Source organism: Lissotriton vulgaris, chromosome 10, assembly GCF_964263255.1.
Source record: "Lissotriton vulgaris chromosome 10, aLisVul1.2, whole genome shotgun sequence".
NCBI lineage: Eukaryota > Metazoa > Chordata > Amphibia > Caudata > Salamandridae > Lissotriton > Lissotriton vulgaris.
The window spans coordinates 928139742-928428099 of record NC_141698.1 but is presented as its reverse complement, the minus strand read 5'-3'; the positions used below and the strand labels follow the sequence as shown (position 1 = coordinate 928428099).

General features: G+C 46.9%; 4 protein-coding genes across 14 annotated transcripts in view; 3 read left to right on the top strand and 1 right to left on the bottom strand.

The window, feature by feature from the left end:
• Nucleotides 1-60608: 60608 nt before the first annotated feature.
• Nucleotides 60609-103628, bottom strand: RPA3 (replication protein A3). The gene is made up of 4 exons (XM_086941921.1): nucleotides 103340-103628; nucleotides 93937-94011; nucleotides 62904-63012; nucleotides 60609-61340 (listed from the first exon to the last, which is right to left on the bottom strand). Exons 1-4 carry the CDS (start codon nucleotides 103436-103438, stop codon nucleotides 61258-61260), a joined length of 366 nt encoding a protein of 121 aa, XP_086798047.1. The 5' UTR covers nucleotides 103439-103628; the 3' UTR covers nucleotides 60609-61257.
• A 285-nt stretch (nucleotides 103629-103913) lies between these two features.
• On the top strand, nucleotides 103914-177476 carry UMAD1 (UBAP1-MVB12-associated (UMA) domain containing 1). 8 transcript variants are annotated; one of them, XM_086941915.1, is made up of 6 exons: nucleotides 103914-103958; nucleotides 104046-104134; nucleotides 129136-129239; nucleotides 160459-160626; nucleotides 170511-170593; nucleotides 176361-177476. In XM_086941915.1, exons 3-6 carry the CDS (start codon nucleotides 129158-129160, stop codon nucleotides 176616-176618), a joined length of 591 nt encoding a protein of 196 aa, XP_086798041.1. In that variant the 5' UTR covers nucleotides 103914-103958; nucleotides 104046-104134; nucleotides 129136-129157; the 3' UTR covers nucleotides 176619-177476. The 8 variants fall into 8 exon arrangements, with proteins under 8 accessions (XP_086798041.1, XP_086798040.1, XP_086798042.1 ...); XM_086941914.1 differs by having other exon boundaries at nucleotides 103914-103962; XM_086941916.1 differs by lacking the exon at nucleotides 104046-104134.
• Nucleotides 177477-190497: 13021 nt separating this feature from the next.
• On the top strand, nucleotides 190498-192375 carry LOC147689025 (uncharacterized). Its single transcript, XM_086939856.1, has 2 exons — nucleotides 190498-190924; nucleotides 191205-192375. The coding sequence occupies exons 1-2, from the start codon at nucleotides 190498-190500 to the stop codon at nucleotides 192233-192235; spliced, it is 1458 nt and encodes a 485-aa protein (XP_086795982.1). The 3' UTR covers nucleotides 192236-192375.
• Nucleotides 192376-241200: 48825 nt separating this feature from the next.
• The window catches only part of GLCCI1 (glucocorticoid induced 1), a 277278-nt gene continuing 230120 nt past the window's right edge, over nucleotides 241201-288358 (top strand). The window contains exon 1 of one of the 4 annotated variants that reach the window (XM_086941910.1): nucleotides 241201-242552. In XM_086941910.1, coding sequence (XP_086798036.1) covers nucleotides 242177-242552 — 376 coding nt within the window. In that variant the 5' untranslated portion in view covers nucleotides 241201-242176. Of the gene's footprint in view, nucleotides 242553-283945; nucleotides 284091-288358 lie in introns of those variants that run through there. The other 3 variants (XM_086941911.1, XM_086941909.1, XM_086941912.1) reach the window with 3 other exon arrangements.

Below are 288358 nucleotides of genomic sequence, written 5' to 3'. Positions count from 1 at the left end.
GTTTGGTGTGGCATTGTGTAGAATTCTGTTGCATGGTGTGAAGTTATGTGGAGTGTAAATATGGGTTACGTTGCAGAGTTGAATTTTGTTGAGTGTAAATATGTGCTTAAGAGCTGAGTGGATATATGTGGAATGTAAATATGTGGCGTGAAGTGTAATCATGAAGTTTGGTGTATAAACATGTGTAGTGGAATTATTTGGAGTTGAATTGTGTTGCGTGGAGTGTAATGGAATTATGTTGCTTGGAGTGGTATTATTGAAGTGGAATCATGTGGCATGAAGCGAAGTGGAAATTTGTGGAGTTGAATTAGATGGATTGTCTTTATGTGGAATGTTGTAGAATTGAATTGTGTAGTGCCGATTTATGAGATGTTGCAATGGTTTGTATAGTGGATTTATGCGGTGTGTGTTGTGGAATAGTGTGGAGTTAGGTTGAGTTATGTGAAGTTGAATGCTTGTTGATGTGGATGAATTTAGGACTTTGAATCTGAGCCACATCAACTCCTGCTAGAGCTGTCGATCGGATCACATTCCAGTGCGCTGGCAATCAGTACCTCTCTCCCCTCAGCTTGTCTTTGTTGGTTCGGTTGGTACAATGATCGGAGCCTGGTTCCCCTGGAAGCCCCAATTACCTTGGTCTTCAACTGCTTAGCTTCATCTGGTCTATTCTTCTGTTAACAACTATTGCTTGGCTATATCTATTTCTTGGTGAATGGGAAACTCATTGGAGATCACCCTTTGTTATGTTATGTTATGTTAATAACTTTTATTCGGCGCACAGCTGCCCCAGCAAAGGGGCGTCCTTGTGCCTGATCAAGTGCCACAACACAACAGATCAGTGCTGGAAAGAAAGGGAATCAATCAGCAGAGGCAAACAGGTGGGTTTTTATAGCGCGTCTGAAGAGAGTCAGGCTGTCTAGGGCACGAATATGGACAGGGAGGGAGTTCCATAAACCAGCCGCCAGTACACGAAATGAGCGACCTCCCATCCTACTCAGTCTGAACCTAGGCTTAATCGCCAGATGAAGAGATTCCGACCTGAGAGACCGCGTGGGGACATAGGAAGAGACAAGGCTCGCAAGGGCAGGAGGAGAGGAGAGTTTCAGGATCTTAAATGTCAGACAGAGAGCCTTAAATTTGATTCTCTGTCTGACCGGCAGCCAGTGAAGGGAGGTCAGGACTGCAGAGACAGAACAACGTCTCGGGAGGCCAACTATGGCCCTCGCAGCGGCGTTCTGCACCCTCTGCAGTCTAGTGGCCTCAGCCTGATTAACTCCAAGCAGCAGTGCGCTCCCGTAGTCCAGCCGAGAGAGGATGGAGGCTTGGACCACCAGTTGCCGAGTAGGAGGGTCGAAGAATTTGAGGACTGGTCTCAGTCCTCGCCGAATACCATAGCAGGTAGCTGCAATCTTCTTTGTATGGCTGGTAAAAGAGAGGTTGGAATCCAGCCAGACCCCCAAGTTCTTAACTTCGGCCGCTGGGATGGGGGACACCCCCAACTCAGGAGGCCACCACTGATCTCCCCAAAGTTTCGCCTGCTTCCCTAGAATCAGGACCTCGGTTTTCTTGGCATTTAGCTGTAAGCAATTGCTACGCATCCAATTCGCCACAGCAATAAGTCCTGCACGGAATCTGGGCGCAGTCACCTCAGGGTCCCCACTGAGTGTCACCGCCAGCTGCGTGTCGTCGGCATACGATGTCATGGTTATGCCACATTGTCTGACGACAGCAGCCAGCGGTTTCACGTATAAGTTGAACAAAGTGGGGCTCAACGCAGAGCCCTGAGGGACTCCCAATCCCAAAGGATAGAAGGAGGACTGACCAGGTGGAATGGCCACTTTGAAAAACCGGTCCGAGAGAAAGGAGCGGAACCATTGAAGAGCCTTCCCCTCAATACCCACTTCCTCCAGGCGCCGCATCAAAATGTCATGAGACACCGTATCAAACGCGGCGCTCAGGTCTAACAAGAGGAGCGCCGCTGTCTGCCCCATATCCAGCACTGAACGCAAATGCTCGGTCATAAAGAGCAAAGCAGTTTCAGTGCTGTGTTGTGCGCGAAAACCATTTTGACTCTCGTCAAGAATATTATTACGAGAGAGGTGGGCAGACAAGATGGAGTTCACGTGTGCCTCAGTAACCTTGGTGGTCCAGGGCAGGAGGGAGATGGACCTGTAATTCTCAGGAAGCCGGGGGTCAAGGTTGGGCTTCTTCAAAATGGGGCTGACCACAGCTTGCTTCCAAGAGGAAGGAACCACGCCCTCACCGAGTGAAAGATTAATCAAGTCCAATATGGGCTCATGGCAGAGGGGCGGGAGAAGGGTGATAAGCTCCGGCTTCAACGGATCTAAGGGAGAGCCAGATTTAATTTTGAGGCTCAGAGTGTCAAAAACCTCAACAGACATGGCAGGCAAGGAGGACAGAGTTTCAGAGACCGAAGCCTGCGCGACACTAGGTTCCGCCCCGAGTACAGATGGCATAAAACCTCGGTAGATTGCCTGCACCTTCTCCACGAAAAAGGATGCCAGACTTTCACAGTGAGAGTCCGTGCAGATTTCTAGCGAGGTGGCCCGTTTCCCCATCAAGTCTTTAAGCACCTTAAAGATTAATTTAGATGGGTTAGGGCTGTTAGAAAACTCAGAGGCATAATATGCGGCCCGGGTTTGACAGATAGCTCTGTGGTAGGTCTTAAGCTGGGCAAAATACAGCGATTTTAACGTGGGATCAAAGGATTTCCTCCAAGCCCTCCCAGCTTGCCGGCATGTTCTCTTGAGCTCGGCAAGGGTCTCATTATACCATGGGCTGCGCGTTTTAGCGTGACATTTCGACCAGCGCATAGGTATAAGAGAATCGAGGGCAGTAAGGACCCAGTTACAAAACTGTTCATATCCCTGTTCCACATTCGGCAGATTGCCCAGGGGATGCGCCTCCAAGATCTTGACAAACTCCTCCAGTTTGAGCTTACGCCAATTTCTTTTAAGGATCAGTCTGTCCACAGGTTTAAATTGTGGGTCATCTAAGGGGCATGACACTTTAACCAACAGATGGTCAGTCCATCCTACCACCATCGGGTCAGATGTCTTAGCCCGAACCAAGGTGGTGAAAAAGGGATCAAGTATGTGACCTCCTTTGGTGAGTAGAGTAATGAGAGGTATTCGCCTAATCAATTCTCCACATCCCAAATATTCCCACTTCTGGGATGTGAACATTGTTCTCTCATTTTTACAACAATGGCCTGTCAACTCTGACCTTTTCAGTGAAACTGACCATGCTCCTTTGTCTGGTGTCCTGCAGGGAAGTATAGGATGTGAAAGCACTGGGTTGAACAGGTAGAGTGTTCTCTCCAACGGGGTCTCTTTTACCTTATCTAGGAGAACGAAAATGTATTCAAGAGAAACTACTTATCAACATTTTCCGAACAATCCTAAAATATGCATTGTTTGCATGAATATGAGAACCACACTAGAGAATTCTGTCAGTCCATTTGATGCCAACTTTTAATCTTCCCTTTAAAACGTTCAATCCAATATCTTCACCCACTCTAACGAGCTGGGTGAAATGGTTCTTGGGAAGCGGGTATTGACACCAGTAAATTCCGTGCCCATTCAGTTAGGGGAGCAATGGCTTCCAAATCCTTTCTTTTGGGTTCCCAATTACAGGACATAATGAGGGCGGCAGGTTGGTCATTTGCTTCTACTTTCAAGACCTTAAACTGTAAACTTATTTTAGATGTAGCCTCAGTGGTGCTAGATCAGCTTTGAACAAGCATAATCCGATTCCTCTGGTCCAGACATAGAATAAATATTTTTCTAGTTAACGCAGCTTGAGTTTTCAATTCAATTAAGGACTTATAAGATGCTAAAAGTAGGGTAATCTTCATCTCCAAGATATTTCATGTAGATGTTGCATGACACCTTAACACCCTAATTTGTGCATTACAATGTTATTGTGATTCATTAGGTTTTGAACAGAAGCAGAATAGACAACTTCAAGCAGGTTGATCTGCGTTCCAGTTCTCCTTCCGGCTGATAGTTCCGCTCACAGACCGCTGTGTCCAGTGGGCAGTTTTGTTACTCCTGTTGAGTGGACGACAGTTCTATCCAGGTTCAAGAGACCGTTACTGCCGTTTGGCAAAGAAGGAGGACTCAATATGGTGACTCTGCATTATTTCGACCCAGAAGTAGCGTGATTGGTGTACAGATAGTGTCATTTAAGGGATGTTGGGAAATGTAGTCTAAAAAAATTTGATTGGATGCTGTAAAGTTTGTTTAATAAAACAGCGAAGAAAAATAAAGCATTTTCCTCACCTCCGAGTCCTTAATAGAATTCAAAATTCGAGAATTTGTTCTTGACAAATATGTATTCTCTGAAACCTACCCTTTTCCTTCACGAGGACTGGTGTACTCGAAGGAAGCAGAATAGGAGTGCAAACAATGTCAAATATGCCTTCTTGGCACCCTCAAGCACCTAAACCCCCAACCCCCCATGCCACATATGAGTACTTTGCAATGGCTCCAAAATAAATTCCCACATCTTTCTCAAACATGCGGAGAGACTTGTTTTATTTCTTAGTTCTCCATGACCCTAAGTACACCAACTTGACATTTTTTACTGCTACGAACTACTGACCATCGTTCACCCTTTTCACCCAGTTCTCTAAAAGCACATCTGCATTTCCTAGGGCTCTACCAACCTTGAACCTCCTCCTCAAACCATTCACTTGTTAACAGAGGACTGGAATTTGCAGTATATCCCTTGACTCCCATACCTGTAACCACGTTTCTCTCCAAACGCCATATACAGTACAACTGGGTTCTCCCCCGCCACAGAATGTGTTCTGCTTCCGTTCTTCTGCCTTGAGCCCTCTTCATTTACCTTGCCCTAACCTACCCTCACTGGCTGAATAATGCCCATTGAATAAGACCATGCTATCCCCAATACCATGTGCAGGACGTGAATCATAGCCATACGTTGCTTTATAGCTCCACTCCTTCACCAGACATTCTTCCTCATCTCTCCTCAATTTATACTGGTTCTACTCCCTTTTGGGATGTACACTTACAACCGTGTCACCCATACCACATTTTTCTCATGACTATTTGACCCCCACCTCTTTCCCCTATAATGTGGCTCACAGTCTTTTCTATACATTACAAGCTTGGAGGGTGTCCTGCTGTCTACTTCCGTCTCCACATGTCAAGTGAACTACCACCACAGTCTGTCCCTTGGAACAGCCTATAGCACTCACCTGACATTGACACTATAGGACCCTTTCCCCCTTTACTGATCTTTCTGATTATTTTTTTTGATAATCAATTTTTTTACATTTTTTAAAAGATCAACAAGAATACATCAGTAGCAATCAGACACATTATTCGGATATAGTACATTAAAGAAAGACGACTTAGACTTGTATGGCCCTTGTGGACGGAACATTACCCCAGCCCGTTGTTCACCATTTGCATAGCAACTTAGACCCATCATACAGGCAATAAGTTGAATCATTTGCCCCATATTTTGACAAAGAGTTTAGGGCAGACCCTGGCCTCGAAGAGGGGTTCTTCTTGGGTGCCACACCAAGCCACTCCCCGCCTCCAGCCCCGCATGGTGGGCGGCCTTTGCTGGGACTAGAGCGCCGCAATGTCACGCTTCGCCACTGCCACCGCCGTCCCCAGGAAGCGTTTATCGGCCCGGGATCCGTCGAGACCATCAAACAAGGTCTGCAGGTCACTGGGAGCAATATGCCTTCCATTTGTAAATGTGATACTTGAAAATGAGGGAAAATTTAAATTTTTAGTTTTATGGTATCCATATAAACATAGTTGACGCTTCAGTTTCATTTTCTCCCATTTCAAAGTGTCTCCTTTACACATAGCAGGCATCTTGCTCCAGTGGCTCGTAGGCACTATGCCATATTTATAACTGGAAAATACAACCATTATTGTAAGTGGGAGAAAGTGCAGAAAATTGTTCCACATTATGAACATTTTTCTGCACTTTAAATTACTCCTATATAAAAAAAAACAGATGTATGTTTGTTATACATGTAATGGTGCCACATCTGGTGAATAGTATGTCCTGTGCCACAAGCAGATACAACACAGGCTCTCAGTCACCCATCCATATATATCTCATTCTTATGCACACATGTTCATACATCCCCAAAGACCACACTCTCACTGATTTTTTTTTTTTTTTTTTGTAAGACGTTTATTAGTATTCAAAAGTGCAGTACATATAGCAAAGCCTACAACCCTGCGGGCCGGCTGCAAAAGAGCGGTAGATCGTGAGGGTGAAGGTCTGCAGGGGAGGGTGTGAGACCACACTCTCACTGATACACATAGCACCCCTGTCATAGTGCCCCTAGTCAAAGTATTTTGTTCAAACCATAGTATCTGGCGATATGGACATTAGGCTTAAAGTCAAGGGGGGGCGGGGGGATGTCTTGTAACAATGTATGAGTTACTTAGCCTTCAGTAGCTCACGATTTTCACAGATCAGAAGTAGCTTTCACTATAGAAAAGGTTAGAGACCTCTGTTCTAGATGGTCTGGTATGTGTGTAGTTGTTTGGAGAGTCTGGAGTAGAGAGCGTTGCCGTAGTTCAGCCTGCTGGTGATATGTGCTTGTGCGACAACCAGTCTGGTATTTTGAAGCAACTAATTGAAGATCCTTCGCAGCATGCTTAGGATGGAGAAAGCAGGAAGTGCACACTGCATTGATTTCAGCTGGTCATTTAGGATGATCCCTAGATTTTTTGTGTGGTCTGTGGGTGTTGATCCTAGCTCCTACCACCAGAGGGTGGAATCCTATGGAGAGGTCTTGTTGCAAAAGAGCAGTACTTCTGTTTTGTCAGGGTTGAGCTTCAGGCCATTGGTTAGCATCCAGTCTGTTACCATGGTCATGCAGTTGGTGAAGTTGGTTCTGGCAGTGTTTGTCTTGCCTGTACGGGAAAGGTTGAGTTGGGTATCATCAGCGTACTAGATGACAGAAATTATGTGTGATGTGAAGATGTTAGCAAGCAGTATCATGTATATGTTGAAAAGGGTGGGGCTGAGGGGCAATCCCTGTGGGGTACACAACATCAGTTTCTTGGTCTGTGATCAGAAGGGTTGCAGCCTGTCCCTTTGGGTCTTCCCATGAGGAAAGAACAGATTCATTTGAGAGTGGATCCTTGTAAGCTAATCTCCTGGAGTCTTCTGAATAGGGTGTTGTGGGAAACAGTTTAGAAGGCGATGAAGGGGTCGAAGAGGGCTGCTGTTTCACCTTGGTCCAAGATGTTTCGAATGTCGTCAGTACTGTTTCAGTGCTGTGGGTTTAACTGATTCCCAATTGAGTGTTGTCTAGAAGATGATGAGTTCGAGGTGAGCTTGTTGATGGCCTTCTCAATTGCTTTGGCTGGATATCGAGCAGGGAAATGGGTCAGAAATTGCTCAGTTGATTCAGGTCAGGTGTGGACTTCTAGAGGATGGTGTGGATTTCTGCAAGTTTTCATTCATCCGGGAAAGTAGTGGACGTAATGGAGGTGTTGATGATGTGATCAGCAAAAAACACACAATTGATGAATGGAATGCAGAGCAAATCAAAACATTCACCCCAAGTCAAGAGATCTGGGTTAAATCCATCATTCTTTTGCTCACCATGCCACCCCAGTTTAGACCTGGCCATATGCAAATCAGTCTCGACCCTCTGCCTCATGGAACAGTTCAGCCCAAACTGCCAAGCCAGGTCGTCCTTGGACCAGAAACAGGCATCCTAGGACCGGTGTCGGGGTTTCACCCCTCTTCAGGCAGGATAGCTTTATTCCAGTGGCACAGTGAGCCCAAGATCCACGTTTTATGCACACCTGGTGTGGATTTCTGCAAGTTTCCATACATCCGGGAAAGTGGTGGACGTAATGGAGGTGTTGATGTGATCAGGGCGTTGCGGATTAGTGATGTTCCCAGGTTGTAGATATGGTAGGGGCATGGAGCCATTGGAGTCCCCTGAGTGGATGGTCTACATGACTGCAGCAGTGTCATTTCTGGAGAGGGTTGTTCATTTGGTCAGGTGGCTGTCTTGGTTGGCGGTGGGTAGGTTAGCAATGAGTTCTCTGGGTTAAGGTTTATGTGCGAAGTTGCTACTGATGTTTGCGATTTTGCTGTGTAAGACGTTGGATAGGTTGTCACCAAGTTATTGGGAGGCAGCAATGTTCTTGCTAGTGGCTGAGGCAAGTGACAGCCTTGACGATCTAGAAGCTATCCTTGCAGCTATTGGAGCTTCCTTCAATGCGATCCACTAATGCTTTTTTTTCTTGGTGACTAATTTGCTGGCGATAGTGGCAGGCTGCAGCTTTCTGGGTAGTTCTGTAGGTGTAGTCATGGGCTCTCAATTTTTCTTCTAACCATTTACAGTGTCAATTGGTGTCTCTGTGGTCTTCTTTAAAGCAGCTGGCCTGCTTGTTTGATCTACTATGCTTGTTGTGTTTGATTGGAGCAAGGGAGTCCGTGCAGTTCTTAATCCAGTTGTCAATGGCCTTGTCAAAGGTGTGTGCTGAGGGCACTGAGCGAGTCTGCTTCTGTAATTTTGCTCCAGCTGTGTCTTGTAATGCTGAAACTGGTAGGGGTGTTCATTTGTGGCGTGTTGAATTGGAAGTGGATGATGGAGTGGTCGGTCCAAGTGAGCGGTGTGGTGGAGTTGTATTTGATGCAGACGCTTGTGGTGAAGATGGGGTCCGGTGTGTGTTGGTTCTGCGACGAGCTGGGTGACTCAGATGTAGCTCAAGCATTTGAGGAGTGCTGTGGAGCATGGGTTGTTTCTGTCTTCCGGGTGAAAGTTGGGTTCATCTAGGAGAATGTAGGCTCTGGAGTAAATGGTGAGCGGTGCAACAAAGTTGGTGATAAGATTGGTAAAGGTGGCTTGTAGGTTAGGTGGTCAGTAGGCAAAGGTTTTGTTTAGGATGAAGTTTTCAGAGATTTGTAGCTTGAAGTGCAGGTATTCCATGAATGGGGTGGCGAACTTTGTGGATGTTGTGCATTTGCTAAATTCCTTGTAGATGATGATGTGTCCTCCTCTTTGCTTGGGATGGCAGTCCTGTCAAGCGATCTTGTAGCTTACTGGAATTGCCATAGTGATGTCTGGAGCTAATGAGGGTTTGAGCCAGGTCTCTGTGCTGAAGAGGACATCAAGTGCGTCTCCACTCAGAAGATTCCATATTTCACTTGAGCGTTTGTGGTGTAATTGTGTGTTGAGATTCATGCGAGTAGGTGTTGATGTGCAGGTTTGCTGTGGCATGTGGTGTAGGCGTTGTTGGTGCTTGTGTGGCGCGGGTGTTGTTGGCTTCTGTGGGGGTGCTGCTGGAGTACCTGCAGCGAGTGCAGGTGAAAGCTCCTAGGAATGGTCGTCTTACTCCTGATATGCAGCATACCACTTAGCTTAGTGATCGCTGGTGCCTCTAACAATATATTGTCCAAGCAGTGTTATTCTTTTTGTAAAACACTTTATTTACAGTAAAGAAATATAGGTAGTAACTTCATGAATCATAATCACTGCATTTTATTAACTGTAAATAATTCTGAGTCCCTACCCACACTAAGTACAGCACGAGTATAACTCAGAATGCTAAAACCAAAGCACTGCGAAATATCTTAGTGTCAATGCAGCAGAACACTCAGTTCTTCTAAAGGTCAAGAACATGGCTACCCAGGCAGGCTGACAGACCTTCACATCAGCCAGTTTTGCTGAAGTCAGGGGCAGGTGAACAAGTAAGCAACCAGTTCTCCCACATGGAGTCACAGTAGATTCCAGGTGCAATGAAAAAGCCTGGCCTCCTGCAGGGAGTTGCAGTCAGTCTGTAGCTCTGGGGTGATATGATTAACACAGACGGGGATAGTCCTCTCCTTGGGAGTTGCAGATGGAATCAGCAGAAGTTGCTCACCTTCACTGGATGCAGAAATGGGTCTCAAGTGCTTCATTGCAGCGCTAAAGGTCACTGAATCTAGCTGCTCTCTTTTCCTTCAAGTTCAGCACAAATCATTAGGGTAACATACTTAACCCTTAAAGGAGGCCAGCTAAAAACTGCCTCTGGTACTAGCCTTCTACACAATATTGCAAAGCTTCTAAAGTCAAATGGGTCCGCTTAAAACTAACAATGGCGGCTGTCATTCCAGTAATGTGCAGCTGTTCTCCAACTAACTCGCCATTCAAATCCAAAGCTGTCCCAACAACTTTCAGGGGAAGCCAATCACAACGTCAGTTTTCCTTTCGGGTGTGGCAGTTCAATAACCAATAGTCACAAGGTAGTTGCCACTGTTTGTGTATTGGAATTCAAGCAGTCTATAGCCAATGAGGCTTTGTTGGTGAAGGTTTTCTGTCTTCAGCATACCAAGCCATGGGATGCGAGGTGAAGAGTTAATATGTTTCTTTGTACAAGATGTAAAGCCTTGGCCATGAAGATAGTTCTGTTGTCCCTCTTCTCTGGTATGTGGCAGGGGTGGTGGAACTGATTTGCTCAAGTCTATCACTATTGGTTAACAACTGACAAAAACATGTAGAGCACTTGTCAGGATAATCATGACTTATCTTCTGCACATGAAAATATAAACCATGTTGTCCACAATGATGAAGCGAGGAGCCGGTAGTCACATGGGCACAGCACAAAGAGCTTTTGATTATATAGCCTGCACATCCTAAATAAGGCTTTCAAAGACCAATCCTTCCAGGGAAATCTGTGTTCTAATGGAGAGTACATTAGAAAATGTCCACTAGCATGCTCAGCAGGAAAGTCTAATCCTTGCGAGGATTTAGAACCGAGAATCCGCTTCTGGTTATGGCCTTCCTTGGCCATCAAACACCACAAGAGTTATGCTGAAGGTTGTTCCAAACAAATATGAATGGATCATCTTCAGTACCCAAATGATCATATAAGCCTCTTTTTCAATTATCATCCAGTTCTGCTCTAAGGGTAGGAGACAACTCATGAATGCCACTTGAATGCTGTAGTACATGTTCCATTTGCCAAAATGATTCAGATACCCTTGTCAGAGGTATCAAACTGTACTATAAGTCGCCTCCCTTGTTAGATGTCTGACAAGGGCATTTACTCAGATGCCTTGAGCCAGTCAGAGGAATCTTGACATTCAAGAGCCCAACTGCTGCCTTGTGGAAGTCAAGACATGTCAAGGGAGCAACTATGGTCTCATAGTTCTCAGCAAAACTCAGCAAGACCCACAAAAGTCCCATTTAAGTGTGGGGCACATCCAAGTCTAATGTAGCTTGTGCTTTAACCACTATAGGATGGATTTCCCTCCTCATACTTAGTGAGCAAAGTAGACCAACTAGCTCTGCCCAATCTGGCACTTGCTTGTCTTGTCAGCTTCGCTCACTGCAACAACTGTAGAACCCTTCTCAGCTAGTGTGGAAATTTTCCACATTGTCTAAGAAAGTCACACAAATAATCCAGCCCAGCAAAGATAGCAATTACCAACTTTAAAAGGTATGGGGGGGGGGGGGGGCACTAGTTAGCCCAACACAAGTATCTGGCATCCTTGCACCAGAGAGTTCAGCTTTGGAAGGACAGAACGGCCAGATGCTGCTGGGAAGTGGCCTGCGAGCAACAACTCGACATGGACAACATATTTCTTTCCTTAGCAAGTGTTTCCATTCCGTTACCCATGGAGACTTGAGCGAGGTGAATAGAAGCAGAAAGGAAGTGCATGTGCAGGTGAACAACGCACTTCAGAGAGGCGCAAATCAGCCTTAGATGTGGCGAGCACATTACCCTTGTTTACTGCACTGCATTTTCAGTTATATGAACAGAACAAACGCAATTGAGAATGGAATGCTGGATGCCACCGCACGCTTAAAGAGCATTACTCTTCAATATTTATAACTAGCACATTTACATGGCCATTTATTACAAAGATTAATGGCATCTTCTAAAACAAAAACCTCCAAAACACCATCCAAAAGATATGTTCAATCCGCAACAAATAAAAGACAAGCCACAGACACAAGATAACATTTAAATCTTCCAATTCAATAAAGAAGCCCGCACCAACAGTTCTGACCTGCCAGCACCTCTGTCGACATAAGCCCCTGCTCCAACACCCTGCATGTTACTTATGTTTGTAACCCTTTATGAGTCATTCAAATTACAGGGGCATACGGCAAGCTATTGTCCGGCTCTGCAGGCATGTAATTCAGTTACAACCTATTGTAACAATTAAAAGTTTGGATTATCATGCAGTAAAAAATATACTGCAAAAATTGACACCTCACATAAGCAATCAAGATGGTGGACATCATTCATTCCAGTGGCAAAAGCTTCTCATCACAAGATTCCTTTGCATGCAGGAGTGAATGGCAGTCCATCTATCTTTAGTCAGCCCAATAGCTATTGATGACTACTAGTGGGTCAGTGCTACACCCCTCCTTAGATCTTAGTCCTAAACATTCTTGGTCATGTAATAGTCAAAAATGTGTTCCATACTGTAAAGTGATGCTAGGACTTATGTGAAGCTGGCATGTACACCATCCTGTAACAGTGCACAATGTGAGATTGTTGAATAAAACAAAAAAAGTGTTCCAGAGACCATCCAAGTTTTACTATAGCTTAACTAGGCACATGGTTAAAATTACTGGTACGTGTTACGACCTGTGGGTTACCCACGGTACAACAGGTTTCATTGCCTCACCTCCTCATGGCAATTTCATCCAGGGCACTTCAAATGAGGGGTGATCTAAAACTGGCCTTTAATATTCCTGAAAGTACATGGTAGCCCTGCAGCAGGACTGACTGATCTGGATCACTGCCTGAGAAAAGAGACTAGACACATTCAAAAACAACCTGCTGGTGAATTAACGCAATGAGCAATCGGCTAGTGCAGAGCTCTATGAAACTAGTCAGAGGGACCTTACTGACAAACTAGATCTTGAAAATCATTCCTAAACTGCAACGATCACATGGTTTCATACTACTAATAATAATGGGAAAACCTGGTGCTTGTTGTAACAAGCGCACTTCTGTAAGGAGAAAGAAACCATCTGCATGGTGATCAGAATACCTCTAAGTTTTAGAACCAACACATTACTCTTTCCCTAGGTGCATTGCCAACACCTGTGAAGAGCTAAGATTTCAAAGATGACAAGAGCAATCTGACCATTGAGAAGATCCCACACAGAAGGGGGTTGCCCATTCAGACTGGCTTTTTCAATTTTCGGGGCAAGTAGCTAGAGAAACAAGTGAAGCCAAAGAAATCTTAGTCTTACAGCCAGCAGAGGATCAGCTGCAAGAGACTGACTTTTTGCAATCTATGGAACTTCAAGAAGGTGCTCACACATAGAAATGCAAGAAAAGGGTTACCCATTCAGACTGCTGTTTACTTTTTAGGGCATGGCAACAGACAGGAATAAGAGAATTTTCAAACAAGTTGGTTGATGGTTATAGGTAAAATATCTAGGTCTTGGCTAAAGCTTAGGCACTTTCACCCAATAGTGGACAGCTGGAGGACTTAAGAGACATTTACCTCAAAACAAGCAGAATAAACACTGCCATCTATATAAACCAGCGACAAACATAAAAGAAAATGCATAGAAACTTATCTGGGCTCCCACCCCCACCAAAAAACTCTGATAAGCATGTATAATGCTTACTGATAGCTTGCGTCATTGTTCATCGACAATGGTAGAGGTGGTTAGGCCTGGCTAGGTTTTCTGGACACCGTCCCTGACCAACTAGAGGACCTTTATTAATGTTGTTTTTCCCATGGTGATACCGTTAAATGAGGACATGCTTTTCGTAACAAATTTCCTATAGGTTTGGTTTAATTTCGTTTTACAGTGTGTAGGAGAGTTCAGATTGCAGAATACCTCAAAAAACTAGCTACAATCCCTAGCAATGAATACTAGAGTGTGTGCCTATTAACAGAAGAGAAAGCGCCTAAAGAAACATACACCAGACAATGAATCCTCTAACACCGATGAATCAACACTTCCATATACAAAGGAATTTCAGTCCTCTACCAATCTATAAATGATAATATCCCTTGCAAAAACAAATACATGACCAACTGGGAAAGCGATCTCGGAGGAAACATGCTCTAAGATTTGGGCATCAATATACAAGTCCTCCATATGTTTACAGGACAAACAAAATGCATATAAAATAATGACAGGGAGAAACTTTGCCCGACAAGGTTCAGAGCGTTGTGCGAAAAGGGTATGAAGGGAAAGGGGCACCTTAGTCCACAGGAGGTGGACGTACATAAACAATCTAACTCGCAAAAGATTCTGTCCCACATAATATGCCTAGAACTCCTGCCTCTTAGCCCTCCTTGGTGAAGTTGCTTCGTACACCCTTTGCATTTTATATCTTACATGTGTTTTAATTCTAAATGTACTTTTTCTTGCACAAAGTAAACATACTTATGTACTGGTGACCATGATAGCATCTTTGCAACTTAACCCCCCTTTTTAGATTTTAGAAATCCTATTTTTACCCTTTTTTAATTTGTATCTATTTGCTCTGCTTTTGCAAAGGATTTTAAGTAATCATACAATAAAAAATGTGTTGTTACTGTTCCACATAAAAGCCATCACAGGGATAGCGTTACCACTCTTCCATACAGTCCTGTTATTTGGAGACACAGGAGAAAGTCTTTCTATCCACTCACAACCCCAAATGAAAAACTAATCACTCGCCATTTATTGGCTGCTAGAGTAGCAGCACGTTTGGAAACTTTAGACACCTACTCGCTCCCCCGTACACCAGGGATGGATGTACGACCGAGATTCATCATTAATGAAACTGCACAGGTTCTAGAAAGTTTGACTACCATTCAAAATGCATGCAAAGGGATGGGGTACTGGTGGGGATGGAAAAGGCTGCCACAATGACTGAGCTTTTGTACCACTCAGCAACATGTGAATTTTCTTTACCATCTAAAAGCTTGAGGGGGAATATCCTCCCTTGAACATGAAAGGAGACTGCAATATACCAACAGAAAAAAAAGTGTTAGCGCCAATGTAAGTGAAGATCAGCATGCATAAACTGATGGAGTGCTCAATTGGTTCCTTACTCATAAATTTTTTCTACAATTCCTTGAGGGCTGGTGTGTGCATTGGAGCAGATAGTATTCTAATTTGCAACATAGGTTCGCACACCCACATATACAGAACACCTGCTGCTGTATGGATGCTTCTCTGCAAGTGGCTACTTTGCGAGAAAAACTGTCTATTTATTTAAAAAAAAAAACTTCCCACTGATAGAAAAAAGGTTAAAGTTATGTTATAGTTTTGTGAAAATGTCAGTTGAAACGTAATCTTTTAAACTACAAGAAAACTGTCTGCCCTCGCAAACACTACAAAATTTGGAAGCCGTGGGCCGACTACCGGGGTCTGTCACTGGATCCCCCAGCGGAGCGAGAAGAGAACATTTGATTGTACGGACATTGTCGGCCCGATTCTGCGACACTCCTGTCGCACTACACCTACACCCTTAATCTGCTGCTATATGTACACGTGCGTGGGAGGGGGGGGGGAGTTTCTGGGAGTAGGGGGGGACGGGGGTTGCGGGGTAGGGTGGGTTGGGGGTTTATTCATACTGAGCCTATTTTCGGTGCCTGCTTGAACATTTGCTACTCATTTGATATGCTGTGCCTGTACTGTTGGTGGTGATCTCCGATCTGTGGGGTGCCACAATTTTATTGCTTACTTGCTCAATAAAATTGGTTGTGAAAAAAAACTACAAGAAAACTCACACAAAGCACAGTAAAATTCACCAATTGAAGTAACGATAACCCACATCCCGCCATGTACAGGCTAAAGGGGTCATGGTATTCTTACCTTGTTCACTATCAGCCTGATTCATCAAGCCGAAATCAGCTCGCAAAGGGCCAGATTCTGAGAATCTGGCCCTTTGCAAGCGCTATTTTTGCATTTGGGATTCATCATCCCAAACGCAAAAATCGGTACAAGCGATTTCGCTATTTTGCGAGGAATTACATTTAAGGAATCTCTATTTGAGATTCCTTAAATGCAATTCATCATCCATTTAAAAATTGCGAATTCGCAATTTCGGCCCGCTATTTACCGCGAGGTCAAACCTCGTGGTAAATAGCGAAAACTTAGAAAAATGCTTTTAAAAGCATTTTTCTAAGTTGCATGTTGCACACACACATGTCCTTTGGACATGTGTGTGCGCGCAACACCGGTTTCAATTTGCATTTAAGGGGTGCTACAGGGTGTCCTTTGGACACCCCTGGCACCCTTTAAATCGCTATCTTATTTGCGATTAGCTAATTGCTAATCGCAAATAAGGAATACTCCCCATTCATTCCTATGGGCCTTTTGGCCCATAGGAATGAATGGGGAGTTATTCCTTATTTGCGATTAGCAATTTGCTAATCGCAAATAAGGAATGTGTAGGAATCGCAATTATTTTTGCAATTCCTACATGAATCAGTTTTGCGAGTCTGTAATAGCGATTCCTTATGAATCGCTATTATAGACTCGCAAAACGTGTCTTTGATAAATCAGGCTGAAAATGTTTTTAGAGCTCTCTTATCAGGACAGAGTCCCTAAATGGCTGCTTAAACATCTTTAATGTCGATGGCATCAAATCTAATCCAGTCTAATCTTTTGATCTGCTGAGTTTGCAGATACCCTACGCCAGGAAATATACCTGTACCTTCATTTTATTTTAAACTTTTCAACATATTTACACCAAAACACAAAAGGCAATTTTTCTGGTGAATATTCCGCTTTATGCCAAGTTTGGTGTAATTCGGTTCAGCCGCTTTGCTGCAAATGTATTTAAAAGTTCTATAGGAAATTGCATGGGGTAAACAGGTTTTGTGTCACTAACACACCCCCCCTCCCTTTTTTTTGGAGTCGCAGCCTACCAAACAGCACAGCTATCTGGTTTGCTAAAGAAATCTTGGGGACTTTCAATAAGTTGATATAGGAATGCCTTCCGCCTGTTGATTACCAATGCCTTCCTAACTCACAGTGCTTGCTTTCTATTTGCTGGCTTTATTTGCTATAGGCTATCTAGATTCAGTTTGCCCCTCCTAAAGCGTGTATTCTTCCACAAACTCCCTTTAAGGACTTTAAACCTTGTTGTTATTTTGTTACATTTGCTGTGCATTCAAAGTCCGAGGTCAAATGTCAGGCACCGTCTTCCGAGGGCGCTCATTAACTTTCTTACTCCGACTTCAAAGTGGGAGTATTTATGTAACAATCTTGCTGGATGGTAGGAACAATATTATCTCTGAAACAACATTTAAATGAACTGTGTACGGATTTCAGAATATATCAGAATTAGGAACACAAATGAAGCACTTTTTTGTTATATCTGAAGTGTATTAGAAATTAATATGATCAAAACAAAACATTACACTAGGTGATGCAATTTCCACACATTTTTGTTGGTGCACTGTACAGTTATTAGTAAAACTGCATGTCTGTGCAAATGTGATTGTCATTTCAATTGAAAATGTGTTGTCTGTAATGGCAGTGCGCTACCCTACCATGCACACCACTCTACCCTGTACCACTCTTCGCCAATCTACACCACACCAATCTACTCTACATCAACACACTGTATGCCAATCTAATCTACTCTGCTCTCTACACCACTTTATGCTACACCATTACAATCCATGCCGCTGTAAGCAACTGCACTCTACTCTCCACCACGCCACTTCACTCTACTCTGAAACAATCTACTCTGCACAACTGCACTCTACTATACTCTCCTCCACTGAACTCTATGCCAATCTACTTTGCACTGCTCCACTCTTCCACTGCACTCACACTACTCACTGCATACTGCCACTCGACTCTACACTCTACGCCACTCAACTGCACCACTTCTCTGCACCAATCCCTCTACTGTGCACCACTCATACGCCACTGCATTCTAAGACGTTGCAATATACACCCCTAAATTCAATGCCAGTGCACTCTGCAACACTCTACGCCAGTGCACTCTGAACCAGTCCCCTCTATGCCACTCCACATTATGCATATCCAATACACAACTCTGCTACTCCACTGTACAACACACTATTCTTCACCATTCCATGCAAGTCTTCCTTATGTCCCTAACTTTTAGCCATACTAAACTGCCGCCATGCTGGTGTACCACATGGCTAAAACACGCTGGAAAAGCCAAAAGCTCTTGCATAGGCGAGACCTACAGGCGTTGCCAATGCTTGTGAAATATGAGCGAGTGTATGTGTGTGTGTATGATCTGATCCCATTTACATGTATAGACATTCTAGAGAGGCATCTATTAACAGTACTATAGCATATTCTTGCAAGAAACTGGTAAAAAGATCCCCAAATGCATATATATTTCCAAAAGCACTACAATAGGGTATACCAATTCATGCTGCTTTCCAAAAAACGCCCAATTTTAATTTTCCCTTTTAACACCTCATAATTGGTATGAAGTCATTTCTGAACCTTCTCCACTATTGTCTACCCTTATTATTCTCACATCTCCTACTTTTCCTCCATGAATTTCTCAAGCTTTGAGATTGTTCCTCATCCATCTTGTAGATGCTCAGCGTCTAGTAATATTTATTGTTACAATAAAGGGGTTGACCCAATGGTGCTGGGACCTGGGTGTCTAGTATTACATAGATAGGGGTCCCAGACTATGTATCATTCGCATATACAAAAAACATTGCAAAGTACTGTGTACACATTACTAATACTCCGACTTTATGAGTGATGTTATTTATTCACACCCTCATTGTCATACATTTCATGTATTGAACATATTCAGCAAAAAATATGTGCCCGTAGTAGAAAAGGAAAGGGGGAAGAATGGGGGAGGTGTTTGATGAGGATCAAGGAAGTGAGTGGACAGTTATAATGGTTGCATGTGATCACAAAAAAATTTGACTGGTTCATATCACATGGGCACATAAAATTGTTGCCACAAACATTAGTAGATATACATGACAACCTATCCCATATGGTCTATCACAGTATTAATACTTTGTTGAAGATGGGTAGGTTTGTTAAAAGACAGTCGACGTTTCGACCCCTGTGTGGTGTAGGCTCTGTTGCACCTTACAGTGGGGTCTTCTTCAGGACTAGGACGTGGTGGGAGATAAGGGGCACCCAAAGTCCAAAAAAGAATTTGCGATAAAAAAAACTAGCTATTCACCTATTTACAAAATCCATTAAGATTGGATCAATATTTACCAAAATACCACCCGGTACCTAGGGTGGTATGAAGGGAGGGCCAGCCGGCTCCTCTGTGGGCGAGAGCGGGTTACTGCCTACAAAAAGGAAATAAGATATGGGTTTCACGTTACAAGATACCCACTACATTCAGTCATGAGACAATAGGTAACATGTAATGAAACCTTCTAACTCTGGTCGCATTATGTACTTAGCACAATGACTAATTCCAAATACATACATTGGGGTTATACAACCTCTCAATGTCCAATAGAGCGTAAGCTAGTGTTGAACAATACCCATCCGGGTTAAAAACAATATCGTATATACATCCTGGAACAGTTTGAGAGTTTACGATGAGAGCACAGTGTGCCTCTGGTTAAACGGGTGCTTACAGTGAGGTCTTGCACATTCGGGTTAAGAAAACACTTCGAATCAGCTGTATATCCTCAAAATATATCTAAAGCAACCGAGGAGCCTGTCTAAACCGGTTCCAGTATCACAATTATTAAATCAAGAGATATTAAAAAACGATGGAATTATGTCAAATATCCCGTTACATAATAAAAGGAGTAGAGGTAACCACAAACATACGGTGTTGGAAAAACAATCAGCAGTGTCTGTTAGGGGTCAACTATGTACAAGATCAATGAAAGCGGGGGCATACAAGACCGGTTTAGATTCAAAACTAAGGTACATTGTCTAAGCATTGTTTTTTTTTTATTTCAAATCGTTTTTATTTCAAATCAGGAACAAAACAAGTACAAGACAATACAGTACAATAAGGATCAAAGAGGTAAAAAAAGATATTACAACGATTCCACATATTCAAGGCCTGAACAGGCAAAGTATAAAAGAAGGAAAGTGGTGGGTGAATCATTTACTCATAAGTGACGTGGACAAACCTAAATAAACAAAAAAAGAGACATCAGCAGTGGACATATTTTGACATACTAATCATACATACATGAATACAATTGCAGTTGCGAGACCATCAGGAAGCGCGTTTACGGTACAATCATTAATTCGGGGGATTGCTGTTTGGGACAGGATGATTAGAGGATAGGTCATTACTCTAAGGGGGATCAAACGAAAAGGAGGAAGCATCCAGGGCCCTCCAAAGCTTTTTATGGGAGAAGCGGTTCGTTGAGGTGTGTAGCACAGGGTTATCTGCGCCTCTTAGGAAGGACAGCCAATCTTGCCACATTTTGAATGTCACCTCCGAGGGGTTCTTCCATTTACACAAAACCACCTTGCATGCCAAGGTGAGGAGGAGATCAAGGAGTTGACGATCGACTGGATTGGCCAGACGTGGCTCTTGCACCCCCAATAGAACATACGCAAACTCTCTTGGTGGATTGAAGCCAAAGATGTGCGTAATACATTCAAATATTCTGTTCCAGTAGCCCTTCAGTAAGATGCAGTTAAATAACATGTGAGCCAAGTCCCCCACCCCTGCATCACAGTTCCAGCAAGTTGGCGATTCCCTCAGATTCGTCTTAAAGAGTCTTTCAGGAGTCCAATACGCTCTGTTAATTAACATGAATTTAGTCTGTGAGAGGATAGGGGAAATCTTGTTTCTAAATGCAGTGGTGTGTATTATCTCCCAATCAAATGTCATACCAGTCGTGTTCGATTCTGTTTCCCATTTCATCTCATTTTTCCTGTTAGTTTTCTGCGGAAGTGGGAGGAGCATTTTATAGACCTTTGAGACGAAATGCCCAGATTTATAGATGCGTGGAGCAGAGTCCCACAACCATGGCACAGATGAGGACAAGGAGCGTGCAGAGAGTATTGCCTTTAGCTTCAGAAAGTCGTAAAAATCTAAAGGTGTAAGGGCATGTTTGGCTTGTAGGGACGAGAATGGGAGGGGCTCAGACCCTTCAAAGAGATCACTTGCTAAGTTGATACCCTTCGTGGACCAGTGTGCCCACCGCAGCGGTGTACCGTTGATTTTCAGTAGGGGGTTGTACCAGAGAGCCATTGATGTGGATTTTTTGATCTTTAGGCCTTTGTGGTTTACATGGTCAAGTTTCAGGAGAGCCCTCCTTGTATTCAACAGAATATATTTGGAATGGGGTATATGTGTAAGGTCCATGGTGAGCAGGGCCACGAGAGGGATGCTGTCCAATATCGCTGTTTCAATGTCTATCCACAACGGAGTATATTCTGAATCTTTGATTAACCATAAGGCACCTTGTTTACATAAGAACGCTGTTTGGTAGTGTCTGAAGTTCGGGAGGCCCAGGCCGCCTTTCTCTTTAGCTAGTTGTAGCTTCTTCATTGATATCCTTGGCTTCTTCCCTTGCCACAGAAACGTGCCAAACAGCTTCTCCACCTTGTTGACAAAGTCATCAGAAAAAGTCATTGGGAGCATGCATGCTATATAATTAACTAAGGGGGTTACCATCATCTTCAGGGTTTCAGCCCTGCCCCACCAGGAAAGATATTTTGGGGACCACCCATCTAGAAGCTTATGTATTTTGTTTAACACTGATTTTTCATTAGTGCGGATTGTGGAGATTAGATCGCTATCAAAATCTAACCCCAGGTATTTAAAGCAGCCCGGCTGCCATGTGAGTCCCGAATCTCCTATCATGTCCTTAGTCCCCAGATTATTGAGCGATTTGACTTCTGTCTTGTCTTTGTTTAGTTTGTATCCGGATACTTTAGAGAATTCATCAATCGTCTTGAGTAGGGCCGGTATTGCTTCGTTCGCTTTCTCTGAAACCACCAATACATCGTCTGCATATGCTGTTAACTTTATGACACAGTCATTGAAGGGGATCCCAGCTATATTTTCGTTATGTCTAATCTGATATAGGAAAGGCTCGATCGCCAACACGAATAGTGACGGGGAGAGGGGACAACCTTGTCTTGTGCCTTGGTGTAGTCGAAAAGGTGACGAGAGCGACCCACCCGCCCTGACCTTCGCTACTGGACAGTGATAAAGGGACATGATCATCTTTATGAGTAATGGGCCTAGGTTAAATTTATGGAGCACAGCCTCCAGAAACCTCCAGTCTACCTTATCGAATGCTTTTTCAGCATCTAGTGTTATTGCTGCTGTGGGGGTAGATAGTAGTTTCGCTTTCTCTAATACATGTGCTAGTGTCCTGGTGTTGTCACTAGACAACCTGTTTTTCATGAATCCCGCCTGGGAAGAATGTATGAGTTTTGGTAGTATTTTCTGGAGACGTGCCGCCAGGATGGATGCAAATAATTTACAGTCAAGGTTTATGAGAGAAATGGGCCTATAGTTTTTAGTTAGGGTGGGGTCTTTCCCTTCTTTCGGGATAACTGCAATTGTGGCCTCTGAGAGGGTGCCCTTAGCTTCGCCTGTTTCGCTTATTTCCTCGAACATGTTGAGCAGGGGCTGTGCGACTGACATGGAAAAGCATTTATAAAATTTCGCGGAAAAGCCGTCCGGACCCGGGGCTTTACCACACTTTAGAGATTTAATGGCAGACTGGACTTCCGCTAGCAAGATCGGGCCGTTTATGTCTGTTTGTTCTTCCTCAGACAAGGAAGGGAGATTGCAGTTATTCAAATATTCATTAATCTTTTGGTTTTCCACTTCTGCATTCTTGGAGTAGAGTTTCTCGTAAAATTCCTTAAAGAGGTCTGTAATTTTGGCTCGGTCAGAGTGGGAAACACCCAAGTTATCAGCTATGGAGTTTATTGTGTTTTTTTGTATTTTAAATTTGAGATATGCAGCCAGACTTTTACCTGCTTTGTTTGATTCGCACAGTTTGAACCGTTTTCTCCTATCGAGCCAGACCCCTGCCCTTTCACTTACAATTTTATTATATTCGTATTTTTTATTGGCTAGCTTATTTAGTAACTCAGTTTTTCTGCTCTGCAAGTACTTAGCCTCCAGATTTGAAATTTCTTTTTCTAGCTCCTCTAATTTCCCATTATGATTCTTGTTCATGGCAGATTTAATTTTGATAATTACACCCCTCAGAGTACTTTTAAGCACCTCCCACCTAGTTAAGTCGGAGGTATCCCCTCTAGCGTTGTGTACCAGATATTCATTGATAGCGGATTGAATAGTCGCTCGGTGTTGTTCGTGTTCAAGAACCTCATCATTGAGCCGCCATGTTGACTGACGGGTAGACGGTTTTATGTCTGAGATGGTGAGAGTAATACATGAGTGATCGGACACAAGTCTTGGTTCTATTGTGGTCTCTAGTATTCTGGGTGTAGCGTTCTGTGTGATAAACAGATAGTCAATCCGTGAGAATGAGTCATGGGGCGAGGAGTAAAATGAGTAGTCCCTGTCAACCGGGTTTTGTAGGCGCCAGGAATCTACCAGGTGAAATTGCTGACATAAATTTTTGAAGGCCCTATGAGATTTATTACTACGAAAGGGACAACGCGAATCTCTGTCCAGTGTTGGGTCAAGTGGCAGATTAAAATCCCCCGCCAGGATGTGGACTGCCAAGTCCGGGATTTTTTCGATTTCTTTTGTAAGGTCCGACCAAAACTTTAAGTCACATGTGTTCGGTGCGTATATGTTTGTAATATAGAATTCCGTCCCATCCTTCAGAAGTTTTGCTGAGACCCATCTCCCCTTCGTGTCAGATGTAGATGAAAGAAGGTCAATGTTAGATTTTTTGGAGATCAGAGTAGCTACACCATTCTTCTTCCCAGTCGGGTCTGAGCCCGTGACTTCCCTGAAAAATCTATTCCTAAGAGTATATAACTGTTTAGCCTCCAATTTCGTTTCTTGGAGCAATGCTATATCTGCCTTTTGCCTGCGTAGGTAGTCTAAGATCTTTTGGCGTTTTACTGGATTGTTAAGACCTTTGACATTAAGGGAGATTATCTTCAGTTTCCCCATCTGATGCACCCCCAGAGGTGTGTTAATCACTGACGAGGATGTAGTCATTATTAGAGTGTATTACCGTCAGTATCCCAGGGTTGTAAATTTACACCCTGTGCTTTGTTCCCATCCTCCTTTGTGTACCTGTTCCCTATAATGGCAGTTCGAGTATCAAGTATTCTGGCTGTGGGCATAACCTCCAGCGCAAGACATGCTAGTGTACAATCCCTCTTTGTAACATTGTAAGAGAAGTGCGCATTGACTGACGACGAAATGCAACCACTGCTGAAAATTAGAACATTAATGAAAACATTAATTAAAACCAAAATATACACAACCCCACATACACCCCAGCCCCAAACCCTAGGCCCCCCACACCCCCCTCCCCAAAAGCAACTTGTAGGTATGGCGACTCGAGAAAAATAACAACAGCATTATCTTCCCGTGGGTAATAATACACTTACAGGAGTTGGAACTGGAATTCTATACCATAACAAATTATCACGAATTATCACAGCAGGTGTGACCATGACAGAACATGAACAAGCTAATACTAGCCCTTCTAGCAGTTACATGGCTAGTCTAACGTAATTAGAGGCTAACTCGGTTTTGGAGAACATGTAATGTAACATCATGTAGCGTAATCAGAGTTTTTGCATTAGGCTCTGTGTAATAGAAGGCAATGGATGTCTAAACATACCCGATCTGCATCCAAGGTGTTATTGACATGCCTGTAGCCATGACAACAGCAATAGCATAACCGTGACGATGACATCAGTATACAAATTCAAGGATTCTGGAGTAAGAATAACAATATTATAACAACATTTAGCCCCTCCATCATGTATACATCCGAGACTGTTCCTCAGTGTAATAGTGTCTAGTAGTATGTGGATCTTAGGACCCAAGCAGATATTCGATGGGGACCTGATCAGCTCAGCTTTAGAGTCTGTTACTTGCAGGTTCCCTTAAATCGTGTATGTCGCAGATGGAGGCAGCCAAAACTGGCAAACAGTCGATAATGAACACAGCTTTAGGCAAAAAGATTGTCAGAGATATGCGTACATGGAGCATGGTTATAATAAAACAAAGGATGCTCAGCGTTGGGCCGGAGGTGAAGCAGAGGCCGAGGCAGTCGCAGATGCCGTCGCAGGAGTAGTCGTTGAAGCTGCAGCTGTTGCGGAGGCAGACGCTGAAGAGGGAGGCTGGGTATTACCATCATTTGTATTCTCATCAGTTGGGCCATTCGTGTCCATGTCTTGGATATCTTGGTTGCCCAGGAGTCTTTTGAGTTTTAGTGGGTCTGTGAAGATCTGTGTGGATCCATGCAGAGACACTCTGTATTTGGAAGGGCCAACAAATCCATATTGGTAACCTCTCGTTTGAAGCTGTGGACGAAGGGCCAGGAACGCCTTCCGTAGTTCGACTGTCTCCTTACTATAATCTTGCGAGATGTAGATTTTTGAGTTCTTCCACAGGATGTGGTTACACTTCCGGATAAATGACAGTATCAGCTCCACGTGCTGATATCTCAACGGTTTGCAAACGATAGGTCTAGGGCCCCTCTGGTTTGTCATTATTCTGCCTGGGACCCGGTGGGCTCTATCAAACTCTAGCGGTTGATGGAAGGTGATGTTCGTGGCCTGTGTGAACCAGTTTTCTAAAAACTGTACGCAGGAGGTGTAGGCCTCTTCCGATCCCTCCGGAATTCCGAAAATTCGGAGGTTCCCCCTTCGGTTCCTATCCTCCAACTCAGACAGTCTTCTCGTGGTTTGATCTGAGACTAAAGACAATCGTTTGAGGGCACCGCATGTTGTGGTCTGAGCATCCTCTATTTGGCTAATCCTTGACTCGGCTTCAGCCAACCGTATGTTTGTGTCTCTTATGTCCTGTCTGATGGCTACGACCTCATCTCTGGTTGATCTTGCTAGATCTCTCACCTCGTCTAATCTGCTCAGTATCATATCAATTGCGTCCCCTTTTTCTTGTCTGCCTTTAAGAGGACTTGATTGTTCAGCCTTGAGTCGCTTGAGACTCTTCGAGTGTTCCTTGTCCCCCATGGCGCAGCTGAAGATGGGACCGTCTGATTAAAGGATAATACTGCCAGTTGTAGTTGTAGTTAGTACGTTAAGGTGTTTTCCACTGCTAGTGCATTCACTATGTCTCTCTTTTAAGCCATCTAGTTTCAGTTACAGCTGATTTAGATGCGATGCCTTTCTTCGAAACAGGTTTCACTGCGCGACCAATCTCTTCTTTATCTAGACGCTGCTGGCTGCACTGGTTGCATTAACGCGGTAGTAGTAAGGAATTGCTTTTTAGCTGCATACCTGCGTTATCTGCATTGGTAGTTATTCTCACAAATGTAGTTATTCCCACTGTGATTCTTACTTCACTTTAGTGCCAAATGCATAATGTGTCCATTGCATAAACGTTTATCACTGCAGAAACGTCCTCCACAGCACTCAAGGACAGACCTGCACTAGTTGGAAGGTGCGCCCGCCATTTTAAATGAGTGCCTGCTTCCTGGTAATTCTGAGTTCTCTGCAGAAGTCAGCCTGACTAGAGCTTGCTTGGCTGTGAATCACATACAGACATTGCCCTAGCTACATAGCCACAATGCTGTTAAGAGTGGTTCATTGTTTTACGGTGATTTCCTGCGTGCTGATTATAATTTCGGCAGAGTAGCGCCCGCCATTTTGTTTACACGCTCTCCTCTCTTGGCTCCGGGTGCCGATATGAGAAAGGGGACAGGCTGTACTCACTGAGCCAGGGTCGGTCTGTCGGTCGGTCTGCAAGGCGCTGTCCGTTTATTTTCTTCGACGGAGCTGCCAGGTCCGCTGAGCGCCGCCGAAGCTGCCGCCGTCGGAGCTGCCGAGACTCCGCCCCCCGCTTCGTGATCACGGCGCCGGATTCATGTTAGGGCACTTCTAGAGGGTCTACACGCCCTCAAGTAGACTCCATGTAAGCCCCTCACCTTCCGGTCGATCTAAGTGTTTAACTCCGAGTTTGCCGACTGGTCTAAAGGGTTCCAATCCCTTGCTTGGTGTTACGCCACGGGAGGAGATACGCACTAGGCTGCCATCTTCCTCGGCGTCCAAGCCACGCCTAAGCATTGTTAATGAGAAATTCCCTTAATTGAACCCGCCAGTTTCAAACGTGCATTTCCAGTGCGGTTGGGCAAATTATTTGAAAATCGAGAGCATCCCGTGCAAAAATTTAGGGGCGCAAATCAAAATTAATAAAAATATGGCTATCCAGTCAATAATTAGTCTTTTCTATACTGTTGGACCTGTTCGGGCGAGTTCTTACCGCGGTTGCAGACTATGCGATTCCAACCGATGAATCAGAGGAATCCAGACGCACTCTGCTATCACCAATAAATAGTGTAAGCGCGTGCTCGCAGCAGCTAAATGCGGGTGCTGCGCGGCCACTGAAAACAGACTTGTGTGCCACGGGCATTGCCCAAGAGTGGGGACGGATTTAAAAATGAAAATAAAAACCTTTCGACGTCACTGTGATGGGACCATTTAATGGATGACTAACCGGAGCACGTTAAATTAGAATTTAGGCCGCAGACCTGGTGTGTGTTTGCAGTGCATGTGCAGAAGCAAATTCATCATTGTTACAGCATGAACAAGGCAGGAGAAACAAATAATATCACAGAATTGCAGTATTCTTCATCTGTGTGTCGATCTGCAGGTGATTACAACAGAAGAAACAAAAACAATTCATAGTCTCTTAACCAATATCACCTGTCATTGATGAACCTTTAGTTAATGCAGGCAGGCTAGTTGAGCGTAGCTCGCGTCATGTTCATTCAACCCATTATGGATAGTATCAAGCAATGTCATCCATTTACTTTCTCTGAGATTAAGATTTGCAGATATATTCCCTCCCCTTGTACCCAGAGCTACCTTTTCAAGGACCACCCACTTCAGATCATTGGGTGTATGTTTAGCTGTTTTACAATGGTCAACCAAGGGGGCGCCCATTACGCCACATCTGATTCACTATGATGTTGTAGGATACGTGCCTTTATCTTTTGTTGAGTTTGGCCTATGTATGCTAGTCCACAAGGACATGTAATGCAATAAATGACGCAACATGTATTGCAATTTGGAAAGGATTTTAGGTTTATTGTGTGATGTCTGTATGTAAAATGTTTTGGTTTTAGTGGTTGTTTCGCAGGCTTTACACTGTCCACATCTGAAATGGCCAACCATGGTTGGTAAGTTCCACATTGTTCTTTTTTTTGTCAAAGTTATTTTTATTGATTTAAAGACAGAGATAAAACCAATCAAACATAGCGACAAAAATCAACGGGTCCCACAGGGGGGACTCCGGGAATGCCCACCCGCCAAAGCACTGAAATGCAAGGAGGATAATCCACATAGTTACTTCCAAGTCAGTATCCAATCGTAATAGTGGCTCTTATCAGACCTCCATCAGTTGCAGTGAGCGATAAGCCCCGCCTCCATCTAGGTACATCTCAGTGCCGGAGTCCTCTATAGTTCGGCACCAATTGCCGGCAGTCGCTTAAACAAAAGAATCAACAGTCCCCAACCCAAACCCACCCCCCCTCACCCGTGGTGGCAGCTTATCACTCATTCATACTCAGACACATACGTTTCCAAATAAAATCTGAAACAGGTGGAGTGCTCGCAGTGCTGATGGGCAAACTGCTGATGGAAGGCCCCGGGATAGAAACCTGACCAAGGGGCCCCATGTAAACATAAAGTTCTTAAACTTGCCCAGAAAGATATCGGACACTCTTTCCAAACTCAGTAGTCGCCACAACCGCGCATGCCATAGTGAGGTCGCCGGCGCCGTCGGCTTCTTCCATGCCGCCGCCAGTGTCAATTTAGCCGCACCTAGGCACAACCATATAATCCTTTTGTCAGCTCTAGTCTGGTGCGTCAGCATCGGGTCACGGAGCCCCAATAGGACATAGACCATGGATTCCGGGATCGGATATCCGACCACTTCTTTAATGTGAGCCAGTATCTCCGACCAGAAAGGCTTGATGGTTGGGCAATCCCACCATATGTGGCGGAAATCTCCCAGCAAACCGCACCCCCTCCAGCACTTGTCGGAGGTCGACGGGAAAATGCGGTGCAGCTTGGACGGGTAAAGGTACCAGTCATACATAAGTTTCAAATGAGCCTCCCTAAGGCCAAGCGAATGGTTGTGGGCCTTGATGTCTCTCCATAGCCCCTCCCACTCGGCTGTCGAAATGTCCCGCTCAAGACAGTTCTCCCAGTGTTCCATATATCGAGGCCTCGGGAATATCACCGTGTCCAAGAGCAGTTTATATATGAAGGAAATCGTACCCTTCATACAAGAAGTGTGGATGATAAACGTCTCGAAGGACGTCAGCTGTCTCATAGCAGCATCTCTCACTGCGGGTGAAGTAGCCCAATGTAGGAGTTGGGTGTGATGGAACCTTTCAGTGGGCGGCACCCCATAGTCCCTCATGCAGTTGTGGAAGGTAAGGGGTTCCGTCCCATGGAACAGGTGGGTAAGCGCTCTGCAGCCCCCCTCACTCCACTGTGTAAACGGACCATCGCGTTCCGCCGGCGGGAAGGACGGATTCCTATGGATAGGGGTAAACGGTGACGGAACGGTGGTCCATCGGTCATCTCCAGTGACCGTGTCCCACACTTTCAGGACAGTACCAGTAGGAGTGCATATAGAGGCATTCTTGGGCCGGTCCACCTTGGGTTTCCAGGCCAAATCCCATATGGATCTCCCAGCTACACTACGCTCCATATGTAGCCAATGCTTCTCCGAAAGGGGTTGCGACCATTCCACCAGCACTCGTAATTGCGCCGCTTTATAGTATAAATGCATGTCGGGAAACCCCACCCCTCCCTCTCCCCGTGGCCGACGAAGTACTGCATACGGAAGCCGAGCCCGGCCCCCCTGCCACACAAATTTCAACATCAGGGTTTTCAAGCGCCGGAAGAAGTTCAAGTCCATAGGTATGGGGAGGGCCTGGAAAAGGTACAAGAATTTAGGCAGTAGCACCATCTTAATCGCATGAATGCGACCAAGCCACGAAATGAACTTTGGCTTCCACTTCTCCAGTTCCCCACGGGTCGCCGCTAATGCTGGGGGAAAGTTGGCGGCAAACAACCCACCCAAGGTGGGGGTCAAGTTAATACCCAGATAGAGCAAGGAGGATGACCACGAAAGAGGCGTAAGTGTCCGCACCTGTTCTACTACGTCAGGGGGCAGTGTCAAATTCAAGATGTACGATTTACCCATGTTAACTTTAAAACCCGCCACCTTCTCAAACTCAGACAGAACCTCATGTACCTGAGGCAGCGAGTGAACAGGGTCTCCTAACGATAAGAGAACATCATCCGCGAACAGGGAAATCTTATGCTGTTCACCAGTGAAGGGGATGCCTGTAATCTGTTCCCTTTCCCTGATCGCAAGCGCCAGTGGCTCTATACTGAGCGCGAAGAGGAGCGGGGAGAGCGGGCATCCCTGCTGCGTACCGCGGGAATGGGGAAAGCAGGCAGACCGATGTCCATTAACCAACACCCTAGATTCAGGCCGATCATAATTAGCTCGAATCATTCGCACAAAGTGGGGGGAGAACCCAAAGGCTTCCAGTGTTAAATTTAAAAATCCCCAGTCAACACGGTCAAATGCTTTTTCGTAACTTTTTTTTTTTAATAAAACTTTATTGTCAGGATAACCAACATCACATTCATTTCCACATATACAATCCATATTTGCATGTCAGTTGTATTTTGCAATCTTGAGAAGCAGTTCAAATATGTTATTTTCTATCCTATTACGTGTGCCATCACGATTCGTGCCTGGAGCAATCATGACCAACCAATGTACAGTACCCCTGTCTTATCCTCATAGTGTTCTCACATGTCGGTCCATGAGTAGCCCATTCTTGGAATGTGTGTTTGCTCCCAACATTTCAACTTTTTGATATAATGAAAACAATAAAACCCAACTAAGGTCATCATTTGGCAATGGTTATCTCCTTACACAGTCTGCGGTCGGTCATTCCACATGTGTCTTCACATTCCCATGGTATCATTGTAGCTCTGCCCCCTCCCGGCACACATCAGCACTCAACAAGTAGACCTACGCCATCTAGTCCTCATCTTCCTCGGAGTCCGAGTCCCCCCCTTCTGGCAACGGTTCACATGGTTCCCCCCTATATTTGTTCCAACTCGTCCACACCCTATTCCATTTACGGGGGCAGGCTCGTAGCACATACACCGCCCTCTCTTTTACCATTAGGAGGTCCATGTTCCTGATCCACCCAGCCACCGTAGGAAGTTCCGGGGCACCCCATTTCTGCGCAATGTCTCTTTTGGCCACTGTCACAGCCAGCGTAACCCACAGCTGTCCATACCTGTCCAGGTCGTTAGGGTCCCAAATGTTTAGCAAGCACTTACGGGGTTCAGGCAGGACTGACACTTCCATTGCTTGGGAAATCGTGCGCATGATTTGTCTCCAGACTTCCTGGATCCGCGGGCAATCCCACAAAGTGTGGAGCAGAGTACCTTCATCTCCGCAGCCCCTGAGGCAGTAAGGGTGCGGCGCCCTCTGTATTGTATGTAAAAGTGGTCTAGTGTAGTAAGTGCGGTGCAGAATCTTGAGCTGTACTAATCGGAACCTGGCCGATATGCCTACTTCACGCGGTGATGCAAGCGCCTCGTTCCATTCCGTCTCATCCATCTCCCCCAGTTCTCCCACCCATTTCTCTTTAAGCTTCAGTGTGGGGTCCGGTAAGTTGTTAACTAGTTTTTTATATGTGAGGGAGGTTGCTTTCTGTTCCATGAAATCAGTCAGTAGTCTGTCCTCCATTGGTGATGATTCCGGGAGTGTGGTGTCGGGTGGAATTGCCTGTAATAATGCGTGTCGGATTTGCATGTATCTAAATGTCTCAGTGGGGCTTAAACCGTATTGTTGTTGGAGTTGGGAAAGTGCAACCACCGTACCTCCCTCCCAAAGGTCCCCTACCACTGAAATTCCTATGTTGTCCCACTGTGTGAATCCCTTACAGGACCTCAGGTTCCCCAGCGCTTTAGTGTCCCACAGCGGTGTTAACCTGGTGATTTTGCCTTTCCAACCCAGACGTGATTGTGCTGTGTGCCATAGTGTCGCCGTGTGACGCGTCGGACCGGTTAGGTTTTTAACTTGTGAGTGATTGTATAGCACCGCGAGCATGCCTTCTGTACCCAGCTGTGACCAGTCCGCCCTATATGCGGGGTCCCCCCGTGGGGCGTGGATCCATTGGTTAATTATTTTAAGTTGGGATGCCCAATAATATAGCTGGAGGTTGGGTAGCGCAATTCCTCCCTCATACCAGCTCCTCACTAATTTATCATGCGCTATACGCGCCGGGCCATTGCTCCACAACAAGCTGGATACCAGTGCAGCGACTTTTTTAAAGTATCGCGGGCCCACGATATAGGGGGAATTCTCAAGTACATATAGAAACCGTGAGAGAGCCATCATTTTATATAGCGCTGCCCTTCCAAGGAGGGTCAGCGGTAGTGTGGCCCAGAATTTAACGTCCGCCCGTAGGCGTGTCAGAGGTGGCATCAAATTTCTAGTATAGTACTCCGCAACATCAGTGGTAACGAAAATTCCCAGATATTTGAAGGAGGTGGATGAGATTTTCAGGGGACAGTCGTCACGTAACGTTGGGGCCGGGCCCCTGATTACGTATATTATGGATTTAGACCAATTCAGGGTATCCCGACGCCTTGCCATGCTCATCGCACAGTGTTAGTAGGGCAGGGATCCCCTCGGTGGGATTGACCATGTAGACCAGCATGTCATCCGCATACAGGGAGACTTTGTCCTCCCACCCTTCCTCCCAGGTAATGCCGCGGAACAGTGGCGTCGCTCTAAGTAGGATTGCCAACGGTTCCAGCACCAACGCAAAGAGAAGGGGCGATAACGGGCATCCTTGTCTAGTTCCCCGCCCCAATGGGAATGGCGGTGAAATGTGGCCATTCGCGACCACTTGCGCGACCGGTGACGTGTATAGTAGTCGCACCCAGGCAAGAAATTTCGGGCCGAAGCCCATTCGGGTCAGGACGGCGAACAGGTATTCCCACTCCACCAGGTCAAACGCCATCCTGGCGTCCAGTGATAATATTACAGCTTGGCCCGTAAGGAGATGCGCCCTCGCTAGCACCCCGTGTAGCCTCCGCAGGTTCAACGCCGTGCTCCGGTGAGGCATGAAGCCCGACTGGTCGGGGTGTATCAGGATGTGTAGGTGCTGTGTTAGGCGACCGGCTAGAAGTTTCGCCAATATCTTTGCCTCGATGTTGAGCAAGGAGATGGGGCGGTATGAGGTGCATTCAGTTGGTGTTTTATCTGGTTTGGGAATGGCTACAATCGTGGCCGTGCGCTGATCGAGTGGGAGCATTGCCCTCTCTACACTATCATTATACATATCCAGCAGGGGTCTTGCCAGCACCGAGGCATTCGCTTTATACCATTCCACCGGTATTCCGTTAGGTCCCAGTGCTTTGCCGGATTGTAATGCCTGTATCGCCAATTGGATCTCGCCCTCTGTCAGCTCCGTTTCTAGGTCTTGTTGCACCTCGTGTGGCAGCACAGGGATCTCGATGTGTTCTAACAAGGCCATTGCTTCCTGCTCCGTGACAGACCGCGCCGGGGTGTATATCCCCTGAAAGTGGCGTGCTAGGGTGCGCACAATGTGCTCCGGGTGTGTCTGTATCTTGCCCTCATGATCATATAGTCTCTGTATCCCTCTATTACTGCCGCCTCGCTTATCTAACCATGCCAGCATCTTCCCGGCCTTGTCTCCTACGTTATATATGCGGTGTGCGGTGTTTGCTAAGTGCCCTTTTGTAATCGCTGTCAGGTGAGCCTGATGTTGCAGTTGTCGGAGGTGTAGCGTATGGGCTGTGTCCGGGGTAGGGTCTAGCATGTGGGCCGTGTTCGCTGCGCCTAGCGCCAGTTCTAAGGTCGCAAGTTCCTTCTTGGAGTCCCTTTTATGTCCAGTGATTGCTGCTATGGCTGCACCTCGCAGGACCGTTTTATACGCCTCCCAGAGTATCGAGGGTGATGAGACCGTTCCTGCATTTTCAGCAAAGTATTGTGTTGTGGCCAGTTTGAGCTTTTTCCTGACTCCAGGAATCTGAAGATAATTGGGATAAATTGGGTATATTCTTGCGCGTTTCGATTCCCTGGTGGTGAGGTGTAGCAGGACTGGGGAGTGATCGGATATGCCCCTGGGTAGAATTTCCAGCTTGTCTATGGAGCCCAATCCTATCCCTAAAAAGAAGAAGAAATCAATACGCGAAAGGCTGTTGTGTGTGGAGGAGTAGTGCGTATATTGGTTCGCCGTGGGATGTAGTTGGCGCCAAGCGTCCGTGAGACCCAGTGCGGTCAGGAAGCTGGGGAGGACCGTAGCCTCCCGTGGGCGGTTTCGTGCGGGGAAGGTGTCAAGTAAGGGGTCGGTGATAGCATTAAAGTCCCCCCCTATGAGTATGTCACCCTCCGGCAGATCAAGCAGAAATTGCCCAAGTGCCGGTAGTGCTGTGGAGTGCAACGCCGGGGGAATGTAGACCGACACCACATTAAAGGCTCTTCCCTCCCACTGTCCTGTAAGCGCCGCAAAGCGTCCCTGATCATCCTTCTTGTGGCTATGGACCAGAAAGGGTGAGTTTTTCTTAAGGAGTATCCCAGTGCCCCTGGAGCCCGTAGTAAATTCAGCATGAACTGCCATTGTGTACCCGCGTCTGTCTAGAGCCTTGCATGTGGTTCCCGCTAGGTGTGTCTCTTGAAGCAGAACCAACTCGGGCCCATGGCGTTTGACGGTTTGCAGTACCAAACCCCTTTTAATTTTATCCCCTAGTCCCCTGACGTTCCATGTAAGCAGTTTCAGTGGGGGTACAGTCGTCAGCGCATGGGCATCCTCAGTGGGTGCAGCTTGTTCTTGTTGTGCCATTTGTAGTTAAGACCATTGGCGCCAATGTGTAGCAGTGTGGCACAACCTGTATGTAATGACGTGCGTCTGAGCACCAAGTGTGAATGACCAGCAATGTGACAGTGTTACTTATGTGAGTAGCGAAGACCAAAAACAATAACAACAACAGTATAACTTCCCCCCCCCCACCCCCTCCCTGCTCCCCTGCTCCACAGACGATGTCCCGCCCGCTTCCCCAACTCGGCAGAGTGCTCAATCCCTTCCCTATCTATCATACTTGCTCGTGGGGTGGTGAGTCTCCTACAGGCATCGGCCAATGCCCGCCCTACTCAGCTCCATCAGCTACGAGGTCCCAAGGGTTACAAGCGTGCCGGTCCATCTGTGGCACAATCAATCAACCCCTAACAGGCTGACCTGAGTCGAGAGGGTCCCTCTCTAGATCTGAGTCCAGTCCCGCTGCTCCGTCTTCCGTCGTGGGGCCAGTGGTTTGGTGTTCCGTCGTCCTCCCGTTACGTTGGCTCTGGCGGTCCCTGTGCGGCCTCTGGGGTTGGCCCACCTGCCTCCATCCATCTAGCCATTCTCGTGCCACCTCCGGTGTATCAAAAAACCATGTCTTTCCCTCTGCCACAATCCGCAGTTTGGCGGGAAAAAGCATCGAGTATGGCAAGCCCCTATCACGTAGCGTCTTTTTTACTTCCGTAAACGATTTTCGGCGCCTGGCCACTTCCGCCGTATAGTCCGGAAAAAATGCCAAAGTCGAGTTTTGAATTTTCACCGGTGGTGCGACCCTCGCCGCCTGCAAGATGGCGTCTCTATCTCTGAAGTTAAACAGCCTGGCCAAGACAGGTCGCGGTGTAGCTCCCGGTTTGGCAGCACCCCCAGGTACCCGGTGCGCCCTTTCAACAGAGAAGAAGTTTGACAGGCCTTTCGGTTGCAGCTTGTTTTTAATGAGGTCTTCGATGTACAGGTCCATGGCGCCCTTCCCCTCCGATTCCGGAAGGCCTAGGATGCGGACGTTGTTCCTTCTGGAGCGTCCCTCTTGATCGTCGAGCTTGTCCTGCAGCTGTCTTGTGACCTTCTCCATTCGCTCCATCGCCACTTGCAGGTCCGAAGTGTCCTCAATAAGCGATTTCGTGACCACCTCCACTTGGGACACTCTCTCCGACATTTTCTTGAAGTCCGCTCGCAGCAGATTCACCTCGGTGGAAATAGTGCCCACTGTTGCTTTTACCTCAGTGAGGGTCCTCATAATATCCTCCAGGGTTACTTTCTCTGTCCCTTCTGTGTCCGGAGGTGTACCAGAGGAGTTGCGCCCGCCGCCCTGAGAGTGTCTCTGCTGAGTATATGCAAATTTATCCAATTTTGCTTGCGTCGTCGCGCTTCTTGTGCCCTGGTTTGCCATGTCGTCGCGCTCACTGTTGTGCAGTCCGGTCTCCTCCGTAATCCACCTGTCGCCAGGCAGCGCTCGCTTAGATGGGGACTCTCCCGGCAGCAGGAGTTTGCACCGTCACCCGCAGCGCCCCAGTATAGCACGGCCGCGTGGTCACTTGTATTGCTAGGAGGTCCGCCACAGTGCTTTCGTTGCGTGGTCCACCATGTGTGCACTCCGCTCCTGTTCGGTCGAGGTATCACGTCCAGCACCAGCGTCACACGGTTGCCCCGGCGCTCTCCGGGCAGGGAACACCCCCAAAGTAGTGACAGGCTCTCGGTGCGGTTCTGTGCTGCCTCGCCAGGGCGGGTTCTTAATGAGGCTGTTGCCCCGTCCAGTAGTATAAATAGTGCAATATATGTCCCCTCGGGACAGATTACGTGTGGTGCGGGGCAGGGAGCAGCGTCCGCCCCCCCCCCCCGGTGTGCTCGTGGAAATGTCTGTTATGCTGTTCTGTGGGCGCGCTGCTGGGTCCCCAGGTTAATTGGGCTCACCTCTCAGTGGGAGCAGTATTCCCGATCTTCACTCTGTCCCCAAGATGGCGTCGCCGGACTCCATGAACCTTTCCACTTGTGATGGAGCACACTCCGTGTGCGTTCGACAGACGCAGCCAGTTCAGGACAAAGCTGCTGATGCTCCCTCCACAGGGGCTCGCTCCGGTAACACGGAGCGGTGAGTCACGCCTTTTTGCGGTGCGCCGCGGGTGCCGGCTGGTATCGCCGCGACTCACCCCGGCAGGGGGCACTTCCGCCCGGCTCCGTCAGTTACGCTGGCCCGGTGCTGCTGGGCAGTTAGAGGCCCCAGCAGTCCGTCTTAGAACGGAACACTTCCCGGCGTCAGATTCGCTCCGGGAGCGGATCAGTGGGTGCCGCTTGGGTCCTGGAGCCGATGTCGCTCCTTCGAGCGGGCGCTGTCAAGGATTTTAGAACGGATTTATGTAAAGGCCGTTATGCCTTGCGGAGCTCCCCGTTCAGGCTGCCGCCATACTCGGCAGTTGGCCACGCCCCCCCCCGGTCAAATGCTTTTTCCGCGTCTAGACCCACCAGCACGGCAGGTAAGCGAAATCTGTCAGCCTTTTCGATCAAATGCGCCACTCGCCGCAAATTGTCATGGATTTGTCGCCCTTTGATAAATCCAGATTGATCTGGATGGATAATGGCCGGCAAAAGATCTTGAAGCCGCTTCGCAAGAATCCAGGAGTATAGTTTGGCATCCAGGTTAAGAAGCGCTATCGGACGGTAGGAGGCGCATTGGGTGGGGTCTTTCCCAGGCTTGGGGATAATGGTGACTAAGGCCTCCGCCATTGATCTTGAGGTCCGCCCCTCTGTAGCCATGGAGTTGAAGAGGGCAACCAAAATATCGCATATTTCACCCGCGAACGTCTTATAAAACGAGGCCGTGTACCCGTCAGGCCCAGGAGCCTTGTGGAGTTTAAGAGCTTTTATAGCGTCCATCACTTCTTCCCTCAAGATAGGGGCCGATAGGAGCTCATTCCATTCTCTGGAAACTTGGGGTATGGGGAGGCCGGCCAGGAAGGCGGACTGAGCTGTCCGATCTAGGTCCTCCCCTCTGTATAGAGTCGCGTAGAAACGGCTAAAAATAGCAGCCTTGTCCCCATCCCTGTGTTGGTCCCTTCCAGTCTCATCTTTAATCCCTCCTATATATTCCCACTCCCGTTTGTCTCGAAGCTGCCTCGCTAGGTGCCTACCCACCTTGTTCCCCATCGAATAGGAGGTCCGTCGCAGCCGCAGGAGTGTGAATTCCGCTCTGTTATTATAGTGAGCCCGGAGCTTCCCCGAACCGCAGTCAAAGGCCGCAGGGTCATCCGGGATGGGTTGGCTTTATGTGCTTGTTCCAGTGCCACTAATTCGGATTCAAGAGCCTCTCGCTCCTTCCTCCTTTGCCTATTAAGAGTAGCATTGAGGCTAAGGCAGGTGCCCCTTATAGAGGCCTTGCATGCATCCCAAGTAGTATACACTGAGGTATCCGAAGGCGGGTTAAGCTCCAGGAAATCTCGAATGGCTCCCCTCAGCTCCTTACATGCAACGTCATCTCGAGTCAATGCCTCAGGGAAATACCATTTCCTCCAACCATCCCCTACCATTGACCACTGCAACCCGAGCACAACTAAGCTGTGGTCCGACACTGAGAGTGGGAAGAATCTGGACGTCCCCCCTTAATACTTGGCTTATGAAGATGTGGTCAATTCGAGAATAGGACAAATGTACATGTGAAAAATAGGTGTAGTCCCTAGATTGGGGGTAAAGGAAGCGCCAACTATCAACCAGCCCCAGGTCACCAACCCGCCTCTGCGTCTCAGTGGTAAAGACTCCCGCCCCTGACCTCTGTGTGCATGAGCTATCCAGGGCCCTATCCCACACCATATTGAAGTCCACCATGAAGAACAACTGGCCCTCCACGAATTCCCCCACTTTATCCAGCAAGGACTGCAAAAAGCCATTCTGCGAGGCATTAGGCCCATACATCACCACAAATGTGCACATACGTCCATACAGCAACCCCTTCACCATCAGCCACCTTCCCTCCTTGTCCCCGCTCACCCCCCCCGGTTGGAAATGGAGGGACGCTCGAAACATTAGGGCAACCCCCCTGTGATTAGTGGATGCAGATGCCCTGTATGTAAGTGGGAAGTGCCGATGGCGGAGCCTAAGCTCATCTTTCCTGGCTAAGTGAGTTTCTTGAAGGCCAACCACATCCAGGTGGTGGTCTGTCAGGTACTTCCACACCTTCTGCCGCTTCTGCGGGGAGTTGAGTCCCTTCACGTTCCAAGTGCCTATACTAATAGTCATAATGAGTCAAGGGACGCACCTGCGCCATGTCACAAATAAACGAGAAAAACCATGACACCCTTCCCCATCCCTCTACCAACTCCTCGTCCGTCTCCAACCACCGCGCACCCGTCTCCCCTCCCCCAGCCCGCCCCCCACTGTGAAATGCAAAGCAAGGTTGACACCTAAAATCTGAAGAACAGACAGGAATTGTAAAACACACATCCATCCCCATACACATCCCCCCTCACACACAGCCACCACCACCGGCCCCCCAGCCCCCCTTCAAGCCCCTGCCCCCCCAACTGAACTCCCAACCCCCCCCCCCAAGAACAAAGAGCAACAAAATGCAACTCAAGGCACTGAACCTGAACTTCGTAGTCTTCAGTTCCAGCAGGTCATGGTTCGAAAGATCCCCACTGGACTGGGATCGGGGTAGGGGTGTCAACTCGGTGACCCCCAGGTCCAAGGTCCGGGGCGTCTTCTCCAAAAGTACCATTACACCCCGGGGACCTCAGGCCAAGAGCCCCTCCGACGCCATTCCATGATGCCGGGGTCACGCTGCTCCAGAACTCGTCTGGGAATCCGCCATGGTGGCGGAGGCCACCGAAGCCACCGCGGCCCCTCTCTCCTGTACAGTAGTCGCAGGGTCCGGTAGTCGCCGCTCCGGGGATGAGCCCACCCTGTGCCAGGAGGAAGAGCGACGCCGCCTCCGGAATGGCGAGCCACGAGCCCCCTGAGATGGTTCCGTTTCCTCAATGCCTAGTAGATCCTTCGCCTCGCGCAGGGAGTTGATCTGCCTCAGCCTGTTCTCCCATCGAAAGATAATCCGGAAAGGATGGCCCCAGGAGTAGGAAACCCCGCGTTCCCGGAGGAAGGCGTTCACAGGTCGAAAGTCCCTCCGCTTCTGCAAGGTTGTCGCCGCCAGGTACCTGGTAAAGCTGGGGGCGATGGCCCCTAAATTGCAACGACGTGATGGTTCTAGCTTTCCTCAATATCTGTTCCTTTACCTGAAAGTCATGCACACAGACGAGGATATCCGGCGGCGGGCCCCCGCCCGTCCTGGGCAGCCCCACTCTATGCACTCTGTCCATCTGGATGTCACGCACCTCTTCATCCCCTAGGATCTGGAGAAACAAGGCTTGAACGTATCCACGCAGGTCCCCCGCTTCACTGTCCCATGGCACCGCCTTGATACGAATGTTATTTCTCCTGGAGCGGTTCTCCAAGTCCTCTGCGTGGGTCTGCAAGTCCAGATTCTGCTCCGTGAGGCGTATGATGTCCTGTTGGAGCTGGTGCACATCATTCGCCATGCTAAGGTCATGGTCCTCCAGTACTGCCACCCTCTCGCCGATCCCATCCACGTCTCTCCGCACCTCCCTGAGGTCCGAGGCTAACTGCGTACGGAGTTCAGAGACGTCCTCCTTAATGGTGGCGAAGAGCTCCTTCATGAACGCTTTAGTCGCTGGCGCCTCGTCGTCTGATTGTTTTGAGGACCCGCTGGCTCCCGGCGACGCCGGTTGCTGCGACGACTTGAAGGCCCCCTCCTTCACCGTTTCCCCCCCCCTGCGCTGCGAGTTGGACATGGCTGTGAGTGGTCGCTGCACTCCTACCACCAGGCTCCAGTGATCCGCAGCTGGTAGGACAAGTCTCAGATCGGTGACCTTCCTTTCCGGGACATCCCTTCAGCAGTGCTGCCTCACCGCCCCCAGAATGACCGCAAATCTGCCAGTGCCGCCAGCACCCGGAGACCCCTCCACTCCAGGAGGTAGATAGCTGGTGGCGCGATCCACACCCCGGGGTTGGCTCTCAGACACAAATCGGGCGTGATCCCTCCGCAGCCAGCGCCCCCGCCAGGCCCAGGGACAATTAGGGTTGGGTCTCCAATGGCCGCATTGTAAGGCCCCTTCAAGACGGCATCTCGTGCGTCGTAGCAAGAGGAGTTCGCCACTCGTGCGGGTGATTGCCCCCAATCCGGTCCCCTTGCTCTCCAGTTGCAGTCCCTCCACCACTTCGGGACGGGAGAGCCACCACTACGGTCTCAATGCTCAGCTTACTGATGGTATGCTAAGGCTGTGCTTGGTGCCCCCCAGCAGCAATCAGTTCCAGAGTAAGCGTCCGTTCGAACCCCCCAGCGCCCTCCACGGATTCTTCAAAATGGCGCCGCTGTTTTCACCGCCGAAACGGCCCCTCCGTGGCCAGGTGGCAAGTGTCCTGATCGCTTGGGCCGTTCTATGCGCTCCCGCGCTGAAGTTCCAGCGCCACTCACGGGGAACCAACCCCGGTCGCAGAATGCGAAGAGGCCGAGAGAGCTCCCCGGCGACGCCGGCCAGGCCACAGCTCAACCAGGCAAAGACGCCGCTCCTCCACAAAGTCAGTGTCCAGCTCGCAGGATGTGCTCGAGGGCCTCAGGCCAGGGCCACCCCCAGCAGCTTACTCCAGGAATAGGTAGGGCCGGACCGCAGAGCTCCACGAAGAAGTCTCCCCCAAAATGGCGCCACAGACGTAACTGGCGGTCGTGCCTCTCTCTCCGGCAGCGGCCGCGTCCAGCCCAGGTATCCCAGCCTCTGTATCTCCCTTGTGCCAATCCGCCTCCACACAGATGCCAATGTCCGGGTCCAGAGAGGCAGGGCAGCCCACAAAGTCCCCCGGGAGGCGCAGGCCAGCTCTGCAGCAAACTCTAGGGCAGGTCCGCCCCTAGGACAGGCCAGCACAGGCAGCGGCCCACAATACCGCCACTGCAGGGTTCACTCTCTCCCCCACTGTTCTGGCACACTCTGTGTCCGGCAGCTCGGGAACTGTGCCCCCACGGGCTCCCAGTCACTGTGGCCCTGCTAGGTCCGGACCGCGTGCGCTCCGGTACCGCCAGCAGACTCGGCCGGGCACCTGCCTCTGGTCCCCTCCGCTGTCTGCTCTCCGCAGGCCAGATGCTCCAGTCGTCACCCCTCGTTGGCCGATCGTCCTGTAATCCGGACCCGGCTCCAAACAATCAGGGTTCCCGCCACCAAGGCCCTGCCCAGCTCCGCTCCGATCGATTCTGGGGGTTCCCAATTTCCCCTGACCTGCGCTGCCGATGTCTCCTCCTGAGCGCTCCGATGAGGCCTGCCCCCTGCCTTCGCCGGGCGCAGTGCACGGACCCAGGCACTATCGGTATCCACCGGGACCGGAGGCCGCCCCGTCTCGGACGGGCTGCGCAGGTACGCAACTCCGCGGCTGCACAGGCCGCGACTCGGCTCCTCTGTACCGGCCTCCACAGACTTCGGAGCTCTCCGCTAACGGCACCGGAGCATTCCGCCTGACATCTGCGGTCTCCGCCGTCGATGAAACTCCGGGCAGCACCCCCGGGACCCCGCTATCCGTTGTTTTGTTGGTCAGGCGTCGGAGAGGCTCGAAGAAGCGTCCTACTCCGACGCCATCTTGGCCACGCCCCCTCCACATTGTTCTTAAGGTGGGTTGTTCAGGGGTGTCTAAGAAAGAACAAACCACATGGTCGCGAATGCTCTTGGCTCTTTTAAAAGGCATGCATGGGGGGGGGGGGGGGGGTGGAGGGTTCCAGTTGGTTGATTTCATCGGCCACCAATGCCCAATGCTTGTTAACAATTTTCCTGATCATGTTGCTCGGAGTACAGAATGTGGTTACACATATCATCCTCTTGCTTTTCATCCTTTCTGTCTTGTGTGGTAAGAAGTGCCTCCTGGGGGCTATACCAAGCCCGCTTCTGTGCTCTCTTTATGAGTCTGCGGGGGTAACCTCTTTCCAGGAGTCACGTGCTCAGCTCTTCAGATTCCTGAAAATAGTCACCTCTCCTGGTGCAGTTACGTCGTATTCTCAAAAATTGTCCTACCGGAAGGTTGACTCACAAGGCGCGGGGGTGGTGGCTGTTGTATTGTAACAGGGAGTTCCGTTCCGCTGGTTTGCGGTAAAGCGTAGTTGATAATTGATTGTCCTCGTGGAAAATGGAGATGTCCAAAAAGTCCACTTTATTGTCAGATTGTAGGGTAAACTGAATATCTTGGCTCCGTTGGTTCAGCCAGTGATGGAATGTATCTAATTCTATCTTCATCCCTGTCCAGAACATCAACACATCGTCGATATAGCGTCGCCACCAAATGACCTTTTCTCGATATGGATTGTTGGTATTAAGAACATATTTCTGTTCGAAGTCATCCATGTAGATTATCGCTAGATCAGGTGCGTAGGCTGCCCCCATCGCGACGCCCTTGGTCTGGAGATAGAAGTTTCCTTGAAAGATAAAGAAATTCTTAGTCATGGCGATGGTTAATAGAGAGTATGAATTCCGTGGGTACAGCCATAGGTCCCGGTCGTCTGTCTAGTGAATCCGTCTAGTCCCCCAGACTTTCAAGGCTTCAGTCTGGGGGATACTGGTATATAGGGAAACGTTATCACAAGTTACCAGTAGTTGGGTCGTAGGATCAAAATGTTGGCCATCCAGTAGATTTATTGTCTGGACAGTGTCCCGTAGGTATGTCGCTGTATCCTCCGCAATTGGTTTGAGGAAAATGTTTATGTATTTACAAAGTGGTTCCAGGATGGAGCCACATCCCGATACTATTGGTCTACCAGGGGGTTCCTGCATGCTCTTGTGGATCTTGGGCAGCGTGTAGATGGTTGGTAGGCGAGGATCGGTTTGGTTCAGGTATCCGAATTCAAGGTCACTTACAAAGCCCAGATCTCTGCCTTTTTTGGCCACAGTAAGAATTTCTTCAGCTAGATCCTTTGTGGGGTCTTTTCGTAATTTGGTGTAGCTCACGCCATCTTCTAGTTGTTTAAAAATCTCCGCTTTATATTTGTCAATGTCCTGAACAACAATGGCTCCCCTTTGTCTGCGGGTTTTGTCACAATATCTTTATTGGTGCGTAGGGAGGCAAGCGCTCTTCGTTCTTGACCAGTGACATTGAGTCTTGTGTGTTTCAGAGTCTCTAGTGCTTTATTCACATCTTTCAAAACAGTATGTTCATAAGCTAATATTTGATTGGTCATGGTGCTAGATGGTGGGACAAACCTAGAAGGTATTCAGAGTCCAGTATTAGATGTCTTGGTGTTGGGGGGCCTATTCTTGAAGAAATATCTCAATCTGATTTTTCGAAAGAACTTCAGGAGTTCAGTTTTTTTTTTTTTTTTTTTTAGTATTTTATTTTTGTCGTTGCTGTCACATGGTATACAGTAACGTACAGTAATTCTTCAGTGCAGCGTCAACATTCAGCTGCCACATTTATTAAAGCAACTTTTTAATATTTTATCCCCCCAACTTAAACTTGCTACTTTCAGGGTTAAGTCCACGTTTTCTAGCAATGGTCAATATCAGCATTAGAGTGCCCAAATGCAACTATCTGGTCTCGGTTCAGATACACATTTCGGTAAGGTCCTCTGCGGGCATGTTCCCATGGTCCTGTAGCTTTTATTGTCTCCACATTTCACTCCCCCCTCCCTCCCATCAATCCAGACCTTCGTCGTCCTCTGAGCTATCCCCATCTCCCTCCTCGGGCAGGGGCTCACAGAGGTCTCCCCTATACTTGTTCCAGGGTGACCAAATCCCGTTCCATTTCCGAGGATTATGTCTCTGCTGATACACCGCCCGCTCGGTTAGCATAGTCACATCCATATTTCTGCACCATTGCGCTAGTGTCGGTGTTTCCTGTGCCCCCCAGTTTTTCGCGATGTCACGTTTCGCCATCATTACACCTATGACCACCCACCTCTTCGCATGCAGTGAAAGGTCTGTTGGGCCCCAAACATTAAGGAGACAGATCCTGGGGTCTGGTGCAAATGGGTTCTGTAGGGTCTGACCGATCGTGCGCGTGACACGCCGCCAGTAATCCTGTATATGTGGACATGTCCATAAAGTGTGGTATAGTGTACCCTCCTCCCCGCAGCTTCTCAGGCAGTGTGGGTGTTCCGCTCTATGTATTTTATACAGTGTCGTGCGGGTGTAGTAGACCCTGTGTAGCACTTTGAACTGGATCAGTCTGAATCGAGTGGAAATACCCGCCTCCCTGGGCGAGGCCAGGGCTGCGTTCCAGTCTGCCTCATCTAGGTCCCCTATCTCGTCCTCCCAGTACTCCTTTAGTTTCCCCAGGGGGTCCGGCAGGTTATTCATGAGTTTTCGATAAGTGAGGGAGGTTGCCCCGGCCTCCATGTAGTCTGTAAGCAATCGGTCCTCTAACGGAGCCGACTCCGGAAGTGCCGCACCAGTTTCTAGCACCGACAGGAGTGCGTGCCTGATTTGTATGTACCTGTATGTTTCGGTCTCCGCCAGGTTGTATTGTTCCCTGAGTGCCGTGAAGGAGAGCACACCCTCCCTGGTCCACAGATCGCCCACCGTGGAGATCCCGATGGTGTCCCATTGGTCGAACCCCTTGGAGCTGCGCAGGTTACCGAGGGCTTTGGCGTCCCATAGTGGCGTGAGCCTGGTGATCACTCCCTCCCATCCCAGCCGTCTCTGAGCTCTGTGCCATAAGGCTACAGTGTGTTTGGTAGGCCCCTCTAGTTTCTTCACCATCCCTTTATTATAGAGTGGGGCTAGCAGAGTGGACAAGCCCAGTTGGTGTCTATCTGCCCTGTACGCTGGGTCGTCTTGCGGTGCGTGGATCCACTGGTTAATCACCTTAAGGTGAGCCGCCCAGTAATAAAGTTCAAGGTTGGGGAGGGCTATCCCACCGCTATACCAGTCTCTGGTCAATTTCAACTGCGCGACCCGGGCCGGTTTGTCTCCCCACAGGAGAGTGGACAGTTGGGCTGAGACGTGACGGAAGAACGACACGGGAACCACTGCCGGCGTGTTTTCCAGAACATAAAGGAAGCGAGGGAGCGCCAGCATCTTAAAGAGTGCCGCTCTACCTAGCAGTGTTAGGGGGAGATTTTTCCAAAGGCGCACATCAGTCTTCAATTTGTCCAGCTGGGGCTTAAGATTCAGGTCGAGTGCTCCCTTGTAATCCGTATCCCTAGGTATTTGAAGGCGACGCGTTCTACGAGTAAATGGCAATCTGTAGGTAGTATTGGAAGGTCGCCCTTTATCATATATATCACGGACTTGGCCCAATTGAGTTTATAGCCCGAGGCCGTTCCGTGTCTTTCACATAGTGCCAGCAGGACCGGGATACCGGTCGTGAGGTCCGTGAGGTAAACGAGCATGTCGTCGGCGTATAGGGATACCCTATCCTCGCCTCCATCTTTCCATTGTATACCTTTCAGCAGCTGGGTGGTCCTGAGGATCGTGGCCAGGGGTTCTAGCACTAAGGCAAATAGTAGTGGCGAGAGTGGGCACCCCTGTCTCGTGCCCCTTGCCAACGGGAACTCCCTCGATATGTGTCCGTTTGCGGTTACTCTAGCCATGGGTTCGGTGTAAAGCAGTCTGACCCACGATATGAACGTTGGGCCGATACCAATGTGTTCCAGGACTGCAAAGAGATAGCGCCACTCCACCATATCAAATGCCATTTTGGCATCAAGCGATAGTACCGCTGCCGCTTCCTCCAACTGCGGGGCTCGGGCCAATACCCCATGCAGCCGTCGCAGGTTCAGCGCCGTACTGCGGTGTGGCATAAAGCCCGATTGGTCCGGGTGTATAAGGTGCGCCAGATGGGGCAGTAGCCTGGTGGCCAACAGTTTCGCCAGGATCTTACTCTCGGCGCTAAGGAGGGAGATCGGGCGATAGGATTCGCACTCCTCAGGGGGTTTGCCGGGCTTAGGTATTTCGACTATTGTGGCCGTGCGCTGGTCAGGGGGGAGTCGTCCCCGTCCCCGGCACTCCTGAAACATATCGCGCAGTGGTGCGGACAGTGTCTCGGACATGAGTTTGTACCATTCTATTGGCACACCATTGGGGCCCAGTGCTTTCCCGGGGTGTATCGCTGCTATAGCTGCCTGTAGTTCTTCCTCCGTCAGGTCGGTGTCGAGCTCGTCCCGTTGGTCTGGGGAGAGAGTGCGGGTCGGCACTCCCACAAGGGAGCTTTCTGCCATTTCCCGTGTGACCTCATAGTCAGGGGAGTATACGGAGTGGAAATGGTCAGCTAGGAGTTCCACTATTTGTGCCGGACTGGTTTGCACCTCACCCTGCGAGTCCCTCAGTTGTAATATCGCCCGCTGGCCACCCCGCGCTCTTTCCAACCATGCCAGAAGCTTCCCCGCCTTATCGCCTATGTCGTATATCCTGCTCGCTGTTGCGGACATATTGTCTCGCACTCGGCGACGCAGAAAGTCGGTGTGACCCTGCTGGGCTAGTCGGAGTGTGTGCTGGGTGTCTCCAGTCGGGTTCCCCTCGTGGTCTCGTGTAGCCTTATCTAGTTGTTCCTCTAGGTCCGTCAGTTCCTGACGTTGTGTGCGTCTGTGCTGTGCGATCACCGATATCGCCTGTCCTCGGAGGACTGTCTTGTAGGCCTCCCATAGAACAGTGGGCGACTCCACCGATCCCACGTTTTCTGCAAAGTAGGACCGAGTGCTTTTCCTCAAGGCCCTGGTGACGCCCGGTTCTTTAAGGTAACCCGGGTAAATAGGATAAAGTCGTCTGCGGGATTTTCTCTGACTGGACAGAGTCAGTGTAAGCGGGGAGTGGTCAGAGATCCCTCTCGGCCTAATTTGGGAGTCAGTGAAAGTGAGGAGGCCCCCCCCCAACGTCAGGAAGTAGTCTATCCGCGACAGGCTGTCGTGGACTGTTGAATGATATGTATATTGCCTATCATCTGGGTGTAGCCGCCTCCACACATCCACTAAACCCTGCGCTTCCATGAAGTCATGCAGTTTGGAGGGCCCTAGTGTACGCATGCGCGTCGGGTGGCGGTCTAGGGAGTCTTGTGCCACTGCATTGAAATCCCCCCCCCATAACAAGATCCCCTTCAGGAAGATCTAACAAGAATTTCCCTAGTTCCGGAAAAGCTATGTTGTGTAGTGCCGGTGGGATGTAGACCGAGACCACATTCAGTGGCTTCCCCTCCCATTGCCCGTGTATCGCTGCAAAGCGCCCCTGTGTGTCTGTCGCCGTTGATTGGGCTATGAACCTGGATGAGCGATGAATTAATATCCCGGATCCCCGGGACCCCTTTGTGAATCCAGAGTGTACTATCATGCTATAGCCTTTTCTGTCTAGGGCCTTCGTAGCTGTGCCGGTGAGGTGTGTTTCTTGTAGTAGGACCAGGGCGGGGTGCAGCCTCTTTATACTCTGCAGGACCAGCCCCCGTTTAATCTTGTCGCCCAGGCCCCTTACATTCCAGGACATGAGGAGTAGCGGGGACGTCTGCCCTACATTAGTGTCCTCCCCCATTCTGTGTTGGTGTACGGCCTGTGAATTTACGCTCGGGGACGACCAGGAGGTCCGTGTAGTGCCTCTGTGTGTTGCATTGTGACAATACCATCCTATACTCGTGTGCCCCATCGTAGCTAACCTGCCCCTGTATAGAAACTGAAAACCAAAACCCCCCTCTACCCCCAACTCCCCCCCTCCCTGCCCCCCTGCTCAACGGACTCAGAACTGCCCGCCCCCCCAACTCAGCAGAGTGCCCGATCCCTCCCCATAACATCGTACTTGCTCGCTGGGGTGAAGGTCCTCCGTGGTCAGCGGCCCCCTTCTTCAGCTGCGGAGGCCTTTCCGCCCAGTGTCCAAGGCGGCGTTGCCTGTCCATCTCATGTTCCGGTCAGTCGGACCATGGCTGTGACTTACTGATCCCCATCTGCCTTGTCCTCCTGATGGTCGGATAAAGGGGAATGTATCTCTAGATCCTCGTCGTTGGCCTGTGAGCCCTGTCGGGAGCCAGCTGTACGGTGTTTGTTCTGTCTATTTGAGCGACGAGGGCCCGCTGCTCTCCAGCCCTCCAGCCAATCCTGCGCCACCTCCGGTGATTCAAAAAACCAAGTCTTGTTGTCCGCTACGACCCGAAGCTTGGCCGGGAAGAGCATCGAGTATGGGATTTCCCTGGCTCCGAGTTCTTTTTTGACTTCAAAAAAGGTCCGCCTCCTCCGCGCCACCTCGGCCGTGTAATCAGGAAAGAATGCCAGCGTCGCGTTCTGGATCTTAATCGGGGGCGAGTTCCTTGCCGCCTGTAGGATGGCGTCCCGATCCCTGAAATTGAAGAGCCTCGCTATGATCGGTCTGGGGTTAGCTCCTGTCTTGTGGCGTCCCCCCGGTACCCGATGCGCCCTTTCTACTGTGAAAAAGGCGGAGAGTCCTTTGGGCTTCAGAGTGTCTTTGATCAATCTCTCCACGTATAGGTCCATCGCCCTCGTGTCTTCCGATTCTGGCACACCAATAATACGGATGTTGTTCCGTCTCGAGCGCCCTTCTTGATCATCGAGCTTGTCGCGTAGTTCTTTGTTCTCCCTCGAGATGCGTTCCACACTAATCTGGAGTTCCGAGACGTCCTCGACCAGGGACTTGGTCACAACCTCCATATTGTTCACTTTCTCTGCCATTTTATGGAAGTCCGCCCTTATAAGTGTGATCTCGGCCGAGATCGACCCCACCGTGGCCTGTACCTGCGTGAGGGCCCGCATGACGTCATCAATGGTCGCTTTCTTGCCCCCGGTCACTTCGGCTGTCTTGCTCGCCTGTGTTTTGGCGTCCTGTGAGGGAGAGGGAGAGCCGGGCTTGTCATAAGCAAAGCGTTCCAGGCGTGATTGCGTCGCTCCGCCTTTATGCCCCTTGCCAGCCATCCTGGATTCGCCTGGGCCAAGCTATCTTCCTCTGCCAGCTACTGGGGTTCTTCCCTGGGCCCACGCTGTGGTTATGAGGGTAAGTGTGGCCCCCGTGAGGTGTCTGTGAGTTTGCGGATCTGGACGGGCCTCTGTTATGTGGTGGCCGGCCTGGTCACGGATTTATTGACGGGGCGCGCAACCGAATGTCGCCGCCCTGCAGGATTCTCTTTGTCCCCTTCTTGCACCGCTTACAGCGACCCTGACTCGTGCTCGGCCCCCTGACGGTGACGGGGGGGGCCCCGGGCCGTCCCCAGATAGGTCCTTCCGCTGCGAGGACGGGAGCCCCGCGCTGATGCTCTGTTGGGTCCTGGGCGGGGATGCCCTCGGGTCCGTTGCACTTTGCCAGGCTCTCTGATCGGCCAGGGGGGGGGCCGCCGTGCAGACACTAAGGCAGCGCGGTTCCGCCGCTGCCAGACTTTGCGCTCTGGCCGCCGCTGCTAAAGATGGCGGCGTCAGCTCCCCCCGTCGTCGCTCCGGGCGCCGGAGCCCGTCCTCAACGAGCGTTCCCCTCACCTCAGCTGAGCCACCCGACGGCAGATCGACTCTCCTCTGTCCGATGACGGATGCTGGAAGGCTCGGCCTCTGTTTACCCCGGCGTTCTCCGTGGTCGGGTGTTTCCGGTGGATGGCTGCCTGGCTCAAGTCACTTCCTGTCGGCGAGCCGCGCACTGTGCCTCCCGGTCCGGAGGTCGCCCACAGGCCCGCTCGGAGCACTGGCACTGACTGGTGTTCCTGACCTCGGATTGAGGTCCGGCGAATTCGAGCTGCCGCCGCCTGGTCCTAGGCTTCGCTGCCTTCCCGCCTGGGTAGTTTTATTGCCGGATAGATGTGCGGATTGACCTGGGAGCCGCCTTAATCACGGAGCTCTCCTTTTAGGCTGCCGCCATCATCGGCTGCTAGCCACGCCCCCTCCAGGAGTTCAGTTTTGATCAAGAATGTGTTAGGGTATGCAGTGGGGACAAAAGATAGTCCTTTACTCAAGATCTTGGTCTCTTCTTCCTTGAGTATGTAAGACGAGAGATTAACTACAGGGGAGGTTCTTTCTATTACCAACAGTAGACATTCCTGCATGTTGAGATCTCCCTGTGGCTCTGTTGGGAAATTTACTTGCTTCTGGGCTCTCCCACGACCACCTTTACAGTTGAGGTTTGGGGGAGTCTGTCCTCTTGGTGCTCCTCTTCTCCAATTGCCTCCCCTGCCTCCCGGTGGGCACCATTGAACTTCTCCTAAAAAAGATTTGACAAGTGCCTTGTGGTTGGTTCCAATCGCCTTGATATCCTTAGCCTTGATTGAATCCGCCTTGGTCTGTTATCACTATCAGTATTATATGATGAGTCTGAGAATGTGGTGGAATTCTTACGACCACAGTAGCCACCTCTGCCTCTACCTGTAAAACGACCTTGAGTGTCTTGCTTGTAGTTATCTTCGTTTAAATACGGGTATGTATTTTTCTTATCATAGAACCTGATGTCCTTGGCCAGTTTTTCCAAGTTTCTTTTGTTGTGCGTTGGTCTCAAAATCTTTCTAAGTTTTTCCCAGATTGTCTAGAGCTTCCTTGGCATTTTGTAGTGCGGTGTCACCAGCAATTTCAGATCGTAGGCTGGCGATTTCCCGTTGCAGTATTTGTACCTGCTCTGCGGCTGTCTCTACTCCCGGCACCATCCAGTGCCGGGAGCAGTTGTTGGCCACGAAGCTGAACCCCTCTTTGAATTTGAGCACAGCAATAAAGATGGCCGGTTCGTTCTTCACTTGTAAGCCTATAGAGTTGATGTTAGATTTTAAGTATTTGGCCAGAAGATGCCCATGTAATCTGGTGCGGATCAGCTTTTTCTCCAGTCTCTCTAAGCGTGATATTTTATCATTGAGAGTATAGTCAATGTTTTAAACGAGAGCTCAATTTATGCCCAGGTCAAAAATATAGAGAGCAGACTTGATTTTTACTCCTTGTCAGAACACTTAGCGTCATCAACTGAGGATCTTGTGCAGCAGTATGCCACACATATGAGTATGGAAGGAGGAAGTCTGCATAGTCTTCATAGCAGTTTTGATGCAGAAGATCAGGGCTCAGATTTTTATGATGCTGGAACATTCCACAGATTGTGGTTAACTCAGGAGGGAGATAAACTAGAAGGAGCTAAAGGAAGGGATGAGCACAGGCAGGACAGCTTGAGAGTCCAGAATTCATGTAAAAAGCTTCAAAACTCTGTCAGGCGTCTGACCAAATCACATTCTGAGTTTCTGGAGAGAGCAAATGAAGCTGAAGTACGTATCTCTACGTTGGAGGATGAGCTTCTGCAGCAGAAGAAGGCTATGGCGGCACAACTTGCTAATAAGGATGACATTAATTGGAAGCTTACTGATTTAGAAAATCGCTCAAGAAGAAATAATTTGAGGTTTTTGCAAATTCCGGAGGGCAAGGAGGGGTCAGATACCCGAGGTTTCATGATTGAGCTCCTGAAGAAGTCATTTCCCGAGTCCACAAGATGGGACTGGGAGCGGGAGGTGGAAAGGGCACACCGGTTCCCTTTTAACATCAGAATAAACCAACGGGATCATCGCGATAAAAAACCGAGAGCTATGTTAGTGGCATTTAATAGCTTTCTGGCACGTGAGGAAATATTCACCAAAGCTCGACCGGATAAGAAAATGAATGCCCTTGGCTGGGAGTTTTTCGTACGTCGCTGACCTTTGTAGACAATCCGTGGATTTGAGATGGCAGTTTAGACAACTAATTCCAGACTTCCAATCTAAGGGGGCCCAAGCTTATTTGATGTTCCCAGCTAAAATTAAAGTTGTGTATAAAGAACGGCTGTGGCAGCAAAGGCCTTTATGGACACAAAAAGTAATGGTTTATTGTTCTTTTGCACCGCTCCTTCTCGGACGGCAGTGGTTTAAATATTGATTTTCTTTTGGACACTAAAGTGAATAACATGCCCGTGGGCGAAGGCAGGTAGATGGGGGCTAGCTCGCATCAACAGGACCATAAGTCCCGAAGCCTCAATAAAGTGGGGGGGGTGGGGGGGAACCAGGGTAGGGGGGTTGCAGGGGAGGTGCACATGGGGGTGTGGGGGGAAAAATGTTCTTGAACACAGCAAACTGCGTAAAGAGTATGGTACAGAGGGATTTATAGGTTTAGGTAGTTTCAGTATTCTAACATATTGGAATGATTTGATTCTATATGCCTGATTTTTTGTGTAGGAGCTAGGCGGGGGGGGGGGAATGTCTGTTGGTTTTGGAAAAGTTTGTTTATATTATATTTATGACCAATGGCTTCTAAACGATTAAAAATTTGCTCATTAAATGTATCGGGGCTAAATAATATTAAAAAAAGACAGAAAGTTACAGCAGAATTAAGATATATTGCACCACATCTATTATGTTTGCAGGAAACTCAAATACCATGGGTAAAAAGAGATGTCTTAAAAGAACTTGGATTTTCATTGGTGATTACTACGGGACAGTCTAGCCTGATATGTGGTGTGGGCATTATGTGTAAGGGTAACAATGTAACAACGGGAAGGACATTAGCTGATAAAAAAGGAAGATGGGCAATTGCAGAATGTTGTGTGGATGGTAAAAAGCTGACATTATGCAATATCGATGGTGCAAATTGAGATGACCCGGAAGCTCTAGTTGAAGTGAATTTGGAATCAGCCACCTGGTCTCAGCATGTAGTGCTTTGTGGAGATATGAATATTAATTGGACTAACAGTTCATTGAGAGATGGGTTCGCTAAGTACAAGGGTCGCAAGCCAAAAGTATATAAAGCATTATTGAATTTAGTTCAGGACCAAGGGTTGGTGGACGTGTGGGGGCATATAAGATCACAGGATAGTGGGTATACATTTTATTCTTATCCTCACAAAAAATTGGTCAGACTTGATTATTTTTCTGCCCCGATCTCTGTAATAGAAGGAGCGATAATAACCGTGTATCCTAGGATCTCATCAGATCATTCTCCTATAGTACTGAAGAGAGCTGCGGGCTTATTCAAGCCTAAACAGTTTAATTTCACAATTGATAAGAAGCTGGTGGCAAATAGTGATTTTAGGGATCATTTGAGGAAGTGGATTAAGCTATTCTTTCAGGAAAATAAGGGTTCTATCACACAGGCCATTATTTGGGACACTTTGAAAGCGGGGTTCCGGGGGGAATGTATCAGCTTTTCATTCAAGAATCAAAGGAAGGCGAGACAGGAGTTAGACAGACTATATCAGCAATTAAGTCAATCTGAAACATTACTGATGCAGGGGGTAGTTAGCGGGTTGAGCGACTTCGGTAAATTGGAGGACACAGTTGCAAAGGATAGAGCGAAAGTGCTAGGATTTTGGTCTGTAGATAATGCAAGGAGGTTCTTAACATCTAGGATGGAAAAGCACGAGTATGGTGAAGCAATAGGGAAAAAATTGGCGGTACAATTGCGAATAAAGTAATCAGCCAGAAATATTGTGCAAATGACGGACTCTGTGGGGGTGGTTCATTCGGATCCACAAGAAATACTCAAGATCTTTCAACAGTTTTATTCAGAGTTCTATGACCAACAGAAAGATGTGGATGGTGGACTATATTGGGCAGTGATGTTAGAAGAGGGTTTAAAAAGACTAGATCCAACAGAGGCACAATGGTTGGAAGATACTATCACAGGGGAAGAGGTGGAAAAAGCTGTGAAAAGTCTTGCAAATGGAAAAGCTGCTGGTCCTGATAGAATACCCACAGAGGTCTATATACAATTTTATGATGATATTAAAGAGGAGTTATTAGAAGTTATTCAGAATGCTCAGCTTGGTTTCCCTCCAAGGTCGTGGGCTGAAGCAACTACAGCAGTTTTCTGTAAGAAGGAAAAGCGACCAGAGGTAGTAGGCTCTTATCGGCCGATATCATTGCTAAATGTGGATAATAAAATATACTCTAAAATATTAGCTAATCGGTTAACTCACTGCATGATCTCTTTAGTTTCATATCACCAACATGGTTTTATACCAAAAAGAGGGACGGTAGAACATGTTAATAAAGTCATCTCATTATTTGATATAGCTGCTGTGAAAACAAACGATCTTGCGCTGATTCTGCTTGACGCGGAAAAAGCGTTTGATCTTGTACAGTTATTATATTTGTGGAATTTAATGAGAGAGATGGGGTTTGGCCAGAAATTTATTCATGCAATTCAGTCTTTATATTTACATCCTATGGCTAAGATATCTGCTATGGGCCTACTTTCGGATACTGTTAAAATCACACGTGGTACACGACAAGGATGTCCCTGCTCCCCTCTTTTGTTTTCCCTTTAAATTAATCCTTTTATAGAGCAATTAAGTCGGAATGTTTTGATCCCACCCTATAAAGTTGATGAATATTATTTTTCGGTTTTTGCCTATGCCGATGATATTGCTGTGACAACTACAAACCCCGGCACTGCAATAAAAGAAATTGAGCGACTGGAAAAGGTCTTTGGGACAGTAGCTGGATATAAACTGAATGAGGCAAAAACTCAGATTCTCTGCTCTGAGACTGTAGTATGGCAGGATTGTAGGGTAGTAAAGGAAGCAACGTATTTAGGTATTCTACTAAGGGCAAACATGGCTGAATTAGTGAAGTTAATTGGAATACGCTTATGTCCAAAATTAGGCAATCTTTGGATAGATGGGAACGCTTATATCCAACCATTATTGGACGGTCAAATGTTTTAAAAATGAATGTGCTGCCAAACGTCCTATACCTATTTAGGTCTATACAGTTAGAAATCTCCAAAGATAAAATACAGGCACTACAGGCAAGGTGTGGGAAATTTATCTAGAGCCCAGGAAGACCTAGAAGGGCTATGAATTTCATGACTACCATTTTTGAGGGGAGGACTGGGGGTTCCAGATTTTTATTTGTATTATGTGACCTGTTTTCTTTTAAGGATGAGGGTTTTGATCACTGGTGAGCCAGGAACCGAAGTGGCTAATGCCCCAAATATTTTTGAAATTCAGTTAGGTGCATGTGCAAAGCAATCTTTAGTTAAAGAGATTGATGGGAGCTATTACAAACGAACCAGGTTCAAGGTAGAGCTGGGAGCGTTTAAGGTTTGGAAATGGTTTGCAAAAATAATGGGGATAGGCAGAGTATCGTACTATACACCCTTCAGCGCTTATAGGCTCCTACCAGGTATCTTTTCTGATACATACGCTTTAATATGGCAGCGGAAAGGGATTAGGATCCTGGGAGATTTGATTAATGAGGAAGGGATTCATAAATCTTTAGAGGAGATGAAAGACCAGTTTTCGTTGCCCAGGAGTTTCTTTTTCAAATATTTACAAATTTGTGATTTAAATCGGCGAAGAGGGAAGATGGATCAAAATAAAGTCATTGAAGGAATCAGGAGATCTGTTAAAATTGGAGTGGTATATCAATTATTATTATTATCTGTTAAGAACGATGATATAGAAAAAGTAAAGCTAAAATGGAGAGATTCACTAGGAGACCCAGAGATAGAAATGGAAGACCTGTTAATACCATCTAAGGAGGCCTTAATGTCTGCAAATTTGAAAGCCCAGTTTTTTTAAAACTTTATATGACTTCTATTACACTCAATAAAAGAAAGGCAAAATGGGGAGGAGGAAACTAAGGCAAGTGTTTCCGGTGTGGGGAAAATGATGCTGGGGCGAAACATATCTTTTATAGCTGTGTTAAGCTTCAGGGTTATATTGGAGATCTTGAACATTTTTTGGCTTTGGTGCTCAAAACATCGGTTATCACTCCAGCAATGCTGTTATTGGGTAAAATTCCAAAGGATAGGATAGCGGAATCACTCTTTCAGTATCGTCATTTTATATTCTTTGCAATGACCGTTGCACGCCTGTGTATAGCTACGGAGTGGCTACAGGAAAAACCACCGGACTTTCATCAGTGGCGTGCCAGAATGCTTAGTTTATATAATTTGGAGTGGAGTCTCTTCTCTATCAAAGGACTGAGGAAAAAAAGACTGGGCATAAAAATCTGGAGTGCGTTCAGGGATTAGCATGAGGACTGAATTATTATTTGGATGTAACAACATTGCTTTGATTAGCGTTTTCTTACAAATGTGGAAGATTATGGAATTGTGAACTGAATACTTTGTTTTCTCCGCAGTTTTGCTGTGAAAGAATAAAAAAATTTTTTTTAAAAAAAAGAGTAGTCAATGTTGGGTGTGTCCGATGAAAGGAATTGATTAGCTCTATCTTCGATTAATTGGTTGATATATGCCTCGGTGTATGAGAGTGTATCGCCCTCTACCATTCTGAAATATGTGCGTCATGTATATCTACTAATGTTTGTGGCAACAATTTTATGTGCCCATGCGATATGAACCAGTCAAATTTTGTGTGATCACATACAACCATTATAAATGTCCACTCACTTCCTTGATCCTCACCAAACACCTCCCCCCTTCCCTTTTCTACTACGGGCACATGTATTTATGCTGAATATGTACAATACATGAAATGTATGACAATGAGGGTGTTAATAAATAACATCACTCATAAAGTCGGAGTATTAGTAATGCGTACACAGTACTTTGCAATGTTTTTGTATATGCGAATGATACATAGTCTGGGACCCCTATCTATGTAATAGTAATATTTATCAAAAGCATGGAGCACCATATCAACATATACATAACTCACCAAGCATAATGTCATCACCGTGAATTACAGGTAGTGGTATATGCTAAAGCACAGAACATGTACATCATATAATCTAGTAAATGTGGTTTACAACAAAATTCTGGTGAGGTTTACAAAGCACTTTTTTTCTTAACGACTCCATTGCCTCCGCTTTACTACTCTTTCTGTTGCCCCTTCCTTCCCTCCCACTCCACTCCTGTTGTCCACACCATGTTTTCCCCCAGTGTTTGACATAACCAACTGATCTCACTTTGGCAAGACCTATTGGCTTTGCCAATGCTTGATTCCTTTGACCCCACTCAACAGATTTACCGGAAACTTTCCAGGAAGGAGCAGAGGCGGGTGAAAACTTTTTTTGGAAGAATTTGTCAAGATTCTTCTAACAGTGCCAAAGTTGCTTTCAAACCATTAAATCCATTTCCTATGAAAGCGTGGTCCTGACTACAAATACTCAGTGGCAACTGCCACTGGGTAATAAATATTTAATATACACACACACACACACACACACACACACACTTTAGGGCCAAAAATCTTAGGTGGTCCATTGGCAAGCAGATCTAAAACAATACTGCTATTCTACTGTTCAATATTTTGTATCATAGAGGAGGAGCCAAGCCAGCGACCGAGATGCCCGCATAGACGCTCGGCTCCGTGGGCCCTCTCACCCCGCGCATACATCCTGGCAACTATCCTGAGCCGTAACAGCATATTCAAGTAGGCGAAGGAAAACTTTCACTTACCGTTGGCTCCTGAGGCTTCTACGTGCGGCAGACCCAAAGAAATGTCCCCGATTGTTTTGCGCCCCTCACAAAGCTGGGACCGGGGTGTCGAGTGAGATGCACAGCCGGCCGCGACTACGACGACAGCGGCCATTGGTGGAGGTGTGGAGCCGGCCGGAGGGCGCCGGAGGTTTGATGGGCCGATAGCGACAGTGACGACCCAGTCCATCTAGCGGAGTGCCTCGTGGGGATGCGTGGCAAAGCAGTATCAAGGGGGGGTGCATGCCACTTGGCCCCCTTTCCATTGTTGTGCCCGAGCATAATTTAGGACTTCCCCCGGAATCGGCGGGCTGCTCCCGTGGAGCGGCAGAGATTTTGTTTAGCCCTTTGGTTGCTCTACTCCGGGAAGCCTGCCTTGACTTTCTGGGTCCTCGCTGTTCCTCCTGCTGCGCCCTGGTGTGGGGCCTAGTCCCGAGGTTAGGCGAGGAGAGACGAGGCCGGATCAGCTAAGATGGCGGCTGGCACACTCTTCCGCAGATCGCAGCCGGATAGCAAAGCTGCCTTGCGGGAGACTTTAGGGGTTTGGCGGTATGAGAAAGAGCCCACGTCCAAAGATGTATTGGCTGCTCTGATGACCCTGCATGCGACCCAGATCCGTAACTCCCGGGACCTGGGAAGAAGGATGGCCGCCATTGCTGTCCCGCCGTTCCACACGGGCACAGTTCGATCTCAAGGAGGTGCCGACTTGCCCGCGTCTATGGCGGTGAAGAGTGCTCCAGCTACGCCTAGGTTCGTGGAGACGCTGGAAGACCCGGCCCATGAGATCGCCTTGGACAGATCTGTAGTACATGTGAGTGACTCGTCGGGCACATATCTAATCTGCGGCTGGGGAAACAACGTTGATCTAGGTCTTGGGCTGCCCCGGCGATGTCTCAGCGCTTGTTGGATGGTGTGACTCTCCTTGGATGGTGAGACTGTGTTCGGACTTGGGATGTTTTCGGGGTCGATTCCGTCACAGACGGATTTCCGCCATACATATTCGGCTGGGTTTTGGTTGCTGAAGTTCCATGGAGTAATAACATGGCCCGGTCTGCCCGGAACACTTGGACCTTCCACGCCGCTCTGTATGCCGATTGATAATTGGACGCATGTTGGTACTACTGATAGACAGGGCCAGGGGTGATACCGTCTAGGATCCAGTGGACTTACTGATGGCTGACGGTGATTTGTGTGACTCTCGACGGGGATTTCATTGACGGTGCTGTCAATGATTAATGTTTTCCATGGCTATTCTGATTTTGCTTTTAGGATGTTTACTGGGCGCGGGGGTGGGGGGGGGGGGGCGGGGTAGTTTTGTCGGCTGGCGAGATTGAGGGCCCTTCACTTTTTTCTTCTTTTCTCCTTTCTCTTCTTTCTATATTTCGGGTCTCCTATTTAGGGCGACAGGCACGCTGCTGGGGGAGGGGGGGCCGTGGCCTTCTGCATGGGTGCAGGGTGATGGGGTTTGTTCATCTGTCCGTTATTTGTTTCTATAGCCCATTTGTCTTTCTTCCTTTTTGGTGTCGTTGTTTTTCATGTTTCCTACAGTAGGTTTCGTTTTGAGGGGTGGGGTGCAGCTTTGCTATGGTACGGGTTTGATTTCACATTTATCCTGACTCGTGTACCTTACCCCCAATACTTCAATTGTATTTGCAACATTTGCGGATTTCCTTATTTATGCTTGTTATTGTAGGACCATGTATGACCGTATGGCATTAACTCTTACTTTTTTCTTTATTATAAAATGAACCTTCATGAATCCTGAATTCCGGCCAGTATGCTGAATACAAGTCACATCCTGGACACTTGTTAGACCCCGGTTTTCGGGCTGCTATATTTTCCCACATTGATTGCTGTACTTACGACTTGACTAGCGGCCGGCAGGAGTGGTTGTAGGCCCATGCTTGTATTTTCTTGAAGTAATAATAAAGGTTCCCCCAAAATATAAATATAAATATATATATATATATATATATATTGTATCATAAAGCTACATGATGATAAAAACAAGAAAATGAATTGTAACAAAAAAGTGTAGATTTAGACAGTTACAGATAAAGCAGGCCTTTTTGCTGCAACCACTTCTAAAAGGGAATTAAAATTGGAAATGTACAGAAAAAGGTTCATAAACATGACCACTTAACGAGGAAAACATTTTGTGGCTGAACACTCAAGTAGGTTTCACTGAGGTTATGTTGAAGCTTAGTTGGTCCCTAAATAATGACAGGTACTGAAATACAAGCAAAGGCTAAATGAATATTAACAACTCTTCCTGTAACTAAAATATTCCGTCAATCAATAGGTTTGTGCTGAATAATAAAAAAGGGACTACTTTAATATAAATATTGTTTTATTTAAAAAAAAAAAACAGAAATCACACGGTGTGCTGATCCACATTTCTTTATATGAACAAAAGAAACAAAATCTACTTCTGAATAAGGTGTAGCTTCAACTCTAAAACACAAGGACTGAAGTAAGGAAAAGACAACCCCTATTCAGCTTGCACTTCCAACAACCTAACTGATAATGTCCTTGATGAAAACGAAGTTCCCGAAGTGCATGAAATGAGAGTAAAGATGTTAGGTGGGGATATTTGCGAAACCACATTATGCCAGTGCCTCTCATGCAAGCATGCACTGAACATCGTAAAGTACTTTAACAGAGGTCTACTTTTAAGCAAACATAGCTAGGCAGCAGCTGGAGCAAAAAACTGGGGTATGTATAAATTCCTACAAAACAGTTCACCAATCTGGTGAGCGTTATTATGGAAATAGGCAATTGCACACAAGGAATGCGTGAATGCAACCCACTAAACAAAACTAACATTTCTGCCACTTTGGAATGGCATGCAATGGCCCTTTGTGAAAAAAAGCAACTAGATCAGAATCTTCTCTGGACAAAAAGAAAGACAGACTCAATCCCATTAATCGGCAGCCTCTACAGTTTAAGACGTTTTTAGGACTACTGCTGCAACACACAAATCATTCACTTCGCACGACCCCAAATGGAAAGTACTGCGGAAACTCGTGGATAATTTTTAGTGCTTCATCGTAAAGTGCAAGATCTGTGGGGGGGGAAAAAGTGATATGTAAGATTAACAACAAATCTTTAAATGATACATAGTTGTAGTCAAACAAAGCAGATCACTGAAAACGCATGAAGCAAAAGGCATTTGCTAATGTATTTAAGTAGTTTATTTTCCTAAGAGGTAGTCAGAAATCACAACCAGAAAGAGACAAGGAGCGATTGTATCTCTAAACAGTGTCCTCTTTGAAGCAGAGAAACCTTGTGATGATTACAAAGACTAACGGCAAGCAAGATGTTGTGGTTTCAGAGTCTTAATTCGGATTGAAGATGCAGTTCTTGTCAGGAAGCATTGCAAATCTGCCCCATAGTCAACACTTCCCACAGAGTTCCTACCCAGTTCAAACATGCATGATGCTTTGTATTAACAAAAGCATGCAATGGAGAAGCAGGGAACTCCATCCTTGCCCCCTCATGCCTCCCAGGAAGGCTTCTGGTCCATCCATCTAGGTTCTGACAAGGTTAATTCATACCAGATGTGCGATGTCCCACTGGTCTGGAGCAGTTTTGCATTTCCAAATATTGACCTTTTCCAAACTATTACCATTCAACAAGTGATCACAAATCTACGCTTGGAACATCTCAAAACAGTTCATGGAGGAGGAGGATCATCAAGTTATATAAAACACCCACTGATCAATCTGCATTAATCTATCGTCTTTTAATGTAACTCCCAAAAGGTTCAGATAGGGTGCTGCTTATGTTAATTGCCAGCCCTGGGGCAGCATGTAGTAGGTGATCAAACGTTTGCATAGGTCATATGAGGTCATATGAAGACCTAGGTCTCAATCCCAGGAACTCATTAGAAAATGTGAAAATGAAACCTGGAGAATGGAAAATAAAGTGTTCATGAACTGCACAAAGGTAAAGTATCTTTCACCTTTCTTTATATAACCAATATAAATAATTTGACGTGCATCATTTATGTTCTGGAAAATACAGTGGTGGAAAATCATTAGTAAACAATTAAACTACAGAATTGGACAAATTAACCCTATAAGAGTTTTAATTAAAAAAAGTATATATATATATATATATATATATATACATATACACACATATATATATACACACACATACTGACGAAGGCGTACCGATGAAACGCGTCAACCTGTGAATTGTGTGCAATAAAATCCGTCTTGGATTAGACCCCCGCGAGTGCAGTATATGGGGCGACAAATCCTGGCAAGAACCACTGCATGCTGGGACATGTAGTTTGCTTCACCCGTTTGCATCGAAGCAGGTGACACAGATCTCCGCTTGGGGGTGGAGCCAACCAGAACTATATGAATGGGAGCAGAACTGTTGGGCGGGAAATCTCACTTGATACACCTGGGGCGCAGAAGAGGCCACACGGCCGAAATGCATACGCCCATGCTCATCTGTTTCAGCCTCAATAAAGAGACTCCAGTGCATTCCCCTACAGTGGCTTCTGACTTTGTTGAGATGGTGTTCGTGGTGTGTTATATATATATATATATATATATTATATCTTAAACCAGATAAGAGGTCAATACTAAGATGGCAATAGGTTTGCGCTTACCAAAAGCTGCTGTTTCTTCACGGAAAGGAATATAAGACATGCCCATGACGGTTGCTTTGGGGGTAACTCTTCCGACTACTTCAATGACTCCAGAGAGCTCTTCATCTAGCTGTAAAACATTAAGAACTTTTATTAGAGCCTCATGTGTACACTAAATATACAACTTATTTCCATGTCATCTACAAGTTGAATGGGACTTTGTAGGCGGACCCCACCTAGTCAGTACACTTCACCCACAATATTCAAGTAATGAACTTTGCAGCCTACTCACTGTGAGTTACACACTTACTCAATCCGCTGTAGTTTTAGATGAATAAATCACTAATTGTAGCGTTCTATCATATGGTTTGTGGTGTTACAAATAATCAGTACATTTATTAGGCCAGCTAACCAGTAGATCTTACTGGAAATATATTAGAACAGGTTGTTTTGTACTATATGCTTACCTCTCCTTGGTCTTTAATGCCATATTGCAGGACTCCCCTATACCGGAAACTTGGTTGGGGGCAGAAATAGTCCCAATATTTAAGAAAGGCTGCCCACTAAACCCTGTAAACTACCGCCCAATCAGCCTGATCGATGTGAGCCAAAAACTGTTGGCACAGATTATTCTTGACCGCCTCCAGAACTGAATGCAGGAAGCGGATATACAGAGTCCCTACCAAGCTGGTTTGAGAAAAAAACATCTACCGTTGACCAACTTTTAAGATTGCAATTATTATATTGGTAAACTGTTAAAATAGAGGGTGGCAGTCTCTATTTAATTTTGTTGACCTCAAAACAGCATTCGATCTGGTACCCCAGGATATTCTTTGGGATGTCCTTGCAGATATGGGAATTCCAACTTCTCTCCTTAATTTTCTTAAGAGACTCCACACAAACAATTTTGCGCAGGCCAGAAGTGGTAAGAGGGGTACCTTGACCCCTAGGTTTGTGGTCAACAGAGGTGTGAGACAGGGATGCGTCTTGGCGCCCACCCTCTTCTGTCTCTATGTTAACGCCCTGATTGCCCATCTTAAGAGGGTCAAAGATATTGATGCACCCAAGATACGGGGAGAACAGGCAGTGGCACTCATGTTTGCTGACGACCCTTCTCCTGTCAAAATCCCAGATGGGAATTCAGCGTGCTCTAGACAGTTTTGCCAGCTTCTGCCAGAAAAGAGGGTTGGAGATAAACATCTCAAAAACAAAGTATATGGTCTGTAACCCACCAAAGACCATTCGTGCTAATCCCTCCCTAAATGGCATTGTACTGGATAGAGTCACTGTAGAGTATCTGGGCATCACCCTTAGTGATAACATGGACTGGGGACCTCAGTTAGCTAAGGCCAAACTTAGGTTGGTGCAGTTGACAGGGGGTGTTATAAAACGACACCGGGAATCCTCAGCTAAACCGGTCGCTTCTGTCCTGGAAATTTATAACGCCCAAGCCAGAGGAGCCATCTTATACGGGGCAGAACTGTGGGGACACTGCCGACCAGAAGATATCCTTAAGGCGGAAAACTGTTTTCTGAGATCTCTGCTTTCCCTTCCAGCTAGCACTCCCCTTATCCCCTTAAGAATGGACCTCGATATTAGACCCATAGATGAAGTAATCAGTCTCCACCTCCTGGTACACTGGCGCAGACTGTGGGTAACTCCTGAACTAAGGTACTTCAGAGAGGAAGTTAAGGAACTCATGAAACTCCCCGGAGCAGCCAAAATTCAATGGTTTGCCCACATAAGAAAGGAAAGTAAGAGGCTGGGACTCTCGGATCTCTGGAGTGAGCCTGAGATGGCGTGCTTGAGGCTGTCTCGAGCAGACTTGGTGAAACTCATCGTAAGAAACAACTGCAGGTTGTTACCACCAACTCTGCGTTGGGTCCCACAACCTTAGACTTTCTGACTCTTAAAGAGGAGTACAAGCTTGATCCTTTCTTGAATGAGATTGTACCAAGCCAAACTAGGAAACTACACCCAATTTAGGCATGGCACACTGGCTCTGAGGGCTTTCTCGCACAAATGGTCAGATAAACTACTTGAATGCCCTGCATGTGGGGCAAAGGAGGAGTCTGTGCCCCATGTCTTCTTTTTCTGTCCATCCTACAAGAAAATTCGACAACGTTGGCTTATCCAACTTTGTAGAAATTTGGGGACAAAGCAATACCAACAGGCACTTAGGATTTCTGTTTCCTGTTTCCTAAACGCCTTGTGGAGAAGGAGCTGGCTATACATCAAGAATTAGTCCTGTGTCTAATGTATCCCCTAGGCCTTGGTTAATGTGCAATAATATTGTCCTGGTTATGTAATGCCTTTGATCTGATTACGCATACATTTTAATATATATATTATGGAAAGTAATCTGTGTACTTTTATTTTATTGATAACTGTGTTGTGATGCTTTTATATGGAGTGTTTCATGTATTTTTGCATCTTTTAAGGTCTATGACCGAAATAAAGATTACTTGACTGACTGACTATTCAAAGATTATTCGTTCGAAAAGTACTTCCATTTCATCAGCCATTTGTAATCTTTAAATAGATTTCCCTGAACGAAGTATGGACATGAATTTTACCGTGGGATCACACAGAGAATTTAAGTAAATGAGTACTTTTAGTGATACTGCTGTGTTGAAATTTAACAGACTGGTGACTAACCCCTTCGCTGCTAGCCCCCCCCCCCCCTCCCCCTCCCCCAGCCCTTTTTTTGGCTATTTGTGGTAGTTCGCGCTTAGGCCCCTGTAACTTTGTGAACACAAGGTATCCACGCCAAAATTACATCCTTTTCTTCCAACATCAAGGGGGTTCTAAAGGTACCAAGGGTTTGTGGATTCCCCTAGAGGAGACCCAGAAATTAGCCAAAATACATCAAAAAATAGTTTTTTTTTTACAAAAAGGGGGAAAAAAGTGCTGCAACTAAAAGCATCTGCCCCCCCCCCCCTTGCAAATGGTATCAACAAAGGGTTTGTGGGGCTGCAATCCCCATTTTGCCAGCTTTCAGAGACTGACACTGTTTTGGCATTTTACTGGGACATAGCCTATTTTTGCTATGTTAGGTGCTTTCAGCTGTCTTCGAGTAAATGGTAGAAGTTGGTATGAAACCAATAATGGATCCTTGGAAAGCTATACATTTCAGAAAAGTAGACAAAATTCTGAATTCAGCAAGGGGTCATTTGTGTAGATCCTTCAAGGTTTCTTTATAGAAACTAACCGTAGGAAAAAGGAAAATTTGCAAAGGAGTTGAAAAAAACAGCCGTTTGTGCCAACATTTTCACCTGTAACTTCTTCCAAGTATGACAGATGTTTGAAAGCAATACGATGGAGTTCCACGTAGCACTTGTGCACCTGTTCCTGCCTCCTCCCCTCAATGAGTAGGATGGCAGCAGGTAGCTGGCATTCTGCCGGCTCCCGTACTCGCTGTACAGATTCAGCGTTTTTCGGTGGCTGGGCGTTTCAGAGAAAAGCGGTTATACAGCGCTTTCTTGCCTCAGCAGTGAAACACCTTCATTTCGGCCAAACCAGCAAGGGCAGTAAAGCCTTGGATTCTGTGCCCTTTCACAGTCCTGATACCCGTGGACCGGCAGACTTTCGGGACTTGCTCTCCGTCTAAAAGGACGTTTTTAAAACCCGGACTCCAGTATACCTGCGGACCTACGGACCGCGGACTCCCGACTATAGATTACAGACTTACAGGACTTGTGGACTTTCTTACTCCAGTGCCGTTTGGAGAGTCCTTCTCTTTAAAAAACACCACCACATAGAAACTCTGGGTGCAACAGTAGTGCTAGTGGCAGCGGCTGGTCTCTGGACACGTGCAAAGTGAGGGTGGCCGTTTTTCTTTGTTAATACCCATCCATATTGCTTTGAACATCCGTTTTGACTCTCGTTCGTTTGGTCCTGGGGCCTGTCAGTTCAAGTACATTCTTACTCAGGACCTCAGTACTTAAAGCTTCCCCTTTCCCCCGGCTTTTTCTACGCTTAGAGACTTGCTAATACCAGAATATGGGCAAACTCCTGAATGCACAAGCAAAGGCAAGGGCTCGCCGGCAGCAAGCTAAAGAAGCAGCGGATGCTGCTAGATTGGCAGGTTAAGATGATTGCAAGGAGGAGGTCTCCATACACTCCTCTGAAAGCTCAGATGAACTGGAGGGGTCTCTCACCGTTTTACCTAGTCAAACTAGCCCAGGGGGTAATGTGGTGCTAGCAGAGATGGGGGCAACGAATACTCTTTTGGAGGTGGCTCAGACTGCACTAACCGCTCAAGATGGCCTGAAGGACGCAAATAAAGTTAAGACACCGGGTGCGCCTAAAGTTCAAAATCAATTTCCTCTCTTTGAGATAAAGCCCACTATGACCATCACTAGTAGCCTGGTCCAACCTGTTGCTTTTACGGGACTAGGCCATACTTTGGAGACATTTGCTGATACGCTGCTGCCAGGCAATTTATGCTCGGGGTCAAAAGTGGCAGCCACTATCTCATCACATGGAGACAAAAGCCCACCACTTGTAGGTCCAAAAGTAGAGGAGAAGATAAATGCCTCACTATTACAAGTTGATCTCAGATCTGCGGGTTCAGTGTATCCATTCAGTCCTATTCTTGATATGAACACCGAGACTGTGGGGGAGTTGCAGAGGTCTGTTAAAGATATGTTAAATCTGATTTTAGATGAAGTCAGGGAGATCAAAAAGTTCCAAAAAGCTGAACTGGCTTTAATACACCAGCGATTGGATAAAATTGAAGATCTAGTGTCCACTTTCCCTGCTCGTCTACAAGAGGCAAAGGCCAGAATTTCTAGTCTGGAAGATCAGATGACAGAGGATAAGAAAGATCTCAAAGCTGTGTATAAGTCCTCAAGGGCATTGAAAACAAAACTAGACGATCTAAAAAACTATAATCTACGATCTAACCTCAGAATAATGGGGTTCCAGAAGGAATTGAGGGATCCAATACGCTCCACTGGGTCACCTCTTTTACAGCATAAAGTGATCCCAGAATTTAAGGGTGACCTCACAATTACACGTGCTCATCGGGTCCCGGCTCAGCCGTTTCCCAATTCTACACTCCCACGTACCATTCTGTTAAACTTTTCAGATGTTAGGATAAAGGAAGCAATCGTGTCCAAGGCTATTCAACAGAGACAATTTCCTGTTAATGAAACTATTAAATGCGGGATCTTTTCTGATATGTCCGCAGCCGCGGCTCGTAGAAGGAAAGAGTTTGTCAAAATTTTGCATTTGCTTAAATGCCAAGGGAGCTCAAGCCACGATTGCTCAGCAGTCAAAGTTGAAAGTTTTGGTTAAGGGCAAATTTCATATTTCGTCAGATGTGGCAGAAGCCCAGGAGCTGCTGAGATATCACATGGCTAAAAGAGCCTTACTTTGTTAAGTTATATAGTTTTGTGCGGATAATGCGCTCTTAGAGGCTTGTGGAGGGGGAGGGATGCGGAGCAGGGTGCTCAGGGGGTTAAGGGGTGTAATAACACAACACCTCAATGTTAGGGGTTAAGGCTCTGTGGCTTGCGTAGGGGAGGGAAGTAGGTGCAGAAGATCGGCCACAGGACAGGGGGGGGCGGGGGGGGTGCAGGGGTCGGGGGCACGGGTGGGTGGGGTGGGGAAAAAAAGAACAAAAAATGTAAGTCCTTGACTTGAGATCATTTTTTTTTTTATTATAGAGTTTTTCTCCCAGATACAAGTGAGTCTGGATAGACAAAGAATGGGTAGTATTTTTGCAAGGTTTCTTCTAAAAAAAAATTTTAAAAAAAATTAAATATTTTTGAATATCTACTAGAATGGGTCTGAAAATTATTTCTTTCAACATTAATGGGCTAAACAATAAAAAAATGCGAGCTATTGAAACATGGATTAAGTCTGAAAACCCTGCTGTAATACTGTTACAGGACACTAACATTCCAGTTACTAGAATCGAAGAGTTCTCTAGGTTTAAATCATGGCTATTCTTTGTGTAATGAGTCTCAGCGGGGAGTGGCGCTCTTCTTAAATAAGCATGTACACGCTGAAATTATTCAGACAGAAGAGTGTGGTTCTGGTCGTTGGTGCTGGGCTACATGCAAAATTAAAAACAGTCAAAGACCTATGACTTTTGTGAGTTTCTATGCCCCAGTGAATGATAACCGAGATGTATGAGGATCTGTTTCAATCCCTACTGATGGTCGGAGGGGATGTCGTCATCGGTGGCGATTTTAATATTCTCATGAATTCGAAGCTGGACTCTACTACTTCTTCAAAAAAGCAGCTTAAACCTAAATCATTTAGATCTATTTCCAATGACGTGACAATATTGGATCTCTGACCATTGGCGTAGGCAAAACCCATTTAAAAAAAAACAAAAAGAGTTTACCTGTTGGTCAGGGAGGTTTAAGTCTTTCTCCCGCATCGATTTCTTTCTCGTAGCGAGACAACTCAATTTTTCTTATCAAAACATTCTGCACAATGGGTTTTCTGATCACGCGATGTTAGTTATCGAATTTGCTCTGGGGGAAAATACGAGAGTCCCCAAACGTTGGGTGCTCAATAAAAAATATTTGTATGATGAAGCGTGGGTTGCATCACTAAAACTAGAGATCACAGATTTTATCGTCCGTAATATTGACACAGCTCCTCTAAATATTGTCTGGGATTCTCTGAAGGCCTTTATTCGGGGTATAGTTATAGGGAAAGACGCAGGAGAATGGTCTGCTGCTAGGGATACAAGCATTTGCAATGCAATAGGTCTCGCAGCGTTAAAGTTTGAGTTACTGGCATTGTAAATGAATGCTTTGCATCAATTTATTTTCTTTAATTTGCAATTGGTATATAAACATTGTTTGTGAATGGTTAGATGTTGCTTATGCTAAGCAAAGTTGGCAGTAATAGAGTGCTAGTCTTGCTTGTTATAAGCATGCTGATTTAAAGCACTCTGATACCTGTGGGTAAAGTTTGCGCCATATTAAAGTGATAACTAATAAATAAATTTTTAAAAACCCTACCTGTACCACGTCCACCAGACCATAAATAACGTGCAAAAACAAAAGACCGCTCACCATCTCCTTCTAGGAATGGGCCTGCCCACTATGATCCCATACTGAAACCCCCAGCAGGCAATAAAAAAAAATAAAAACATCGGGGTGGAACACAAACAATATAAAATAATGGGTTAGGCATATAAATATGAAAACGTTTGGGGTAGATAGGGCGAGACATACAATTTAACAATAATAATCCCGAGTAACGATTTAGTCCTGATTAGCATGACGATTGTGTGTTTGATGGTAGCCAAGTAGACAAAATATTTAGAACATTGAACAGACCGGGAAGGCTCAAATTAAGGGGGTCTCGCTACAAGCAGGAGAGGAGAGAACGGGGATGGAGCCCCCAAATATACTGTGAGAGTGGTCCGTTACCAACGCTACCCGCACCCCATTTTTCTGTACAGTACACACAACAGGCAGAGAACACTTATGTCTGCATGCTGAGGAGGGCGGGGGTGCTCGAGCAAGCCATCATGCCCGTGTGCACGCCAGGCAAATGTACATGTCGGTGATATTCTGTGTAAGTGGAGAGTGGTTACTGCCCTGCCAGCTATTGAGGCAGAAGTAGGTATACCCACAACTCCGTGAGGCACGTAGTGCAGAAGTGAAGACATGGGGGTGGCGAGGGGGGTGCCTTCTTGGAAGCAATAACATGTGTGACCATTAACGGGGGAGGGGGAGAGTGGGCTTCCCGTGGGTCTGTAACCCGGCCTGAGTGATGTCCCTGTCGGATGGAGGAGAAATGCAGAGGGGTGGACAGACATCCGGCTTCAGGGCATAAATGAATGAGTGGGTAATTATTGGGGGGTTTTAAAGAGCTGACTTGGCGCCTTTGGTCCTGTCGCTGCCTCCTCAGTCATGCCCACCGTCACTGGCCTCCATCCTCCCTCCTGTCTGTATTCCTGTCCTGTCCTATCAGCGCCCCTCCCAACCCTGCCTTTTGTTAGTCTTGTCTGATGTCACTACCACGGTCCTGCAGGTCGTCACTGTCACCCGTCCCTGTCCTGTGTACTGGCACTGCCCTCCAGTTTAGTCTGCCGTCCCTGTCCTTCCTGCTGCCACTGGCCTCTCTCAGGCCTCCCGCTGCCACTGACCCCCGCCTCCCCCCACCACGCCGGTCGGACCCCCAGCCCTCCAGGAGATCGCATTCACTGAGGACAGAGTGCTGTTGTCCTGGGAGACGTGTTTGTTGTCTGCAGGCCCGGGGTGGGCAGGGATGCCTGTGCTGGGAAGAGCATGAGAGGGCGGGCATTGGCACAGTTAAAAAAAAAAAAAAAAAGGAAAAAAAGTGCTATGATGCGGTCAATGCTGGCAGTGTCATAGCGCTGCAGGAAGAGATTAAGAGAATGCAAGAAATATGTAAATTGGTTTTTTCTCCAGAAATTAATGTATGCATCGGTAATGCGCGCCAGCTTGATATAAGAGGTGAAAGGTTCAGTCTGCAGTGTGACAAAGGTGCGACACCCTCGACACAAAAAGCCGCCAGGGACAAAATGAGAGAAGAACTACTGCAGCTGCTAATTAACAGAGCAAAAAAAAACCAAGCACTTTATTATCCAACGTCGGAGCCTAATCCGGGTAATTATGCTAACACCACGGCTGCCAAATGCACTCGGCCACTATAGGAGGGGTCCCACTTAATTCAAGCCTCGCGCCGCCTTGTCAGCCTCTCTCCCAGCCAGTGATTGTCCGACGAGCGCGAACAGCTGAGCTTTTTTTTTTAACCTGCATCATAGCAGAGAGGGAGTAAGTACGTTTTATTTGTTTGCGCAGTTAATTTAAACCATTGCAACAATAAACCAGAATATATAAAAAGAGCAATACGTTTAAGAAACAGTTCCACAGTGCGAGAAATCAAACGCTGTCTTGTGTGCAAATAAAAACAATCATTAAAGAGCTTCATTTCAATCACAGCCATCTGCTGCAATTTATCTGCTGTCCTTTATACAGAGAGGGCAAGACGTTCGTACAATATACCATTATTGGTGGGCGGCTCGAGCTCGTTTCCAATGCCCAAAAGCTGACTGAACGATTTTATTGAAATACCATTGTTGGCAACCCTGGGATCTGCAAGCCGGGTCAGAGGTGCATGTGCTGAGGCATCTGTGCACTGAGGACGGCGACAGTGTGCTGCAGGGCAGGATGGGGGTGTGCTGCGGGGCAGGATGGGGGAGAAACTGAAACCTACAAGGCGCACAGCATTCAGAAGCATGGCCTCGTTGGATTCCGAGGCGCGCCTTGGTACTGGGTCGCGCGCGTGAGCTGTCTACGTTACAAGCTCACGCGTGCGACTCAATCCGAAGGCGCGGGTCGAAATCCGCCGCAGACAGAGAATGCAGCGCGCGTGGCCAGGTCTTGTAGCCACATTCCAATCCCGGCAGCTATAGTTCTCTGGCGAGAACGCTTTCGTGCGTTTCTAGCCGAGATCTAATAAAGCACTCGTTACAACGAAAAATACAGGTTCTAACAGACCTGCGGCAGCAGAATCCCTTTGGCAGTGTTCAAAACCAACTGAATGAGGCCAAGCGGGAATTGAGCGTACATTTTTTTGCCCAGAGCGAGGAGATTTTTTGCAGGCAATCACAAAAAGTTTATGAAGAAAGTAATTTTACGGGGAAATTTTTAGCCTGGCAGGCCAGAGAACAAGCGGTCGCAAATTTGATTCGCTGCTTACAATGCCCAGCTACTCATACGGAGACATCGAAGTCGGCTGAGATAGTGCTGTTAATGCTTTCCCATTACAAGAAGATGTATAGTATACAACATCATAGATCACCAAAAGTTAACTGATTTTTAGGTCTCGCGACCTATCAATGCGCGCAAGCGCATGGAGCGGAGGGAGAATTCATGTCTCGAAAATCCTCGTCAAACCAAGGGCTTCGTTCCTGCGGTTTTCTTTAAGTTCACGTGAATCACGTGACCAAACAAGCACGCGCATTCACGGCCAGCCCAGCACAAAGGGCTTCTCCTCCCCTAATTATTCATGGCCGGCCGTACTTTCAGTTTCCCGGCCGCTCTCCCCAGGCAGCTTCCCCCAGGCCGTAGCAGCACTCCTCCCACACCTTTGAAGTGAAGCTTAGCTTCACTTCAAAGGCCCCTGCTGCTTCACACCGTGTCGCATTTCTCCTCCCCCTCCCCTTCTCTGCCTTCCCTCCGTCTTGTTGGTCTTTGTCTTAGCCTGCTTTTGACTTCAAAACAGAAAGAGCCACTGGTACCTTTCATTAATAATATTGTGCATGGGTATTTCTTACACTTCGTTGTATAAAACGGCAGTCAAATCTTTCTAAAGTGTCCTCATTTTAAACGTCATTAACTTGTGTGTGCCACTGCACGTGTACTAAGTACCTGGCACACTTCCGACTTGTTGAAGCATTGAAAGTTCACTTTGTCGTTAAATTTGACTGGTCTGCTCACACTGCTGGTCGTTCCGACCCAATGTTTAGATTGATTCTGGTTCGTGTTGTTGTTCTGGTCACCCTTCCGTGACTCACAGTACTTTGCGAGCACGGTGGGGCCGCCCCGGGCTGCACAGTGAACATCTCCAGCGATGGGAGTGCACCAAAAACTCTGCACACAGTAGGTTACCAAAGACTATCTGGCTCATGGAAAGGAAATGTTTGCTCAACTTATATCGATAGAGAGAAGGCGTAAGATTGTCCTATGTCATCATCTGAAAATTAAATCACAAGTGTGGATAGGCCATCTTAATTTAATTTTACACAGGGGCACATTATATATTAAGCGAGCGTGATTTACGAATCACAACTGCAATCGATCAGACACTTTGAAACATACACATTTTAAAAGGTGAAAGCGGCAACTAATAACTTTGCTTATGAAGCAATCCCTTGTTTAAAGAGGAGTTACATTGCCACAGCTATGAGATAATGTAAACAAAGTTGGTTCCTGCTGAATGAGCTAAATAGATCTGTTGGTTTACATTATGATAGCTGTTCAAACAACCGCCTTTATTACGAAAACTAGATAAACGCTCTTCTGCGCTAACTTGCAGTTCCGTCGTTGCTGTCGCCGTCTGATAGAGTTCTCCTATAAAGCCACTCCCAGTAGTAACGATTGTTCTCATGGTTTTGTTCTGATGGTTGTAAAATCAGTTTTATTCTTTTGAACTTTTATACAACACACCTACAGTTCAGAAATGATATGCATAGCGGATACGTTTTTACGATTGTGTGTTTTGAAAGGGAGTCAGCGATACAACCAAACGTGCAGCCTGCGGCACTGACACCAGGAAAGCGCTTTGATCTATATCTCTTCCCCTCTCCCACTCCTTCCTCCCACTTGCTCCTGCTGAGCCTCACAAGTGGTTGCATCTCAGCTACAGACTTCCTGGCTCGCAAGCGTTATGTTAGAAGGCCAACAGTCTATTTAATGCTGCCAACTCCTTCAGTTTCCTACCAGGGCACCCATCATGGGGCATTACAGCACCTCATCCCTCTGCATTGATAACTGCGTCACAGCTCACCTCTCGTTCCTAAGCCTCCCGCAACGTCCATATTAGACGCTGCTTCTCATTCTTGTGCCTCACCCCCTGCCCCAACAGGCTCTCGCTTTTTTTGTCACAGCATTGCCGTCCCATGCCTCACAGTATTACAACTGTGTAACAATCACACCACGGGACACTCCTCCATCAAGCACTTCGCATCTCAATCACCCGAGAGGCATAGTTGGTGCTTTTTTAGCAGCCTGTGCGTTACAGCACAAGTCAACATCTCGACAGGAATAGTAAGGCACTATGTAAATAAATATATACATCCTGTTCATGCCACCCTGTTAGCCTATTGCAATTGCGTCACATTGCATGGCAATACTGCATCTAGCGCTTTGCATCTCACCAGACACCTCTTAACTGCGTCAGAGGTGACCTCAACAGTATATATGGTGCTTCCCAGCCTTGTGAGTGGCACTCAACAGGACATACACACACAACCACACACACGCACACAACCTCCCACACACGCAACCCCCCACAACCCACATACAACCACACACACGCACACAACCTCCCACACACGCAACCCCCCACACCCCACATACAACCACACACACACAACCCCCCCCACACACACACAAAACCACACACACAAAGGCACACACGCAAAACCCCACACATGCAAAAAACACACAACCCCCCCCCCACATACACTCTCAACCCCACATACACTCTCAACCCCCCCCCCCACACACAACCCCCCCCAAACACACAACCCCCCCCCCCACACACAACTACACTTACACACAGCCCACACACTGCCCCCTCACGCACCGACCCCTCACGCACCGACCCCTCACACTCACACACCGACCCCTCACACAATCACACACAACCCTTCACACACACAACCCCACACACACACACAACCCCACACACACACACAACCCCACACACACACACACACAACCCCCCACACACACACAACCCCCCACACACACACAACCCCCCACACACACACACACAACCCCCCACACACACACAACCCCCCACACACACACAACCCCCCACACACACACAACCCCCCACACACACACACACACACAACCCCACACACACACACAACCCCACACACACACAACCCCACACACACAACCCCACACACACAACCCCACACACACACAACCCCACACACACACAACCCCACACACACAAGGATAGCAAAACATAGCATAGCAAAACAAAACATAGCATAGCATAACAAAACATAGTATAGCATAACAAAACACATACACTACAAATACCACTCAGTGCCACATAATTACGCGCAACCATTCAACAACAACTGGTTTAAATATGTTCTCTCAATGTTTCAAGCTTTATTACAAATGTCACAAAAAGATGTTAATATTTCACTTCTGTTCTTGGATTTTAATCACAATAAAATACACTGAACATAATCTTCACAAAAGTTATTTACAAAAGTTTAAGCTATTTCCATTATAAATTAAAATCACTTTTATTTACGTATTATTTAAAACAATTAAAAGCCATTGTAATTTGTAATATCAATACATCTAAGTCACGTAAATACAAACATGTTGCATTACAAATACTATAGGTGTCACATTTGCGAAAGTTATAACTATTGGCATTGTAAATGACAAAGCTATTAATTTAGCTATTTTCAAAACCAACACAAATTAAAAAAAATGTCATTTACAAGACCAATAGCTCAAACTTTCCTAATGCGAGACCTATTGGCAACGCCAGTGCTTGTTTAGGTAGACACGCGTTGCCTACTCTCTCTCAAGTAGACCAGTTGTCAATGGCGAGCTTATTTTCAAGGGAAGAAATAGAGCTGGTGGTGAAAGACCTCCCAAATGGGAAGGCTTGTGGCCCTGATGGGCTTCCTGCCGAATTTTTAAAGCTTTTTTTTTTTGTTCTTTCGACGATTTTTTTTTGCAGTTATTAAATTCTATGTTGGATGGTGGTCCAATTCCAGGTTCTTTTCAGGAAGGAACAGTGGTAAGCTTTTTGAAGAAGGGGAAAGAACCTAAAGATCCTAATTCATATAGACCGATCACATTATTAAACTCTGATAATAAAATTACCACAAAACTATTATCTCGTTTTAATCTTATTTCAGCAGATTTGATCCATTCTGATCAAAATGGTTTCATCGCAGGCAGACAATTGATAACTAATACTCACTATTTGACTGAGGTACTAGATTATTTTGAGACACGTGGGTCCCGGCATTAATTTTGTTACTAGATGCGGAAAAAGCTTTTGACTTGGTGGTTTGGGTCACAATTTTTATTATTTTACAGCATTTCGGGATCCCAGAAAAAATTATCAATTTAATTGAGAATCTCTACACGGGTGCCAAAGCCAATATCATTATCAATACAGCCATGGTGGGACCAGTGTTAGTCAAGCGGGGCACAAGTCAGGGATGCCCACTATCACCAGTCCTATTTGCTTTTTTTTTTTAATTGAACCATTAGCCGTTGCAATTCGGAATTCTGTAAATATTTCTCTTCCCGTCACTATGGCCAAGATTAAATTATATGCTGACGATATTATGTTGTTAATTAAACCGGATATGAAATCTCAAGTTCAGGCACTACAGATTTTTGAAGATTTTAAGGCTTTGGGGGGATATCGGATTAATAAAAAGAAAACTGAAATGCTGGTTTGTGGTGGTATAGATCCCGAACTTCATCCTGATTTAGGTAGTTGTGTAAATAATAGACCTAAAAGATATCTAGAGTTTTTTTCTGCTTCAGTTAAAGATTTGTATAGACTTAATTTCGATCCTCTTCTTCAAAAAGTTCGCACAATGCTTGCACGGTGGAATTCACTGCCTTTGTCTATTCTTGGACGGGTGGCGCTCATAAAAATGTCCATCCTCCCTCTATTCAATTTTTTGTTTTCAACCATCCTGTACTTTTATTTCTAAAGTAGAATCTTTGTTCTCAGCCTTTGTTTGGGCAAAAAAAGACACCACGAATTGCAATAGGGACTTTTTACGAGGATAGGGAGAAAGGATGTCTTTCTTTACCAAATCTTAGGGATTATTACAACGCATATTTCGCACAGTATCTGGCAAGATTCAAAAATCAAATTCAAGGTCAGAATTTATTTATACTTTTTTTTTTTTTTATTTAATTTGTCTAGAGATTGATACCCACCCCTCTTCAGGTACTTAAATCACCCACATTTGTTTGCTATAAGATATTGACCTGGTTTTTCAAGCAACGTTCTGTCATGCTTAAAAGATATTTTCTTCCCCTCTTTAATTTTATAACTCCCCTGAGCAGTGCATTCTCATTCTTAGGGATCAAAATAGGATCGGAGATAGTTGAAAATTGGGGGCGGGCTGGGTTCACTAAATTAATGGATTTTGTAAAGAATGGTTTCTGGATAACCCCGACAGAGATGGCAAGGCTAATTTAGGGGAATTTCCTCCTGATAGGTTCTTATAATTTGATTTATAAAATTTTGGCACAAATGGACCCAATGCAGATTAGCCAACCCACTAAATTGACTAATTACCTTTTTGTCGATCCATTGGTAAAGAAGCCGGGGGAATGGAAACGCTGCTTAGCACAGAGTTGGGAGATGGATTAAAGCTCCAAAGCAATCAGAAAATGGCAGGAACAAGAAAGCCATGGGCTATCTCCGATTATTTGGAAGGCATTAATACATTTAATGTTTGTGTTTTAAGGGGAGCCAATTGGCGCAGAATGTTATTTTTTACTAAATGGCTTCTGTATCTTACTCCGGCGGCTATCGCCAAAATGTAAACTAATACTCCATCTAATTGTTTTCGCTGTTTACAATATGCCCCGGCCAATTGGTCTCACATAATGGTCCACTGTTCTAATATTATGGCATTTTGGGATGAAATCTTGGTTTTTCTCCGAACTTATTACAAGATTAGGATTTTCCTGAATGTCAAATTATTGTTGCATGGTTTCGATCCAGACCTTAAACTTCCAGACCAATTGGCAAAACTTAAGTACATCGTAATGGTGGTGGCCAGGTCATTGCTACTGCAGAATTGCCTCTCAGAACGGATTCCCTCGGTACAGGACTGGTTTCAGAAAGAAAAAAAAGAGTTAGAAAAAGCGAACAAATGTATGCTCAGAGGATTGGAGAGGTGAGAAAATGTGAAAAAATGTTGGGTCTATATTTCGATTAGCTGTTTATAAGACTTTATAAATCAAAATTGAATGTCATGACTGGCAGTTCTCCTCAGTTGATTTTGTTACTAGACTATGTTCTATGCTATGAATTTTTTTTTCTTTTTCGCTAACCTTGTTTGTATGGTATGAATAATGATGCTATCAAGGACTTCAATAAAAAAGTTAAAAAAAAAAAAAAAAAGATGTTTGAAAGCAATATACCGTTACAGCCGCTGGAACTTTCTTGTTGTGGGGATATATAGGACTTGCAGGTTCACCAAGAACATGACGAACCCAGAGCCAATAACTGAGCAGCGTCTTGCGTCAGATGCCTCCTATGTATCCGAAAATGACCTGGTTTTGCAAGAAGGGTCACGTGAGATTATGGTTCCAGCCTGGATGGCCATCTGGGGAACCCTACCAAGCCCACACATTTCTGAAAACTAGAGACCCGGGGGAGTTCAGGGAGGTATGGATTGCGTGGATCCCCCAACGTTTCCTTACCCAGAACCCCCTGCAAACCTCAAATTTTGAGGGAAAAAAATCAATTGCTTTTCAAATTTCTGTGAGAAAAAGTTGTAGGATCACCGGGCTGACACAAATTTCCTACCACCCAGCATTCCCCCAGGTCTCCCGATAAAATAGTACCTCAATCATGTGAGTGGGTCAAGTACCCAAAAAGTATTGTGAAAACTTCAAAAGTACCTAACATGAAACAACCTGGTTTTACAGTGGGGGGTGGAACCTGGGTTTTGGGTTTTTGGCCTTGGGCTCGCGGCCATCTAGGGAAACCTACCAAACCCACACATTTCTGAAAACTAGACATCCTGGGGAGTCCAGTGAGGTATGACTTCCGTGGATCCCCCAACATTTCTCTACCCGGAATCCCCTGCAAACCTCAAATTAAATAATAAATCGCTTTTTCCACACATTTTTGTGGGAGATCCCTGCGCCGGCACAAATGTTTTACCACCCAGTGTTCCCCTTGTTTTCTCGAGTAAAATTTACCTCACTTGTGTGGGTGGACCAAAGACCTGTGACTGGGAAGAGACAAAACCCTAAGGATTAAAAGGATAGCACTGCAAATTCTAAACGCTACATTTAAAAAAATATATGTTTTTAGCAGATTCTGCATTGGACAGCACACAAGTGAGGCATCATTTTACTCTGTAGACCAAGGGGAACGCTACGTGGTAGGACAATTGTGCCGGCACAGAGATCCCATAGAAAATGTGTGTAAAAAGTACTATTTTCAGCAAATTTTAAGGTTTCCAGGGGATTCTGGGTAGGAAAGTGTTTGGGGATCCACGCAAGTCATACTTCACTAGACTCCCCATGGTGTCTAGTTTTCAGAAAGGTGTGAGTTTGGTAAGTTTCCCAAGAAGGCTGAGAACCCCGGGCCCAAAAAAAAAAAAAAAAAAAAAAAAAAAAAAAAATCAGGTCTCCCCTGCAAAACCAGGTCGTTTTTTCATAAGTAATTTTGAAGACTGCACAGTACAATTTGGGCCATTTCCTGTTGCAGCCACTATGTCTACCTACACAAGTGAGGCACCACTTTTAGTAGAAGACCTGGGGGAATGCTAGGTGGTAGGAAATTAGTGTCAGCCCGGTGATCCCACAACTTTCCCACACAGAAAAGTGAAGAAAATTTGATATTTTTTTCCGCTAAATTTGAAGTTTGCAGGGGATTCTGGGTAGGGAATCATTGGGGGATCCACGCAAGCCATACCTCACTGGAATCCCCAGGGTGTCTAGTTTTCAGAAATGTGTGGGTTTGGTAAGTTTCCCTAGATGGCTGCTGAGCCTGGGGCCAAAAACCTAGGTGCCCCCCCCCCCTCTCTTGCAAAACCAGGTCATTTTGTGATAGGTAATTTTGATGTCAACACGGTACGTTTTGGGCCCCTGCCTTGTCCCGGGTAGTTGACCCACCCACACAAAAGAGGTACCATTTTTATCGGGAGACTTGGGAGAATGCGGGGCGGTGGAAGTTTGTTGTCACACACAGGTTCCAGAACTTTCCATCACAGAAATGTGGAGAACTTTTTTTTTTTTTTTTTTTTTACAAAGTTTAAGGTTTGCAAGGGAATCTGGGTAACAGAACATGGTAAGAGCCACACAAGTCATCCCCATCCTGGATTTCCCTGGGTGTCTAGTTTTCAAAAATGTAAAGGTTTGCTAGGTTTCCCTAGGTGCCGGCACAGCTAGGGTTCTAGGGTTCAAATCTACAGCTAGGCACTTTGCAAAATAGGGGTCAGTTTTCACTGTAAAATTGTGGTGTGTCCATGTCGCGTTTTGAGCCGTTTCCTGTCAGAGTACTATGCCTACCCATACAAGTGAGGAACCATTTTTAAATCGAAAGACTTTGGAGAATCTGGGGTGGGTGGAATTTTGTGGCTCCATGCAGATTCCAGAAATTTCCATGTTTTTTTGGACTAAGTTTGAGGTTTGCAAGGGATTCCGAGTAAAAGAACCTGGTGAGAGCCACATAAGTCACCCCATCCTGGATTCCCCTGGGTGTCTAGTTTTCGAAATGTATAGGTTTGCTTTGTTTCCCTAGGTGCCGGCTGCACTAGGACCCAAAATCCACAGGTTGGCACATTCCGGAAAAAAGTCAGTGCCTAGTGGGCTTTCTGCCGCTCTGGGGAGAGGGAAATCTGGGGCTATTACCCAGACATGCCCCCGAGGAGGACAGAAAGACTGGGGCTATTCAGTCAGTCAGTCAAATCACTTTATTCGATTTTTAAAAAATCATAAGGCATAAAACATTATATAAAAAGCCTAAAACGTTTTTGTACATACATAATTGATTCGTATTTTTAAAATTTACAAGCACCATGCTCAAACATTTAAGAAACATACAATGCAATGCAAAAACACGGGCGGTAAACAGTGTGGACTGGGCGGTTACTTTAGAGGTATAAATACACTAGATACCACTTTTTTTTAGTTTTAATTCTCCATGCTGCCACCAGAAAACTTGCCATTCCAAATATAATGCGGGTACTACTCGGACTGTAGGTACACTCGGGCAGGCCTGACCTGCACAAAGCCAGCCTCTTTCAAAATTGGTAGCAAATGTCTTTGCCTTGCGTCTATAGCCCACAGAACATAATAAAATGCATGGTATCCTGTAAGGAAAAATTATCACATTTACAACATGGGCCCCCTTCTGGTTTACACCAGGAATGATAACTGCCTAGATAAAAATGGATCAGATTAAATCTACGTTTAGTTAATACAAATCTGTGGAAAGGCTTAGTTACAATCCTGAGATATGGCTCAATTGAGGGAGAAATTACTAGTGTATAATGTGATCTCACAGTGGATTTTAACAATTCTTGGTCCTCCCGAGCTAGTCTGGCCCTGTCCATAAAATGCTTTTTGGTCCAGTTTACATCCTCCCTCCTAATAGTAGATGGTACCAAGAAGAGTTCTGGACGTCCCAGCTGTGCAAAGGTGTTTCTCACATACTCCAACCAGGGAATAAGCTTAGCATGGTCCAAAGACATAACATCAGTTAGAATGGCATGGTTAAGGGTTAACTCTTGATTCAGCCATGTCTTTACCCAGAATATTAATGGGGCCAGTGTAAGCTTGTCAGTTATGTAGTCCAAACCCACCTCACAATGAATGGAGAAGGTGGGGGTGGACTGAGGAACAGACAAGAGAAATCTCAGGAACCCATTTTCCACCTTTTGGTTCAGTTCCTGAGACGCATACCCCCAAATGGGTGAACCATACAAGGCAAATCGGGGTACATTTGGTATCGTAAACTTTGAGGAGCGCCTCCATAGGCCTGGCTCCTAGTCTTTTTGAAAACCCTAAAAAGGTCAGATGTTGCTCTAGCCAAAGATGTACTCTTGGCCTTGATTTGGGGGCCCCACGATCCCTTCTCATCAAAAATTACCCCTAGATAGGGGAAAACTGTAACCCTAGAGACCTCCTCGCCCTTGCACATGAAAGATTTAGTTGGCTTTTATTTCTCTTGGGACCGACCACCATCGTATGTACAGGCTATCAGGACTGCATCGTCCGCGTATAGGAGGGCCGGTAGTCTTACCTCCCCTACACGCGGAACGTCCACCTCCTCTGCCTCTAGATGTTTACTCAACCATTTATATAGATCGTAAAGAGGAGGGGGGCCAGGATGCAGCCCTGACGTACTCCTCGTTCCGATCTAAAGCGGCAGGTGCACCTTCCCTCATTGGTAACCCTTACAGATGCGAACAACTCCTCATGGAGAGACGCTATGAAATTTACCAACGATAGTTCAATCCCTATCTCCAGGAGGATAACCCAGAGTTTGGCCCGGTTTACTAAATCGAAGGCCAAGGAGAGGTCCATAAAGGTCAGGTACAAAGACCCCTCCTTGGCTACCGTGTATTTTGAAATTAACAAATGCAGGTTAGAGCACTGGTCCATGGTGCCTCTCTTTGCTCTAAAGCCATACTTGATGTTAGATAGGCCTCCATGTTATCCCTTAATTTGAGCAATAAGACTCTGCCTAAGATCTTAATGGCAGAGTCTAGGAGGGAAATGGGTCTAACACCCCGGATCATCGCGCCTCCCCTTTTTAGGTTTCGCCTCGTCGAAAGCTGCGGAGCGCAGCTTTTCGGCGCAGGCGAACACTTTTGAGAAGAGTATGTGGCTTGGTCACCGCCTCTCACTTCCATTGGCTAGCTCCATAAATGGAGGCTAGCCATTGGAAGTGAGATCTGTCTGTTATGGTTCGAGGCGATTCGTGGGCGTTCCGGCGGTTTTTCTCATCCTGCCCCTTATCTCACGGCATGCGGCTGTGGGCGGGTGTTTTTTTTTCTGTGATGTTTTTGTCTTTTTCGAGTGGGGGAAATCCACTGACGAGTCCACCATCCTTCGGCAATTCCGTTGCCTCTGGAGTCTCTTGCTCGTGACGTTCAGACCCGCAATCCGCGCTTCTAGGTTCGCGAAGTCCGAACTTGCAGTTTCACACGGTGTCACAGTGTACAATGGCAGGACCACCAGAGTCTTAAAATTGACGATTTCCAGGCAACAGTACTTCCCAGTTTGGGGTCCATCCGTGCTAGCATTTCCCAGTTCATAAGATGACGGGTCACTAGTGTTTCGCAGTTCACAGCGACGTCGAGGCCACTAGTAATATGCAAACATGTCCAGACCACTAGCGCTTCAAAGTTCTCTGCGTCAAGAGCGCTAGCAAGACGCCCGACCCACTAGTGCAGCGTAAATAACCGTGTCCAGGCTACAGCCACCGCACGACAGCCGCACACCAGGACTGACCACTGCAGCACATCAGCCCATGGCCTTCCTGTATCCTGCATGCAGTGCTCCGTAACCCCATCCGTGGCTATGGGGACTTCAAACGCCCTACGGTTCCCAGCCATCCCCACCTCTTCCCAGCCCCTCCCCCACTTTCTAGACGGCTCCTCTCCCTCCTAAGTTTCAGTTCTCTCTTCCCACCGCCCCTAAAGCTCTTCGGTGAATTATTTTGCACGTAAGTGGTCTGCCCCGCCTAAATCTATGTGCAGTAAAGCAGTGAAACGCAAATTTGTTGGTAGTAGATTCCAACACAGGCGCCCATACTTTTTACTAGAGAAGGTAACAATAGTACGTGGGGATTTAGCGATCTCCCGAGGATCACACTACGCGAGAAAAACTGGGAATATAAACCTGTGATCTTTGTTCCGCAGTTCATAGTGCACTGTACCATCTGTATAGTGGTTCAGAATCCCGACGGAGTCACAAAGCGCTCCTATGTGAATCAGGGTGACCGTAACACCTACACACACTACAAATCGGGCCTCCTTTCAACCTGCAAGAAAAATAATTTAAAAAACACATTATCTGCAGGGTGTGAAAAATCGGAGAAACCCCTTAATACAACGCTAGGTGCCACCCGAAAATGTTTGCACAGTTCTGGCACAGACTGGTCTGATTGGAGTGGGAGATGTTCTGACTCGTGTGATCCTGGGCAAATAACCTGTTCCCAATTGCCTCGAACTGTACACATGCCTAATGGATTTACAAAGTGTAAACCACGTTTGATTTAATTATGTAAAAAGCTAATATGCTGATCCAATTAAATGTTTCTACCCGAAGCCCCTCCCTATCACCTCCGGGCTTCAACAGTGCGTGCTTTCGCCCACAGTTCCTCAGAGATTCCTCGAACCTGAATAAAGGTACAGGGACACAGGCAGCACTTGGAGCGGTCACTGTGGCCTGCTCCCACAGCCTTTGTGACCTCCTCCTAACCCTACCCACAACTGAAAATGCCCACTTGCATGTTTTTGCCAATCATGTCTCTGAGAGATTCTTCCAGTCCGGATAATGGCACAGTAACATACTGCGACCAACCCCACACACAGTATTTGTGACAGTCACTCTGACCTCCTTCTAGCCCTACACAGAAGTGATCTACTTTTTAGGCATATGCACACTATGTAAAACTCACTGTGGAGAGAGATAATGGCTCAGGTGGGCGACCCATCACCTCATGCAGTATGGTGTAGGTGAGCAGAAAGAAAATGTGATCGATACTGAATAGACCAATAAACGGAGGGGGGTGAATAGCATACAGCTTGGAGCAATGCATCAGCCCACACCATCCATTGGCTCTCTTGCACTTTGAGTGACAGCATTTTTTCTTATTACAAGTACAGAGCAGTCGAGCTGCTGGGGCCACTTCTTTATTTTTATATATTTGCAGTTTTTTTTTGCATAATTACGTATGTTTGAAGAAAAAAAAATTTAAACAAGCGCTGGCTGGCAAAACCAATACGTCTCACCTATACGAGATATTGCTTTTGTCAATGTGTTTTTAGCCATGTTGTACAGCAGTATTGTTGCTCTGCAGAAATACCTGAACTTATTTTAAAACCCCACTATGATGCAGTCAGCAATGGCAACGTCATAGCGCTTTTTTTATTGCTGGCAGGAGGCAGGGTGGGGCAGGAGCCAACACTGAAGTGGAGTGGAGGCAACAGGTAGGGCGGAAGACGTGGGTGTAAAGCGCTTAAAAGTGGGCAGTGGTGTCTAGTGTCTATGTAATAGCTCGTCCGTAGGGTACAATAGGTCTCACATTTGCGAGAGATTAAGCTAATGGCAATGTAAATGACAATGCCATTTATTTATGTTTTCAAAACCAACACATAAATACAAATTGTCATTTACAATGCCAATAGCTCTAACTTTTCCAAAGGCGAAACCATTGCATGGTAAATGCTTGTTAAAAATTGGTACAATGATTGAGGTGACCCATGTGGACAGAAAGACTTTGCCATTTGCAGCTGAAAACACGTGTGCGAGGACCCTAGCCCTAAGTTTTGGAGAATGTCTGTAAAAGTCCGCTGGAACACCATACAGACCAGGGGACTTATTTTTGGACGACTCCAAAATGGCTCTCTCCACCTCGGCCTCATAGAAAAGTAGGGGAGCACATTCAGGTGCCGTCCAAGAACTGTGTTGAGCTCCAGAGGTTGACTCTCCATACACCTCCCTGAAATGGGTGACCCATTTGTCATCAGGGATGACACAATCCATAATGGAGTTATCTTGCTCGGAGAAAAAAGGCTGGTTTATTGTGGCCCAAAACTTTGAACTATCACGTAAGACATCAATGGAGAGTAATTTCTCCCAAGCTGCATTTTTTATCTCAGGCTTCCTCCCATTAATTATGAGCCTATACTCCTTCCTTTAACAGGCAACAGCTGCCTTATGCCTCGGGGTAGTTTTCAGAGCTAGCAATAGGGTCCTTTGTGCCTTAGAGCACTTAGAATCAAACCATCTTTGATGTTTGTTGTTTCCCTGCCTTGGTTGAGCTATCAGGGCTTTGGATATTTGTACACTGATGGCCTCAAACGCCCCCATAATGTCGGTGATTGTGGCAAGATGATCCTGACATGTAGCCATGTTTCCCTCAATTTTAGGGAGTAGATCATTGATGAAATTTTCGGGGACTACCTTGGTCCATTTTAACATACGCCCTTGATCCGCCGTGCGCAAGAAGGGCCCTGTGGGAACAGGGCTGAGCTTTGAACCCATGGAGTCACCCCAGGACACCTCCATCAATACTGGGTTGTGGTCGCTGTATATTGAGACTGATGCTTTGTAGGATCCAACCTTGTGTAGGATACCCAGCGTCACAAAGATGTAGTCGATCACGGAACCAGGGTCAGAGCCCTTGTAAGTGATTGTTCTGGCCCTCTCCTCAGTGTTACAGGGTTCAAAGAGATTGAAATTAGCCGTCAATTCTTTGAAAGCCTCCCCTGGCTTGGTATGTTCAAAGTGGGGTACCACTGAACCAACTGGTCCTTCATGTTCACCTAAGATGCACAAGTCCCTACAGAGATGTATGTTCAAATCTCCCAATAAAATTCTCAAAGTTAGTGTGATTATTTTGACTGTATGTGAAAAGAAAATTACCCAGGGCTTCAATGTGTTCGGTCACAATATCTCTATCCCAGGAATTATAAAAATTGATAAAAATGTGTTTGCTAGATGGGGAGATTACCCTTCCACAAATAATAAATTCAGTGAACTGGTTATGAACATATTTAAGGACCCCTTAAGGGTTAATGAAAAAAGGAAAACAAGGCCACCCTTTGCTCTGCCAGCAGTACTAGGGGCGGCCGGGATAGAAAAGCTAGTAAAGCCATCTAACCAAAAGTCGGAAGTTGTATCCCAAGTTTCCCAAGTTTCCTGAATGGCTAGGATATAATGGCTAGAAATAAAATCAACCCAGACTGCATCTGCCCTTTTCTCTCTAGATCCAGCTATATTCCAGCTAAGAATTTTGCATGTCGCTAATTCATCAGGAACAGAAACCTCGAGCATGGCAGGCTGCGTTGGAATTGGCTGTCAATTGATTTCCTCGATTGTTGAAAGAGGGGCAAAGAGGTTGCTCAGGACTGGCCCGCATCCACCCCAGGGATGTATCAATTGGCTGAGGGTGAGAAGCTGGCTGAATTCCTTTCCCCCCTTCTTCTGTGCGTTCCAGTCTACTCCCTCCCGGATCACTAAAGGGCTACTTCTCCTCCTTATGGGGACTGGGGGATGGGCCATGTGTAGCCTGCCAGGGAATGGGTAAAAAAAAAACAAGGGGACCGGTCTCATATGGCATACCGCCGATATGTCAGAGCCATCCCAGAACAGTCGGTCTGCCAAAATTTATTATCACACAGTCCCCCTGTACCATCTTGGGCCGTCTCCCTATCCATCCCACCCTTCTGGCAAATATAATCCTGTTCGAAATATTGAACCCACCACTGCTCGCTTCCATACACCACAATCTAACCTTATTAATTAAATCTCGGCAGACTCCAATACTCCCTCTTCCAAGGGGGATACCCCAATCAATATAGCGGTTAGAGGGGCAGCCTCTGGGAGCAGATCCGATATTGTTTGACAGCCCCCTACACACCTCGAGGGAAGATTTTGGGATATGAACAGAGCTGCCTGCGTTGCCTGGGGTCAAGTGGGCTGCCTCTGCAGTAGCACAGACTATATGAGAAGCTGAATTAGAGGTCCTGGTGCTGATGATATCTAAGCCTCGCCCATCCTTAGGTGGTGAAGTTCCCAGTGAGCTTGGCCATACATCAGATATTGTACTTTGCGAAACCACGTCCCCTCTATGTAAGGCAGGAACAAAAGTCAGATCATTAACAATTTTATTGATTAGGGAACATTTCTTTAGTAAGCCAGCAAGGCAGGTGTTCAAAGTTTCCACGATGTCTTTGGCTATGCCCACCAGTAAATGCTCAATGCGAGCAACAAACAAAGACTCTAGCTGCTCACCAATGTTCGGAGCAGTCCCGTTAGTAGTGGTCTTAGTACCTTCCATTTTTTCTTGATTTATCGTGGGCCGTTTTCGGTTAGGGCCAGTAACCTGTGGGCCCTGCAACACCGTCGGAGCTGCGATGGAATCATTAGGGGGAAAACAGTTAGGCCCCCAGTCGACATGGGGTTGGCCACAACCACCTTTGAATGTGGGGCGCATGAGCTCGGGCTAGCGGCTGTGTAAGATTAGCTGACAAGGAAGGAGCCAATCCCAGCTGATGTTCTGCGTTCGCGATCTCCTTAGTCAATGCCCCAATAGCTGAGAAAAGGTAAGAAATGATGGACTCCGAGTGTCTTGGCACCTTAGCCTTCTTCCCCCTTCCTCTACATTAACAGCTTTCTTGCGCTTACCCATGGGTGCTTGTAGATGTTAGTGGGCTGGCCCTGCCCTGCCTCGTCCTGTCACTGTCCTTTGCCCGGGCTTCTCCCGCGCGCGACTCGCAGAGCAAGAGGTGTTCCTGCTTCTTTAAGCGCCTCCGGGCGCGCTGGTGGCGTGGAGAATGTGCGCTGCCCCCGGGGCTGCTGGGATATGTAGTTCCCTACTCGGAACTACGGCCGTTGCCCTCACGGCGCTGCGAGTTTTGCCGTGAGTCCAGCCTTTTCCCTCATGGCGTTTGGATAAGGTTAGGAGCCAATGCCCCCACAGTCTGCAGTCTGGTCTGTTCTGTTCTGTTCTGTTCCCTGGGGCTATTCTTTTGGGAGGGTGGGGGCATTGGGATGCCCATTCTGGTCAGCCCCCACCCCTATGTATTAAATAGCCAGCATAATCATTGGCGCATAGGGGACTCTTGGCCCCCCGGGGGAGCAGATCAGGGGCTACTGCCCCCATCTGCCTGCTGGGAGGTGCAGAAAGATTGTGGCAGCCCCCCCCCCCCCCCCCTCAAACTTTGGAAGAAAAAAAAAAGGCCCTGGAGGCTAGTGGGCTATGTGTCCGGGGGGCGCAGATATGGTGCTAGTGCACCATGTGCCGTCCTGGGAGGGGCAGGAAGACTAGAATTTTTTTTTTGGGGGGGGGGGGGGGGGGCAGCCCCACACCAACCTATAGATTATGAAAAATAAAAAAAAAAATAGGATCGGCGCTTAGTGGGAATTCTGCCCCCATCTGCCTCAAGGCTTATTTCAGTTTCACAGATATGACGCCAATGCAACGTGCGTGCGGACCGTCATTTCAGGGAAACCATCTACACAGCCTCAGTAGCTAGGGAAGCTCTTCCCCAGCTCCCAAGGCAGTGTGTGTGTGTGTGTGTGTGTGTGTGTGTGTGTGTGTGTGTGTGTGTGTGTGTGTGTGTGTGTGTGTGTGTGTGTGTGTGTGTAAGGGGGGGGGGGGAAATCCCTCTGGTGCCTGCCCCAGAGGGATTTCTAGTGCCATGTGATTGGATAGCTAGGGGCCACCCTACGCACATGAGCACTGGTGAGTAGGACGGCCCCCGGCCATCCAATGCACCGAAGGGGCTAAGCAAGAACAGCTAATGGAGAGAGTTATTCTGTTATACAACAAAAGAATTCCTTTAATGCCTTATTAATCATAAAGCAACCTTGAAGATTATGCAAACTTACAGTGAGATTTCTACTAAACTACTGCTTGGCGAATCTATAAACAAGAGCTTAAGAGATTATAAATCTAGCTCCTCAACGTTCATCCTTAATATTTTCCCAATCACATTTCCAACTTTCATGGATACAAATAAATATTCCACATGATGACGTACCAGATGGCTCTTCTGCATCTTCTCAGCTACCTTCATAGCTCTATCCAATGTAGCCATCTTCAAAAATAAAGTCTTGATCAGCATAATAATAATAAAAGGGATCTTATCATGCGCAAACATAGCCCAATGGGCGTCAAGGCGCCTAATTCGAAATCCAGCGCATCAAAGCCATTGCCCTCCACGTCTGTCTCAAAGAACCCCACTCACTTTGCCCCACCCATAATTTGGTTCCTTTTTACAAAGGATCAAATTTCAATCCCAATTGGGAAACTGAAATAAGACTTCCCTCAGGGCCCTAGTCTTCCACAACTATTGCCGCTGGTCCTTCATACCACAGCCATTCTCTTACTAATCTTATGACCAACCCCTACCTACAGAGATGGATCCTAAGGCATTTCAGACAGTCATGTAAACTCCACCCACTTCTCTTCTTCCACCAACCAGCAAGTTAGTAAATCTTTCCTAGAAAGATAGCTTAGCAAATCTCTGGAAGCAATGCAGGATAGATATATATATATATATATATTTTTTTTTTCAGCTGGACCTGGCAGTGAACTGGTGATTGCCATAATGGACGAGCTCAGATAAGCCTCTAACATCATCGATGTAAGCACATTCATGCTTCTAGTCTTCACCATGTTTCACACCGTTTACCTCTGGGATCGCCTGTCTGGCAATTGGAAGAAAGATGCTTGCCTCTTTCAAAAGAGAATGGAAAACAGGGGACTTTGCCAAGCGAATCTTTTTACATCTCGTTTGAAAGTCCAGTTCCTTCTTTCATACATCAGTAGAGCGGATCCAGTGTCAGTCAAGTAGGGCTTTCTGCAGACTTTGCGTGGGCCCCTGAACTTAGACGAACCCCCAGGTCTGCTGATTTTGAGGATAGCAACTTAGGTTAAAAAAGCAACTGGCAGACTTAATCCTGGTAACACTATTTTGGAGATCTCTTGGGATTCTCCAATCTCTCTCCCCTCTATCCAGAAATACTGATGAATCCTTCTGGACTCCATAATCCTTTTTCCAGTACTCACAAGAGACACATTTCTTAGTGACCGAGTTGGATGCATTGGTGTGGCAAACTGATTCCCCTGGGTACAAAATGTATGCATGTTAGATTTTTTGCTTTCAGTACCGGAGGGCGTCACAGATGGCTCTCTGTGGGTCGCCTTCTGTTGGCTACCAGTCACACTCCCTACCTCTTTATTCCAGTCTTGCAGGTTCTCTTTCATTCTTGCTTTCTACCCTTTTCTACCTTCTTTCCCCATTTTTGTGTTTTTTCTTTCTTGCTTTAGATCAATGTCTGTTGAGGAAACATGAGTGCTGGGCCCCAAAAACAAGTGCTGTTGGGCCCTACATGGAACCACTGGCTTAAATTAAGCACTACCTATACCCCTCTCAATTTTAACATACACTACATATAGCCTGTCCTTTCAGAAGTACCACATGATGGAGTACTACATTGGAGGAATCCTTCTTGATCAAAGAATTTGTGACTGGAAAATCAAGTGGGTCAGAAGCGCTCACTTTTATAAAGGTAAAGCAGAGAGTGGATGTTCATTCTCTGTTTGCACTCGCAGAAGCAGGTTTGGTTTGGCACTTTCATTTAGAGTGATGCTCCACATGCATGGTCACCTCCAGTGTCCAGCACCCACAACAGAGGCAAAAAGAGGTCATGAGCATTTTGTATCCGCTTATCAACCTGGACATCAATCAGGATGAGAGACAAAAGGCTGGCATCACGTAAAGGACCCTTCACACTCAGAACAGGGACTGCAGTCCCACACCCTCAACCCCACTATCGTTCAAATGCAAACAAATTCTAAAAAGAGCCCGGTCTCCATTTTCCCCCGCTTCAGTGTCTAGGTCTCCTTTTTCCGGCTTAAGTAGTCAGCAATACACTTCCATGGTCTAGAAAAACAACCTCACCATCATCTTCTGCACTAGCAGGCCAGGGGCTTCCAAATAGAACTCTCAGGCCTTATTTACTCTGGCTCACTTGTACACACAATGCACGGACAATAGAGGCTACAATGCATCTATGACCTGGACTGTGATGTTAGAACTAAGACCTGGGTTAGCACATAGAAGCAGAACTTTACATGTGTGAGATAGTAGGCCTTCGTTCCAGTGACTCGTTAAAAAAGTCTGGTCACAACTACAGAGCCAAAAAAACAGTACACTGCCACCACAGTTCTACATGTAAAACCCATAACACGGTCAGTTAAATTAGAGCACACTTGATGTACCCTTACAGGTACAGGATCTCACTCAGGTCAAAGTATAGAGTAGGCTTTCGTGCACACACTAGATTGGCGCAAGGTTGGGTCAAAATAAAAAACAGGATACTAGCTAGTTATGTTTATGCACTCAGGACAGGGGAACATGACTTTATGCAATGGAGTGCCTTTTTGGTTCCACTCGCAGCAATTGGCATGTGAGAATCATTACAAGAAGATGGAAGTTAATTTGTGTAGATGAACACCAAACGAATGGCCATTGGAAAGATTCTCAAAGGAACCAATAAGATTTCCAAGAAAAAAAAGATATGTTGAACAAAACAAGTACAAAAACAGTGTCTGAATTGTTCCAATTGTAATAATGTAACTTAAGGAGAATACTGAACACATCCCAGGGCAGGACAGAAAATCTAATTGGATGAAAGGCAAGTTATGAAAATATGTGTATATATATATATATATATATATATATATATATATAGTGCATCTTATAAAACAACATGGGTTACCTTTTGTAAGCAAGCTAAATGCAGATAACGGTTAACTATACACACATAGAAAAGCAATGTAAAGACTGGAAATGAGAAACCATCATTAGAGGTGCATCTTAAGGCCCTAAATAAAAGCAAATTGCATCAGCTTTGTTTTATGGTGTGGATACTGGTAGAAGAACCATAAAGAGGAGTTAACCAAAATAGAAAAAATAAAAAGGCAGAAGCAAATGTGATGACAAAATTAGGTATGAAATAGCACCCGAAGGGTTGAATAACAGTTTTATCAATGAATGAATATTCGTAATTGTACAGTGGCTGAGTGATGGGACTAAGATGAGAAAGGAAGAAGACTATTGATGTGGTAAGTTGGTGTTTCAGAAGGAGCCTTGATCATAACAGGTACTTCAAATGCAGCACAGCTGCATACAAATAGTTAAGAATAAGGCAGAGGTTAGTGAGTTTGCCAGGAATCATTTATAAAGCAAAAAAGCATAGTGGGAATATGGTTAGAATGACGAAGACAAACTCCAGGACAGCAGTTTTAAAAGGTCTCGCCTTGTATGATTCATTGGAAATTAAACAATTTGATGTGATTAATTGATTCTGGTTACTTTCTTTGCAGTGCGACTGATTTTTTTTTATACCATTACTGAAACTTTTTTTTTTTTTAATGTCAGATCACGTAATCGATGAAACCGCTTTATGGAGTAAGCAAGTAGAGCATTAAGTATTTGACAAAATAGTTTTGCCTTGAGGACAAATGGATTAGAATTCAAATTACTTTAGATTAAAGCATAAATAAGAATGTCCAGTGACATTTTGTTTGATAATCGTGAAGAGCTAGATCGCAATAGTGAGCCCCCCTGTACTTCTGTGAAAATTTGCTACGCTTTTATTGGGACATCTTTTGTTTAACTATCAGACACCATAGTTCAATCAAGTCCCCTGTGTTGCACAAACGTGAATGTCAGCATACTTCAGGGAAAAAACGGACTTTAAAATATTTTGGGATCATGGGTGACTTTTAAAGAAACAGCCCACTAACAGATGATAGTTTCCCATATCCTGTATGGTGGACAATCATACTTCTCCACTCATTCTAGAACACCACCTACCGGTTCTGCCAGCTCAACTGTTGTATTTTTTCCTTGTCCATCTGAAAGGACAAATGAAGATCCACTGGGGTGAACCTAGTGGGAAGTAGGAAAAAAAAAACAATCTCAATTAATGTTACATTACTAATTTAGTTTTTTTTTTTTTAAAAGACAAACACATGTCCTGCAAAACGTAAATATGTGTTAAACAATATCCATGCAAACTCAAGGAATTAAAAATTCAACAAGTTAAGTAAGGTGAAGACCTAAAAAGGATAAAAGGGAGCAAGAAAATGTTCAAAATACTGACTGGCCATATGTCCTCCTAACTAAAGGACAAACAATATGGCTGATCTGGTTACAACAATGGTCAAGAGGCTGTACAGTGATGGTGCAATTAAACCATGTGGGGTTTCGACAAGTTATGACAGAGTGTTATACTAAAGGAAGTTTTCACTCCAAATTGATTTAAGAAAGGGAAGGAGGGAGGTAGGACGGGAGGAACATTGCCTGAGAAAATCAACAGCTAACTGCCCGAGGGTAAACCAAGAGGATAAACTATGCTAATCATCCTTATATATGATGCTGATGTTGGTAAATGTATGAAAATTATAATAATATTGACATTGGTAGATAATCAGCTAAAAAAGTAGCATGTGTACAAAATGTCATTTGGCATCAAGCGCTCTCAAATTGGTTTGGAAAATACACACAGGATCCTAGTTCTATTTGACAAGGCAAATTCCTAAAATCCTATGACAACATTTTGCATTTCAGATGTGCACCATACAATCAGAGCATTCTTCAGACCTTAAAAAAAGCTTTGCCTAGAAAGATTGGAAAGAGTGATTACTGTGGCAAATCATTATGACCCAACTTGAACTAGTACTTTCCATTTTATTAATACTGGTCTCTTCCCAACTAAAACAAAAGCAATCACTTGGACAAAAATCTAAACTGTGCAATCTTTGCAGCTCAATACATTACATGAGCTGCTCAGGGGGTTGATGTGTCTGCTTCGTAAGTCTGAATAAACAGGATGGAATACCAGGGAAGATTCAGCCTTTCATCCATTTGAGGTTGACAAAACGAGTGCCACTGAATTGGGAAAACAGTAGAATATTTACATCACTGACAACCCTAAGTGTGGCAGGCACTGCTCATTGAAGAACAACATCTTCGTCATCAGTTGTAACTAATACCCACACAGCAGAAAATAGTGTAACAGTATTTCTGACTGTACAAAGAAAGTGTTCCTGCTGGATTTTTTTTTTACACTATTGAACAATACATTGGTCACAAAATGATCCAGCTGCAAATAGCATGTATTAAACCAAAGGTGTACTGTTTTTATAAAATCATTTTATATATTTAGGAAATTCAGTGTAAAGTACATCAAATTCAGAGACATATTGTACATAATAAACAAATACAAAATCAATAAAACACCGACGCCCCAAAAAGATAAGCATTAGTTGAAGGGTCTTAAGGAAGCGCAAAAGTGCCTCATAAGTGTCCCAAGATGCCAGGCACAGCCTATAACAGGATAAAGAAAAAGTGCAGAAGTCTTAGAGGAGGACACATGGGACATACAGCAGGCCCACTTACAGGAACTAAACCTCGACCCATTATGATCATCTTTGGAATTATGTCCTCATTCTTATGGGTACCCTGTTATCTAGTGTCAGTCCTGTTCCCTGGTCCTCAGAACTAATGGGGTGGGTGGAGGAGGTGATTTACACATGATGGATCACTACAGCCAGGCACTAGTCCCTTCATTAGTACCCTCCTATTTGGGCAATGATAACTACACTCTAGGGCACTTCTGGGTCTATCAGACTCAACCCTGCCCCCCGGCTGGAGTTTTACCTTCCATATGCTATGGCGTGGCAGCACCAGTACCAGGCAGCTCTGCCACCCTGTCTAACAGGAAACTGTTAATTTTGCCTTCCCACATTTGTTTGGGGGAATCTCATCCACCTTGCCTGTCACCTCCTTTGGACACGCACCCCAATTCAGGAATGGGTCCCTCCACTTTAGGGCATTTCAGGGTCCATCAAACCCAATTCCCTCCAAGTCTGGAGTTTAACTCTCTGGGCACCAGTGATTTAAGGGTGGTCTGTACATTCACAACAGACAGGTATGCCATAACACGTGAACCGTGACAAAGCATGTAATATTCGGTGTTGCAGATAGTAAGTGAATCGATCATACTTTAGGTTCTCGATTCATTTTTTCTCCCCTAGCTCTTTACAAAGGAGCTGCAACTATTAATTTTATGAATTTATCCTTGACTGTATTATTATTGCATGCTGTAATACTATTCAACCATGTATACACATTATTTTAATATTTGATTTGTATACCGCAACACAACAATATCGCCAACACTTTACTTGGTTAGATACCTTGAAGGTCCCTTGTCGATGTGGAGCCCACAGTCATTTATGTGCACTATATTGGTGGGGAATTCTCATGTGATCAAGACTGCTGGGCAGTCGAAACATGTAATGAGAAGATGAATTAAACATACTGTTGCTGCAACTTCTACTGTGTCCTGAGAGTGAGTTTTACATGTTACATTTTTAAGATTAATTTCCGGCGTGCTCCATCGACACGTGCACCACCTCTCTGGTCCTGAAAGGAGCCCTTCTTGCGGTGGATTATATATCACACATATACACACACACACACACACACACACACAAAAACCCCCAGCGTTCTAGAGCACTCAGGCAATACCGCAACTCAGAGGGTCACAACGTGTGAAACCAGAGTGCCCCCGAAGTATGGTGACAGAAGGAAATGAAGTGCTCTTCGTCCTGATGACAGAGGTACTTTCGGAGCAGGAGCCACAAAATGCTGCTGCCCGGTGGTGAGGCGCAATGATACGAAAAAACTGAAATCAGTGAGAACTGAAATTGATTTTTTTTAAAGGTCATAATTACAACTTGAAACGGATTGCTGGTTTTAATAATAACGGCGTATTTTGGACAGTGAGTTTCCTACTTTTGATCGCACCTTAACAACAATGGTCTGTGATTTATTTAATGTGCCATTGGTCAAAGATTCATTCTGAAATGGAGTTTGGTGCCGAAAGCAGAAGTATTTTTACTATTGTAGTCATACTGGACTCACGTGCACACTATTTAAACTCATACAAACCGGCACTCTGAATTATTGAGAAAGGCTGCAAGAGACAGTTGAAATGCGTCCAATATTCAAGCTGCTGTGAATACAAATAATAAAGAAAAGAATACCTTGCGCCCAGAGTGCAGACTTCTTGATTATACATATACACACACACACACACACATACATACACCCACACATACACACACACAATTTCATTTAAGAATTCTGCGTTAATCATGGAAGACTCCAGCATAGCATTTCATTTTTCTTTAAAAAAAAAAAAAACTAGTTGAAACACTAGGCACAATAAAATAAGTTAAAAGAGAAGTGAGCTCAAATCGATAAAAAATCATTCATATATAAAACTTAGGATCAAGCAGTAACTTCGAGGTTAAAATGTCCACAAATAGTCTCTCAGCCCTCTGCGTTCCTCTCGTTGCAATTCCATACCCTCCGCCCTCCCCCACCATACCACCTCCCCACGCTAAACATCTGGGTCTGGTGGCCTAGCCGACTTCCACCTCATCGTTATTGTTCTCTTAGCCAGTATGAGGGCCAAGTCGGCGAAGCGGGTTGCCACGCTCTTTTTCCTTTCGGTAGGTCCCAATCCCAACAAACTATATGTATTGGAATTAGGAGGAGTGCAGACAGAAGTGGCCGAGTTCTAAACAAGAGATAACATTCTGTAAATGCAGATAAAGTACTATGTGTTGCTTAGTTAGCGGGAGGGGGGAGTTGTTGTATTTGGTAAGCGGGGAACAAACAGAAATATGAAAGCCAATATAATGTATACGGATATATGCAACTACATGGACCTAACCAATTGTTCTGTGATTAATACAATGTTTTCAAATTGTAACTGTCCATGATCAATACCGGAAATAAACATTTTTAAAAAAAATAAGATCACATTTAACTGGAAATTATGAGAGAAGAAATAAAGTGCACGGGGAGATTTAAGAAAACCATTGTATCGTTATTTCCTACAGCGCAGAGCAATTTTCGAAAACCTCCTAATACATAACACTCGTGGTCAGAAAACATACGGAGAAAATAAAATTCAGGTCTACGGTAGACTGATGAAATTCACATACTTTTATGACTGGTGCTAGGTATTTACCCCTGGCTGTCTCATAAAATTTACAGGAAAGAAACAAAAACAAGAAAAGGAAATGAACCAATTATTGAGTAGAGAATTCATCACACAGGCTGTATTTAAGTTTCACTTTCAAAAGAAGGAGGCAACGCTACGGAACATGTGCACTTTGAGAAACATGAATACTGGGGAGAGGATGTAGTCGTTCAACATCCTGCGATTCTGGGCAAATCACTTAATCTGCCATTTCCTAACAGAAATTAATGTTTTCTGATGTAACGAAACTGGTGCTCATGTAAAGCGCTCTGATACCAGATGTCTGTTTTAGTTTGCGCTATATAAAACTAAAATTTTTTTTTTTTTTAAAAACAACTTAAAAAGGAAGCTCCTGTTCAGGAATACAGTTGCTTGTTGCTGCTCTTCCGTTTTGCGAATTGTGCCCCGTGTAGCAGTGTGCAAATCTTAAGTTGCTTTTTACACTGCAACAGTCGTTTCGTTTCTTAAACTTTATTCGATTGTTTTAAAAAACATCATAAAAGTATACAGAATAAAACATTGCACATACGAAGTTACAACACCAGGGGAAGTACATATCATACGGTTGGGCAAGAAGGTTTAGCATAAAATGTAAAGATTCGTGTACATAAATTAGGGGAAAACCATACTTTGTCTTGCTGAGATAGATTTTAGAATAAAGGTAGCAGTAAAGAAACAAATCTGGGCTCGCAAGTGAAAATAATAACTTCATTGCATTTCCTGTGGTATACGTAGAATATTTCAGAAACATAGGTTTAAGATAATAAATGCGCTGAGCTTTGTACAAAGGGCAGAGTAGGAGAAAGTGCAGTGTGCTTTGTTTAGTTAAACAGTCACACGGACAAGGGGTAACAGAATGGCGTTTCATTGTAGGAAAAGCAACCAAATTATGTACAATGCCTAGTCTCAGTCTTGAAAGTACAAATTGATGAGACCGTCTACTAATGGCATTAAGATACATAGGTATACCAGAAACATCATCTTTAAGGGAATAATAAAAAACATGAGTAGAATACTCTTTTGTGGCAGTTATCCGCAAATCGGTTTTGACCCGCAAAAATTCATTTTTTACCTCCTGTTTGGTCAGAGAATTAATACATACAGGATCTTTACTCACATCCATATCAAACAGATCCTAACAGTTGAAATCACATATTTTAGCCAAGGAATGTTAGAGACTTTTTCTAGAAGTAGACAGTCCTTGATAATGTCTTTAGTAAAGGCAGTTTCAGACTTGGTAAAAATGGATTTCCAGACCAACAGTGGCCTCAGTTCGATTAGGTCAGCTAAATAGTCCAGATCTAATTCCATGTGCGTTAAGACAGTGGATGCCGAGGGTGGGAGGCAAAGCAACCGTTTGAGGAACATATTTTCTGCAATTTGCAAGGCCCTTACATTACAATGTCCCCAAACCCCGGAACCGTACAATGCTACCGATGTACATCTATGTTTGTATATATTCAACATATCTATGATACGGCGGCTTCCCACTTTTGAAGCAAAGCGAAAGACGCCTAGGGAGGCTTTCCCCATTCTTGCTTTAACATTAGTTTGTTCTGGGACCCAGGAACCTCTGTTATTAAAAGTAACGCCCAGATAACAAAAATTATCAACAGTCTCAATGCGGTTTTCCTTAAAATAAAAGGGTTTAAAATGTTTTATCTTTTTGCCACACACCATAACAAAAGTTTTAGAATTGTTAATTTTAAGTTTCTTCCCCTGGATAAAATCGTAAAAACCATTCATCAATTTTTGAAGGCCTATGGGGGTCCTGGAGAGTAAGACAGTATCGTCGGCATAGAGTAATACTGGTATAGGAAGACCTCCTGCTTGAGGGGCATCAGCTTGGATTTTCTTTAAATCTTGCTCGACTGAATTAATAAAGAGCGAGAAAAGCAACGGGGCCAAAACACATCCCTGTCGGATGCCAGATCTTACCTTAATCTTTCTTGTGCACTACCCCGCTGGTTCATAATGAATTTGGGCCGATAGATTGGAATAAAGTCTAGCTAAGAAGTGGATAATAGCAGGGGGGGGGCACCCATACCCAATAAGGTTGACCACAACAAAGTGTGGTCAACCAGATCGAAGGCGCTAGAAAGATCTGCAAAACACAGGTACAGAGATCCCGGTTTGGCCTTGGTGTATTTTCCAATTAGAAGGTTCAGGTTAATACATTGTTCTATAGTACCAAGACCTTTTCTAAAGCCATATTGGGATAGGACGAGAATATTATAATCTGTAGCCCATTCTTCCAATCGTGATAGTAAGACCCTACTCAGGATTTTTAATGAGGAGTCAAGAAGGGAGATAGGGCGGTAGTTCTTGGCCTCTCCTCTATCCCCCTTCTTATAGATAGGAATTATAATGGATTCACCCCAACTTGACAGAGTCTTGTTTTCCACAGCAGCATTATAGGCTAGGGTTAGTAATGGACTCCACAGGGCCAAATCATATTTATAAAGGTCAATTGGTACCCCATCTGGGCCAGGTGCCTTCCCTCCTTTGCTATTCTTTATAGCCATGTCTACTTCATGAATCACGATTCCCAGGGGTTCAACTGGAGTGATAAGGTTGTTACAGATGTTATCGTTAGACTCTCCGTTTGGGTCAAAAATCCCTGAGAAATGTAAAACCCAACTATCTTCGCTTACTTGAGCGGTAAGGACTGGGAATTCTTCCTTTTGGAGGAATGGGCTTTTAATAGTGCTCCAGAACAACTTGCTGTCCCGGAGGGCTGCTGCTTTATTAAAATCGTCCCAGGCTAATTCTCTGAGCTCTTGTTTCCTGTGTTTCAATTCAATGTTGTAATTGGCCCAGACTGCAACAGTCAATACCAACAATGATAATAATGCATCTCCAGGCGACAAAACTGGTATAATTAGGAGAAGCCACCTGTAGTAATGTACACATACACAGGTGTATATTTTCCGTCTTTATTCCTTAAGCAGGACGGTAGCACAAGGATGCCCACAGCAGCAACACAAACTCTTCAAGAATGAGGTAGCACATTCCAAGCCTCTTTATTAATACCCATTTCGTAGAGCATTACATTCTACACATTCAAAATTATTCTATGGTAGCCATTGTCAGTCTTCCATTTGTAAGTGCATCCAGTAATCAGAAAGCTGCAAAAAGTCAATCTTAGCACGCCGATGCTAGCTCTTACCTCTCCTTTTACCGCACAGGCAAACCATATGACAGAATACTTGTGTGGGACAATGTTGCACCAAATAAACGCCCAAAGGTACAAGCCTCGTAGTGTTTCTTTTCGCTTCTTCCACACTGCAGTTTCAAAGTGTGGCACGGTTTTAAAAAATTCTCCAGCTAGTCCCAAAATCTGTGTAGTAATGTACACAGGTGTATTTTTTCCTTCTTTATTCTAGTAGGACGGTAGTACAAGGATGCCCACAGAAACACAAACTCCTTAAAATTATTTGGCACATTCCACGCCCCTTTATTAATACCCTTTCCATATGGCATCATTACATTCTACACTTTCTAAATTCCCTCAACCCAACCTAGTAATACAACCTCATTACTACACCATCAATGTGAAGATTTTAATTCATTTTAGCAGCCAGTATTTATTGCAAATCACTAAGAGCTGTAATCCCAAAAGGTTTCCAACTAACACAAATCATTGGGGAATGGTGATGTAAAAACAGTTGGGGAAAAAGGTTTTGGAAAAAAAGGTACAAAGGTTGGTGTTTTAATAAACATAAGGTGCGGAGTCTGTCTTTGGCTGTCCTAGTAATAAAGTGACCTTTTATGCTATGAGCAGAAATATGTGGAGTGTCTTCATTGCGCGATGGGTCCCGGGGGGACTTGGCATGAGCCGGTGTCCCCTCGGGATTGTTCGCGCATTGCGACCTCCCACGGGAGGTGATTGGTTGGGGTGTGGGAGGGGCTTGGGAAGACTACGTCACTCGCAGCGAGTGAGGAGGCGGTGTTGTCGTTCTGCCCACCCGCCCGATGTTTGGTAGGGTGGTCGGGTATGTTTCTTTTGTATTTTTTGTCAGTTATTCAAAAAAAAATGTAAAATATATATGTATATATATATATATATATATATTACAAGGCAATGTCACTCTAGGGCAGCGTGGATAGTGCTCCTTTTTTGTTATATGTTGGTTAGGCGTGATTTAGGAGTTAGGATAGTCTAGAGCGGACATATCCTTTCTCTCTGGGGGGGTTGGGGGAGGGTAGGTGGATAAGGGAAAAGAAAAGTTGGAAGAAAACCTTTGGTTGGGATAAAAACAGTTTTGGAAAAATGATGGAATCATTGGGGAATGGTGATGTAAAAACAGTTGGGGAAAAAAGTTTTGGAAAAAAGGTACAAAGGTTGGTGTTTTAATAAACATAAGGTGCGGAGTCTATCTTTGGCTGTCCTAGTAATAAAGTGACCTTTTATGCTATGAGCAGAAATGTGTGGAATGTCTTCATTGCGCGAAGGCGAAAACATGTTCAAGTAATTGTTAAATAATCATGAAAAGTAAGTGTGTTTAGAGTAGTACAGAACAACCCTTAAAAGCGCAAGCACGGAAAAGACACAAGTTACTCTATGGGGTTACGAAGGGCCTGAGAGTGTGTCTACCATGAACAACACACAGTGGATGACTAACACAATACAAGGCATGCTTGGACTTCTAATTTAAGGTAAATTCCACCACCCTTGAAACTAGAGTCCTTGAGAAGATGCGACATGGAGCTGCCCATACATATCGTTGTCAAAGCAGTGGCATCGCTAAAAGTGAAAACATTTCGGGGCTGGATGGGGACACATTGTGTCGCAGAAAAAAGTGGTGGGGCCACCTACAAATATATATATACACACACACACTAAAAATGTTTAAAAGTGTGTGTGTATATATATCACGCAAATACATAGATTTAGACGAATGAAATCAATGCAATTAAAAGGTAGATAACCAAATTAAAGTATGCGATGTATGTTTGTTGTTTCAGCATCGTTTCCTAAAATATTCAGCAGCTGGGGGGGGGGGGGCGTAAGACAAAAAGAGCTAGGGTACGGGGCTCCTCTCCCCCTCTCATCTACCCGCCAGAAAGCTACATCATGCCTGGCTAAACTGACTCCAGGGTAATCGTGACTTATAGGTCCCGCACATACGAAATTATTTCCTGTCGCAGGCTTACCTTCTGCACACGCCCCACGAAACAGACTGGCTTGCCGATGTACTGAGCCAACATACTAGCGTTGATGCGCGTTCTCGGTACCTCGTGGATGTCACCCATTGTCGATGGCACTCCTCAAACTACGGTCCAGAAGAACTACAAACTCTCAATGTTTAGTGGCGGGAACTGGCCACATCCGCCCTGAGCCTTCCCTATTGGAGGAGACTATGAGGTATCCATGGACATAGAAGACGGAAAATCTTTATGCTTTTGTTGAATAACACGTCTAGATGTGTCCTACTTTCATCTCGAAACAAACTCAGACTGTGATTACTACATCCAACGCTACGTGAAAGCTAGACCGCGTACCTTGTAAAGTGTCACGTGGTAGCCATGTTAGGCGTAGGTAAATTGGCCTTGCTTCTTGGGACTAATGGCGATTCTCACACCATTGGATGGTTTACCTAAAAGTACGACGTCACGGGATACGTTACGCCTACTCAAGGTTTATGACGCTGGAAGCTGGGCTGAGAAGGAGTCATCGGTAAACATTGGAGCACCCAGGATGTGCTGACTGTGCACAGTTCAGCTTACCATACAACATTGGAACAGTGTAACGATTGGCCTCGTGGGCAGACCGGTAGGTACGTCCAGCGAGCTAATCACAACATTTACTGAAATGTAGTCTCTTGTAATGCAGATTTCCTTACTGGCGATTTCTTGACAGGTCTTGTGATTGCGGTGAGTGTGCGCGCGCCTCGTGGTTATACTCACACCCTTGGATAGTGTTGCCCGCAACCTCATCTCACTGTCGAGGTAAAGTTCCAATATTCTGGATAATGTTAACATTTCATCCCCCCTTTAAACACATTTTCGTTGTTATTTATGTATTTATTTTATTTATGCGTTTTTATATAGCGCGGACTTTACCCGAAGGCGTCAGAGCGCTTCACAATAGGAACAGTAATGATACATGAGGAGAGAATTACAAGTGAACAAATTACAAAAGCAAACGTTAAGTTACATGAGGCAAAAGTGACAATTGTGAGCAAACAGAATACATGAGGTAGCTAACGGTGAATTACATGAGGAAAAGTGACATGTGTGCAGGTTACAAGAGAAAACAAAGTACAATTAGAGGTATAATACTGCAATATATGGCAGACACTCAAGCACAAGAACAAACGTTACATTGGCAATGGTGCCACTTGTGCAAGTATCAAAAGCAAACAAAATGTGAGAGGTAGCAAACTGTGTCACAAGAGAAAAGTGGCGTGTGCATGTTACAAAAGAGTACCAAACACAGGTACAAGGATAATACTGCAATAAATGGCAAACACTCCAACCACAAGAACACACAGGGAAGGCACTTCCATAGTCATGGAGAATAGAATTTTCAGTAATGGGAGGTCTTCCTTCAGATAATAGAGAGGGTGTGAATTAAATTTGGAAGTGTTTTTGGAGGAGGAGAACGTTGAGGTCCGTTTTGAAGGCCTGGGAGGTGGTGGTGGTCCGGAGCTGAGGCGGAAGTGAGTTCCAGATTCTCACTGTGTCGCCTGAAAACGATTGGGCCATCGATCTTTCCTTCTTGAAAGTGGGAGGTTCAAGTAGTACATTTTCCGCATTATGAGATGGTCTAGAGCCTCCAGAGAGTTTCAGTTTATTTGCCAGGTAGCGAGGAGAGGAGGAGTGCAAGCTTTGTGGGTGATACAGGCAGTCTTGTAGATAGCTCTAGCCTCAATTGGAAGCCAGCGGAGGGTCAAGTCAAGTCAAGTCAATTAATTTATATAGCGCGCTACATACCCAGAGGGTCTCAAGGCGCTTGTAGAAGGATGGGGAATTACTTGTCGAATATCCATGTTTTAAGTTGCTTTCTGAATGCTAGGTGGTTCTGAGTGAGGCGAAGGTGAGTGGGAAGTGAGTTCCAGGTTTTAGCCGCCAGGTAGGAGAAGGATCTTCCTCCCATGGTGGTTTTGTTAATGTGGGGTACAGCAGCAAGGGCTTGGTTGGCAGATCGTAACTGGCGGGAGGGGGTGTAGAAGGAAAGTCGTGTGTTGAGGCATTCGGGTCCAAGTTCGTGTAGTGCTTTGTGTGCGTGGGTTAGGAGGCGGAATGTTATCCTCTTATTGATGGGAAGCCAGTGGAGGTTTTTCAGGTGGTCAGAAATGTGGTCTATACGCGGGATGTCTAGTATGAGTCTGGCTGATGCGTTCTGGATGCGTTGGAGTTTTTTCTGGAGTTTTGCGGTGGTTCCGGTGTATAAGGTGTTTCCGTAGTCCAGGCGGCTTGTAACCAGTGCGTGGGTGACCGTTTTTCTAGTTTCGGTAGGGATCCAGCGAAATGTTTTTTTGAGCATGCGAAGAATGTTGAAACAAGATGATGAGACAGCGTTGACTTGTCTGGTCATCGAAAGTGAGAAGTCCAGGATGACGCCCAGGTTCCGTGCGTGGTCCATCGGGATGGGTGCTTTTCCAAGGGCCTCTGGCCACCAAGAGTCGTCCCAGGCGGAGGGGGAGGTACCTAAGATGAGGACTTCTGTTTTGTCTGAGTTCAGTTTCAGACGGCTGTGCTTCATCCACACGGCTACTTCTTTCATTCCTTCATGTAGGTTTGTTTTGGCGGTGTTAGGGTCTTTGGTGAGTGAGAGGATCAGTTGAGTGTCATCAGCGTAGGAGATGATGTTGAGGTTGTGTTGGCGTGCGATGGCTGCGAGGGGGCTCATGTATACGTTGAAGAGGGTGGGACTGAGTGAGGATCCTTGTGGCACGCCGCAAATGACTTCAGTGGCCTCTGACTTGAATGGTGGCAGGCGGACTCTCTGAGTTCTTCCGGCAAGGAACGAGGTGATCCATTCCAGTGCTTTTCCTTGGATTCCGATGTTTCTGAGGCGTTGTAAAAGGGTGCTGTGACAGACTGTGTCGAAGGCTGCGGAGAGGTCAAGGAAGATGAGGGCGACTGTGTCTCCATTGTCCAGTAGAGTTCGAATGTCGTCTGTTGCTGCGATGAGTGCGGTCTCAGTGCTGTGTTTGTCTCGGAAGCCGGACTGTGAGGAGTCGAGGGATTTGTTGGTTTCGAGGAAGGCGGCGAGCTGGTTGTTGACAGCTTTTTCGATGACTTTGGCCGGGAATGGAAGGAGCGAGATGGGGCGGTAGTTTTTGAGTTCGGTGGGGTCAGCTGTGGGTTTTTCAGAATGGCGCTGAGTTCGGCATGTTTCCAACTTTCCGGGAAGGTGGCGGAGTTGAGGGAGCAGTTGATGACGTCACGGAGGTGTGGTGCTATGATGGAGTCTGCTTTGTTGAAGATGTGGTGAGGGCAAGGGTCTGTGGGGGATCCTGAGTGGGTGGAGTTCATCAGGCAGATGGTGTATTCAGTGGAGATTGGATTCCAGTCATTAAGGATGTACAAGGGGGGTGACGGTGCGGCAGAAGTTTGGGTGGGTTGGTCTCCGTGTTGGTTGGTGAAGCTGTTGTGGATGTCTGCGATTTTGTCGTGGAAGAATGAAGCTAGGGAGTCGCAGAGGGTTTGAGAGGGAGTGATGTCGTTGGAGTTGGCAGTGGGGTTAGTAAACTTTTTGACGATGTTGAATAATTCCTTGCTGTTGTGGGCGTTGTTGTCTAGTTGATCTTTGAATGCGGCTTTCTTGGCAGTCCGGATCAGTTGGTGGTGTATGCGAGTGGCGTTTTTGAAGGCGTCCTTGGTGCTGGTGTTTGGGTCTTTTTTCCAGGCCTTCTCAAGGGAGCGACAGAGTTTCTTGGATTTCTTAAGATCATCGTTGAACCAGGGGGCGTTTTTGCTGCCTAGTTTGATTTGACGTTTTTTCAAAGGTGCTAGGTTGTCGGCGCTGTTGGTTAGCCATTGAGTGAGGTTAACGGCTGCTTGGTTGGGGTTCGAAGAGTGGGCAGGGGGGTTTTGAAGAAGCGATGAGGAGATTTGGTCAATGGTGATTTTGTTCCAGTTTCTTCGCAGAGTAGGTTGAGGATGGTTGTGCGTTGTGGTCTTTTTGTAGATAAAGTGAACGCAGCTGCGGTCCGTCCAATGGAGAGCTGTGGTGTGACTGAAGGAGATATGTTTGCTGGAGGTGAAGATAGGGTCGAGTGTGTGACCTGCGTGGTGAGTGGGGGTATTAACAAGTTGTTTGAGTCCGAGGTTGGCGAGATTGTCCAGAAGGGTGGTGGTGTTGTTGTCATTGCTTTTTTCTAGGTGAAAATTGAGGTCTCCCAATAGAATGTAGTCCTCGGAGGGGAGGGCGTGTGGGGTGATAAAGTCAGTGATGTCGTCACTGAATTGTGCACGGGGTCCTGGAGGCCAGTAGAGGAGGGTGCCTCTGAGTGTGGTCTTGGGGTCGGTGTGGATCTGGAAGTGGAGGTGTTCGGCGCTAGCGAGGTTGACGTCTGAGCTGGTTGAGATGCGGATGGAATTCTTATGGACGATGGCGATACCTCCTCCTGCTTGGTAGGTGCGGTCTTTTCGGATGATCTTGTATCCTTCCGGGATGGCAATGGTGATGTCTGGGGCTGAGGAGGCGTTCATCCATGTTTCTGTTAGGAAGGCAACGTCTGGGGAGATGGTGTCTAGTAGATTCCAAAGGTCGATGGCATGTCTGTGGACCGAGCGGGTGTTGAGCAGGATGCATTTTAGGTGGTTGGTGTCGGATCTTTGTTTGGAGTTAGTGGATGAAGAGTTGGTCTTGGTGCTGTCGTACTTGCAGGAGTTGCAAGTGAAGGGTCCATGGGTGTGTCCAGGAGCGGCTTGGGCGCAGTTGGGGAGTCGGCCGGGGTTTAGGGCTAAGAGGGTGGAGGCGTCATATGTAAAGCGGGTGGGGTGGGAGGTACGGGGGCCAGAGGGTCTGGCGCTGGGCGCGGTACAGGCGCGGACGGGCGTAGACGGGCTTACCTTTGGTGCACCTTCGGCGCGGCCGTAGCGCGTGGACGCTGCGCGTTGATTCATCTGGAATAAATGGAGAGTGGAGGGGGCGGAGCGTGGGAGGGTCAGCTGGGAGGCGGGGAGGAGACACGGGCAAAAGTAAATAAACAATAAGATGGCCGCTCGGTAGCTAAATCGAAACTGGGGCAAAGCCGGAGTTCGAGTTCGTGTAAGGTTCCCAATGAAAGTATTTAGTCACGCTTCTTATGTAAATTCGATCAGCTGCACTACAATGCTAGGTATGCAAAAATGAAATGCCAAAAAGAACGATACCAAGCGCACACAATGTAACATATACAGCACTTAAAAAGCGGAATAGAAACGATACCAAGCGCTATAAACTGCGCAATGCGCTGTGTCAGAGCAGGCAGGCAGCAGGTCTCAGGACAGGCAGGCAGCGGGGAGAGAAGCGTCCGATGTGCGAGCCGAGTGCAGGGTGAGCGACCGCAATGGAGGTATGATGTGGTCGCTTCTTTTGGCCCCATAAATAAAACGAGCCAGGTGGGATTTAGGGAGGCCAGTAAGAAGAGAATTGCAGTAGTCCAGTCTGGAGGTGACATACTTGTTTCAATCACATGACCCTCTTCATAATCAAACTCAGGGATTCAAGTGGGATAAAAAAAAGTTGGGGGGTGTTCAGAGCCATAACCATGAATGTTTTCTAAGAGGCGTGGACCCGGTATTTTGGGGCTCGGCTTAAAACATTTCAGCTAAAACCTCATATTTAAGGACCAGGAGTAGAGTAGAACTAAGAGTAATGAAGGTTACCAGTAAGTAATCAGGACATTTGGTCACTCACTTTGCAGCTATTTAAAAGTCTCACACAATTTGCTTCGCGTAATTTGATAAACGGGTCGGGGGGGCGAGGGGGCTGAGGAAATGTTTTTGCCAAACGAGTTTATACTATGCTTGTGAGAGCCACATGCTGTGTTCTGTTATTCACATTGGTATAGCGACGGAAATAATTTTTATGGCACTGGATTGTATTCTTAGTGCATTCTTTCACATGGGTCTGCTGCGTAGGCTATCAATCACAAAAGAGGAACCATCCGTTGATAGTGGATGTTCCGATTCAGATAACAATTTGTCACGTTAATGTAGATTTTCCGAGTAATTTATGAAGGAAAGTCTTAATTATAATAAAGCCACAGATGCAAGAATTATGCTTTCTAATCTTGCTTTATATTTAATCCCTATACTGGGGTAAATTTTTGACATTATTCAGCATTCTGTCCATCAATTGTTGTTTTGCATTTGTCACCTCAAGTGAGACTGGTACACCCAGACGTAGGTCCCGTGCTCTCAATGCCAATGAAGTCAAGCTACCTTGGCTGATGAGGGGTGATACCCTGAAACCGGTCCAAGCATGCTTGTTTCTAGTCCAGGGAAGACCTGGCTTGGCAGTTCGGTCTGGACTGTTCCCTTGAGGCACAGGGTCAAGACTGATTTGCATATGGCCATGTCCGAACTGGGGTGGCTTAGTGAGCAAAATAACGATGGATTAAACCCAGATCTGTGACTGGGGTGAATGTTTTGCCATTGTGCAACATTCCGTCCATCATCTTGTGTGTTTTGCTGTTCACCCTATGTGGGAAGGGTATGCCCAAATGTGAGTCCCTTGCTCACTACGCCACTGGAGTCAAGCTATCCTGGCTGAAGATGGCTGATAGCCAGAAACCGGTCCTAGTATGTTTGATTCCAGTCCAGGGAAGACATGGCTAGGCAGTTCGGTCTGGACTGTTCACATGAGGCACAGGGTCAAGACTGATTTGCATATGGCCATGTCCGAACTGGGGTGGCTTGGTGAGCAAAATAACGATGGATTAAACTCAGATCTGTGACTGGGGTGAATGTTTTGCCATTGTGCAACATTCCGTCCATCATCTTGTGTGTTTTTCCCATGGGGAGCAGGGTCACAACTGAGTTGCATGTGGCTGAGTTTAAACTGGAATGGCATGGGGAGCAACAAAAACTATGGATGTGGGCCCAGATCTCTGTACTGGTGTGAACGTTTGACATTGTTCAGCATTCTGTCCATCAATTGATGTTTCTTTTTATTTGTCACCTCGAGTGGGACGGGTATTCCCAGACGTCGGTCCCGTGCTCTCCATGCCACTGTAGTCAAGCTAACCTAGCTGATGAGGAGTGGTACTCTGAAACAGGTACCAGTATACTTGTTTCCGGTCCAGAGAGGACCTGGCCTGGCAGTTCGGGCTGGACTGTTCCCATGGGGTGAAGGGTCAAGACTGGTTTGCATATTGCTGTGTTTAGACAGGGTTGCTAAAAAAAACGATGCATTTAGGCCCAGATCTCTGTACTATGGTGAATGTTTGGCATTGTACAGCATTCTGTCCCTCAATTGTTGTTTTTACATTTATATTTCATAGCAGCAGTCAAGATATAAAGAAATACTACAAATCCCATTCAGCTTAAGAACACAGCCAATGGTATAAACAAATTTAGTACATATATAATTAACCAATAGCAACACCTATATACCTTTTAAGTATAATACCTATCTTGACTCTTTTCTTGTGCGAGAAGTTAAAAAGTATGAAGCAAAGGAACAATGGTCAATTCATTAGCGAATGCCATAGTCAAGGAAAACTTTTTTTGCCAAAAGTTCATTAACCCAGGTCCCAGGCAAACTGAAGAAGTTGAAGGGGACGCCGAAGTGCCATGGAGGTCCAAAGTTGAGGAAAGCTGACTGGATGATCCAGGATGAGATGAGAAGTCGTTAGGAGGTAGAAGATGGAGGTGCCAAAGCCACTGTCCGGGAGGAAAAGAAACATAAAATTAAGCAATGTTGCGTCGGATAATACTCACCTCCATGTCTTTAATAAAATTAAGTTGTTCCTTCATAAATTGCTAGGAAAGTCTACATTTTATTGCAAGACCAGAGGCTCCTATTATGCCTGTTTAAACAGACCCTCCAGCATTTCGCGATTTTGCGATTCACAAAAAAATTGCGAAATCAGCTGGCAAGCGCGATGTCCGCGATATTTACCAAACTGGCCGCAAAAAAAGGTCTCCCGGCAGGCATTAAAAATTAAGCCATTTTATTGGCTGTACATGCCTACGTCACCACGTGAACGGCGCTGTACAGCCGTAATTGCTGCCTGCTTCCTCCATCACAATATTTATGAAAGGCGAGCGAGAAAAAGTAAGTGTCACTTCTCTGCTCTCCAGCTTGCAGGCTCGACTGCTGTCCTGTAATTGCAGGAAAGAATGTAAACAAGCATTTGCAATGCAATGGTCTCGGCATCATTAAAGGTAGAGCTATTGGCATTGCTCTTGACATTTTTTTTCTTTAAATCAAAAATAAAACTCTGCCCTCACCACTCTGCACTCACCACTCTGCACTCACCACTCTGCACTCACCACTCACCACTCACCACTCTGCACTCACCACCACTCTGCACTCACCACTCAGCACTCACCACTCACCACTCTGCACTCACCACCACTCTGCACTCACCACCACTCTGCACTCACCACCACTCTGCACTCACCACCACTCTGCACTCACCACCACTCTGCCCTCACCACTCTGCCCTCACCACTCTGCCCTCACCACTCTGCACTCACCACTCTGCACTCACCACCACTCTGCACTCACCACCACTCTGCACTCACCACTCTGCCCTCACCACTCTGCCCTCACCACCACTCTGCCCTCACCACCACTCTGCACTCACCACCACTCTGCACTCACCACCACTCTGCACTCACCACCACTCTGCACTCACCACCACTCTGCCCTCACCACTCTGCCCTCACCACTCTGCCCTCACCACTCTGCACTCACCACTCTGCACTCACCACTCTGCACTCACCACTCACCACCACCAAGCATTGACAAACCCAATACCTTATGTAGACGAGACCTATTGGCTTTTCCAATGCTTGTTTTTAACTCTGTGGTCGCGTACTTCTGAATATGTTTGAATATAAACGTTCACATTCTATCGCACGTTGGCTTGAGGGCTGTTGGAATTCACTGTATGCTTTAATCCAAAATGTTGATGCGGGTTCAACGAGAGAGAGACAGAATTAGGCAGTACGGCAAGCGATTTTCTTGCATGAGTTCAATCAATGGGTGATGTAAACAAAGCGTCTTTCATCAGTGTCCATTTTGAGAACTAACAGCGAATCCCTGGAACGTTGCCTGTGTTGTATTTGTGTTGTGCAAAAGGGGATGATTGCATACTCAACCATTCATAATTTAAACATGTAAATTGTTGGCAGATGAAACACGGGTGCATACAACTGCTGAGCTTTGCTTAGCAAGGAGTTATGGTAACTTTGTTCTTAGAATGAAGCAGGATGCTCCGGGCAGAATTGTAAGCATTAATTTAAATCCTGTTTAAACACCGTTAGGTGAGGGCTTGGAAAACCTATTAATCAGCTATTGAATACAATTGCATTTATGGTATTTATTGCATTTCATTGAACTCGCGGCCGCCCCGGAAGTCAGGCACGGTCGCCTGTGACGGGGGCGGGGCCACGTTCACACCGGAAGAGGAGGCAGGCGGAGTCGTAGCGTCTCGCGGCCCGGTGCTCCTGTGAGCGGTGTAGAGCCCCGGGGCCGCGCCAGCAGGAGGTTGGGCGCCGCGTGCTGAGGTAAGGTAAGTTCTGGAGCGCGATTGGTGCACTTGTGTGTGTGTATGCTCGTGTGTGTGTGTGTATGTATGTGCGCGACGGTGACGGCGGGGGAGGGGGGTCTGGAGCGCGATTGGTGCACTTGTGTGTGTGTATGCTCGTGTGTGTGTGTGTATGTATGTGCGCGACGGTGACGGCGGGGGAGGGGGAGGGGGGGCCTCGGTGCACTTGTGTGTGTGCGCGTGTGTATGAGTCAGGGGTGGTGTCTCTGTATGTATGTATGTGCGTGCGTGCATGGGCGCGTGTGTGTGTGTATGCGCATGCGTGTGTGGTGCTTGCGCTTCCCAGGAGACAGCGCCTGGCCACAGCGCGCGTTCCAGTTACAAATCGCCTGGAAGGATGCGCGTGGCCAGGACTGTCTCCTGGGAATGATAGTCGCTGACAAAAGATCTCGGCGGAGACGCGCTTCCGCGCGTTGACGCCGAGACCTAAAAATGAGTATCCCAGCAAGTGATGGGCGCGCGGCCAGAGAAGGAAAAGGACTCGGAGACCGAGTCCTTTTCCTTCTTACCCAGAGCATACAACAACAGTGTCCACTTCTGATCTGCTGCTTCGGCTGCCCTCCCTCTTTTTTTCGTCCTCCCTCTTATTTCCTCTGTTTGTCTAGCAGCTCCTCGTCTCTTTTTGAAAACCGTGACTCTAAGAAACGGTTCTCACCCTCTCTTTCCTTCTTTCGTTAACTTGTTTCCCTGTGAAATGGATCCAAAAAAAGAAAAACATGGGAAATGTCTTTTTCTGACATTTTTCTATTCCAAACTCGTGCAGGATAAATAACTGGACACCAAAGTGCCGACGGAACAGTAGAGTGCACTCTCAAGCGGCCCGGCTCTGCCAAGGGGCCATACTGCACCTGCGCACAGAAGGCGCTGCAGGAGGTCTCCTTCAGCTTATCCTGTCACAGCATATAAACCGTCACTCAAAGTGAACATCAATACTGTAGCACAGCTAGATGGTCGTGCCTCCCTCCTCCCCCAACTTACCAGTGACAGTAACAGGTTACAGAAGCTCATGTTACCCCCCAAGAAGCCACCTGCCTTACAAGACCTACCTGCTAGTCTGGGTGCATGTGTAGGTCGGGACAGTGGTGCAGTTGATATGTGCACACCAGTCTAATTTACTTAGGGGTGAATATCAGGTCAACTCTGTGAACTAACATACTATTCAAATCAAAAAAAAACTTTCAAAGGGAGTTTAGACACTGCAGAGTCAAATTTTCTTTTTCTGGTAAGGACATGTTTTTCATTGTAGAAAGTAGATAATTGTGTGAGAGTGCTCTTATGTGGACCCCCAAATTATTTGCTGTTTCTGCAATTTTTTTTGATCATGCCTTGTATTTTCGCTTCAGCTCATCAGTGCGTCTGTTAGAGCTATTGGCGTTGTAAATAGCAATGTCTTTTACCTATGTGTTATGGAGTGCATATATGTGGAATTAGATGGGTTTCATATAAAGTGTTAGTTGTGGAATTGTGTGGTGTAGAATTTTGTGGATTTGTGTAGTAATTATGTGGTATTGAGTACTGAAATCATGCAGACTGGGATCGTGTGTTATGGAGTTTGTAATACTGTGGAATGTTTTATGTGTTATGGAGTTTAATTATGGGGATTTGCTGTTGAATTATGTGGCGTAGAACTGTATGGATAGCTTTGCTTTTTTGGCGAGGAAAGAAAACAAATAGTTAAGAGCAAAGCTCCAGATCAGTGTTTTTAGGTGTTAAAAAAAAGACAAGTGCAACAAACATTTAACTCTTTCCCCACCAATGACATAATCGGTTTGCCTCTGTATAGTAGTTATTTTCGTACTTCTCGCTCTAGCCAACTGCTGCATTTTCCAAGTGCCCACTGTCCCCCTAATGAAAACAGTAAAGTTTCTTTTAATAACAAGATCTTGAAGCTGCAGGTACAATTAACAAGCATTTGCAATGCAATAGGTCTCACATTTACCCGAGTTTAAGCTATTGACATTGTAAATGACACTGCCTTTTATTTATCTTTTAAAAACGAAAACAAAAATAAATGGCATTGTCGTTCACAATGTTAGTAGCTCAAACTCGCGTATCGAAAACAAAAATAAAAGGCATTGTCATTTGCAATGTCAATAGATCAAACTCGCGTAAATGCGCGACCTATTGCATTGCAAATGTTTGTTTATTATCTGCATTGCTTCCACTGTTAACTCGGTTTTTTAACTGCTTGACTCTTTAAAACTTTGACATTTCACTTGTCTTAGCGGTGTATTAATGTAGTTGTGTCTAATCTGCTGTTAACTATTTGTAAGCAATATAATTTGTTGTACTTTCTCCCACTAGAAATGTTTTGTTCCGGTTCTCACAGTGGGGGATTAATGCGTCTCTCTTTAAAACTCTCTGATCTGAGGTCTCAGATGTTGGAAACTATAAAATTGATTTAGTCAGTGACTTGTAGATCAGTGGGTTCATCGCCCTGCAGCAGCGATCTGTGTTAGAATCCCTACGGAACTGTCTCGTACTGTATCCTGCCCTAGTCATGAAAATAAGACAATTGACTTGACGAATAAACACTAACTATTCAAACAAGCACGTACAGACAGTCCATTGCCCCACTGTATTGACACTCGAGTCTAGAGGATTCTCTGCAGCAGGTAGTTAATCCCACCAAGCTACCCTACCCGTGGATGCCTAATTTTTCTGTCACACAGAAAGCAGCGAGAAGTGGGGCCAACCGGAAAACATGAGATTTATTTTAAAACAAAGGTACATCCACCATATGGCCAAAATTCTACACTCTTGAAAACATTAAATAAATGTGAATACCAATTCACTCGTTGCGCGCACCTCGCTCTTGTGGGGGGGGGGGGGGGGTTTAAACATGCACTTTGACACTTTTACATGTTTTCATTTAGCCAGCATTGTCAGTCATATTTTCAGAAAAGACACTCAAACCATCCTTGAAAGGTTACAGCGCAACCTACTAAACCATGCGTGAGGAGACGAGCAGGTGTCTCAGAACATGGCACTCCAGATATTGGGTATAATCTGCTGAAACTCAAGGAATGGGAGAAAAAACAAGCCTTTGTGAACGCCACTTTAGCAGGTGAACCCCAAGCCCCCCCCCCACAACCCGTCACACACACACACACACACACACACAATCTGGTAGTGGGTGCGCATATGGATGGAACACTCTGGTTGCATCCTTGCAAATTCAGTAGCCTCTTGGGACATCCAGAGGCCGCCCAATGCCCCAGGGGCCACCGGAAGAGTGAGGGTGGGGTTAGGAGGGGGGGGGGGGTCGGGGAGGGGGGGATGGGTGGAAAGAAAGGAGCGAGGGACACAGGAGGGGTGAATGAAAGTGGAGGGTGAGAAATTCTGGAAACAGGAAGGATACTGAAGAAAATAAGCCATAGAGGGATGGAGGAATCTGGGCTGAGGGATGGGGAGGGGTGAGTGATATTGGGTGGGTGAGGGAGAGTGGAAAGTCAGGGACACTGGGGGAGTGAGGGGTAGGAAGGGGGATCGGGCAGTGGCCCTCTGAGGGCCCCTGGAGTAGTGGGTGGAATGGGGGGGGGGTTGAGTGTCCTTCAGGATGGAGGGACACCAAAAACCAAGGGAGAAACCGGAGGTGGGGAGAGAGGTGAGGGTCAGGGACGATTGAGGGGGGCTGGAGTGCTGATGGACAAGCCAGAGGGTGATAGGGGGCAGCGGAGGGGTGCGGTAGAACCGCAGGGTCAAAGAATACTGGAACTCTGATATGATGATGAAGTCAGGTTTATGAAGCGCACAAATGCTCCTGGGAGTGTCCGGGCGCTATAGCATATTTTCAGAGAAGGCTGCCATGCTCTGATCTGGCAAATCCGAGGCACCACATTCAAGTGTTTCTGAGGGCAGCGAGTAGCAAGGGCCCTGGTGTGTGCATGTGAAACGGACCACCCTAACAAGCTTGTTTGTTAATAAAATTACCAATGCTCGGGGTGCAGTAGGCTTCTCTCTGCTCTGAGCCCCGGTGCCACTGCACCCGATGCACCATCGATAGCCAAGTCCCTGGGTGGGGGGCTGGGACTTCCAGCAGACGGGTGACCCTACCTGCAGTGAAGCCATGTGGGAGACTCCTGTGGAGCTCGCCGGGAGCGCTGCTGCTCCCGCAGCCCGAGTACACCTCCGCGAGGCCCGGGGGTCACCGCCTGCCCCCCACGTCTGCCGCCATGCTGCTCATTCCAGGCTGTCTTCCTTCCTTCTTCCGGTGCTCGTGTGCAGGGGTCACCTTCCTTGGATGGTGTGCCGTGGTCTGGGGCTGCCTGCCGCCCATAGGCCTCTTATAACGGGAGGAGGGCCAAGGGGGACTCCCGGCTGATCCAGGTGCGCAGGTGTGAACCCCTCACGGCGGGGCGCAGGTTGAGGAGTGCCGGAAGGAGGGGTTGACACTGGGGGCCTGTCCAGACGCCATTGTCAGGGCTTCCTCGGGGGAGAGGACGGTGGGGGTCTCCGCAGGCCGCAGACAATACACATCCTCTCCAAAAATATTTTTTGTGTGAGGGGGCCGGTGCCTCTGGGAATACACACGCCCGGGGGTACAAGTTCAAACAGGGCCCTGGGAACACAGACGGCCTGAGGAGGTTGATTGTCTTCTCCTAAGCAACAAAGAACCTAAGCATGATCACTTAAATTGTCCATTTTGTCAGCCATCATAGATGAATTCCTGTATGCAGTGAAACAAGCTCACACATACAGGCCCAACATACACTCTGCTCTCTGCATGCAACTCCGCATTCACTCCACATCCATTTCCCACATGGATGGAGCACTAGACGTGGCTTTCAGTTTTACTGACCATGAAGCATCTTCGTCCTCATAGCAATCAGTGCCAGAAAAACAAGCGTTCGCGATGGCTATTGGGAACAAGCTGGAAATAGGGGGTTAAACAAGATATATCGGGGCGGGGAGGGGGGAGACCTAGGAGGGCTCGCGCATGCGCGGTACCTGCGGCTCGTGCCCAGTGGCGTCGCATGTAAATGCGGGAGCTGAAGTCCCAGGTCTCAGAAGGGGCCCGGGTGAAGAGCGGCAGATAGCTGTGCGGGGCTCCCGTGACTAAGGGGAGAGCCCCACATTGTGCTGGCAGAGGAGCTGGACTGCTCCGGAAGCGCGCCGCAGCCAGCTGCTGTTAATGAGGAGTTCCACCCACAGACCTGGTGAGTGGGGGATTCTCCGTTTGTTTGTGTTTTTACAGGGGGTGGCTGAGCTCTTTCATGAGGGGGTGCATGGCTGAGCGGGCAGTAAGTGGTTGTACCGATGAAGGCACAGTGTCCACGTTTATTTTCCAGAGCTGTCTGGGCGCCCACTGACAGTACCCACGTTACCTCTTGGCGGAGGGGGGGGCCTTGGTCGGGCCGGTGAGCCGGTCTTAGAGGCGCGAGTAAAATGCAATTGTGCTGGTGTGCTGTGATAGCGGAAAGGAGCAATTCGGTGGCGTTGACAGGCCGTGGAGGGGGGAGAGAAAGTGAAAGTAACTGCATGAGGCTTACAAGAGAGACAGGACATGGGCACAGCGCGTGACTGTATGTGGTGAACGCGCGCGTTCACATTTCCAGTCTGGCAGCCTGCAAGTGCGCATCTCCTGTCTCCCTTGAGAGCCCTTGAAAGCCAAGTCGCTGACAATAAGGCTCGCTTGCGACAGTGCTTTGGGCTGCGTCGCCAGGTGCGAGACCTAAAAAGGATTCATGTATTGAAAAAATAATCATACACACATGTGGAACAGGTAAGCCCACTAGTCTCCGCTGAATTCAAATACAGAAGTAGCTATATGCCTCCTTGAGAGACAGAGGCAGGGCCGCACTGCAGGGGTTAAACCAGAGGTTCCTGGGGGGGGTACAGAGAGCGAGAGGTGAAGAAAATGCAATGATTCATTTGCATTCCAGTGTGGATCACATGGCAGCAGGAACCAATCCGGGCCTTGACTGGGTGGGCTCGGATCCGCCTCCCCCTTAATGTAGTGATCAGTCATGGCAGGTCAGTGGTGCTATGGGCCTCTACCATTTCCCATAGCAACGCAGGGGGATTAGGAGGGGAGTTATGATAAAGGCTCCTCCTTCATAGTAAGCAATTCAGTTCCTGGTGTCCCCTAGAATACTACAGGAGGAGAAGCGCTGATATTCACTAAAGGGAAGTTACATTTAATATCAATTTGGATTATTGCATCGCACGGTGCAAGTGTATATTCAAACAAACAATAATATTGGGTTTGCAGCAGGGATCCCTCTCAGCCAAACTATGTAGAAATATCGCATTCGAAGCTGTGCATGTCGGGGATGATTTAATATTGACTTATCAGGTTTTAGTTTTAAGTGTGTTTTATTAATTTTTCCAACACAAGCAATGATAGACATCATGATACAATATAAAGGCTTCAGGCATATACAGCTGGCGGGATAGACGAACATGTCTTCCCTCAGAACGAGATGACAATTGAAGTTGAAATGCCCAAAGGGAATATGGATGTCAGAAAAGCGGCTAGTGACCGCTATAAGAAGATGCGATAAGGAAATCAACAACCAAACCCACTCCCCCAACCGCAAACCCGTCCCCCCTCCCCCACCCCATCCAGTGTGCCAAGTACCAGCAGAAAGTTTATCAGTAGACCAATGTTGACCGGTGTAAAAGACCAGGTGTTCAATGAGGGTCGCGTGGAGCATCAGTGAGGCGTAGAACTCGAAGATACCTAGGGCAAGAAACTTCATTGAATTCTTTGGATAGAAGAGACAGCAGTGGAAGCCATGTTTTACGGAAAGTGGTAGTGGAGTTTGTGATCGTGGCTTGTATGCGTTCCATTTCAAGGGTGAACCAGAGTTTATGTAGCCACCCCGTGCGGGTGGGCTTGGTGGTGGAGCCCCACAAGGATAAGATGTGCTGTGTAGCCGCTTGCATAGCTATCCCCATTTGACGACCCTTCATCGATTTTAGTGGGACGGTGAGTGCATTGGGCAGGCCGAGAATAGTATAGGCTGGGAACTTTGGGATATCTGTATCAAAGGTGGAGTTGATGTCATCCAAGATTGCCTCCCAGTAACTCCGGAGTTCTGGGCATTCTCAGAGAAGATGGGTCAGTGTGCCCTGTGCCCCGCTGCCCCTCCAGCACAGCGCGCTACGCGCTGGATTTCCTTTGTGTAAGCGGACCGGGGTAAGGTGCCAATACATTGCTAGTTTCACCGCAGCCTCTCTGGCTGCCGTATTACGTGTGGTGTGTGAGGCCCTATAGTATACCTCCCTCCATTCTTTAGAAGTTAGCGTCCTCCCTAGCTCATCCTCCCAGCGCCTCTGACCCGGTGTCTTATCTGGACTAGGTGGTGGTGTGAGCATCTTGTAAATTTCTGAGATGAGATGTTTGTCTGTGTCCTTAGTGATAAGCCACTTCTCGAAAGTTGTCATTTGGCGCCCTACCAGTGTAACAGTGGGAGGGTTGTTGAGCCAGTGTCGAAGCTTAGTATTGGAAGATGTGGGGGTCGTCTATTCCGTATCCTTGCTTAATATCGGAAAGAGGGAGAAAACTCTGTGTGTCAAAAAGATCTCCGGCGCAGCGACACTCGGTGCCGCGCCATTATAAGAATGCACGTGGATCGTTGCCCGGAGGAAATTCCGGGTTGTCTAATAAGGGAGTGAATGGGGGGGACGGGAAGGTCGTCAGTTTCCTCTTGAGGGCAACACTATCCCAGACCTTCAAAGTCGTGCGGGTAATAGGGGATTTTAATAGGTAGCGTGGCCGGTGTTGTTTGGTAAGGAATGGGAACCTCCAAAGTGGGGTTTGAGCCATGGCCCTATCCTGGAAGAGCCATCTTTTCTCTGATTCGGGCCAGTACCACTCCACCAAATAGCGGAGCTGAGAGGCTTGAAAATACTGCAGCAGATTCGGGATGCCAAGGCCCCCCTCGTCCATACTCCTAAATGCTAGCTGTTTATGGATACGCGCTCACTGACCTTTCCAGATGAAGTTGTGGAGATCAGCCTGTAGCTCCTTTAAGGTGCCCGCAGGGGGCATGACCGGGAGGGTCTGAAAAAGATAAAGAATTCTAGGCAGAATGGACATTTTCACCGCCGCAACCCTCCCTAAAAGAGAGAGAGGTTGTTTCGACCAGCGTGCGAGATCTGTCCGGATCTGGGTTATTAAGGCTTTGTAATTAGTAAGGACCGTGGAGTCCGTCGAGGAGGTAAGGGTGATTCCCAGGTATGGGATATTTGTGGAGAGTTGAATACCACTTCCCCCGGCGATGGCGGGGTCATTGGACTGCACGTTCTTTCCCAGCGGTAATACCAGGGATTTCCCTCTGTTAATGCGGAATCCCGAAACGGATCCAAACCTGTCAAGTTCCTCCATAAAGGCGGGTATAGAGCGGGCCGGGTGGTCGAGGGCCGCTATGATGTCATTAGCGTATAGGCTTAACGTGTGGGGCTCATGGCCAAAGGTGATGGCGTGAATATCGGGGTTATCCCGGACCTTCTGTGCCTGAGGTTCTATGTATAGTGCATACAGAAGGGGGGAAAGGGGGCACCCCTGTTTGGTGCCGTGCTGGATCTCGAATGGGTCAGAGCGCAAGCCGCCTAGCCGTACCCTGGCTTGGGGATGGCAATAACAACTAACAATCCAAGCTTGAAATCTATCCCCTAACCCGAAGCGCTGCAGGACTCGTTGTAAGTAAGGCCATTCCACACGGGCAAACGCTTTTTCGGCGTCAATACTAAGTAGCGCGGAGTCCGAGGATTGGAAGTGGGCCTTGTCGATTAGGTGCAATAGCCTTTTGGTGTTGTCACTACATTGTCGGTTGGACACAAAGCCCGATTGGTCTGGTTCCAAAATCCCCGGCAAGCAGGGGCCATGACGCGCGGCGAGGAGACCAGTGAGCTTCAGGTCGAGGTTAAGTAATGAAATCGGGCGGAAGGCAGAGCAGTGCGTGGGTTTCTTACCCGGTTTGGCAATACTACCACCTCAGCAGCCAACATATCCGGGGGAATGGAGCCCGGGCCCTCAAAGGTGTTAAAGAGGCGGGTAAGCACCGGAGCCACCTGTGAACTAAAGGTCTTGTAAAATCCTGCCGAGAAGCAGTCGGGCCCAGGGGATTTAAGCAGGCGTAGCCGCGATATGGCCGCCAACACCTCGTCCTGGCGAATGGGGGCTTTTAAGGCATCTCTGTTCGCCTGGGATAATTCTGTGATCGCCGTTGAGTCCAAGTACGTCTCGATATTCTCAGGGGACGTTACCTCAGCCCTCTACAGCGAGGCATAGTAGGATCGGAACGCCTCGGCGACCTGAGCATCCTCCATGAGAACTACGCCAGTATCGTCTATGAGGCCAGTGATCTTGGAGCGCTGGGTCTTGGTCCTCAAGGCGCTAGCCAGCAAGCGACCGGTTTTGTTACCACCAACATAATAGGTATGTCGGAGGCGGAGGGCGGCGAATTCGGCCCTGTCCGTGTCCAGGCTGGCTAGTTGGGCTTTGGCCGCTTTTAACTGTCTCCACACTCGGGGAGCGCAGGTGCGACAATGAACTCTTTCCAGTTCTGAGACCTGTGCGGTGAGATCATCTCGTTTAGCTTTGCGGTCTTTAACCTCAGCGGCAGCTATGGCGATAAGTTCGCCCCGGACGACAGATTTAAGAGCCCCCCACAGGGCTGTCACAGGTATCCCGGGCGTATCGTTGACGGCTAGATAGTCATTAATGCAGTCGCTGATCCTTTTGGTAACCTCTCGGCGCTGCAGTAGGGTTTTGTGCAAGCGCCACGAGCCTCGGGGTGAGGGGGCGCCCGGATCTTGATCGACATCTCCACCGCGTCATGATCTGAAATGGCCGCGGGTATTATGTTAACCTCATCTAGAGTTGCAAGCAGTTCCGAGGAACCCAAGAAGTAATCGAGCCTGGCATACGTGTGATGGACGTGTGAGTAAAATGTGAACTGTGATGCTTGTGGGTGAGCGGCTCTCCAGAAGTCCGTCATACCCCTCTCCTTTAGCCATTCAAGCCCCATTGTTGAAATCACACCTGTATCCCCATATCTGCGTGCCGACCTATCTGTGTGGCTATCCATGACTATATTAAGATCCCCGCCCAGGAGTAAAAGTGAAGCAGAGGATTGAAGTGACTCAGAGATAGCGCTTGTGAGAAGTTGGCCCGATATGCAGTGTTCACTATTCTAGCGACCGCTATGCATCGGTCCAAACGACCCTTATGGTGATTGGTTGTAAGTCAACCTTAGACCAGCTATCCTAGTAGCGTGGATACGAGCAGTCTTCGGGCTAAACTCTAGAGGGCGTGTTAAGCCAGCTGTTATACCATCACATACCCCTTGAACACCAAGTGAAAGGACACCACACAAGTGTTATGAAAATAAACAGTGTATTTATTAGAATCACAACAGCCCTGTACTCTTTATGAGGACAGGGTACTAAGCACACAACGAAACTCGTAAGAAAATACTTCAAGTGCACAATTAATACAAGTGCCCGAGGGCACGGAAAGTTTAGTGGTCTCGGGCGGACCCGATAAGGCAAGTCGGAAGCGAGGGACTCGGGACCCTTAAGTAAGGAGGTTATGCGGGCACTGAAATGCCGAAGTTACCTAGCCACAAGGGCTGCGGCTGCACAAGTCTTACAGGCGTCGGGGGTCTTCGCTGACGAGCCAGGAGCCGGAAGGAAGGAGTTGCTGGCCGGCGACCAGTGGAGAATAGTTCGTAGAGATCCAAGCCTGGATCAGAGATAGATGACACCTGAAAGCAGAGGGGACCAAGTTCGTACTACTAGCCAGTAGTCAGAGGGTACCAGGAGGGCACCGGATGATCGTCACCTCGACTAGGTGAGTGGGCGACGCTAGGCCCTGCAGTCTCACGGACCAGGAGGCGTTGTCGGCGACCAGGATGGAGGTGCGAGCTGTCCCACGAAGGTTGATGCTGTCGGCGTCGCTGGGCCCAGGATTGGGGCAACAAGCTTTGGCAGATTTCAGGGCCACGTGGTAGGCCTAAAATGGCGTCTTGAGTGGACCAGGAGGGTCCGGGGTGCTCCTCTCGCAGAAGGGAGCAAAGGCTAGTCTCGAGCAACCAGACCAGCAACGTTGGTTGTCGTTCGTCGTCAAAGAGTCACAAGCCAGCGGCTAATGATCGGACAACGTGCTGAACAGCAAAGCAGAAGGGCCCCACGCAGATCGTGGAGATGCTGGGAGACTGCACTTCGGTGCTGGAGCTGCTCAGGGTCGGGGTTTCTCGGACCCCAGAGCACTCACCAGAGGATTCCTTCGGTGGTTGTGCTGGTTAAGAAAGCGTGCAGGTTTTGATGATGGCCGGTCCCTCGAGGTCTTGTCGCACCCACAGATCTCAGCTGAGCTGACGATGTGGGTAGAGGTCAGAGGTGCCAGGGAAGCCGGTTCTCGTCGAGCTGGGTCATCGGATTCCTGAGGAAGGACTTGCAGCAAACCGCAGAGTTCTTAGATGGTGCCTGCGGATGCAGGGTGACTACTCCTTAGCCACAAGGGAGCAATCTTGAGAAGAGTCTTGAATGTCCTTTCGTAGAAAGTAGTTCTTGATTCAAAGATGATCTAATTTGGAAGGGTCCCCGCTCCGGCCTTTATCCTAAAGAAAGGGGCGGGTACATGACTAGGTCCTGCCCTAGGGGTGGGACCAGAAAGGGGGGTAGTTACACCCCTCTCCCCTGCCGGGCTTTCCCCAGGTCAGGGCTGCGTGCCCCTGGAACTGGTTCTAGCCGGCAGATGCGTAGTGAGCACCGGGGTGCCACTCCGCAGTCACCTTCTTGTAAAGCCCTGCCTACCCAGGATACACAAAACCCTGTCTGGGATGGTGCGAACACCGCCCCGGACAGGAAACCCTTTGTACAAGCTCTCCTCGCTGGAAGGACTCACAGCAGCAGGAGGTCAGACTCGTGTCTGTGGTGGCAGCGTCCATTTTGTGGAGCTGAGGCTTCAGTTAACTTTAACCGGGGTTCACAGTTACGTACATGTCGTGTCCCTCTAGAAGGGCGGAATGCTAACCTCGTCGCCAGCATTGGTGAGGGGGCAGCATCCCGATTCGTATGACACCTTACTCGACATGTCTTGATAACGCGATACCGAAGTTACCGATATGGTACGCGTTATCATGGAACAGCCATTGGGTCTTGGTTCCGCAAGCTGCAACCGGGCTCGGCTCGTGCCAGAGCCCAATTCACACGGTTCCACGCACTCTGCCTTCAGGATTGTCAAGGCCTGCCATAGGAGTGACTGATAGGAACTCGGGTGTCCATTTTAAGGTTAGATATAGGGATACTATACCTACAGCAACGAGCGAGTACGCCACGTTGCCCCAGCTGTCGCGCAGCCAGTTGTGTCAGATTTAGATGGCCATCCAGGGGTGGCATAATACATGCTTCAGCCCCTGGTAGGCCCTGGGTACACCGATGCCCTGAGTTACAGGGTCTGACAAGGTGGCCCAGTTCCAATTGGGTAATGCACCTAAGGTACACACATCAATTTAGGGAGAGAACAGCTAGGCTGTGGGTCTGATTAGCAGGCCCACAGCCCGAGAAAGTCGTAAACCAGTGAAACAAAAGCAAAAAGTCTGGGTGATCATAGGATTGCAGACCCTACTCTCCTACATGACCCCCCACCCCCAAACGTTGGGACAATAAACTAACCTTGACCAGGTGAGTCTTCTTGTTCTAAGTGGAAATACCTGGAGAGCCCATCTGCATTGCCATGATCAGTGCCAGGTCTATGCTCCACTGTGAAGTCCATCCCCTGTAGGGAAATGGACCACCTAAGCAGTTTGGGGTTTTCACCCTTCATCTGATTTAGCCATAGGAGGGGCTTATGGTCGGTCTGAATCTTGAAATGAGTGCCAAACAAGTATGGCCTCAGTTTCTTCAGGGCCCACACCACAGCGAAGGCCTCCCTCTCTATAGCTGACCAATTTTTCTCTCTGGGGGTCAGCCGTCTGCTTATAAAAGCAATGGGCTGGTCATTACCATCAAAATTCAGTTAAGATAGAACAGCTCCCACACCCAACTCAGAAGCATCTGTTTGGACAATGAATGGTTTGGAGTAGTCTGGACTCTTGAGGATAGGTGCCGTGCACATGGCCTGTTTTAGGTCATCGAATGCTGTTTGACAGCTCGCTGTCCACTGAACCTTTTTTGGCATTTTCTTACTTGTCAGTTCATTAAGCGGAGTCACAATCGACCCGTAATTTCTGACGAACTTTCGGTAGTAACCAGTCAGGCCCAAGAAAGCTCAAAACTGAGTCTGGGTGGTTGGAGGAGCCCAGTCCCTGATTGACTGTATTTTGCTCTCCAGTGGCTGAACTTGGCCTCCACCGACAAGGTGGCCCAAGTATACAACCTGTGTCTGCCCTATCTGGCACTTGGTAGCCTTGATAGTGAGACCTGCTGCTTGCAGAGCCTCTTAACACTTTCCACAGGTGGACCAGGTGATCCTCCCAAGTGGAGCTAAAGACAGCAATATCGTCAAGATACGCCGCACAGAAGTCATCCAGCCCAGTGAGAACGTGATTCACCAACCGTTGGAAGGTGGCAGGTGCATTTTTCAAACCAAAGGGCATCACCACAAACTGATAATGCCCACCAGGGTTAGAAAATGCTGTCTTAGGCTTGGCGTCCTCAGCTAACCTGATTTGCTAATACCCAGCTGTCAGGTCAAACGTACTTAAGTAGTTGGCAGAAGCCGATCTATCTATAAGCTTGTGTGCCCTTGGTATTGGGTGGGCGTCAGTCTTAGTGACTGCATTGAGACCCCTGTAGTCTACGCAGAACCTCATCTCTTTCTTACCGCCCGGGGTGTGAGGTTTCGGCACTAGAACTACGGGACTAGCCCAAGGGCTATCCGAGGGTTCGATGACTCCCAACTCCAACATTTTCTGCACCTCAGTTTTGATGCAGTCTCTAACGTGATCGGGCTGCCTGTAGATTTTACTCTTGACGGGCAAGCTGTCACCAGTGTCAACCTCATGAGTACACCAATTGGTCTGACTGGGTGTTAGAGAGAACATATGCCGGAAGGATTGAAGAACCTGTTTACAATCCTCCTGTTGATGTTCGGAGAGGCTGCCACAAAAGACAACACCGTCTACCGATCCATCGTCAGGATTCTGAGTGAGCAGGTCTGGGAGAGGGTCACTCTCTTCCTCCTGTCCCTCATCTATGGCCATGAGCAAGCCCGCTGCGCTGACACGGTCGAGAAGGATGGAGTGGTCAACCGTGTCAAACGCAGCGGACAGATCGAGAAGGACCAGCTCTTGGGGGAGGTTAGAGTCGGCCTTCCCCTTGAGTTCGTCCAAGACTGCAAGGACCACCGCCTCCGTGGAGTGGCCCGGGCGGAAGCCCGCCTGATGGGATGCCAAGAGGCCGTTCTCCTCGATGTAAGTGGAGAGGCAGGAGGTAACATGGGCTTCAAGGATCTTGCCAAGATAGGGAAGAAGGGAAATGGGTCGAAAATTAGAAGGGAGAGAGGGATCCAGACCGTTTTTTTTTAGGATAGGGAGGACTATAGCGGATTTAAAAGAAGATGGGACGGAACCAAGAGCCAGAGAGGAATTAAGAAGAGCAAGAGGAGGGGCGGGACAGTTGGTGAAGAGAATTTTAAGAATGCGTGCCGGCGAGCAGTCCGCGGGAGAGCCAGACTTGACTTTGACCAGAAGTTTTAGAAATAAATCAGGGGAAATAGGGGGGAAGAGAGCGAAAGAGGAAGGGGGAGGAGGAAGGAGACAAGTGAGACGGGGTTGAGGCACAGATGGGATGTTGGCTTTAATCTTCACAATCTTGTCGATGAAGAAATCATTAAGTGAGGAACATAGGGACTGTGAGGGGACCAGACTAGGGGTGGAGCGATCAGAGGTGGCAAGATTGTGAACCAGGGAGAAGATTTCACGAGATTTGTTAGCAGAGAGAGCTACTCTCTCAGTGAAATATGCAGTTTTAGCCACTAGGATCGCTTTTTTATATTCGATGAGAAGTAGTTTATATTTGGCGAGCAAAGAGGGACAGTAATTCCGTCTCCAGTGGCGTTCCGACCGCCTACGGTCGAGTTTAAGCGTTTTAAGCTCTGGAGAAAACCATTTGCGCGCGTCGTAGGGGCGGACCGCCTTGATCTTTCTAAGCGGGGCAACTAGATCACACGAGGAAGATAGCCATGTGCCAATGGCGTTGACCTGGAATTCGAGAGGAAGATCAGTGAGGTCTGGGGCAGAGGAAGCCAAGGTAAGCGAGAGGGAATCAAGGTCGGTCTGATTCCAATTACGGGCTAGAATGTTTTTCATGACAAATGTTTATTTAATCTACATTTGGGCCGATACACGGCGGTTTTGCATGGTATGACTTTCCGAAAAAGGACATTCAGCTATGACTATATGTTAAAGTATAACACATTCTAAGATGGCGCTCATTATACGCATGACTGGTTAAGTCCTTTGTTTGTGGTAATGATTTTTGCAAACTTAGATAATGGTGCCGTACAGCGTTCTTTGGCGTGAACACTGACGAAGGGATTCTATTCCCGAAACATGTTTGTTCTGAAATAAACTTTCTGGTGAATTACTGCTGATGTACCCGAGAGTTCTGTTTTTCCTTCAACCCGGCTGGGTATCGTAAAGGAATTCGGAGCCTGCATATATATGTATATGTGCTGCACCCCTTAACCTCCGAGACGGCGAGAAAGAATGCTCAAACTCCTCTTGCGTGTGCGATAAGACTTTTATTTTCCTCTCAACTTTGTCATGACGCGTTCCAACTGGTAAAACGATGATATATATATATATATATATATATATATATATATATATATATATATATATATATATATATATATATATATATATATATATATATATATATATATATATATATATATATATATATATATATACACACACACACACAATGTATTTGTCAGGGGAGACCCCCCCCCCCCCCCCGAACTTACCTTAAAGGTGTGATAAAGACATAAGTTGTGAAAGCATATATCAAGGATATTAGTGTGTTTTTCATCCATTCAATGGGTAAGTGAATTCTACTGAGTTTTACATGGACTTAAATGAAGCTCATAAAGTTAGATCCTCACTGTTAGCCAGCCGTGTCTCCAATTATACATTATTTCAGATCTATTTATTGAGTGCTTCGGTGGAGTTGGGATATTAAGCAATCTCATGAAGGACTCTGCTGAACACATGCTTTTGACTCTTCAGTTGAGAATGACACTGCCATTTCTAATTGAACACGTTTTAGGTAATTGGAGTGCAAAGGAAATATGTTCCGAATTTTTCGAAGTAATCAAGAAGCTCGGAAGATTTCGCCCCCAGAAAAGGAAGCTGATGGGTTCGTTCTTCTGGGTAAACAACACTCTATACATTGCTCTGAAATAATATTTACTTTTTTGTAATATTGTCACTGTCTAATTTGCAAATTCTGCTATTTGATTGGATCCGTTTTTATTGTCCTAATTTGAAGAGAGAATGATTTAGTAGCTTTGTGTCGCATCAAAGGTCCATTGAACTTTAGCGTCGAGTAGCTCTTCAGATTCTTTGGCACTAGTTTATTTATTTTTATTGTTCAAGATTTATATCGCGTGAATGAGTTTTTCAGCGTATTTTATGGATGTAACCATTGTAGTTGTCTTTTATGGCAACATTTCCCATAGAGTGAAGTCCATATTCTGCAGAAAAGGAGGTTGAGCTCCAAATGTAGTTCAGAACCTACCTGATGTCTAAGTGATGAAGCCTTCTTTCTCCATGACATGAGTAGGACATTGGAAAACAGTAGTAAGTATCATCAGTTGGTTGAGCAGGAATTCATTTTATGCAGTGCATGCAAATTAGTACAACCTTTACCTCGCACCTCAACCCCCATATTTGCAGTCTGGTAGGCTGAGTAAAAATGGCAATTGAAAATACTTTAAATATGAATTTGAAGGCCTAGTGTATGCTATTAGCAAATATATCACTTGATTTAATGCAGAGATATAGGTGATTTCCTACATATAACATCTATACCTAGTACTACTAAATTTGGATTCTCAGTTCGCAGAGAGTAAGTTAATGAATCTGGTCCAATTTTAGTTGAGGGGTGAGGTGCCGGCTCTGGCAACTGCATAGTATTTTAAATTTAAAAATATGATCTGCAAGTTTATCCACAAGTCTTGAGAAGTTTCACTCGTGCCCTATCTGCTGCAATGTATAATAATTGATTATATTGTGGAACAATGTACTTGAATGTGTATACCTTGGTTATGACAAATTACGACACTACTTTTCAGAGGCAGATAAACACATGATGCTTATAGAGAATCGTAGCTGATAGATTGGCATTGGTTGAGAGCTTTAAGGTATACAATGAATTATAAACCCTACAGGCCCCCATTATTCTTTTCCTTATTGCGGCCGGTGAAGGGTTGGTGAACAGGTTTGTGCATTATGTTTGTAAATGTTTAAACCGTTACCACTTTGGCTGCTAGGAGGCCACTCAATTTAACTTCATTGTCATGACTTAATATTTTACAACACTGCTCACTCCTTCATGATTACTGGAGATATACAAGTGGCACCGATGGTCTGTTGTTACTCTAGCCCTACATATGGTCTACGGCCTCTCTCATCACTGATGTACACGGAGGTCTTCCAAGTGGCCGACTATTTCTCAAACCAGAGCCTGTTTTGGCACAAATGTAAGACACTAAAGAACTGCCTGAATACCAGCAAAAGAGTACAGTAGGTCTAGACCCAGGTGTTGATGTTATGATTGACAGATATTAAGTCTTGTAAAATATAATTGGGAACAGAGGATTCAGTGAGTATAATCTTTATGGCTGAAACGTGCAGTAATCATCAGATTGAACGTTTGAATCCAGCAGGACTGACACATCCTTCCCCAAAAAATTAATTGGGTACCATGACATTGGGTAATAGTAACATCTGTTATTTACAGTGCTTATTTCGACTGGGCAGTGTGGAATGAAGCGTTATGTAAGTATTATTACTACTACAATTTTTGTATGGGCTTCCTTGACCAAGGAGAGCAAGGAAGCCCTCTAAAATCAGAGTTAGACTGAAAACTCTTGAAAATACCACCAGAAGTAACTTGTAGCATCCTATGTAAGGGAAAGTTGTCAAGCTGATACATTTTCCACCTTAATATGAATAAAACATAGCCATGCAAAAAATAGAGTCAAAAGGCTGGCCAAACCAGGTACTTCTAGACCATAGTAAAGGTCCTCTCCTTAAAATATTTCCCCCTTGTGGAACTGTCATTACAGTTATGGGAGAACCTTGGATCGAGATTCTGAGTTCAGTTGAAAAGCCAGCATATTGAATATTTCCCACCTTCACATTTTGCGGAAAAAACCTCGGGAAATGTGAAGAAGAAAACATGAGGGAAAGTGGTGTTCAAACATTCATTTCTGTGTAATTACCACACCCTACGGTACAAGTACGGTAGGTACTAGTAATTACTTGGTGCAAGATATGTAACACAAGGATTGCCTTAATTGGAATGAGGGGCTAAGCGTGAGATCCCCCGCTTCTAGGCCAATAATCATATTTTCTCAAAATATGTAGTTGCACAAATAATTCTTCTTTTCAACTTTAAAATGTTGCCCCAAAGCATTGAGTCAGTTTTGAATTATAACGGATTTTACTGTCAGCACCATTGTTGGAATGAGATAATGATGAACCATATTATTACTATTTCTTTGTTTTATTAAGCAGTTTAAAAAGAAAGAAAAATATTTGGCTGCTATATGAAGTGTATCACTTTTTCATTATTAGGTGTGATTGTCATTTTTATGTCTGGTGAAACAGTGCACTTTAGCCCACGCCCTTCAAACCATAGGCCTCCTTTCGTCAGCCCTCTTCCGCCATTGGGTAGCTATGTTGTCAATCAAATGTACAAGTGTGACCTTTACCTCAAGATAGCCTCCTCTCTGGCTCCCCAAGCACATCCACAACCCGCCTCCTTTCTCATCGTGCTGCTGGGTCGCTGCTAATTAATGATTGGTGTATATATATATATATATATATATATATATATATATATATATATATATATATATATATATATATATATATATCCACGCTCCACTTGCACCTGCCTGTCGCACTCATATATATATTTATATTTACAGTTGTTTTCTGTATTATCAGTTCTGTAACTATCACATCAATATCAAATCTCTTTTCAGTAAACCTTATTTCTGGTAGGCAGGGCATGTACAGGTCACGATATTGTAATACGCTTCTCGTGCCATCTTCTTTGTTTTCTCGAAAGTTATCCATCGGTCTGGTGCTCTTGAAATGGTTGCTGTTGGACACTGAGTGACAGAAGTGGTCGAAGTGGGAGGGATCGGCAGGGCAGGGCGTGCCCCTACTTATTTCATTCAGAGGATTCCGTCCCCCTACTTTTTCATTTTGAAAATGCATCCCAGGACGGAAGAAATCACCATCGCCTATAAATAAAACTCGGTGTTCGTGACTGGCGGGGCGGCAGAGAAGTGACCGGACTCTGTCTTTTCCTTCTTGCCCAGAGAAGACAAAGACAAAGTCCACATCTGTGTGGTGAGGTGGACTCGGGAACACTTGAGTGCCGATTGGCAACGGCAGGCCTAGCACGGGGGCAGGAGCGCGCAAGCGAGAGTAATCAGACCACCACTGTACTCTCGACGGAAGTGACGTGCCACGAGCGGCCGCCTTCCTTTTATTAATTCCCCGCAGGCCACGCCTGGCTTGCAATGTAGGGGTGCATGAACGGCGGCCACTAGACCGCCAACTATTACATCCCTATCCAACTCAGTTCTTTTGTTGTCATTTGTTCTTAAAATATTTACAACAATTCTCATACATTATTCAGTCCAAACACATGACGTGGTACTTGCGTGATTCTCAACTGGCGAGCCCCAGGTCTTCAGCAAGCATAGTCTCTCAACCTTTGACTCGGATGGGGGTTTGGCCTCAGGCCGTATCTTCGGGTGCCTGTACGCTCTCCCAACCCGCTCCGGCCAGAGTCATTGGAACAAACCTCGTGTTCTGGTGAGGGGCTTACTTGCCGACTCACCAGCCCGTCCTCCAGGCGCCTCAGTAGCCGTGGGACTTGGGTGGTCGCTGGCAGTCTCTGGGCGTTGTTCTGGTGGGACTTCCTTAAACCACAAGATGTTTCTGGACACTTCTCCTCTCCTCTCCGTGCCGTTATCATGGTTGGCAGTGATGGTCCAGGTGCCCGGGTCGTAGTTTGTTTGGAATTTTCCTCCCTGTCGTCGGTACCTCAGGACGACTGTCGCCCCATGGTTAAGTCTCCTTTGAGTGGCGCGGCGTCTGACATTCGCATCTTGGTTATGTCGCGCTCTCCGCTCCTGTTCTTCCTCAACATTCATTTGAGGTGGTGACCATCCCGGGCAGGTGGGGAGTAGGTCACGACGGGGACCGTGGAGCATGAGGGCCCACGGGCTCTGCTGACTCGTACAGTGAGAGGTGCTTCGGTATTCTCTCGGAAATTCGTGGAGTCTCTGTTCTGAGTTTACTTGTTCCATGACTGCTATGTGCAACATCTTGTTCTGAGTTCGCATGAAACCTTCAACGTCCCCGTTGGAGTGGAGCCACTGAGGAGTGATACAGCGATGTGATATGCCTCGATGTTGGAGGAATGTAGCAAACTCGGCCCCTTGAAACGGGGGACCATCGTCACTGCGTACTTCCTAAGGGAAACCAAACATGGCGAAGACTTTCTCTAGTGCTGGTCCGACATGGTCTACGATGACAAGAGTGTGTTTTCCTCCTGGGAAGCTTCCAAAGTCTACGCTTATTTTGGACCATGGGACGGTGCATGCTTCGTCAGTGATAATCGGGAGGGGCCTCTCCGGGCCACTTGTTAGTTAGCACAATGAGCACCGTCGGACGTATTCCTCTACCATGTCTTCAAGCTCTGGAAACCAGACCTTTTCTCGCATCCGTGCCTTCATCTTGGTTATGCCCTGGTGTCCTCCGTGGGCTAGTTGGACAGCCCAGTTCTTGAGGCTCTGCGGGATGACTAGCCGGGGACTTCTCAGCAGGATGCCATCGCTGGTGGCACTCAGTTCATGACAGACTTGCCACATTTTCGTTAGGATTTTTGATCTTCCGGGGTCCATGAGTTGGACTGGCGGAGGTAGTTTGTCCACGAGCCTTCCTGCACGGCGCTTAGAGTCTTGGTATAGACGGCATCGGTGTCAGCCGCTTCTCTTACTTCGTCTAGGGACTTGCTCTGGGGGCATGACGCTAGGGCTATCAATTGGGCATATTCTTCGACGTCCTCGCCTTCTCCTTGTCTCCCGGACTGAACTGGGTGTCTTGAGAGAAAATCCGCCGGGACTTGCTGGCGAACTCTAGAGCAGCCCACTGGCCTGGTTTACGCTCTTGAGCCAGTACTGCACCGAGGCCTACTGGGCTTGCATCGACCAATATTTCTGTCCGTTTTGCGGGATCAAAGTATGCTAGCGTGGCTTCCCCTAAGAGGGCATCTTTTATACCTTGGAAGGCTTCTTCTTCTTTTGGGCCCCAGTGCCAGGTTGCGTCGGCTTTCGTGAGTGCCCGTAGCGGCTTGTGGCCGGGTGGCCAGGCCAGGTATAAATCGCCCAAAGTATGTGGCCATTCCCAGGAAGCTCCGCACTTCCGTCGGTGTCGTTGGTGCGGGGGTGTCCTTGATGGCTTGCGACTTCCTCAGGTCTACCTGTATGCCTTCCTGATTGAACACTTAGCCGAAAAATTCAAGGGAGGGCTGGAAGAACTGGCACTTGTCCTTGTGTAAAGTGGCTCCATATTCGCTGAGGCGTGTCGCGGAGATGTTTGTGGTGCTCTGCGGCTGTTGCTGAGTGGATGAGGATGTCATCGCTCACTTTTAGTACTCCCAGCAAACCTGATAATAGCTCTTGTACTGTGTTTTGGAACACCTCGGCTGCCGATGATATCCCATAGTTCAACCGCTTGTACCTCCTGAGTCCTAGGTGGGTGCTGAACGTGGTGATGAATCTGCTCTCTTCTGACAGGGATAGTTGGTGATACCCTGCGTTCAGGTCAATTTTCGAAAACCTTTTGGATCCGTTGACATCCGCAATGAGGTCATCCATTGTTGGTGTTATGTGGCGTTCCCTCTTAATCACTTTATTGGGCAGCCGCATGTCGATACACAGGCGTATGGCTTCTGGCTATTTGGGATTTTCCGCGATGACCATCGGGGATACCCATGGTGTCGGCCCTGATACTTTTTCAATGACTCCTTGTTCCTCCAAGGTTTCCAGCTCCTTCTCAACTAGCGGTCGCAGGTGAAAAGGGACTCTCCTGTGTCGCAGGGCGACTGGGGCGACCGACTTATCAATGTGTAGCTTGATGGGGTCACACTTGATGCACCTGAGGCCTTGGAACAACTCTGGGAACTGCCCAAGGAACTCTTCCACCTGGTACGTCCGGATTTGTCGAGCAAAGGCAATCGGCTTCAGATCTTCAGCAGTGTGGCTGCTCAGGAGGTTATCTGCTTACCTGTCGATGACGTGGATTGTGGCCATCATCTCGAAATCGTCTGCCTTGATAGGTATCGAGATTTTTCCTTTCAGTGGCAACGGCGTGTTTGCCCCATATGCGTAGATTCTGGTATTGGAGGGTACTACAGGAGGGTGAGGTCGTAGGCTTCGGTATTGTTGTAGGCCCATGACATCACCGTCGCTCCTGTGTCGATGACCGCTTTCACCTCGGTTCCCGCGACTTGTACTATGCACGTGGATTGTGGTCGTCGGCGTTGCTTGAATTTCCTGGCGAAAGACACAATGTACACCTCTTCTTCGTCGTCCTCCGTGGAATCCTCTATAGTCGGTAGGTGTTTCGCAGGTGTTCTCTGTGCGTGGTTGGGAGGCGCAGTGTCTGCCACCGACAGCTGTCGAACAAATCGCGTTGGGGGCTTCTGTCCTCGAAATTCTCGGTTTCTGTTGCGCCTTCTAAAGACCGATGCAAAGTGATTAGGTATTCCGCAATTGGTGGAGGTCTTCCCTTGGGCAGGACAGTCTTTTGCCGCATGTGGTTTGTGGCCACAGTAACCGCACCTTGATCTGGAGGCGTCTCCTTTTGGTCCCCTGAACGTGTCTCCTCTGGGCTTGGTCCTTTCCGCATCAGCTTGTTCTGTCTTGATGGAGACTGGCTTTGCATGGGGTTTGGTTAGGGCTTGATCCATTTCGTTTGCCCTAGCCGCGGACAGGTCGTGCGATATGGCTAGTATCAGTATGTCCTCCAGTGTGATCCTTGGTTTGCGCAGTATGAGCCCTCGTAGGGTCTTATCGCAGCACCCCTGGATTAGTTGTCTTCTCATTTCTTTTGGCTGGTCTTTGTCGGTGCACGTGCTGGCAAGCACCCGGAGTCGTGCATAGAACATGTCCATAGATTCTCCTTCCTTCTGGCGGGCTTGTCCGAGCTTGAATACTTCGAAATCCGGGTTCAGTTGTGGATCAAAATGGCCATTTAGTGCCGTCACTGCCGCATCGTAGTCATTATTCACCCCCGTGTTGGGAAGGTGCTTGAAAAGCTTAAAAATCTCATCACCTGCGTAGTGGAGTAGCAGGGATCTTTTTACCATTTCATCCGTTTCCCTGGTCGCGACAAAGTAGTTGTTGAGGCGTTTGTTCCATATTCTCCAACGAGTGGAGGCTGATGCGGGATCTTCTAGCTCGCTGTAGCGTTATTGTCATCTCCCATGGTGCTTGGCGGAGATGGTTTATGACTGTGTGTAGGCCGGTGGCGCGCCACGTGCACAGTCTGGGTCTAAAAGAAGATGGCGCGGGGTCACACATGGTGCACTATCTTGCTTCCCCCTTTTTCTTGGGCCTTCTGTGGTTCGGTGCCCCTCTACCTCATTACTTGATTTGCGCCTCCTCTTGCTTCCTTTAGTGGCTTGGATATGCCAGTGATTGGTCCCTCTTGGGCTGTGGCAAAACGTTCAGGCAGCCAGAAACAGCCACTGTGCACTCTTCTTTTGTCTTTTCAGACCCTTGGATTAGCCAATGCTTTATTATGCAATTCTGCCGTGTTGAAGGCAGGACGCATGGGCGGCAGGGAAACAGCCGGGCCTGGAGCAGCTCGCTTCTGCCGCCAGGGCCTGGAGCTCTAATTCTCGGCAGGGCGTGTCCTGGACCCACGGCATGGTCTGCGCTCGTCTGTGCGGGGCATATGGAGGCCCCGTAGGTTCCTTCGGTGCTTCTCGCACCGGGCCGCTGCAGACGCTGAGGATGGGCGGGGTGTGGACACCGCCTGTGCACTGCAGCGACGATACGCTTGTGAGGCGGCCGCTGCACAGGGCAAAATGCGGTGAGGTGCGATCGAGCGCTGGGCCCCCTCCGCTCGTCGCCAGTGTGGTGGGGTGGACTCGGGAACACTTGAGTGCCGCTTGGCAACGGCAGGCCTAGCGTGGGGGCAGGAGCGCACAAGCGAGAGTAATCAGACCACTACTGTACTCTCGTCGGAAGTGACGTGCCACGAGCGGCCACCTTCCTTTTATTAATTCCCCGCAGGCCACGCCTGGCCTGCAGATGTAGGGGTGCATGAACGCCGCCACTAGACTGCCAACTATTACACTCTGGTCTACACCTTCAGCTGCTCCCCCCCCCCACTCTTCCCTTCTTCCCTTTCTTTCTGTTTAGCAGTTCTTCTCTTTAAAAAAACGTGACTTCAAGAAGGGGTTCTCACTCTTTCCTCTCCTTTCTTTTATTTGCTTCCCTGTGAAATGGATCCAAAAAAGAAAAACTCTTTTGCAGGAAATGTCGTATTTTTCTGACATTTTAATTCCAAAGTGCAGCATCGGTAATACCAAGGTTAAAAATATGAAAAATAACTAAATAAAGTAAGACAGAGTGGTAGTAAAGTGGCTAGATTGATTTCATTCACACCCAAACACATTAGCGCCACTTTTACAGAGTTTGCCTGTGAAGAGCTATTTTTGTTTTCTTGTCTTTGTTTTTCCTTGGCTTGCAACTAGTGCAGTAAAACTGAAGATACTGCAATGTGTGGATTGGAAAACCAAATGCGTACTGCGGCTCTGCGTCCAGGGATGTGGTCTTTTTACCATACTACGTACCTTTTGTAAGGGTATAAGCAGTGGACATTGAAATGGGTCAATTGAGTGCCCTGTAGTCATGTTCTTTACCTTTCAAGCCAAAGCACTCACTGATTTCTGAATAGTGAGTGTAAAAGCGATAAGGTAAACCTGTTGTTCTTGCTTACATTTTACATGGTTTGCTAAATTTTGCATTCCATATGATAGATTTTTCCAGGATCTTGTTACTTTTTATTTTGTAGGTCGCATATTTCTCTTGTCTAGTGCATAATTTAAATTGAGCCACATCCAGGTGTTTTATAGCTTGTTGTAGATGAAGGCATTGTGAGTCTTTCTTAGTGGGGCAGTAGGGTGTTCAGTGGGGGAGAGGATGTGGCACTATGGCCAGAGCTGCTGAATTTGGAACTGGGGAACCAGGTTCAGCCTTAATAACCAGTCCACCAGACCACTCTCTTGAGAGAGCACAATCCCATGCTAGACCTTAGAAGGCTTCACAAGACCTTAGAAGCCCTCGTGTCTTAGCACCCGCAGGTGGGCTAGAGCATGACCAGTGTAGATTAACCTTCAAGGCTTGTACACCACCATACATACTGAAGTTCACCTCCAGTCTTGCGGGCAGACCTATGCAGCAGCACACCCTAAAACAATAGTGCCTCTGTCACTGAGTTCACAGGACCGTTGAGAAGGGCCACCTTTAGGGCAGTGCAGCTGGTGTGACTGCACCGGGTGCTGGCTTTGGGTGGAGGCATTATGTTTGCAAGTATATTACGGTTTTAAAAGCGCTTGCTGCCTCCTTCCTGGCCTCCAGCAATTTTCGGCAACAATAAAAATGTCCTGATGACTCTGGTGATTAATGTTCTTCCTCGTGAGAGAGATCGGAATTTTGTCTAGTGGAAGTTTTGACTCATTGAAAGGTAGCTCAGAGGGTTAATGTGCCTGCAGCAAAGAACATGCACCATGCAGATCACAAAGTGCACATAATGTACATTGGTCAGTGGGCTACTGCTTTTATCAGAGAGACTTGTTTGTTACTTGCAGTTTATAAGTTAAAATCCAAACATAGAACAGTGAGCTATTAACTGTCATCTAAGAGCCACATAGAAACTGCAAGGTACAAATTATAGCATTATGTTTTTCGCCCAGTCTTTGATTATCCTAATGTTGCAAAAAGTGTTCTTTTGGACAGAAATCAATTCTGATTATTACAGAGAACCCCCAACCTATACAGTGTTTTACACACATATTGATTGTCTCTGTGTAATGTGTGTGATGTAAAGTGCTCTGACACGCTACAATGGTATGAATGGCGCTGTAAATCAAATTAAATGCATCTGAGAGAGTGTGGTTATGGAGACTTGAGAGGCACTATTAAAGGGTGGAGTAAGGGAATCCATGGCAGAGGTGGTCATTGGAGGGCACTAACAAACATTAATGCACAGGGTTCCACCAGTGCTAAGGCCACCCCTGCCCTTGAGGCCAGACTACCTCACCTAAAGGTACCTCAATTTGCCTTGTTTCAGAAGTATAGCTGCAACTCACCAGGAATTGGCAATGCAGGATTTATGCGCACACCAAACTAAGTTCGCAAACTTCACAGTTTCTTTACTTCATTCACAAACACTTTTAGCATGTGCTGCCTGCTGTGGGGCCACTGGAATTAATTATGCAGCAAAGGAGGACAAAATTATGCCGCAGTGTTGACTAAATTATGCATTAAAAGAAAAGGCTGCAGCGTAATGCAGTATATTTTCTGATTTTTTTAATATTTTGACATGTGTTCACATGCTAACAGTCTCTGGAAAGATTGTGCCTTATTAGTACCAGTGTAACGTACAAATGCAGCAGTGAGAAAGGTGATCAGTCAACCTTTGCAATAGGCCATCCACTCCGCAGCAACACAAGTCACATTTTGTATTAACTTTTGATACGTTTCAGCTACAAACAAATTATTCGTTTAAATGGTCAGATCATGCAGCAGATATTGCATTATGAGGCAAATATGCAGTGTGTGCCATTTGACGGCGGCCACCAAATCCCTTTCATTAGAACAAGGCAAAACCTGGACACAGAAAACCCACACCAACTGCAACTCTGCCAATGTGATATATCTAATCACTTGTCCCTGCGAGCTACGATATATTGGGATGACAACAAGGAAAGTCGAACAGAGGATCTGTGAGCATAGAAGCAACATAAGATGCAGGAAATCCACAACCAAAATGAGTGACCATTTTTTACAGACCAACCATACCACGAACGACCTAAGGTGGACCATAATTGAGCAAATAAACGGAGGCACGAACATTTCTGACAGACTTTTTGAGAAAGAGCAGAGGTGGGTGTACTGCTTGGGTACCCACATCCACGGACTAAATGATGATATACCGTGGGCATCTATCCTCAAATAATTCATTCCTGCCCTTTGTCTATTTCCTTGGGACATTACCATATCTGCTGTCCTGCCTACATGTGTTCAACCACCTGGCACACCTTATGAGCCATACACAGTGGGAACACTTTCACACTCGGACTGTACTTATTCCACCTTTTAATGTCGCATGGTTAGCTCACATAATATGAAACCTCCCTCCCAAATGGGAATGTCAACCTTGGGGCACGACCTGTGGCCTATAGTGATAGTCTCTGGGTCTCTGCACCTTGTTGACATACGCGAAAGACCTCTTTGGTGCATGTGCTATGATGCAGACGCTGGCCCCAATTTTGAACTATATCACTTGTGCGGTACTTCTGACATAGGTTATATGCGGCTTACAGTGATTGTCTCTGCACACTGTTAACATACGCTTAAAAACCCCTTTTGGGCATGCGCTACGATCGAGACGTTTACACTCTATTACAGCGCTATATTTCAACTAGACTGCCTGTGCTGCACCCGTTGCACAGTGTTTATGGCCATACACCACTACTGCTCAACCCTTTCCGTCATTAGAAACCAAAGCGCAATTACTGAAACCTCTCCGCTTGTACTGTTGTCTCCCGCCACGGGATTCAATAAAGTTTTCATGGAACTGGATCGCGGTTAATCCGTGGCGCTCTAGTCTTCACAGAGCCGCCCTCCCATCCTCACGATAGCACGGCCATTGATTTGGCTCCTATCACGCACTCCCACACGGGCCCCGCCCATCCAGGAAACGCGAGCGTCCTCACTCTCGGTCCATATTAACTCGGCTCCAGCTTCAGCCCTGCATCCACGAGACCCGGTTACCGAGGGCAGACGCAGGTACCAAGCGGGTGCTAGATGCTGAGGGCGTAAGTGCTCACAAGGCGACGGAATCACTACCAGCGAAGTGCATTGCCTCCATGTTTTTTACCTCTTTGTAGTCTAATCCTTGTGTTCCCTTCCTCCCCTAGGGTGTGCCAATTGCATCACCACCCCCCTCCTGAGGTCTTTGGTGTGATAGCTTCACACCTGTCAAGTGAGAATTATTCTAAATCCTTTCAATTGTTATTTTATTTTTCTGGACTAAACAGGGTTCACTGGCCTTTGGCCGATTGATCCTTCTCCCGCTCCCACGCGCTATATTAAGTGCTTTTCCGGATATGTAGCGCTATCATTTCATGATCACCAATAGCTCACTGGCTACAGGCGCCCGCAGACACACACGCGCCTCGACTGGCGCTCTCTTGTGCCTATCGATAAGAGCATAGTTTGACGATTAAGACATTTTTGGTCTGCTGTATTCTATAGCAGACTTGCTCACACCCACAGGCGTGGCCCCGAATTTACCGCTAGTACCCCACGTGGGAATGTGTGGGTTGTATCACCAGAGCACAGAGTCACTATTGACAATTGACACGCCTCTGATCTAAGATATCTAATTGTTCGTATGTCTTTTCATGTGTGTTTGTCTCTTTTCCTTTCACAGGTGCATTTTAATTTTAATTTTTGTGTGGTCTCCAAAACTGCGAGAACCGACCATTTTGTTGCACTTCTTTTTGACAGTATTTTTATTTTTACTTTCATGTCCCTTGGTAGGGTGGGCCTTAGCGCGTCCATACCGCCGGGGTTTATTACACTATAGGTCCTGACGAATGCCAGATAAATTAACACCGACATTAGCAGAAACAGGTTGACCAGCACATAAATCTAGAGGAAACAAGCCGCTCAATTTATCTGGCTGAGTTTTCCCACAAATATTTTAACATGTCTTATTGATCAGGCAATAAAGAATTTTCTGATACAATTAAGGCATTTTTAATCTCACCACTTACACTTTCTCTAGTCACTTTCACAACCACTTAGCCACTCACGACTTCACATTACCCGCTCCGCAGTAAATCTGGCGTTGAAGCACACTGGGGTGGCACTCGGCCACTCCCAGTGGGGCCCGATGATGAAGCATGTCACCGACCAGGTCGGCGAGTGAGTGCTTTCTATAAACACCAAGAGGATGTTCCTACTTTCTTCTCTTTGTGCTCTGAAACCCGTCCTACCCGACGAGCTCTGAACACTCTTTTGTTAATGCAAATATGGCAGAGCCATAATTATATAAAAAGCATTTGCTAACTAGGATATTTTGACATTCATGTTTGAGCTGCTGTTGTGCAAAAAGGGATAAGTGCTGATGACAGAAACTCCATGGCTTGGAGACAAATGGCTTGTGCTTCCACATTTTATCGTATTTGGGACAATCTGGGAATGTATTTTAATATAAATAACTCATTATAACTATAAATAATCATGTGTATTCATTCGTTGATTAACCTGTTCGGTGATGCGGACGACCCCCGGTCGTCCCACGTGGCGGTGGGCGTGGGTGGAGGACGGCCAGGGGCCGTCAGAACCAGGCCCACTGATTAAAATGCCCTCACTGCTGCGGAATTCGCACTGCGGTCAACAGGTTAAACTGGGCAGTGAAATGCCAAACAGATACTAAAAATTGGGATGTTTACGCATTCTGGCGACACCTCTGGCTCAGCCCATTGATTCAATCCTTGGGTTATTCCCGCCCTCTGATTCTCCACCCACAGTTCCCCTACTTTTTTCCCCCACTTCGACCACTGCAGACACACACACCCATACCCTTGGAGAGAGTGAAAGAGGGTGGCTTAGGCGGGGCCCTCGATAGCACCATTTGTTTTCTTTCCAAGGTAGCCACGTCGGGGCCTAGTTGCTCGCCACCCCACAACGTACAATAAAGGTTGAGCCATTTGAATAATGATCGGACTACTTCCAGAAGAAACTGTTTGCTCTATATGTGATTGGAAACTAGCAAATTATTTTATGTTTTCAAAATCACCGAGCCCTGTTATCCACACAGGCCTGTTTGTTTATGACATGGTTATAACGGGGGCTACTTTCCACAGCAAACGACAAAACGTGGTTGTACATGGTACATAAAATGCACGGCGAAGCAATGTGTGTGGGTGGCTCCCAGAATCCATTAGAGGCATCCTGTATAATTTATGTCCGTACTTCTACCAACAAAGTGGATGTAATCTGAATGTCATAGTGTGGGTGTACATTTAATCTCTCTGTCGTTCAGCACAGTAAAGTAGTTCAGACTCACTCACGCAGAAGCCCTGTACTGCAAAGCTTTTTAAATAGGTCAGTGTGCAAGCTGTCGAAGTCAGCCTGTTTTTTTCCAACCTTCTGTGTTTTTTTTTTTAAAGAGATGCCCAGCCCCAGAGAGATATTTTGTTCATGTATAGCGCAGTACAGTAGCGTTTGACTGTTTGGAAATATTAACCATATTGTATTTAGTTTACATCAGAAGAATACATTGTAAACCTTAGAATACCTGTTTTGGATTCTAAAAAGAGTAATGGCAGCTGTTCCGATTTCGAGAAAAAGAGCTCCAGGGGATACATACGCTGGTAGAAAAACAAGCTGCAGTTCTGTGTTGGGCCACGGGGAGCTGTAGGAGTTCTGGCTCGTGTTAAACATCGTACACAGAAACGAACTGTTGTCGTTAAGGTTGGGTTTTAATATCTTGGAGGCATAATCACTGTTCAACTTAAAGCTGGATTTAAAGATCAGATGTTTAAATCACTAAGCCAGGTGACAGTTCAGAATGTAGAAAAGTAGTGTCAAAAAACAGGCTGGCACTTATCAAGAGCTTTTGGTTTGGTTCTTATTTTTAATGCAGTTTTGTCTTTATTGACTTGCATTGTCCCTGAAATGGAAACAAGACATTCTGTCCGAATGTAATAACCTACTCCCCAAATCGCCGTGCCACGGTAGTATCCTTGAGTCTGGATGAATGAAAGATGTAAACAAGGTATTGACTTATCGAGCCTCCGCTTTCTGCTACTTCTATGACTTAGACAAGCTTCTTGTTTGAACGTTAAGTGTAAATCGTTTTTTATCATTATTATTTCGCAACAGGAATCAGCATGGCAATCGCTAGGTAGTTATAACACACGTGGTGAATGACAAAGAAGGCCTGAGAATAGAACTCCAAAACAGGGTATCAAACAAGCAACCCGCAGAAAATCTCCAAGGCTCTAAAACTTTACACTTCAAGGGAACCCACCTTCACTAAATCCACACTCCTGCCCCCCCACAAGGAGCTCATTACCTCTTCACCCCTTTATCTGCCCTATCACACCACCTGCCCCTTATCAGAAACACAAATATCTTCACTCTTAGCTTGCCCTGCAACACTCAATCAAGGAAAGCCCAGGTTTAGTGTGAACACCTATCTTTGCCTCTAATGATCCACTCTGATGAGGACTAGTAAGGGCAAAAGCTTGCTTTTTTCCACACTTGCTACTCCCCAATGCACTGCGTGGAGCCACTTTCCTGGCTGGCCACTGTGCCTTGTCTTGTTCCGCATGTACTCATCTCCCTGTCCACCCAGAGATCAAGTGTCATCAGCTGCCTGACACTCACTACATGGGGTGTACCACAATTACATTGCCTCCACTGCTGCCGGTCTTCGACTCCATTCAAGCATGGCCCTTCATTTAAGTATGTGGAGGGAGCAGGTGCACCTCTGTATCTTTGCCAACTAAGTCAAATTGTATAGTCCACCCACACAAGTGCTTCACCATCGCTACCTTAGTCGGCGAGTCTGTGCCTTCAAACACCCCCAGTTTTGCAAGAGAACGACAGAGCTCGAATTCAGGACAGCCGTTCAAGCCGTCTTATTATATCAGGATAGTGGGAATAGCTTACTCCAAAGCCTCACAGACTTCACATTGGTCCCTTTTCAGGGCATCCTACATGATTCAGCAGGCCTTACTGAGATCCTGAAGAAATATTACCACATTAGCACCTCACTGTGTGAATTCTACTGGCTCCTCCTGTCCACCTGCACCATCTTCAAAACAGCTATGTTGTTTACAATGCCATCCCGACCAGCAACCTCCGCATATCTGGCTGACCAGCTCTTCATCTCAGGTGGGTCCCGCCACACCTCCCGCCCAGACACCATCACTCTAGGAATTGCTCTACTTTCATAGGGCTGCCAAAGACATAGATGTCTCTTGATGGATCTCAAAGGGACTCAACTATATTGGTGACTTACTTTTTAACAATAGGATTGATACATTGGCTAAAACGGAGCCTTCTCTTGACATATATAGGGGTAGTTTTTGCTAAACAACATAGTTTTCAAGCCCTCAGTAGAAACGTGGCTCTCCTTTATGCAGGCTTTTCTATGTCCAATGTCTACCATAGCAGACCTGGCTACTAATAGCAAAGCTATACTGCTTTGTACAGAGCGCTCTGAAGCGGCACAGGGACAAAGCCCCTCTTAATACATACCAAATGGACATGGTACTGTAGTCAGGAAATTGCCTGTAAGCAATGGGACACTATGTTTAGCTACATAAAGCTCCCCACAAACAATGTCAGGTTCTGTGTTATGCAATTAACCTCCACCTATCCTAAACGAACCAATTCAACCCTACATAAAATAGATCCACCTGGAAGCAGACTGTGTACCACGTGCAGGCCCGTGGTGAAATTCCCCTGTAAGTGTCTAAATTGTCTCACTTGTAGGAGTGTGATGGTTTGTAGTTGTGTTGGTGCTGTTATTGCAAGCGCTTGCACGGCCAGTGGATGGTGTAAGGTGCAGTGTGCTCGTGATGTGGGCCCTGCAACTGATATGGATGTATGATGTAACAACGCGGACTTTTACTCCGCATACTGTTACAACGCAGTTTTTACAACGCGGGTCATGTAACAACGCAGGTATTTACAACGCATTTTTTTACAACGCAGGTACCTTTACAACGCGGACCATTACAACGTAAGTATTGGTAAGTATATATTAATTAGAATAATATAATAGTAACTTAATTTTAAAAGTATAATTTAATGTAATTTTAAATAATTTAATTTCCGTAAATTAATTTTAATGTAAATAAATGTTACTTTATTTTTACCCTGTACCCCTGTACCCCAAAAACTCAAAACTGACCCACAACCCCAAAAATAATGCAAAGTAATTTAATTTAATTTATTTGCTAATAAATAATTTAAATTATAATTGAATTTAATTTATTTTTACCCTTTACCCTAAAACCCAAAACTGACCCTGAACCCTAAAAATACCCCTTTACCCTAAAACCCAAAACTGACCCTGAACCCTAAAAATACCCCTTTACCCTAAAACCCAAAACTGACCCTGAACCCTAAAAATACCCCTTTACCCCAAAACCCAAAACTGACCCTGAACCCTAAAAATACCCCTTTACCCCAAACCCCAAAACTGACCCTGAACCCTAAAAATACCCCTTTACCCTAAAACCCAAAACTGTCCCTGAACCCTAAAAATACCCCTTTACCCTAAAACCCAAAACTGACCCTGAACCCTAAAAATACCCCTTTACCCCAAAACCCAAAACTGACCCTGAACCCTAAAAATACCCCTTTACCCCAAAACCCAAAACTGACCCTGAACCCTAAAAATACCCCTTTACCCTAAAACCCAAAACTGACCCTGAACCCTAAAAATACCCCTTTACCCTAAAACCCAAAACTGACCCTGAACCCTAAAAATACCCCTTTACCCTAAAACCCAAAACTGACCCTGAACCCTAAAAATACCCCTTTACCCCTTTACCCCAAAACCCAAAACTGACCCTGAACCCTAAAAATACCCCTTTACCCTAAAACCCAAAACTGACCCTGAACCCTAAAAATACCCCTTTACCCTAAAACCCAAAACTGACCCTGAACCCTAAAAATACCCCTTTACCCTAAAACCCAAAACTGACCCTGAACCCTAAAAATACCCCTTAACCCTAAAACCCAAAACTGACCCTAACCCCTAAAAATACCCCTTAACCCCAAACATATAACATTTAAAATATAACCATATACTTACCAATACTTACGTTGTAATGGTATGCGTTGTAAGGGTACCTGCGTTGTAAAAAAATGCGTTTTAAAAACATGAGTTGTAACAGTATCCGCGTTGTAATGGATGCGTTGTAAAAGTAGTGCGTTGTAAAAAATGCGTTGAAACAGGTGCACACCAACTGATATATATATATATATATATATATATAACAGCTTCCTCCTCAGCTCGCTCTGCGCTCGCAGACACCGCCTCCACGCCAGCAAAGAATGAGGACCGGACCAGCAAGTCAGCAAGATGGTGATTTATTGATTAAAACAGAACCAGCGACGCGTTTCGGGCGGAAAGCCCTTGATCACGCTGTATATATATTTTTTTTTTTTCAAATGAACCACTACTGCATAAACTAATACCTTCCTCCCTCAAAATGACTTCAAGTTGGCTGTGCAAGCACTCGTGATCCCCCAACTGGAAAATGGAAGCGCTACTCTCTCAAGCCTGCCTAGAGCCGCAACCTCCCCTTTTAAGGGCCTCAGACAACTTGGGGCAAGATTCATCACTGGGCCAAAAAGGTTCAATCACATCTACCCTGACCTGGAATCCCTCAACTGGCTCCCTCTTGAAGCAAGGATTCAACTACAAATTGCATGCATGACGCACAAAGCTCTGCATTTCAACACCCCAAGTTATCTTGCCAACATGCTGGGGCAGTCTGGAGCCTCTAGATCCTCTAGAAGTGCCAGCACCTTTCTGCTAAAGCCACAACTTTTCAACAGGAAGAAAACCTACAACAGAGCTTTCTCTGGCATTGCCCCCAGAATCTGGAACTCTCCCCCTCCTGAAATAAGTCAGACTCCCTCCACTACCTCCTTCAAGAAAAAAATCAAACTCCTGTTAATGAACACATTCTTGGTATAGATAATCAGAATTCTGCCTCTTGAGCTTATTGTTCTCCGATCCCGTATGTACTTTTACTATGCTTAAAGACTTGTATGTCATTGCCTCATTTACTTGTTAAGCGCCCTGATCCCTGCAAGGGTCACGTTCTCGCTATATAAAACTTTTCAAATAAATGCATACGGGAAGAAATGACTGGCCCTAAAGGACCCAGGGCCTTGCTTTGCACTGATCCTCCTAAACCTCCTAAGGTGTTCAACACAATGGACCTCAACATTCTCCTTCATTTGCTAGGGTTGCTGAGCAAATCAGACACAAGATCTGAAACTATGATCCTCCATCTCGGAGTCTACTAACTTCTCATGAAGCATACTACTAATGCAAGTGCTGTCACTTGGGCTCCTCAGTGCATTGATGGTCATCCGTGCAACTGTCACTAACTACCACAATATTGCCTTTAACATGCTTGGTGTTGACATACAGATCCACATCAGAATATCTGAGAATACAGGAATTGTTGAACTGTACTGGAGTGCCTCACTGGATTGAGTTTCAATTGCTATGGTGAAGTGGATCCAAGAGTATGAACGTGATGCTTTGATCTGGGGATTCCATGATGATGTTGCTGCTGTTTGTCGCCAGTTGTGTCTGCATGCTAACGTTCATCCATGACTCTGATCTGTATTTGTCACACATGTCGTTAGTGTGATCAGGAATGTGCGTTTCCCATGTCCTACTCCCCTCGGGGCTACTCCATCAAGGGGTACCTTACCTCAAATCGGTCCTTACAGTGTTTGTGTCCTGGATTGACTATTGTAATGGTGTCTGTAGACGACTCAACTTGAAAGGGCACAAAGTTATGGGACTCATTTCATGAAAGGACCGAAGAAAAACCAGTCCTAACACACTAGCCTGATGCCTCTATGCTAGTTCCTAGTGAAGCAGGGGATTTAATTTAAAACACTCTGCCTGATGCAGAAGGCCCTTGCAGGCCTAAGTCTATTCTTTGAAAACTCATGCTCACATACTGTCCACCCAGTCACCTAATGCTGGCCTCCTAAAATATACCCTAGCTCTGTTTTAGAGATTATAAATGGCTTCAGGGTTGAATTGGGAAAGAACTCAAAAGGCTCAGACTTCCTCGAGCAAGGCTTCATAAAATGTTGGCCACTTTCATTTTACGCTAAGTTCACCATCTAGTACCTACATAGTAACATAGTACTTGGCATATCTACTTGCTTTTTTTGTTTGTTTTACAGTCCAATATGAGTGGCTTCATTCCCATCTTGCACCAGTATTGGACGGCCATAAGAGTGATACGAAGTGGTAGTGTGCTGAAAGGAAAAATATTTTGCCATTGGTCATAGAAAAAGGCAGTTGAAGTTCATGCTACTCATTTGGAGAGTTCTATTTTTCGTTTTCCATCAAAGCATAGTCTCCTGCGTCCAGAAGGACGTAGAGTAAGGAACTTATCTAGTTTGGCAGCTACCCATTGTAACCTGGGAGCATGTGGCTCCATTCTGTATATTGTTGGTGACACCATGAACTAAGCTACTGGCTAAAAGAACTTGCTCACAAGAGGGGCCATTCAGCAGCAGATTCTATAGGTAATAATGGAGGAAGGACTGCATGTGTACTGGCCAAGAAAAGCGTGCAAACATTTTTGGCCATCTGCTGCCAATGCAGAAACCATTTTGAAGACCTCCAGCAGAGGATTTTATTTTACTGCAGCTGAAGATCTGAAACTGATGCATGCTGTTTGACCTTTGCCTGCTCCTTCTCAATCTGTTCCTGTCATGCTAGCTCAGCTTCAGCCCACCTTTACTCCAGCTCCCCTGTACTGTTGTGTACTTTAGTAGGCCTATACTTCAGCCTCCCAGACCTTCTTTTCTGTCTGCCTTTTCTCCATTTGGGCTTCTAAAACTCACTTTTCTGTGTATGCTTTGCCTGTACCTTTGCTTTGCCCTTTTACCCTTCCAAGTCTTCTCTAGTTAATATTTTCTGGTTTGCTGAGTTCCTGGCCTCTAACTAATCCCTGGTGACTTCCAAAGTAACTAATATGTCGTTTTGCTCCGTCCTACTACTACTTCAGCCAAAACAGCATGTCTATAACTTGCTGTATCTGTCAGAGTTTCTTTCAGCACAAATAGTGGCTATCTCAGTCTACGGTGATGTTTGTTTATGTATGTGCTGCAACGTAACTATTGTTAAAAAAAAAACCTGGTCTTGGTTTCGGAACTTGCTATTGCCTGTATCATCAGGGACCTTGGTGATACACGGAGCCTTCAGTAAAGAGCAACATAAGGAGCTGGGGACTGCTAGATGCTCCTGGTAATGTGGTGCTGTGAACAGCCGTCTGCAGGTCGGACCTCTTTTGGTTTCTTAGAAATTTATTGTTCAGGTGCCCAGTTCTCTTGAGTTTAGTGTAGCCAGCTAAGTTAATATGGGGCATTACCAAAGGAAATCTGTGAATGTATTATATGCTACGTTGTAAGTAAATATCGTGCTGTTGTTTTGTAAAAATGTTATTATCAAAAAAAAAAAAAAGGTGCCCAGTTCTCAAGGGGTGAATCGTTCTGAAGTGTATGTGTGGTTTTAGACAAAAAATCACCCTCTTCAAAGGAAATGTTACTTCCGATCTCGGACCTCTGCTAGGATCTCACCGCCTAACAAACTATGCACTGTTATATTTATTTATTTAAGAAGTTTTATATAGCACTAGCTCCACGCGGGGGTATCAAAGTGCTTTACATTTGCATACAATTTTTTAGGGAAAGAAACAGAACAGTTGATATCAAATGAAGCCTTTATACATGGTGGACTAAAAGAGTCAATTGAGCAATACAGACAATAACAGTATAACAGTGCATAAGGGTAGGTTCAGACCCGGAATAACGCAGGAGAGATTAAGTATGTGAGGGAGGGGAAAAGTTAGGATGGGAAGTAGGGTGGAGGGGGTCAGGATGGTAAAGCGTGAGGAGCGAGGGGGGAAAGAGGAAGTGTTTAAGGGAGGAGGGGTGGGTAGAACAGGTATGGTAGGAGAGGGATTAAGTACCCCAATATTTGTTGAGCAGGTGTATTTTAAGGCCTTTTTTGAAACTGGTATAGGAAGGGGTACATCGTAGATCTTTAAGGAGGGCATTCCAAATGCTGGGGGCCTTTCCAGAGAAAGAGGGTGACTGAGAGGCTTTTTTTTAACAGCGGGGGACGAGAAAAAGAGAGTTTGTGCTTCTCAACGTCCGAGCGCAGCCTGCTTTAGTGATTTTGTTGGGTAAGTTACGACTTTGGTGTAACTCTACAAGGTATTCTTTCCCGCCCACAAGTGAACTTGGTTTAATGCACCAACGATGAATGTGAACAGCAGGTTATTGTAGCCCCGCGAAACACTATTTAATAAATTATTGAAAAATAGATGTTGCTTTTGGGTTACTAACAATCCCCTAAAGGGATCCGGACCACCGTGGTAACAATAACAAACCTTATTTTGTCATTCACACTACCAAACACATACTGTACTAAGACGAATGAACACTTTTGCGTAAAAGTATTTATTACTACAGGAACAATCTGTTTCTCAGTACATCTAAAACTACTACACAGAATTTGATAAAAGCAGCAAGAAGGCACATTATACATAATGAGAATAAAATTAACATTTCTAGCATGTTTTAAAATGTCATTTAGAACGTATCACCTAATGCCTATTTCAAATCACCTCACTAAGAGAGCATGGAAGGCAGAGCAACCTGCACTCTAGAGATTCTTAGGGAGAAGAGACACACTACATACCTTGTTGAAAGCTTAAGCTGTCTTTATCAATGGAGACGTGAAGACAGTGTTCCCTGCAAAGGGTAAACAAGCTGCAATAGCAGTCTATTAGTCTTCCTCTGATACTCGGTTTTATCAGCTTCAGGTGTAATATACCATCTGCAAAGTGTGTGGGCAATAATCTGGGCGAAGGATCTCTCCTGACAAGTGGTACGGTGGTAGTCCTTACATACTAAATCGTATCAGAAATTAGAAATTTTGACATAAGTTTAGGAATGTCTGACATAGATTATGTGTATCAAGGTCTGCGTCCCAGATGTTTCCGTATGAAAAAGTAAGGTAAAAGGACGTATATTCAGGCTACATTATTTTGGTTGTATGTCTGTATGTGTTCTTATTTAACCTGACATGGTGAAGAGTAGACATTTGACCCAGGTGTATGGCGCGTTAAGTTTGGTATCTGTCATTAATCGAATGACTTGACGCTTTCACAGTTCTTGATAAATATACTGTCATACCTCATCTGGGTATAATGGCAAACATGACAATGACTCTGCATAAGTCAGGATAGTTAGTGATTTCCATTGTTTAGGAGTTAGAAGATGGCAACCTCCATTAGCCAAGATGGAGTCAGGCCTGCATAAGAATGGAGTCGAACCTGAGGGCATTTACATCAACACATTAAAAAGAAGTCTGGGTTGTCTGCTACTCAAACATTGGTGCCTTGACCTTTCTTAATACTTTTCCTAGAACCACTGTAAGAAAGCTCTCCTTTGACTCCGCTGTGAATTTTGCCCAGGGAGCCTGTATTCTTCCGGTGCCTACCACAAACTGTTGACAGGGCTGTCCTTCATGAGTCAGCCATGGACACAGGAGCTGGTGCCTTGCGCGCGGCTTCGTGATGCTAGGACATTTTATATGAGGTGAACTAAATTTTAGCACTGAGCTCTTGGCTTCATTCGGCGCTTTGTCAGACCCCACAAATAGTGTAACATTTAATTTGATCAGTCACTAAATCTAGGCTGCCTCTATCACCGACAGTTTTGACTTCTGAAAACATATAGCTGTTAGTCAAGTCAAGTCAAGTCAACAATTTATATAGCGCACTACATACCCGTAGGGTCTCAAGGCGCTTGAAGAGGGTGGGGAATTACTTGTCGAATATCCAAGTTTTAAGTTGCTTTCTGAATGCTAGGTGGTTCTGAGTGAGGCGAAGGTGAGTGGGGAGTGAGTTCCAGGTTTTAGCTGCGAGGTAGGAGAAGGATCTACCTCCCATGGTGGTTTTGTTGATGCGAGGTACGGTAGCAAGGGCTTGGTTGGAGGATCGAAGCTGGCGGGAGGGGGTGTAGAAGGAAAGTCGTGTGTTGAGGCATTCGGGTCCAAGTTTGTAAAGTGCTTTGTGTGCGTGGGTTAGGAGGCGAAAAGTGATCCTCTTATTGACGGGAAGCCAGTGGAGGTTCTTCAGGTGACTAGAGATGTGGTCTTTGCGCGGAATGTCTAGTATGAGTCTGGCTGATGCGTTCTGGATGCGTTGGAGTTTTTTCTGGAGTTTTGCGGTGATACCGGCGTAAAGGGTGTTTCCGTAGTCTAGGCGGCTTGTAACCAGTGCATGGGTGACCGTTTTTCTGGTTTCGGTGGGGATCCAGCAAAATGTTTTTTTGAGCATGCGGAGAACGTTGAAGCAAGATGATGAAACGGCGTTGACTTGTCTGTTCATAGAGAGTGAGGAGTCGAGGATGACGCCCAGGTTCCGTGCGTGGTCCGTCGGGATGGGTGCTTTTCCAAGGGCCTCTGGCCACCAAGAGTCGTCCCAGGCGGAGGGGGAGGTACCTTAGATGAGGACTTCTGTTTTGTCTGAGTTCAGTTTCAGACGGCTGTGCTTCATCCACTCGGCTACTTCTTTCATTCCTTCATGTAGGTTTGTTTTGGCGGTGTTAGGGTCTTTGGTGAGTGAGAGGATCAGTTGAGTGTCATCAGCGTAGGAGATGATGTTGAGGTTGTGTTGGCGTGCGATGGCTGCGAGGGGGCTCATGTATACGTTGAAGAGGGTGGGACTGAGTGAGGATCCTTGTGGCACGCCGCAAATGACTTCAGTGGCCTCTGACTTGAATGGTGGCAGGCGGACTCTCTGAGTTCTTCCGGCAAGGAACGAGGTGATCCATTCCAGTGCTTTTCCTTGGATTCCGATGTTTCTGAGGCGTTGTAAAAGGGTGCTGTGACAGACTGTGTCGAAGGCTGCGGAGAGGTCGAGGAGGATGAGGGCGACTGTGTCTCCATTGTCCAGTAGAGTTCGAATGTCGTCTGTTGCTGCGATGAGTGCGGTCTCAGTGCTGTGTTTGGCTCGGAAGCCGGACTGTGAGGAGTCGAGGGATTTGTTGGTTTCGAGGAAGGCGGCGAGCTGGTTGTTAACAGCTTTTTCGATGACTTTGGCCGGGAATGGAAGGAGCGAGATGGGGCGGTAGTTTTTGAGTTCGGTGGGGTCAGCTGTGGGTTTTTCAGAATGGCGCTTAGTTCGGCATGTTTCCAACTTTCCGGGAAGGTGGCGGAGTTGAGGGAGCAGTTGATGATGTCACGGAGGTGTGGTGCTATGATGGAGTCTGCTTTGTTGAAGATGTGGTGAGGGCAAGGGTCTGTGGGGGATCCTGAGTGGGTGGAGTTCATCAGGCGGATGGTGTCTTCAGTGGAGATTGGATTCCAGTCATTAAGGATGTACAAGGGGGGTGAAGGTGCGGCAGAAGTTTGGGTGGGTTGGTCTCCGTGTTGGTTGGTGAAGCTGTTGTGGATGTCTGCGATTTTGTCGTGGAAGAATGAAGCTAGGGAGTCGCAGAGGGTTTGAGAGGGAGTGATGTCGTTGGAGTTGGCAGTGGGGTTAGTAAACTTTTTGACGATGTTGAATAATTCCTTGCTGTTGTGGGCGTTGTTGTCTAGTTGATCTTTGAATGCGGCTTTCTTGGCAGTCCGGATCAGTTGGTGGTGTATGCGAGTGGCGTTTTTGAAGGCGTCCTTGGTGCTGGTGTTTGGGTCTTTTTTCCAGGCCTTCTCAAGGGAGCGACAGAGTTTCTTGGATTTCTTAAGATCATCGTTGAACCAGGGGGCGTTTTTGCTGCCTAGTTTGATTTGACGTTTTTTCAAAGGTGCTAGGTTGTCGGCACTGTTGGTTAGCCATTGAGTGAGGTTAATGGCTGCTTGGTTGGGGTTCGAAGAGTGGGCAGGGGGGTTTTGAAGAAGCGATGAGGAGATTTGGTCAATGGTGATTTTGTTCCAGTTTCTTCGCAGAGTAGGTTGAGGATGGTTGTGGGTTGTGGTCTTTTTGTAGATAAAGTGAACGCAGCTGCGGTCCGTCCAATGGAGAGCTGTGGTGTGACTGAAGTAGATATGTTTGCTGGAGGTGAAGATAGGGTCGAGTGTGTGACCTGCGTGGTGAGTGGGGGTATTAACAAGTTGTTTGAGTCCGAGGTTGGCGAGATTGTCCAGAAGGGTGGTGGTGTTGTTGTCATTGCTTTTTTCTAGGTGAAAATTGAGGTCTCCCAATAGAATGTAGTCCTCGGAGGGGAGGGCGTGTGGGGTGATAAAGTCAGTGATGTCGTCACTGAATTGTGCACGGGGTCCTGGAGGCCAGTAGAGGAGGGTGCCTTTGAGTGTGGTCTTGGGGTCGGTGTGGATCTGGAAGTGGAGGTGTTCGGCGCTAGCGAGGTTGACGTCTGAGCTGGTTGAGATGCGGATGGAATTCTTATGAACGATGGCGATACCTCCTCCTGCTTGGTAGGTGCGGTCTTTTCGGATGATCTTGTATCCTTCCGGGATGGCAATGGTGATGTCTGGGGCTGAGGAGGCGTTCATCCATATTTCTGTTAGGAAGGCAACGTCCGGGGAGATGGTGTCTAGTAGAGTGAGGAGTCGAGGATGACGCCCAGGTTCCGTGCGTGGTCCGTCGGGATGGGTGCTTTTCCAAGGGCCTCTGGCCACCAAGAGTCATCCCAGGAGGAGGGGGAGGTACCTAAGATAAGTACTTCTGTTTTGTCTGAGTTTAGTTTCAGACGGCTGTGCTTCATCCACTCGGCCACTTCTTTCATTCCTTCATGTAGGTTGGTTTTGGCGGTGTTAGAGTCTTTGGTGAGAGAGAGGATCAGTTGAGTGTCGTCAGCGTAGGAGCGTAGGAGATGATGTTGAGGTTGTGTTGGTGTGCGGTGGCCGCGAGGGGGCTCATGTATACGTTGAAGAGGGTGGGGCTGAGGGTGCCTCTGAGTGTGGTCTTGGGGTCGGTGTGGATCTGGAAGTGAAGGTGTTCGGCGTTGGCAAGGTTGACGTCTGAGCTGGTTGAGATGCGGATGGAATTCTTGTGGACGATAGCGATGCCTCCTCCTGTTTGGTCGGCGCGGTCCTTACGAATGATCTTGAATCCTTCCGGGATGGCAATGGTGATGTCTGGGGCTGAGGAGGCGTTCATCCATGTTTCTGTTAGGAAGGCGACGTCCGGGGAAATGGTGTCTAGTAAGTTCCAGAGGTCGATGGCGTGTCTGTGGACTGAGCGGGTGTTGAGCAGGATGCATTTTAGGTGGTTGGAGTCAGATATCTGTTTTGTGTTAGTGGATGAGGAGTTTTTCTTGGTGCCGTCGAACTTGCAGGAGTAGCATGTGAAGGGTCCATGGGTGTGTCCAGGAGCGGCTTGGGCGCAGTTGGAGAGTCGGCCGGGGTTGAGTGCTAGGAGGGTGGAGGAATCATAAGTAATGCGGGGGGGATGGGTGGGACGGGGGCCAGGGGGTCTGGCGCTGGGCGCGGTCCAGGCACGGACGGGCGTAGACGGGCTTACCTTTGGCGTACCTTCGGCGCGGCCGCAGCGTGTGGACGCTGCGCGTTGGAACATCTGACATAAATGGAGAGTGGAGGGGGCGGAGCGTGGGAGGGGGAGCTGGGAGGCGTGGGCGTAGGGGGAGGGACGGGCTGCAGGCACAACAAAATGGTGTCCAAACAACAACAAGAAGGACAGCACTACGCTATGGGCGCCATCAGGCAGCAATTGACCTCAGGGGGCAGTGCGGGAAGAGCGGACTAGCGGTGTAACACAAGATAAAAATAACAATACTTGAAATCACCAGACAAAGCGATGCGGAGCACTACGCCACCGATCGGGTTCTAATTCTATGTCCTTAAAGCTATGGCAGAGTAGAGGAGCAGCGCTACGCACACAGCCACAATATTAATGGAATATGCAAAGTAAGCAGTGCGGAGCGCTACGTTACAGATCGGATGTAGAAGCAATTTAGATAAAATATAAGGCAATGCGGAGCGCTACGTTACAGCTCGAATGCTAAAGCAAATTAGATAAAATATAAGGCAATGTGGAGCGCTACGTTACAGCTCGAATGCAAAAGCAATTTAGATAAAATATAAAGCAATGAGGAGAAGCAGCGCTACGATACCACAGCAGCGCTATGAGGTCGGGAGGAAGGCTGGAGCGACCGCTTTCCAAGGAGTCAAGCTAGTCACAGAGAATCCCCAGCTTGGCCGTTCCTAGTGACTCGTGGGTGGGAGGGGGAGCTGGGAGGCGTGGGCGTAGGGGGAGGGACGGGCTGCAGGCACAACAAAATGGTGTTCAAACAACAACAAGAAGGACAGCACTACGCTATGGGCGCAATCAGGCAGCAATTGACCTCAGGGGGCAGTGCGGGAAGAGCGGACTAGCGGTGTAACACAAGATAAAAATAACAATACTTGAAATCACCAGACAAAGCGATGCGGAGCACTACGCCAACGATCGGGTTCTAATTCTATGTCCTTAAAGCTATGGCAGAGGAGAGGAGCAGCGCTACGCACACAGCCACAATATTAATGGAATATGCAAAGTAAGCAGTGCGGAGCGCTACATTACAGATCGGATGTAGAAGCAATTTAGATAAAATATAAGGCAATGCGGAGCGCTACGTTACAGCTCGAATGCTAAAGCAATTTAGATAAAATATAAGGCAACGTGGAGCGCTACGTTACAGCTCGAATGCAAAAGCAATTTAGATAAAATATAAAGCAATGAGGAGAAGCAGCGCTACGATACCACAGCAGCGCTATGAGGTCGGGAGGAAGGCTGGAGCGATCGCTTTCCAAGGAGTCAAGCTAGTCACAGAGAATCCCCAGCTTGGCCGTTCCTAGTGACTCGTGGGTGGGAGGGGGAGCTGGGAGGCGTGGGCGTAGGGGGAGGGACGGGCTGCAGGCACAACAAAATGGTGTCCAAACAACAACAAGAAGGACAGCACTACGCTATGGGCGCAATCAGGCAGCAATTGACCTCAGGGGGCAGTGCGGGAAGAGCGGACTAGCGGTGTAACACAAGATAAAAATAACAATACTTGAAATCACCTGACAAAGCGATGCGGAGCACTACGCCACCGATCGGGTTCTAATTCTATGTCCTTAAAGCTATGGCAGAGGAGAGGAGCAGCGCTACGCACACAGCCACAATATTAATGGAATATGCAAAGTAAGCAGTGCGGAGCGCTACGTTACAGATCGGATGTAGAAGCAATTTAGATAAAATATAAGGCAATGCGGAGCGCTACGTTACAGCTCGAATGCTAAAGCAATTTAGATAAAATTTAAGGCAATGTGGAGCGCTACGTTACAGCTCGAATGCAAAAGCAATTTAGATAAAATATAAAGCAATGAGGAGAAGCAGCGCTACGATACCACAGCAGCGCTATGAGGTCGGGAGGAAGGCTGGAGCGACCGCTTTCCAAGGAGTCAAGCTAGTCACAAGCTGTTGGCTTTGGGGGTATTATTAATAAATGGGGTACTAATGTGACGTATGCATTTGGGAATAGAAATCTATACCGAAGCACAGCAGAACGTTTGATACCTAAGAAGACAGTTTCTCTAAAATCAGCATTATTGACATTATTTTGAGGTTTTGAATCCTCCACTTTATGTAAGCTTTTAACAAAAACAACTACTATGGTTTTTTTCTCCATCTCCTCTTGTTGGTTTTTGCATCAACATTATTTCAGTTTTCCAGTAGTTACATTCGTTTTCTAATTACCTATGGCTTAGCCTTCATCCTGCCCTGCTCACCAGATGAGCATATCAAGCACAAACATTTAAAGTACAATATTCCGTTTTTTTGGTTTCCTTCCAACGGATTTATAGGAAAAGGAAGACTGTATTTACTCACGGTGATAGTGGTGTGGGTGAACACTGGGTTTCTCGTGGCATACAGTGGTATTTTAAAACATGGAAATAATGTTGTTTCCTTTTACAGTTTTTGCATGCTATCTCAGGTAGCCTCCACAATATTCCTAAAAACCCTGCATGAAAAACCAACTTACACTTAAAACTTCTGATTGTCGACTCCTTTTTTCTTCTAATGGCCCTTGCCTTTATTTCCATCCTGTGCATGCCTCCTCTTTCTGAGCACAGACTACACGGTCACATGCATGTTTGCCTTAATCTGTATTATTACATCTCATTATTTCGCCCACACTTTATTTAAAAGATCATTAACTCTCATTTAAAAGTCCTATACCTGCACCCTAACAATACCTAATCTCCTGTAGTTTGTCTATTTATACCACTAACCAGTGCATAGCATTCTCCTACCACCTCTCTCTCACTAAATATCACACCTTATTTCCTACTGATGTAATCTACCACTTAAAAAAAGTTGGAGTAGAGGAATGGACTGGCTGTGGTAGAGCACAAGACTAATTCCAATAACCAAAAATAACGACAAAGACACTAACCCTGGAGAATGGAGCAGCGTGCTGCCCAGCATAAAGCACACCAATGCCACATCAGTGGTAGTAAGTATACTGCAATCAGAATACAATTCATAACCCACACTAAAGTTAATATCATAGCACTCAGCAATCACAGTCGATTGCAGCTCATAAAGGCTGCTTAATATTGAAATGTTCCTGCTTAACACTCTTACACTCAAATAAGACAAAACTGCTAAGGGTCATATCCATCACCCAGTAGTGTACCAGTTCACAGCAGTACACCACACATTGCCATCTGAACAGGCTTTGAATAACTGAAGAGGTCTGCTACATACCACTGGCCGACAGAGGACTCTAATTTAGCCCACCAGTGCAGGTCTAAACAAAGTACAGACTACAGCCACTTTTTGGCACCTCAAAATGATAATCCGATTTGAGATGATAATTACAAAATCTATTCCAGCAGATCTCTCCATCACTAACCTATCCCAGCTCAGGACCAGTCTAGTGTACTATCAACATTAGAAATACCAAAAAGAGACCTGCAGAGCTTCTCAAAGCTGCCAGCCTACTAAAACCCATAAATGGCGCTACTGTCTCTCACACTTCATCCATCACACTGCTAAGCGCTACGTCCCATAAAATGACACCTCAATGGTTCTCACGTCAACATGGAAACATTTCTCAAATAGGATCAAAACAAAGATAACATCCTTCCAACCATACATCCTACACAGTGTAGCGTGCTACCTATGCAGACAAGTGCTTCAGAACCCCACATAGGGGTATTGAGTGCTATATAATTGTTGCAATACAATACATAAGATTCTGGTGTGCTCTCTCCCTTTGCCCAGGAACCATCAGTCAGAGAGAACCTTACTATGCTGAGAAGCTCGGCATCTCAAATTTATTCTTTCTCATCTATGAGAGGGTAAGATGGTCTCTGGGTTCTGTGATGCAACTCATCCAGGGTGGTCGCAGAGAGGAAAATCATTGTGTTTTCCACTACAGTCCGGTAGTAGGTAAGAATCGACAGCTGGGTCAAGTAACTCTGTTAAACCTTTTTCACCAACCAGTGAAATATAATTGAGTCGTTGTGATTTGCAGCCTGTTGGGTGCTTCCAATTGGGGTGCTGTGAGACCTAATATCTAAAAACTGTCCTTTTATAACCCCGTGTTGCTTTGCTTTTTTTAATATCTCTATGTATTCACTGGATACAACCAGCTTATTTTCTGCGGAAAGTAGAAATGTATCACCTTCTTGGAACTCTACTAACCTCAAGACTGTGATATAAATGCTCTGTCTTTACACTTCACATTTCTGTAAAATTAAGATTGAATCTGCATAGTCTATGGAGTGGCTGGCGCCATGGCAGCTTTAACTTTGGAGGCAGTTTAGGTATTAACTATATGAGATATGGTGACATGCCTTAGTTTCAGTTGTCAAACTGTTGATAAAGATTGTTTTGGGAGTATCAATAAAAAGAAAACATATATTTCAAGTTTAGCATTACTGTTGTTTCATAGTCTCTACATTTTTTCTTAATTTATACATCCCAAATCATTCATATTGTGTCTCCAGATTTTAAACTTTTTGGAATTCTGATTTTGTGCTAAGAAATTCAATGTATGTCTATTCTATTCTAGTAACAATGTTTTTCTACCACAAAATAAAGGTGTAAAGGTCGCGGGGCACAGTGATGTAGTTGAAAGTCGACAAGTCAGATCAAATACAAGAGATAAGTAATAGTTATACCTCAGAGAAGTTCCACATTCAGGAGTATTGAGGAACGGTGGTAAATGTTACAAACAATTTCACCTAGTACATCAAGAAAACAGGCCAAGTGTACTGTACCTATTGGTTTTATGTCCAAATTTCACACTTTCATTGAACATAGACTGCCAACTGATGCTACAATTCTACGCCTTCTGATCAGCTTTCAATAAAGAGTGATAAGTGTGTGTATATGTGTGTTTCAAGTAGACTCTGATAACGCGTGTTCAAAAATGCACACATTCAATACAAGTTGTATTGTTTGCTATTTTCCTTCCATCTTCAGCTGGCACTTTCAATGACAAAGCACATTACCAGCTGGATTAACCACTATATTGCCAAGTGAAACGCACTAACTTCTTTATGCCTAGTACACACTGTTTTCTAAAACATACAGCTATGTGTATCTAGTGCACAGAGGTTACCCTGCATCTTCTTTGTATTCAGTACTCATTGCAACTAAGTAACATAGACTCCTGCTTGTGGTCAGTCTACTGTTGTCCTGATAATGACTCCGAAAACTGCTTGAGGGTTGAAATGTCAACATGCATAGCCACAAAGACATATAATTTAATTCACAGTTCAGTGGATTGAATTTAATGGACTTTATAAATGCAGCCATTCTCTTCAATTATCTTGTATATAGTCTTTCACCACTTATTGCTTCATCATTTAGGACAGCTATGTCTGATCACCAGGAACTTCTGACAGTACTAGATTTTATGTTGGCTAATTTAAAGTCACTGTGTCTCATATGTTTTCAATATATAAAGAATTGTTTACTCATTGCATATCATGATATATTGAGTAGTTCACTATAATTTTTATTCACTTTCTTTAAATGACACTTCGTTGGACATTGCTCTATATATTAGTACTCATGACTAACTTTGTTCTACGGGCCCCTCCTGTTGTTTATATTATTATTTTCTTCTCTTTACCAACAGCTCAGCTGTAGGGACCTGCCCCAGATCTCCTATACACCTGTGGCGGTCTCCTGAACTGGGTTCTTTCTGGCAGCAGCCCCCTTACCCGCATGTCCTGCATTGCAGACCACTCTTCTTGCCTGCAATTTCCACCCACCCAGGCCTTATGCCATTTGCAGGGTGATAGTGTTTCCATCAAGAGTCTGTAGTGCCCTCCTCGGGGTCCCCCACAACAGGACCAGTCTACAGATGCCATGGGGCTCCCCTACTTCAGGATCCTCTGCAAGCCTACCCTTTACAGGGCCTGACATGGAGTCAGGGACATAGTGCAACCACCTCTGGGGAGATCGTACAGAATCTAGAATACAAGGAAGAGTCTCCAGGGGTGCATCTTTCTCCGGTCTCAATGTCCCACACTCCTCCTACATAGCCTAGCGGCTTTACAGTAGAGGGGCCCAAGAGTGGAACCCAATCCAAACAAGGGTTCTATTGTCCCTTTACATGCCGTATATGTGTTGCATGTTTTGTGTTGTCCTGACCAAACGTAGGTGTTTTTTGACACAGCTAACATTGTTCTGGGGCCAAACAACTTAGTCCTGACAAAAGTCCTGGACCCTAAGACCATCCCACACTAGGGCTGAAACTTGTTGACTGATACATAGGGTGTAGGACCCTTATCTCCATAGACACCCCCTTGTAATGTTATTTTAATCATAGAAACAACTCCTTAGCACACGTATATCACAATATAATTATGTGTAGGCGTTGCCACCCCTTTGACACAATCACAGTACGTAGTTCTTGGTTAATACACGTATTCTATTTATTCTTGAAAGCTGGAAGTTCTCCACACAGCCGACATGTGTTTCGTCGTGAATGGGAGTGTAACCCAACAACTTTTTCAAGGCTAATTCCAGATCTGTTCTCTTATTGTTGGTATGCGGTGATAATTCCAACCCGCATAGGGGTTCTATGGGGGTCTTCTGTTATAATGTCCACTTTGTCTTATCCGTGGGACTCCACTTCACACTTTGTTCAGGATGGCTCTCGCCCGTATCGTTATTGACCGTCAGTGCCCCCGTTCACAATCAGCGTGTGTGCTCGAATCGATTAGAGTGAAGTGAGGAGCACCAGTGAGTGTTTTCAAAATTGTACCACTTCTGCCCAAGTTTCCACAGATTGGCCTGTTTTCAAAAGGGTCATTGTTACATGCAGTATTTCTTTGTCCTGAAGGTGGTCTGAGGGATTTACATCAAAGAAGACCGAAACGTCGACTGTACTGTCCATTTTCTCAATAATTTATGTATTTTAAGTGACTGTTTTATTTACTATGATATATGTCACTTCCCTGATTAAACTAGAAATGGATGTTTTTCATTCATGAACTATACGTCAAAGTATATTGTACCTTTTTCATGTTTTTGCATTGAATTAACTTTACTTCTGAGTGTACCCTACTGTAAGAACTGGGACTACCAGCTCTCCAGGGGGTAGCATGGCTCGAGCAGGAAGGCAGCCAGGGGCTTGCGTGTAAAGCAGCCACTTAACACACACATACAATGAAACACACAGTGGCGCAATAATGGAGACCACACCAGTAGTTGTATTTGAAAAATCAAGACCTTTTATATAGGCTTTCAATTGGAGCAATGCATTGGTAATTCATTAGCATTTCTGGTAAACATTTCCTTAGGCAGTTGCAGAAAGACTTATCCTTAAAATATTAATCAGCTCACCTAAGCCGGGCAACATTAAATAACCTGGACGATCCTACAAGAAGCGACTATAGTATTGCATTAAAGTACCACATAGTAATAAAACATTTCAGCAAGTACTTTTCAGTATAACAAAGAACTTCAAAGAACACAGCCTTTAGTCATCAACCACAAGCCCTTCTTCTTGTAAATACTGATCCTTTTGCGACCCAGATCAGATCATCAGAATACTATAGAAGTCCACCCCTGTAAGAAAATTCAGTACAGTCAAGTGAATCTCCCTCTCATTTCAGGCTTGTAAATATGGTGCACTATGAACATTTCAGGCTTGTAAATATGGTGCAGAATGGAAAGTGTTTTATCCTCCAAACTCTTGAGGCACATTAGCAGGGGGCCAACAGGGCCCAGTCTCAGTTAACCCCGGGGGAGGGGCGACCTCGGGCCAACTCGGCCTACTGCCCTCCTCCCCAGGGGGTTACCTCTCTTCTTCGGCCCTCCGGGGCCCTTGCGAAGATGCTGCTGCAGGCGAGAGGGGCTTCGTCCCTCCCGTAGTCTCACTCGGCCCGGCGCGGGGAAAGCGGACAGCTGTGGGGCAGCGGCGCTCGGGGGTGGCCGGTCGGAGGGGGGCTCCAGGGCTCCACGACCCCCTCCAGGAAGAGTCGGAGCTTCCCCGGGTGCTGGGCCTCGAGGCAGAAGGCTCGTTCTGGGCAGCCAATGGCTGCGCGGCTTGGCGGGGCGTGGCCAATTACGAGGCCGGAGTCCCCCGTCACGTGCTGCAGGCAGGGAGAGGCTTCAGGCGTAGTGCGGCCTGGTGATTACGATGCGGCGGCCCTCTCCTGACACCGGGAGCCGCCGAGGGGGGATCAATGGCTCGTCCCTTCACCAGAGCGCCGGGACAGTCGAACGAGGATAATTTCCGGCCCAGTGCGGCCTCTCAGGGTTTCCGGCGGCCCTCTCCTGGCATATGAGGGGGGAGTTCCCGCGTCCTCTGAGGAGATTCCTTGATGCCTCGGGGGGGTGGGGGGGGGCGCAGACGGCTCTGGCCGTGGCGGAAAGTGGGGGGATGCTAGCGCCTCGTGAAGGCAGGGCCCAGGCACCGTAGCGCTCGCTCGGGGGGCAAATCAGACGGCTCAGGAGAGCGCTTGGTGCAGGGCAGCCCAGCGCTTTGGGGGAGATGCTTCTCAGCGCTGTGCAGGGCCACAGTATACAGCGCGTGGCCAAATAAACAGCAGACAGTGCTGGCAGAAGGGTAGGCAAACGGTTCAGTCATGGGGGGAGACCAGTGAGGCAAGGAGGGCCCACTGCAGGTAGGGGGGTGCGCAGGGCAGCACAGTCCAGTACCTGGTCGATCCCCCAGTAGTCTCTGGTCACAGGAAAGCAGTTTTCTTGGCGCTTGGATGGTTCTGCGCCCTTAGATGGTTGTTTCTTAAAGTGGAAGAGGGGGGGGGAGTGTTGAGTTGAAGGCTTGAACAGTTTTTCCTCAGTCACTGCAGATGGACCCTGGGGTTCCCTACCACTGGGCCAGATCAGGGGGCTAGCTTAGGACACTTCACCCAGCTTAAGAGGCAGCACCTCAATCCTGTCACTCCCAGTAGTATAAGTTCCTAACTAGGCCCACCCGCCTAAAACTCCTGCGTGGGTTCCCCAGGTCAGTGATGCCCCAACTGACTAGAAAGTTTCCCTCCCTTTCCTTATATAGCGTCAGTTGGCAGTTGGCAGTGGCAGTTGGTGTCACCTCCCCTGTTCTGGAAGGTTCCAGGAGCTTCCCTCATTCTAGCTATGGGCAGGCTAGCAGGCTGGTATGGCAACATTGTTTAAGGGTTCCAGCCAGCTCCTGGCTACTAGAGTGCGCCTATACAGACCACGCTGCAGGGGTCAGTGGCAGCCATGTTGGGGGAAGAGAGCACCTGCACCTAACATTGATTTAATAATACACAGGGCATTACAACCTCGCAGGGCCTATACAATTACATTATAAAGGGGGGACATCCTGAATTAGGGGGAAGCAAAAACCAAAAAATTTCTGTGAAAAGGGCCAAGTCCAACACAACTCCCCACCCAGCCAAAAGCCAGGGTAGACCAAGCATCACCTTGATGGTCTTCCCTGCTTGGGGCGGAAAAAGGTGGACGCAGGCCCGTTACTTCCAAGGCATCTGCCAGCTCTTCACCATTCAAACCACCCCACTGGTGTTCCCTAGTGGGATGTGGCCAGGACTGGCCTCTAAAAGTCTCTGGCCCTAACTCTCTCTCAGACACAGAGTGGGGGGCAGTAGCCCCAGGCCCGTCGTACCATTTGACCACTCTCCTTCACCTTGCAGCTCCAAACAGCCCCTGGCCATTCCACCTGGAGTCCGAACCCTCAGGCTGACCAGCCACCAGGGGCGAGGCTCTCCTCCCCCTACCTCTCCTTCTGGGGTTTCGCCCATTCCTCCTAAGCTGGACACCCTCAGGACACCACTCTCTCCCCAACCCAGAGTCTTGACCCTTAGGTTGAACCGGTGACAGGGGTGAGTCCTCCCTCCCCCTGCACCCCCTCCCAGAGTTTCGCACCCTCCTACCGGGAGAAGTACCCCTGGAAGTCAAACTGGTAGGGACCTGGATTACAGGTACCCCACCCTCCAGGTCAGGCAACTTCTGAACCTGAAACCCCAGTCCAGGATCTAAACCCTGCGACTGGTCAGAACCCTGAACCACTGGAGCCCCGATTACGGATGCTCCAAGTTCTCCTGACACGAGGGGATCCACTTTACTGGAAGGCACAACAGGACAGCCTAGGCTCCCAACCTGGGGTTCACTTACCAAACTCTCCAGGCCCTGTGACTGTGGTTGGGGCACATCGGGACACCTCCCCGTCTCACTCCCTCCTGTAGATGGGATGTGAGGCCCTACAACCCTCACACTATCCTGAGACCTAGCTGGGCTACTCCACACCTCTACCGACTCGCTGAGTCGGAAGATCCCTGAATCACTCCCTTCAGGATCACTCCCCCGAACCTCGGGTACGCTGCCACGATTAGGAGTTCCTGACGCACTTAATTGTAAAGCTTTCAGCTCCAACTCATTGAGCTGAAGCTTGTGCGCCATCTTCCTCTCCTCCATAGCAAACTGCTTATCTTCTCTCTCTCTCTCTCTCTCTCTCTCTCTCTCTCTCTCTCTCTCTCTCTCTCCCTCTGGTGCTCTAACTTGGCAAGCTCCCACCTTAATCGCCTCTCCTCCTTCCTGTCCTTGTACTCCTGCGACGATGCACTCCCCCTAGATACACTACTCCCTGCCCCGGAACGTCTTCCTGGCAACACATTGTCTGACATGTCAATGTTGAGTAGGCCTGGGTCTTCCTGAGTGTCCGCCTCCCGTGTGTGACCTGTTCCCCATCCTCTTCCTCCTCTTCTGGGTGGGCCCTTACCCATGCCCTCAAGGCGGTACCGAGCTCTTCTTTTACAGCTCTCGTCCCCACAGGCACCCCCATCCCCTGACAAAACTCCCTTAACTGCACTACCGTGTACCTATCGCTCGCCACCAATGTAAGAACTGGGACCGCCAGCTCTCCAGGGGGTAGCATGGCTCGAGCAGGAAGGCAGCCAGGGGCTTGCGTGTAAAGCAGCCACTTAACACACACATCCAATGAAACACACAGTGGCGCAATAATGGAGACCACACCAGTAGTTGTATTTGAAAAATCAAGACCTTTTATATAGGCTTTCAATTGGAGCAATGCATTGGTAATTCATTAGCATTTCAGGTAAGCATTTCCTTAGGCAGTTTCAGAAAGACTTATCCTTAAAATAATAATCAGCTCACCTAAGCCGGGCAACATTAAATAACCTGGAGGATCCTACAAGAAGCGACTATAGTATTGCATTAAAGTACCACATAGTAATAAAACATTTCAGCAAGTACTTTTCAGTATAACAAAGAACTTCAAAGAATGCAGCCTTTAGTCATCAACCACAAGCCTTTCTTCTTGTAAATACTGATCGTTTTGCGACCCAGATCAGATCATCAGAAAACTATAGAAGTCCACCCCTGTAAAAAAATTCAGTACAGTGAAGTGAATCTCCCTCTCATTTCAGGCTTGTAAATATGGTGCACTATGAACATTTCAGGCTTGTAAATATGGTGCACTATGAACATTTCAGGCTTGTAAATATGGTGAACTATGAACATTTCAGGCTTGTAAATATGGTGCACTATGAACATTTCAGGCTTGTAAATATGGTGCAGAATGGAAAGTGTTTAATCCTCCAAACTCTTGAGGCACATTAGCAGGGGGCCAACAGGGCCCAGTCTCAGTTAACCCCGGGGTGGGGGCGACCTCGGGTCAACTCGGCCTACCGCCCTCCTCCCCAGGGGGTTACCTCTCTTCTTCGGCCCTCCGGGGCCCTTGCGAAGATGCTGCTGCAGGCGAGAGGGGCTTCGTCCCTCCCGTAGCCTCACTCGGCCCGGCGCGGGGAAAGTGGACAGCTGTGGGGCTGCGGGGCGGAGGGGGGCTCCAGGGCTCCACGACCCCCTCCGGGAAGAGTCGGCGCTTCCCCGGGTGCCGGGCCTCGAGGCCCCCATCGCGTGCTGCAGGCAGGGGGAGGCTTCAGGCCTAGTGCGGCCTAGTGATTACGATGCGGCGGCCCTCTCCGTACACCGGGGGCCGCCGTGGGGGGATCAATGGCGCGTCCCTTCACCAGAGCGCCGGGACAGTCGAACGAGGATAATTTCCGGCCCAGCGCGGCCTCTCAGGGTTTCCGGCGGCCCTCTCCTGGCATATGGGGGCCGCTGAGGGGGGAGTTCCCGCGTCCTCTGAGGAGATTCCTTGATGCCTCAGGGGGGCGCAGACGGCTCCGGGCCGTGGCGGTGAGTGGGGGGATGCTAGCGCCTCGTGAAGGCAGGGCCCAGGCACCGCAGCGCTCGCTCGGGGGGCAAATCAGACGGCTCCGGAGAGCGCTTGGTGCAGGGCAGCCCAGCGCTTTGGGGGAGATGCTTCTCAGCGCTGTGCAGGGCCACAGTATACAGCGCGTGGCCAAATAAGCAGCAGACAGTGCTGGCAGGAGGGTAGGCAAACAGTTCCGTCATGGGGGAGACCAGTGAGGCAAGGAGGGCCCACTGCAGGCAGCGGGGTGCGCAGGGCAGCACAGTCCAGTACCTGGTCGATCCCCCAGCAGTCTCTGGTCACAGGAAAGCAGTTTTCTTGGCGCTTGGATGGTTCTGCGCCCTTACATGGTTGTTTCTTGAAGTGGAAGAGGGGGGGGGGAGTGATGAGTTGAAGGCTTGAAGAGTTTTTCCTCAGTCACTGCAGATGGACCCTGAGGTTCCCTACCACTGGGCCAGATCAGGGGGCTAGCTTAGGACACTTCACCCAGCTTAAGAGGCAGCACCTAAATCCTGTCACTCCCAGTAGTATAAGTTCCTAACTAGGCCCTCCCGCCTAAAACTCCTGCATGGGTTCCCCAGGTCAGTGATGCCCCAACTGACTACAATGTTTCCCTCCCTTTCCTAATATAGCGGCAGTTGGCAGTGGCAGTTGGTGTCACCTCCCCTGTTCTGGAAGGTTCCAGGAGCTTCCCTCATTCTAGCTATGGGCAGGCTGGCTGGCTGGTATGGCAACATTGTTTAAGGGTTCCAGCCTGCTCCTGGCTACTAGAGTGCGCCTATACAGACCACGCTGCAGTAGCAGGGGTCCGTGGCAGCCATGTTGGGGGAAGAGAGCACCAGCACCTAACATTGATTTAATAATACACAGGGCATTACAACCTCGCAGGGTCTATACAATTACATTATAAAGGGGGACATCCTGAATTAGGGGAAGCAAAAAGCAAAACATTTCTGTGAAAAGGGCCAAGTCCAACACCTACCAAATATATTTAAAATACTGATTATAAGACATTCGCGTGTCTATTTCATTGCTTTGATTCTCTGCGCACTTACTGCACAATTCATTTAATTAATTTTGTTGTTGGCTCAAGATTTGTGAACATTGAACTATTGAATAACTGTTAAGAATTTTCGAGTAATTACATATTTTTCTACAAAATCCCGTATTGGCACACTTTACCCGACATTACTAGAATTGCCCAAGCCTCCAAGGGTATATTGGGTTTTCGCACTCCACTATTTCTGTTGTTAAATCATGGCACCAATAGGGTGCATCCAACAACACTAAGGTCTTATGTAATGTGACGGGGGTCAAGCTTTACTTTGGTTGAGTGTTCTATCCCGGAGTGACTACTGGGTTAACACTTAAATCTATAGGATACATTTTTTGGGAGGGGATGTATCGACTGGCTACCCTGACTTCTGCTAATTCAGTATTGTTCCTTAACTGTGGTTATTTGCTGTCACATAAGCCAAATTAGGTTGATCAAAATAAAGGTAGGGTTTCAAGATAACATGTGTGTCTGTAATTTGTATATTCAGAACTAATTAGGAATTAATTTTTTTAGTTAACATAAAATACATTATTTATTTATATTACCCAACATTAAATATGTGTTTATTTTATTTAGGAGAAACCGTAAGTGAAAAAAGAACAGACGCAGCAGGAATACCCTCATTTCCAGAGAAAGGCTCTACATCCAGCACTTCACAGGTAGGGCAACATGTTCTTATGTTTAGTGCAAACGCAGAACTGAGGAACTTGTTTTTTTGTAACTGATAACACAGAAGCAGATGTAATTTTTATTATATTTCTTGCTATCAAGAAAAGTTCATTTCCAGCATATCCTATTGTAATCAGCTGTCTGTTAGAAAATTCTTATTCCAGAGGCACATGTACAGTTTCTGTGCGCAAGGAATGGACCCTCTACATGATACCTTAATTCTAGAGGTACTGTAACTTTAATAATGCTATTCTGTTATTGTTTTTTTGATAATCAACTTTTTCGCATTGTGATAACAAAAACAAAAGTTCATGGGCAGCAAATAAAACACATTATTGGGTTAAAGGACTTTCGAGTTGAGACGACAGAGACTCATAATGCACCGGTGAAATGGGCTCGACACTTGCTTAACAATATACATGTATCCGACACACGGAACCCCTCAAGCGGGCAATAATTTGAACCACTTGCCCCATATTTTACCAAAATGTTTGGGGCATCCTCAGGCTTCGAAAAGGGGCTCCGCATAAGTCTACTCCTCGTCTCCACCTCTTCACAGTAGGCGGTTTAGCCTGGGACCAGAGTGTTGCTATGTCCCGCTTCGCCGCCGCTACCACCGTTCCCAGGAAGCACTTGTCTGCCCGGGATCCATCAAGGCCATCAAACACCCCCATGATCAGGCGCAGTGGGTCGTAGGGGACCTCCCAACCCAGGGCCCGTGTAAGCTCTAATTCCACCCCTACCTAGAATGGCTCAAGACCGGGACACTGCCACACCATGTGGTAAAAATCTGCTGGAGCGTGGCTGCAGCGCGCACAGTCTGGGGAGGGCCGCATGTGGGCGCTGTACAGGTGTGCTGGGGTGAAGTATGCCACATGGAGATAATAGAGTTGAACGAGATGCAGTTTGAAAGAGGTTGTCAGGGTCCTGGGGGCCATAAGGGCGTCTCTCCAGTCCGCCTCTTCCAGGGGACCCAGCCACCCCTCCCAGCGGGCACGGAGCCGGTCTAGGGACACAGGACCATTGTTCACCAGGGAACGGTAAATCTGTGACACCCCCCTCTGCCAAGGTTCCCCATCAGTACCTGGACCTCCCAAGGGGCTAAATTCCATAAAGGCAGTGGGAGACGGAATATGTGAGTGGAGGGCATGTCTGAGCTGTAGGTACTTGTAAAATTATGAGGGAAGGAGGGAATGACGTTGTTGTAGGTCAGCAAATTATCCGATATGGTCCCCCACCCAGATGTCCCCCAATAGCGAGATTCTGACAAGATTCCATCGACGGAAATCCTGGAGAGATGCGGCCTCCCCAATCATATTCTGCTCCACAGGGGCGTCTGTCTGATGAGTGTCCGGTCCCACTTTATGTGGCGTAAGGCGGTGCACCAGGCCATAAGTTTTGTCCTTGTGACGGGGGGAAGAGTCTGTGGCACTTGGCTCCCATACAGGTATGCTTGAACTTGCGTAAGGTCCATTGAACTGAGTTCCACCCGATAGGCCGTGTCGGACCAGCCGCCTGCGAACCAGTCGTGGATCTCTATGAGCCTTGTGGCCAAGTAGTAGAGGTGTAGATTAGTGACCCCATGCCCCATCATAGGGAGGAATGCGGCAGTGTGCCAGGGACAGCCGCGGCCTCCCGCCTCCCCATAAAATCTGAGTGAAGGCACCGTCCAGTTCCCGGAACAACTGCCCGGGAGGTATTCTGTTATTGTTAAGCAGTAATGTCTTCTATCCAAATCACCAAATACATCTTGAACTTTTGAGTTTCGCAAATGTTGCATAATCTACCCAATATGCCTTTGGTAAAGAAAGTCACCTTGACAAACATTATATTTTTGACATAATTACTAATTTCTGCGTTCACCCGACTTGTGGTTACAGGGTCCACACAATTTACATATTTTTTCTAAGAAACGTGTGCTACCTAAACTCTACATTCAAGCCATGTATATAGATCATTTCTTAAGATCACAAAAAGGTTTTTTTTTTTTAAACAGCTCTTTTTAAATGTCTAGAAGTATACTTATGGAAAATGATTCATTCATATACAAACATATTTTTAATAATTTTGGAAATCACATCCTCCCAAACAATGACATGAATTATCCTGCTTTGCTGCGGCCGGAATTCCCCTGCTGTGCTGAAAAATTCAACACGTGAGCGGTTCGGCCGTCCCTGGCCGTCCTCCTCACACCCCCACCGTGACGTCAGACGGCCGGGGACTGTCCAACGCATGGAAGCAGTTATTACGTTCCAGAATTCGTCAAGGTGAAAAATAGTACCACAAATGTGTTGATTGACATTGTCTTTGGATTTGGAAAAGACTAAAGCTGCAATCAGGGCTTTCTAAGGGTCACTTTTTTAATGCAACTTTTTGAATTAGACATGCAGTCTCTATTACCTGCCTCTCACTTCTGCTAGCTCTACACATCCTAGGGAGAACCCGGTTTGGGGTCAGTCATGCTGAAGATGCTTTTCCAGGATCTTTCCTAGCTATCTTGAAGAAACTTGGATCTCGCTTGTGATGTTGTTGTGGTTTTTATCACCTCCCTGGATGGAAGCCGAACACGGTCATGCTGTTCAGGGTAACACCTTCATCGGTGGAATGTTGCGCCTTCAATAGAGATGCGCCACGTTATCTTCACCGCACACCTTTCCTTCTCACTTTTTGATAATAAATATGTGCTCTCTGTGTGAAAACTATTTGCATTCGGTTTCCAGTCTGCCAGAGCTGAACACAACTATTTCAGGGCTTCCTATCCATAGCATGTCTCAGAAACCTTGGTTAGTTCATCACAAGCAGGCCTGCCTAGCTTCACCAATCAAACTTTAGACTAACGCATTCCAGCGTGGTGGTCCCCATCACCGTACTGAATTGCAAAGTCACACATTATAGTGAATCCTCAGCTATCAAGCCAGAGCGCTGCTCTAATGCACCATACTGATTGTGATAGCTGTGGCAGCGCCCGGAAGGCTAATGGGGTTGGCTCAGCTGCTTGCAGCTCTAGCACAAGCTGCTACTCCGTTACAATGTTACACATAATGACACCTGACACCGCAGCATTACGTCAGGAGTCGGTGGCCGCCAGGTGACGGTGAGGTTAGGACAGTGCTTCATTTGAGCCTGTGGTTTCCTGTGCTCAGTATTGGTCAGTACCAGTACTTATGACACCTGCCACATGTTGGTGCTGTTTGTGTGATTTACAGATGAGCAGAACAATAGTTGTTGGTTAATTAAAAATACATTAAAAACAACCAATACCTGCCGCCCAGTCTATTCATATAGCTTTGCGGTCCTTGAACATTTTCAGTTGTCACAGTGTGAAGGCTAGCAGTTGTATAGGTACTGTCATTGACAAATAATAATGCTTAATCAATAAATATAGACTAAGGCGTTACTATATTCGAAAACGACATGCCCAGCCGGGCAGAGGTCTTGGTATTTACTTTTCAGTCAATGTATAACATGAATAACACACACTATACAAGACAGGGCCCAAGCCTGTACCCAGTCAATCACACTAGAAATATCAGGACAGGGAACCATTAAAGGGAACCAACAAAAGGGCTTAGGCAAAAGGCTTAATGTTCTGTAAACTTGTTAATAGCACAGTTTTGATTATAAAACAGAACAATATTGACCCCTTCACACTTTTAAAGGGCAAATAAAACATTCCATGTGTGTAAGGTGCTCATAGTTGTCGACGGCGTTTCGATCCATTTAACACATTCTACGGATCTATATATATTATATGGATATACACACACACATACCCACATACTTACCTTAAATATACTTGGTGTGGTAAAGACAGAGTTGTAAATGCTGGGTTGAATTCTGCTTGGAAATAAGAAAGTATGGAGTTTTCTTCAATAAATTGAGACATCTGGGTGGATGCTGCTCTTTCTATTAGCTTGCAGAGGAAGGGAAGGGTTTGCAAAAGGTCTGTAGTTGCTTGGGTTTTAAGGGTCCAAGTTAGTATTATTTAATAATGGGCGTATGTATGTTGTTTTTAAGTTTTATGGAAAAACTCAGTTGTCAAGGAATGATGGAGGATTGTTCAGACTGGGATAACAGCACAGGTTGTTAAAAATATGTTCTTGAAAATGTGTGGTGGGATAGGGTCAGCCGGCTGGCCTGCTTGTTTTGACGAGATCCTTAAAATCAGTTTCTGATAGTTGTTTGTAGGCATGCGGAGGCTAAGTTAAACTACCCATGGGGAGATTTTTGCAAAAGTGCTGATGCTGCTAGTTTTCTTTTGGTTCAAAAAGGAAACCAACAGGTCTGCTTTGTTTGTGTAATGATTTCCCAGTTTGTCAGTAAATTATGGAGAAATTGGATGGTTTCCGTCTGTGCGTTTTAGGTTTACAGAAATTGGTGAGAAAGTTTATAAAAGTCTTTATTTGCACATTTTGCATTTCTAATTCTGTTTGAATAGTAGCTTGTTTTTAGTTTTTTGGATAAATGATTTGTATATTCTGTTGTGTTTGTGAAGTTGTAGGCGCGCAAACCTAACTTCAATGATCATGCCAACTGCTAGGACTGGGAGCAGTGTGGTCATGATATAGACTTTGGTGCCCCCACCCCCCCTGATTGGACACGTCAATCAAACATTTGTGATTAAGTTCAACAATCAATACTGAGGCATTCTAATACTGAATTTATTGTGAGCAGATCTGTGTTGAATGTTAGGGCAATGAGAGAAAGTTGGATGAAGAGGTTGAGTAAACATCACTTATAGGCTACAGTCATAGTGGGTCAGCAGTTCTAAGGGCACTATTCCCCACTGACTGTAACTAAATAACAAGTGTGGACAGATTTTGCTGGTGAGAGAAACTCTACATAAACGCACCCTAGAGTACCTGTGGGCACTCTGGCCAATGTCTCAGCTTGTGGCCACAAGCTGAGACATTGGCCAGAGTGCCCACAGGTAGATAAGAAGTTGCCTGAAGATCATGGGTGTATTGGTGGGGGGGAGGGGTGAATCTGTCAAAAATGCCATAGGAATAATTGTTCAAACTGGTTGGCATTGTGAAATCAAGCACTTTGTGTCCCGGAAGAGAACAAGGTAACTCTGCACTGATACCCAGGCCACGTCTCATTAGGAGGTCATACACAGGGCCCGACTGGCCATAGCGGGCACCGGGCAATCCCCCGGTGCGCCGCACGGGTGGGGGCCGGCTGAAAACCGGCCCGGCAAAGAGCTCGGCGGCACCTCCAACCCCCCCCCCCCCCCCCTAAAGAGTGGGGAGGGGGGGGCGGCTGAGCACTTTGCCAGGGCTGGTTGTGGTTTCCTCCGGCCCTGGTCATACATTTGGGGGAAATGGCACATGGCAGTGAAGTCGGCAGCCCAGCTACTCCTATGTGTGGCTCTACATCCAGGTGTTCTACATGAAACACCCTCCCATGTCCAATAAAACCTCTTTCACCATCCACAGTGTTTTAATTTTGGTTTTTGACATATCAATTGGATGATTTTTGGAAAAAGGGTTTCGTCTCGCTTTGCCTTAGTTCCTTTATTTGCCTAAATTGAGAGCTCTGTAAAATTGCCTGAATTATATAGAAATTCACTTTACCTATCGTGAAGTACATGGGCTCGGGCTCAGAATGTTGTTATAGGTAAGTGTTTTATCCTAATTCCAGTCACCCTCCTAAGGGAACAGAGCACGAGTTCTAGTAAGATAAAATGTCCTCAGCATGTTAACTACATGTATATCATCATACAGGATTTTGATTCAGATTGTCTTTACTCCTTAGGCAAACATGGAAACTTCGGCTTGGCTGAGTGCAGCTGACAGCTCTGCGGCAAGTGGAAGAAGTCAAAATGTAGAAGGCAATCCTTTGATGTCCGACCTGCTCAATGATGTGCCCTTCACTTTAGCACCACATGTTCTAGAAGTGCTCAACACCTACAACAGCTTTCCTGATAAAATCCTCACTGCTTGTCTTAATGACAATTTATCAAGATTTTTGTATGATTTCACTCTTGAGAATTCCGTTCTTTGTGAACCGTGATGTGGTGTGTACTTCTGTTTAGTCCAGCATTCTTTAAGCACCTTCTTCATTTGAAATGTGTGGTACATGAGCAATTAACCTGTCATTTTCCTGTTTATTGTATTGCGAAATGTGTCTCTACCCTTGTGTTTGTAAGTCTGAACTGTTATATTGAGAGTACAGGTGCAATCTTAAAATGTGATTAAAGCCTTAAATGTGCCTTGTAGATAACTTCTAAAGCAACTTCTGGACAAGTAAAAAATCAAAATGTTGGCTGGAAAAGAGGCACTGAACTAAATGAAAGCGACCCGACAAAGGCTTCGGAAGGGGCTGTGAGGGCCAAATCGAAAAGTAGAGGAGAATACCATTGAAATGGAGGCTTCCTCCTCACACACACCCGAACTCTGATCATTTGCAAAACCACTGAAGCCGGTATCAGCTGACTGTGTGCATTATCTAAGAAAATGAAGGCTGCATATTTGTACTGCCTTTTTTTCCCCAAGTGTATGATAAAGAAATGCCACTAGTCATAAAATACTCCAAGTGTAGTTCAATAGTATACAACTGGTGACATACTCACGGTACTGCTTCTCTTACCACACAAAGCATAGAACTGTCTCCTTCCCGCTGAATTAGCGTTTGCATGCCCGGGAGGATAATTCTTATGGTTCCCATGTTTTGTCTTAACCATTCCTGTGGCCTGAATGTAAAATGCTCTTAACGAGTGCATGGTTATGCCATATCCTTTTTTATTAAACTTAATGTTTTTCATAAAGATTCAACTGCACCTGTATGTTAATTTTCCCACAAGGCTATTTATTGTACAAAATCTTGTTCCTTTCTCAATTAAATTATCTCCTGGCCTCCAGTTTTCCTTTAGTAATGGCTTGTGTTATTTTTCTTCTGTTCTCTTATTTGGCATTTTCCCATGCCCTACGCCTTTCAGGTGAATCTTTCACTGCGGTGGCTTGGCCTTGACCGCGCTCCAGCATAGCACTGGGCCCATTCCATAATTTACGTTTTTCTCTGAATTGTGCTTGTTTGAGAATGTTGAGCCAGTGTAGTTTCTTCAGGTGTGGTGTGATGTGAGTGTGGCATGGGAGGTTGAGAGTGATTCTGGACGCTGAGCTCTGAATGGTCTGCATCCTTGTGGTGAGTTTTTTTTTTATTCTTGCATAGAGGATGTTACCATAGGCCAGCTTGCTTGTGACCAGGGCGTATGTAACAGTTTTCTGGGTGCTGATTGGGAGCCATTTGAAACTTTTCCTCTGCATCTTCAGGGCATGATGCGGTGACGGCATTGACTTGGGAGGTCATGTCGACTTCGCTGTTAATAATGATCCCTTGGTTCTTGATGTGGGTTTTGGTGGTGAGTGTTGCCACTAGCTCGGTTGGCCACCAGGTGGAGTCCCACCGTGAAGTGCTGTACCCGAACATCACAGTTCCGTCTTGTCGCGGTTCAGCTTTACACAGGTGTTGGTAACCAGCGTGCGATTTCAGTCTTGCATGCATTGAACTTGTTTTGGGTACTGGGTGTCTTGTCTGTGAGGGAGAGAATGAGTTGCATGTCATCAGCAAGGAGAGGACATTGATATCATGAGAGCGGATGATGCTTGCTAGTGCAATTGCAGTTACCAATCTTTGTTCAGATACTGGCCCCGAGTTGGAGTGGTAACTGATTGTCCAAGCAGAGGCTGTCACCTTTGAGAAATGTGTTGTGAGGTCTCATGGGGCGCAAACAGATCTCCTGTGGGGCTCTATGGCATGCTCCTCCTGATGTCATTCATTCCAAGTGATTTTTTTTTAATGCAGCCCATGTTCTTTCAAGGGACGCTAGATGATTAAAATGTTTTTCTCTTAGGATGAATATGCACAGTGGGCTATTCCACACATGCCCTTATTCAGGCATTCGCAAAGGTTTGCAGAAAGACCACTGCCTAATAATTATCATAAGGAATGAGGTTGTGTGAATTTCTTCAAATCCATATTTTATGATAGCACTGAATAGTAAATCATTCGAAAACAAAATGGACGCCAGGTCGCAAACTAATCGGAGTGCAATTTGCAGATGCTTGCTTGCGACATTAGTATCATACAGTGATCTGGCCTGTAATGTCTGAGAGGCACTGTCGTCTTCAATCATGTATGACTCTGTTCTCGGCCCTCCCACCGCTTCATTTCCACCACTACCACAGAGTCTTTTAGTAAAGAATATGATTAGTCTTGGTTTCCTCGTGTAAAATACTCCCTCTACATGACTTCGGTACAGAGCAAGATTGTTGTACTATTTATTTTTCCAATTACCAAGTATCACTTACTATGGCATTAGTTTAATTGATAAGAATTGCTGACAAATTGAAATGGCTACACATTTTATTTATAACAAAGCATCTTTTATTAAATTACAAGTGAAAGCTATATTCACAAATAAATATAAATGGCTTCGAATCATGCATTGTATACCAATTAGCGATGTCTGTAAATGTCACAAGCCTATACATATTTCAGTTGCACATGTGCGTATTTACAATTTACAGGTGGTTAAAGAATACCAAATGATATTACTCTGGCAATTTTTATTTTACACACAATGCAAGTTAACAGTTTTGTAAGTATCTTACTTTGTTAATGAAAAGACTGAGGGGTTGATTTAGAGTTTGATGCAAACGCAATGGAGTACCCTCTCCATCAAAGTGAAGGCCCATCTGCCTGGTTACAGACTGGCTGACCTAAAGTATGTCTGAGACTACCCTGGCTCCATCATTGATGTACTCTTTCGATGGCCTGGCTGACTAAGGGCCATCGGAGATTTGTCAATTTTAGTGTCAATCCAATTTAAAGTGTTCGGTTGAATAGCGGTTTCTACTGCCCTTTACCTCAGGGTAACACCTGGCAGTATGGGGTAGGGAAAAATGCAAAATGAGCCACACCATGGGATGCAACTCCCATGGTGTGGCGGTCATTAGTTTTTGCATTTTCAAAAACAAAATCCTATTTGACAGACAGCACAGTCATGTTGACATCAAACTTTTAATACATTGACACAAATCACATTGACTGGTGTTGGGGGGTCTCACCACTGCTAAGAGAAGTTTGCTCGGCTATGGACATTTTTAAATTTGTAGGGTGGAGGACCCTTGGTATAGAAGGAGTAAAGAACTCCACCATGCTGTTGAATTTACCTCAATCCTCCAAAGAGAGGTAACCTGAAAAATTAAAAAGTGTGACAATAACATAAAATAAATTATACGGTTCCTGGGCCCGATGAGAGCAATATTTTATGTTACAGAGCAGAAGGATAAATTCTCATTGTATATTCTGTCTTGCATTCGGACAAAGGGGAAGCAGTGATGTCACCCTGTGCTATGAGCCAAAGAGTAGATCATGAGATTTCAGAAGCATTATGCAGAAAGCGGTCTTGTTTCTGAAAGAAGATTAAATGTGCTACAAAGCCAGATTAACACGTTAGCAAAGAAAAGTACTGTACGTATGTAGCCAAATGACACTTCCAGTTGCAGGTCGGTTCCCCTGCTTCGAGTTTTCACAAAGATGTCTGATAAAACCATGACTAAACGGTTAAAGAGGGTCACCTGGAATTATCAAGGTTCTTTACCCTTAACAAGCTGAATTCAGACCTGAATGGGAATTCAGGTAGATGTAGTGCTGTCTTGGATGTCCTCCAGCTGTCTAAAAACACAAGTAGTGCTGATGCTCAGTCATTCTGAACCACAGCATCATTCAAAAATGTTGACCAGTCTTGACCACCGTCTGTTTTTACTTGGAAGAGGCACCTAGGATTGCCCTTGATTGATTCCACTCTTCCTTAAAAGGCAAACCACAAAGTTTTTTCGTCATCACTACCTGTTTAACATCTATGTCAAATCCTGTGCTCTTCTTATTAGCACTTCCACCTTTTGATTTCATTTATATTCTGATGATGCTTGGATTCTTCCTTGCCTGGACCGGGGATCACATTACCCAGAGACTCGTCTTGGGGTTGTTTGCTGGCAGTCATTGAACTGGAGCTTATGTGAACCTAATGTTATGTTATGTTATAGCCGTACTTTTTGAGCGCACGGCTACCCCAAGGGGTGTCCCGGCGCTTTAGCAAAGAGGCCTGAGAAATCCAGAGACACAAAGGCAGAAACACAACAGTCACAATGGTTACATGGAGAAGAGCACGGTCTTCAGCTCCTTCCTAAAAGCTAGGAGGTTATTAGCTTTACGGAGGGAGAGAGGGAGCTCATTCCAAAAACGAGCTGCCACATGTTGAAAAGACCGGCCTCCCATCCGAACTCGTTTAACAGCAGGTACCACCATTTTAGCTAAATCGGCTGACCGCAGCGTCCTCCGCGGAACATAGAAAGCGATGCGCTTCCTAATGTAGTTGGGGCCAACAGCGTGGAGGGCTTTGAAAGCTAGCGTGAGGATTTTAAACCTGATTCTGCTAGAAATAGGTAGCCAATGCAGCCTATTTAGCAGCAATGAGGCACTGGCTCTCCTTGGCAGGCCGAATATGGCTCTGGCCGCCGAATTTTGGACAATTTGCAGTCTGGACAGAAGGTACTTGGGCAGACCTGCAAAGAGCGCATTTGCGTAGTCTAAACGAGACCCCACAAGCGCCTGGACCACCGTCTTGCGATATTGCAAGGAGAGCAGAGGAAGGAATTTCCTGAGCATCTTGAGGATGCCAAAGCATTTCCCAGATAGCCCCAGAACATGGGGTCGGAAGGAGAGGCCGTCATCAAACACAACTCCAAGATTTTTCACTTGGGATGATGACTTCTCAGGAGGGAACATGTCCTGGGGCCACCACGACTTCCAACCAGGATCGGGGGCACAGCCGAAAAAGAGCAGCTCAGACTTATCCGAGTTGCATTTCAGGCTGTGCCGCTGGAACCACGCAAAGACTGCACTCAGACAGTCTTTAATTCTGTCGCCGTCAAAGACCTCTCCCTTCCTGCAGGTAAACAGGAGCTGGGTGTCATCAGCGTATGAGATGACCCGGGCCCCAAATGCCTCCGCTACCTTCGCTAGAGGGGCCATATAGATGTTAAAGATGGTGGGGCTCAGAATGGACCCTTGAGGCACCCCAACCTCTAGCGAAGGCATTACCGCGGAGAACGGTGGAGCCCAGATCACCTGTCGACGGTCGGCTAGAAAGGATTGAAACCAGTCCAACACCGTCCCCCGCAGTCCTATTTCCCTGAGTCTTAAAAGGAGACCTGCGTGTGGGACGGTGTCGAAAGCCGCCGACAGGTCCAGCATGACTAACATAGCCTTTCCCCCCTGGTCGAGCGTCTCCCTGATGGTGTCGGTCACCTCCACGAGGGCTGTTTCCGTGCTATAATTAGCACGGAAACACTAATAAAACGTAATGGGTGATGGCAGAGAAAAAACTATTGAGAGACTGCAATATGGTTAGCAGCAACATTAGGAGAATGTGTGTCTTCTATTGAGAATAATAGCTTTAAACTAAAAGCTCTTTCTCTAGGCGCTCAAATTAACACTGGTCACAAGATGCTTTTTCATTTGCCTATACTTCCAAGCATTCAAACAACAATGCCCCTGCACTATACAAAAATAGAAAACCCTTTTTAGTTGAATGCACTTAATAAGAAAATATGATTTTACTTCGTGCAAAGAAAATTAAATTTACTATTATCTTTGAAGCACTGTAACTTAAGACATAGGTTAAGCACACATGGATAACTACAAAATGACAAAGAATAAAAAACGAAAAGAAAAAGACTTTGGCCCACCAGCCCTGGCACTGAAGAGCATTTCCTTTTAGGCAGATGATCACATTGATAAGAGAAAATGCCATCACTCACAGTTCAAGAAACAGAATGGCTGAACTGGGTTGATCCATTGTCCCATGTTGTATGCTTTGGTGGACAGAAGCAAAATGGGAAGAATTCTATGAAGAGGGCTGACCTGAAGCTCTTCTGTGTATGTAGTATGTATATTTGTATTTATGAACTTTGTTTCATTTCACAAGGCTGCCTATAAAGCTAAAGGTTGCTCTAGGCGAGGCCTAAAGAGAATGATACATTATCCCCTCTGCTTAACATACTGGTAAATGACTTGGGGCCATATGTAGGTAAATATATTTTCCGGATTCCTAAATACCGAATTTTACCAATTCGGTATTCCGGAATCGGTAAATGAGATGTAGCAAAAAATTTGGTAACTTTTACCGATTCTGAAAAATTCGGAAATTTTTTCCGACTCTGTATTTACCGAATCGGTAAATGCCGAATTGGAGATTCAAAATACAAACAATGGGGGCGTGGCTTGGATGGCAAGGAAGAGAGTTGCCTGAATCCAGAGCTCCGATCTACCCAGGGACAAGCGAGGCGAACAAACAAGCCTAAACAAATGAAAAACCGAACAACAAGAGAAACAGCGATCGGAACGAAAGGGGAGCAGAATGATCAGACTAAGGATGCAAAAAAGCTCTTTAAAAAACGAAATAGCGGAAAACAGAACGACGCACCAGAGGCACGGCAAGAAACCAAGATGGCGACAATCACTGCTTAAGACGTGACGAGAAAAGTAAGGAAGACACGGTGAGGCAAATATAAGGACCCGCTACCGGATACCGGAAACAGCATCAAGGTCAGTACATAGTACTGCCGCCAACCCGAACAGCGCCTCACCCGCAAAAAGGAACGAGAAGGTGCCCAAAGTCCCCGAGCGTACTACGAAAGTGAAAGCTACACAGGGAACGGCCATCTTGTGAGGGGCAAAAGAAAAGAGAGGAAAGACCAAGCGCAGGGGGGAGAACACCACGGAGAGAAAGAGAGCTAACTGAGAATACTGAGCGCAACGAGGTAGCCAACACAAACGCTGCCAAACTTGCCAAACAGGGAAAAGCTAAGACGGTCAATCGCCCGAACCAACCAACAACGGTGGCCATTTTGGGGTGGGCAAAAACGATCGCGAAGAGAACGAAGTGCACTAGCGCGATCCAGCTGAAATCCACAAAGCGCCAGCGACAAGAATCAGAAAGCGGTGCACTGGAGCTGGAAAAACCCACACAGGGAAACAAAGAATCAGAAGCGGAAGCAAAAGCTGCGAGCGAACAAAAACTAAACTGAAACCACAGCAATGAGCACCGCCATACTGCAAGGGTCAGACAAGTAAAAGGGAACTGCAGACATACCCCAGAAAGCGCCAACCACCAGCGTCAGGAGGAACAAAAAGCGGTACACCATAGCTAGCACTTCTAAAACTGGGAACAAAGAGGCAGAAAGCGGGGATAGAAAGCTCAGACAAACCTGAAGAAACAGTGCAAAGGAGCAAATAAACAAAATCTAGAAGCGCAGCAGTGAGCGCCGCCATACTAAAAGACAGAGCTATCGCACAATCTTGAAATCAAAAGGCGAAGTAGGCTCAAACAGGAAACCAGGAAAACACGATAAAACAGCACGGAAGGGACAAGAATCGAAAGAGAAAAAGAAAGCTTACACATCACGAAAAGCGCAAACAGCCAGAGACAAGACGTACAGCAAGAGCTAACGTAAAACACAGCCAACACGATCTCAATACGATCGCAAAAACAAGAGACGAAAAAGAGGCAAAAAAGAGACCGAAGAGGCACAACAAAACAGCGCAAAAACGGCAGAAGAAAAGGCGAGGAAGAGGAAGATGTACGCGGAGCGACAACACAGACAAAGCTGACAGGCCGAGGAATACCCACAATGGCAAGAAACCAACCGCAGAAGAACAGACCGGAAAGCCATTTGGACTCTCCCATCAAACAAAAACAAGATATTAACAGCACACTAGACAGCATCCTTAAAAAACTCACAGAAGTACACGACCTAGCCAAATTCACCAAGCAATCCAACTCGAACTGGCAGCAGTAAGAGCGGATATCCACACAGCTAACAACAGAATTTCGGCGGTTGAACAGCTAGTGAGTGACATTGAAGACAAGGCTCTACACACAACTAAACCCATAGAAACCATAGAATGTGTGACATCTGCCCTCCAGAAACAAGCAGCAGAGTTTGAAGACCGAAGCAGAAGAGGAAACATTCGAGTTTTGGGAATACCGGAGGGAGAAGAGGACAATGCGGGCTCTTGCGTAACACTGATGCAAGAAATCATACCGAAGCTCACGGAAATTAATTTTGATGGGCCCTTCGAATTAGATAGAGCATACAGAGTGCCGGCCTTCAGAGCCTCAAACAGGTCGGGCCCAAGACCGATCATCTGCAAGCCTTTAAGATCACATCACACTGATGCCATTTTTGGGGTCGCAAGGAAGAATCCAAATCTGCAATGGAACGGGCAGAAAGTAACCCTAACACAAGACTACTCAAAGCCAACTGTAGACACAAGGAAGGGCTTCCTAGCACAAAGAGACAAACTGAGACAAAATAAATCACGTTCTCCTTCGTGGGCCCCACCAAATTTAAGATCATTAACAATGGAAGGACGCACACATTCGAGGAACCACGAGATCTAGCAAGACATCTGCAAGGACCAACACTTCAGGAGATGGAGACCACAACACTGGGTACCAGTAAAAGACATGCCTCGCATGAACAAGAAGCGGAATAATCCACAGGATTAAGCACCAAACAGCATGAAAAACAGAAACAAACTGCAATCGAGACCTACCTCAAAGGCCAGCTGTGGCGATACCAAGACTCACTACCTCATGAACGTCAACAAACCTACCTCATCCGCAACCACAAAAAGAAGACGTATGATTAGCCATTAAGAGACGCGGACAAGAAACAAATATCCTTTAAATAACCTAGAACTGCACACTAGGGTTAAATGACTCTTAAGAGACACTCCCTGGGGAAGGGCGGGCGGGAGGGATCTTGCCATCGCACACCTTCAGTACGAGTCTACAGAGCAGGGGGGAGAGGAGGGAGGGGGGAAAGGGAGGGGGGTGGTATGTCTATTGTTGTAGAGTATTTCGTCCAATATGTCATGTACATCAAGTATGTCAAGTATGTGGCGTTCGTCTTGTCCATATCTTCGTTAGCGCAGCTGCCAGCACTCTATACAGAAAGTCCTCGACATCAGTGCATCTAATCCCTAATGACAGAAGCAGGGTAAAGGTAGAAAGACCATCCATGTCCAAATCGTACTTGAGCCCCAAGCACTGCCAACAATGACACAAGCAGGTAGTAGTACATTACTAACAGACCTCAAGATCATCTCGCTCAACGTCAAAGGTCTTAACCACCCAATCAAGAGAAAGAAAACCCTAGACGACGTAGCCAAAACAAAGGGAGACATTATCCTATTACAAGAAACAAAACTATCCATAGAAGAGGCAGACAAAATCGGAGCCAGGTGGATCGGCCAGGTTGCTTGCTCACCCGCGGTGGGAAAAAAAAGAGGAGTCATAACCCTGATCAGTAGCAGATCTAACATAACTATCGAGAGCGTGCAGCAAGACAAGGACGGAAGACTACTGATTGCGCAGCTGAATAGAAGAGAGGAGACAATACTGGTAGCAAACATATATGCGCCCAACACAGACGACACTCCATTCTGGGAGAGAGTAACCAAAGATCTAGAATCCAGCCCCTCACACAACATGATGGTAGTGGCGGGAGACTTCAACATGGCGTTAGACCAGACACTAGACAGACAAGCTAAATCTAAGACACGCACTCCAACGTCTCACAAGACACTAATGAACCTATACAACAAACTGGACCTAGCTGACCCATGGCGTGTGCAACACCCCGATACCAGAGATTACACCTTCTACTCGCACCCACACAACTCCTACACCAGAATAGACTACATCCTCATTTCAGGCACTCATATACACCAAACCGAACACACAGACATTGCGGCCAGAGCAATATCAGATCATGCATGCATCAGCCTACACCTGGTGGGGAGACATAACGATCAGTTAACTCGCAGATGGCGACTCAACCCTACAACCCTTGCCAAACAGGAAGACAGAGTCAAAATCCAGAAGGCCATTGCAGAATACATCTCAGACAACGAAACCCCAGACACCCCCCCCCCCCCCAGCACCGTGTGGGAGGCTCTCAAGGCAACTATCAGAGGGGTACTAATAGAAATAAAGGCGAGAAGAGACAGGGAGGCGAGAGCTCCGCTAGCGCAGCTAGAAAAAGACATCAAAAGTCTAGAAACACAACACATTGGAGACATCACAAATCAAAACACACTATCAGAACTCACAAAAAAGAAATACGAATTCAATAGAATACTTAGTGAAGGCGCAGGGATATGGATAAGAAAATACAAAGAGGTCAACCTCTGCGAAGCGAACAAAGCCGGGAAATCACTGGCATCTTACCTCAAACGCAAACAAAGACAGCACAGCATCACATCAATCACAGACACCACAAACAAAACACACACCCGACACAGAGAGATCGTACACACCTTCAAGGAATTCTATAAGGAGCTCTACAACAAAGACGGGGGGCTGGACATAAAAGGAACAAAATCCTACCTAGAGGAGCTAAAATTACTAAAAATAACGGCAGAAGAGGCGAAAGCGCTAGGCCAAGACTTCAAAACCCAGGAGGTTAAGATAGCCATTAAATCTCTAAAAGATAACAAGGCCCCCGGACCAGACGGTTACACAGCGCCATTCTACAAATCCTTCCAAGAACAAATTGTACCGACCCTAGCGAAAGCATTCAACCATTGCGGAGGTCTAGGTGAAGTAACTGCAACAATGTCACAAGCCAACATCATAGTCATTCCAAAGGAGGGTAAAGACCCACAATAGCCAAAAAACTACCGTCCAATATCACTCATCAACCTAGACTGCAAAATATTAGCAACAAGGCTCAGCGGGGCACACCCACAACTAATATGCAACACACAAGTAGGGTACATGAAAGGCTGAATGTCTAGCGACAACACCAGACTCCTCTGCCAAATCATAGAACACTGCTCAAACTCACACTCCCCAGCAGTCACAATCACGCTAGATGCAGAAAAAGCCTTTGACAGGGTGTCCTGGCACTTCCTAGGAGAGTGCCTACAGGCATACAATCTAGGGGAGACGTTCGCCAAAAAGGTCATGGCCCTGTACAAAAACCCAAAAGCACAGATCGCCACTAATGGCACTACCTCAGCCCCATTCGATCTCCAAAGAGGGACCAGACAAGGCTGTCCGTTATCCCCACTGCTGTTCCTACTTGCCCTTGAACCACTGATCAAAGACATCCTCACCAACAAGAACATAGCAGGTATCTCCATCAACAAAACCACGGCAAAGCTAGCGGCCTACGCTGACGACCTGTTGATCATTACAGAAGATCCAACAGAATCCATACCAGCACTCATGAATACCATTGGACATATGCCTCCCACCCCGGGTACAAACTAAATAGAGACAAATCAGAGTGCATGCCCATGAACGTACACACAACCAGAGAAGTACTGGGAGACTCTGGACTGGCATGGCAAACTCAATCGATTAAATATCTAGGAATCAATTTCGGGCGGAACTTAGGAATCACTCTTGATCAGAACGAGGAGAGCACACTGAAAAAGATAAAAGGCCTGCTGGAGAACTGGTCGCCCAAATTTATCACCTGGTGGGGAAGAGTAGAGACAGTCAAAATGATGGTCACAGTAATAGTTAACTACCTAGCCAGTATGCTCCCTCTAGCACTAACAGATGACTTCCATACGAAAATACACCAGGCTATGAACAAATTCATTTGGAGGGACAAAAGACCCAGACTAGCCCTGCAAAAACTAAGATTGAGAAAAGAACTAGGAGGCCTCAACATTGCAGACCTAAGGACATTTCAAACAGCCTGCATGGCCAAGCAGGGGCTGCACTGGGTAATACAAAAGCTGAAATACACACCCACCTGGCTATCCCTAGAGAAAGCCATCCTTAACAACGCAGACCCCCTAACTCTCCTAACAGCCAACAAACCGTCACTGAAAAGGAACCCAATTTTCAAAATTACAAAAATGGCCCTCCTGAAGGTAGATCAGAAACTAGAGGTAAGCCTCAAAAACTCGAAATGGGTAGCTCTATGGGCAAATCCCAAGATAAAATACAGAGGTAAACCCCTAGACATAAGTACGTGGAAGACACTAGGCCTCTCAAACCCGGCACACCTAGAGGAGAAAAGCAAACCGCTCACCTTCAACACCATAAAGGGTAGGTTTAACCTGCCAGAAGTGGAGCTATACAACTTCCTGGCCATCAAAACAGCGATCACAAAAGCAAACCTAAACAGCCTGACCCCCTCAATCTTCCAATTTATGGAAAATCTAAAAAAGACAGGCCACCAGGTATCACAACTTTATAAACTTCTCCGCCCAACCACCTTGAAACTCAACGAAAAAAATAAACAGTACTGGGAAACCCAGATAGGCAGGAACTTATCAGAACTAGAAACTGCCACCATGTGGTCATCCCCTACGAAGAACATAATATCCAGCATTAGCACAAACAAAGTTCTGGCTACTGCACCAGGCACACTGGACCCCCGCAAGACTTGCGAAACTAGGCCTAAGAGAGAACAGCCAATGTTGGAACTGCAACAACACAACAGGGGACCTAGCGCATCTAATCTTCCAGTGCAGCAAGGTCAAAAAGTTCTGGGATAAAGTGTTCAACTTCACAAACCAGACACTAAACTGCACCCTAAAGAAAGAGTTCTGCACTCTTTTTTTTTTATTTCAAAAGTTTTTATTGGTTGTTTCAGCATAGACATATAAAAAGTAAATCCATTAGCGTAATATGAGTCATAATTTTATGAATCAAAGTTACTGTACGCTACAATATATCATAGTAAATGTCAGTACAAAAGTACATGGCTGGCATCTAGCCTAGAACAGTAGGGCACGTATCTTATACTCAATAACAATTTAGTAACAGACATTGTTCTGCACTCTTAACAACAGCACACCTGAATACCCACATCAACACACAACAAGACAGAAACCTTTTAGACTTCCTCCTAACAAGTGCCACAAAAATAGTACTAGCCAACTGGAAAGATACCTCCAAGGTCACATTCAAGGGGTGGCTAAACTGGGTAACATTCTTAAGGGGAGCAGATAGCATGGCTCTAAGATACACCCCGTGGAAGAAACCCAACAGACGGATGTGGTCATCACTAGATATCGCCCTAGACCCGCTAAAGCCACCATAGACACCACATGTACACGCACCGAGAACATGGCACAGTACCATGCGCCGATCTCCAACAAGTCGACGACAACTATGTGTTATGTTATATGTTTAGGAAAAAGCACAGAACCAAGAAAATCAGGCCCATCGCGAAGCAGGCACGGATACGTTTAGCCTAGAGGGTAATGTAACCAACAACCCAACAGCTACAAACAATATGTTAATGACATGTTCTATGTGCCAAAGGAAGACCAAGAGACTAACAGCTAAATATGTTATATGTCTGTATATGTATGTTCCATGTAAATGAAAATACAATAAAAATATTTCAAAAAAATATATATATATTTCATGGACACACACCTGGTTTGCACAAGAGAGGCGGCTCTGTATCATAGACATGCCTAACTGCATTAGTTTTGATCCTGTGTTTTGCTTCAATTAACTCAAAAGAAATGTAAAATTATAAATAGCAGTGTGCAAGTTATCCTTGTTTGTATATATGCTCCAACAATTGCTTTGTCGGCAGAGCTGTTGTCCATCAAAGCTAGACAGCAAATACGTTTGCTATGTGCAGTTTTTGGTATTAAACTGTGTGCACACTTTAAAAAAAAAAAATACAAGCAATTGAGGATTCAACCAATCATGTGCATCCACCCCACCCCACAACCAGGAAGTGGCCACGCCCATGCAGGTGCAGACAATCAGAACCTTCTGGAGAGCTGTGAGCAACTGAGCCACTAGCTGAACTGTGCTGAGCAGAACTGCAGGATGGCATTCCAAGAATCACAGAAGGAAGGAGCAGACAGAATAAGAAAGTTGAAGTTCAGTACAAGTGAGCTTCAGGTGCTTGTGGAGGAGGCGGTGAAACACCACACCCAGCTTTTTGGGAAACAGTCCCTGCAGGTAGCAGAGGCTGTGAAGAGGAAGACCTGGCTGGCAATCCAGGCGAAGGTGAACGCCATAGGTGTGACCCCACGAGAGATAGGTGGTTTAAAAAAAAGATGGTATGATCTCAGGATCATTACCAAGAAGAAGCTGGCTGCACAGAGGAATGAGGCCAACGTCACAGGGGGAGGAAGGAGCAGGGCTCCTGCCCTCACTACCCTGGAGCAGCTGGTGGAGTCGACCTTGGAGCCCGAGAGTGTGTTTGGGATTGGGGATGCAGACAGCTCAGCCAGAGCTGCCACAAAACAAGGTAAGGAGTATGCCCAGCAATCCCCCCCTTCCCTGTCCTTCCCAAATGTGGCTGTGTGACTCACACTCCAGTACAGGTTTTGGTATACACCAGCAATGAATCATGGGAGATGTAGTCATTGAAACACCCATCATGACAGTCATCACACCAAACAACAAGGCATGCCACACACATCAGTCAGAAGCAGTAGAGGACATTGAGATAGTGTGACAGGACTGTAATTTAATACTGAAATACAGGGTTGCTGGACCACTGAGCTAATGTCTATATCTGTCCACAGGAGAGTCATCATGCAGGACAGCGCAGGAGAAGGAGGGAAGGGCACCCCATAAGGGAAGGACTGAGGATGCCAGCATGAGTGCAGGCCGCAGCACTGAACCTCCACCCGCACCAACACCACAGGCAGCTTCACCACCAGAGCCAGCCACAACAGCAGAGCCAGCATCCCCACTGCTGATTGTATCACCACAGCAGGACTCACAAGGACAGTCAGCCTCACCAGCTTCAACTTCATCGGTAGTGGTAAGGCCCAGGAGGCATGCTGTACCCACTCTCCATGTCATGGAGTCGTCCTCTGATGACACAAGGGAGGGTGAGAAGCCAACTGCTCCCCTGGAGGAAACCAATGCTGGGCTGCAGTCCACCTCTGAGGGTGTGCACACCGGTGCGAGACGCCGTAGGGTCCGGGAGTGCAGTACAACTCGGCAGGGTGACAGGGTCTTCAGAGGGCTGGAGGCCACCATGGTTAAAGTGCAGCGCCTGCAGGGGAAAGCGATACAATCCGTGCAAAGACAAATGCGGCACTTAAACAAAAACATAGGCACAATTGACCGGGGCATCAGCTCCATGGCGGAGGGCATGAGGGAAATGGCAGAGGGAATGCGGGACATGTCCCAGTCCTTGATGGTACTCTGCGACAAACTGGATGAGGACAGGTCAAGAAGGCATAGGGAGAGGCAGTACATGCAGCAGCACACCAAGGCGGTGAACCGTCTGGCAACTTCCACTTCCCTGCTCTGCAGGCGCTCTGTGGCAATGCAGGAGGGGCTTGTGCACTGCTGCACTGATGTCTCCAGGGGGATGGGGAAGGTGACATCCACAATGGAACTGCTGCTGACCACCCAGTCAGCCAACGATGGTGCTCTAGGTGTGGGGGAGAGTGAAGAGACCACCAGCAGGAGCAGCAATACCCCACCTGTTCCTGACATCCGGAGGAGCAGCAGGTGGCATGCTGCCGGCCCTGGCTCAACATCCAGTCAGGATAGCCAGCTGCAGGTATCAAGCACTGTTGTGCGTGGGCGCAGACATTAATGCTGCCCACACCTTAATGAACAAATTTTGGGTGAAGTAACCCATAACTACCTCTTAAGGTTGTCACCAATTGGACTGGCATGGTGTGCCATTTGTTAATTGTCGTAGTGCCCAGTTATTAAACTACGTCATGCACATGCAACGCCTGGCTGTGTCTCCTTACTTACTTAAAAATAGTTGTGTGTGATGTCTGCCCGTCTTAGTCTCCCACCTGTTGCTGGCGCTACTCCTGCGTAGGGCTCTGGCTGTTCAGGTCCATCATCAATGTGCTCATGATAAGTTATTTCTACTTCTGTACCTTTCTTTGTGGCAAGGTTGTGCAGCATAACACAGGTTGCAATGATTTTACAACAGATGATTGGTGTGTACTGACGTGCACCTCCGCTTCTGTGGAGGCAGCTGAACCTGCTTTTCAAAAGTCCAAAGGTGCGCTCCACAACGTTGCGTGTTGATTTGTGTGCCACATTGTAACGTCTCTCACTCCGGGTTGATGTGTTCAGGAAGGGAGTGAGGACAAAGGACCGCACAGCATAAGCACAATCGTCTAGGTGGGAAAGAGAGTGCCATTAGTTACATACAAAAGAACACATTCAGCTGCAGTAGCTATCAGGGTATGTCACAATGTTTACCTAGCAGCTATCCTTCCCCAAAATCTCAAGCAGCCAGGCGTGTGTGGATCCCACTGTCCGGGAATATGTACGAGTCGTGGGTGCTCCTAGGAAATTTGGCCACAATGTCAGTGATTATGTTGCCAGCGTCGCAGATTACCTGCACATTTATTGAGTGTGTGGACTTTCTGTTCCTGTAGATGTACTCAGTGGCTGCAGGAGGGCAGATTGGAATGTGTGTCCCATCAATACAGCGTGCGGGAACTGTGCCATCTGATAAAAGTCTGTCTTGGTTTTCTGCAGTTCCGCCTGTGTGTTTGGGAAGCTGATGTAGTGGTGCATTCTCTGCATCATGGCATCCAGGAACTTTCTGAAGAAACAGGACAGGCAACTCTGAGAGACCCCGCCTACCGCAGTTATCACCCCCTGGAAACTGCCAGATGCAAGGAGATGTAGGCAACAGAGCACCTGCACATGTGGTAGTATGGCGTGCGCCCTTGGTGTTGGGTGTTCCAGGAGTGGGTGCAGGTCCCTTATCAAGTCCAGGATGGTGTGGGGGTGTAGCCTTTATCTCTCATGGATCTCTGCCTCAGTAAGTTGGAAGAGTGTGATCCGCTGTCTGTAGACATGCTCCTCCCGTCTCCAGATCCTCTCTCCTGCTGCCTGTAGCCGTAGCCGCCTTGCAATGACGTAGAAAGCCGCCATAGTGATCACACTGTTGCATTTTGGGATTGCTTATATACTATGTGGCTGATTACCACCTGCTTCCAGTTGGTGTAAATTACCGACTCTTAAATACCGAATTTCATGACATTCGGTATTTCTGATTTTACCTACATATCTTTTCTCATTTTACCGTTTCTTATTTACCGATTCGGTAAATACCGATTCGGTAATTTTGAATTCGGTAATGATGAATCGGTATTTACCGATTCATATTTACCCAATCCTTAAATTTGGCCTCCTACATATCAAATGCCTAAATACCGGTCGGTAACGGCAAATTTACCGAATTTCGGCCGTTACCGACCGGTATTTAGCTACCTACATATGGCCCTTGATATTTTAGATATAGGAGGGCATTAAATTCGGCGCTTCCAGCAGCACATCTGAGCAGATGATTTAAAAAACGTTGTTTTTTACAAATGCTTTCTAAGTAAGGATAACCACATCTCAGTTGCTGAATAGAAACCCCATTTCTTGCCCGATTTCCAGTCATAGCTTTTGCCAGGTCGAGCATTCTTTCCTTATTGATAAACTCAGTCAAACCCATGTGTCGTCCTCGCTTCATATGCGGACCCTAGCCTTCTCCATACTGTTGCTAGATTCAACTCAAGATGGAGTTTTCTTTCATTGCACATCCACTCATTTTTCAATCATTCATCCTTTAGGAAATTCATTAAAATGAATCTCGTCAATGCCACCTCCATACAGTGGTCCAACCTGCTACACATATTTAACTATTCCTACTGCCATGTTGTCCAAGGTTGAAATATCAAACTCGCCACCACTGATCACAATACCCCCTACTACACCCTGAACAGTAGAATTGGCATGGAGGTTAGGTTAAATATATCTGACAAACAGTTCCCAATGTATCAAAATCGGAAACCATGTCTGACCTTGTTGCTGGCCCCTTTGGGGACCCTAAAGGCTCCATCGCTTGTCCCCTATTCTTTATCCTTTATGTAAAAACCCTTGATTGAACTTTGAGGAAAGTCCCATAATGCTTTCCAACAGTATACTGATGAATTGCAACTTTTTTTGAAGACTCAGGCCCCTGAATATTTCAACAGGCTAGATCTGTGTCTGAAAGACATTGCTGCATGTATGTCCCAGATGAACCAAAAACGAAATCCCAAGAAAGCCAAGTTTCTCCTCCTTTGTCAAAACACAATGACAATTGACATTTGCTGGCCCACTAAAATCGAGGAGCTAACAACCCTCCACAAAATCAATACTTCATCTACGTCTCTTCTAAACGGGTAAGTAAGAATCTCACCTTTGGCAGTTTTGTTAATAAGTGCAAGATTCCAACTCAAACATCTGCATAATGTCATACACCATCTCCAGTGCTGGCTTTGAAATTGCTATTCAAGCCTCTGTAAATTTAGAGACTTAGGGCCATATGTAGGTGGCAAAATACCGGTCGGTAACGGCCGATTTCGGCCGTTACCGACCGGTATTTGTAATTCCAGATGTAGGGGGCCTGAAAATTACCGATTCGGTAATTACCGAATATTACAGATTCGGTAATATTTAAGGAATTATTACCTACATGGCATTTACCGAATTGTAAATACCGAATCGGTAAAATTCGGTATTTACGATTCGGTAAATGTCATTTACCTACATAGGGCCCCTTATGTGGAAAAATTCCTGTTCACGGGCCTCCCTAAGACCGGCCTTGCACCTATTAGAGCTACCCTTCACTCTGCAGCTACATTGATCACCAAATTTGACATGATCTTATCTCTTCTCAAATCTCTCCTATTATTTCGATTGGAATCGTGCCCTCTTTACAAGACTGGCTGCTTCACTAACAAAGCTATGTACTCTGCCTATTATGTGGCACAAACACTAAGCTCTAATCACTACTACTTGTATTGCTCTTGCATCTACTTCTTCATCTCATCCCACCTTTTTCTCTCCCCTTACAGTAAAAATGTCCCCCAAGCATCGTATTTTATATTGCAAAACACCTCTTTACAATTTTCGGCACACAGCTGAATTTATTAATCCTGCATTCTTTCCTGGTTCCAAAGCGAGCGATTTAGCCACTAAAACTACATATTTTCTTCTATATTTAATACCTAGAAACAATCTACATTTATTCTTTGAGCAGCACCTTTTTCTGTTTGCAAAATAAATTCATGACATTTAAAAAGCTTTTCCGGTCCCTTGCGGCCCCTCTAGTGAAAATGAAAACTGATAAAAGCTAGCGTTATGTATGTTCCACATCAGCTCCTCTACATTAATTCTTTTTGAAATATTGCTTCATAAACTCCTACAAAGAGTACAAACGAGACAATAAGCAGGCAAGCTGGTTCAGTGCCATCTACGGAGCAAGCATTGGCAAACCCAAATGTTTGCGTTTCATATGTTAACGCATACAAACAAAGGCATCAAAAATGTTATTTGCATAATTATCACATACAAATCAGCCACAATACCTACTAAGCATAGTGTAACATTACTGGATTATTTGATCTCCACCATGAGCAGGAAGTGCTTGTATCTAGAAAAAATATCTGATGATGGTCACCTTTACTGATGACAAATACTATAGTACCATACGTCCTGTGTTAAATTCAGGTTTCATGTCATCCTATCCAAAATGCACAATGTAGTCAAAGGAATGTGAAGAAACATAGTTATAACTGTGGTATCAACCCACTTAAACAATAGGGACATATTTCGTATGAAAACAGTTAAATGGGAAAGTATTTACATCATACCATAGTCAGTAGGGCTGTGGTCTGTGTGTGTGTGGGTGTTTCAGGATTCTGGATAAGCTCAGGCAGACAACAAAGCATCAGGCTCACAGGGGTTGGAAAATACGGATAACAGGTCTGTGGAAACTGAGGAGAAAGGGAACTCTAGACCAATAGCTGTAGAATATTTAGTTATTCACTTTCTGGGTTCGTTGCTCGGTTATCAGTGGTAGAGCCATATTTATGACCACACATTGTTTTCAGACTTTGCCTGTAAATATTCCGTTAGTCGCATTGGCTTTCGGTTTCACACTCAATCAATCAATCAAGGCATTTATATAGCGCGCTACTCGCCCGGAGGGTCTCAAGGCGCTTAGGGGAGGGGGGGTCCGCTACTGCTCGAACAGCCAGGTCTTGAGCTGTTTCCTGAAGGCAAGGTGGTTCTGGGTCAGGCGGAGGTGGGTCGGGAGGGAGTTCCAAGTCTTGGCGGCCAGGTAGGAGAAGGACCTTCCTCCTGTGGTGGCTCTTCGGATCCGGGGGACGGCGGCGAGGGCGTGGCTGGTCGATCGAGCTGGCGCGTGGGAGCGTAGAAGTTGAGGTGGCTGTTGAGGTAAGCTGGTCCTTGGTTGTGCAGGGCTTTGTGTGCGTGGGTGAGGAGACGGAAGGTGATTCTCTTGTTGACTGGGAGCCAGTGCAGATCTCTCAGGTGTTCGGTGATGTGGCTGCGACGGGGGATGTCCAGGATGAGTCGTGCTGAGGCGTTCTGGATCCGATGGAGTCTCTTCTAGAGTTTGGTGGTGGTTTCGGCGTAGAGGGAGTTGACGTAGTCCAGTCGGCTGGTGACGAGGGCCTGGGTGACCATCTTCCTGGTCTCGGTGGGGATCCACCGGAAGATCTTACGTAGCATGCGCAGGATGTTGAAGCACTGTATTTGTTGCTCATGTTTGTTTTCCTCCCTCTCAGTTCCACAGTGTTTGTTGTCTTCCTCCCTTCAGTTCCACTGTTAGTTCCTCCCTCAGCCTTACCCCCAGTCCAGTGTGTTTCTCATCGAGTCCTGGGGCTCTCAGTTGAGTTTGAGGTGAGCTTATTGGTCACCAAAGCAATACCCACTGCCAAAACTTGTAAGCTCTGAATGGCGTATTGTTCAACCAGCTTGTCAAACATTTCTATTGTTGACTGTCTTCCGAACACTATCCGTCTCCGCAACATCAAGTTACAGTAGTGCTGTCCCTTTACTGAATCCATTCCATGCTGAAGAGTGAGCTCTAGTCCCGAGTTTCTCTCTGTCGCTCCCCCAATGCAAGTTAAGTAGGTTACTCAATAAGCAGACCAGAGTGAAGAGAAGATTCAGGTTTATTCCATACGCCCAGCATACCAGGCTCCTCCCACTGCGTTCTAGAACTTCGTGACGGCAAAGTTCCACTGTTCTAGTCTACTCTACAATGTTCTGGTATTTTCTACAGTGCAAGCGACACAGGTGACGGACGGACAGTTGAGTACAGCATACTGTCTCATGCATAAGAGAATGAGGATATGGCATAAAGTGTACGTTATCGCATCACCTAGGAAGTGCTTATCCCACGCATCAGTCACTTGGCATCCATGGTAGACAGAGGCCTTTTAGCGAGAGTAGTGGGAGTATGTACTGGGTGAGGAATTGATGCCAGGAGACAAATGGAACACGAACAAATCAATAAGATGGGAAGCAAATGAATAACTGGTCAAGAGAGACAGACAACTGCACACCGATCCCTCAATCACTTGTAAGGGGAGAATGTGTTTCTTCTCATGGAATGTTGTGCAAGGTGCCTCTCTTTACTTCATTAGTGTGCTCACGGTTTGTAACCGCTAAACTGCTGATATATCGTTCATAAAATATCTGAAAGTTTCAACAAAGTTTGAAACCCTGCAGGGTGACTCATCCTTTTGTTTTTCTGCCGTTGGTAAAATGAATATAGATGAGATTGATAACTGTAATATCTGCTATAAAAGTGCTGAGGGTTTTTTCGAGTGCTGAGCACTTTTTTGGACATTTATGGTAGTTGATAGTAAAGCCTTCATAACTTTTTTCTACTAAAGATCGAGGCTACATTTGCATTTTTTACACATTCAAACAAGGTTGCTGTCCTAACATTCTAATCATCCTAGCTTCTAGAAATAAGCAGATTGCAGAAAATAATTTCACCATAGTTTTTACAATTTTCTAAGTGGTGATTAACCGCATCCGATTGGTAACGCGGGCGCTCGGGCAATGCCCGAGGGGCAGGTATCGGAATTACATCTGTTGGCTGCTTTTTTGAGAAGCCTGGGGGTGGGGGAGGGGAGGCAGTTTCTGCTTTGTTCAATGCCGCCAGCGGCCCAGTGGGTGCCTGAGTGGCCTTTCTGGAGGTTGATGGGCATCCATTACCTCCCTTTTATAAACGGTAGAGATGTCACTCCCTTTCTCTCCCTGGGCCGGCCCATTTAATATATGCAAATTGAGCTGGGGCAGGGGGGTGCCTGAGCAAAAATAGCCTCACTTGTTTTCAGGTGTGTTTCACCAGTGTAAACTAATCCGTGATTTTTTTTAGAAACCTCCCCTCCTCTTTTTTGTAATAATTTCGCAGAAGCAATGTTTTGCGGAAAGGCAATTTGCAAATGTGGGCCACTTTTTTTTAGCGTGCCCGGGTCGATTTTTAATCCTATTCCAACCCTGGAACAATTCCTGTTTTTTGCAGATTCTACCTACTTTCCACTTGTGGGGGAAAGAGATTTGAGACCCACATGTGAACCCAGATAGGCATACATGTCGAAAACTGGAAAATTCTAAAATCGACAGAGGGTGTTTTATGTAAATTGTTCAATGTTTTACCAAATAAACTTTATAAACTCAATGTAAAAATGGAAATAGAAATGTTATAATGATACATTTAAGTCACATTAGCCTCTGTTTTACCTTCCTCAAGAAAATGTGTTGGGGATTTGGCCTACAGGTTTTGACTGAGTTGTATTGAGTCACCCATTCTGTAATAACAGCACTAGTTCCCTTTTTAGGTTTTGACTGCACAGCGCTTGCGAAATCTCTTATATTAATAAAATAAAAAGAACTTTAAAAGGGGCTTAGAGCTTGTCCATTACTTACTTTTACTTACCACTGGCTGGCTATCACGACACTCATTTCTTAGCTTACTTTTAGCCAACACCTCCTCCTCGCCTCAGTCTTCCTCCTGGGTCCCTAGTTGAATCTTCGTTCTACGGTGGAGCCTTGACCAAGTACTGCTTCAGGTGGCCAGTGTCCTTCAACTGCAGGCATTCTATTTTTTACTAGCCCGAACGTGATGTCGGTAGACAACATATGCTGCACCCAAGTGACAGTTTACTGTCTGGAACTTTAACTGCATTGTACGCTGCTTCCTCCCAAAGGCCCTGGTGGTAAATTGTGCTGCTTTCCCCCTGGGGCAGTAATCCCTGGTCTCACCCTGCTATGACATTATTGTGCATTCAGTAAGGTACTGTGTGCCGCCCCCTCCCTGCATCTGCAGTTCATGATAAACACCCACCTCCGTGCAGTCCTATGGCATGGCGCAGGGCGTCCCTTTATCAACTCCCAAAAATAATCATAATCTTTATTTCCTTTTTCTGCTGTCTTTGCAGATTGTGTCCTTCTGTACAACATTTTGCACGTTATGGTTTTAAATACACAAACAGCAACAGGCATACAATATATACATATTACATTTTGCATGTTATGGTTTTAAATACACAAACAGCAACAGGCATACAATATATACATATTACATTTTGCATATTTTGGTTTTAAATACACAAACAGCAACAGGCATACAATATATACATATTCAATTCAATAATCTTTATTTCGTTGCAGTTGCATCATAAAAGATATACAATTAAAATTCATTAAAGTACAGTTATGTAATATTCAAAAACACAAGTGGGGTATCGGGGGTCATATATACATATTACATTTTGCATATTATGGTTTTAAATACACAAACAGCAACAGGCATACAATAAATACATATTACCATTTACAGTTTGAGTGGTAAATAGGATTAATATTCTGGGTTTGCTCCAAGCATGCGATGAGTATGGGACATTGACTGTGATGTGAAGTATCATGGTGCTGCTCGTCAGGCTGAAGCTCCTTTGATGCCATTTGCTGCCACTTTCTATCAGTCTCTGGGACATCCCTGCAGCAGCATTCATGGGCACCAAGCCCTGACCCCACACACAGGGTTGGATTGGGATTAAAAATGGGTCCGGGCACTCAAAAAATAAGTCGCCCCCATTTGCATATTTCGTTTCCGTAAAACACTGACATGGTGAAATTTTATAAAAAAAGGTAGTTTGACCGTTAAAAAAATGCACAGATTTATTCACACTGGTGAAACACACCTGAAAATAAGTGAGGCCAATTCTGCTCAGGCCCCCTGCCCCCACTCAGTATGCACACATTAATGGGACGGCCCAGCGAGAGAAAGGGAGTGACTCCACTGCTCCTTGACAAAAGGGAGGTAATGGGGGCCATTTGCCTCCAGAAAGGCCACTCAGGCACCCACTGGTCCTCTGGCGGCATCGGACAAGGCAGAAACCTCCCAAATCGGCCCCCTAGGCTGAGCAAAAAAAGCAGCCCAGAGCTGGAACTGGACACGGGCCCTTCGGCCATTGCCCGCTTTACCATACCGACGCTGAATGGTTTACAAAGGCTGTCCCACCGCAGACAGACTTGGGTCAGATTCTTAATTAACCCCAATGGGGAGAGTTCAGTGCGGCAGCGAGTGGAGTGTAGCGAGGGCGTGTATGGGAGCTCCAGTGCCTGTGGTCCCGATCCTCCAACCCGGACGAAGACAAGAGGCGCCAGGATGCTTCGGAGTGCGGCGTGGCGGTAGGCCAGACATGCCAATCCTAACGATTCAGGTGGGAGACTACCGATTTGAAGGCTGGTCTCCCGCCTCCCGATTCCTATAAGCAAAAACTCGATTCGTCAGGGGTTTCAGCTGACCGGGCTTGGTATTGTGTAAAGTGCTAATTCTTGCAACAAAGAGTGGCAATGCAGGGGCTCTCGAAGGGGTGAAAAACCACAAAGTGTCCTTAACTTAGGAATCGTCTTTTAAAAACCTGCGAAGTACTAGGGGGGTGGTGTTGCATGCACTGCCAACAACCTGCCAGGCCAGTGCCCAGCACTTCCATCACCCTCTTTGCCTGCCATTGCGCTCCATGCTTCTTAAAGATAAGAAAAAAACGTGCATTTGCGTTTGAAATGCCCGATCCTGCAGCAGCCACTTCCAAAGCCCATACATGCCAGTAACCCGATTCAAGGCCCCATTCTCCCGATTTTTTTTTTTAATCTCCCACTTTGCCTACATGTTGGCATGTATGCGGTAGGCAATGAGCTGCAGGCTTCTCGCGTAGCAGGGAGGCAGCCGCCATTAGTCCGGTGTGGCCGCCCGGTGCTCGCCCGCCGTCCGTGTGATTCTCAGCCTCCTTGGTTTGGTAGAGTTCAGTGGTTCTTGCTGGTTAAATTAGATGCTTGCCTGCCCCCAGCACTAGACAGCATGATTCTTCCTGTTTCTTCTGCCCCTCGCCTTTTCGCCCAGCCACCAGCAGCTTGCTTGTTTCGCCAATAGCGCACTCATGCTGGGCTTCTTTACTGGGCTTTTCCTCTGCCTGGAGGGGGTTGTGATGAACCCTGCCCCATGGTACACCTAGCTTTGTGCATCTCTACAGAGTGTGCCCCTAAAGTTGTTTGGGGGCAGGTAAGGTGCTTTTGGGGGATGGCGGGAAGCAGGGGAGGGCTACCTTAACCTAGTCATCAGGGAGGAGTACATTACGTGGCCCGGAGTCTCCACTGACAAGAACTTGAATGACCTTGAAGTCTCCAAAGCCTTTTCTGGGTTCAAGTGGCACTAAAAATATGCCTTGGGCCTCCTTCCTCTTTCCTGTTGAGTGCTGGGGTCATCCAAAGAGCCAGATCTTGAGCTCCTTCCTTAACTAGAGCAGAGTAGGGACTTGCCGGAGGGGGAGGTCGTCCCAGGCCTTTTCTGCTAGGTAGAAGGACTTTCCTCCCGTTCTGGTCTTGTAGATGCGTGAGATACCCCTCAAGCTTCCTTCCCTGTTTTTTTGCCAGAAAAAAGCAATCTCTCCGTAACAATAGTACAACAGTGGTTCTATTCCTACTATAAAGGGAAAGAAGAAAAGTGTTAAGAGTAAACATTGCAGGATTTGTAAAAAGCAATCAAGGAAAGTAAGATTTTATCTTGAAATTTCTTTAGAGGGAGATCACCTAGATTGTTCTGCAGACCCTGCTAGTCGCCTACGATCTCCTCCACCAGCTGTGACTGCTCTTCAAGACTTTCCATCGGCCAATAGCTTTCGAGTGCAGGTACAAAAAACTTTTTGAAAGCCCCAGATAGACCTCAATCGCCTTCACTATCGTGACTACTCATCACAATTCACCATCGCACAGTGGAGTCAGACTGCCTGTCCGTCTACAGGTTACTAAGGCTTTGGACCCGACAGTCGATGCACTTACCCCGAACATGTCCGGTTATCATTAAAGCAATAAGTTATCTATAACCCTATCTCATGCTGTTTTGAGAACATATGATCCACCCTTGATTTTGTTGTACTGGTCCATGATGACATTTCCTATTTGAATCGCTCTTGGTTACTAAAAGGTGTGTGGAAAATAGGCACTTTGAGGATGATAAGGAGAAATGGTATTGTAACAGTTCAATTATTGAATTCTGTAATTGCAAAGAGATCTAGGGTTACTTTTAACTCTAAGGCTATTGTAAACTTGATTTTAGAAAATTGTAGTTGCTTTTTTAGTAGGGGCAAAGATATTTTTCCCTTCTACCCAGGTAGGAGACAGACTAGACTTGATATAACTACGGGTAATAATGATAGTACTCTTTTGGAGAAAAATTGGACTCAAAAAGAGGAATTGTTAAATAATGCTAAGTTAACTCATATCCAGTAGTGTCCCCTTCAATGTCAATGCTAAAGAGGAGTTGTCTAAGTGGAATCGGTTTGCTGGTACCCTAAATTCCAACTCTAGAAATAAGCGCAACTAGTCAAACTTAGTTTAGCATGGACTTACGTTTTTTCTTGCAACCTAGCCAGATGCTTTAACAAGTCCCAGAAACGTAGCTCTTTGGCCACGTTATGTGCATATATTATTTGTCTCCAAGAGATGTTGTGGGAGGATCCTTTTGATGGTGATAATTAGTTTGTAATAGCTGTCTCGCCCAAAAAATAAGGAAAGGCAATGCTAGTGTAGGAATTGCTATTCTCCTTATCACAGTCTATATTCGGTCATATAAATCCTTTAGTCATACTCCAAACCTTTTACAATGTTTACTATTTAGTTGCAGGGGCTTGGAGGGTCTGAAGTTTCTTCGGTATTTACTTGTTAATCTTTATCTTCTTCCTGGTCCATCTTTTGATTCCCTCATTAGCCCTTTCTTTCACTTCATTTTTCAAACTGTATAAACAGAGGCTATTGTTAATTTAATTATACTGGGAAATTTTAATTAAAAAATGTCCAATTTAATAATAGTGTGGGGGGGAGTCTAGTCAAACATTTCCAACAATTTTTTTTAATAAAGTAATTTTTATTGATTTTCAACACACACAAACCCCCAATTACAGGGCACATTTTCAATGGGGAGCCCTTTTCTTGATATAGTACAAGTAGATATTATCCACAAATAAAATAGCATCCTTATCTCAATCAATACCCAGATACCATCCCATAGCAGGACGACTCCCAAGTTTGGTGCCCCCCATGTGCCTCTACCCCTCCCTCCCACTACCCTCTAACCCCTTCCACCGGTGTGCTCCAAGTAATATAGGCAAGGCTAATCAATCGTCGTCATTGTGCTGGGGTGTATGGGCCTCTGATTTTCTTTGGGATGTTCCCCTATTCCCGCTGGCCCGACTCCTACTCAATTATTATGTTCACCAACATTTTCCAGAGGGGCCTCCAAGGAATTCGAATCCGAATCAGATTCTGGGAACTTCAACAGGGCCACCAGCGCCTCCCATGCATGCGCAGTTTCTATCGCCTTTTCGTTATTCGCTCTCCTGGCTTGTTGGAACCTAACCATACTTTCACTAGCCGCCCAAGTCATGAACTCCGCCCTCCACCGCGCCACACTGGGGCCCTGCTTGGATTTCCACTGTCTAGTTAGTTCCAGTTTAGCTAGTAATAGCCCTAAATCAATGAACTTGCTTGTGATCTTTGTTCCCGCTGTGTGCGGGAACCAGTGCAGTATACACGCTCCCATGTCGGGTTCTATCTGCCTACCCGTGACCCCACAGAGGAGCTCCACCACCTCCTCCCAATATGTACCGAGCTGCGGGCAGCTCCACATCATATGCTGGAGGTCCGCCGCTTTCGTGTAGCACCTGGGGCAACATGCAGATTCCACACTAAAATATTTAGCTATTTGCTCTGGGGTTAAATACGCTCTGTGTATAATATAGAAGTGTATACGTTGAAATCTGGCATTCCGTGTGCTTTCCATGCCCTTTCCACTATTTTGGCCCAGGTTGTCTCAGGTATATCCCTATCCAAGTCCGCCTCCCATTTTTCACGCAACTGGTTCAGTGGTTGCAGTCCCTCCTCCACCATTCTCCTGCATAGGCACATTACCGCCTTTACCGTCCCCACTGCCATTACAATATACTGACACGTTAGGGATGTCTATGGTTCCGATAGCCCTTTCCCCCAATACTTCTGAATCGCCGACACCAGAGCAGCATGTAGCAAATAATGGCCCCTAGGCAGCCCATACCTTTCCTGTAGTGCCTGGAAAGGCAAGAGGACTCCCTCCCCATACAAGTCCCCGATCATCTGCAGCCCTAAATCTCCCCACTCCGCTAGCGCAGACCAGTCTCCCCCGTGTGGGAAGGCCGTGCACATGCCCAGGGGAATCTCCGGCACGTATGGGCAAGAAATGCCACCCCTACGCTTGTATCTATTCCAACATGCTCGTAGTGTTTTCTCCTCATTCGTCAATGAGTCGACTCGCAGTCGCTGGCCAAGAATTACAAATGAGAGAACATGCCTCACCAGCCAACGGTCTGCTGGACCATCCGGTCCCCTAAACTCCCGAGCCACCGCCTGCGTGAGCCACTGCAATTGGGCTGCTAAATAATATACTTCATAATCCGGGACGTTAATCCTCCTTCTCCTCTAGGTCTCATCATTGTGGCCAGAGCCCCCGCCACCTGCCACTCCCCCACAGAAATCCCCCTACCATGGCCCTAAGCATCTTAAACACCGAGCCAGGGATCCAGATCGGCAGCGTACTGAAGTAATTTAAGAGTCTAGGCAGCGCCACCATCTTCAGTAATGCCACTCTACCTGCCACTGAAAGTGGCTAAGTACTCCAGAATGCCATGCTCCCTTTAACCCCTCGCACCGCTCTGTTCACTTTGCCCTTCAATAAATCCACCTGTTCATGATAGATAGTAGTCCCCAAATATTGCAGGCAACAAGGCTCCCATCTTATTCTCTCCAGTCCATCAGGGGGCTCCATCCCCCTGCGTGCCGGGAACAGGCAAGTCTTTTCCCAATTTACGCGCAACCCTGATACTTCCCCAAACGTCTGCAACAACTCCGTCGCTCCCCTGCACACCTCTTAGGGGACGGCCAAAAACATCAGTAGATCATCTGCGTAAAGCGATATGTAGTGCTCTTCTCCACGCACTTCAAACCCAGCATAGTGCCTCCCTGACCTAGCTCGAATCGCCAGTGGTTCAATCGCCAGCGGAGACAGCGAGCAGCCCTGTTGCGTCCCTCTCCCCACCAAGAAGGACGATGATACTGTCCCTCCAGTTCATACCCTGGCCGTCGCTGAATCATATAATATTCGGGTACACCTCACAAACGTTTCACCCAACCCCAGCTTGCGCATTACCTGGAAGAGGTACGGCAATTCCAGGCTATCGAATGCCTTCTCTATGTCCACCAAAAGAACCAAGGCCGTCAATGTCTGATCCTAGCATTCTTCCAGAATTTGCAATAAACGCCTCACATTAATAGACATGTTGCGTTTAGGTATAAAACCTGTGTCAGGCTCCGTCTTCTCTACTTCTTCGGGGCTGTGCTGAATGACCTATAACCTCCCCTACACAACTCCCCCAGAGCCTGAAGTATACACACAGGCGACTAGGACAGTCCCGCAGGGGAGGGAAAGGAAGGGGACAGCGGGGAGGGAGATCTGAAACGAGATCGACAGACAGTTAGAAGGTGCCATCCCGCACCCATAGACACATTTCTATACCCTTTCTTTTCCTTCTGTACGCTGTATGGAATTACCCCTACCTGTAAAGGAAAATACGTTGGACCTGAATCCTAGGGGAAGAGATTCGGGGCGTTGCTAGAGTGTTGTCACCAACGTCTGAGGGATACACAATATCAAACATATAATTCCCATTCCCCAATGGATGAAAGAATCATACACACAATACTCATGCATACCTAACAGTGTTTGTTCTCAATCTTGTTGGCACAACACACCCTCAGACTTGAACCCCCTGTCTCTCTTCTCCTGTGTTGGGATGAAAACAAGGTATGCAAAAATGGCAGACTTCACATCAGTCTCTGAATTCACAAGAGATATCAACACAATGGAACCGGTAGATTCCTTGGTTCACGAACGGCTAAGGCTTCTTAGACGTTCCAGTCTTTGACTTTGCACAATACAATAATGAAAATAGTTCAAGCCCCGACTTCCTAAATCATGAAGTTCAACACCCGATAGTGATTTGGCTCAGGTACCTCCCTGCAATGAGACGAACGTTAGGCGTCTCCTCCAACAGGGAGTTTGCTAGCCATGGTACGAAATGCCCCACGAGCAGTCACGGATGCGATCTCCGCTCAGTGCAAGTGCGGGAATTGTCCGAGCCAGAGCGGGACACTGGTGGTCTCGGCAAATAAGAACAAAGCTGTATCTTACCCGACCGGCTCGATACCAACTATCTTCGTATCCTAGCAGGAATAATCGGCGAAGTCGGCGTCTTTGGTACGCCCTTTACTTCCGCGTCTTGCGTGATATAAGTCAACCACGCAACGTAATCCCGGGTATGCCGGGAAATGTAGTCTTTGGTGCCTTTGTTGTCGTTTGTTGCCGTTCTCGGGACATGAAGAGCTTACAGAGAGCCGCAGACACTCTAAACATGACAGTACATCCCCCCTTACAAGGGACGCGGCTTCACAGCAGGCTTAGAAGGATTGTCCCCGTGGAAACAAGCAACCAAACGTGGAGCATGCACGGACTTGGCAGGCTCCCAGGAGTTCTTCTCCGGACCATACCCCTTCCATGAGATCAAATACAGCAAACGGCCTCTCACCCTCTTAGAGTCAAGCACCCTCTGGACTTCATACTCCCTCTCGTGCTGCACCCACAGAGGCAAAGGAACCCTACGGACCGGACAGTGGGAGGGTTTGAGGAGGGAAACATGGAAGACAGGGTGTATCCTGAAATGAACCGGCAACTGAAGCCGGACCGCCACAGGGCCAACCATCTGGAGTATCTTATACGGCCCTTTGTACTTAGGGTGAAACAAGCTATAACTCTTAAACTTTATATGCTTGGTGGATAGCCACACCAGGTCTCCCTTTTTATACACCGGACTAGGCCTGCGGTGTTTGTCAGCCTGCTTCTTGTATCGAACCTTGGTTTTCAGGAGGTTCTTTTGCGTGGCCAGAAATATTCTGCGAACGCGCAACAACCTCTCCCTGACGTCAGGCAGCTTGGTGCTGGTACTTGGAAGAAGCAGGGGGATTAACTCTAGGGTGATGCCCATAAAAACAGAAAAAAGGTGAGTGTTGTGTGGAGGAGTGTTGCGTGCTATTATATGCAATTTCTGCCACCCACAACCAGTCCACCCATGAGTCTGTGTTGCTTTGAACGTAACACCGTAAGAATTGTTTTAGAGTTTGGTTCAGCCTTTCTGTTTGACCGTCAGTTTGTGGGTGAAAACTGGTGGATAAAGACGCTTGGATGTGCAGTTCCTTACACCAGGTCTTCCAGAAACGTGCAGTAAAATGGGCCCCTCGGTCTGATACAATCGCCTTCGGGAGTCCGTGTAACCTGACAACATTCACCAACAAGAGGTGGGCTAGGAGACCCGCTGAAGGGACTTGGTTGCAGGCGATGAAGTGGCCCATCTTGGTAAGAAAATCAACCACAACGATGATGGCGGTTTTTCCTTGATCCTTAGGGAGCCCAACAATGAAGTTCACCGAAAACATTTCCCAAGGGTTCTCAGGGGTTGGCATGGTTTGAAGGAGTCCCTGTGGTTGACAGTGATCGGTTTTCATTTGGGCGCACTGTGTACATTCCTTTACCCATTGATAAAGATCAGGTTGTATGGTGGGCCACCAAAACTGTCTCAAAGCCCTTTCGAGAGTCTTTACGTACCCCATGTGACCGGCACATGGGGCTTCATGACACCAGGAAAACACTGTTTTACGGAGGGGTTTTGTAGGAACAAGAACCTGCGTTCCTCTCATAGGTATGCCCTGTTTTATAGTCCATTCTGGATGGTGACGGAGCCAGTTTCTCCAAACACAGATTTGAGCGCTCCTCCTAATGCTTTGTAGCAGATCTTCGGATTGGGTAACCCCCACCACTTGTGATGGGTTTATGATCGCTCTTACTGGTGTGGTGTTATGGAGAGACGGGTGTTCTTGTCGTGTCAAGGCGTCGGCTTTCTTGTTGTGTACACCGGGTCGGAAGATGACAATGAACTGATATTACTCAAAAAACAACATCCAACGAAGCTGTCTTGGGGTTAGATGACGAGTGGCTCGCATAAATTGCAGGTTGCGGTGGTGGATGTACACTGTTACTTGATGTTTCGCCCCCAACAACCAGTGTCTCCACTCCAGGAATGCATCGCGGATGGCCAATAGCTCCTTCTCAGCGATCGTGTAATTGTTTTCCGCTGGGTTGAGCTTCCGAGACATGTACGCTATAGGATGCAATATTCCAGTGACTTCGTCTCTTTGGGACAATACTGCTCCCTAGGCAACTTTGGACGCATCCGCTTCCACCAAGAAAGGCCTCTCTGGGTCAGCATGCGTAAGGACTGGAGCTGTTGAGAAAGCGATCTTCATACATTCGAAGGCTCCTTGTGCCTCTTGATCCCAGATGAACGGAACATCTTTCCTCGTGAGTCGGGTCAGTGGGGGTACCATGGCTGAGAAATCGCGTACAAAACGCCTGTAGAAATTGGCGAACCCCAACAGACATTGAATGTCTTTGACGGAACAGGGACGAGGCCATTCCTTGACAGCCTGAACTTTTCTTTCGGCCATCACCTGACCAGACGGTGTGAGCATTACCCCCAAGAATTCCACAGTGGTTACGTGAAACTCACATTTCGTGATTTTGCAGTACAAATGGTGGGTAACCAACGCATGTAACACCTGACTCACGTGCTTAGTGTATTCTTCAATAGAATAAGAATAGATTAAAATATCGTCGATATACACCACGGTAAATCGATCAAGGAACTTCCGCAATACCTCATTCAGGAAGAACTGAAAGGAGGCTGGGGTGTTATAGAGCCCGAACGGCATAACAAGGTATTCAAATAGCTCATACCGAGTCTTAAAAGCCGTCTTCCACTCGTCTCCTTGTCGTATTCGTACAAGGTGGTAGGCTCCTCTGAGGTCCAGTTTTGTGTATACTTTGGCAGTCCGTACTTGTTCCAGCAGAACAGGTATCAAGGGCAACGGGTATTGGTTCTTCACCGTTATCGAGTTAAGCGCTCTATAGTCGATGTAACACCTCTTCGCTCCATTGGCTTTCGGGATAAAGAACAAAGGAGATGCTGCGGGGGATCGTGACGGTCTGATGTAGCCGAGAGCGAGGTATTTATCAAGTTATTCCCTTAGAAATTCGTTTTCAGGGACGGTGAGGGCGTAAATTCTTCCGTTCGGTACTACCGCTCCCGGAACGAGATCAATGCGGCAATCGTAGGGTCTGTGCGGTGGAAGCGATTCGGCCTGAGCGTCGCTAAATACAGATTCAAACTCCTTGTAACAAGAAGGAAGCGACACTTCCTTTTCGGCCGCAGTGGCTATCGTCTGGACAGTTGCCAAAACCCCCGAGGGACCACCCGGCTTGGTGAAACAATGTTTCATGCAATATTCTGAGGTAAACCACACCGTCTTGGTTGTCCAGTGGACTAACGGTTCGTGTTTCTGTAGCCACGGGAGTCCCAATATAACTCTATAATGAGGAGCCTGGATTATGTTAAAGACCATCTTCTCGTGGTGGGTGCCATCATGAGTGAGTTCGTATCCCGGAGTGTGGTACTTGATAGGGCCTGCTTCGAGTTCAGTTCCATCCACAGCATACACCGTTTCTGGAGATGTCTTGGTTAGAAGCTGCACTCCTAGTCGCTTGGCTTCAGGGTAGTCCATAAAGCACCCGGTTGCACCGGAATCCAACATAGCGCGTATAGGTTTTTCTTCAGATTCAATAATCAACATCAATATGAGAAACAAGTGGTTCCTTTCTTGTTGGTTGTCTGGAAAGATGGAAGGGATTATAAGACAGTTTGATGGGTTCCCTTCACCCACCATCAAACTTTGGTGTTTTCCGGTCCCTGTCCCGTAACACCAGCTGCGGTTTGGCCGGTCTTGAACCGTCCTGATTTAGGTTTCACTGGGCAATCCCGCAAATGGTGCCCTTTCTTGCCGCAATAGAGGCAAAGGCCTTGTTTGCGGCGAGGGTCCTTTTCGCTCAAGTTCAGTGAAGCACGTACTGCTCCGATTTCCATAGGTTCGTGCGTGGGAACAGGTTTTTCTCCCTGACTCTCTCGTTCATAAGACGTGCCTCCCTTCTCTCGCTTCTTGTAGTCACCTTTAATCTATAATCTATAATCTACCTTTCTAGATACTTTTGGCCCAGTTTCAGTGGCCGAAGTACTGAAGGCCTTAGGATCTATGAAAAGTGGCTCCCCTATGGATCCAGTCCCTATGCAGTTTCTAAAGCAGGTAGCAGCTTCCATTGTGGCTCATATTACCGATTTGATGAATGCTTCTTTTTCCCAGGGCTTGGAGCCACCAAGCTGGAAAACAGCAGTGGTTAAGGCACTCTTAAAAAAGCCAAACCTGGATCCGGCGGACTTGGCAAATTTTAGGCCTATATCCCTGTTGCCGGTGTAGAAAATGAGCCCGCAATCCTATCGATGCCCAGGCCGCTGGCGCAAACCGCCTCTTAGTTCCCATGTTGAATAATTACCAAATAAAGAGACGGGCGCTGGAAGCAGGAATCAAGAACAGAGTTTATTTCTCATGAGGAGAGCCAGTCATTTCGGACACGAAACACAGTGTCTTTCGGGAGGTGCTCTAACAAGTGAGCTGAGACTCTTGCTTTTATACCTTACAGAACACTTGAAAACACAATCAGGACAGTATGACGCAAAAGAGAGACATCCCTATAATCCTTGTGTCAATCCTACCCCACATGTGTTCACAATGGGGACCCTTGACCTGCTGATAAGAGGGGAGGGCAATCACGCAGCTGAGTGTTTCGTAGGATGTGTACGCCTGATCATAGCCCAGGGGTGGGGAGGCTAGGATCAATAGTGGGTCTCTTGAGGAGGAGTGACTTCATACAATAAGGGCAGTAAATGGTATCTCCTGGCTTAGGCGATGGCCTCGGGCATGTGTGGTCAGCCGGACTCGGGGGAAGGGGTCATCAAGGAGTGGTATTCATGCCGCGTGGACAATCGAGCGCGGAGGGGAGGCTTTGTCAACAGAGGGGCATTCATGGAAGGGAAGGAGGTGTTGGTCAGGCGCAGCCGTGACTCTCAAGGACAGGGCCTTGCAGAAGAAGAGGGTTTATGACTTGCCCATGTGAGGAGAAGGGAGGGGTAGCCAGGGTGGACACAGGGACAGAGTCACACAGAGAGAGAGATCTTATGACCCGTACGTGAGAGAGCGGGGGCAGCCAGGTGCAGCTGGGGAGGGCTATGTCAGCTGAGGCGAAGGATGCCTCTTCAAGAGGGAATGGAGGGGGTTTCGTGCGGGTCAAGCAGGAGAGTCGCTTTTCGCAGCGGGGTCGCACAGGGGGAGTGGGTTTCATGGCCTATGCATGTGAGTGAGAGAGAGAGAGAGAGAGAGAGAGAGAGAGAGAGAGAGAGAGAGAGAGAGATTTGAATACACGCAGAAGGGAAGCCGGTGATTCTAATCTTAGGCGGGCAAAAGGCCAGGGTGCCTAAAATGGCTGTCATGTATACATGGGTACAGGCCTTTGCGGGCAGTGGGATGTAGTTAATGCTTTACGGTATTCATGGTACGCGCAGGGAGAGGAGGGGGAAAAGGGAAATGAACGTTGCTTATGTACATCAATATTTCTAATTTTCTACAGTCGCCCCTTTTTACATAGCAAAAGTTCATTTTCGTGATCGATGATGGTACATATAAACAGGCGCGGTCGCAGAATTAGCATTGTCAATATTAGCATATGGCATATAATCATGGACAGTTGATGTGTTTGGCAGAATACGGCACATAGGAGATTGCATTTGTCGAGCTCCTACCATTTCAAAGCACTACATAGCATAAATGTTTCTGACTAAAAAAATGTGACCAATGAACAGTTTCGACCAGGCAGCTGAGAGCGGAATTCAGTTCGATACACAAGATCTCTTCGTCACAGTGTCTTTTTGTCAGTGAGCCATCACTGGTAGGCTCTAGTCAGAGTACTTTAGTTGGCGCTGTTGAGCACCGGCGGTGGAGCTAAAGGTCCAGCTCGGTTCTATCCTTACGCGTTGCAGGGTGCGGTCAGTCCTCTGCTGTTAGACCACAGTCCTGTTCCCTAAACAATCCGGTTGGTGGCGCCTTATGCTCGGCACCCATAGTTCTATGGCAGCACCCTATTCCCAGTGGAATGCGGTTCTTTCCCTTGGCAAAAAGTCACGTGGAAAAGAGGGTGAGTGTGGTTCAAATAGTCGATAGGTGAGAGGGCGGAGTTGGGTCAGAGTTCCTGGGACACACAAAAGGGACCAAGGGAGCAAAGGATAACAAGCAGGCAGGCCCATCCATCGGGCCCAAAGAAGGGGGACGGAGACTCCAGGCACACGTGGGTTAGCAGACGGAAAGCTTCAAGGCGGCCCGTCATTTTTCATTTTCCACGTTGAAATTGCGGTCTCGTCCCGTATCCTGTCGCTCTGCGGCTCCACCTTTGGTCGAGGTCACACGAGTCCCAAGATCCGCAGTCAGGCTGTACGTCGCATCTGACCCATCTCCTTCGGTGATCGTGAATCTTTGAATAGGTACAAGACAAGGTTTTAGAGAAATGGCAGAAGAGAATATCTACGCATGTGAATTCCTCCCTCAATTCTACGCATTTGGGAGATACGCTCATTGGTCACAGTCAGAGGTCCTATTACCAAGCAGTGCACGTGTCAGCATTCCTACTAAGTTTATGGCAGGTTTATTCATTGTCCTGTTTATAACTCAAGTGAGGATAAATGAGATTCCCATCAACTGTGCATTACATCATATTCAACATTACGGAGCATTTCCCTTCAGGACTGGCTAACCTTTTCAGACAGGGCGGGGGTGCCATCATCGAGAGTCAGGCAAAACAAGATTTTTCTCGAGGGTCAACAGTTACTCATGGTCATTATGTTCATATCCGGGACAGCAACTGGGTTCTATCAAAATGGGGCGGGGATACTTCGGGCGCTTACGCTTCGGTGCAAAAAAGGGGGGTGTGGGGCTATCTGGGCATTGGGGGGTCAATCTAGACGTTGGCGTTCGTCTCTGAAGAACAGACATAAGGTGCCATTGACATACAGTTCCCCTATAAATGGCCAGATTTGGGGGACTTTAGTCGTCTTACCTGTCCTTTCCTTCTCAGCCAATTCAAGTTCATTCATTTTACAGAAAGGAGAGGCAGTAATATGGCGAGATACAATCATTTTAGTTTCGGTCAATTTCGCTGAACACCTTCGAGTTCAATATGGATCAAATCAGACTGGTGCCGGTGGGGCACAGTTTTACCAAACAGAGGGAGAGAAAATAGGGAGACTCTCATAGAGAGTGAGAGTCGTCCGCAATCTAAACAAGCCATTCGGTACACGTATGACATGTAGGGAGTGAGAGAGGGAGAGAGAGAGAGAGAGAGAGAGAGAGAGAGAGAGAGAGAGAGAGAGAGAGAGAGAGAGACGTGTACAAAAATAGGTCATTTAGTGCGCTCACAACACGGAACAGCAAAGGTCAGGTAACACGCAGATACAGACAGAGGGAAGACATGAATTCGTACATTACACACACACAAACTCAGACAGGGAAGACGGCACATGCATTACACATATACAAGACATTCACGACAAGACAGAAAACAATTGTTATCCTACAAGATCTGTTATATATATATCCTACGTATCTTTACTATCCTATTTATCTACGTGCTTTAGCTCTTTCTACCCTTCCCCCCTTTCCCTTCTCGCTTGTTACGCCTGCGAGCGTTCCCAATGACCAATACTTACACCTCGGTTGGTCGATCAGTAATTAACCTGGTCGTGCTAGTTACCCATGGTTGGATCTTAAACCATTTTTCTGTTCCCTCCTTTGGTGGGAAGTTCTCCAGGCTGAGGCAACGGCAAGTATTGATCGGGAGAACAGTCGGACAGCTTGGCTATATCTATAAGAGTGTGAGAAAGGGGGTAGTGCATTTCGAACATCAGCAACATTTCTAACTTCCTAGACGGGTGGTGCCGTGGCAACCCTCACCCGTATAATTTTTCTTTGTCCTTTCCCTACCTAGTCAAACGTCCAGTTACATTATTTAACGCGTCATTTCTAGTCAATTTTTCGTCATTCAGTACCTGTCCAATTCCTATGTCAGTCCATCCTCTCAGTCGCTATGTCCTAAGAAGGAACAGTCATGTTAAGTCTACGTCTTTTGAAAACTTATCATTATAACGACTACACACATATTCCCTCTTTCCCTTTTTCGTCGGGGGTCCGACCGTCGCTCTTCCACACTTCAGCCGACGTTCTGACGTGACCTGCAGAAGGGAGGAAAAAGAAGGGGGTGGGGGGCAGCATTCAAAGTACATCGGCATGCAGTAGTCCGAAAATGCTTTTACCTACCACATACTTGACCTATCTCCTCGTACTGCATTCCCTTGCCATCTCGGCGTTTAAGCCCAGAGGGACCAGCGGTCAGGTAGATAATTGTCGACGATCTGCGTATCTACATGAGTTACTTGGTCGTAACCCTCTTTATCGGGTGCAAGGGTGACGGTCAGGTGGCATTTCTGTGGTGTCATTTTAAGGGTGTCTAAAACACTTTTCCTGGCTGCTTGCGATATATAATGTAGCTGCTAAATATCTGATCCCTTTTGATCTACATCCTTCATCATACTTATTCTTCGCTCACAATAGTAAGATATCCAAAACTCATTAAGGCAACTGCTACAACCATGCTTTCTTTTTCAAAATACTTTTAATAAACGAAATTGGTGGCAGTTCATTGCATAAAGTGCAGCAGTGCAATAAAATCGCATTAAAATTTTCTTACAGAGCAAGCATGATGCATGTCAAGAATTCAGTTTTAATTAATTCATAAATTCATTATCCAATACTCGTTCTTTATCTAAATTACACCAATTCATTTTCCAAATCGTAATCAGTACCCACCCTAAGTCAGTCCATTATCCAAGCACGTACTCAACATCCTTCATATCTACTTTCATTATCCAAAAACTGCATATAGATCTCGGGGCAACAAGCTGCGCAATCAGGGTGCAACAAAGTTTATTCAAATACGTTTCATTTTGTGGCGGCGCCATTTTGGGTGGGGTCAGGCAGGTTCCAGCACAGTCAGAGTGTCTCTAGTCTCGCATGGTTGGCCCAGAACTTTCCGTTGGCAGTTCAAAAAGTTTTGTGCTATGTGTTTAACAGTCTAACAAATATGGACCATGAGTCAAAGAGTGGGGAGGGCGGCAACAATTTTCCTACCGGGTCATCCTGGTGTTCCTCCGGAACTGAACAAGTCTGTGCCGGGGCTGTATTTTAGCCATTTCCAATCCGAGGCTGGTGCCGGCAGGAGTCGCACCGATGTCGTGGTTCCCAGTGAGGGGGCGGGGGCGCCCTTGAGGAGGGATCGGGGTGCCCCCCGGCTCTCATAGAATCTTCAAGGTCGAGGAGAGAAGGCATGGAGCGTGTGCCCGTCCTGGGCAGAAGACCGCTTTATGATGTTGACCCTCTTTAAGTAAGAGCATTGGGGTGTCGCTGGAAGCCTCCACCTGGAGGGAGGTGGGGGAGGCTCGTTCGCGTCACCTCCCCCTTCCAGCGACCCCGCGCCGTTCCTCGGCTCCGTCGCTTCGATATTGGCCGTGCTGGCTATTGAAGATGGGGGGGGGTGGTCGGCGGCTGAGGCAAGACAGCCCCCCCTTTTCTCTTGACATGTGGCGGGACTACCTGGAACTGTCCAGGAATTTGACATGTGGCGGGACTACTTGCAAGCGCCTCCATTCTCGCTTTTGGCTTCGGCCTTCTTCGTGGGTCGGACCAGGCGAGAGACAGAAGGGGGGGGTGGTCGGTGGCTGAGGCAAGACAGCCCCCCCCGTGGCCTGCAGAGCAGCAGGAGAGGAGAGAAGGAGAGGTCTCTGCCATTCTTTGGACCGCCTGCCCAACATCATCTCCTCCTGACCGTGGCCAAGCGAGCCCCTCGTGCCTCGAGGCCTCGCCTTCCGGATGGGCGTAACCTCGAGCCTGTTGCACTTCGGGAGCTTCCGGAATGGGGGTAGGTACCTATTGGATTGTTTCTATTTCATGTGACCGTTATTTGGGCGTGTCAGGCAATGAGGCAGGCATGTTGGGAGCAGGAACAGGCAGTGAAGCCTAGCTACCTCGTGGCTATTTTTTCCTTCAAACTTTTCACCATTTTATATTTCTTGTTACGAACTATTTCTAATGTTTCTTATTTTTAGTGAAGTCAAAAGCTCATCAGGAGGTTACTGACTTAGCCTGATTTCTTTTTATTTTTCTTTCTCTTCCTTAGCGTGTTTCGAGCTAAAGTTTTCTGTTAGTAGGGAACGGTGATCACTTCATATTTTTATGTGTCCTTTTCACTAGGGGGTACTTCTGGACGGACCAGACGAGTTCCCCCCAATAAATGGTCCGGGGTGGAAGAGATTATCGATCAAAAGGGGAACATATATTCCTTCATTAGGGTATCATCCTGGACAGACCGAGCGATGTACTTCCATTTACTAGGGTAGCCTCCTGGACGGACCAGATGGTCTACTTCCACTAAATGGCCCATGAGCGGGGAGCATATGTCCTCCATAAGGGTAGTCTCCTGGGCGGACCATGCGAGCTACCCCCCAAACAGTGGGGAGTGGGTAGGACTGACGAATTCACAAAGGGGCATAACCTACCCTTTACTACTTGCAAAGACTAGATAGAATATTTCTATTCCACGTTGTTTGCAAGTAGAAAATACCTCAAACGAAACAATTCCTGGAACAACAATGTCCAGGCAACCAACCAATCAGTGGGGAGAAAAACAGGCATGACGGATTACAACGGGGACAAATGTCTGCATTACCTGCCCTTCGCTATCCAAAAAGGAAGACAGAATATTTCTACTCGTCTCAGTTTGTAGACAGGGAAGATCTCAAAGAACAACAATCGATTATTAATCGACTTCAAACAATTCAGTGGGGAGAAAAGTAGGCATGACGGATTAATACCGGGGACAAAAGTCTGCATTACCTACCCTTCTCTATCTGCAAAGAGGGACGACGTTCCTATTCGCCGCTGTTTGCAAACAGAGAATGTCTCGTTCTCAGAAGAGAACCAATATGTCAAGTAGCCTTCAAAGCTAAATGAACCAATACCAACAATTTCGGTATACAAATACCGATTTTCAATACAATCAATCAATCAATCAGGTGGATAGAACCACCCTACCAATCAGGCGTAAAAACGCCCTACTTAATCTTACCCGGACCGGACCATACAGACAGTTCTTTGACTTCCTCCTCCAGCGCCCGATCGTTCTCTTACTCCATGTAGCATTCCTGTGGGATTCCAGTCAGGACAATAGGTCACTCAAGAGAGGTCCGTTCAGAATTGGTGAAGTTCTGTCGATCGGCAGCCGGGCGAGGGCCCTCTCAAGGCAGGCATGCCCCGATCATTTAGATGTTCACTTCTTCGTCTAGATCTCTCTTATCGGACCCTATGTCACTGATGGCCCCCGCGTTGGGACGCCAATTGTAGAAAATGAGCCCGCAATCCTATCGATGCCCAGGCCGCTGGCGCAAACCGCCTCTTAGTTCCCATGTTGAATAATTACCAAATAAAGAGACGGGCGCTGGAAGCAGGAATCAAGAACAGAGTTTATTTCTCATGAGGAGAGCCAGTCATTTCGGACACGAAACACAGTGTCTTTCGGGAGGTGCTCTAACAAGTGAGCTGAGACTCTTGCTTTTATACCTTACAGAACACTTGAAAACACAATCAGGACAGTATGACGCAAAAGAGAGACATCCCTATAATCCTTGTGTCAATCCTACCCCACATGTGTTCACAATGGGGACCCTTGACCTGCTGATAAGAGGGGAGGGCAATCACGCAGCTGAGTGTTTCGTAGGATGTGTACGCCTGATCATAGCCCAGGGGTGGGGAGGCTAGGATCAATAGTGGGTCTCTTGAGGAGGAGTGACTTCATACAATAAGGGCAGTAAATGGTATCTCCTGGCTTAGGCGATGGCCTCGGGCATGTGTGGTCAGCCGGACTCGGGGGAAGGGGTCATCAAGGAGTGGTATTCATGCCGCGTGGACAATCGAGCGCGGAGGGGAGGCTTTGTCAACAGAGGGGCATTCATGGAAGGGAAGGAGGTGTTGGTCAGGCGCAGCCGTGACTCTCAAGGACAGGGCCTTGCAGAAGAAGAGGGTTTATGACTTGCCCATGTGAGGAGAAGGGAGGGGTAGCCAGGGTGGACACAGGGACAGAGTCACACAGAGAGAGAGATCTTATGACCCGTACGTGAGAGAGCGGGGGCAGCCAGGTGCAGCTGGGGAGGGCTATGTCAGCTGAGGCGAAGGATGCCTCTTCATGGAATGGAGGGGGTTTCGTGCGGGTCAAGCAGGAGAGTCGCTTTTCGCAGCGGGGTCGCACAGGGGGAGTGGGTTTCATGGCCTATGCATGTGAGAGAGAGAGAGAGAGAGAGAGAGAGAGAGAGAGAGAGAGAGAGAGATTTGAATACACGCAGAAGGGAAGCCGGTGATTCTAATCTTAGGCGGGCAAAAGGCCAGGGTGCCTAAAATGGCTGTCATGTATACATGGGTACAGGCCTTTGCGGGCAGTGGGATGTAGTTAATGCTTTACGGTATTCATGGTACGCGCAGGGAGAGGAGGGGGAAAAGGGAAATGAACGTTGCTTATGTACATCAATATTTCTAATTTTCTACACCGGGACTCGGCAAAATTGCTGAAAGGCTAGCGAATTATCAACTGTCAGGTTTCTTGGAGTCTAATGGATTGCTCCGAGACTCGCAAACCGGATTCCGTCCAGGTCAGAGCACCGACACTGCCCTCCTGGCAGTCGTGGAAGAAACCAGATGGATTATGGATTCAGGAGGATCAGTGGCAGTGATCCTCCTGGACCTTAGTGTGGCGTTTGACACCGTTAATCACCAGGTGTTGATTCAGCGACTGTCAGAGGTGGGTGTGGCAGGGGCCGCTCTGAAGTGGCTTAGGTCATTTCTCGACGGCCACTCATACCAGGTTTGAGAAGGCAGCAATCGGACTACATCTATCCCCCTCCAGTGTGGGGTGCCACAGGGCTCCTCTCTTAGCCCTACATTGTTCAATGTATATATGGCCCCCCTGGAGGATGTGGTGGCCCCTTATGACATCAAGATCATCAGTTATTGGAGGGAGGAGCCAAGATGGCGACCGGGACGGACGTGTAAGCTACAGGCTCCGCGAGCCGTCCGATCCTGCACCGAAATCCTGCCACTAATCCTGATTGTACCGTGTCTAAATGCAGACACGCGAATGCTGATGCCACCGGTGCTCTTTTGGGACCTCTGCCGATCGCCTACGCGGTGAACTCGCACTGTTTGCTGACCCCTGAAGCCGACCCGGGACCTGGAGCCGATCGCCGCTCTGGAAGCGGCTGGGCGCCGTCAGCCGGACACGCTCACGGGACACTGGCTGGGACGAGAACGCTCCTGATCGCGGAGACGGGCCACATCGCCCCTTTCGAAGTGGTAAGGCTCCTGGCTGGATCGCCCTGCTAATAAGAGAACTGGGAACCCGACCCACATTGACTTCCCCCCGATGAGCCTGGGGACTGCACGGAGTCCATCTTGGGGTGCCTGCCCTACCACAGCTCGTCCGCATCGCTGGTTGGATGGACAGCGTTCGTTCTGCCCCGGCCTGGACCTGTGTGCTGCCGGTTTGTCTGTGGCTCCCACTCATCTAACTTTCGCCTGTGTAGTCGCCCCCCTGTCTTTACTGCGAGCCTGCTGCGGGGGTGACCATGGCGTCCCCTCCCATGTAGAGGGAAGATGGCGGTCTCTTCGTCCTCAACGGGCAGGATCCTGCCTATGCCTGAACTGGTGATCAACGGGGGGGAGCGCCCATTCAGTATGAGTCAGCCAGCGCTACGGAGAGAACCGACCTGCGGCGACATCCTGGCTGCCTTGCTTGACTTGCGGGCGACATGGCGGCGACAAACATATATACTGGAACAGCAGATAGTGGGAGCTACAGAATGTCTGACACAACTGCGTTCGACTGGCCCCTTATTGCCGCTGACTAACCCTGTTCAGGAGATAATGTTATACTGCGAGACTGTGAAGAAGCGATCAGACCTCGGAGATACAGTTGACTGTTTCACTTCTGATGAGGCTACTGTTGCGAAGCCGCCCTCCGATTCATTGCCTGATACTGTTGCCACCGTCTTGACACTGTTGCACACCCCAGAGACTCTCCGGGCGATGACCCCCCTCCCTGCCTTTATTGTGACTCTTTCTCCGCGCTTGCAGTGTGTGAGTCGTCTTGCGAAGGGGGGGGGGCCCCGTCATTTGTGCACTGCTAGTGATGTCGACTGGGGGCGCTCATATCTTCCTCCTCTTCGCCTTCCTTGCTGGAGGAGGCCATTTTGTTCCTTTGTCTGGCCGGAGAGGAGTGTACAGCGGTGGACATGTTTGGAGGTATTTCGGCGCTCTGGCCAGGGCTGAGGATGTTCACACGCTGCTTTGCCGATTGACTGGTGACGACCTGGCCTGTAATGTTATTTGTTGTGATTTGCGCGCTGGGGGGGGGTGTTCTCCTTCTTTCACGACCGCAGTCATAAAATCCTATTGTTTGTCTTCGTAGTCAAGATCTTGGTCCTGGGCGGAAGGGGGGTCTGGAGGTAGACTACTTGTTTATAACTGCTGCGAGGTCTTCCACTTTTGAAGCTCCGTTTGGGGTAGAAACCATTGAATTGCTCGCGAGCCTGGGAAGCTTGATAATTGTTGGCTCCTCCCCACCTTCTTCATTTTTGGGGAGTCATAGATTAGTTTGCACACTCGTCTTCCTCCCTATATGTCAAGTGTGACGCTTTTTCTTTTTCTGCCTTTCTTCCGACCTTCGGACTTTACTTTCTCTTTCCTTTTTCTCTCCCCTTTTCTCTTTCTTGCTAAATTTCGGGTTTATGGGGCGACAGACACTCTGCTGGGGGGGGGGGGGGCAGGCCATAGCCTCTGCATGTGTGTAGGGTGGGGGGTTATATTTAGTTTTTGTTAGTTTCTATGGTGCCTATTTATGATCTCCTTTATAATTTTCTCTTTCTTTCTGTTCTGGGTCTGTGATGGGGGTTAGTAAGGAGTGGGTGACGCTGTGGGTGGTACGCAAATGCGGACTGACGCTCCTGTTGTTTAGCACTGTACTGCCATATTGCTGGGTGTTCATCACTACTGCTGTACTTATTGCTGCCTGCTTATGTTGTGAAGCTGATTGTATGGACTCAGTTCTCCTTGATTCTATTTTTACCGATTTATGTTTAGGTCAAAACTTTAAAAATTTAACCTTCACTGCTCCTTCTCCTTGGCGACATGATTCAACTTAGTGTAACTGCTATTACTTGTTGCTATATTGCCTGATACCGCTGGGGAACTGGATTGCTTGCATCTGTGCTTAAATGTATCGTGGCCGGCCTGACGGTTGTAGGCCCGTATTTGTTCCCTTTTTCATGCACAATAAAGGTTTTCAAAAAATTTACAAAAAAAAAAAAAAGATCATCAGTTATGCGGATGATACGCAGTTGGTGGTCGCCTTATCTCAACTGGTAGAGAATCCCGATTTGCTGCACTCCTGCCTGTCGGATGTCCACAACTGGATGGATGAATCAGCTCTTAAGCTGAATGGTTCGAAGACAGAGATAATGTTGCTAGGGAATAAAATCCCCTCACTTCCACCGACCAGCTGGCCTAGCTGTATGGGTGATCTCCCAAGCACGAAAGAGGAGATTAAGAACTTGGGGGTCTGGTTAGAACAAGATCTGTCGTTCAGGGCCCAAGCTAAAAAAACTGCAGGAGTTTGCTTTGCCCTGTTACGGTCAGCCCGCAAAATTTCCCCTCTTCTACCCTTATCATCTAGGAAGTTGTTGATTCAGGGGCTGATAACATCGAGACTCGACTATAGTAACGCCATCTTTTTGGGTGCGCCTGAATCCACCTTCAACAAACTTCAGCAGGTTCAAAATGCGGTGGCAAGGCTGCTCATGGGCATCCCCAAAACCCAGTCAGCCAGACCTGCCTTAAAGGCACTGCACTGGCTCCCAGTGTGGGAAAGAGTTAAATTTAAGGCACACTGTACAGCCCATAAAATTCTTCAGGGGACAGGACCCCCTATACTGAGGAATCTAGCGGTGCCATATAAAGCGAATAGAACGCTGTGTTCCGATCAGAAACACCTTCTCCTAGTCCCTAGAGTAAAGAGGGCACGTACGGGCGGGAGAAGATTCTCGGTTAACACAGCGATGCTGTAGAACTCCCTACCTTTAAAATTGCGTGCTGCGACTTGCACTTTGCGCTTTCGTAAAGGTCTCAAAACTCATCTGTTTCCTGCTTGATTGCACCTAACTGCCCGATTTATTATCTGTTGGTGTCCGGATAAGCGCTGGGATGCCCGAGGGTAACTGCGCGCTATATAAAATTTTAATAATAATAATAATAATAATAATAATAATAATATTAATAATAACCTTTACGTTCCTTCATTCGGTGGTCCAAACGTAAGGTAAGGTCAACGAGAGCGTTGCACGTGCGGGGTTGTGGGTCGATCTGGGCCAGCACGTCCTTCAGCTCATCGTTCAGCCCTTGATAGAAAACCGCCGATTGTTTTGCTTCGGGCCAATCAGTTTCGGTCACCAACCGGCGGAAGACATTAAGATACATAACCAACTCTGTGTTTCCTTGTTTGAGCACCAGAAGCTCCCTGTCAGCAGTAAACGATTCGGCTCGGCGGTCGAACATTTTCTCGAATTCAGCTCGGAACTCATCCCAGTCGTAAAGTAACGGGTCATCGCTTCTCTCTACAGGAACTGACCACTGTGCTGCTTCGCCCCCTAAGTAGGAAATCAGAAATGCTACACGGGCCTGGTTTGTGGTGAATAGTTTTGGTTTGCACATGAAGTGTAGCAACACTTGCGTCATGAAGACTTGCACTTTTTTATTGTCCCCATAGAACCTCTCAGGGGGTGCAAAGGGTATGTGGGCAGGCATCTCAACTACTACAGAGGTGAATGGTGTCGCACTCCCCCCGCATCAAACAGGTTTGCCTGGATCCTATCCATCCTAGCCCTTAGCTGCGCTGTTTCTGCTCTAGATGCCGCTACTTCCCTATTGGATGCTGCTAATTCGGTTTGACTAGCGCCAGCGCCGCTATGACGTCTTCCAAGGTTGCCATCGCTGCGTGACTTCAGCACAGTCAAGAAGAATGAAAGTAATCGTGGGCCGATTATTCTGTCAGGCTTCATCTTCTCTACTTCTTCAGGGCTGTGCTGAATGACCTATAACCTCCCCAACACAACTCCCCCAGAGCCTGAAGTATACACACAGGCGACTAGGACAGTCCCGCAGGGGAGGGAAAGGAAGGGGACAGCGGGAAGGGAGATCTGAAACGAGATCAACAGACAGTTAGAAGATACCCTCCCGCACCCATAGACACATTTCTAAACCCTTTCTTTTCCTTCTGTACGCTGTATGGAATTACCCCTACCTGTAAAGGAAAATACGTTGTACCTGAATCCTAGGGGAAGAGATTCGGGGCGTTGCTAGAGTGTTGTCACCAACGTCTGAGGGATACACAATATCAAACATATAATTCACATTCCCCAATGGATGAAAGAATCATACACACAATACTCATGCATACCTAACAGTGTTTGTTCTCAATCTTGTTGGCACAACACACCCTCAGACTTGAACCCCCTGTCTCTCTTGTCCTGTGTTGGGATGAAAATAAGGTATGCAAAAAAGGCAGACTTCACATCAGTCTCTGAATTCACAAGGGATTTCAACACAATGGAACCGGTAGATTCCTTGGTTCACGAACGGCTAATGCTTCTTAGACGTTCCAGTCTTTGAATTTGCACAATACAATAATGAAAATAGTTTGAGTCCCGACTTCCTAAATCATGAAGTCCAACACCTGATAGTGATTTGGCTCAGGTACCTCCCTGCAATGAGACGAACGTTAGGCGTCTCCTCCAACAGGGAGTTTGCTAGCCATAGTACAAAATGCCCCACGAGCAGTCACGGATGCGATCTCCGCTCAGTGCAAGTGCGGGAAGTGTCCGACCCAGAACGGGACACTGGTGGTCTCCGCAAATAAGAACAAAGCTGTATCTTACCCGACCGGCTCGATACCAACCATCTTCGTATCCTAGCAGGAATAATCGGCGAAGTCGGCGTCTTTGGTACGCCCTTTACTTCCGCGTCTTGCTTGATATACGTCAACCACGCAACGTGATCCCGGGCATGCCGGGAAATGTAGTCTCTGGTGCCTTTGTTGTCGTTTGTTGCCGTTCTCGGGACATGAAGAGCCTACAGAGAGCCGCGGACACTATAAACATGACAACCCGATTGATCCCGGTGGACCAACTGCGGCATGTGCGGAAGCAGATGAGATGCCAAAATCCTACTCAGGATTTTGTAATCGATTGTCAACATTGAGAGTTGGCGGTAACCCTTCATATCTGTGGCTTCCCTACCAGGTTTCAAGAGGGGGATAATAATAGCCTCCCGAGTAGTCTCGGGCAACGTCCCTGTTTTATGCGTCGCCTTATAAACCACTTGTAAGCGCGGTGCCAGAAAGTCCGCGTACTTGGAATAGAATTCTATGGTAAGGCCATCCACCCCAGGTGTCTTCTTAAGGGCCATGTGCTTGATCGCACTCCTGATCTCTCCCACCGTAATCTCGCTACCCAGCAAATCTCCCTGCTCCTTAGTCAAATTCGGCAGGGTCACCTCCCCAAGGTACTCCTCTATGACCCCTACAACCGTAGTCAGTTGGGTACTATAGAGCTCAGCGTAACAGTCTAGGAACAGGCTGTTAATCCCTGTCTGCGTGTTCACCATCTCCCCTGTGGGCGCCATCAGGCCCAAGATCGGTTCACCCCTGGGTGTCGGATTGGCGAACCACGCCAACAGAGCGCTCAATTTATCTCCTCCCGCATGCATCAGCGCTCTATAATTCTTATAATCAAAGGAGCACAGCCTCTCCACCTGTACTGCTGCTGCCTCTTTAGCCTCCAGTACCTCAGTATGAGCCACGGGCTTCCCAGGTCGGTCACTCTCCACGTCCCGCAATCTGCTCTTCGCTTTATCCAGGTTCACTAGCAACGTTTTCCTCACTCCCACCACTTTACTAATGCAGATGCCCCTGACCACCACCTTAAACGCATCACATTCCATTGTAGATGATGTTGCCGTCCCCTCGTTCTGCTCAAAGTATTGCTCAATGCCCGCCCCCAGCTCCTCACTAAAGGCCTGGCCTTCCAGCGCTTCCGTCCGGAGCCACCAGGTCGGTATCAGTGACCTCTCACGACTCCAACATATCCGCACTATTAGCGGGTTGTGGTCCGATAACGTTCTCGCTAAATACTCGCTTCCTATCACCTTGGCATGGACATCAGGGGAACATAATATTGTGTCTAGCCGCACATGCAGATCATGGAGGCCAGAATAATAAGAGTAATCCCTCTCCTCCAAATACTGGGCACGCCAAGTTTCAATCAGTCTCCAATTAGTCTGCCACACTCTCCTCGCTTTGGAGATCCTATGCACTGGGGCACCAGATAGCGGGGCTGAGATCTGTCCCTATCCACATCTGCTATTGAGTTGAGATCTCCCCCCAGTATAATCGCCCCGGTCAAGTATGGCGCCAGGCTCCCCGATAGGCTCTCAAAAAAGGAAGGCATGTCAATATTGGGAGCATACACACTGCACAGGGCCACATCCTCTCCATTTAGCCTCCCCAGGACCGCTACAAACCGTCCCTCTGGGTCAATCATTTGCTGCATTGGCTGAAAGGGAACACCCACTCTAACCCATATCAGGGCACCCCTAGCAAAGGCCGAATAAGTGGTATAGAATAACTACCCCCTCCATCTCTTCTTCAACGTTGCTCCCTCAGATCTGTTAATATGTGTTTCTTGAAGGAGCGCCACTTGTACCCCCGTCGCACCAGGTAAGCATGCACCTTGTGGCGCCTCTGCATTGTGTGAAGCCCCCGTACATTCCAGGTAATACATTTCAAATCATGTAACGCCCCCATTGGTCAGACGGTCCCTTCCCCATGCACATCCCCTGTCTAAGAGCACACCGGTGTCCCCAATTCCCCTCAACCCCTTCTTAACCCCTCCCCAATGCCTTCCCCCAGAACAGACACTACAACATTAGAACCCATCCAAACTATCACTCAACGGCTCCCTTAACGCCCCTAGGGAGCTATACCCACTCAAACCTACGGGGGTGAGCCCTCCGCTTCAGAGAATCGGACACCTAATAGGTCTCCAGCTTGCGCCCAACCCCGGTTATGTTGCACCAGCCCCTTCCGGGGCCCCACATCTGCAGGACCTCTTACACCTGTGTTCCATGACCCCTAATGGCACCCCAGTCCGCATTAGGCCTATCCTAGCCAACCTATTCCACAGCCAGCTCCCTCCACTACCCCCGTCTCCAAGCCCCTCCAATGTCCAGCCAGAGTCTACATCACCCATCTACAATCTCATCCGCCGTCCCAGCCGTCACATGGGGCAGTTTCAAACTTCCTGCATCCGAATGTTCATCGTCTTCCTCCAAGGGCCCCTCCTCTGATTCAGTTCTTGCCGGTGAAGTACCCCCTTCCACTTGAGAGATAGCCGTGACGGCCTGCAGTGCAGCCGCTCTCTCCCTCTCCTTTTGTGTCTCTGTAGGTTTCGGGGCCGCCTGTTGACGTCGCCGGTTGCGCCTCAGTCTGCGCGGATGAGTTCCCTCCGCTCCTGCTCCAACGAGGCTCCCTGCTTCCCCAATACCAGCTTTATACATCTCCAGCCAGTCCCATGCCTCCTCCGGGCTATCATGAAAGGACATCTTGCCATCCACTGTAATCTTAAAATGCGCCGGGAACATCAGGGAGTATTGAATGCCCTTGTCCCGAAGTGCTCTATTGACAGCTACAAACGACACTCTACGGCGCTGAACCTCAAGCGTGTAATCCGGGAACAGTGTCACCTTACTATTGTCCACTACATATGGGCCCGCCATCCTCGCCCTGTTCAACAGTAGATCCCTGTCTTTGTAGTGAAGCAACCTGGCCACTACAGGCCTCGGCGGTCTTCCAGGGGCCAAGGGCTTGGCCGGCACTCTGTGGGCTCTCTCCAGAGTGAAGAAAGAGGACAATCCTTCTAGCGCGACTGTCCCTTTTAACCAGTCCTCCAAATAGTCCACCATGCTGGTTCCTTCCACCTCTTCAGGCAGACCCACCACTCGGATGTTGTTTCTTCGGTTCCTCCCTTCGGCATCCTCTGTCCATCTCTCCAGTGTCTGCAGCCTATTTTGAAAGTCTGTCATCTGCGCCGCCATCGACTTTTGGGCCGGTTCCAAGACTTCTATGGCCGTCTCCGTTTGTTTCACCCTGTCAGCCAGTTTGGCGTGGTCTGCTCGAATCAGCCCCAAGCCCTGCGTCACATGCGCAATGTCCAGCTGCAAGACCTCCCTAGTGTCTGTTATGGCCTTCAGTATTTGATCGACCTGTTGCTGGAGCATCCCCTCTTGACGCATTTGCAGCCCCTGTTGCACCGCTCCAGAGGCCATCTCCTCATCCTGCTCCGCTGGTGCTCCCGCCTGCTTCCCTCTCGGCTTACCCATTTTCCCCTCAGGTTGCAGGCTGTGCAGATCCTCTGGGTGGCCTTCTATAGGTCACAACCTCTCTGCAGGTTCCCACCATGCGGCAACGCCTCAGGTGACAATCAGCCTACTCGTCACTGCTCCGTGTCTTCTTACCGAGTCGCACCCCTCAATGAGTCCACCCTCCAGACTCTGCCACGCCCCACCCCTTCCACTGTCTCAGTTCTCAGTGCAAGCCACTCTCCGGCCAGGTATCAGAAGCTCACTTCCCGCCACGGGACCCACTCCAGATCAGCTGACGACAGCCGCTGCTGCTCATACGCCATAGGCTTCCGTGGTCCTTTCACCTCAGGAATCAGAGACAGCAGACCTCAACTCTATTGCAATGTCTCTTCTTGCAAGTCCTTCAGCACAGCAATGCATCCGAGCCAGCTGCTTGATTATCTCGCCTACTGCTTGCGCCAGCCCGTGCCTTCCCCTGTGAGTCGGGACAAAAGGGGGTGGTAATGGACGGAGCATCTGAACCAATCAAACACTCACACCCAGTCAAAAGATCTGGGTTTAATCCATCACCGTTCTTTAGCCCACTCTGCCACCCCAGTTCAGACATGGCTATATGCAAATCAGTCTGACCCTCTGCCTCATGGGAACAGTCCAGCCCGAACTGCCAAGCCATGCCTTCCCTGGACCGGAAAACAAGCTTCCGAGGACCGGTTTCTGGCATTCCAGCCGTCTTCAGCCCGGCTTGCTTGAATCCAGTGACAAAGTGAGCAAGGGACTCACGTCTGAGCATACCCTGCCACACTTATGGCGGCCAAAAGCGGTACAAAAGGGGGTGGTAATGGACAGAGCATCTGAACCAATCAAACACTCACACCCAGTCAAAAGATCTGGGTTTAACCCATCACCGTATGGCAGGGTATGCTCAGAGGTGAGTCCCTTGCTCACTTTGTCACTGGATTCAAGCAAGCCCGGCTGAAGACGGCTGAAATGCCAGAAACCGGTCCTCGGAAGCTTGGTTCCGGTCCAGGGAAGGCATGGCTTGGCAGTTTGGGCTGGACTGTTATGTGTGTGCGATGAAGATATTTTGAGATCTTGTTGGCTCAGTATCGACAGTGTAGCCTCTCAATTTGGCTGTTAGACCCCCTGTGTTTCGTGTGTTATACATTCAGTTGTTGCTGGGGATAAAATCAGGTGTGGGTCTTTAAAATATATATCCCTTGGACCCTATTTTAATGGTTTTGTTTAATCTGGGCTGGACTGTTCCCATGAGGCACAGGGTCAGACTGATATATATAGCCATGTCTGAACTGGGGTGGCAGAGTGAGCTAAAGAACGGTGATGGATTAAACCCAGATCTGTTGACTGGGTGTGAGTGTTTGATTAGTTCAGATGCTCCGTCCATCACCACCCCCTTGTGTACCGCATTGTAGTCGTTGGGCGCTCCGATGTTCGGTAGGTGAGCAAATAGGGGGTAGATCTCTTCTCCCGTGAAGTGCAGTAGTAGGGACCTCTTCACTACGCCATCCGTTTCCCGCATCGCTGAAAAATAGTTTTCCAGTGTGCTGATCCAGATTGCCCATCTGGGAGATGCTGTGGCCATGTCTATGAGCTCTATGAATGGGGGCAAAGCGTTGATTTGCGAGTGTTGTGATGCCGGTTGCACCACTTGGTGCCCAGCTGGTTGGGCAGGATGTAGTTGTGGTGGTGCAGCTTGTGCTGCCTGGTCCATCATCTTCGCACGCCATACACCATCATCTTTGTGTGCCTTGCCCATGAGCCTCTCTGTTGCTGCGCTGTGGTGCTGTCTAGGGGTGGATTGAAAACCCCCTTCCTCACACCACCTTGTGATGCTCCTCTCCTTCATACACGGTCAACAGGCCTTTGGGTGTGAGGCAGTGTCTGTAGCAGCCACCCGCGATAGCAGGACACTTGGGGGCGTTGCCTGCGTGGAGCAGTGGCAGTCCTGTGCCACATGTGAACTGTGGCTGGAAGCCAGCAGGGGGCGCCCTGCATACACGCGCCTCACAGTGCGAGCAAAGCGAGCTCAACACCGGGCCTCTCCCGGGAGCACACAGCTTCGCTCTGCCTTTTAGTAGATGTGTGGGCGGGCCTTGAGGTAATGCCTTGTGCTTCGAGCTGCTGCAGCAGTGCCCAACCTGGGCAGGTGCGCTTAGAGACATGGGGTTTCCGTTTACCCAGACGCGGCGCTGGCACTCCGCTGCTGTCTTGAGGCTGGAAATCACAGTAGGGGCCAGAATGCAGCAACGTCACCCTCGCGATATGCAGCAAAGGTGTCGATGGTCGCACCGCGGGGCTGTCGGACAGGGAGCAGGTGTCACACTGATAGTGGGGGATGGTGACGCTGTGCGTAGATGATGGACGCCCACCCTCGTCGCCAGTGTAGCGGGGCTCTATTTATGGAACTAGGCCCAGGCTCAGGGAGCTTAATAAAGGCACAACCACTGTGTGAACTGGTTCGGGCCGGAAGCCATGAGCAAACTCCGCCCGTTTATTTAGGCTCTCTGGCCACGCCTGGCAGGAGAGTGTTACAAAGTGTGCATGCCCTTCTGGGCAAGGGGTCCCTGCCTGATGCCAGCTCTGAATCTAGACCGCTACACATAGTACAAATTACTTTACGTGGTTATGAATGGGGCGAAGGACGTGGAGGTAAAATAACACCATCTGATAGCAAGTGTAATGTTGTGTCACAGGGACCAACCCACTGAGCAGTGTTTGCGGAGGGGTGGTCCCTGCAGCTGCCGGCAGCGTCCCCCAGTTAGGCTGGCCCAGTGTACGCTCTGCCAGCATGCCCTGAAGCAAATAAATAGCCCAGCCTCCTGGGCGTGGCTCAGTTTGGAATCTGGCCACTACTTTAATAACGTGTGTGCCGTCATTGGTGTTCAGCTAGGCCCTGACCCTACAACACTACACTGGCGACGAGGTGGTCTACTATCCACCCCGCCGTGTCCTGTCTGCCTCCTTTGTGCCTGCTACCGGCACCATCAGTGAGGAGCGCCCTGCCGCGTCTCCCACATCCCGTGCCTCACCAGCTTTCGTCCGCTCGCTGCCGCCTGGCGCCCGCGTCCACGTGGGTGGAGCCGCTCTGCGAGCAGCCACCTGGACAAGTCTGCCTGGCCTGGCCCAACGTCTCCAGTGGCTCTGTGTGCTCCGCTAGTCCGGGTGAGTGCTGCCCCTGCTGCGCACTGCCTGTGGCGGCGTTCACTCCGGTTGCGGGACTCGCGCATGTGCAGTCAGCGCTGCCGAGTGTCTCCCGCGGCCTTGGGCGTGTGAAGTGCCCCTCCTCTGCCCAGAACAGGCACTCTGCTTACGGAGCGTAGGACGACACGTGCAGGCGGTCTGTGTGCTGCTGTAGCCCCGCTGGAGCCTGCATGGTGCCCCTCTCCCTTGAGTCATCTGTCTTCAAGCTGGCAAGAGCAGTTCTTGTGACCTGAAAGAAAAGTAGGACATGAAATAAGACTCTTTGTGGCCACCCATCTGTGACCCTGCCAGGGCCCCCCAGTGCACCTACCTGCCTCAACAGTCGTGCTGGTACCGGCCAGAAAGAGGTTCCACGTGCTGCACCGCCAGGCAACTCCATGTGCTGCACCAGGAAGGAGTGGCCCCACTCATCGTTGACCGGTGCGCGTTTTCAACGGAAGCCCAATTTGTTGCTGCGGCCTATCTGTCTACGCTGAGATCCTGCTCCCAGTTCCCGGCTGTGCCCGATCGAAGCTTGCCCGCAGCCCGCAAACCAGCGCACCATGGCCACGGTGCCCCTTTTGGAGCCCTTTGATGTCACAGGGCCCCTGCCCTCTCAGGCAGCGCGCTGGAGAGACTGGGTTGAGGACCTGGAGAATTTCTTTGAGGCCGTGGAAATCGCTGCCACGCGGAGGAGGCACATGCTCCTGCATCTTGGTGGGGCAGAAATCCACAAGATTTCCAAACGAATCAGGGAGGCCGGCCCTCCACGGGACTACGCCACGCTACGTGACACCATTACAGCCTACTTTGAGCCGTTCAATCCAGCCACAACTATGAACGCTTCCTGCTCCGGCAAGCCCGCCAACTGCCAGAGGAATCCGTAGACGTTTTCTACACAAGGCTGAAGGAGCTAGCAAGCACCTGCACACTCCCCGACGAGGACGACGAAATTCGTCCCCAGTTCATCCAAGGCTGTGCGTCAGTCAAGCTGCGCGAGCGCTTTCTGCAGGAAGACAGCATGCCGATGAGGGACATCCTAAGGCTCGGCCAATCCAAGGAACTGTCAAAGGCCAGGGCTGCGCACATGGACCCCAAACCAGCAGCTGTCTTCAAGGAGGAACCAGTGTGTGCCATCCGCACGGACGTCCAGGAACAACGGCCCAGCACCACCGGCCAAGACCCGCCGCTACTTTGCAGCCCTCCCGCAATCGCTCAAGCGGCTGGTGCGGTGGCCCGTCCCCACACGACGGAGTATTCCCAGCACATGGTAAAACCTGCAGTGCGTGCGGCAAAGTGAATCACTTCTCAAAAGTGTGCCGGTCCACACCGATAAGGGGACAAGGGGATCCGTCAAGGCGAGTGTGCATGATTGAACCGTCACAAGAAGGTCTTGCCAGTAGTGACATGGACGACGACGAAGCTGACGCCGCCACGGTGCTCGTGGTTCGGATGCTAAACACCCTCTCAGCTACCCCATCAGCCACGCCGATGTGCGATGTGAAAGTACAGAACCAGTCAGTTGCTGCCCTCATAGACACAGGGGACACCATTAACCTCATGGCACCTAGCGTGTACAGGAGTCTACCAAGTCCTCCAACGCTCCGCCCCACCAGAGTGCAAGTCTATGCCTACGGCACCAGGTCTCCACTCCAGCTATGTGGGGTGTTCCAAGCTGATCTGTCCCATGATGACACCCACCAACACGCCAAGGTGTATGTATCTAAGGAGGGATCAGGATTCCTACTCGGCTGCAAAACAGCCCAGTACCTCAATCTGGTCCGCTTCGCGTTCACCATTCGCACTCGATGTCTGGATGGCATGCTGGATGGATTTGAGAGCCTATTCGAGGGAATTGGATGTCTAAAGGGACCAGCGACCTGTCTGCACATTGACCGGTCCATCGCCCCTATTGCCCTATGCCACTGGAGGATCGCATTCCACCTCCGTCCCAAAGTCGAAGCAGAGCTGCGCCTGCTAGAGAGAGCCGGAATCATAGAGCGGGAGCGAGGTCCCACTCCGTGGGTGTTACCTATCGTCGTTGCGAAGAAGTCAAAGCAACTGGATGCTGTCCGCATCTGTGTGGACATGCGAGTCCCCAACCTCGCCATCAAGCGGGAGTGTCACCTGACCCCTACAATCAACGACATCATATGAAAGCTCTCGGCTCCAAGTGGTTCTCGAAGATGGACCTCCGCTCCGGATACCACCAGATCCCTCTGCACCCAGACTCTCGCCGCATCGCGACGTTCTCCACCCACGCAGGGCTGTGGAGCTACACCCGATTGAACTTTGGGATCTCCAGTGCGGCGGAGGTGTTTCAAAACATCATCAAGCACGTCCTCCAAGGTCTGGAGGGAGTTTTAAATGTCAGCTATGACATTCTCGTGCATGCACCCTCCCTGGAGGAACACGCCTTCATGCAGTGTTCACCCGCCTCCGAGACAGTGGCCTCACCCTTCACCGCAACAAGTGCGAGTTCCTACGTAAGGACATTAGTTTCTTTGGGTACCGATTTTCAGACAAAGGCATCGGCCCGACCCGGAGAAGGTACAGGACATTCAAAACGCACCTGTTCCGTCGTCTGTGTCCGGAGTCCGTAGTTTCCTAGGAATGGTGATGTACTGCGGACGCTTTATAAAGAACCTGTCAGACCTAACGGGCCCTCTACGAGACCTCACCAAAACCACCAGCCACTGGACGTGGGAGACAGAACAGGAAGAGGCGTTTCAGAAGACCAAGGCAGCCCTATCTGCCGATACCACCTTGGTCTACTTTGACCCACGGCATGAGTCCCAGCTAGTGGTGGATGCTAGCCCCACCGGCCTCGGGCCATGTTGGCCCAGAAACAGCCCTGTGGAGAATGGGCCCCAGTCACCTATGCCAGCAGAACCCTGACTCCTGTGGAACAACGCTACTCTCAGATTGAGAAAGAAGCAATCGTGATCCTGTGGGGCTGCCGCCATTTCCACATCTATCTGTACGGGCATCCGTTCGCAGTCATCACGGACCACAAACCTCTGGTCCCACTATTTCAAGGATCGTCCTCACGGCCCCCTCCGAGAATCGAGAAGTGGGTGCTACAACGTCAGGAATTCAAGTTCACAGCAGAGTACAGGCCTGGCATCTGCAACCCTGCTGACTTCTTGTCCCGGCACGCTCGACCAGTCACCGAGCTGGAAGCAGCTGAGGCCTCAGCCACAGAGGAGAAAGTCCGAATGATCGTCGAAAGGTCCCGGCTACTCCCTATTTCACTGGAAGAAGTCGTGCGAGCGACAAAGGACGATGACTGCCTCCAGCTGGCCATCGAAGCGATATCCTCAGGAGAGTGGAAGTCGCTCCACAGCCCGTCGTCATTTCGGACCACCGAGGCCCCAGACACGCTGAAAGCCCTGCACCATGTACGCCGTGAACTGTCGGCTTCTCCAGATGGCTGCCTCCTGAGTGGCCCTCGCCTCGTGCTACCCAAGTGCCTGACCCAGCAAGCCGCCATCCTGGCGCACAGAGCCCACCAAGGGATCGTGAAATCGAAGAACCGCCTCAGGAGTAAGGTGTGGTTCCCGGGACTGGATCAACTGGTAGAGTCCGCCGTCCAGCGGTGCTACGTTTGCCTAGCAACGAGCCTTCCCAGCCACCCAGTGCCAGTGATCACCGAAGCAGGCCCTTCTACCCCGTGGGAGAAGGCGAACACTGACTTTGGCAGTCTCCCGGGAGGGAAATACATGTTGGTCGTCGTAGATGATTTTTCAAGGTACTCAGAAGTAGAGATTGTTGCCTCCACAGCAGCAGGGGATGTCATCCCGAAGCTAGAGAAAGTAATGGCAACCCACGGTCTAATAAAAGAGCTCAAGACAGACAATGGGCCTCCTTTCACGAGCACAGACCTCGCGGAGTATCTCTCATCTCAAGGGATCAAGCACCGCTGGATAACCCCCAGGTGGCCTCAGTCAAACGGAGAAGTGGAGAGGCTAATGCGGACGCTCAACAAGGCCATCCAGATAGCCCTGTCGGAAGGTCGGAGTCTGGAACATGCGATCTACCAGTTTCTGCAAGAGTATCGCCTTACGCCTCACTGCACCACCGGGATTTCACCGAGCCATCTCTGGTTCGGCAGAGCAGTGACTGACACCATCCTGCACCACCCGGTGTGGGCACAAAACCCTAATCCTCCTAACCAATCGATGGCACGGCGCACCAAAACCAATAAGGAAGCGTCTAAGCGAAGGCGAGCCGAAGACAGCCCCATCACTGTAGGGGACCAAGTACTTGTGCGTGACCGCCACCCAGGAGGCAAGTTCAGGATACCTTTCGAAGTTGAACCATGGACTGTGACGGAAGTCAAAGACACTATGGTGGTGGCCTCGGGAGGAACGGAAAGAGTAACTCGAAATGTTTCCTTCTTCAAGAGAATCCTTGTCGATGACTGGGAGGAACGCACAGCACCTGATGTGGCCTGCTCACCAGAATGGGAGAGCCCCCGAGAGCCGGGGGTATGTGTCAGCCCGCCACCAGCCAAACAACGCGAGGACAGCCCAGGTTCAGCTTCATCTGAGGGACCTTCTACCCCAGAACTCCCAAGCAACCAGCCAGGGTCACAGGAAGACAACACCCCGGGCACCGTCATGACCCCTCCGAGTCGAGGCAGCCAAGGTCGGTACTTGTTGCGGCCTCATCCCATGCCGTCCCAGAAGTACCACGACTTTGTAGCCCGTTGCCAGCCCTGGTGAGACGAGAGGGGAGATGGTGATCCCGGCTGACCAAGTAAGACTGTTCCTGAATGTGTTACTTTCTGAGACTCACAGTCCACAGTTTAAAGTTGGCAGTGTTTTCCTTGTGTTCTGTTTTTGCTCATTATGTAAAGGAGGAATGTAATGTTGTGTCACAGGTGTGGGGGGCTAGGCCTGCGTTGGGGCCGACGGTTGAACATGGGTGACACAGGTGGAATATTCATCAGATAAGGAGCAATAACTGAGACAGACACAGTGGCTAGTCAGTGTGGACCGGAAGTCCTGGCCCGTTTATTTAAACCCTCTGGCCACGCCTGGCCAGAGAGTGCAACATAATGTGGAGGTGCATCCCTTCCCAAATCAGTCTTTTAACCAAATTAAACATGAGTTGGCTAACACACAAAATCTGCAAGTCTTTGGCTGGGTCTCAGGTTTGGTCTGAGGTTGTACGGGTGCCGACCAGCTGTTGGTTCCTGTTCAGGACTCCCTCTCCGCGGTGATGGTGATGCTCTTGCAGGAGTAGCTGCTGGTGACTCTTGACCATGATCCTCCGACACATCTAAACGAGGTTCTCCAGTGGGTGATGTTTCAGCATGTTGCGGGCGACAGGCACGGACGGTACCTGCTTAAACCTGGAGATGTTTCGTGTTAACTCCTCTCCATTCCGCTCTACAGTAACAGCCGTGCCTTTTGTCGATTTCACGACCCATGTGCCAGCCTCATAGGGGGTGCGAAACTTTCCGCCCGGCCGCCGGGCTCGTATCAGCACGGAGTCTCCAGGGATCAGTGTCCGGCAGTTTGCTCTCCGTCGCTGACTGGCTTTGTCATTGGTCCTCTGTCTTCGCTCTTGGGCTGCCTCCGGATTGTATGGTTCAGGAGCCCAACTTTCTGGCATGGGCAGCATGTCACGCCTCGGTCCTGCCAGCATGAGCGACCAGGGGGATCGCTGCGTTGTGCTGTGTGGTGTGCTTCGGTACTCCCTGAGGAAGTGTTGGAGTGCACCTTCAGGATCGGTTCCTTCCGCAGTAGCTATGCGCAAAATATTGTTAATCGTCCGCATGAATCACTCGACTTCCCCATTTGCCTGGGGCCACTGTGGTGTGATACGGTGGTGTTTTATTCCTAACACCTTCAGGAAATCCTTAAATTCGCTCCCTTGAAACGGAGGTCCGTTGTCCGTTTTTAGGACATGGGGAATGTCGAACAGGGCAAACGATTTGCTCAAAATTGGTTGGATGTTTGCAAAACTGGTGGACGGTGCTAGTTCCACCACGGGGTACTTGGTGTAGCTGTCTACTAACACTACAGTGATTCTCCCGTCCAGGAAACTTCAGAAATCTAAGCTGACCCACGACCACAGAGATGGGGCTGGATCTTCTGTGATGACGGGCGCTGGATTTTCAGGTCTGCTGGTAAGCTGACAGGCTCGACAGTTTTGAACTACTGCATCAACGCTGTCTTCGAGATTTAGGAACCACACCTTTTCGAGAATTCTGGATTTCATCCTTCGGGCGCCTTGATGGCCTTCCTGGGCAAGCATCGTCGCTTGTTCTTGTAGCTCTTGTGGAATCACAACTTGTGATCCTCTCAGGATAAGGCCGTTATCTGCAATGCTGAGCTCGTCACGAACTGTCCAGAATGTTCCTAAGCGTGTTCTGTCAGCTTCGCTCCACCCTTGGACGTTTCTTAGGAAGCCTTCCCACGATACGCCTTTTAGTGCTTTGGCAACCCGCTGGAGGACAACGACTTTTGCGTTGTGTGCTGTTATCACGTCTGCTGACATTGCCTGAGTGCATGACCACTGCGAGACCATGTTCACGAACTCCTCGGTCTTTGTTTCTTGCTCTGCATCTAGCTCCGCTGCAGCAGCTGGGTGCCGAGATAGAAAATCAGCTGGATTTTTTGCCCCGGGTCTGTATACTAGGTCCATTTGATATTGTTGCACCTGTATGGCCCAACGTTCAATTCTAGGCGGTGGGTGAGGAGCAGTTCCCTTAAACAACAGGATTAGTGGCTGGTGGTCTGTTACCACTCGGAATGGGTGGCCGCTAACATAAAGGTGAAAATGGTTCCATTCCCATTTCACGGCAAGAGCCTCTCTTTCAATTTGTGAATACCGCGCCTCAGTTGCGGTCAGTGCTTTGCTTGCAAATGCCAAGGGGGCCCAGACCCCTAGCTCAGTCTCTTGTGTAAGCAGTGCCCCTAGGCCAACTGGACTTGCATCCACTAATACTTCGGTGTGTTTCGATGTGTCAAAATAAGCCATGGTGGTTCCATCTAGTAATGCTGATTTTACCTGGTTAAAAGCGTCTTCCTCCACGTGTGTCCACTTCCATGGGTTTTCTTTCTTCGTTAGGTTTCGCAGGGGCTCCGCAATTGTCGGCAAGTTCGGGGTGAATCTTGCACAATATTGCACCATTCCCAAAAAGCTTTTTACCTCTGACGCATTCGTCGGTGCTGGGGCAAGCTGAATTGCATGAGACTTTCTGGGATCTACTTTGACCCCCTCCGAGTTGAAGACATACCCAAAGAACTTGATTGATTTTTGAAAGAATTGACACTTGTCCTTGTGTAAGGTCCCTCCATGCTCTGTTAGTCGCTGGAGCGTGGCTCTGAGTCGCCGATGATGTTCTTCAATGGTTTTAGAATGGATCAGAATATTGTCACTCACGTTCAGCACGCCTTGGAGGCCCGACAGGATTTCCTTTACTGTGTTTTGGAAGATTTCAGCTGCTGGAGATATTCCAAAATGTAACCTTTTGTATCGCCGGAGCCCAAGGTGTGTTGAAAACGTTGTAATATATCTGCTTTCCTCCGCTAGCCTTAACTGGTGGTAACCGGCGTTTAAATCGAACTTTGAAAACCACTGTGATCCGTTTAAATCAGTGAGTATGTCATCTACTGCGGGTGTGAGGTGTCTCTCTTGTTTTATCGCCCTATTGGGCATCCTCATGTCTATGCAGATCCGTATTTTCCCTGGCTGCCTGGGCTTCTCAGCTATGCCCATGGGTGACACCCACTGCGTCGGGCCTGTTACCTTTTCAATTACCCCTTGCTGTTCTAGCTGGATCAGCTCCTGTTCGACTGCCGGCCTGAGATGAAACGGGATTCTCCAGTGTCTCAGCGCAACCGGCTGGATTGCTTTGTCAATATGTAACTTCACAGGCTGTCTCTTGATCGTTCCTAGATCTTCGAATAGTTTCGGGAATAGCTGCAGGACATCCTCTGTTTGGAGCACTTTTACAGAGTTGGAAAAAGCGAATAAGTTGAGATCTTCTGCAGTGTGGCTCCACACGAGCAGATCCGCCTCTCTGTCGCCCACGTGGAACGTTGTTGTGACCTCTTGATCCTCGGACCTCACCTGGACTACCATTTTCCCTTTTAGGGGGAGTGGCCTCGGGCTCCCATATGTCAGGATCCGAATCTTGGGCGGGGTCAGTTGAGGCTTTGGGTTCAAATTCTTGTAGTGCTGCAGGCCCATCACACTCACCGTTGCTCCGGTGTCAATCAAACCAGTCACTGTTGATCCGTAGATCTCAATTTGGCATTTTGGTTGTGGTCTCCGTCTTTTCTTCAGGTCACTCACGAATGACACAAAGTAGCACTCGTCGTCTTCCTCTGCGGAGGAGTCTTCTAGACGTGAGTACTGGCGAGATGGTGTTTTTATGGGCCGTGATGTCGGTGTTTCTTCTAGGAACAGATGCCTCACTGCGTCTGTTAACGTCTTCTTCCCTGAGGGATTCCTTCCTCGGAAACTTCCCCGACACACGCTTGCAAAATGATTCGGCACTTCGCATTTTGAGGACGTCTTTCCTCTCGCGGTGCAGCCATCTTGATTGTGTTCTTCACGCCCACAGTAACCACACGGTGTGCGTTGCGTTGTTCGGGTAGGCCATCTCCCTCGCCCACTTCGGCTGGGGGTAGGAATAGCATCTACTCGTTCCGTCTTCATGCTGGCTCCGGTGTCTGCTTGCGGGTTGAGTGCTGCCTCCATCGCCGTCGCCCGAACATCTGACAACTCAAGCGATCGCGCAAGGAGCAGGATTTCTTCCAACGTGATACGTGGCTGACGTAATTTTAACGTCCTCAGTGGCTTGTTGCGGCAGCCTTGAATGAGTTGTTCCGTGACTTGCTTAGTCGGATCATCTTCTGTGCACGTGCTCACCAGTTCTCTGAGGCGTGCGTGAAACGCGTCCATTGTTTCCCCTTCTCTTTGCCTTGATTGTCTGAACTCAGTTTGGAATCTGGCCAGTACTTTAATAACGTGTGTGCCGTCATTGGTGTTCAGCTATGCCCTGACCCTACAACACTACAGCAAGTATGCTTGAAATTGGGAAAATAAATATTTTTTTACCTTATAAATCAGGTGTTTTTAACACAACTACCCAATTATAATTCTGGTTATCAAGAATACGTGAATAACTTTTTCTGAAACGCGAAATTTTGAAATGTTGAATTAAACGCACCAGTGAATTACGCTACATACAAGATGCAAGGAGGACCTTTATGGCAAAGGAGCCTGGTGTTCTGAGCGTCAAACCAATCAATATGGGCCAAGCTGTACCGATCCCATCCGTAGTCTGCAACATCAGTACCAATACAGGGTTGGGAGTGGAAGCCCCGCCTCCCTCCCGGCATTTACTATCTATCAGGCAGCACCACACGTAATCAGTAGTACAGCAGCGCCTATTCCCTGGAGCATGACTTGCTCTTCTCCGGATCTCTCAATGTAATCATCACTACACAAATTTGTAAGAACACCCAGCGAATCCTCTAGCTGTAGTCTCGCCTTCCAATCAGCGCTTGGCTACTTTACCACAAAGCCCAGCTCTGGCCTGCCCCTTACTTAATGAACATAAAAGCGGGCACACTAATGGTTGTTATAGCCGTCTGTTATGTAAAACCGACAGCACTCCACCAGCTGAAAGAAGCTTAGATGTGCCCAATAGGGACGCTCGGCCAACGTAACGCTGTTCTTGTAGATCATTTATTGGATAGTTTTACATGATAGTTGTCAGAATAGCCAATTAGCTGCCGTATGTCACCATCTGCTCCCACCCTCCTGTCAACGCAGGTTGCGCCCCTCAGAGTGGTCACTCGTAAGCAGGAGGTGCTGCTGTGACGAAGATGTTTGTGATGTCGGTTGAAACCGACGGATGAAGATTACAGAACATTATAACAACATTAAACACGTTTTCGGCAGCGCTCCATAGTCTTTTTTTTTCTCTCTACTGTACTTTTTTCTTCTCTGCCTGCTGACCTCGACAGACTCACGGACGCCTCCCGCACTCCCCTGGAGCCCCCCCAGGCACGAGGGATTCCCTCCCCCTCGCCAGTACAAGCACCACACGAGGCAGCGCATGTGAAGCCGGCCTTCACGCCCCTTGCCTGGGAAAGGAGCGCCGGGCTGGCAGCTGGTGTGTGGCTCAGTCCCCGACCAGCAGACGGTCCTTTCCCGAACTGAGGTCTCTGCGTGGGCTCTAAATTTCTCCATAAACCCTTTATCTTGAGGGCCTCGGCAGCCCCCGTTCCCCGGGGCATTCGGCGTGAAGCGTGTCCCGCCCCCGCCGCGCTCGGTTGATGTCATGTCCTCTGGCCCCTCTCAGCAGCCCCAGAGGATGAGGCAGCGCAGCAGCACCGGCTCCCCGCCTCCCAACAGCAGCCGCCTGCTTCTGCAGCCCATCCGGGCCACGGTCCACTTCCAGCTCCGTAGAGGGGGTGGGCACCCTCACCCGCTGAGCCCGACGCGTTCGGCCTCGGTGGGCAGCAACACGGAGCCGGGCGGCGTCGTCAGTCCCGGCAACAGCCCTCCGATCCTCGGCGCAGAAAGCGGCAGCCCCACCGGGCCGGAGCTCGTAGGCTGCAGTAGGGCCCCTGGTCGGACGCGGAGGTCTCCACCGGACAGCGGCAGGAGGAGCGGGTCCCCGGATGCCCGCAGTACCAGCTCTCCTGTCTCCAGAGGTAAGAAGCGCAGGCAGCACATTCGACAGGCACCAATATATGTATATATATATATATATATATATATATATATCTCCATATCCATTGCATCCCTTGGGACGTGTCGTTCTTGGCGATCTATTGTGGTAATTCTAACAACTGTGCCCGCCATGGATGTGCAAATTGCACTGACACATCAAGTGCGTGTACAATGGGCTTCATCACATATTCCAAAAGTTGTCCTTGCGCAGCCCTACTTTAGGAACAAATAGAAAAGCTAGGGTTAGTGGGCGCGCAGCTCGTTACGCTTATAAACAGCAATGTAATTTTCACCCTATTATATTACAGGTGCACCCTACAGCTTGTATGCTTCAGAACGAATCATATCTGCGGGAAGTCTAAAATACAACCTTCTAAGGGGCTGTTATTGACATGTATTTCATCTTCTTCTTCATGAACGCACACACACACAACCTCCTTCACACCTTGCCTTCCACCTTCTAGCATTTGTTGTTTATCTACGTTCTAATGGAGATGCCTTTTAACCAACATAATGGATATTTCTACTGCGTGAAGGGCACTGTGATGTGGGAGACAGCCCGTTCAATCCTGGCTTTGATGGGGAATGTACGGTGTGCAAGTCAGCCATTCGCGAACTACTTTCGGCGGCCGTCTTAACACGTCCAGTTTATGTAGTTGTATATGTTATCTCTTTTTCAGGTGTTATGTTCGTATTATTCGTGCATGAGCTGTTTAGCTCACCCCCATAAACTGCAATGCACTGATCCTCAAGGCCATCTTCATTTTATCACCCCGTTTCACTGCTCACGTGCCCTGATTTCCCTTTTGTCAGCCTTCGAAACGCTTATAATTAACATTAATACAATACGTACCTCGTTGTCTGTTGGCTCACCCCCCGCCCCCAAGATCCAGCTTGGGTCCTAATATACAATCTGGCTGGGTTATGACTTTATCCACTTTGTAATATTCTCAATCTCGTCGACCTAAATAAAATTACCCAGATGCACTTAACGGAAACAAGTGATATTCATAAGTGTATGAAAGTTGCATTTATTTATGAATGGTATTTGATCTCTTAAAGTGAGATTTAGGCACTGCTACTGTTACCAATATTATTATTACGGAGCAGAGTTTCTCTTGGCTATGCTGTCAGTTAAATGTATTGTATCCACGTGAAACATCCAATATCTAGATAACGGCACAGTTTTAAAATTAGCATTTTTATATACTTATCTCTCTAGCTCCCCCTCTCCCATCAAAAAAGGACAGCCAAACAAACAGTAGACAAATACCCTTGTAGTAAATGCTACATAGATCTGTCTTACCGTATAAAATGTCACCAGACCTGCCTGAATCATGTCACTGAGAGATCTCTGAAACCTTGCAAAATATCCTGGTATTTTTTAGGTAATCTGAAAAGTGTTGCTGTGGATTTCTATTGCATTTGGGTCAAATAATCAATGGATCCTGATGACCTGAAAATCTATAGCCATTAGTTGAACTATATTCAAAAATAGAATCCTGCTACTTAGCAACATGGACTTGATTTGCAAACGGTGAGTCATAAAGCGGGGTAATTGCTGTGTGGGAAGAAGGAAGTATTTTAGTGAGGTAGCTCAGAAATCTGAACAAGGCCTAGAAAAGTCCAGTGTGGTTGCAGAAGGGAGACGGTAAAAAGGCAGTAGAAAGGTACATTTAGAGGGATCTAAAAAGACTGAAAGAAGAGGGAAAACTGAGACGGAGATCCCAGTAGAGATTGGGGACATATGTCAGTGGAATGTTTGGGGTGGGGTAGCAAAGAGACATGGATGCATTATGCTTCACTGCACCCAGTGACAGATACTTATGGCAGGTTAAACCCCCTTCTTTAAAGGGGTATTACTGTGCTCCTTTTTTAGACACCTAATGCCTTAGTCACTTAGATCTGGTCCAAACATAGAAGTAACACTTAATTGACAATTATCTGGGGGCCCTAGCTTTTATATAGGTAAAACCATTGTATACCTTTTTATGATATAAATATACATCAGTATTGTAGTCTAGGAGCTGATTGTGGAGACAGAAAAGTTAATGGGCTGGCTGGGAGAGGTGGACATTCAGGCCTTCCCTCCCTCTTTTATACTGGCAGGCGACATCTCCCTTTTGAACCCATGCCAGTGTCTTCCACCAACCCACACCACTTCATTGTGTGTTGGTTAGTGTCTTGGGTAAAGAGAAACGGTTAATAGACCTCTTCTTGCCTATTAAGGCTAATTTGCCCTCTACTGGTGAGTCTGCTGATGGCAACCCTGCTTCTATAGTTCCAGTCGTAGCCCCTACCAGATATGGCCTGGAGAGGATCTTGTTGCCCCTACCGCTATTGGCCCTGGAAACTCAGAAGAACTTTAGCTGTTCAGAGGCGGTCCTCATTTTGCTTTGTGGAACTCCTCCTGTAGCCAAGGCCAGCATGTTATTTGCTTCATGTTAATGGGGGACAATTGTTCTGAACGAATTAGAAATTCGTTTTTTGTTCTCATAGCTAAGTACTTCGGAGGAGGCACTGGTCTCTAGACACCACAGTGGAGGAGGCTCACTTCTCCTAAAGTATATTTGACGGTGCATGGTTCTCACGGCACTAGTTATAAAAAAATAATTGGAATAGCCTTCAGCTCATTGTCTCTTCCTACTATTCATGGCAGTTCATTGGCTTTCCTTCTTGGTTCTCTTGTGGAGGCGGTACCCTCCATGGCACAGTACAATTGAAGGTCATTTCTTCTCATGGCACAATAACTTTCACCGGTGCTTGGTTCTTGGTAGTGGCTATTCTTGAAGCTAAGTGCTCGAGAGGGAGCACGGTTTCTGTGGCACATTGTTTGTGAGCTGGTCATCGGGTTTGAGGCCTGATTTTGTTATTAAATGTTACATCAGGAGACTTCATTAGAATTATTTGGCATGGAGGATTGTCGAGTGGAAGCTTTGTTTAAAGTACATTGCTCCAAAATTCTTGTGTTTGTACAGACATTGCCAAGTACTTCAATTAAAAGATATTCATGTTGTAATAACATTGTGGGCAGTTTCCTTTCCTCTGGAAAACAGCTAATGGCTCGCAATTGCGACCCTCAACCCCACCTCAGTTAAACATATCTTGAACTTTGAGCAGACTTATTTTTTAGGTATGTAGATGCTTTCTTATTACTTCAATATGGTGATTTCTGTTGGGCGGTAGTGCTTCGCCTCCTGTTTAGTTTCTCTTGTCTTGAGGTTTCCTGGGCTATGACGCATTTCGATACCCATAGTACTATGTATGGCTGCTGTTGTGAAAAGCGTTGGCTGCCTCACCGTGGCCAGCGGCTGCCGAACAAGACGAACACGCTTTTCCCAAGCTATTTCTGCTGTAATGTTATGCAGCGAGGGGGGATTGCTTCCCCCTCCAGCCGCTGTCTAGGTCAAGGCGACGTTCTGCAGACAGTGCCATTTTACAGTAAATCATGAATGAACCAAAACAAACGTGCTCTCCCTTACAATGAGTTTCTGAGCACAATTTGTCTCAGTTGTGTGAAGATTTTTTTCTCTCAAATAATATCTACCAGCATTGTCCGGGAAAATATAATGAGGGTCCATTTTGTTTTTTAAATAATGAATCTCATGAGTGGTTATTTAATGGATTAAATACAATTGATAGGAAATGGTCTGCCTATTTACTTTACCTAGAGAAGCATACTCCTACTTCGAAAAACTGCGAGCCTTGTAGATAACTTTACAAAATCGGATGCTTGTGCCTGTTACGAGAAGAGACTGATCAGTTTTGTGACCATTTGAGGGTCTGGATTTCTCTCGCCATCTTTATCAGGGAGAGAGGAGGGGAGGTCCTCCTAATTCACCAGCTGTATTCCTCCACACGCACGTCTGCATCCCCCAGGTCTAAGATGCTGCAGACGCTGACATCACCGCCTAGCAAACCCTTCGCATGAATGAAAACAACAACGTGTTCGAATCGCTTCTCACTGCTGCTGTCTGCACGCTGCTTTCTCCTGACACCGCGATTCAAAACAAGCATTGGAAATGCAATAGGTCTCGCAGCATTAGAGTTAGTGCTTTTAGAATTGTTTATGGGTTTTTTTTGTAAATCTTTAGCATTTTTGTTTCCTGTAGCCAATGCTAAAGAATTACAAATAAAAAAAGCCATAAACAATTCTAAAAGCTCTAACTCAAATGCTCCGAGACCTATTGCACTGTGTGAGGGTGAGGGGTTGAGGGTGAGTGAGGGTGAGGGAGTGAGGGTGAGGGAGTGAGGGTGAGGGAGTGAGGGTGAGGGAGTGAGGGTGAGGGAGTGGGAGTGAGGGTGAGGGAGTGAGGGTGAGGGAGTGAGGGTGAGGGAGTGAGAGTGAGGGTGAGTGAGGGTGAGTGAGGGTGAGTGAGGGTGAGTGAGGGTGAGTGAGGGTGAGTGAGGGTGAGTGAGGGTGAGTGAGGGTGAGTGAGGGGTTGAGGGTGAGTGAGGGTGAGTGAGGGGTTGAGGGTGAGTGAGGGGTTGAGGGGGAGGGGTCGAGGGGGAGGGGTTGAGGGTGAGTGAGGGTGAGTGAGTGAGAGTGAGGGGTTGAGGGTGAGTGAGTGAGTGAGGGTGAGGGGTTGAGGGTGGGTGAGTGAGGGTGGTTGAGTGAGGATGAGTGAGAGTGAGGGTTAGTGAGGGGTTGAGGGTGAGGGGTTGAGGGTGAGTGAGTGAGGTTGAGTGAGGGTGAGGGGTTGAGGGGTTGAGGGTGAGGGGTTGAGGGTGAGTGAGGGGTTGAGGGTGAGTGAGGGGTTGAGGGGGAGGGGTCGAGGGGGAGGGGTTGAGGGTGAGTGAGGGTGAGTGAGTGAGAGTGAGGGGTTGAGGGTGAGTGAGTGAGTGAGGGTGAGGGGTTGAGGGTGGGTGAGTGAGGGTGAGGGTGGTTGAGTGAGGATGAGTGAGAGTGAGGGTTAGTGAGGGGTTGAGGGTGAGGGGTTGAGGGTGAGTGAGTGAGGGTGAGGGGTTGAGGGTGAGTGAGGGTGAGGGGTTGAGGGGTTGAGGGTGAGGGGTTGAGGGTGAGTGAGGGGTTGAGGGTGAGTGAGGGGTTGAGGGGGAGGGGTCGAGGGGGAGGGGTTGAGGGTGAGTGAGGGGTTGAGGAATATGTCCTTTGTGCACACCCAAAAAAAACAACAACAAAAAAAACATACAAACGCAGGCACTCTTCTACCATGGTGGAAAGTTGTCTGCGTTGGCGCCAGGGAGCCAAAACAGCGCCAATGCAGAGGAAAAGGCAGGAATGCACTGTATTCTTTTAAAAATGGCACATTCCTGCAATTTCCCTGTCACGCAGCCAGTCAAAGCAAAATTTGACCCTATCCTGCAGAATAATTCTGCCCCTCTCCATGAGGGAGCTTGCCTGACAAAATACAATAAGTGTAGAACTGAAACCAGCCATCACAAGCTCAATGAAAGATAGGTTTCGTGGCTCTTGAGAAAGACTATGCCCTGCGTTATTATGTAGCACATATGTCCCACTCAATTAAGTTAGACTTTTTAGCTGTATAGGGCTTGAGTTTTGGGGAAAATCGTGAGCAAACTTAGACCGGTTTGAAGGATAGCACTTTGCAGTGACTTAGAAAGCCTCTATGTAGGAAAATGTGATAATATTTGAAATCAGACTTAACTTGCCTAATAACAACGTGTCTTTTTTTAAATCTGCTTTTCATAATTAAAACAACTGCCATAGGGTGTTGGTGGGCGCCAGTGCCATAGAGGCAGGCACATGAAGGCTTCTACCAGAGATGTGAGAAACAGCACCATATGTGAAAGCCTTCTCTACACACACACACACTTTATGATGTAATGTAGAGATCTGAAAATAGTCTGGACAAATAACCAGGTGAGCCAAAATCTTCCAAACGAAACATTAATTCTGATCCTTTACGCACCCCCGATTTTTAATTTAAAATGCAGGATACAACTGCCCATTTCCTTATAATCCCCTCAACTCCAATGGGTCTGTGTACGGTGAAAACTCAACACGTCTGCGGCGCGTGCAGAGAATGAATGGATGGACACGTCAGCCCCAAGACTGTGTGGGGGGGAGGGACTTCAAACCATAGGCACTCCTCAAACGTCAATATAGTGCAGACATCAGGCAATAAACGAAAACATTAAACAACCGTAATTTAGAGTATTTGTTGTCTCTCTCTTTGAATTTCCGTAGGCATTCATCATGACAAGTAGGCACAAGGCAACAACTGGTTCCAACAAAATAGCCCTCATTGTAACCCTTTTAAGTCCTGCAAAAACATGGTTCACCGTGGATTTAAATAAAATGGCCCTTCAAAATATCCCATTCCACTACCGGTAAAGCAAGAAAACAAGTCAAAATATAAGAAATCAACCCCAAACAAGCAGCGCCATAACCGATAAATTCCCTTGGGATGCTTCCCAAAGAGAGCAATCAAGTTCTTGGTGTGACGCTTACTGAAAGAGAAAACCTATGTTGCCAGGAAAGGAGACTAATCTTTAAATGAAAGTTCTAATGGAAGTCGTTAGTCAGAACCTTCGCTACAAGACGAGATTACAAAACTCCACAAATCTCCAAAGGCATACACCTTCTCCCTACAGTGCGCAGAGCAGTCTACACTTACCTTTCACCACGGAGACAGGGAAGGCCAGGAGCAAAAGCAGGAGCATTTTGTGTAAGGTCCTCATGGCTGCAACGGACTACCAGGTTTGAGAAGCAACACCCAAAGGTACTTGTACTGCGCCCTCTCGCTCGAAAGGAGGGCAGCTGGCAACAAGTGGTAACAAGAAAGGGTGGAGGGGGCAGGGGAGGAGGGGTCCGGGGAGGAGGGAAGGGCCAGAGGGACTTGATGGGAGTGGTGGGGGGGAGGGGGAACATATAGAGAGAGAGAGGAGGAGAGACAGGACAGGGGGAAGCAGCAGAGACACGGCGGGTAAAATAAACAAACAAGCCTTTCACCGTAACACGGCGGGCAGGGGAGGGGGCGGAGAGGGGAGAGGTGCGAGACGGCAGGCAGGCAGGGGAGGAGAGTAGGAGGAGGAGGGGGGAGGAGAGTAGGGGAGGCACGGCCTAGCGGCAGGCAGGCAGGGGAGGAGAGGAGAAGGGGGGAGGAGAGTAGGGGAGGCACGGCCTAGCGGCCGTGCAATCAAGTAGTGAGGGGGCGGAGCTGGGGGAGGCTGTGAGAGAGAGTAGGCAAGGCAGGCGGCTGGGGGCATGTGGCACGCGCATTTAAGCTCAATGCGCATGCGCATTGAGCTTAAATTTCTCGTGCACTGCAAGGAATCGCCACGATTCCTTGCAGTGTGGATAAAGAGCGGATAAGTGCCAATACTCTCGCCTTGCTCGATGCGCATGCGCATCGACAGGCGAGACCTAACGAGCACGATTTACTGGATTTTTGTGTTCATTTTATAAATGTAGCACGAGAACCTTAAACCTAAGCCAACCATCTCTTTTACTTAAAACATATAAGTAACTTTTTTGGAAGTTTCCACAGTGAGTGGTTAGAACGTTTAATTCCGTACAGGTAGCTTTATCTAATTTATACAGAGACCTGGACACGTAGCTAGTTTCTCAAGAATAAACATTCCCCGTAGAGCACAGGCTGTAATTGAATCAGAGAGGCTGTTTTAAAGACATGAATGTTTTATGTAAGCATGGTGGTAGCAACGAGAATAGTGAGTAAATGTTTGGTGTATCTATGTACCATAGGCGTATACAATTAGAAGTGGAAGCTCTCCACCCTGTTCCCTTTTTCTAATGTTATTTAAAAATACACTCCCAACATACATAACTGCTCTCAACTCTTGCTTAGTACAAATGTGGATGAACCAATGGCACATGAAATTTACCTCACTGAAAACAGAATGTATCTACCTTCATTCCATTCCTAACAATGAGGTGAAGTGTTCCTGGAAAAAGACACTTAAAGGTGCTGCTATTAAAGCGGTTATATTTGTTGTTTTCATCCTTGATGAGAACCTGTTTCTAAAACACCACATCCTGAAACTTCCAGGTCAGTGAGATTCTACCTGCACATTTCAGTTCAAGGGTCTCTGACCTATTTTATCAACCCAAGATCTTAATCAGCGGTGGAGTCCCTAGTCATCCCACAGTGCTATTTTGACTACTCTTCTAAAACATTGCTTCAACCTAGCAACACAATTCTTAACAAGAAAAAGACTAACTACATCACCCTTTCCTCTCCTCTCTTAAATGACTTCCTCATGAGTGACTATCTCAAGCCGTAAGTTAAACACACCCATACACCTGGTAAAAAAACGTAGGTCATACAGATCCTGAAACCTCATACAATAACAAGCTTTAGAGTGACCTCGCAAACTTAATTAGGAAAAGAGACTGTGTACTTCAAATCTGAAATGTTCTTCCCCTCCACACACCAGAAATGGATCCTCTATTTACTAGCTTAAAAAATGTTAAATAACTTTTTAATCAATGTTTTTTCTCAATCTTTAAGAAATCTCTACAAAAGTATTCTTACCAAAACACCTTAATCCTGATGTGTACATTGTCTGGGCTTTATTTTCTGTCTCACTTTGTGCACTCATGTGCACGATGCTGATGGTTATAATAATTTAATACCGACATTCTGATTATGAATTGTAATTCTCCAAATTCGCATGCAAGTTCCCCCATTTATATATACCTCTCTAATCTACATTCATGTTTACCATTTAATGTTATGCATTCTCTGCCTCCTACTTGTATGAACTATACCATACAATGTATTTTATATCTACAATTGCCAGCCCACCTATGCTAATTTACCACTCCGACCATCCCATGTAATTCTACATTACTTTGCACATGTAGAGAGCATAACACATAACTGTGTCTAATACACCTTTTTTAAAACATTGTTTGTCACTTGTTTTATTTATATCGTACTTCAGTACTGAGCTGCTCTCCAAGCCCTCTGGAGATAGGTTTAGATTTTTATAAAACAAAATATAAATATTAAAAATAGTTATTAGATAGAGAATACTGAGCTTGTTATAGCACCGCAACATTGCAATCAATAATGGATGTGGGAATCCAGATTAGATTAAGGAATAATCTGTGGGCCATAAAGAGGGAAATAAGGGGGGGGCTACAATTCAGAATACTCAATCAGCTTTCAGGTAATTCCCTTAAGAAACGAAAGCTGACCACAACATCCCTCTTTAGTACTTAGTTAGTGACAAAAACCTTGACACAACAAGTTTTAGTCAAGCGTATACCAATTTTGGAATTTTGTTTATAACAGACTTGTGGTGGACAGAGGAAAGCAAGGGAGTTATTGTAGATCTGGACCTAGTTGGATTTAAGACTGAGTTTAAGAACTTACTTAGTAAAAGCTGTAAACGATTGATAGTGATTGCTCGGGACGTATCTGAATTAAAAATTAATGGGTCCACACACAACATACTGCTTCAAGTCTTGTATCGGCAAACAGAGCTGTACGTTCTATACTGATCTATGGAGCATTCTTGGGACGGAAGCATGTGCACCCCTGCCCTGTGTAACACAGGCATGTATTTTTTTCTGGTATCCTTTTTTTGTATCCAGCATGCAGGATAATTATGCAATCGTTGAGGCCTAGGCTATTTGAAAGGTTCTGAGACACAGAGTTACACTTTGTCTTGTCGGGTGCACCAAGTGTACCTTCTCGGGAGACAGAACTGTCTGTGTCCTGGCACATAATCATGGAGCAGTGCTGGCAATATATGTTTTTTCTGATCTGTAGTGCAGAAAAGGTATTTTTTCTCTTCTTAAAGAGCAAGGTACCTACTCGCCTCACACTGGTAAAATTCCGTTGCCAAGATGTGCATGAATTCTGTACTGATGTTCCAGAGTGGGTGGTGTGTGCACAAGGAGTATATATGGTGACTAGTAGTGCAACACCCCCTTTCAATGTTGAATCGCCTACCTGTAAAGCATGACATGAGGATGAGGGTCAACGAAGGAGAGAGCATCATCCCACCCATGGCCTCTAGAGACTGTGCCCAACTCTTGATGTCCTATACTGAATGTTGGTGCACAGAGGACCATTGAAGAATACCTGACACTAGACGGTGGGCTTTTAACTTATTTTAGACTTGGGTTTTGCTTTGGACCTGTTTCCTCCCTTCTGGAGCCTGCAGTGGCACCCGCTGACCGTTGCAGTCTGCAGAGAGATTCCGAACAACATTGACCTAAGGCGGGGCAGCTGCACGTACAATCCCAATTAAAGACTGCGCTGGTGACCTCAATGGTCGATGTGCTCATGTAACTTCTTGTACTGCGAACTTGTGCTTACAGGCAATGATTCTCTTTTATCTTTAGGAAAAACTGTCGCAGTGGTTCGCATTGCTATGCAGAGTGAGCGGACACCTGCAAGATTGTTGTAAACCTTATAAGTTTTTGCTTGTTTTCCCTATAGAATCCAGTGTACATGGGAATATATTCCTTTGTGTGGTATTTTGTATTGGTGTTCTAAAATACTTCTCTTTAAAAAAAAAAAAAAGAAAAAAATGACATTGGGTAGACCAACTATTATTGCCTGTTATTAGGAAATTGTTCAGGCTAAAATCTCCTCTCACCACACTGCCTCCCTGAGAAGCCTTGGATTGCCCGCCTTGTTGTTCTGAAGGTCAGATGCTGAAATGGGGTATTTGTTCACTTTGCAGTGCCACTGTAGGTCAGGGCCTGTGACAGCAGTGGTAAAAGACCCCAACCATTACGGTTGTAGGCTAGTCACCCCTGCTTGCCTGGTAGTCCCCAAATACATTCTTATAGGCACCTACTGTTTTTACAATCGCAAAGTGAAATTATCCTATTGGGATATAGTCATAAGAGCATATCTAATTCAGGCTCAATAGAGAACCTTAACATAGAATGCTTCAAGATGTTGGTCATTATTTTGAACTGTTAACTAAACCTGATTATTTTGGCATAATACTCAGTCAGCTGAGGTTAAAGATTTGTTATTCTTTTAAACAGCTTGTTAACTGCCTGACTTTCCCTGAGACTATATTTTGCGTAGCACATGAGTCAGGGAGGAACTTCAGATTAAAGTTGACCCAAAACTACCAATATAATTTAGTTTGAGATCAACGCCAGTGATGAAATGAAAATATCCCTTTGTAGTTAATTGGATTCAGATGAATAATTGAAAATGGCTGATTGAAGAAAAATATCTGTGTCGCTAAGTGATTAAGATAGCCGGTTTCTTGGTCACGAAGAAGGCTTTGCAAGTTTTGAAGCAAGCAAAACAGAGCATCGATCAACCGATTACACAAAAATTAGTTACATTTAAACCCAGAAGCAGAAATAGAAACTATTGCTATTTCACTTCTAAGCTCATTGATTTAAATGACAGAAAGAAGCGTTTGAAATGAGGTAACAAGATTATAGTACCAGAATGAAATTAGCCTGTTGGCAAATAGTCTGGTTAAACCGATCTCTAATTTGGGCTGAAAAGAGACACTTTGCATGGAAATAATCAATCTTTTGCTGAGCTAAGGACACTTCTGACCAACATTCAGACTCTTACTTTGCTGCTTTATTTTGGTGTGTAATTCGCTACCTATTTTACGCTTAAAATGCAGAAAATTCAGTGATGTACATGGAGAATGCTCTTTAAGAGCTCAGAGAGAGGGAGACTTGCCAGAAATTGAGAAAATATGGTCTAAAATCTGCTTCTTTCAAAGTTTCAGCTAATGCTTGTTAAAAATAAAAGCAAACCTTGATATTCATTAGTGAGTATCTGCTCCTTCCATCTTCAAGGTTGGTCTTAGACACCAAATAATGGGAATTCTTTACAAAGTGGTAAATGACTCCCTCTGCTCAAACAGTGTCTTAATTATGTTGAAAGAAGCACCAATACAGCTGCTGCTCTAGCTGTACTGACTCACTTATTAGAGTTGTCTGTGCCCAGCTTACTGTTTGTGGCAAAAGTGCTAGAACTAGTTTATAAACCATTTTCAGCATTTTATAGATATAGTGGTTTTAACAAAGTAGAAATGCGCATTAGACCACCGTACAGAAAAAAGGCTAATATTGTGTCGATTCTCAATGACTTGTCTTAATAACAGACGTGTTTGGGCCTTGGTTTATTAGAGTTATCAAATGTATATGTTCTCTTTCACAGTCACCAAAATTAAAGCTAGTTGATCTTTCACTTTCATATTTTTATTTCTTTTCCAGCAAACCCCCACCTCGCCCGTTGGCTCTTCCAACTTGCCTACCTTATATAACCCCACACCATAGAACCCAACCCATGGGCCCAGGTCTCTCTCTATACAGAGAGAACCCACTCTTCCCCCAAAAGGTAACTCGCATCTATTTCGGCCATCTCGTGACAGCCGTTTAAGCTTCACGCAAGACCAGTCCCTCCCTTCTAGCTGGATTCTGCCATTCTAGCAGGCTTCTGTAGGCCACTATGAAAATACAGTTCAATACATTTTTTTAAAAAGAATCTAAAGAACTCGTTTGATATCAGAGCTAAATATTTATGACCAAAAGTCCTTAATAACTTTGTCATGCAGGTTGTAGCAAATAATAATACTTATCAAGGAAAAGTTTCACTTTACCTACCTGAACTGTCAGAAGGCTAGTTAGCATAAGCCTCTCCCCGCTCCTAGCCTGTGCTCCAGCTTCAATTACCCTTAGAATGAGGTGTGAAATGCCTCCCAGGAGCAAGTAATGAGATGACCTGGGTGGACAGAGTTGACTCCTTTGAACTCTACAAAATTTGCACAGTGGTGGTTGTGGGCATCCTTTTTTGGATACCAAAGTGTACAATCCTGCTTGACAGGTCTGCTGGGTTCACCTGTACTCGGGGCACAATTGAAAGGGAGAGAACTGGATGCTAAAAAAATTCTTGTACATCCACTGTCTGGTTGCTGAAGGGCCTTGGTATTGTCCTACCAGACTTCTATCTCTGGATTTGTTGTGGGTACAGTACTTGCTACAAACTGGATTTTAATGTTATATGTGGGAGGACACTAGGGTTACCAAAGTGCACTCTCCACATCCTCTCCCAACCATCAGACTCCGAGTTTAGTGTGGCTGAAGTCTTTTTCCATCTTGAAAAAATGGCATTACACGTTGCATTTTGATTACTGTAAAGCAAAGAAGAACTACTGAAAAGTGACCAAGGGAGCTTTTACTCCATTGGTTAGGGAGGGGCCAATGATCACCTTACCCACTAGGCATAAGTGTGGCACCTCCGGGCACCCACTGCAAAACACTTTCTAGTACTACTTAAGATCAGAGTGGGACAGGGCCTTCTGTCTGTGACCCGAGAGGAGATCTCAATGACTGGACCTGCTCCCTTTTGTATCCAGGGCAAAGAAGTGGGCTTCAAGAGTCAGTTGAATGACCTCCTGTGGGCTAGAAGGAGACAAAAAGCTGCAAGTGACCTTGTCCAGGAAGGACCCATCTCACTAGTGTCAACTGTATCTGGACTGCACCCTGCTGCTGGTCTTGCCTGATACACTGTCAGGGGTGTGGAATTCTTACAGCCCGACTCCCATGGCGTATTGTCTCGGGTCAAGTACAAGTTTTCATGTTCATTTTGTCCTCTGGACAAGTAGGCCTAAACCCTGCAGCACAAGCCCTTTGGCTGTCAGTTTAAAGTGCTACGTTATGGATCAGGGAAGGACATTGTTTGCAATTAAGGTAATATTTGTGTCCATATGTAAATGCTGTTTCAACTTGTCTTTATGGTTCGTTAATACAAAGCCTTTCTTATTAGGGTGAGCGTTCTAAGGAAATGTTGTAAGCTCGGACAGGACTACTGACAGTGGTTCCAGTGTAAAAATCAGTAAAGTTGTTTGGTAAGTTTAACAGTTTGAGGCTACATGCAATGCTCCCAGAATGCTTTTAATGAGATGCAAATATCTGCAGAAGCTTGAAAGCAAGCTTTATCTTTTGCATTCAAATAAAATGTTCAAAAAAATGCAACTAGGAAATTTTCTTTTTTGCTAAACCACTGTAAAACTGTAGATAACATTTCTTTGAAGCATCGTTTAGTAAATGTGTTGATGCACGCTAGTATTCCCAAAAATATGAATGATGGAAAATTAGTGCTACCAGTTTCAACAAGATAATGGGAAACATAAACTAGCATTGGCAAAGCCAGTACGTCTTGTATTGGTGGTCAGCGTTTGGTTTTGTCAGCGCATGTCTTTCTTTTTCTTTTTTTTATATATATATAGCTCTTATAAAACTTTTTTGGGAGCTGTAAGGCCCTCGCTATTATTATAACAAGCGTTAGAAAAAAAGCAATAATATTTTTTGATCTCAAAAAGCATACACTGCCACAGTAGTTCCTGGAACTAAACAAAACTTTTGTGTGTGCCGATATGCTACTTGTGACATAGCGGAAGCCAGTCGCTGGATAGAGAAAGATAGAAATTTAATAAAAATGAAAGGTCTTGGTTAACTCCAGACATAATTAGGAGCCTAATTCTTAAAGAAAGTCACAAAATTGCACCTATGGTATATGTCCTTGCATAAGTGAAGGTTTATGGCTTTAATGAATTCACAAGATTTTACGGAAGTAGGCCAGGAAATCGCACTCTTAGAAAATAATATTGAGCTGCTTTTTAGCACGAGTTAATATGCAGGTGTAGATTTGCTCATACGAAAATCTGTTGAGTGTTTACAAGTTCACTTTCCCTCCAACCACTTTCATCCCAACCATGGAAGAAATGTTACTTCTTCCATGGTCAGGAGTACATTTCCAATCTTTCTCCATATGGGAAAAGATTTGGCGTGAACCCCTAATGCATGCTATTTAGAAGGTTTGAACAGATTCAAAAGGGCATTGCAACCCTTGGACCTATTGATTAACACGACCCCCAGTGCCAGTATATAGATCTGCAGAATGGTGGCAAAAGAAATAAATTGCTGGAATTAAAACCCTACTATAGTATGGGGCACAATCAGAAAAGCCTTTATTGGAGCCTTTATATATTGACATTGCTGTAATAATTTGTCGCTGTACTATATGGCAGTTACAGCGCTTGAAAAATCAAAAAATAGTTTCTAGGCCTGTAGGTCTAGTAACTTAAAAAAATATTCTCGACTTGGCTGTAATGCACTTGACCGCTGTCTCTGAAAGATGAGCAAAGGTGACAAGTTAACAAGATTTAAAGGCATTTTTATTGCTCATTCACTTTGTGAGCAATAAAATGTTTTTAAATCTTATCTTGTCACATTTGCCCTGCTTTCAGAGACAGAGGTCAAAAGTCAGTTTGTCTTCCTACTCACCAGAAAGGGCAAGTAGGACCGAAATATAGCTTGTCCTAATTAAATTTGGTTTGCAAATGTGCACAGGTGAGTTGATTTTTTTAGCTCTGCAGTACAAGTAGATTTATAAAGCAACCTGTCCCACGGACTTGTAGATATTCTATTACATTCCGCACCCTGCTCTGTGAGTCTCTAAGTTCCTCCCCTGAGGTGCTGGGGGCTTTAGAATTGTACTCCTGTGGTGGATTGAGACTTAAAAGACTGAGTCAGAAGGTATAATGTTTGACCAGGGTGAACCTGGTTAGTGTATCTGTCCCGCCTTTCATCACAGTCAGCCTCAAATTGCACCTTGTTCAGGTCTACTGCAACCATAAATTATCATTAGAGCTATTTTCTAATTCAGGTGGGGCTTTATATCATTTTGGTTTTTTCTACTATTTTAGTACAACAAAAAGACTATATACAGTGCCCTAAGCTAAGCCTATGTGCTCTTGCCATAGCTGCCAGGGGGTTGAGCTTAGGTTAATTTAGTGATTTTGAGGGTTCATACTGACAAACTTTTTGTGGTTATTTCTTCGTCAGTAGTAACCCACCCCAAATAATCAAATTGTTTACACAGGGTCTAAAAGAAATGCCTTCTTCTTCATATCCTTGAATGATTTAATCAGCTGCTGAGGACTCCATTCTATAGAGCACGGCAACAACCAGGCTTCTCAAAAAATGAATGGACGTCAAAATCGATTTTTGCTTGTTGCCTGGGCTTCTCCTAAAATTTTTCTGTAGGCAAAAATATTTCAAAAACACAATTGTTCTAGGATTTCATTGTGACTCAGGTGAGACTGGTGCTGAGCATTTAGCAATCAGAAGGAAGGAGTGAGCCTATTGAAGCTGTCAATACTAGTCCCAGCCCTTTAAATCTGTAAAAGCATTTTAAAATAAATGGATAATGAAGGCTTTGAATCCTTTGCACTTTTCCTAATGCCCAAGACATGCAGGTTATTTTGGTGCTTCAGATTTTTGAAATCTTTGTGCTTCATTGTATACCAGTCTGTCCTTTTTCATGTCCATCAATTTAATTTGTCATTCAAACTGGGCTAGATTCATCCTTTACTTGTTGTGGCACTACCTGCTTGCTATATGTGCTGGTGTCCTTTTTGTGCGTCAGTATAAACTGATCAATTGGGTTAAGTGAGATCTAGGCCTCCTGGTTGAGCCTAGATGAGGATCATTGTTCTGGACCTATTTGTGTGCTTGAGTAAGATGTGTAGTTATAACATCCCACATTAGTAAAATTGGATCTCTTACTTGAAACTTTCTTGCCATCGCTTTTTCCTGCCTTCTGACTGTGCATTCAGGATCACCACTGTCTTTGAGATTGAATCAGAATAAACTGAATCTGAGCTACCTTCTTTTTGTGAAAAGTCAGTAGGAAGATCAGAAAGAGAAGAAAAATACAGAGTTTGTAGTTGTCCAGTTTATTGACCCTTGTGCATTGACGATTTCTTCAAATGAAAGAGTTATCATTACATTTGGTCAAACCATCTGTTTATTTTCCATAGGTGCCTTAAGAGGCACATCTTGGTCAACAACAATCTCGGAATTTGATTAGTCTTGTTTCTCACCGTCCCCAACCTTATTTCGTGATGCAAGATATAAGGCGGCTAGCAAGTTAGTTTTGCAGCTTTTCCATTAATAATAAATGTTTGTGACCCTTATTGGTGGTTGTTTGGGTATAGTTTAAAAAAATCTGAATCGGGGTTAAGGATATTGTGGTCCTATGACCCCGATACTTTGTCCACATGTGTCCGCCTCTACACTATGGCCTCTTGGGTCCAGGGCTTTCATCAGGACTTCCGAAATGCAATGCCCTGGGTACACAATCTCTTCATTGGGTTAAGCATGTGGTCCTACCTGGCATGCAAGGTGAGCATTTACTCACATTTCAATGGCTGAGAAACTGGATTCTTGTTGTAAAATGATTGTTCCTTTTACTATAACAGCTGAAACATTTTGATGAATTAACAGGGACATAGGACCATTATATCCTTATCTCCGATTCAGATTCTTTAATTATACCCAAACAACAGCCAATAAAGGGAAACCTAGGTTGCTTTGAAGCATTTAAAAAATATATATTTTAGGTACCACGGTCACGGAAATATTCAAAGTGCTCCCTGAATATGGTTGATCCCATCATGGTTTTTAGGGACCAGCAGGATACTCGATGATGAAGCATGCCAGTACTAGAGTGGCTGAGGGTCTAACAAAAGAAAAGGAATTGTTCCCTTTCCAGTGCCCACCAGTTGAGAAAAAGGGAAGCTCTGTAAGCAAGCAGGGGATACCCATTTGTTGCTAGTTGAGTACAGAGAATCCACAGTTGTTGTCAGTCCGCTTCTTTAATTATGGAAATGTAACGGCAGACTGAATAGGCCGGAGACTCAATCAATCAATCAATCAGTGACACTTATAAAGCGCGCTACATACCCGTAGGGTCTCAAGGCGCTGGGGGGGGAGGGGGGGGCGCTACTGCTCGAACAGCCAGGTCTTCAGCTTCTTCCTGAAGGAGAGGTGGTCTTGGGTCAGGCGCAGGTCGGTCGGGAGGGAGTTCCAGGTCTTGGCGGCCAGGTAGGAGAAGGACCTTCCTCCTGTAGTCGCTCTTCGGATGCGGGGGACGGCGGCGAGGGCGTGGTTGGCTGATCGGAGGTGGCGTTTGGGAGCGTAGAAGTTGACTCGGCTGTTGAGGTAGCTCGGGCCTTGGTCGTGTAGGGCTTTGTGTGCGTGGGTGAGGAGGCGGAAGGTGATTCTTTTGTTGACGGGGAGCCAGTGAAGGTCTCTCAGATGTCCGGAGATGTGGCTGGTTCGTGGGATGTCGAGGATGAGTCTGGCTGAGGCGTTCTGGATCCGCTGGAGTCTCTTCTGGAGCTTGGCGGTGGTACCGGCGTAGAGGGCGTTGCCGTAGTCCAGTCGGCTGGTGACGAGGGCCTGGGTGACGGTCTTCCTGGTCTCGGTGGGGATCCACCAGAAGATCTTCCGTAGCATGCGTAGGATGTTGAAGCTCGCCGAGGAGACGTTGTTGACTTGCCTGGTCAGAGGGAGGGGTCCAGGATGAAGCCCAGGTTGCGTGCATGGTCTGTCGGTTTGGGTGCGGTGCCCAGGGCGGGAGGCCACCAGGAGTCGTCCCAGGCGGAGGGTGAGGAGCCCAGGATGAGGACCTCCGTCTTGTCCGAGTTCAGTTTCAGGCTGCTGGTCGTCATCCACTCGGCTACCTCTTTCATCCCTTCGTGCAGGTTGGCTCTGGCGGCGGCGGGGTCGTTGGTCAGGGAGAGGATCAGCTGGGTGTCGTCGGCGTAGGAGATTATGCTGAGGTTGTGTTTGCGTACGATGGCCGCGAGGGGGCTCATGTAGACGTTGAAGAGGGTGGGGCTCAGAGATGATCCTTGGGGGACGCCGCAGATGACTTCGGAGGCCTCTGACTTGTACGGTGGTAGGCGGACTCTCTGTGTTCTTCCGTCGAGGAAGGAGATGATCCATTCCAGCGCCTTGTCCTGGATTCCGATGTTGCTGAGGCGCCGTACTAGGGTGCGGTGGCAGACCGTGTCGAATGCCGCGGAGAGGTCTAGGAGGATGAGGGCCGCTGTTTCTCCATTGTCCATCAGGGCTCGGATGTCATCGGTGGCGGCGATGAGGGCGGTCTCGGTGCTGTGGTTGGCTCGGAAGCCGGACTGTGAGGGGTCGAGGGATCCGTTCGTCTCGAGGAAGGCGGCCATCTGCTTGTTGACGGTCTTCTCGATGACTTTGGCTGGAAACGGGAGGAGCGAGATGGGGCGGTAATTCTTGAGGTCGGTGGGGTCCGCTGTTGGTTTCTTGAGTAGAGCGCTGAGTTCGGCGTGTTTCCAGCTCTCAGGGAAGATGGTGGTGTCGAAGGATGTGTTGATGATGTCTCGCAGGTGGGGTGCGATGACAGCGTCGGCCTTGTTGAAGACGTGGTGAGGGCAGGGGTCGGTCGGTGATCCGGAGTGGATGGAGTTCATCGTGCGGATGGTGTCTTCGGTGCTGATCGGGGTCCAGGCGTGGAGGGTGGTGGTGGGGGGTGGTTGCTCGGTCATGGTGTGCGTTGGTTGGTTGTTGAAGCTGTTGTGTATGTCCGCGATCTTGTTGTGGAAGTATGAAGCGAGGGAGTTGCAGAGGTCTTGCGATGGGGTGATGTTGTTGATCATCCCTTTGTGGATGGGCCACTTCCCCATTCGCAATGACATGAACAAGCTTTTGTTTGTTGAACGGCAGCAGCACTGCCAACATTTTGACATTTGGGAGCTTTTTGTACCATTGCAGTACAAACAAACTGGAGTGCTGTGCTGTGGTTCAGACAGTGTTGGGAACACCACTCACAAACAGCACAGGGGCAGCAAGAAATTCCAAGAGCAGATCCACAGTATGACCCCATCCAGGCAACTGAGTTGCTAATGTTTGTTTGCCCTCAGGATGGGTCTAACGTCGACCGGGAGGAGGGAGGTTAAGAGGAGTGCTATGCAGCTGAACTAGCTATCCACCACATTTTCCCCTAGCAGGGGGTTTGCTGGCAAATACAAAAAAAATGGAAGTGAACACAACCTTGTAATTAATGACTTTCTTGTCCTTTCTGGTTAAAAGGACACCAACGTGGGATAGTCATAACTAATTTTGAATACACAAATGGTTTGTTAAAGGTTTGAATGAAAGTAGTAAGATGTGTTAACAGAATAATTGAGGATTACCATTGAGAGTGGTGTTTCCTGTATCCAGAAAACACCTCTACCATTCAAAGGTCAGAAATTATTGGAAAATTGTGGTTATCAGATTCTGGTCAGCACAACTGAACATGTTTCTGTCCTTTAGTATGGCAATACAGGGGTTTCCTAATATGTTTGGGGCAGTTAAATGGGTTTGCAAATTCGCAGGGTAGATGGACAATTATGCAGTTGTTACAAGGTGAAACATCTTTATTCTGTGTATGGTCCAAATGTGGGCGATCCAGAGGTATTTAGAATTTTTGGCAGCAGAAGTGGTGGAATGGGGAAACCCACTGGTCCTCTGTGGGCATTTTAACTGTTTTTTGGATGGGACAAAGGCTGTGTTCAGAATCTGTATGTAGAGGACGCACCAAAATAGAGTATCTAGTTTGATTCATTGAGATTTAAAAGAGATCAGTCTGCAGGCGCGCTCCAACTGCTGATAACCTTGGCTACATATTCTACTCTCATACATGTAAGAAATATTCTCGCATTGACCTTTTTCTGGTCGGCAAGCGGTTAATGATGAATGCATGGCTTAAATCCTGTCCTAAAGTTCTATACGATGACCACTCTTTTGTTAAAACTAAAGGCTGAGAATCTGGAGAGGCGCCCTCTATGGTTTAAATTTCTTCATTACAAATTCCATCATAGCGAATAACATAAGCCACATGGCCTGTGAATCACAAGGTGCATTACATATATTTATCGAACTTCCCCCTCCCTCTCCACCCCAGATGCGGTCTGCCTAGAACTGACTAATAAGGACAGTTTTGCACTCTCCCACCCAGCCATGCCCTGATCGGGGTTTTGGATTAGGAATAGTAGGGGCGTCCAAGAGGCGCAATAGGCGAAGATACTTGAGGCAGGTAAGTTCACGGAATTCTGATGTCAAGAGGTTCAGAAATGGTTTCCATAGTTTGTGAAACGCTAAGCGTTGATTCAACAGTGTTAGGTTAACTTCCAACCCCATAATGTTCCACAGTCTAGGCAGCCATCCTTGGTGTGTCGGCGTGTGATCTGTACCCCAGTGGGACAGTATGTTCTGCAAAGACGCTATTAGCCCTAGCCCGATCTGCCTGCCTCTATAGGATTTTTGTGGGAAAGTAAGAGCATTGGGAAGGCCCAGGATGGTATAGGCAGGGAATCTCGGGAGTTCAGTTTCGAAGTATGTGTCAATATCGTTACGGACCCTTGATCAATATGGCGCTATTTTCGGTCAGTCCCATAAAATGAGTAATAAGGTGCGTGGGAGGCCACACTGAAGCCAACAGTTCGGGGATTTGGACGGTCCAAACTTGTGGAGTCTGATAGGGGTAAGATACCAGTATTTTATAATGTTTGTTTGCTATTTCAATACTTGGTAGATTCCGGGTTGTGTGCCTAGCGCGGTAGTGGATGTCTATCCATTCCTTTGGTGTCAACTCCTGCCTGATCTCGGACTCCCAACAGAGTTGAATTGCAGTTTTGGTAGGAGTACTCAGCAGGCGTAGGAATCTTTATAACTGTGTAATTAAATGTGAGTTTGTAGGGGTTGAAAGCAGCCAGCATTCTAAGGGTGTGAGGTGTTGTTGTGCCCCTAGATGAACTGTTGATTGCATTACCCAATGGCGTATCTGTGTATAGTGCCAACGCTTACTTTCAGGAAGCCCTAGTTCTGTACGGAGGAACTTGAATGGGATAGGACCCTCCGTGTCGAACAGATGTCGGACTGATCTACATCCTGGTTGGTTCCATCGGTGGAACGCAGGATTGTTCAGGGCCGGTTTAAAATCCGGGTTCCCTACTATGGGGCTCGGAAGGGAAGGAAGTAAGGTATCTTTGGGACACTAGTTTATCCCAGGTGTTCAGTGCTGGTTTAGTGATAGAGGACAGGTAGAGGTTAGAGGGCAGGTAATTTTATGGGAGGAAGGGGATCCTCCATAAAGGTTGTCTCACCAGGGCCCTTTCCATGAACAACCAGTGTTTCTCCGACTCTGCGTGGGACCATTCTACAATTCTCAACCGGGTAGCTTGGTAGTATCGTTTTAGATCTGGAACCCCTAGTCCACCTTCGAGGGGATTGTGGTAGGCGACATCTCTGAGAAGACGAGGGCGTTAATCTGCCCAAATCAAGCAGTTTACCTCATTGGGAGGGTGTGGAGCGTGCCCTGCGGGGATTCTACTGGGAGGGGTTGGAACATATACAATATCCGGAAAAGGATTGTCATTTTTATATTGGCAATCCTCCCCAGGCAAGAAAGAGAATGGTGTCGCCAGGGTGTAAGGTCAACGTGTATTTGGCGAGTCAGGGCGCAGAAGTTAAGAGCGACTGTCGTCAGGATCGTGGGGACAATTTGAAGTCTCAGATAAGAGATATGTGATGGTCCCAACAGAGGGGGAATCTGGGCTTGAGGGTGTCCATCGTTTGTTACTTCAGGGTTATGCTCAAGGCCTGCAATTTATGTATGTTAACTTTGAAACCGGCTGCCTGGCCAAAGAATTCTAGTTCTTTAAGAAAAGTTGGTAGGGAGGTGGAAGGGTTCTCCAATGTTGCTCAAATGTTGTCTGTGTACAGACTGACTACATGGTGATCTCCGCCAAATTTAATCCCTGTGACGTAAATAATTAATTTACTCTCTTAATTTCTATGCAGGTAAGTACTTTATCAATAATAACTCAGATCGGAAAGAAAAAACCAGAGTCCGTGGTGTTAGAGTTCTTAGGGGTTTTATTCCTTAAAAAGGAATGGTCATGACCAGGATATCTGATTCTGACCACCACAGGGGTGTCAGAAGGCATAGAGAGCGCGCTATATTTTATTGACAATACATAGCTTATATACTTAATTCATATCATTAGCAACAGTGCAGGAGGCGTAACAGTTGAGAGAAGACAAGATAACAGTATACACGTGGTACTAGTACGTAATCAAGAGGCGTGAACTGGAGGTGTGTGCTAGAAACGTCACTGATAGGTGACGCAGGTGGGTGGCATCAAGCAGAAATGTGGCAATGTCAGCAGAAATCGGAAGCTTGGATGCGCGCGCAGCTGCATGACGTGTGATTGGAGGGGTGCAGGGGACTTGACATTTACACTGACGGAAAGAGACAGAAGTCTGGCATGTCAGATCAACTTATACTTCTATCATATCTGATATCTGATGTTTAGGAACCATATTATCTGGCCGGAAAGGTCTCTAGGGCAGAAGCTATTCTATGCTAACTGTGGATGCGTGTATAAGCGCCTAAGTGTCTACATGAGAAGCGTGGGGGCACGGGGCCTTCCATGGAAACATGGTAACAGAAGCTATGAATTACTTGCACTGAGACGGGTCGGCCCTTTGGCTCTGCAGCTGGGGAGGATGTTTACTGAAGCTGGTAGGCAGGAATGCATTTTCGAGGAGCGGAACAGATAACTCGAAGGTTATAGTCAGTCTTGGCAGAAAGCAGGCTGAGCTGAGCGCGAGGGGCCGCGCTGGAAGTAAGTCAGAGTTCACGGGTACAGAGGCAGCCTGGGCAGAGGCTGTCAGAGTCAGAAGCCAGAAAAGAGGCTCGATGGCAGAAATTCGGGGCCTACTCTGCCAGAGCAGGAAAACATGTAAAGTACACTACAAAAAGACGGTGGCATGGCATACTTAGGAACGGACCATTTAATCCATTCAGGGTGGATCTGAAAGAGGACAAGTTAACGTTGGACGCAAATGTATTTGCGTCTTCATAGCTGACACAGGAGGGAAGTTACATGTACTTTAAGCTGATACATGGAGTCGGTGGGGTACGCGCTAGGGAACATAACATGACCAAAAATTTATATTTCCTCATTCCCTCCTTGTTCCCTACGGACCCTTCATGAAATCTCGATCCTCATGAATCGATCAGTTTGTTCTTGCAACATCATTTGTTCTTCTTTCTTTCGTTTACGTTTTGAGAGAAAACTGGAATGTTCAATACAAGAGGTGGCACATAGTCCACAAATCGCTGGCCCACACTGCAGGCACAGGCAGCAACTGAATACTAGGACTAGGCCAATGCCTAGGAAGGATAAGATCTTCCATCCCCAAGCTGTTAACGTTGTCCAGAACCAACTGGACCAAGTCCAGGTGCCTGGATTCTGGTGTATCTGATTTGCAATTTTATGGAGACGGGTAATAGCTTGATATACAGATGGTGCGTTTTGTGGTATGAAAACACAGCAACTTGACCCGATGACCTTACAGGCTCCACCTCTATCTGTCAAGATGACGTCAATAACAAGACGGTTCTGAAGGACAACAACCCGCATGGCGGACTGTTCTTCTGTTAGGTTACCTAAGGCGGAGGCAGTTTCATTCACTACTGCTTCAAGCGTTCTAGTTAATCTACGTATTAATTTACTATTCTGAACAGGTCCTAAAAAGAAAAAGAATCCTTTATTAAAATCGGTGTACTGTTCCCATGCCGTTTCTGTGTAGTCGACAAGTGGGATATCTCTTCTGGGTCTATTCTTTACTAGATTGGTGTTTCTATGGTAATCAGGAGGAGCTAGGAAAACAGGTGGCAGAAGGAATGCAATGTAACAGGTACCATCCCAATCTGGAGGTAGACGTATGTATGCGGTATGACCACAAACAAAGTAAGAATGACTAATAGCTTTAAAGGACGATTTTCCATGATCGCTGAATTCGACCACAGTAGTGCATTTACTATGACCTAAGTGTACTGAACCTTTCTTCCTAATACATAATTCACCAGTGACTGGCAATACTGACATAGTAGGTATAACAGGCGTGGCTTCGGATTCAACAGTAAGAATCATAAGGCTAATTGTATAATTACCTAATCCATATACTTCATTTTCTAGATCAGTTCCTATTCTAGTGGGGAGTCCCTCCTTATCAGGGTAACAGACGTCGAGCAGGACTAAGTTCAGGTTTCCCCAAACCCAGCCCCCATCGAAAACAGCAATATCAGGATCTAAGGAATTAATTATTTTAAACCATGCACCGCAAGAGCCATTGTGAGTGAATGGGTACGGAAAGAGGGGCAGAGCTCCCTTGTAATTCTGATAGGGAGGGAGTCGGCCACATATCCAGCAATCTGTAGCATTGTTAGTCTGATGAGAATGGTGTAGCATACTAATAAATGTGTTGTTGCGCAGCGCAAGTCTGTAGGAAAGTTCGTGTGGAGGTAACTCACTAAAAGTGTGTTCAGCAGGTACATTGTAAGCAGATTGTTCACGCTTGAAAATAGGGTAGTAGAGGGGTAGAAGGATGCTAGCAACAATAGTTAAAATACTCAGAATAAACATGATTAATAGTGTCACTATACAGTGACTACGAAGTGATTTACAGTATGTACGCTTCTTATATTCTCTCTCTCTATCTCGATCTAGGGGATACATGTCAGAAACTATTTAACCGATTCACCTAGGGGAGGACTTAAACAATTAAACTGTCTGACTTGCTAGATCGGAGTTTCATACGGTACTCTTCTTGGGGAGTTTTTTCTCGTTCAGATTCTGTAAAGTCTTTTGGCTCAACGCAGTCTTTGGTGGGGGCGGACGAGTCTCGATCAGGTTTCAGTCCCAAAAATTTTTTCACATGACTCGTGTGAACCCACCCCTTTCTCCCTTCGATCTTCACGGCGGTCCTCGTGGTGAGAAGGACGGTCTTCGGCGATTTCCAGCGGGGCTCCAACTGACTTTTTCTATCAAAATTGCGCACTAATACGAGGTCCCCAGGACGGACGTCGTGTGGCTTTACATCAGTGTTGTCAGGGAAGGCTGCGGCAACCTGTGAACGACATGATTGGAGTGCAGACATCAAGGAGGCAAGGTAATCTGTCAACATGTTACAATCAACATCAGTAATCTTTTTCGGAATGGGCGTCCCCCACATATTCGGTGGTCTGCCAAAGACCACCTCGTACGGGGATAGCCCTGATCTCGAATGGGCAACCATTCTCATGTAGAATAGTGCCACTGGCAGGGCGACTATCCAGTCGACCCCTTTCTCCTGGCATATTTTTGCAAGGCGTATCTTTAATGTCTGGTTATGCCTTTCTACCAGGCCTGCGGCTTCAGGATGTCGGACACAATGGAATTTCCACTGGTATCCTAGTAATAAAGAAACTTCTTTCATTAATGCAGATAGAATGGCTGACCGTTATCTGAATACACGACACGAGGCAAGCCGTATCGTGGGAAGAATTCACGAACCAGCTGCTTGGCAGTGGTCGGAGCAGTGTAGTCTGGGACTGGGTATGCTTCGGTCCAGCGGGACAGAGCACAGACAACTACGAGAACATATTTAAATCCTCGACAACGGTCCATCTGGATATAATCCATCTGGAGGACTTCAAAAGGGTGATCGGGAGGATGAAATCCACCTTGCTCTACAGGGACGCTTTTACCTGGATTGAACTGACAACAGATCATGCAAGTACGCACTTTCTGTTTCGCTGCTGCTCGTAAGTGTTTGTTGTTCCAAAGATTTTGTAAACTGTCTAACATCGCTTTCTCTCCTAGGTGTGCTGGGCTATGTGCTGTATTTATCATGACTTGAACCATAGAGTCAGGGAGAAACCATGTAGATTTTCCCTTCGTCACCCAACCTTGATCTGTTTGGATCCCTCCTAGTTCAATCCATTTCTTTATTTCTTCTGGGGTAGCATGTGTCTGAATGTCGATAACATCTAGTGTGGGATCCCTGACTGTCATACAGTGTGTCGGTCCTGTTGTCTTTGTCGTATCAATTGTCTGAGTGTGAGTCGATGCTGTATGTTTTGCTGTCTGGTCTGCCAGGTCGTTACCCTGGGAAACAGAATCTGTGACCTTAGTATGTGCTTTACACTTCATGACGGATATGCCTGAAGGCAGATGTATTGCTTCTAACAGTGCTTGAATGAGGGGGCCATGTTGGATCTTGGCACCGTGAGAGGTCAGAAAACCTCGTTCTTGCCATAACATGCCGAAGTCGTGTACAACTCCGAACGCATAACGGGAATCAGTGTATATGTTGACATTTCTGTTCTTGGCTAGAATACAGGCTCGGGTCAGAGCGATGAGCTCTGCCGCTTGAGCAGACAGTGTATCAATGCGATGTGTTTCTTTAACTTCAGTTTCAGTGGTCACTGCATACGCGGCCACTAACTCTCCTGTACTTGTTCTCATACATGAACCATCCACATAAAGTGTCAGGTCAGGATTTGTCAATGGAACATCTGTTAAGTCTCGTCGGGGCTTTGTTACTGCATTAATGATCTCTATACAATCATGCGGGGCTGGATCTGTCATAATGGTAGGTAACAGTGTTGCTGGGTTCAGGATGCTGCAGCGTCTGATTTCTATGTGTGGCTGGAATAGTGTTAATTCGTAACCTGTCAGTCGTGCTATAGTCAAGTGCTGAGTCTGGGTTCTGTTTAAAAGAACCTCTACAGAGTGTGGAACTTGTACTGTTAACTGATGTCCTAAAACAATTGAATCACTTTGTCTTATTGCTAACGCTGTTGCAGCTACTGACTTTAAGCATGCAGGGAGTGCCTGGGCTACGGAATCCAATGTACTTGAAAAATAAGCGCAAGGCTTATGTGAACCTGCTTGGTCTTGAGTGAGGACAGACAATGCTGTACCGTCACGTTCTGTAACAAAAAGTGTAAACGGTTTGTTGTAACATGGTGTCGCTAAAACTGGTGCTTGACATAGTGCTTTCTTTAATTCCTCAAAGGCTTGTGTGTGTTCCTGAGTCCAAGGGAGGGCAGTCGAAGTTGCTGCCTCCTGCGTCGTTAACTGGATGAGTGGTTTAGCTAGAAATGCATATTGAGGAATCCATTGTCTGCAGTACGAGGTGAGGCCTATGAAGGCCCGCACTTCCTTTTGTGTCTGGGGTCGTGGCATGTTTACAATTAACTGAATGCGATCGGGAGTGAGCTGTCTCCCCACTTTGGACAGCAAGTGACCCAAGTATACAACTTGCTGAACACAGAATTGTAGCTTCGAAGGAGACACCTTGTGTCCCTTGTCGGCCAGGAAATGTAAAACTGTCAGTGATGCTTGTTCGCATTCGGGCTCACTTCGTGCGGTGATCAGTAGATCATCGACGTATTGCAGTAAAGCGGTGTTAACTGGCATTTGAATACAATCTAGTTGTCTTTTCAGTGCTTGACTATAGATGCTGGGGCTTTCTGTGAATCCTTGAGGTGCGCGGGAAAATTTGAAACTTCGTCCATTTAAACTGAATCCGAAGAGATATTGGCTCTCCGGATCAATAGGTACACTGAAGAAAGCGTTCTTGAGATCAATTACAGTAAAGAACGTTGCTTCTGAATCAATAGCAGTCAATAGGGAAGAGATATCGGGGACCACAGGGTACTGTGGTACAATGCATCTGTTCAATTCTCGAAGATCAATCACCAGCCGATATACTGGCGGTGCATTGGGGTCAGTACGTTTAAGAATTGGGATGATAGGTGAATTACAGATATTGGAGTCGGTCTCTACGACCACTCCCTGGGCAATAAGCTCTTCAACAATTTTCAGTAAAGCCACTACAGCATCGGGTGGTAACTTGTATTGTCTGATTCTGGGTAGAACAACTCCTGTCTTGAGTGTAACACGGTATGGAGTGATATGCATACAACCTACGTCAGCTGGGCCTTTTGCCCATAGGCTGGTTGGCCTCCCACGGAGGTGCTCAGCCAGAGCCACCATCCGCAAGCTCCACTGGCTACCCGTGGACCACAGAATTCAATTCAAGGCCTTAGTCATGATCTTTAAGATCGTGAAACTGGGAAGCCCCCCTCTGCTTCGAAGCCTTGTCCAACCTTACGTTCCTGGTCGTGCTCTTCGCTCTGCCAACCAACTCCTCCTGTCAATCCCTAGGTTTCGACTCTGCCGAACTGGAGGCCGCTCCTTTGGGGTCCTTGGCCCCAAACTGTGGAACGATCTCCCCCTTAGCATTCGCACTATCGACTCCCTCCCTGCCTTCCGTAAAGCAATCAAGACTCACCTCTTCCCCGCCGCCTAGTTTTCCCCCTCCCCCCCCACCTCAGATTAGTTTGTCTGTTCTTAGCGCCGGGACACCCCTTTGCCGGGGTAGCTGTTGCGCTTTACCAAATCCAGAATAAGAATAAGAATAAGAATCTGGTACATTTTTCAATCTGACATCAAATTCTCGTAAAACATAATGACCCTTGAAATCCCGTAGAAAGAGTCTAACTCCCTCCGGGGAACAGCATATTATAGCTCCTAGAGCCTTCAGAGTTTTAATTCCTAACAGGTTTTCTGGGCATGAGTTCGTAAGTAACAAATCTGTAACTCGTGATAATGGACCCACAGCCAAGGGTACTGGTTCCGATACTTCATTTACAATAGGCTGTCCTGAAAATCCAAGGGAAACATTCTGTGAGCCTGAGAGGGGTGCCCCTGGGACTTCATTATGACTGATTGTGGTGCGGCTTGCCCCTGTGTCAATTAAAAACTTTCTGTCTTTTCCCAATACGTGACTGTGTACATAAGGACCTTCTTGATCTACAGAAATTTCAATAAGAGGCAAACCACCTTCCCTCTCTAGGCTGTTTCATGTATATCGGGGGTAATCTGGATATGCAGATTGGGCATACTGGTACATCTGTTGCGAAACTTGCTGAGTCGCGGCAATGGGCTGTGGTCCTGCTACTGTCTGTGCTGTATGAGATGGAGCATGCATGGGCTGTGTATTCTGCATTGGCTGTACATTTTGTGAGGTCTGTTGCTGGACCTGGTCTTGTCTAGGCGGATGCGGTCTTTCTTTAGTTTTACCTGTTGCTATGTTATGTTTCAGGACTGGGCATTCATGTACGTAATGACCTGGCTGTTTACAGTAATTACATGTCCCCTTAACGGGAGCTGTAGTGTGACTTGTCTGGGTCCCACCTTTTCTCTGACCGTCGGCTGGGACCGTCTGAGCTACTAACATTTTCATCTTGGTGTCTTTCATACGTTTCTGTTCCTGATCTTGTTCTTCTCTAATTCTGTTCTGATGATACTGTAACATTTGTAACATCTGGGATGGCGTGTTTGCCTGCCAAGTACTTTCAACTTTGTACACTCTATTTTTAACTAATGGTAGGGAGTTCTCGACTAGTTTTGATACAAAAAGGTGTGGATATGATTCGCTGCTTGGTTGTAGGCCACTATTTATAATGAAACATTTCTCGAATCTTGAATAGAAGTCACTAGTATCTTCATCATGTTTCTGTTTACAGGACGAGATGGCGTCCCAATCTTCCTTTCTAGTTGTCAATAATCTTGGCAGAACCTGTACTATTAATCCGGGTAATGCTTTAGTCTTGTCCCCAAGGCCTACCCCTGGGACCCGTTTGCTTTCTTCGTCTTCTATTTCTGCCCATGCAATCTTTGTGTCCCCCACCTCCCATTCTTTTTCCTTTAATTTCTCGTAAATGCCCGTGGGCAACAGCACCTTCAACATTTTCATGATATCATCATACGTGTAATCCCCCATCAGTAACATGTCTTTAAGCTCTCTGTGAAAACCTGCAGGGTCTTTATCATGACACGGAACTAGTTTCTTCATTTCTAACAGTTCTAACTTAGTCAGTGGCGTGTGTACATATACACGTTTCAAGACGTGATCCGCACCCATAACTGGGTGTACTTCTCGTAAGGGGTTCTGACTTTCAATGCCACTCCTGCATTGCATGTGGTACGTTTTCCTTTCTGGAGGTGGGGCGGGAACATATTCAGAGCTTATGAAGGTGTTATATTTATGTCCTTGTTCTAGAATTATTTGTATTAACTTGGTACTGAAACCTCTCCATCTATCCATGAGTAGTGCTTCTAATGTTTCGTGTAAGGGACCTGGATCGGAATGTTGGTTTCTGTATTTCGTGAGGAGGTGCTGAATCATGTATACACCTGCTAATTTCTGTTCGTCTGGGGAAAGGTTTAGAAACGTCTGTGCTAAGGTATCATCATTATATATATCTGGATTTTCGGCCCATAATATGGCTGACCGGGCTAGTTCTTGTTCATCCATCGAATTGAGTACATGGTACCCCATTCTTTCTCGTAGTTTTTTATCGGTCTCCTGGAACTGGTGTTCAGAAGAATTCGGGTTTGTTAGAGCAGAGAGAAAAACTCTCTTGTTTTCCGGACGGATGCCCTTCCTAAGGTAAGTTCCCTTACCTACATATGCTATAGTATCTGTAGCTCGTTCTGGTTCTTCAAGTTCTTCTTCCTCCTCGGAGGAAGCTTTGTCTTTCCCTTTCTGGTGTACCGTTATCACTGCTTTTCTAATTTTCTTGTACATTCTGGCTATGCAAGCCCCCCTGTCATGTTTTCCATCGGCTATATTTTGACCCCACTTGTTCAGTGCATCTAATTCACTTTGATCTGTCCCGGGCCTGTCTCGTTCTCTTATTAGACAATTTATGAAAAATCGTAGTATCTGTGCTTGAATGTCAACCTTCTGTTTCTCCATGGCATCCTTGATACTGTCAGGGTCTTTCCCTGTCTGAACGAACTCATATATTCTATCTAGACGGTCCTTCATTCCTACATAGCATAACAAGATATCAGTAGCGGATCTTAACCGTAGTGATGCCAATATCATTAGATCGTCTTTACCGGGTACTGGATCATATCTACAAACGGAGATGTTTTCTCTGAGTGCGTCAAGGCGGGGTGACCTGAACGTGAGAGGACTCTGCATGTCTCTGAGATTGAATCTGGGTGTTAATGGCGGGGTCCGAAGACCCGCGGTCGCACCTCCTGAAGCGGATGCTTGGGCATTATCTCCCTGCGGAGTCTGGATCTGAACTTGAATTTGTCGTTTAGTAGGATCAGGTAGGCCTTGCTTCGGTAGGTCAATTTTGGGTGCGGGAAGTGGCGGGGCTGGCGGAGCGGGGGAGGTCTGTCGCGGTACCGGCGGAACATGATCTGGGGGCGGAGTGCCACCCCCGTCCCTGTCAGGAGGCAGGGCACGAACAGGCAAATTGGTGTAAGCTGGTGCTACATCCTCTAGATAAGAATTTAGGAATATGTCTTTAGTAGTTTTATGCATTACTTTAGTTGGAACTAATGGTGGCGGTAAGTTTTTCGGTATTTCTGATAGGGCCTCAGGTGAACCCTCAGCCGCGAGATACATACCGTTTACGAGATTGTTTCGGGCACGGTCTATTTGTTCTGTTTTTACTCGGATCCCTTCAGTAACTAACTCGTTTTCTTGGGCTTTTTCTGATTCTTTAAGTCTGTCTTCTCTACGGAGTGCTTTCTCAGCACGCTTATGTGATTCCTTACGCCAAAATTCTATGGCGTCTTTCTGAGATTGTCTAGCTTTCTTTTTCCATAATGCTTCTTCTACCTTCATGATGCACTCGGCATCCCATGTTCCGGTAGCGGGCCATCTGTGTCTTTCGTCTAGATGCTTGGTATAGTCGGCCCATAAGTCTAGATACAATATGGCATCTATGCCATGTTTATGATACATAAAGTTACCTGGAGTGTCCCTAGGGGGAATAGGAATTTCTTCCTCCAGTATCCCTTTCCTAGTTCCTATCTGCTTTAACTTGTTGAAAAACGGCATCTTGTTTACTTATTACTGAATACTCAATCCTTACTCCTTAATACTGGTTACAGCTAGTTTATACGAGAAACACAATAATGCACATTTAAACGGTCACATTCATACCACGACATTAATCACATGAAAAGACATTTGAGACATAGATGACTACCCTCTATACTGGATGTACTGCTAAACAGTACAGATACACTGGTGTAACAGTGCAGAAATTCAGAAATTCAGAATACTAGATATACTGCTAAACAGTACAGATACACTGCCTAAAAACAGTGCAGACCGGACTTGTGTACCCAAACCCGTCTAGATACGTCCCAGCAATGGTACTCACCGGGAAGCACGGAAACAGAAGGCCTCGGAAAACTCGACTGGACTCGACTCGGTACTTCGGAAAACTTCGGAAAACCTCGGAAACCTGGTGGGCCTCTTGACACCTCGGACCTTGCTTCTTTCGGCTAGGCTCTGGTCGGGATCCTCCGCACTCCTCACCGCCTCGTCTGGGCACTGATCGCAGTCTTCGTCACCTCCGTGGGTCAGAGGGAGATGCAGGAAATCCTGCCGGTACGCGTAGGTTCCATCTAACTGATGGCAGGGGACAGAGCTTGCAATGCGCCAACCGGCGCGTGAGGTGGGGGAGGGGTCCCTATTCGGGCGCCAAAATGACGTAAATAATTAATTTACTCTCTTAATTTCTATGCAGGTAAGTACTTTATCAATAATAACTCAGATCGGAAAGAAAAAACCAGAGTCCGTGGTGTTAGAGTTCTTAGGGGTTTTATTCCTTAAAAAGGAATGGTCATGACCAGGATATCTGATTCTGACCACCACAGGGGTGTCAGAAGGGATAGAGAGCGCGCTATATTTTATTGACAATACATAGCTTATATACTTAATTCATATCATAAGCAACAGTGCAGGAGGCGTAACAGTTGAGAGAAGACAAGATAACCGTATACACGTGGTACTAGTACGTAATCAAGAGGCGTGAACTGGAGGTGTGTGCTAGAAACGTCACTGATAGGTGACGCAGGTGGGTGGCATCAAGCAGAAATGTGGCAATGTCAGCAGAAATCGGAAGCTTGGATGCGCGCGCAGCTGCATGACGTGTGATTGGAGGGGTGCAGGGGACTTGACATTTACACTGACGGAAAGAGACAGAAGTCTGGCATGTCAGATCAACTTATACTTCTATCATATCTGATATCTGATGTTTAGGAACCATATTATCTGGACGGAAAGGTCTCTAGGGCAGAAGCTATTCTATGCTAACTGTGGATGCGTGTATAAGCGCCTAAGTGTCTACATGAGAAGCGTGGGGGCACGGGGCCTTCCATGGAAACATGGTAACAGAAGCTATGAATTACTTGCACTGAGACGGGTCGGCCCTTTGGCTCTGCAGCTGGGGAGGATGTTTACTGAAGCTGGTAGGCAGGAATGCATTTTCGAGGAGCGGAACAGATAACTCGAAGGTTATAGTCAGTCTTGGCAGAAAGCAGGCTGAGCTGAGCGCGAGGGGCCGCGCTGGAAGTAAGTCAGAGTTCACGGGTACAGAGGCAGCCTGGGCAGAGGCTGTCAGAGTCAGAAGCCAGAAAAGAGGCTCGATGGCAGAAATTCGGGGCCTACTCTGCCAGAGCAGGAAAACATGTAAAGTACACTACAAAAAGACGGTGGCATGGCATACTTAGGAACGGACCATTTAATCCATTCAGGGTGGATCTGAAAGAGGACAAGTTAACGTTGGACGCAAATGTATTTGCGTCTTCATAGCTGACACAGGAGGGAAGTTACATGTACTTTAAGCTGATACATGGAGTCGGTGGGGTACGCGCTAGGGAACATAACATGACCAAAAATTTATATTTCCTCATTTGTTATCGCTTGGTTGTATCGAACTCTATGGACCATAGGTTCCATGTATAATGCAAAAAGTAACACACAGGAGGCAGCCCTGTCTGGTGTCCCTGGCTATTGGGAATGAGGTGGACGTGCGGCCATTAACCCATATCGTGGCTGTAGGGCGGTCGTATGCACTGGAAATCCAGCTTCTAAACCTGTCCAAAAGCTGAAGTGCTCCAGTGTAGCCTTGAGGTACGGCCAATGCATTCTGTCAAATGTCTTCTCAGCATCCGCCGCTAGGAGCATCTGCTCCTGGTTGTGTGTCTGCGCCTTGTCTATGAGATGGAGAACCCTGCGCGTGTTGTCCCTGCATTGACGTTGAGTGACAAATCCGTCTTGATCCGGATCTTTAAGTCCTGGGAGATGCGGGTTTAGCCGGGAAACCAAAATACCCATAAAGATTTTAAGGTTCACATTTAACAGTGAGATCGGCTTGTACAACGGGCATGGTTTTGTTCTTCCCTGGCTTTGGAATCACCACTATCAATGCCATCTGCGTGGAAGGTGGAAGAATAGTAGAGCTCCCCAATTTGTTAAATAAACGAGTAAGAAGGGGTGCAAAGGTTTTGCATAAAGTCTTTATAAAACATGGCAGGGAAGTCATCCAGGCCGGGAATTTAGTTACCTATTGGCGGGCCATGCAAGAGGTGACTTCCTCAATTTGAATAGTGCGGTCTAAGTTGTCCCTCTGGTCTGGGGTGAGGATGGACATGTGCACGTCATTAATATAGGCCAGCATGTTCTCCGACGGAAGGTACTGAGCTTTATAGAGTTCTTTATAGTATTCTTGGAAGGCCTACGCTCCTTGTTCTGTGCCTGGCCCTTAGTCTTTGACCTCTTGGACTCTGTGCTACTGTCTTTGGACCCGCAGTCTGCTGGCAAGGAGGCGCCTGCACCTGTCCCTGTCCTTTATAAGGACTACGTCAGGGGAGTGTCATTTTATATATTGGCGCACCATCCCATGGTTAAGCTTATACCCAGCCCATTCAAATTCCAGGAGAGGAGTCTCTGTCCCAGATCAAATGCATCGGTCTGGCCGAACCTCTTCCACCTCTTTTGCAGTGGCCAACCAGGTTCACTAAGGTCCCCGCCTACATAGTATCAATGTTTAAGACGGATTGCAGTGTATTCTGCTCTGTCTATGTCTAGGCCGGCCAGGTGAGCTCTAGCTTCCAGCTGTCTCCATAATCTTGGGGCACCAGTCCTTTTATGAATGCGTTCAAGCTATACTACTTGAAGGGAGAGCTGTTGACGTTTATCCTGGCGAGTTTTATTTTCGGCTGCCGATATGGCAATCCATTCCCCCCCTAATCACCGCCTGTGGGGCGTCCCAGAGCATGCGTGTGGCCATACCCGGGTGTCATTTATGGCTAGGTAATTGTATGTGGCTTTGGAGAGCCATTGTATATTTTTAGGGCGTTGAAGGAGGTTATCCCGCAGGTGCTAGGTTCTAGCTTATGGGCTGTGTTTAGGGATTTCCAATTTAATTACTACTGCCGCATGATCTAAGAGGGATCTGGGTTCGATGGTGAATCCCTGCACTCTAGTGATGAGGTCTGGTGTGACCAGGAGGTAGTCCAGCCTGGTGTAGGTTTTGTGTGCTAATGAATAGTATGTGTAATCCTGGGTCTGAGCATAAGTATGTCTCCAAATGTCTGTGAGGCCCGTGCTTTGATACCATTGTAGCCCCCCCTTAGAAAGGGCACCGGTCTGGCCGTATCTTTGCACCGACCTGTCCAGGTCATTTTCAAAGAATAGGTTAAGATCTCCCCCCTCTATGAGTGATCGAGTCTGGGACCCCAATACCTCCATCAAGACCTTCCAAATGAAAGGTTCCAGCCCCTCATTAGGCGCATATAGGGTAGCTGGAGTTGCCACGTTTGGGCCAGCTTGTAGTGAGTAGGCCAACATCCTTCCCTTTATCATCCTCTTATGAGAGGATCTTGCCCTGAAGTGCTGGGAAAACAGAAGAGCTACTCCTGCACTTTTGTTCGGGAGTGTCAAAAGGTACTGTTGGGGAAAGTGTTTGGAACGGAGTCTATGTTCGTCCTTGGGGAGGAGGTGGGTTTATTGTAACAGGCATTTGTGGCTTCGGATTGTTCCAGATACGATAGAATAGCGCTCCTCTTCGAGGGATGATTGAGGCATTTTTGCATTCAAGGTGAGGATTATTAGGCGGTCTGACATGAAGTAGTTAGGGGTCTAACGCTACTTAGGATCTTCCACCCTACTAGCCGCCTTTCCATGATCTCTCACTATTTAGCGCCATGATATCCCTTGGATGAATGCCACGCTCTCCAAATAAATAAATAACTCATTCGGAAGTCGTCCAACGAGGGTGTGTGCAAGTAAAGTTTGGGGGTCTGATGCTGGAGGTGGCCATATCAAGATATTGTAATGGCAGTACCTGGGTCCAACAAGCAAAAATTACCATGTCGCCCAATAAAACGGCGAAAAACCATGATAACATAAATGTAACTATTTACAGTCAAAGTCCATTTCCCGTAGGTCTCTGTAATGTTCCTGAAACGGGTCGTGGAAGCCTACCTATGCCTCAACGGGCCACCCTAACCCAGAGCAGAGTCCTTTGCAACAAGATGCGGGTAGGTGTAAAAGAGTGGCATCGTATCCTGGAGATGTTGATGGCCTTGAGCTGTGGTGTGTGGCCCGGGGCTTAAGGAGGGTGGTCTTGAGGTGCTCTTTGACAGAGTCAATGATGACTTGCTTCTCTCTGGCTACAGTTTTGGAGTCCGGTCTGTGCTCTGCAGGCGGCAGGGAATGCTCTTGTGTTTCTCAGTCCTTGAGTGCTCCCTATCTCATGGCCCCCGTGTCTCCTCTTGCTTAGCATCCAGGGCAGTATCACCCAGGTCTAAAATGTTGCAGACCTCCTTCAGTGATCTAGTTTGGTGCAGTTTCCCTTGTGGCTGAAAATTCAGCGGAAGAGTGGCCCCTGTTATACCGTACCCTAGCCGCCCGGAGATGTGAGGTGATTGGGCTGAAAGCTTTGCGTTTTTTCAGAGTTATGGCAGCTAGGTCCTGATATAGGGGTGGGTGATAACCCTGGTACTGCAGTGCATGTTTCTCTTGCGCACCTTAGCAGATACATTCCTTCTGAGGGAAATCATGTACACAGGCAAGGATGTCCGGCGGTGGAGCTTTAGGCGATTGTTTAGGGCCCACCCTCTGTGTTCTGTCCAGTTTAATGACCTCCTCCGGTGGGGCCTCGAGAACAAATTTGAAAAGATCCATTACGAACGTGAAAATATCTTATCCCTCTGCACCGGATGGTACGCCCCATATGCAGATGTTATTGGGCGTGATCTATTCTCCAAGGCCTCCGCATGTGCCTGGAGGTCCAGGTGCTGGTCCCTGAGGCGGAGGACCTCTTGCTGTAATTGTTCTATTTCCTTATCTCTGCTTGATTCATGATCTTCCAATGTAGAAATCCTCTCCCCAAGTCCATCCAGGTCTCGCCGGGTATCTTTAAGCTCCTGTGTAAATTCCTTCTTGAAGGACTGAAGGTCTTCTCGCAGTGCTGCAAGCAACGATTCCAGGTAGGGTGGGTGACTGGCTCCTCTGGAACTCCCATATTGACGGGCTCCTCCACTATTGAAATTGCCGTGGCTGGCATTGCTCGACTGGGCACCAGTGTTTTTTAGAAGCATGTCTTTAAGAGTGCGTTCATTCTTTCCTTTCACAGATGCCATTTTAAGAGGCTCGCCGTACCCCAGACGACCGGCTTGGCCAGTGATATCGGGAGTCTGGGGGGTCCCCCTCCAGGCAAGATAGTCGCCCCAGTGGGTGAGTGATAGACGCTCTGTAGATGCTCAGTTGCTGGCTTTCTGCGGGTTGCCAGTTGACGGGTACACTGACCTCTGCGCTATAGAGTTTGCATGTGTGGAGCCCACTTCAGCCCTTCCTCCTCCGCAGCCGGGGTCCCTTGGGCTTCAGAGGGCCCCTACAACAAGTCCTAGCGACGTGGCTCCGCCGATTTGGGAGCTGCTGCTCCCGGGCAGCTGGGCAACCAAGGCACAGAAGACCACAGGTGTAATCGCAACTGGGGGGCCCTGTTCCAAGCCCCCTCGTCAGGTGAGCTCCAACTCCCGTCTGACAGTAGCCAGCCTGATCTGGCAGAAGAGTGACTAGGTAAGGGTACTTGAGCCCCCAAGTCAGCGGTGGATGCGAGGACTCCCTCCGTGTCAGCAGGAGGTGATCCCTGCGAAGTGTCAGTGGGGAGTGGTATGTCCTCCCTCCTCCCTAGAGAGTGCTCAGTGGCCCTCCGCACCGGCTCTCTCCCGGACCTCTGTTTCGTTGTAGGGGTATCTTCAGTGGCCCCTCAGGCGCTTCCCCTGGTACCCGGGGTGCTGGGGGAGTCTTCTCCCCTCCCCCCACCCCCCGAACAGGCTCACCGTCTCTCGTAGCAGGGGGCCGTCCTCCTGTGTGCTCCAGCAATTTCCTCGGGCCTGCTCTGGTGTCGGCGCCCGCCCTCCTCTCAGCCTGGCGGGCTTGGCATGCTTCATTCATGGGGTCATAGGCAGCCCAGAGGCGTCCGCTCATCAAAGTCCCAGGTTTTTCCCTGGAAGCTTCCTCAGCTTCTCTTCGGAGAGGTGTTGCTGCCTTTCCGCTTCTCCGGTCACCGCTGGACCCTCGTGGTTGGGCCTGCTCCTCCTACTATCTGCCGCTCTGCTCCCCTGGCTTGGAAGGGGGCAACAGTTCGGTCCGGATGCTGCTCAATGGCGTCCCAGCTTGCACTCACTGGGAGGAGAGGTTGGCCAGTGGACTGGACGCTCCAGATAGCTGTAGCCAGCCCCTGGCCAACAGGTGCACACCGTGGTTGTCTGTGCCTCGGCCTCCGTGCTCTCGGCTCCGCTGGGCTGATTTTCGGGGCTGGGCGATCCCCACCACTCATCGGCAGGGGTCCAAGATGCCCTCACGGGTGAAGCAGGAAAAGCGTGGTGCTCCAGTGATCTGCCCTTTCGGGAACTGCTATTCTGGGCAGATGGGCTAGCGACGGGGAGCGGAGAGACAAGGGTACACGTCTCACCCGTCCGCTATCTTGGCCACGCCCCCCAGAGACTCCCTTTAAATGGACGTTTGACAGATTGTTGTTATCAGATCCCTAAAATACATGCTGCAGTTTGTATCAGATTTTATGTAACAACTGTACAGGTGCTCCGAATATTGTGTGGGATGCTTTTAAAGCTAGTATGTGTGTGACTACTCAAAGTTACTTTAATTTGGAAGGAAGACAACCTGGCAAGAACAAATGTGAGAAACGTATATGTCTTTACAGTAACTAGAATGTAAAAACATGTTGTGGAAGTCCTAAACATTGATCAATCTAAAACCATATTACAGGAACAACTTTTCATGAGGAAAACTGTTATTTGGGCAAACCCTTATAAAAGGTCAGCTAGAAATATTTGATCAAAAATGAGTAGTGAGTCAGTAGGGAGAATCTTTGCAATTCATACGAGAGTAATTTGTTCAAACAATACTATAGATGAAGGATAGAATACGTTGTAAGATTTGAACCAAGGAACCAATGGTATTTTGGAACTAATCTATGAATATTATCAGATTATTTAAAGAAGTGTTGCGCTCAGGAAGATATTCTATCATATGTTGAATCTGTAAATCTTGATAAACACTCAAACAGATGTCTTCTTGAACTTGTCTTTTACAAAATGTGAAATATACAGTGGTATTGTGGCATTCTATGCCAGAAAATCTGTTGGAGAGGATGGAGTACCACTTAATTTTCTAAAAAACCTTTTAGCTTTCATCTCGTGGTACTCTTAATTTTGGGTGCTACGGCAAAATAGTATGTGATCTCGGAATTATAGACTCTGCCAAATACTTTTTAAAGAAATACAAGCCTCCGCCTGATCATGGGTTAGACAAACCCATACCGTTAATAAATAGCAATGCCAAGATCTAGTCCAAAATCGTGGCCACCCAAATAGGAAGTTGTTGCCAAGGTGATCTCACCCTAACATCATAGGTTTGTGCCCGGTAGAGGATCTACAGAGCATGTAATCATGCTATTTTGATATTTGACATTACCCATGCCAATAATTTTGCATGGCACTGAAAAAAGATTTCAGCAGTGTCACATGGTGCTATCTTTCGGTGGTTAAGAGGAGTATGAGGTTTGATGAAGGTTTTACTTGGTGCTATCTTTGGGTGGTTTTGAGGAGGATGGGGTTTAATAAAGGTTCTATTAACTTCTTCCAATCTCTTAATCAGCATCCAAAAGCAACAATTTTAACCATGGGTAAAGCTTCAGGTAATATTCAAGTAAGCCGTGGTACCCTTCAGGGCTGTACCGGTTCTCTACTTTTATTTGCGTAATATTTGGAACCCTTTTTGTAGACGCTTTTAAATTCAGATATAACTCAACTGTTAAGCTTTAGTGGCTTTTAAGCCGAATATTTAGCTTATTCAACCGGTATTGCAGTGCTAATGTCGGAACCTGCTAAATCACTAGGCAATTGAATTTGAAGCAGTGATATTGGTAAAAATCTCTTGATATCTTATAAATCAACACAATACCCATATCATAGCGAACACTTATTGCATTACTCAAGCTCATTTTAAAGTAGAATTTTCTAGTTAGTTATGGTTGTTTTGTCTGCTGATTATTAGCAATCTGATATCCTTGAACACTGACTTTAGTATGCAAGGTACAAAGGAATCTGAGAAAAATGGGATTGTATATAGGTCAGTCTTGTACATCACTGTAGAATAGTCGCAATGTAAAGGTTGCCTAAAGTCATGCATCTATTAAGGCAATACCATTATTCTTAATAAAGATATCATTTAGTAAAATTGATTCAGCTATTAGCAGATGTATCTGAAAGTAAAAATGTTCTAGAAGGCCATTAAGGTTCTTTAGACTTCCTCATAAGAGAGGTGGCTGAGCTCTTCCTAATTTTTAATTCTATTATTTTTCAGCAATGATGCAGCTTATGGTCTTTCCTATAAATGGAACGTTCAACACAGCCTCTGCTTTAGGGTCCCACCTATCTATCAATTAAGCTTAGGTATGGAAGCTGGGAGATTCTTACTACGATTTGCAGAACCGAGTTACTTTAAAAGGGTATGTATTAAGAAAGTGCGACCCATGATCAGTGTATGGAAAATATGGGTACACCTATTTAATATCACCCAGTTTAACAACTGCTCTCTTTTTATGGCAGTCGGCTTTCTTGCTGGGAGCGTTTCATGATTGTCATTGTAGGATTATGAAAGAATACAGACATTCAGTAACTTGGTAAACATATGTTTATTATTTATTTTTTCTTCTGAGAGCTGTGCTGGCAATTTATAATCACAAACTAATTATTGGAAGCTTAAGCTGAATGCTGATGCAAATTTGATTGCCTTAAGATTTAGCCATATAAAACTATAACCTGTCTTTATTACACAGCCCAAAGATTGTTTAAATTGGTTGACTCTAGTTCTTCTTTCCCATGTTGTCAGCATGAAGTAACCGATATTGTACTTGGGTTTGCATAATGCACATTGCTACAAGATAACTACAGGCAGATATTTCACATATTAATTAAGACACTTCCATTACAGGTCCAGTTATGTTGCCAACTTATTATGATGGACAATCCTAATAATCAGAAAGTCTTCACAATTAAACGTGGACCAATCTTTGTTACTATTGTTAAAGCCAGGCTCTGTGTTGCTGCAGCTTGGTTATATCAAGCTGCTCCATAAGTATGGCAACAGCGGTCCAGTTGTGTGCCATGTTTTTATATTGAGAATTCTTTGTACAAATCTAAAGGTAACTTAAGCCAAAGAAGCATTTGGCGTCCACTAAAGATTGAAAAAGCTAGATTTACAACTCCATTAGAATATATATTTATATGTTTATTATGTTTAGAATAATGCTGCAACATGTTTCATTATCTTCTGTCTTAATGGACTTATTTTAAGGCTCCAACAGACTATCATTATATTATGTTCATTCTCTTTATCAACTTACTACATTGATGTATATATTGCCTTATGTGAATCTTTTTTACGTTCATAATAATAAAAAAAAAAGAGATAGTTGCTAATCTCAAAATTGGAACAACATAGGGCAGATCGACCAACCTAATACATTTTATATAGACTTTGAGAAGGAACTATTACTCTGGCTATTACAGTTAATCACTTACATTTGGGTATCATGGGGAAGGGATCTTGATCCTGAAATGTGGCACAAGTAAGTCATTTTGAAGCAACAGAAAGATTCAGAACTGGGAGGTTCCAACACAGTCTTCCTTAAGCTCCCAACTTTAATACCTTTACCGAACTGCTGGTCAACGGAGCATGCAAAACTGTTATGAAGGTGCATCAAGGATTTATCAGTCATTGTGATATTTTCCTCTAGTTTACGGAGATATAGAAAAAAATTGTTGAAAGTTATAATTTTTAGGTTGAACTTAGGCAGCGCATGTGCTGTCTCTTGAAGACATGCTCTATTCCGTTTGTGGGCTTACAGCCCGCCCATTGCCTTTTTAGTCATCCTTTCAATTGACGTTCAAAAATGCTTGCTTGCTAGTGGTTCATTCTTCCTCTTTGTCCCTCCTTTTTGTGTTTTTGTTTCCTCCCACAGAGCACCGCCCAATTACTGTTAACATTACGCTTCTGTGTTTTGTGTTCATTTGGGGAACATTTTTTTCTCTGATTCCTGCTCATGTCACTGCCCGTCTCCAGTGGTTCAGCTTCGTCTCCTGTTACTAAATCTCCCCGTCCCCTTCAAATAACTAGATGAAATCTCAGATACTTCAGACGCAGTTTTTGACTTCAAAGTGAGAAGATTTCCCCCAAATCTCTCCCTCTCCGCTGCTTGTTGCTTTACCGGTGCTGCAGGTCACCGGACCTCACCGGACCTGCAGCACCCCAACCTTGCAGCACATTTAATGGCAAGTCTTGGGCAAATCCAGTCCCATTTTGTCTGTTGCTTGTTTATATAATGTGAACTTGAGCCACCCGAAGGTGCTGGATTGCTTTACATGAGCACTAGTTGCATTACACAATGTTAGATTTTTGGGGGGCATTTTTATAGAGCGCAATCTCAACTGACCCAAAGGTATTGAAGCGCTTACATTACACAAGGTCAGGTACATTTTCTCGTTTTTAGTTGCACGGACATGAAGTTATGCCGGCGCCGCCCTTGTTTGTTCATTGCTTCCACTCTACCTGAGAAATGGGAGCAGCATTTGTCCCACTCACCTCCTTCCATGTGGCTGCATCACCCCCGCTTCCTCTCCTCCTCTCAGAGGTCTAATTTCAAAACACATTCACGCCAGCTTCCCTTGGACTGCGAGACATTTTTTATTATATAATGTGAACTTGAGAGACCCGAAGGTGTTGGAGCACTTTACATGAGCACTTCTTACACAAGGTCAGATTAGTTTCTGGGGGCATTTTTAAAGAGCGGGAACTCTATATGGGATGGCTATAAAAAAGCGCCATTACATTACACATGGTCAGGGTTTTTTTTTTGTTTTTAGGTGCGCGAATATTAAGTGAGGCCGATTGTCGTTATTTATTCATTATTTCCTCTCTACCTGCCAGATGGGAGCATTTTGTTGGTACTCTGTCCAGTGCTTCAGTACCCAGGGGGGCAATGGACAGAGTGTGGGGCCATGGGCTTGCTGGTGAATGGGTGGGGCCTGGTAAATAGAGACCTGTAGGAGGAGGGATGTGACGTCTCTGCCGTTGGAAAGTACTTCACTGTTTTTTTCATAGGCTGTTCAAAACTCTAGGGTTGCAGTTGCACACAGTACTGTTGACTTGAATCGAGGCACTTGCCTTTCAGCTGTACGTGAAAAAGCCTTGGAATATGTCCTTGGAAAGCATGTGTTCCTGAATCACACTGCATGACCCAGTGTGCAGTAATTGTATAACTCTTCAATGCCTGGCGGCAAAGCACCCAGGATAATGTGCTGCATGGTTAAATACTTATAAAGTCCTAAAGGCGAGACCTATTGGCTATTTTGGCGTGTTTTGGCTCGTTTTTTAGGGCGGCAGTGTGACGACAGGAATGGGCCTACTTTATCTTCAGAATTAACTTTAAACAGCCCAGAGCGTTGGTAGGCAGACTGAATTGTAAAGCAGAGAGTTTTGGTTTTATGAGTGACATCTACCTTATGTCTTAATCTGTATGCCTTTCCTCTGAATATAATACCAGAAATGCAACTCAAAGGGCTAACAGAAAGGATTTACAACATAACTTGTTTAATATGCAGAAACTGTAATCATAAGTGATGATACAGCTGCATGGGCACCCAACGGCACACATTGCTATTGAGAAATGTTCTCAAATATTTCTATTTGCAAAATTTAATTAGCAGAAATGAAGTGGCAACCTGGGAGCTGCAGTAATTTAGCTGTTCTCTGTATTTAAAAAGTGTTTTGTTAAATGACACTATATGCTTGCACTTAATTGGTTGCATTAATTTCACATTGAAACAGAATGTCCAGGGAGGAAGGTGCTCCCCTTTGTCCGTATTGACAAGTTGAAGTAGTTGTACTGCGTTACAATATGTCAAGCCGCATTAGACCGCACTTTTGGTTGGTGTACTGCCTTACTCCTTGATGTCTTTGTTGAATTGGGTTTAGAGCAAATACCGGCGGTGTGGAATTCTTATCCCCTACGTCCTGGACATATTTGGGTCAAGTGCAACAGTTTTCCATTCTTTAGACTAGTAGGCTCCGTCCCTTGAAGCACAACACCTTTGGCTGCCAATTTACAGTACAGATCGGTGAAAGGATTGGCTACCACTGAAGCAAGATGTGCATTTTTATGTATATATGGTGTAAGCGTTCATACGTGAATTAATTAATGCAGAGCCTTTACAATTCGTGCCAACGCTGTGTGGAAATGCACGGAGTTCAGCTTTCATTACTGACTGGTTCCAGTTCAAAAACATATACTTGTTTGTTACAAATTTTACAATTTGAAAATACTTTTAATCCTCCTAGAATGCTGACAAATTACACGCAGCAGCCTGTAAGCAATATTGGTGATTTTGTGCTTTGGAAAAAAACATTCCATCTTAAACATTTTGTTTTGCTAAATTGTTGTGCAACTTTAGATACCGTTTCTCTGAGCCACCAAAATAGAGTTTTTGATGCATGCCAACATTAAACAAAACAAATCGGGGACAATTAGAGTAAAGCCATTGTGTTCAACTTGAAAATAAATTGGGGTCCCATTTCTTAAAAGACTCAAAAGTGCATACTCCAATATATCCTTGGATTTATGCCGATTTATGACTTTCAGAAGTTTACAAACATTTATCGAATTATGTATTAAAGCTGTACTCCTAGCAAACATTTTATGGATTGCATTTCCACATG

Coding starts and splice junctions, on each gene's coding strand:
- RPA3 (XM_086941921.1), bottom strand. CDS start 103,438: ATGGGTGACATCCACGAGGTACCGAGAACGCGCATCAACGCTAGTATG. Junction 94,012..103,339: donor TCGTGGGGCGTGTGCAGAAG/GTAAGCCTGCGA, acceptor ACTTCCCACTAG/GTTCACCCCAGTGGATCTTC. Junction 63,013..93,936: donor CAGTTGAGCTGGCAGAACCG/GTAGGTGGTGTT, acceptor AATGTTTTACAG/CTAGATGAAGAGCTCTCTGG.
- UMAD1 (XM_086941916.1), top strand. CDS start 129,158: ATGTTCCGAATTTTTCGAAGTAATCAAGAAGCTCGGAAGATTTCGCCC. Junction 160,627..170,510: donor CCACTACAGTCCGGTAGTAG/GTAAGAATCGAC, acceptor TATTTTATTTAG/GAGAAACCGTAAGTGAAAAA. Junction 170,594..176,360: donor CTACATCCAGCACTTCACAG/GTAGGGCAACAT, acceptor TTTACTCCTTAG/GCAAACATGGAAACTTCGGC.
- LOC147689025 (XM_086939856.1), top strand. CDS start 190,498: ATGGCATTCCAAGAATCACAGAAGGAAGGAGCAGACAGAATAAGAAAG. Junction 190,925..191,204: donor CAGAGCTGCCACAAAACAAG/GTAAGGAGTATG, acceptor ATCTGTCCACAG/GAGAGTCATCATGCAGGACA.